A 246,004-nucleotide genomic window follows, 5' to 3' on the forward strand; every position below is an offset into this window, starting at 1 on the left:
CACATTCCAAGCCACCCCCATCCCTTTTTTGTTTGTTTGTTTTAAGATAGGGTGAGATAGGGTCTCACTAAGTTGCTTAGGGCCTCACTAAATTGCTGAGGCTGACTTTGAACTTGTGACCCTCCTGCCTCAGCCTCCTGAGCTGCCAAGATTCCAGGAGTGCGCCACCACGCCCAGCTTGGACAAATTTACTTAACCTTTCTAGGCCACCTTGTGTACCTCTCGGGATGGTGGCCAAGATGAAATGGAACAAGGAACGTAAGCATCCTGGAACACTCTAGTCCCCGGGCAAACAGTGGCCATGATAGTAAGTAGCATTTCCTTTCTTCTTTGGTTTTCAAACTTCCTATAATTATAATTTTCTTTAAAATTCTAAAGCTAATAAACACAATTATTTGAATTTACAAAAGGTCATGCTCTGTTCCCTGGGGATCTTGAGCCTGTTCCTGGGAATGCAGCTGAAGGCTTTCTTCCAGCCCTGTTGTGACCCACTCAGCCAGAGAAAGACAGTGATCTGAGAATAGGGCTGCATATTTGTGCTCTGAAGGACCCTGGGAGCATTATTTAGAGAGGACATTCTGTCCCAGGCCTAAGCTGCTCTTTCACCCAGCAGCTGCAGACTGGACTAAGCACTCCAGAGAGACTGTCTTAACCCACCCTGGCCCTGAAACCTTGCCTGAGTCCTGACAGCCTGTGGCACAATCAATCCTCTTTCCTCAGGAGCAGCTTTTGGTTTCTGAACACAGAAGCTGAGCTCAACTTTATCATGTCCAGTACCCAGAAATGGGCTATAGCATTTCTGTTTGGGATGAAAAAAATGTTTTGGAAATAAATGATAGTAAAAAGTATACAGAGGCTGGAGTTGTAGTTCAGCAGTAGATTGCTTGCCTAGCATGTGTGAGGCACTGAGTTTGATCCTCAGCACCTCTGGACTTATTTTTATAAAAATAAATAAATAAAATAAAGATGTTGTGTCTTTCTACAACTAAAAATTTATATATTTTTTAAAAAAGGGTACACATATTACGGTAGGGAGGGGGAGCATGGGAGGAATAGACGAACTCCAGATAGGGCAAAGGGGTGGAAGGGGAAGGGAGGGGGCAGGGGGTTAGAAATGATGGTGGAATGTGATGAACATTATTATCCAAAGTACATATATGAAGGTATGAATTGGTGTGAATGTACTTTATATACAACTAGAGATATGAAAAAAAAAATGTGCTCTATATGTGTAATACGAATTGTAATGCATTCCGCTGTCATATATTAAAAAATCAATAAAAAATGGGGTACAAACTTTCAGTTATAAGATGAGCAATTTCTGGAGCTGGGACTGTGGCTCAGTAGTAGAGTGCTCGCCTCACATGTGTGAGACCTTGGGTTCGATCCTCAACACCACATAAAAATAAATTAAAAAAAAAAAAAGGTATTGTGTCCAACTACAACTAAAAGAAAAAATAATATAAAAAAAGATGAGCAATTTCTGGGGATGAATGTACAACCTTGGTGGTGATGGGTATGTTCTTTGTGATAATCATTACACAGTGTATATGTATATTGAATACATAAACATATTGCATACATTAAATACATACAAAAGTAAACCAAAAAAAAAAATCCATAATGAGAAGACTAAAAGAGAGGTTTCAAGAAATAACCTGGACAACACCATGCTAGGAGACCTGGATTTAGGTTTCTGTTCTGCTTCTTATTTGACTTCAGGACCTTGAATAACTTAACTCCTGTAAGCCTCAGCTTTCTCTTCTGCAAAATGGCATAAATCCATGCTGCCCTTGGTGGGTGATCAGGGAGCACTAATAGATCAGAGGCTGTCGAACTCTTCTGCAAAACACCCAAGAAGTATCAATTAGGGTTATCTCCCACAGGCCCCAAACAAAAAGGAAGAAGGAAGGAAAGAAACCTATCACAAATACAATACCAGAGTACTCTTTTTTTTTTCTTTTCCTCTATGGATGACTGAAATTCCGCCTTAAGGCTTTTATTCGTGTTACATGGAAACATCCAAAAGTAAGGAAAGGAAGAGGGGAAAGGAAGGAGACCTCTCAATCTCTGGCTCCTTACTGGGAATGAGATGCCATATTTTCTTTGGGTTGGTTCTGGGGGGCTTCCAGGGAGGAGTCAGTGAGAGTCAAGGTGCCAGAGGAGAACATCTCAGCATCATAATTTTGCTCTGGCATTGGACAGAGCACAAATGTCCTTGGCTTGAGCCCTTTTTCTTTCCTGTTCCCCCTCCCTCTGCCTTCCTACCATAGGTTGCCTTTCCCATCCTTCTCCTGGGAGATGTATTTCTGTCTCTTTTTTTCATCTAAAGCAGAGGAAATGAATCATCTCTCGGCTTGTTTAGTAAACAGCCTCTTACTCCTGACCCCAGCTGGCTCTCCCAGCACCCTGTGGCTGCTCCAGTTAATACCCTCATGGCTGGTTGTTCTTTAGAATGTTTGTCCTCTGGGCCTGGTGGCTTGACCTCCTCTGAGCTGGGGATGATGGGAAATGACGTATAGCATTCCAGATGACAATTCCACAAGCTGGCCAGGAGGGCAAGGGAAGCAAGGGAACCACTGTGTTTTGAGAACACTGTGTGTCATCTCAAAGACCCGAATAAGCAGGCAGACCTCAAAATTCTCCTTTTACCAGGTCAGCTACAATATCAGCTTCAGTCCATTCATCAGGATGGAAATCGAGCACCATGTGCATTAAGTCATATGCATGCCATAGATGGATGTTACTAACAAAGGAGATGTCAAGTACACACAGTATGTTTTTTACCAGGAGGCAGATGAGTGTCTGAGGATGGTATCAAGAAGAGAAGGCCAAACTCCGTGGCACAGGCCAAGCTCTGTGGCCTGTAATCCAGCGGCACAGGAGGCAGAGGCAGGAGGATTGCAAGTTCAAAGCCAACCCCAGCAATTTAGTGAGGCCCTAAGCAACTTATTGAGACCCTATCTCTAAATAAAATATAAAAAGGGGCTGGGGATATGGCTCAGTGGTTGAATATCCCTGGGTAAAAAAAAAAAAAAAAAAAAAGGGGCGGGGAGGTTAATGAAATGTTCAAGTTCAAGACTATCTAAGCCCTGCCCACACCTTATGGTGATGGAACTTGACAGGACCCTGCTATGTCCAGGTTGGTTCACTTCCTGGTGAACACAGTCATGCAATTATTTTTGAATTTCCAAAAAACGTGCGGGTGCCATTTCTAGGAGATAAAAGAGATACAGGAATAACACTGCTGATATCCAGCTCACTAGTGAAGACTTGTGAAATTAACCCAAGTACGTATCACTATAGTGCAAGGTGGACAGAAAGTGCCCAGGGCCAAAGGGGATAAACAAATCCTATCATAGAGTTCTAGAAGGACCAGAAGCTGGAGAGACTGCTTGATACTGGGTAGTAAGAAGGGTTTCCCCGAGAAGGTGATGTTTGCAATATACCTATGTCCCGAAATAGATGTAAGATCCTAACAAAAGTTAGGTTCTGTTTAAGTTTTCCAAGGAGCCCCGAGATGTGGACATATGCCCTTATTCCTCCACTATAGCGGTGGAACCTGAGGCCCAAAGAGGCTGAACATTATTGTCCACAGTCTTGCAGCTAGGAAGTGGCGGGCCAGAAGTTGATCTTGCTCCAGAGCAACGACTCAAAGTCTGGTGTTCCTGCCCCTCCCCACCTGTGGAGGGGAGGGGCGGGACTGGCCCGGCCGAGGGCGGGGCAGAGGCCCTGGAGGGGCGGAGCTGGAGAGACGGCGGGCTGGGTCCTTTTCGACGGCGGGGACTAGCGCACTGGTCATGGGCGGCCGCGGGCCGGGAGGCGGCCGGGCTGAGCCCTGCTGAGCCCGCCCCGCCCGCCATGGGCGACCGCGAGCGCAACAAGAAGCGGCTGCTGGAGCTGCTGCAGGCTGCGGGCACCGGCAACGCGCAATGCGCCGACTGCGGGGCGGCGGGTAAGGGCGCAGCGGCGCGGGGCGCGCGGGGCAAGTGCAGCTCGGGACTTGGCCAGCCAGACTCTCCCCTACGAGCACACCGGGTCCGGTCCTATCTTCGTAGGATCCAGAAGTGTCCCCTATTGAGCCCTGGGACCCGGACTCCCGTCCATCCAGACGGTGAGCCTCCCACCCGGACGCAGGATCCTGACTCCCGACTCCAGACCAGACGCGGATCTTTCCACGTCCTGGGACCCTCCCGATATTAGATCCCGGAGCTGGGCACCCTGACCTTCCTGTCCACCGCCCCCACCACAGACACCCTACTGCTCAGGACCCAGCTCCCTGTGCCATCCCTCAAGACCTAGGCACTTCCCGCGCCCTGGACACAAACATCTCACTCACCGAGGAGCCCTAGACCTCAGCCCCAGGCCTCCTGATGGTCATGTGTCCCCTGTCCCTCCCCTGGACGCCTCCGAGATCTTTCCCTTTCCCTCTCCACCGCGATCAGACCTGAGGAGCCGTGATTCCGACCTGCCCACTTGCAGCTCCCAGCCCATCGCTTGGCTGCTGGTCCTTCCCCGGTGCTCCTCTCAGTTCCCCCTCAGTTCTGTCACTTCCACGTCGCGCCCGCCTCAGCCTCGCCCCCATCCCTTGGAATCTCTCCAAGATCGTCACCTTGGTGGCCGCCGCGGTGGCGGGTGGGCGGACCAGATTTCATGCTAGTAACTTAGCTGTTCCAAGGTGGGGAGCCCCGCACAGGCAGAGCTGGCCACAGCCTCCGGAATCCGGTCAGGTCCTATCTGTCCCAGAGCCCCAGTCCAGCTTTGGTTTCCTCGCTCAACTCTGCTCAGCTACCCTCCTGCCCCGCAGATCCCGACTGGGCCTCTTACAAGCTGGGAATCTTCATCTGTCTCCACTGCTCTGGCGTCCACCGCAACTTCCCGGACATCAGCAAAGTTAAATCCGTGAGACTCGACTTCTGGGACGACAGTATTGTGGAGGTAGAAGGGTGTGCAGGTGGAGAGTCTCGGAATTGCAAAGTTGGGGTGGAGACAGGGAGTGGGTGTTCCCAGTCCAGAGAAGAAGAAACTGAAGCCCAGCGAGTGTCAGCGACTAACAGAGGAAACACAGTAGACTGGCATTTTAGACAGAGGCCCTAAGGACATATTCTGACTCATCACTTGCTCACTTAGAAGCCCTGAGGCCCTGAGCTACTTACTTAATCCTAGCTGTGAACTCTTAGTTTCCACATCTGTATTATATCTCATCGGGATGCTAGAAGCATTAAATGCAGGCTCATTTGAGGAATAAAGTAGGCAGTCAATTAACAGTTGCTCTTATCATCAATGGAAGTCCTAGACTGGGAGAAGAGAAACATGCTATGGTCCTCCTGCCCTCCCAGAGCTGGGAAGAGGACCACTTTGCTTTACTGCCCTGTGGGCACTGAGGACTCCCTTAACCTGGAGGGGTAGTAACATTTTGGCCAGATAAATCTTCCGAGAGCAGGCAGTTTTATACTGTACTTGTTGGCTGAGGAGTTCAAGAACAATTGGGGAAGCAGATCAAATGACTTAAAACCCACTCTGTGCCAGGAACTGTCCCAGAAAACCACTGGGATGGATGTTTTACTTATTCAGCTAAAACATAGTTACTCTAAGCCTACTATGTGTTAGGTGCTGGGAGAGAACAGTGGACAAGACAAGGTCCTTGCTTACCTGGGACTTAGATTCTAGTTCAGAAGTCAACCTGCACATAAACCTGAAGCATTTTATTTGTGCCTTTTCTTCATTTTTATATGTGAGATCTCAGGGTCAGTCCTGGAATAAATGGCAGAATCTCAACCCTGTTGGGATCCAAACCTGGTACATATCCTGTGACGTAGCCCAACAGCTCCCGGGAAGGCGAAGAGTACTGATCACTCTAACCAAGGGTGTCCCTTCAAAACCTGGAGTTTCTTCCCACTGCTGCTCTCACCTAGATATGCTACCTCCACCGTCCACTCTGGTCCACTGATCACCCTGACATATGTATTCTATAGGGCCAGCACCCACTTCCATCCTCCAGCTGCCTCTGTCTTTTGAAGACATTTAGAGCTGCTGAGGGTCCTGCCATCTGCGGAAGGAGTAGGTGAAAGAATGTGAGCTTTGGAGTCAGACAGGTCTAGGTTCAAATTCCAGTTTTCCACTTTCTAGCTATGTTGCCGAGTACAGATCATTAAGCCTCTCTGAGCCCAAATTGCCTCATCTCTAAAATGAAGATGGCCATATTAAAATGGCTAAGGGTATCCAATGAGCCTCTGTGTAAGAATTGTGAAGTGTTGTTTCCATTTGAGGCATGGATATTATTGCCCCTCATTGGTCAGCCTGGGACTTCCTGGCAGCGCAATTAGCAGGCCTGGTGGGACATGTCCTTCTTGGAGGCAGTTCCTTCTGACCCAGCCTAGAAGCCAGCGAGACTTATAGCCTAGCCTTCTGGGTAGACCAGGGTTTCATTTCACATTTTTCCAAGTTCTAAGATTATCTTAAATTGCTGTTGTCTTGCAGTTTATGACTCACAATGGGAACCTCCGTGTGAAGGCCAAGTTCGAAGCCAGAGTCCCAGCTTTCTACTACGTCCCCCAAGCCAATGACTGCCTGTAAGTGGGCAATTCTTTAGGGGCTGGCTGAGAGGTTTTCCTGGTCCCATCCCCCAAACCTCTACCCCATCTCGGATGCCTTTGTCTGTGGCAATCTCTCCTGTGGACCAGGTCAGCAGGTAGATCCAGGAGTGCATCTGATACCATCACAAATGAATCCTGATTTAAACTGGGCATGATGGCACCTGCCTATACCTCAGCTACTCAGGAGGCCAAGGCTGGAGGATTGCAAGTTTGAGGCAATTGAAAGTTTGTCCAGCTTAGTGAGATCCTAGTCTCAAAAAAAATAATAATAATAAAAAGGGCTGAGAATGTAACTCAGTGATAGAGTACGCCTGAATTTAATCCTTAGTACTACAAAAAAAAAAAAAAAAAAAAAAAACTTAAGGCTTAAGCCTCTTTCTACCTCTGTTGTTTGGTATGTCATTTCCCTCTTTGGGCCTCAGTTTCCATTGCTGTGAGATGGGGAATTTTCTGAACTGTCTATCACTCTGCCTCCAATGTTCTGAGAGCCTACAGGTGATAGAGGAGAGATGTGGGTATTTTAATAGAAAAGTGTGTTTTAGCTACTTCCTGTTGAGTGTTCTGTCTAGGACTATCCCACCTCAGCTCAGGTTGACTACAAAAACTTGCTTATGCTGCAGATCCCTAAATAATAACGATAAAAGTGCTGGGCACAGTGGCGCATGCCTGTAATTCCAGCAGTTTGGGAGGCTGAGGCAGAAGGATAGTGAGTTCTAAACCAGCCACGGCAACATAGCGAGACCTTGTCTCAAAATAAAATATAAAAAGGGCTGGGGATGTGACTCAGGGGTTAAGTGCCCTTGGATTTAATCCTCAGTACCATAAATAAATAAATAACCATAAAAGTAATGACCGATGTCAGGTGTGGTGGTGCATGCCTGTAATCCCAGCTACTTGGGAGGCTGAGGCAGGAGAATCACAAGATCAAGGCCAACTTCAATAATTTAAATGAGACTCTGTCTCAAAATAAAATAAAAAGGACTAGGGAGTAAGTCAGTGGTAGAGTGCTTCTGGATTCATCTGACCAAAGGTTCTCTGTTTTTAGGGTGTTAAAGGAACAGTGGATTCGAGCTAAGTATGAGAGACAGGAGTTTATGGCTGATGGGAAAGCGGTCCCTCCCCCAGGTAAGGTAATTTTCATATCTTGTGGAATCAGTGTTCTGATGAGCCCTACCAACAAAATGCCGACTATTAGGAGCAAAATCCATCCATGAGATGTCTGTTGCCCTGGCTCTGCCCACAGTATCCAAGGGGTGGATATCTGCACCTTGAAACAGCTAGAAAATCAGCAAGTGGGGTCTTGCAGTCTGAGCAGCAGAGAAGCATCTAGGTTTCAGATCCTTGCAGGACCACAGGTGTATGCAGAATCTTAGCATGAATTGTAGGACGATTTCCACACCGGGCAGGCCCATTAAACAAGGCATGGCACTCCTGGCTAATACCATTCCTGGTGCAGCTCACAGCTTAGTGAGGAGCATGGGCTGCCTTTCAGCCTCCCTTTCTGCCATTGTGAGGGCACAGCCTCATTGGTGGCCATGAATCTATGACAGTTTTTAGCCTACTGCCCTGAGTCCAAGCTGACGGTGACCCAGAGAGCAAAGAGTGGCGACTCTTGGAGAAACAGAGGCAGCCAACTTTAGCTACCAGGAGCACCAATTAGTCTTCAAACCAGCAAGCACCTTGAGGTCACTCATTATTTCCAAAGTTTCATGAGGCTGATGGCCATGTGAAGTTGGGCTGAACCACATATATTTAGGCGTCTTCCAAAATCCTTCCAGTTTGTCAAGACATAGACTACTTAAGGTTTATTGTGTCTCCTAGTGAGACGGCCTGATACCATGGAGAGCCAAGAAAGCCAGGTTTTGCACGGGGTGGGAGTGTGGGGTGTGTCTGATTAAGATAATAAGCCATGGCAAAGCTGGCCCCAGGCAAGACCCTTGCTCCCTGCAGCTGACATAGCCAGTTAGATTGGGGGTATCTAGGCAACAGGTGGAGGGTTCTTTCTGCCCCGAAACTCTAAGAGGTTCCTGCGTCGTTTGTGCATCCTAAGGTCATGGCATTCACTTCTTCTCTCCCTGGTGGTCAAGGTAACCGAGAAGGAATCCTGTGGAAGCGGGGAAAGGACAATGCACAGTTTCTGAGAAGGAGATTTGTCCTGCTGGCAAGAGAAGGACTCCTGAAGTACTACACCAAGGAGGAGGTAGGAGGCCAGACGGGCCAGGGGCTTCCTCCCTCCTCACTAACAAGCCTTCTTGTTAATGGATGCGCTTGGTCTTGTGGATAATTTCAGATCCTGAGAGACTCCACATTCTCTTCCTTTTCCTTGTTTAGGCAATTAATCCAATCCACTGAAAACACACTCTTTGTTCATATAGAATCAGCTTAAACTAGTTCAATTTTGGTTTGGGTTGGTTTTTGAAACAGGGTCTCACTATGTTGCCCAGATTGGTTTTTCTTTTTCTTTTTTCTTTTCTTTCTTTCTTTTTTTTTTTTTTTTTTTTGGTATGAGGAATTGAACCCAGGGGCGCCCTCACTTAGTTGCTGAGGCTGGCTTTGAACTTGCAATCCTCACTGCCTCAGCCTCCTGAGCTGCTGGGATTACAGGCGTACACCACCATGCCTGATCCCAGGCTTGTCTTGAACTCCTGGGCTTAAGGCATCCTCCTGCCTCAGCCTCTCAGGTAGTTAAGACTGCAGGTGTGTGCAACCATGTCATGCAACTGGTCCATGTTTAAGCCTCTGATGATCGCTTGATTTTATTTCATTTATCCATTCATTTAAATATTTATTGAGCACCTACTCTGTGTAGGCATCATTCTAGGGACTGGGGGTATAGCAATGAACTAAACAATTCCATAACTCTCATGGAACTTTTATTCTAGTGGAAAAAGACAGGAGACAACCAACACATTATATCCGTTGTGTATTAAGTGTATGGGTGATTGACTAGAGAGTGGTCAGGAAAGGCCTCTCTGGTGACAGGTGAGCAGAGATCTGAATAAACGTGAAGAATAAGTTATGTGGGTACATGAGGAAGAGAAGGAGGGACAAGGGAGCACTATGTACAGAAGCCTTGAGCACATCATGGTGAGCAAATACACCTTTGTGCCAATTAGAAAAAAAATGGCCCCATTAGAGGGTGTGACCCAAGACCCTGGTCCCAGTAAGCAGAAACCTGGACTGCAGCTTTCACCCCACATTTTATGCCGTGCAGAAACCCAGCCCTAGGCCACTGCCCTGGCCCTGTGTTGGGTATGAGGTGACCAAGTGACTGAGTGAGCAAGCAAAAGAATGGAGGGAGACGAAGTCATCTAATGGAGACTTTGTAGGCCACAGTAAGACGTGTGTCCACGTGCACAGATGGACACGGCTGGGAATCAAACCCGCAGATTTTTTTTTTTAATGGTGCTGGGAATTGAACCCAGGTTCTCCTGCATAAACCCAGAGATTTTTAAAGAACAGCTTTGCCGAAATATAATTTATAGACCATACAATTCACCCATTTAAAGTATACAAGCAATGACTTTCAGTATATTCAAAAGTTGTACAGCTATTATTACAACCAGTTTGGGAACTTTTTCATAGTTTCAAAAAGAAGCCCTATCCCCTTACCATCACCTCTCACTCCACCCCTACCTCTATCCCCAAGGGCAATCCCTAGGCTACTTTTTGTCTATAGATTTGCCTATTCTGACATTTCATATTAACAGAATCCTGCATTATGTGCATACTTCTCTCACTTAGCCTGATGTTTTTAAAGTTCATCCATGTTTTAGCATGTTTCAGTACTTCGTTTATTTTTCTTGCTGAATAATATTTTACGGTATGTGTGACATTTAATTTTACTTATTTATTTGGTACTAGGGATTTAACCCAGGGGTGCCCTATCATTGAGTGACATTCCCAACCCTTTTTATTTTTTACTTTGAGACAGGGCCTCTCTAAAGTGCTGAGGCTGACCTCAAACTTGAGATCTTCTTGACTCAGCCTCCCAAGTTGCTGGGATTTCAGGTGTGCACCATCTCTCCCAGCAGTATGACATTTTATTTATTCACTCATCAGTTGATGGGAATTTGAATTGTTTCCACTTTGGGGATATTATGAATAATGCTGGTAGTGATGTACATGTACAAGTTTTAAGGTGAATATGTTTCCATTTTTCTTGGGTGTACTTAGGAATAGAATTGTCCTTGATCCACTTTGAGTTGAGTTTTGTGCAGGGTGAGAGATAAAGGTTCAATTTCATTCTCCTACTTATGGATTTCCAGTTTTCCCAGAACCATTTGTTGAAGAGGTTATCTTTCCTCCAATGTAGGCTTTTGGCACCTTTGTCTGGTATGAGATAATTGTATTTATTTGGGTTTGTCTCTGTGTCTTCTATTCTGTTCCATTGGTCTTATCTGTTTTGGTGCCAACACTATGCTGTTTTGGTAATATAGTAATATTTTTAAAAAATATCTTTAGTAGGGGCTGGGGATGTGGCTCAAGTGGTAGCGCACTCGCCTGGCATGCGTGCGGCCCGGGTTTGATCCTCAGCACCACATACAAACAAAGACGTTGTGTCCGCAGCAAATTAAAAATAAAATATTCTCTCTCTCTCTCTCTCTCTCTCTCTCTCTCTCTCTCTTAAAAAAAAATCTTTAGTTGTAAATGGACACAATACCTTTATTTTATTTATTTTTATGTGGTGCTGAGGATGGAACCCAGTGTCTCACACATGTTACACAAGTGCTCTACCACTGAGCCACAACCCCTGCCCTCTGTACTATAATGCAAGGTCTGATATTGTCATGCTTCTTGCTTCACATTTCTTGCTAAGAATTGCTTTGGCTATTATGGACCTCTTATTTTTCCAAATGAATTTCATGACTGCTTTTTCTAGTTCTATGAAGAACATCTTTGAAATTTAATAGGAATTGCCTCAAATCTTGGTAGTGTGGCCATTTTGACAAAATTAATTCTGCCTATCCAAGAATATGGGAGATCTTTCCATTTTCTAAGGTCTTCAATTTATTTCTTTAGTGTTCTATAGTTTTCATTGTAGAATCTTTTACCTGTTTTTTTAGATTTATTCCCAAGTTTTCTTTTGTTTTTGTTTTTTTGAGGCTGAGATAGTTTTCCTAATTTCTCTTTTAGCTGAATCATCATTAGTGTATAGGAACACAATTGATTTATAGATATTAATTTTATAGCCTGCTACTTTGCTGAATTCGTTTAGGAGTTCTAGTAGTTTTGATATTTTTTCAGTTCTCAATGAATCTTTATTTATTTATTTTTTTTAAAGAGAGAGAGAAGAGAGAGAGAGAGAGAGAGAGAGAGAGAGAGAGAGAGAGAGAATTTTGTATTATTTATTTTTCAGTTTTTGGTGGACACAACATCTTTTTTTTTTTTTATTTTATGTGGTGCTGAGGATTGAACCCAGCGCCCCATGCATGCCAGGCGAGCGCCTTACTGCTTGAACCACATCCCCGGTCCCATGAATCTTTATTTATATGCGGTGCTGAGAATTGAACCCAGTGCTTTACACATGCTAGGCAAGTGCTCTACCACTGCTATGACGCCAGCCCTGAGTTCTAGTAGTTTTGTGGTGGAGTTTTTTGTGTCTTCTAAATATAGAATCATGTAATCAGCAAATAGGGATGTTTGAGGTCTTCTTTTCCTATTCGTATTCCTTTGATTTTTTTTCCTTTTTATTTTTTTGTCTAATTGCTCTGGCTAGTGTTTCAAGGACTATGTTGAGTAGAAATATTAAGGGAGGACATCCCTATCTTGTTCCTGTTTTTAGATGGAATGCTTTCAGTTTTTCTTTTTTTTAAAAATATTTATTTATTTATTTTTAGATGTAGGTGGACACAACACAATGCCTTTATTTTTATGTGGTGCTGAGAATTGAACCCGGGTCATTCTAGGCAAGTGCTCTACTGCTGAGCCACAATCCCAGCCCCATGCTTTCAGTTTTTCTTCATTTAGAATGACATTGGCCTTGGGCTTAACATATATAGCTTTTACAATGTTGAGGTATATACCTACTATCCCTAGTTTTTCCAATGTTTTGAACATGAATGGATGCTGTATTTTGTCAAATGCTTTTTCTGCATCTGTTGAATAACAATGTGATTCTTGTCTTTAAGCGTATTGATGTCATGAATTACATTCACTGATTTCCATATGTTGAACCAACTTTGCATTCCAGGGATGAAACGCACTTGATCATGGTGCACTATCTTTTAAATATGTTTTTATATTCAGTTTGCCAGTATTTTATTAAGAAATTTTGCATCTATGTTCATCAGGGATATTGGTCTAAAGTTTTGTTTCCTGATGTATCTTTGTCTGGTTTTGGTATCGGGATGATACTAGCTTCATAGAATGAGTTTGAAAAGGTTCCCTCCTTTCCTGTTTCATGGAATAACTCAAGGAGGATTGGTGTTAGGTCTTTGAAGGTCTGGTAGAACTCGGCTGAGAATCCGTCTGGTCCTGGGCTTTTCTTTGTTGGTAGGCTTTTGATGGCATCTTCAATTTCAATTGCTTATAATTGATCTGTTTAAATTTTCTATGTCCTCCAGATTCAGTTTGGGTAGGTCAGATGTCTCTAGAAATTTGTCCATGTCTTCAAGATTTTCTAAGTTTCTAATTATCATCTGTATTCCAGTAGTGTCTGTGGTAATATTTCTTTTTTCATCATGAATTTTAGTAATTTGTGTTTTTTTCCCCTTATCTTGGTTAGCTTGGCTAAGGGTTTTTCAATTTTATTTATTTTTTCAAGGAACCAACTTTTGTTGATTTTTTAATTGGGTTTTTTTTTGTTTGTTTGTTTCAATTTTGTTGATTTCAGCTTTGAATTTAATTATTTCCCATCTTCTACTACTTCTAGTGTTGATTTGTTCTTCTTTTTCTAGGGCTTTGAGATGTAATGTTAGGTTATTTCATTGGTGACTTCCTTTTCTTTTTTTTTTTTTTTAAGAGAGACTGAGAGAGTGAGTGTGAGAGAGAGAGAGAGAGAGAGAGAGAGAGAGAGAGAGAGAGAATTTTTAATATTTATTTTTTAGTTCTCGGCGGACACAACATCTTTGTTGGTATGTGGTGCTGAGGATCGAACCCGGGCCGCACACATGCCAGGCTAGCGCATTACCGCTTGAGCCACATCCCCAGCCCCGACTTCCTATTCTTTTAATGAATGAACTCAATGCAATGAACTTTTTTCTTAGAACTGCCTTAATAGTGTCCCAGAGATTTTGATATGTTGTGTCGCTATTCTCATTTATCTCTAAGCATTTTTTTTTCATTTCATTCCTGATTTTTTTCTGCTATACATTGGTCATTAAAAAGTGTATTATTTAGTCTCCAGGAGTTAAATAGCTTCTATTTTTTATTTTATCATTGATATCTAATTTCATTCCATTATGATCTGATAGAATGCAAGGTGTTATGTCTATTTTTTATTTGCTAAGAATTGCTTTGTGATTTAAGATATGGTTTATGTTAGAGAAGGTTCTGTGTGCTGCTGAGGAGAAGTATATTCAGTCATTGATGGATGAAATATTCTATAAATGTCTGGTATGTCTAAATTATTAATTATAGTTTTTAGTTCTACAGCTCCTTTAGTTTTTGTTTGGAAGATCTTTCCAGTAGTGAGAGAGGTGTGTTTAAGTAACCCAGTATTATTGTATTGTGGCCTATTTGATTCTTGAAATTAAGAAGGATTTGTTTGATCTTTGTAAATGCTCCATTGTTTGAGGCATAAATTTTTATGATTGTTATGTCTTCTTGATGTATAATTCCATTAAGCAATATGAAATGTTCTTCTTTGTCCCCTCTGATTAATTTTGGCTTGAGGTCCAAAAATTTGTGATATGAGGCCAGAAACCCCTGCTTGTGTATGAGATGCCTGTGAAAAATATGCTTTTTCCCATCCTTTTTACCTTCAGTCTGTGGATGTCTTTGCCTATGAGGTGAGTTTCTTGGAGACACCCATATTGTTGGATCTGTTTTTTAATATAGTCTGCCAGTCTATTCTTTTTGATTGATGAGTTTAGGCTATTTACATTCAAGATTATTATTGAGAAATGATTTTATTTCCTATCATTTTGATTTATTGCTGGTCTTTTTTTTCTTAAAGAAAGAATGAGAGAGAGAGTGAGAGAGAGAGAATTTTTTAATATTTATTTTTTAGTTTTCGGCCGTCACAACATCTTTGTTTGTATGTGGTGCTGAGGTTCGAACCTGAGCCGCACGCATGCGAGGCGAGCATGCTACTGCTTGAGCCACATCCCCAGCCCTATTGCTGGTCTTAATTTGAATTAGTTTCTTCTTTGATTGACTATTATTCTGTGTAGTTCCTAACTTTGTTGGTTTTCAATTTTATTTTTCATTGCTTCTTCATGAAATATTTTATTGACTATGTTCTGTAGTGCAGGCTTTCTATTGTGAATTCTTTTAACTTTTGTTTATCATGGAAGGTCTTTATTTCATTGTCAATTTGGAAGCTAGTAGAGTTTTTGTGGTTGGCATCTATTTTCTTTCAGAGGTTGGTATATATTATTCCAAAACCTCCTAGCTTTGAGGGTCTGGGTTGAGAAATCAGCTGAGATCCAGATTGGTTTCCCTCTAAATGTGAACTATCATTTTCCTCTGGCAGTTTTTAAAATTCTATCCTTCTTCTGTATGCTAGGCATTTTCATAAATAATGTGCCTTGGTATGGGTCTGTTGTAATTTTGTATATCTGGAATCCTGTTAGCCTCCTGTATTTGATTTTACATTTCATTCTTAAGGTTTTGGAAATCTTTTGATATTATTTCTTTGAAAAAAATTGTGCCCCTTTTCTAGCCATACCCTGAGCCTTTTAAAAAATATTTTATTTAGAGACAGGATCTCACTAAATTGCTTAGGGACTCACTAAATTGCTGAGGCAGGCTTTGAACTTGCCTCCTCCTGCCTCACTCAGCCTCCCAATCCACTGGGACTATAAACATGTGCCACTGTGCCTGACTCTTACATTTTCATCTACGAGTTGTATAGTTTCTAGGTCCTTGATCCATTTTGAGTTAACTTTTATTCAGGGTGAGAGATAAAGGTCTAGTTTTATTCTAGACCCTTATCTCTTACCAGTTGTCCCAGAACAATTTGTTAAAAAATCTGTCTTGAGCTGGGGTTGTGGCTCAGTGGTAGAGCTTTTGCCTAGCATGTGTGAGGCCCTGGGTTCAATTCTCAGCACCACATAAAAAAATAAAATAAAGGTCCATTGTCAACTAAATATTAAAAAAAAAGTTTGTCTTTTCTCCAATGTATGTTTTTGGTACCTTTGTCAAGGATCAGATGACTGTATCTGTGTGGATTTGTTTTTTCTGTCATATATATATATATATATATATATATATATATATATATATATATGTTGTAGATGGACACACTAACTTTATTTTATATTTTTATGTGTACTGAGGATTGAACCCAGGGCCTCACACATACTAGGCAAGTGCTCTACCATTGAACTATAACCCAGCCCCTGTGTGGGTTCATTTCTGTGTCTTCTATTCTATACTGTAGGTTAGTGCATCTGTTTTTATGCCAGTACCTTGCAGTTTTTGTTACTATAGCTCTGTAGTATAATTTGAAGTTAGGTTTTGTGATGCCTCCAGCATTGTTTTTTTGGCTTAGAATTACTTTAGCTATCCTGGGTATTTTATTCTTCCATATGAATTTTGACTGCTTTTCCTAGTATTCTTGATATTTTGATGGGCATTACATTGAATCTGTATATTACTTTTGGTAGTATGGCCATTTTGACAATATTAATTCTGCCCATTCGCTTCTTTCATTTTGTTCAATTTATTTCTTCAATATTCTGTAAGTTTTCATTGTAAAATTCTTTCATCTCCTTGATTAGATTTATTCCCAGGTATTCTTTTTAAATTATTGTGTAATTTTGTAACGTATTGATTTTTTTGAAGCCATTCATTCTTGGTAAATTGGAAAGCTATTCATTTCTGTATGTTGATTTTGTAACCTGCTATTTTGCTGAATTTGTTTTTTAGCTCTAGCAGTTCTTTGGTGGGGTTTTTTGGATCTTCTAAGTATAGAATCGTATCATCTGCAAACAGTGGTAATTTAACTTCTTCCTTTCCTATTTTTATTCCTTTTATTTTATTCTCTTAACTAATTGCTCTGGATAGAACTTCCAGTATTATATTAAATAGAAGTGTTAAAATTGGACATCCTTTTTTTTTCAGATTTTAAAGGAAATGCTTTCCATTTTTCCCCATTCATTATGATGTTGGTTTTGGGTTTTTCATAGATAGCCTCGATGATGTTCAGGTAGTTTCCTTCTATCCCTAGTTTCTTCAATGTTTTTACATGAATGGGTGTTGAATTTTGTTGAAGGCTTTCTCTGAATCTTTGAGATAACTAAGTGATTTTTGACTTTGATTATATTTTTATGTGATGAATTACATTTATTGATTGTATATGTTAAACCATCCTTGCCCTCCTTGGTCTTCTTACTATATTATCTATTAAGGATTTTTGCATCTAAGTCAGGGCAAAGAACATTAAAGTCCAGACTTACACGTTGTTTTTTCACTTGCATTAAGGGCCTTGATGAAGATGATGAGAAGTCACCTGTTGACCGTCAGCATCTGGAGTATCTTCTTTCTCTCTTTCAGAGTAAAGGCCCTAAAGCTGTAATCAACATCAAGGACTTGAATGCCACTTTCCAGACAGAGAAGATAGGGCACCCACACGGGCTGCAGATCACCTACAGGAGAGAGCGCCACATCAGGAACCTGTTTGTGTACCACGAGAGTGGGAAGGTGAGATGGCTGGAGTCCCACCCCAGCTGCCGGTCCAGCTCACCACCATCCTTGCTCATTGCACAATGTGTTCAGCTGCCTCTGAAGACTTATTGCTGCCTCTTGCCTTAATCTGTTTTCAGTTTCCAGTGTGACACAGAGGTCTGAAGAAGGCAGAGTGAGATGTGGGAGAGGAACCTGGCAGATGCCATGGTCCCATACGGACAGTGTACAATCACCAGTGGGAGTCCAGTTAGCAGAAGGGACTATGCCTAAGGATAGTACATCCAGATAGGGCCTGAGTTTCTGAATATAGGAGAAATGGCTAACTCAGGCTAGGGCCTTTCTGCTCAGCTGCTGTCCTGGACCAACAGCATTGGCATCACTTGGGAACTTGTTAGAACCAGAGTCCCAAGTCCATCCCAGACCTACTGAATTAGAAACTTCCCTTCAACAGGATCCTTAGGTGATCCCAAAACACGTGAAAGTTTGAGAAGCGTTACTTAATGGTCTGCAGATCAGCCCAGAGAACAGAAGGCCAATAGTCCAGGTGTGAGAGAGTACACAGGGTCAGATCCTGACCACATGATGGGGGCAAAGAACAGAGGTGCTAAGTAGTGGGTAGAGGGAAGTCGGGGTTTACATTTTGTGGGCATCTATTAACTCTGCTGTTCTATACAGCATTTTTTATAATATTTATTTTTTAGTTTTAGTTGTCAATACTTTTATTTTATTTTTTATTTTTTTATATGGTGCTGAGGATTGAACCCAGGGCCTCGCACGTGCTAGGCAAGTACTCTACCGCTGAGCCACAATCCAAGCTCAGCATTTATATATCTACACACACACACACACACACATACACACACATACATATAGTTGTCAATGGACCTTTATTTTTATTTTTTTTTTATGTGGTGCTGAGGATCGAACCCAGTGCCTCACAGATGCTAGGCAAGTGCTCTGCCACTGAGCTACATCCCCAGCCCCTGCATTTCTTAATCTTCTAAACAACCATGGAGGGCTAGGGATGTGGCTCAGCGGTAGAGCACTCGGCTAGCACGTGCAAGGCCCTGGGTTCAATCCTCAGCACGACATAAAAATAAATAAATAAAATAAAGATATTGTGTCCATCTACAAAATAAAAAATAAAATGTTAAAAAAAAAAAAAAACAACCATGGAAATGTCTTGTCCCCTTGCTCCCGAGGCATGAAAATTAGTGTCACACAGCCAATGATTCCTGGGCCCTGCACCCATTTTACCATTCCATGTGCCTCTGCTGGTGGGATTACCTTTAGCAGTAGGAGCCAGGAACCAGATGCAGGGACTAGGCCTTCCCGAGACCCACACTGGAATGTTGCCTGTGGGTCACCCTGTCAGCAGCCTTTGCAGACTCCTTCGTCTACTCCACAGTCTACCTGGGTGCCTCGTGGCAGGGGTTTGGAGTCAAAGTTAGAGCCCCAGCTCTGCTGTTCTCCACTGTGTTGCTGGGGCGGGTCACTTCCCTGTGCTTGTTTTTGGATTCTGGCACCCATCTCTCAGAAGGACTTTAAGAGCTGAATGACCATGAACCACGGATGTGAAAGATTTCATCACCATTACGTGCATTACAAACATTACTTGTTACAGTTGATATTTGCTCATGACTGTAGCAGATGTCAAGGGCAAAGTCTTGTAGTCATTTATTCATTTACAAACTCACTCTTTTAACAAATTCTTCTTGAGCCGCTGCAGTGTGTGAAGGGTCTAGGGAGTGTCATCATGAATGGTACAGAGCCATGGGCCTCAAGGATCTCACAGTCTAGGGAGGAAGGAGAACAGGGAAATAGGCACTGACCATGCCCTGTGATGGGTGGCCATGCTGGGGACACACAGAAGACGTGTGTTTTTAGTATGTGTGCAGGAGGGTCAAGAAGGCTTTCCAGAGGAAAGTTTCTATTTAAGAATTTGGGGGATTCTGCTAAAAAGGAGCATTCTACCATGGTGTAAAGGGCATGGTATAAAGAGCATGGTGGCCATGCCTGTAATCCCAGTGGCTCAGGAGGCTGAGGCAGGAGGATCATGAATTCAAAGCCAGCCTCACCAACTTAGTGAGGCCCTAAGCAACTCAGTATCTAAATAAAATATAAAAAGGGCTGGGGATGTGGCTCAGTGGTTAAGCACCCTTGGGTTCAATCCCCAGCATCACACACACAGAAAAAGGAGCACAATCTGGTTTAAAGAAGCATGAAAAGGGAGGGGACAGAAGTATTTGTTTTAAGGGCCAGAAGTACTGCTGGGCCTCCTGAGAGATTAAAATCAGGAACTAACACTCATCTCTCCTCTCCTCTCCTCTCCTCTCCTCTCCTCTCCTCTCCTCTCCTCTCCTCTCCTCTCCTCTTCTCTTCTCTTCTTCTCTCTCTCTCTTTCTCTCTCTCTCTCTCTCTCTCTCTCTCTCTCTCTCTCTCTCCAGAGAGGCAAAAAGGAAGAGAAAATGAGAGGAGGAGAGAGAGGGAGGGACAAAGTACACTCTTTAACAGGCACAAGTTGTCCTTACATCATCAGGGGATCAAACGGTACCACACTTGTTTTGTTTCCCTAAATTCAAGAGCCTCATTTCCAAGATTAGCAAGGAATGTAATCAGTCATCTCTCTTGTCCCGGGGCCACCAGTCCATTACTGGAGAGACCTTATAAAGTGGTAGCCTGAGCGAGTTTTTCTGGTCTGGCCCCATTCCCTTAGTGCCTGAGGCCCTAGAAAGTTCTTAACAAACCCAGGGGCAAGATGACTTGGAACTTCAGAATACTAGCCCCCTATCCTTGACCTAGGGGAGACAAGTGGAAATTGTTTCATTCCTTTGAGACCATATTTAAATGACTTTTTCAGTCACCATATTACCTCAAAGTCCAGTGCTGCAGCTATTTGGACAAGTCTTTCAGCCTCCCAGTTCCTGGGAGAAAGAATCTGGTAAATCCAGTCCAGCCTCTGTATCGGTCCAGTCCTGGTCCAGGTGCTATGGCCCAGGAAGGGCAGGATTGGGAATGGAAATGGGGTGAGGGGCAGTTCTCAGAGAAACAGGTTGGCTAAGCAACCAGCCGAAAATTTATTACAACATCTAAACTGACCTGCAGGATGGTAGAATGTTCTAGTTAAAAGATGTGTGTGGGAGGGAGGTGGGTGAGGCCAAGTGCGCCAGGAGGAGGGGATAGCATGAGTTGGGGGTATTGAAAATGTTGAGTGGAAAGAGCTCAGAGGGCAGAGTGTGTCATGCTAAAGAACTTAGGGTAGTGGAGGCGTCCAACCAACCTGGATGAATTAACCAGATAGTCACTGTCTGAATCTGAGCTCCTGAATCTGAGCTCCTGAATCTGAGTCTACATTTGAAGAAGATTCCAGATGATTCCAGCAGGCATTAGAAAGTGGAAAGCAATGTCCTGAGCCATTGTGTGTAACTCCTATGCAGCTCACCTGAGTCCTTTCCCATAGCTCTAGAGTCCCTCCTGTCAGTGGTTTCCCCGAAGTCTGTGGCCTAGTCCTCCCAGGTTGACCCTAGCTGGAACTGTGTGGCATATATGTGTGCTGAATACCTTGGCCCCAAACCTGAAAACCCTAACCAGCCACCAGACTCAGCCTCCCGTCCTCACCCGTCTGACTAGCTGTCTGTGTCCTTTGTATTTTGTCACAGGAGATAGTGGACTGGTTCAACGCCCTTCGCGCAGCCCGTCTGCAATACTTAAAAATGGCCTACCCCGAGCTTCCAGAGTCTGAGGTGAGCTACATGTAGACCCCAACTTCTCAGTCTCCCCCTGCCACCTCCTCCCCTCAACTACTGATCCCTGAGGCCAGACGAGGTTTATTGCAGGCAAGACCTTGAAAGGAGAGGGTTGGGCACCACAGAGGGAAGCTGAAGGCTTTTATTTTTCTGGGGAGGCCGGAGGATAATGGACTCTAAAAATCAGGTCAGTTTCTTCTGTTCAGGACACATGGCCACTATAGTGTCAAGAAGCTCAGCCTTTGGACATCTCTTTCTGACTCCTTCTCCCACTAAAATGAACAAATGGTCCCTACATACTGTTTAACAAAATGCTTTTGAGCCCATTTTATCTTGTAACCCTTTTAGGCAGGATGAGTATTCCCATTTTACAGATGAGAAATGGAGTCCCAGGAAGGTCAAGTGAGTAACGGAAGGTGCTCTTCTCACACTAACATCTGCCCTTTTCCCTATGGTGCTCTGGACTCAGGGAGGCCTTAGGATCTTCCCCACTGCAATTGTAACAGGAGAGGTCTGCCTACAGTGGCCAAGGTAATGGTGAGCCCGAGAACTTCATTTGAACTGTCCTCAGGCTTGGGTGGGGTAGCCCATGTGGCACAAGGCAGAGGATGCTGCCTTGAGCCAGGAGGCCTGGACCCTCATGGACGCTCTGTCCCTGATTTTCTATGTGACTCCTGCAGGTCATGGCACCTCTCTGAGCATCTGTTTTCATATTGGGTGGTTGTTGCAGACCCTCTTCATGGTCTCTTCCAGCTCTGAGGTGCTGTAGTCTGGTCCCTGTTTTAAGCTTTCCTCTAAGAGGCATTTTAAAGTGATAGAGGTAGAGAGATCCTGTTAATCCTGGACTTTCCTTCCTCCCAACTCTTTGACCCTCTTTGTTCCTCAGTTCCAAAGCTTGCAGGGAGCTAGATGTCTGGGTTAGGGTCCACTCCAGTGGCCCAATGATGCATTGAGACAGCAGCTCCCTGGGTACAGTTCTAGTAAGGCCTGGCCTGGTTCTGAGAAGCCCTTGGAGGTTGGTGTGCTGAGTCAGCACGTGGAGCTGGCTCATGCTTGCTCCCTTGGGCGGGAGTTGGGAGGCTGACTGCTGACCAAGAGGAGGAGAGGACAAAGTGAAAGTGCTCAGCCTTGTTTCATTGGGGCTGGCTTCCCATCCTTGCTGACCCATGTGGAGGAAATTGGTCTTCAGCCAGTGTCCTCCACGTTCCCTTTTCTCTCTTGTTCATGATCATTACCCCTTATCCATCTCCAGTCTCCTCCCAACCCACCTCTCTCCTCTGTCTTTCCTCGCACCCTATGTCTATGTATGGTGTGAAATTCTGGGCAATCATCCAGACTTAGCTCAGGATTAAGGATCCAAATGCTGGAAACCCAGGGAGGCCCTGTGGAGTTGTGGTCTTTTTATCAGAAATAGATACAGGATCTGGGTACAATGCTTATAATCCCAGCTACTTAGGAAACGGAAGCAGGAGGATCACAAGTTCAAAGCCAGCGAGACAATTGAGCAAGACCCTATCTCAGAAATTAAACAAACAGGGATGGGTTCAAGAATACAGTGCTTGGGCTGGGGATGTGGCTCAAGCGGTAGCACGCTCGCCTGCCACGCGTGCGGCCCGGGTTCGATCCTCAGCACCACATACCAACAAAGATGTTGTGTCCGCCGAAAAACTAAAAAATAAATATTAAAATTCTCTCTCTCTCTCTCTCTCTCTCTCTTAAAAAAATACAGTGCTTGTCTAGCATGAAGCTCTGGGTTCAATCCCCAGTACTGCAAAAAGAAATCACAAAAACAAAAATGCATACAGGGCTGGGGATGTAGCTCAGTGGTAGAGCACTTTCCTAGCATACTTAATTCCATCCCCAGCACCACAAAAAGAAAGAAAGAAAGGTACACAGATTCTGATGTGTTATTTAGGGCAAGCCACCTCACCTCTCTGAGCCTCAGTCTACTCATCTGTCACCACAGGGACAATGCTTACCTTCCAGGACTATTTTAAGAATCATTTGAGTCAAGTTATACAAGGTACAGTAAGGAGTTCCCTTCTTCCCATTGTTTCCCTGAGCCTAGACTAGCCCTGGGCTGGCTCAAGTTCAGAATAGGGAGCAACTGGTGACCCTATTTTCTCCAAATGGAGAAATTAAAGCCTATAGGATGTATTTTAGGGAAAAGGGAGTAACATAGTTGAGGTTTTCATTTTTGGCCCCCAATTTCTCCCCTTTCAGATTTCCCATTCTTCTTCCCCAGATCTCCCCTCCCCTTTGCCTCTGCCCTGGAGCCTGGGAGAAAGTGCTCTGTTCTTGAAACAAGTCTGCTGCTTGAAACTTTTGACTTGCCCAGTTGACACCCCCTCCCCACCCCATCCTCCCACAGCACAGGAGGCCAGTGTCAATCCCTGGCAGCTTCTCTGAGCACAGGAGGGCAGGCTGGAGTTCACATGATCAAGTCTTGTCCATTGCACAGGAGGAACTGGCCCAGAGAGACAGAAGGTCTCATTAAGATAGCACAGCTGGTTGAGACCAGAGGTGAAGTGAGAATGCATGTCCGTCCACTCCTAGCCCAGAGCTTTCCCTGTTTGCCCACTCTACAGTCACCTCCTTGTGACCCTATATCAGTTTCCCTGCCAATGGCCAGTCTCAGTCAAGGGGGCTCTGGCACGTGTGCACCTTGGCACCACAGTGAGGTGGCAGGTGTATGGCCTTGTGCCTCCCAGTCCTGAGCATGCTACCAGCTACATAACTTAGAGAAGACCCCCCACCACTTCATTTCAGCTGGGTTCCTTCAGATGCACAATGAGGCCGATAAGATCCACCTCACAGGACGGCTGAGGATTGCACCCAGATCCTGACACACAGTAGACCCTAGGAAAATGTTCCCAAGAGACACCAAGAGGGTCTTCTCATGGCCTCACTTGAGTCCATTCTTGTGACTGAAGTTGTCCTTAAACCAAGTCCCTAAACTAAGACTCAGCCATGCTGGTGAGCTCAGCAAATATCTGGGGTGCTGTCGACTGGCTTTGTTGAAATATTGATATTACATCCATTGCATATTCCAAATATAACCCCATAAACCATGAGTTCACATCCTTCCCTATTCCAAACTTCCCCTTTCTCTGGGAGCCAAGTTCAGTGGGGAACCTTGAACTCCTGGGGTGTGAGTAGGGGGTCAGCCTCTGTCTCTCTTCCCCCAGCTCGTGCCCTTCCTCACCAGGAACTACCTCAAACAAGGCTTCATGGAAAAGACTGGTCCAAAGGTACATTCAACCACTCCTTGGGGGTCTTACATGCATCTGTCCCAACTACCAATAGGCCAGAATTGGGGAAGTGGGGAAATAGGGAAAGAGGGTTGGAGAGGGAGGGAAAGAAAGTAAACCCGTATTTGTGAGCTCCCGGGCTGAAGGGATGGGTGAAGGCTCCACGTCAGCTGGTGTGTGATCCAGCCTTGCTCCAGGGCCTTCTTTCTCTCATGGGGGTATCCCAACCCCCATCATCATCACCATCAGCTTCTTCCCTCCAAACTCCCTCCATCTGTGGAAAAGCAGAGCCGAGAAGGGGATCCCTGGGGAGACAGCTTTTGGGCTTCCCAGAATCCTCTGCTGGGAACCCACGGGGACCCTCCAAGGAGAGGCAGACTGGCCCAAGGAAACACATTCATGCCAGGGTGAGGCTGCATGTGCACTCACTCCTTCACACTCAGCCTGACTCCTTTGCTAAACCACCTCCCTCCCCCAGCAGCTGCTTATTCCCACTTATCTATGAAGGAAAGGAAGGGCTGCTACTGTGGGGAGGAACCTGGATGTTGATGAAGCTTAAAGAAGCTTGGCTGGGCTGGGGAGATAGCTCAAGTGGTAGAGTGCCTGCCTCCCATGCACAAGGCCCTGGGTTCAATCCCCAGCACCACACATAAGCAAAGTCTGACTGAAGGGGGTCCAGATGGTTGGATGAGGGTTGAGAAGAGAGAGTTCTCTCCTCTAAAGAATTCTCCAGAAAAGGCAGCATTCCAGATATATATAAAGGTTTGCTTTAGGTTTCTTCCTTCTCTAGCTGGGCACCGCCCCTCCCTATGGTTTTTACCCCAGGGTTTTCTCTCCCCTGACCTAGGTTAGGATTGGGTCAAGGCCAGCACTTTCAGCTTGGCTGAACGGTAGCCACTTCTGATTTCCTCAGCTTCCTTTTTCTGAGATTTCTTTGTCCACTGCTTGAGAAAGAGGGAAGCGGGCCTTCCTAGCTCTGGCAGCACCTGGAGGCAGCAGGGGTGAAGCTGGAAGGGGGTGGGGTGGGAGATGAGGGCTAGGAATGGGGTTGGGAACTTGCAGAGCCCCAGAGAAAAGTACTGGGCTTGTTCTAGGCTGGCCCTGACCTCTGTCCCCTGCTTTGTCATCCCTGGTAAGAGGTTCCCTCTTTTGCAGCAGAGAGAACCTTTCAAGAAAAGGTGGTTTGCCCTGGATCCCCAGGAGCGGAGGCTGCTGTATTACAAGAACCCGCTGGTAAGAGTCACTCCTGGTCCCTCCCCAGGACAGTCCCAAGGAGAGATGGGTCAGCACTTGTCCAGCCTACACAAATAAACGCATCTCCTGGAGCCCCCAGGGTTGGGGAGCCCTGATCAGGAAAGCCTGTGCCCACCCCTTCTAAGTTCCTGTTCCAGAAGCCTGTGGAGGGCTTCCCAGATGCTGCCAGTTGTGATTAGATAAGGCAGATTCCCCCTGCAGGCTCTGGGGCCTGGTTTCTAACCAGGAGGCTGAGATGAGGAGTGGTGAGGAGTGGAGTCTCTCGAACCTGGTTGTCTGGGCTCCGGTCTCAGCCATGCCATTGTGGTGGCATGTCCTGGGTGGTGTACACACTTAGCTCTCTGTGCCTCAGCTTCCTTCTGTGAAAAATAGACTTAATATGTATGCCTTGCTCAGCGGGTCCCATGATGATCATGACTTCCTACATGTAAAGCGCTGGTATTCCCAGTGCCCAGTGATCTCTCCATACACGTTAAGTGTCTTCTCAACAGATGATTATGTGATTTGCTTCAGGGTTTTAACCTTTCAAATTCAAGTCGTTCCCCCACCCACAAGGTGGCATACCCCTGTCATCCCAGCGGCTCCCGAGGCTGAGGCAGGAGGATCATGAGTTCAAAGTCAGCCTCAGCAAAAGCGAGGTGCCAAGCAACTCAGTGAGACCCTAAGTAAAACACAAAATAGGGCTGGGGAGGTGGCTCAGTGATTAAGTGCCCTGAGTTCAATCCCCAGTATCCGTCCACCCCACCCCTCAAAAAAAAAAAAAATTCGAGTTCCCCTGCAGCATAAATCCTGGCAAGGACACTCACTCCCTCCCTTTACCAAAATAGACCTTGAGGGCTGTCAGTGCTTCAGGGGTCCCTTTGCCCCAGTGTGACCTCTGATGACCAGGTGCTTTTGATTTTCAGGATGCTTTTGAGCAGGGCCAGGTTTTTATCGGGAGCAAGGAGCAGGGGTACGAGGTCTCTGAAGACCTGCCCAAGGGCATCCGAGGGAATCGCTGGAAAGCCGGCATCACCATCGTCACCCCGGAGCGCAGATTCATCCTCACCTGTGCCACTGAGAAGGAGCAGCGGGAATGGCTGGAGAGTTTGCGGGATGTCCTGTGCCGCCCCTTGACCCCCCTCCACGTACCCAGTGAGAAGCAGGGACTGGGGTTTTTTTTTTTTTTTTTTTTTTTTGACAGAGGGTAGGAAGGGGTTTCTTCATTGGGACTCAACTGTGTTGCCAGAAGAGTCCTGACTCTGCGCTTTCTGTGGTCTTCTCTTCCTGCCAAAGAAAACACACAATTGTCGCCAGGAAATCCCCTCTGTGCCCCAAGTTCCTCTAACACAGTTCTTCTCCATGAGCTTCAAAAGGAGTTTGGAGCCCGGGTGGTATTGCCCGCCTGTAATCCTAGTGACTCAGGAAGCTGAGGCAGGAGGATCTCAAGTTCAAAGCCAGCCTTAGCAAAAAGCAAGGCACTAAGCAACTCAGTGAGACCCTATCTAAAAAAAAAAAAAAAAAAAAAAAAAAAAAAAAAAAAAAAAAAAAAAGGACTGGGGATGTGGCTCAGTAGTCCAGTGCCCTGAGTTCAATCCCTGGAACAACAACAACAACAAAAAAATGGTAGTTTGGTGCCAGCAGAACCCTTGAGGCTATCTCTGCCCAGCTCATCATCTAGGTGCTGGGCAACCTCTCCTTGTTCCTGGTCCCTGATCCCTTTTCTCATGAGAAAACTGTGTCCTCCTATTATTAGCTGAGGTCACCCTGCTGGGCAGCTCCTGGGACTTTGGATTCTGCCCCACTCCAGAGGGAAGGCTATTTTTGGTGTCCTTCTTTCCCCTGGGTCCTTTCCTCTGTCTGTCTCTCTACGGCTCCTCCTCTTCACCCCAGATGTGTCCCTGCACGGCTGCCCTGTCTGCTGACAGCCCTGCAGAAAGGGAGAGATGTGCTGAGCTGGAGCAGGAAATTTCTGACCCAGGGCTTGACTTCTGGGGCACAAGGGAGAAGTTCTGTGTTTGGAAAAGTACAGACTGAGCAGGTGACCTCACACAGCCCCTTGGGGAAACTCCTGTGCCCTCTGAGCCTGACCAGTGCAAACACAAACTCTCTCTTCTTTGTTGTCCCAGTTCCCAAAGCCAAAGAGCCTCAGAAGCAGATGTGGGAGGTGTTGGGTGGGTCAGTTGGAGCTTCCTTTTCTCTAGGTGCATGTGTGTTGGAGTCTTTCGGTTTCTCTCTCCATCTCCATCTCTGTGCTTATCGCTCTCTCTCTAGTGTGTAGGTCCTCTGCGTCTCCCACTCTTTTGGTTTGTCTTCTTTAAAAAAAAATGTTCTTTTTTGTTTTTCTTCCTTCCTATCTTTTTCATTGTGTTTTTTATTTTGGCTCCCTCTGGTAGCATGACCCCCTCCCTCACACTCCTGTTTCCCTTGCAGCTGCAGTAGCAGAGAGTGGCTGTAGCAGCAGGTGACCCATTGGCTGGGGAGCTGGCTGGCCACCAGCCACCGACTGGAGCTCCTGGCATAAAGGAGGAGTTCTTATCTCTGATCCAGTTGCCCAGCACAAGTGCCCCACAGCCAGCAGCCAGCTTGGCAGAACTCACTGCTGACACTGAAGCTGTGATGGATCTTCCTGCTCCTTGGCCCTTCCCTACTGCCCAGCCTCCAGATCAGAGGACATGGTACACAGTGAACACATATGTCACCCTGTCTTACAAACCAAGACTTGAAATGTCCTGAAGGCCCAGGACCTGCTCATCTGAAATGGAGGCATTGTAATGAAAAAGCACCCACAGCATCCTGCAAGTGGCGTTTTGAAAAAAAAAAAATTATTTGAAAGTAATCATGAGGAAATAATCAGGCAGATTCACATTAGGTATGCTCTGCTGAACAGCCAGCTGGGACTCTTCAAAAAGGTCCATGTGATGAAAGGTAAAATAGTTTGGGAACTGTTGTAGGTCTGGCAACCAGCAACCAGATGCAATGTATGATTCTTGAGTAGGTCCTGGATTTAAAAAAAAAATAGCTGTAAAGCACATAATTAAGATAATTGAAGAAATTTGAATATGGATTTATATTAGCTAATAGGATTGTAAGATTATGGTACTCATGCTGTAATGGTATAGGAAAATATTCCTGTCCTTAGGAGTTACGTGCTGAAGTGAAATGTAATGATGTCTATGACTAATTCCTAAAATATTCAGCAAAAATAAGTGTATGTATATGAATACAGTGTGTGTATGTATATATATATATACATATATATGTATATATATATATATATATATATATAAAGAGAGAGAGAAATACAGATATACATATATAGAGAGAGTGAAAGAGAACAGTACTGTATAAAATGTTATCAACTGATGAATCTAGATAAAGTGTAGATGGGGTTATTTTCCTATTAATACAAATATATAGGTTTGAAAGTTTTTATATTAAAACATTGGAGGAAAAAAAACCTGACTACTTTTCACTCTTCAAAAAGCATGTTTTTCTCTATGAATCCAAATGTTCCTGGAGCCAGGCACAATGTCACATGCCTGTAGTCCCAACTACTCATGAGGCTGAGGCAGCAGGATGGCAAGTTTGAGGCCAGCCTTGGACAGTTAACAAGACCCTGTCTCAAAATAAAAAATAAAGAGAGCTGGGGGTATAGCTCAGGGACAGAACTTTAGCCCAGAATGTGTGACACCCTGGTTTCAATCCCCAGTACTCCAACTAACAAAAATAAAAGTAGCCAGAGCAATGTTACCCACCTGTAGTTCTAAGTACTTTCAAGACTGAGGTAGGAGAATGCTTGAGTCTGAGAGTTTGAGGCCAGCCTGGGAAACATAGTGAGGACCCCCCCACACACACACACAAGAGAGGGGCGATCAGGCTGGAGCTGGAGCTCAGTAGCAGAGGTCTTGCCTAGCACATGTGAGGCACTGGGTTGATCCTTAGCACCACATAAAAATAATTAAAATAAAGGCATACTGTCCATCTACAACTACAAAAAAAAAAAAAAAAAAAGATAAATAAGAGAGGGGGGATCAATGTTCCTGCTAGAGTTCCATCTTTGTGCATATTTGAAAGAAACAGAAGCTCAGATAATATCAAAACGATGCCTGCATTGATTGTCATAGTGTTCTGGAAGGGTAAAAAAAGCAAACAGAGGAGAGCTATCCAGGGTTGTCAGGTCCTGCCACTAACTTGAGATCACTAGCAAATTCACTTCCCCAAGTCTGTGCCTTGGTTTTTCTCTCCGAAATGAGGAAGTTGCACTCGTTATTGAAATCCAGTGTAAGTCACATGTATTTTTGCCCACCTCACGGATGCCAGGCTCTCTGCCTCCCCCTGTGAATAGGCAGGAATAAAACGATGTGCTCCCTGACGTGGCAGATGACAGCCTGCAGGGGGCGGCAGCCATTAACCAGGGAATGGCAGGGAGTAGGGTGTTCAGAAAGGGGAAGGAGAGCAGCCTGCGGTGGCAGGGTGGGGCAACCAGTCTTGTCCTAACTGAGGGGGAGAGGGCAGCCGCCTCCCTTTCCAGAAAGTGACACTGAAGTTGAAACTTCCCGGGTGTGTAAGGATTAGTCAGGGGGAAGAGGGTGAGGAAAACAGTTTAAGCTGAGGGAAGAAAATGGTCAAAGGTCCCCAAGATGTGAAAGAGAAACTGACAGGATTCTCAAATGGCTGAAATGTTAGAGAAACAGATGGACAAGTTTCCAGTTCTGTGATTTTTTTTTTAAATCCTTTCCTCTCTTTTCAAGGGATGTGCAGAAATACAAGAGGTATTTTTTCTTCAATGGAGACCCAGAGGGTTGAGAGGGTCTTTAAGGGATTCTCTATAGTTAATGGGACTTTTCTTTGGATCCGCGGAGGACAAGCAACACATTGGGGTGTCTCTTTCCTGAAGCTTTGTGACTACCCGGATAGGGAGGTGGGTCCTCTCTGCATCACCTGTCACACCTTGGAAATGTCTGTTTCAACTCCTGCTGGGCTGTGTGGTAGGGGCCAGTTCACTTGTCTCCCTTTTCCACCACCTATGAACTGTGTTGGGCACCCTGCTAAGATCTGGGGATGAGGACATCAATGAAAGGTGCAATCTCGCCCTCAAGGGAAACCAGAGGGGAAGGAAGAAAAGTCATCAGAGAGCAACAACCCTGCTCCACTACTCTGGGAGGGAAGCCAGGCTTCTGAGTGTGGGAGAGGGGCTGAGGACAGGCACAAGAGGTCAAACTCCAGTGAAATGCAGTGCCAGGTTTTAGTTGGTTCCTGCAGCCTAGTTGGGTCTCTATCTTTGGGTTCCCTGACAATACCTTTGTACTTTTGCCTTAAATCCCCCTTTTTCCATCTTGTTAGTACAAGGAAGTTTCTATTGTTTGAATCAATCCCAACTGAAAATTCTCCCAAAGAGAAGATATCTATGCTGAATCCTAAAGAACGAGTAGAAGATCCTTGGGTCGAGGTTGGGGACACAGAAAGATGCATGTACAAAAAGGCCCCAAGACAAGAGAGGCCTGTTCTGGAAATTTCAAATAATTAAGTATGTCTACAGAACAGATTGTTGGAGTGAGGAGGAGTAAGGAAAGATGAAATTGTAGGAGGGTTTGCTTCCAATAATGTTGGAGCAACTCATATCACAACAATCATCCTTCAGATATCAATTATAGGCGCTGGACAGACTATATCAAAACAAATGCCTGAAAGCACTGGGAAATGACCCAAAGCAGGCAGGAACCAGAAACGAGTTGGCATTAAAAAGCAGGGAATGGCACGGATAAATGTCTCATTTTTTTTAGTTTTCATCAGAGGACAGGCCCAGGTTAGTGCCTCAGGGAGTTACCCAAACTCTGATGGAAACATACAGACAGTCTTCCTTCCTGAAAAACAGAGAACAGTGAAGTAAACACAGCAATTGGAAAGTGAAAGGAGAAAATCTGGGAGAAGAGAGCCACAGAGGAGGAGCCCTGAGTTTTCCATATAAACTGTCCGATCTCTGGAGAAATGTAGCAGAATCCAAAAGGTCTATAAAGTGTCTTTCACAATATCAGGATATAACGCAAATTACTAGATAAATGTGTGCTAATCAGTTTTGTTACCATAACAAAATACCTGAGATAATCAGCTTACATAGAGAAATGGTTTATTTTATCAAGAGTTTTTATCACAGTTGGCCCTGTTGCTTTGGACCGGTGATGAGAAGGGGCTGGAGTCCCATACTCCTCTTTGGAGGCATGTACCCAGTGACCTAAGGACTTCCCACCACCTCCTTGCAAAAGTCCCACCACCTCCCCATGAGTGCCACTCTGGAAACCAAGCCTTTAAAACATGGGCCTTGGGGGGACATTCAACATGCAAATTATAGTCATATGTACTGAAATGAATGTATGAATATGAAAACAGAAAATTTGAATCATATTTGTATTCTCCAGAGAAACAGAAACAATAGGAAATACATAGATATATAGAAAGAGATTTATTATGAGAGGCTTGATTACGGATTATGGAGGCTGAAAAGTTTTGTGATCACTATCTGCAAACACAGGCCCAGGAAAATCAGTAATGAAGTTCTAGTCCAAAAGTGCCAATGTCTGAGGGCAGGAGAAGGATGGCCCAGCACAAGCACAGAGTAGAATTTACCTTTTGCTCACTTTATTGTTTATTTAGGTCCTCAACAGATTGGAGGATGCCTACACATGTTGGTAGGGCAATCTTCTTTACTCAGTCTACCAATTAAAATGAGAACTTCTTAGTTGGGTGCAGGTGACACATGCCTATAATCCCAGAGGCTCTGGAGGCCAATGCAGGAGGACTGCAAAATTTCAAGCCTCACTTGTTGCAATTTAGAGGGACCCTGTCTCAAAAAATAAAGGGCTGAGGATGTGGCTCAGTGGGAGAGCACCCCTGGGTTGAATCCCCAGTATTAAAAACAAACCCCAAAAAATGTAAAAAATAGTTTTAAGAGAAATATAAAAGATTGCCTACTTAAAGCAAAAATTACAAATGTTTTGCTTTATAGCATCTATAGAGATAACATATATAATAACTGGAGCTTAAAGACTGGGCCAACTGATCATGGACTGGAGTCTGAAAACTGTGATAAAAACTCTGAAAAAAAATATAAACATTTTCTCTTTGTAAGCTGATTATCTCAGGTATTTTGTTATGGTGATGAAACTGATTAGCACACAATTGTATAGTAAATTTTACGAGAAGTGGCATACAAAATCAACTCTAAATTGACTGTGAAAAGTCAATGATGTATATTATAATTCTTTTCTTTCTTTTTCAAAAGAAAAGAATTATAGGGTTGGGGTTGTGGCTCAGTGGTAGCGTGCTTGCCTGGCCTGTATGAGGCACTGGGTTCGATTCTCAGCACCACATATAAACAAATAAATGAATAATGGCCCATCAATAATAAAAAAAATCTTTAAAAAAAGAAAAGAATTATAATATACATCTCTCCACCCACCCACTCCAGGCTGGTCTCCAGGTCCCCGACTCAGACAATTCTCCTACCTAATCAGGTCCTGGGGATTGAACCTAGGACCTCTTGCATGCTAGGTCAGCACCCTGCCTCAGCCCTTTTTGTTTTTTATTTTGAGACAATCTCCCTAAATTGCTGAGGCTGACCTCAAACTTGAGATCTTTCTGCCTCAGGCTCCTGAGTACCTGGGATTACAGGTGTATGTTCCCACACCCTTTCCATTCTCATCCCTACCCCTTTTAAAATTGTGTGGTTTGTTTTCTTATTGTTAAATTCTTCATATACTCTGAATACCAGTCCTTTGATAGACAAATTGGCAAATATTTTCCCCCAGTCTGTGGTTTTTCACTTCCTCCCCCCCCCCCCTCTCTCTCTCTCTCTCTCTCTCACTTTTTGCTACTGGGATCAAACCCAGAGCTTTGTGTATACTAGGCAAATTCTCTACCACTGAGCTATGCTCTTAGCCCAAAATTTTCAGTCCCTTGACTGGGTTAATGGAATCTTCTTTCATCAAGACACTGAGGTCACAGTTCATTACTTTCTTTGTTTTATGAAGCTCTTTGTACAGCATTAAAAATAGGGTATTTGTTGGGTGCATGGTGCAAACCTGTCATCCCAGGAGGCTGAGGCAGGAGGATCATGAGTTCAAAGCCAGCCTCAGGAATTTAGTAAGGCCCAAGCAACTCAGTGAGACTCTGTCTGTAAATAAAATACCCAAAGGGCTGAGGATGTGGCTAAGTGTCCCTGAGTTCAAAAGGGTATTTTGGCTTGTGTTTGGATGTTTGTATTCATTTATTATGAAGTGGAGTGAGAATAAGGACTGTGGGGGCTGGGGATGTGGCTCAAGCGGTAGCGCGCTCGCCTTGCGTGCGTGCGGCCCGGGTTGGATCCTCAGCACCACATACCAACAAAGATGTTGTGTCCGCCGAGAACTAAAAAATAAATGTTAAAAATTCTCTCTCTCTCTCTCTCTCTGTCCCCCTCTCTCTCACTCTCTCTTTAAAAAAAAAAAAAAAGAGAATAAGGACTGTGACAACGTATAACATGCTTAATAAACTCTCCCTTCCCTTCACCACAAAACAGAAACAAACACACAAACAAAAACTTTGTCTCCAAAAACATCTACCAAAGCAAACTCTAGTAGACCACATTGGTGACAGTTGTACCTTGTCTTACCCAGCACACAAACTCAAGGACCTTGTTACTTGGCATTGGAACAAAGTATTGCCTGGCATGGTGGCTCAAACCTGAGGTCCTAGCTACTCAGGAGGCTGAGGCAGGAGGACTGTTTGAGTCCAGGAGTTAGAGACCAGCCTGGGCAACATATTGAGACCTTCTCTCAAAAATAGAGTATTCAGGGGCTTAGGTTGTGGCTCAGTGGTAGAGCGCTTGCCTGGCATGTGTGTGTCAGGAGCTGCCATGTGGGACTCGAGCGCCCCCTAGCTTTGAGTGATGAGAGTGTGGAGTTGTGGCAAGTCAGCCACCGGCTCTGTGTGTGAACTATGAGCACTAAGCACACAGTTCTCAGTGGACTGAACCGTTGTTGCTTCTCTGTTTGAGTGGGCAATATAAGCGTCTTTTCCTTCTCTCTGTCTATGATCCCCACACAGGGCAAGATGGGCGTGGGCTTCCTAGATGTCAGTCAACCTGCTGACAGCAAAACTTCACAAAGCTAGACTCAACCTCCTGAAACCTGACCCCTTGCCTCATTTGAATGGCTTCTCCCCAATAAAAGGGTTCAGCACCCATGCTCCTCGTTCTCTTTCTTGCCTGCCTTGCCCCCCCCCCATGGGTGCTGCAGCTGAGGAGCCATCACTGAACCCCCCAAAATAGGTACTTTCTGTGTCTGTGTATTCACTTATTTCCCAAATTCACTAGGAGTGACCCTGACTGGTTTAGTCGTGGGACTCGACACATGAGGTACTGGGTTTTATTCTAAGCACAGCATATAAATAAATCAAATAAAGGTCCACCAACAACTAATAAAAATATTTAAAAAATAAAGTATACAATTCAATTGTCTTGAAAAAACCAACAACAACAAACAGTGTCATAGAAATGTGTGTTGACAAATTTGCTTGAACTGACAGCAAATGACTCTGATTTAACTGACTGGTTTTACAGTAAGGACCAGCTTTGCCAATTAGATTTAAGTGGCATATATTCTACATAAATCCATTGAGTTCAATCTACAGGTCCAATCTTTTGAAGAATATTTCAGGTATATAAGATAAAAGTACCTTCCTCCTCCAAAAAAAAAAAAAAAAAAAAAAAGAAAAGAAAAGAAAAGAAAGAAAGAAAAAGAAAAAAAAGGAAGGAAGAAAGAAAAAAGATTATTAGATCAACAAAGACATATTGAAAAGTATTCTAATTTTTCTAGCCCTTTCTGAATACATCAGGGTGTTTCTAAGTCAAAGTGTAATTGACAAACCTAAGTAGAGTTTTTTTGGCCTACATCCCAGAAAATAAGAAAGTGAATACTTCCAATGACTTCTACAACACAGATGATTTCAAATGTCTGTTTTCGACAAAAAAATAAAGAGAAAAAAATCGAATCAAGTTTCCAGCTGAGAAATTATTTTTAAAAAACTTCTGGTTTTGCTCTCCAATGGGGCAAGAAAACAAAAACAGCAAAACCAACCCAAGAAAAAACGAACAAATAAAACCATGAAATTTTTTTCTATGATGGATCCCTATAGGATTTGGGGTGCTTGTTGGGTAACGGGCTTTCAGCCCTCAGAGGGCGTCAAGGAGACTGGAACAATTCTACATTATTGTAGAGATTTTAAAAGTTTAGAGATCAGTTACTCGATCTTGACTGCGTGGTAGAATCACTTGCGGGAGGTTTTATAAAACATCCGAGCCGGGACCCCACTCCAGACATGTGAAATCACACTGTGAGAGATGCCCGAACATCGGTATTTTAAAAAGTGTCCCAGTAGATGTGCAACGGTGTTCTTTAATCCCTTCCCACTTTTTTTTTTTTTTAACCAGGGATTGCACTTAGGGGCACTCGACCACTGAGCCACACCCCCACCCCACCCCTATTTTGTATTTTATTTAGTGACAGGGCCTAAGTTGCTTAGCACCTTGCTTTTGCTGAGAGGCTGGCTTTGAACTGGCGATCCTCCTGCCTCAGCCTCCAGAGCTGCTGGGATTAAGGGTGTGCGCCACTCACTCAGCCCCTTATCACTTTTTTAGAGGGCTGGTTAACACCTAGTGGGCGCATCCCCATTAATGAGTTCCTGAATCGAACCCTCTTTCTCCTTCTCCCAAACGATGTGGGTTTGCATCTTAATGAGGGAGACCGGGAGCAAGCTAAAGGGACTCTCTGGAACATCTCTGGCACGTTCCTAGCGGCTTGGGGCAAATTGATTTCCCAGGCAAGTGGCCGCCACCGAAGGCCAGCTCTGCCCACAGGGCGCCGCGTGCAGGACGGCAGCGGGTGGGTCCTCGGTCCTCGCAGCGGAAGGAAGAGGCTGTGGGGAGGAGGAGGAGCCAGTGGGGACTTGGGCGCCCGCTTCCGAGTCCAGGCGCCTGGGTCACCATGGCTGGCCCGAGCTCCAGTTCGGCGATCCCCGTGTGGCTGACGGAGGAGGACCTGAACTGCATCATCTGCCAAGGGCTGCTGACCTCGCCCGCCACGCTGCAGTGCGGCCACAGCTTCTGCTGCGAGTGCTTGAGGAGAGCGTGGGGCGCGCGGGGCACCGGGGTCGCGAGCCACCCGTGGGCCTGCCCCACCTGCCTCGAGGGCACAGCGCTGCGGCCGAAGCTGCGAAAGAACACGCTACTGCAGTACCTGGCGGACAAGTTCAGCCGGGCGCAGAACGAGCTGGAGGTCGGCCCGGAGCGGGTCCTGAGCCCGGTCCAAGGGCCCGAGCACCGCCCGGCACCGCCGCGGGTAGGGAGCCTCGCCCGCAGCGCCCCCTGTCTCCTGCAGGCTGCCCGCGCCCCCTGCCCTCCCCCCCTGCCCTCTCCCCCTGCGCTCTCCCCCGGCCACTCAGCTGCCCCCCTGACCCCTATCTTCAGGTCTTTTGGTGTATAACCAGGAACAGAATTGTTGGATCGCATGGTAATTCCGTATTTAACTGACTGAGGAACAGCCAAACTGTTTTCCAAGGTGGATGCGCCCTGTTCTGTTCCCACCAACAATGAATGTTCCAATTTTTCTACATCCCTGTCAACACTTGCTATTTTCTGGATTTTTATTTTTTTAGTACAGCCTTACAGCTCCATAGAGGTGTCAAGTGGTATTTCGTGGTTTTGATGTGCATTTCCCCCCAGCACCGATGATGCTGAGCATCTTCCCGTGCTTATTGGCCCTTGGCGGATCTTCTTTGGAGTTACATCTATTGGAGTCCTTCGACGTATTTAAATTGAGACTCCTTTTGGTTGTCGTTGTTTTTGAGTTTTAGGAATTCTCTATATATTCCGAGTATGAATCCCTTATCAGACTCATGATTTGCAATTATTTTCTCCCATTCTCTGAGTTTCCTTCTATTCGTGTCTTTTGAGGTACATTTTTTTTTTTTTTTTTTTTTTTTTGTCGATTCAAACAGCAATTCTTTATTCCCGAACTCACACCGGCCTCTACACACGTTCTGGGGCAATCCCGTTCTGCCTCGGCCCAATTCATCTACTCCAGGAGGCTTTTTTCCAAAATCCCATTTGAATCTCACACTCAATGGGAACAAGCAGCAGGAACACCCTAATCCCTGCAGCAATAATCTTCAACCTCCAATTTCCCTAAAACCCCTATTGTCTTAAACCAGAATGCCCAAAACCCAAGGACCGGGATACTTCCTCAAACCTGATCAGCTCTAAACCCGGATCCGCCTTGGTCCTTGAGCAAGGTCACCTTACATGCAATGTCAACAGCGAATTTCCAAGGCAAGTCCATTTAACATGGGGTACGCTGGCAAGGAAATATCCATGCGTCATTCCTACTTGGCAATGGCCCTCAGCATCTCCCCCCTTCTGATTAATTAAACAACAAGCAATGTGGCTTAAGGACCGTGCCTGGTAGGTTGTCCAATTCAACATATGGTTCTTACCCGTCATGGGAGAACTGACCTTTAGGCGTCAGCTTCCTGTCTTAGGTTGAATCCACTGCAATCAGATCAACCCGTCACTGACTACTGGTCCAGCATTCAGCCATGCTTGTGGATAGGCCTATGCACCAGTGGGGGGGGTGACGTTCTTGCCTCACCTCTGTTGGCCCCCAAATTTAGCCTTGGTGCCAGTGGGGGGGGGTTGAGGTTCTTTGCCTCACCTCTGTTGGCCCCCAAATTTTAGACCATCACTAGTAGAAGGATACAGAAATGCCACGACACCAAGCCAGTTGACGGCTCCTTTGGAAAAATTGCGTCACTGGTGACACCATCAGCAAAGATATGCCAGCATTACCACAATTCGCTGCACCAGACGATAGTTCACAATGCATACAACTGATGTATAGTCCAGGCAAGTTCTGCAGGCAGTTCAAAGTGGAAGAGTCTATCAATATGTCCATTTCCTCCCAAAGTAAATCGAGTCCTTGATTGAGCATTACTTGTTGAGTTATATTCATTGATGCATCAGTTTGTACAGTTTACTGTGATGGCTATCATAGAAGCTGTAGCTTGGTTTTATCTTAGTCTTCACCGGCACTGGGATGGAGATGGGAATTCTGGCAATGATGCTAAAGAGACATTATCCTAGGTGAAATCTCCATTGCAATGTTTAAAAACTCCACAGTTGGGCTGGGGATGTGGCTCAAGCGGTAGTGCGCTCGCCTGGCATGCGTGCGGCCCGGGTTCGATCCTCAGCACCACATACCAACAAAGATGTTGTGTCCGCCGAGAACCTGGTTGATCACTGTCGCAGATGTAAGAATAGTCAAGCTGGAGCTCTGGATATCAGCTGTTATGGATTTGAGCCAAATCATCTTCTTTTTGTTCTGTAGAAATTGCTTTAGTTAGTCTCTCTGGAATCCAAATCGGCTGCTGTTCTCCCCCCAAGCTTCAGACGTTCCCCGTACGGACCACCAAAATGCCACAGTCTTGGCTGGGCACAAGATCACGAGCCACTCACAGCTTTGTCGATTCAAACAGCAATTCTTTATTCCCGAACTCACACCGGCCTCTCCACACGTTCTGGGGCTTGAGGTACATTTTTTTTAAAAAAAAAGTTTATTTTTTTTAATTGTAGTTGGACACAATACCTTTATTTTACTTATTCATTTTTATGTGGTGCTGAGGATCGCTCGCAGGGCCTCACAGATGCTAGGCAAGTGCTCTACCGCTGAGCCACAACCTCAACCCAAGGTATGTATATTTTTTAAATAATTTCTTATGTCGAATCTATATTTTTTCTTTTGTTGCCTATACCTTTGGTGTTATATTCAAGAAATTATTGCCAAATCCAATGTTATGAAGTCTTTGTCCTGTTTTCTTCTTAAAATTGTATTGTTGTAGGCCTTACATTTAGGTCTTTGACAGATTTTGAGGGGTGTGTGTGTGTATGTGTGTTAGAGTATAGAATCCAGAGCCTCACACATGCTAAGCATGCACTTTACCACTGACCACACTGAGCAACACCCTCAGCTTTTTGAGTTGATTTTTGCATATGGATATCTGGTTTCCCCAGTACCATTTGTTGAAAAGACTCCTTTCCCCCATTGAATAGTCTTGACACTCTTTGTCAAAAATCATCTGAGGGGCTGGGGTTGTGGCTCAGGGATAGACCGCTTGCCTCCCAGGTATGAGGCACTGGGTTCAATCCTCAACACCACATAAAAGTAAATAAATAAAGGTATTGTGTTCCTCTATAACTAAAAAAAATATTTAAAAAAAATCATTTGAGGTATAGCCCTTCCTTAACATTTATGAGGCCCTGGGTTCAACCCCCCAGTATGGCAAATAAATAAGTAAATAAATAAAATAATACTAATTTGACCGTATATATGAGCACTTATTTCTTGGCTCTCCATTCTATATTCTCCATTGGTCTATATGTTTGTCTTTATGCTAGTACCACAGAGTTTACAGTTCACTTTATTTAGTGCTGGTTCCCAGGTCCAGTTTTATAGGACCCCCACAGCCCAGCTTTGCTCTTTTAAAGGCGACAGTACCGGAAAACATCACAGAAGTCTTCCAGAAGCTGATGGACCTGGTGGGACAGCTGGTGGACATTGTCAAGAGACTCCAGAGGCAGACACCTCTCTCAGAATCTGGACAAGACAACATTGTGAGCACGGTAGGCTCAGCTAGGTGAGAAAAAGTTGAGAAACAGGGTAGGGCTAGGGATGGCTTCCAAGAGAACAATATGAATATGTTTGAGGACTCAAGATCCAATAAGTCTCAACTGTATGGGGAGGAGGAAGGTACTGGGAATGGAACCCAGGGCCTCACTCATGCTAGGCAAATGCTCTACCACTGAGCCACACCCTTAATCTCAACCAAACATGAATGACTGGAAGTTTGGCATGCTGGATATGAGTTTCAGAAGCTCCAAGTGGACTAAGATTTGTCTTTACCACTCCATCTAACAAACTCTCTCTAAGATTACAGAGGCCTATAGGTCAGGTTTACAGACATTCTGGTTCTTATCTTCATTGACCTTTCAGCAGCCTTGGTATAGTTGATCACATCATCTGCCTTGACGCTCTTAGCACTTTTTCATTTTATTTTTCTCTGGCTTTAACTTCTTAGCTTTTGGGACACAAATTTTCTGGTTTTTTCCTCCATCATTTTCTGGTGGGTTCCTTTCAGTGTGTTTTGTAGGCACTCTCTCTCTCTCTCTCTCTCTCTCTCTTTCTCTCTCTCTCCCTCTCTCTGAGTAATTAAATGCTAGAATTCTTCAAGGCTGAATTGTAGATCCCTTTCTAACTACCCTCTCCCCCCAAAAAAAGTGATCCCCCCAACACCCATGGTTTTTTGTTTGGTACTAAGGGTTGAGCCTAGACATGTTTTACCACTGAGCTACATACCCAGTCCTATTTTTTTATTTTGAGATAGGCTCTCACTAAATTGTTAAGGGTCTTGCTAAGTTGCTAAGGCTGCCCTTGAACTTGTGATCCTCCTGCCTCAGCCTCCCAAGTTACAGGAGGATCACAAGTTGCAGGAGGATTGTAAGTTTGAGGCCAGCCTCAGCAACTGAGTGAAATCCTGTTTAAATTAAAAAAAATAAATAGGGCTGGGGATGTAACTCAAGAGTAAAGTGCCCCTGGATTCAATTCCTAGTACAAAAGAAAAAAAAATGCTTGAACAATGTGAACATGTAGGACAATATTCACCATGGCAATTTAGTTAATCTCCATGAACTTCAACTTCTTTTGTAATATGGGGAAAATAAACTTGCCTTGTGAGGTTATTAGGCAAATTCCATACTTAGGCTGGGCCAGCCTGAGTAACATAGTGAGATCTAACATGTGGAAAGTACTCAATAAGTATAATACTTATATTATGATTGGTGATAAGATTGGAGGATAGATTATACAGAGTTACCAAAGAAAACTGAGTAGATGAGAGGCTGTCTTGGGGAATAAATAGCAGGATCTGAGGTTAAAGAAAAATCAGGAAGCATTGTTACAGGTCAGAGTTAGATGTAGCCATATACTTACATTGGCTTTTTTTTTAATTATTATTTTTTTTAGTTGTAGTTGGACCTTTATCTCAATGTGGTGCTGAGGATTGAACCTAGGGCCTCCCCCATCCTAGGCAAGCACTCTACCGCTGAGCCACAACCCCAGACCCCTTACATTGGCTTTTGAGAAGGAATATATACAATGATAGATTTGGGAGATTATCTGACCTTTATGGCTTATCTCAGTGAAGCTGTATAATTTATTTTGTAAGGTCCATAAGATGGGCCTAAACTTTTTAATTTGTGTATTACCTAAGAAAGTCTTGTTTATTGAAAAAAAAAAAAAGTCAGAAAGTATTAGCATTTAAAGAAAACGAATTAGGCTGGGAGTGTAGCTCAGTGGTAGAGCATGTGCTTAGTATGCATGAAGCTCTCAGTTCAATCCTAGCTCCACAAAAAGCAAGCAAACAAAAGACAAATTAAAATCTTCCATAACACCATCACTCAGAAATAAGCACTTTTGAGCCTGGTATTGTGATGCAAGTTGGTAATTTCAGCAATTGGGAGGATGAGGCAGGAGGATCATTTGAGCTCAGGAGTGTAAGACCAGTCTAAAGGGCTGGGGTTGTGGCTCAGAGGCAGAGCACTTGCCTAGCATGTGTGAGGAACTGGGTTCAATCCCCAGCACCACATTGAACTGGGTTCCATCCCCAGTTTCCACCCAAAAACAAAATAAAGGTATTGTGTCCATTTACAACTAAAAATGTATATTTTAAAAAGACCAGCCTGAATAACATAGTGAAACCTCATCTCAAAATAAATAAATAACAAATACTCCTTAATATTTTGCTATACTAATTCTATTCTATATTATTTTAAAGGTACATATTTTGAAAGCCTTATCTTAAAAAAACCTGCTAGGAGGTAAATGAAAACATATTCGAGTGTACCGTATTTTTTAATTTGAATTTCTGCCTGAATTATCTATTCATATCTTGTGTTGTCTTTTAAAATCAATGATGGGAAGCTACGTATGGTGGTGTACTCCGGTAATCCCAGAGACCCAGGAGGCTGAGGCCATTGGATGTCATATTTGATGGGTTCCAATGGGCACTTTCATTGATTTGCTGTTTTCTGATGAATAGGCCTTGTCTTCCGGGGAGGACCGTGGCTTGACTTCTCTAAACCTAGAAACTTTCAACACATCACAAGGGAGGATGGGAGAGATTCTCCATGATCTAGAAGAAATTCAGAAAAACTTACAAGAAAACTTCACATGGAAAGCGACTCCCGAAGAGCAGACCCAGGGTGAGGTGATTTTATTTTGTGGAGGAGGATTAAACGTAGGAGCTGGGTGGAAATGACCAAGTGGCTGCGGGGCTTTGTTCTTTGGGGACAGGATCCCAGAGTGTGGCTGCTTCATCTCTGTGGGGTTGTAAATCAAGTGGGAGTCGGCTGAGGTGTGTTTGTGACTAAGTAAGTTTGGGGACCTGATTGGAGGTGTGCTGTATCTCAGGCCCTGAATAGACTGAAACTCGTTTTCTAAAACCCATAAACGGAGATCCTAGCTTACTGCTTGTCATGTTATCCTCCCAAGGAGGTTTGGAAATTGGCTGCTTTTGGTGTTGGTTTTTGAGATGGGTCTTGCTATGTTGCCCAGGCTGGTCTCCAGTTCCCGAGCTCACAGGGTCCTCCTTGCCTCAGCCCCCTGAATAGTTGGGACTACATGTGTGCACCACCAGCCCTGGTTGCTTTTTTTAATTTTTTTTTTAATTTGTTCTAATTAGTTATACATGATAGTAGCATACATTTATGCACTTTGATATATCATATGTAAATGGAGGATAGTTTCTCATTTTTCTGATTGTACATGTTGTACAATCACATCGGTCATGCAGTTATATATGCACATAGGTAATAATGTCTCCCCTCTCTTCACTCCCCTCTATCTAAAGTACCTCTGTTCTTCCTAGCTCTGCCCCCCTCCCCATTGTGAATTAACATGCATATTAGAGAAAACATTTGGCCTTTTGTTCTTTGGGATTGGTTTATTTTGCTTAGCATGATATTCTCCAGCTCAATCCATTTACTAGCAAATGCCATAATTTCATTCTTCTTTAAGGCTGAGTAATATTCCATCATATATATGTGTGTGTGTATATGTATATATATATGTATACATATCACATTTTTTTATCCATTCATCTGTTGAAGGGCACCTAGTTTAGTTTAGTTTTGTTCCATAGTTTAGCTACTGTGAGTTGAGCTGCTATAAACATTGATGTGGCTGCATCACTGCAATATGCTGATTTTAAGTTCTTTGGGTATAAACCGAGAAGTGGGATAATTGGGTCAAATGGTGGTTCCATTCCAAGTTTTCTGAGGAATATCCATACCATTTTCCATAATGATTGCACCAATTTGCATTTCCACCAGCAATGTATTAGTGTACCTTTTCCCCCATATCCTCATTAACATTTATTGTTGTTTTTATTCTTGATAATTGCCATTTTGACTGGGTGAGATGAAATCTTAGAGTAGTTTTGATTTGCATTTCTCTAATTGCTAAAGAGGTTGAACATTTTTTCATATATTTGTTAATTGATTGTATTTTTTCTGTGAAGTGTCTGTTCAGTCCTTAGCCCATTTATTGATTGGGTTATTTGTTTGTTTGTTTGTGTTAAGTTTTTGAGTTCTTTATATATCCTGGAGATTTAATGCTCTATCTGAGGTGCATGCAGTAAAGATTTTCTCCCATTCTGTAGGCTCTCTCTTCACATTATTGATTGTTTCCTTTGCTGAGAAGAAGCTTTTTAGTTTGAATCCATCCCATTTATTGATTCTTCATTTTACTTCTTGTGCTCTAGGTATCTTGTTAAAGAAGTCAGACATGGTAAAGATTTGGGCCTACTTTTTCTTCTATTAGGCATAGATGCTCTCTCTGGTCTAGTGCCTAAGTCTTGTTTTTTTTTTTTTTTTTTTTTTTTTTCGGTACCTGGGATTGAACTCAGGGAGACTCAACCATGGAGCCACATCTCCAGTTCTATTTTGTATTTTATTTAGAGACAGGATCTCACTGAGTTAGCACCTCACTATTGCTGAGGCTAGCTTTGAACTCGTGATCCTCCTGCCTCAGCCTCCGGAGCTGTTGGGTGCCTAAGTGTTTGATCCACTTTGACTTGAGTTTCATGCGGGGTGAGAAGGGGTTCAATTTTATTTTGTTGCACCATTCATTGAATAGGCTATCTTTTCTCCAATGAATGTTTTTGGTGCCTTTGTCTAGTATAAGATAACTATATTTATGTGGGTTTGTCTCTGTGTCTTCTATTCTGTACTATCGTTCTATATATGTTTTGGTTTCAATACCATGCCATTTTTTGTTACTATGACTCTGTAGTATTGTTTAAGGTCTGGTATTGTGGTGTCTCCTGTTTTCCTCTTCTTGCTAAGGATTGCTTTGGCTATTCTGGATCCTTTATTTTTCCAAATGAATTTCATGATTGCTTTTTCTAGTTCTATGAAAGATGTCATTGGGATTTTAATTGGAATTGCATTAAATCTGTATAACGCTTTTGGTAGTATCACTATTTGCCGATGACATGATTCTATATTTAGAAGAGGCCAAAATTTCCACCAGAAAACTTCTAAAACTCACAAAAGAATTCAGCAATGTAGCAGGTAATAAAATCAGCACCCATAAATCAAACACATTCCTATACATCAGTGATGAATCTATTGGAAGAGAAATTAGGAAAACTGTCCCATTCACAATAGCTTCAAAAAAAGTAAAATACTTGGGAGTCAATCTAACAAAAGAGGTGAAAGACCTCTACAGTGACAACTACAGAACACCAAAGAAAGAAAGGAAGAAAACCATAGAAGATGGAAAGACCTTCCATGCTCCTGGATAGGCAGAATTAGTATTGTCAAAATGGCCATACTGGGGCTGGGAATGTGGCTCAAGCGGTAGCGGCTCGCCTAGCATGCGCGGGGGCGCTGGTTCGATCCTCAGCACCACATAAAAAAATAAAAATAAAGATGTTGTGTCCACCAAAAACTAAAAAATAAATATTAAAAAATTCTCTCTCTCTCTCTCTAAAAAAAAAAAAAAATGGCCATACTACCTTGTTGCTTTTTATTTGTTAACTAGTAAATGTCTTTATTAACAAAGCATGCAACTGTATAGATAATTTTTATGCATTCTTTTCAAATATAATCTCTGGGGTACATGTTAACGTCAAACAGTAACAATGTAGAAAGGGCTTTCTTCTTGACTGTGTGTTCTCTGTTCCCCCAGAGTTATGTGAAAAGTTACAGCAGCCAGTTAGACATTAGAGATTAACTCTGGTCTCCCAAAACCCTACCTCCTGGTCGGGCCACTGCTAACTTTATGTACTGTAGGGATATATCTCTCATAGCTTTCTAATATTTAAATAATCTTGCTCTGCTTAAAAAGTCATTCCTTGTTCAAGTGAGAAGCATGATTCCTTGGAGAAAGTTTCTTAAGGAAAATGATTAGAGGGCAGTTTATTAGTTGATCCAGAAATTATCTGAGAAATAAGTGTTGTCTTGGTCTCATGTAATCCTAAACATAGTGATTTTATTTATTAATACAAATTTCAGATCAATTTTTGAATTTTGAGGTTAAGTTAAAAATGTTTTATTTAAAAAGCAAAACTAGGGGCTGGGGATGTGGCTCAAGCGGTAGCGCGCTCGCCTGGCATGCGCGAGGTGCTGGGTTCAATCCTCAGCACCACATAAAAATAAATAAATAAAGATATTGGGTCCATCTTCAGCTAAAAGAATATTTAAAAAAAATAAATAAATAAAAAGCAAAACTATGTGTAGGCATACAACAAAAGTTTCTCTCCCACCCTGCCCAATTCTCCATTTTCAGTTCACCACTTTTTATTAGATCCATTCTGAATTTTTTTTAATTTTTATTTTTTTAATTTATTGTATGTGGTGCTGAGAATCGAACCTTGTGTCTCGCACTTGCTAAGCAAGCACTCTGCTGCTGAGCTGCAATCCCAGCCTCCAGAATTTGATTATGAAAATATAAGCTAATATAAATTTGCATTTTATTTCCCACAGTCTTACTTTTTTACACAAAAGGTAACACATTTATATTCATTGTTCTGTATGTTGCTTTTGTTCTACATCTTGGTATCTTTATGAATCAGTATACACAGGAGTGTGTTTTGTTTTTCATAGCTGCTTAGTATTCCAGTCTATGCATACAGACATTTATTTGCCCAATACTTTACTGATGTATACATGATTGTTTCTAATTGTTTATAATTACAATCAATGCTGAAGTCAATAACTATGTACATATATCATTTCACATGGGTGCAGATGTAATTGTAAGTTTGCCAGTAAAAGTTGCTGGGTCATAGGGTAAATTCATTTGGCATTTTGTTATATGTTGACAAATTTCTTTGTAGTTGGGTTATACCAATTTACACTCCTATAGAAGTATATATCAGTGCAATCTTCCAACTGTGTGTTGTCAAACTAGTTTTTTGTCAATTTGTTGTGTAAAAGAGTGATTAGCAGTGTACCATACTTTTAATTTTAATTTCTCCACGAATTGTCTATTCGTATCTTGTGTGGTCTTTTAAAATTAATGTTGGGGAGCTGTGTGTGGTGTTGTATGCCTGTAATCCCAGAGACTCAGGAGGCTGATAGGAGGATTGCAAATTTGAGGCCAACTGGGAAATTTTAGTGAAAGCCTATCTAAAAGATTAAAAAAAAAAAAAACACTGAAAGAGAATATATTGGATATTTTCTTGTTTTGTTTTTTATTCTGTGGTGCTAGGGATCATATATTGATCCATTGCCAGGACCATATACAATAACACATTATATTTATTGTTCTGTATGTTGCTTTTGTTCTACATCTTGGTACCTTTATGAATCAGTATACACAGGAGAGCGTTTTGGTTAGGACTATAGACTAGTTGTTCTTCATGTCCCAGACTACTGAATCAGCATCTCTAGAAGTGAGTCTCAGGACTCTGCACTTTTGACAAACTCATTAGTAAATTTTGTAAATCTTATGCAGCACTTAAAAAGAATAGTAGTATAGAGACTTGGTCCTGAAATAATTAAATTATTTTAAATGCCCAAGGGTTTCTTTCTACTTTTTTAAAAGAAAAAGCTTATGACTTATTCCCTTGTTGTAGTAGAGAAATGAGATAGTTTTAACTCTATTATAAAGAAACTTCTCAGTGCCAGGCATGGTGATGCATTCCTGTAATCTCAGTGACTCAGGAGGCTAAGGCAGGAGGATCATGAGTTCAAATCCAGCCTCAGCAACTTAGAGAAGCCCTAACCAACTCAGTGAGACTCTGACTTTAGTAAAATATAAAAAGGGGCTGGGGATGTGGCTTGGTGGTTATGCACCCCTGGGTTCAATCCCTGATACCAAAAAAAAAAAAAAGAAAAAGAAAAAAAAAGAAACTTCTCAATAATTAAGTTTTGCATAACAAATATTTCTATACAGTCACCTGCTTAATGTAAACATCTTATTTTCCCTCTTACAAAACCTAACATTCATTTTGTAACCAGTGAGTAGGCAACCTGCTTTATACCCAGAGGGTTAATTCATCATAAAACTTTATTTCATAATAATTTCCAGTGTTTTAATAGCTATTCAATAGCATTTTTTAAAAAATAGTTTTTAGTTCTCAATAGATCCTTTAACTTATTTATTTATCTATATATTTATTTATTTATTCATATTCGGTGCTGAGGATCGAACCCAGGGCCTCACACATGCCAGGCAAGCGCTCTACCACTGAGCCACAACTCCAGCCCCATATTCATTACTACTTTAATAGTATATTTTGAATGTACATCGAGTGTAAATTTTTTCTGAGTATCTTTAAAGTTGGAAACACTCAAGTGTAGATTATTTACCCCCTCAACAGGGATGAGAAATGTTAGATTTTTTTTTTTAAAGACAGAGTATTTATTTTTTAGTTTTTGACGGACACAACATCTTTGTTTGTATGTGGTGCTGAGAATCGAACCCGGGCCGCACGCATGCCAGGCGAACGCGCTACCACTTGAGCCACATCCCCAGCCCTTTTTTTTGAATTTTAATATTTATTTTTTAGAAATGTTAGATTTAATAAAAGAAATAAAATAAAATAAAGGGGCTGGAGATGTTGCTCAGTGGTAGAGTGCTTACCTAGCATGTATGAGACCCTGTATTCAATCCCTAGCTGTGCAAAAAAAAAAAAAAAAGTAAATTATTTTAGCAGGTCATACAACCTATTTTAAAAAACTAATAATAAGCAACAATCTTATCAGCTAAATAGGAGAATAGTGTTACCTATATGAATTTAAAAAAATTTTTTTTTGTCAGTTCTGGGGACCAAACCCAGAGCCTCATGCATACTGACCACATTCTCTATCATGGAGTTACACCCCCAGCCTGAAGTATTTGTCTGTTTTGTGACTGGCTTATTTCACTTAGAATAATATCCTTCAGGTTTATCCATGTTGTGGTATGTCAAAATTCCTTCTAATAAAGGCTGAATAGTTTTCCACTGATAACTCCATTATCAACCACACTTTGTGTATCCATTTATCAGTTTATCATTTATTCCTTTTCTTTCTTTCTTTTTTTTTTTTTTTGGTACTGGGGATTAAACCCAGAGGCACTTTACCATTGAGCTGCATCCCCAGCCTTTTTTATTTTTATTATTATTTTTTTAATTTTTAAATTTTGAGACCAGATCTCACTAAGTTGCTTAGGGCCTCACTATATTTTTGAGGCTGGTTTTGAATTTGCCATCCTCCTGCCTCGGCCTCCTTAGTCCCTGGGATTACAGGCATGGGTCACCCAGCTTTCTTTACTTTCTCTTCCCCTGTTATGGTCATTGCAGTCTAGCACATATAGTTGCTTTGAGTTAACAATTAAACTTTTGTACTTGAGAGGAAGTTAGGAGGTATCAGCAGTTTAGACAAACCTTACCAGTTTATATAGCAGTAGTTTAAGGTATTGACATAGGGATCATGAGTATGGTGGGTATCAGGAAGATGCACACCCCTGGAACTGTATTAGTTAATTTATTTGATAAACATGCATCAGGGGGCTGGGATTATGGCTCAGTGGTAGAGGACTTGCCTAGCATGTGTGAGGCACTGGGTGGAGTCTCAGTCTGCATATAAATAAATAAAATAAAGGTTCACTGAAAACTAAAAAATATTTTTAAAAAATGCAACAGATACTTTCTATATGTAGGGCTCATATGGGGCTTCATTCTTAGAACACACAGATGAACAAGAAGCCGGGACCTTAGGGCTTACTGGGGAAACAGACAGTAAGAGTTCACGGTGAGGGGCTGGGGATGTGGCTCAGTGGTAAAGTGCTTGCTTCGCATGTGTGAGGCCCTGAGTTAGATTCTCAGCACCACGTATAAATAAATGAATAAAGTAAAGGTCCATCAACAACTAAAAATATATATATATATTAAAAAATATTCCAGAGCTGGGGTTGTGGCTCAGTGGTAGAGCGCTAGCCTAGCACATGCGAGACCTGGGTTCCATCCTCAGCATCACATAAAAAACCAAATAAACAAAATAAAGGTATTGTGCCCAACTATTTAAAGAAAAATTCCACAGTGAGGAGCTAGCTGTACCTGGGCTGAATATATTGCCTGATCAGAAGTGTGCCACAGTATAAAGTAAGACACGTGCCTGGATGTGATATTTGAATACCTCCAGTATGCCTTTGCTGATGGGCCTTTCTCTTTCCTTTTTTTTTTTTTTTTTTTGATTCCTTAGTGGAATTCCTGAAAGCTCTGTCTTCCTCCTCATTGCCTGACCAGAGCTGCCCTCAACCTAGGAGGACCTCTCGTTTTGCTCAGTGTAAGTATGTGGTCCATTTAAAACTCAGGTTTGGGGGCTGGGGCTGTGGCTCAGTGGTAGAGCACTAGCTTTGCATGTGTGAGACACTGGATTCAATTCTCAGCACCGCATATAAATGAATAAGTACAATAAAGGTTCATTAACAACTAAAAAAAAATATTGAAAAGAAACAACTGGGGGTGCTGGGGTTGTGGCTCAGCAGTAGAGCGCTCACCTCACATGTACGAGACCCTGGGTTCAATCCTCAGCACCACACAAAAATAAATAAGTGAGATAAAGGTATTGTGTCCAGCTACAACTAATAAATAAATAAATAAATATGTAAAAGAAGAAAAAGGTAGAGTGAAAAGCAAGAACATACTGTCTGTCTTCCCGCTGCAAGGCCCACTCCCTGGCTGACTATACTTGTGTTTGTTGTCCAGAATAGGTCCCTCCACATGGGGAGTTGAGTACAAAGGCAAAGAGGCCTTGAGACTCCCAAATTTCAGACTCGGCTAGACCCATGAGCACTTAGAGCCCAGGCAACCTTTGAATATCCAGGCGGGGGTCACCAATTACAGCCAACTGCCTGTTCCCCCACCTGCATAGGTGCTACTGTTGTCCGAGTCTGGGGAGTCCTTAAGAGCATGGATCAGGGGCTGGGGATGTGGCTCAAGCGGTAGCGCGCTCGCCTGGCATGCGTGCGGCCCGGGTTCGATCCTCAGCACCACATACCAACAAAGATGTTGTGTCCGCCGAGAACTAAGAATAAATAAATGTTAAAATTCTCTCTCTCTCTGTCCCCCTCTCTCTCACTCTCTCTTAAAAAAAAAAAAAATTCTCTCTCTCTCTCTCTCTCTCTCTCTCTCTCTCTCTCTCTCTCCTCTTTCACTCTCTTAAAAAAAAAAAAAAAGAGCATGGATCATGGAGCTGGGGGTGTGACTCCCAGCATCACTAGCTGTGTGAGCTTGGATGAATCACTTCGTCCCTTAGAGCCTCAGTTTCCTCATTTATAAAATGGTGATAACAATAGCATTTCTCTTGTGGGCTTTCTGTAAGGATGCACAAGTGCATGTATGTGAAATAATGCATAGAGTGGTCATGGCACATAAGAGTTATCAGTTGTTCACTTGGTAGGAAACAATAGGGGTTGGGGTGTCGCTCAGTGGTAGAGCACTTGTCTAGCATGTCTGAGGCCCTGGATTTGATCACTAACCCTGGAAAAAAAAAGGGAGGGGGAGAAATAATATGAAATATACAAGATGAGGGCCAGGGTTGTGGCTCAGTGGTAGGGTGCTTGTCTAGCATACGTGAGGCACTGGGTTCGATCCCTGGCACCACATAAAAAAATAAATAAATAAAGGTATTGTGTCCATCTACTATATATATATATATATATATATATATATATATATACACACACACACACACACACACACACACACACACACATACATACATACATACAAGATGAATAAGATACAGACCTTAATCAGAAAACCAAAATTTAACTAGAGAGATCCAAATAGCAATGGTCATACTTGTAAAGCACAGGAATATTGAGAAAAATAAGAGATGATTTTGTGTTGGATGGAATTCAGCCAGCGGGAAGAGAGGGCTTCCTGAAAGATAACTAATGGGTAGGTGAAAAGTAAGGCAGCTGGATGTGGTGGCACATGCCTGTAATCTCAGTGGTGTGGAAGGCTGAGGCAGGGGGATCGTGAGTTCAAAGCCAGCCTCAGCAATGGTGAGGCACTAAGCAACTCAGTGAGACCCTGTCTCTAAATAAAATATAAAATAGGGCTGGGGATGTGGCTCAGTGGCCATGTGCCCTTGAGTTCAATCCCTGGTACCAAAAAAAAGAAAAGAAAAGAAAAAAGAAAAAAAGAAAAGTAAGGCAGGAATGGGGTATTATTCATATAACAATATCCAGGATATATATATATAAATATTTAAATAGCTATATAAAAATATTTAAATATATATATATATATATATATATATATATATTTAAATATTTTTAGTTGTATATGGACTTAATTTTATTTTATTTATTTTTATGTGGTGCTGAGGATCGAACCAAGTGCCTCACACATGCTAGGCAAGTGCTCTACCATTGAACTATAACCGAACCCCCTTGATGTACCAATTTTAATGCATGTATGAGTAAAACATTTTTACCCCTCAGAACACAACACTGTGAGCTGGGGATGTGGCTCAGTTGGTAGAGTGCTTGCCTTACATGCACAAGGCCCTGGGTTCAATTCTCAGCACCACACACACACACACACACAAAAAAAAAAAAAACAACAACTACAATGCTGCTTTTTCTATTAGATGACATGTCAGCCTGGATGATCCAAAGCCAGCTGATCTTGTGGTGGTATACTTTTCTCCTCAGGGATCATCAGTCCAACCTTTGACTTGCGAAGCCTCTCCTGTACCCTGAAGGTATCTAAGGATCACCGGACAGTGACTGTGTCTCAATTCCGGCAGCTCTATCCTTGGAGTCGAGAGAGGTTTTCAACCAGCCAGGTCTTATGTTCCCAGGCCCTGTCTTCTGGGCGGTATTACTGGGAAGTGGACACGAAGTGCTGCAATAACTGGGCAGTTGGAGTCGCCTCTTGGGGCATGAGCCGAGACCGGATGCTGGGAAGGACTGCAGACTCTTGGTGCCTAGAGTGGAAGGGAACTGGCCAGTTGTCTGCATGGACCATGGTCAAAGAAACTGTCCTTGGCTCAGACAGACCTGGGGTGGTGGGCATCTGGCTGGACCTGGAGGAGAGGAAGCTTGCCTTCTATTCAGTGGCCAGTCAGGAGAAGCTTCTGTATGAGTGTGAGATGGCGGCCTCCTCTCCTCTGCACCCTGCCTTCTGGCTCTACGGCCTAACTCCTGGAAACTCCCTGATCATAAATCAAGTACAAGTATAAAGCTTCCTCAGGGGTTAAAACACAGTGGTCTCCTGGCCTCTCTCTCTGCCTTCAAGCAGGTGGCAACTCAATTTAAGAATCCCACTTTTGAAGTTCATCCTTTTGTGTGGTTCAGGATTACCAAAGCAGGCTTGAAGTTCTTGAACCCTGCACATTTCAAAGAAAGGACTGGCCTCTGACAGACTCATGAGAGGGGACCTATAAGCCCTTCAAATATCTTGCCTGGCATGAGTGGCTTGGTTTAAGTGGGGGCTTTGGGCCATGCAGTATCACCTTGACCTCTGCACGGGCTAGAGATTAAGTCAGCCATGTGGGCAGTGAGGCATGCCTATGTGACAGATCCCCAATAAAAGCATTGAATACTGCGGCTTGGGGGACCTTCCCTGATTGGCAGTACTCCAGCCACATTGCCACACATCATTGCTGAGAAAATTAAGCAATGTCCTCAGGACCCCGCTGGGAGAGGATGATTGGGAATTCTCTTGCTCTGTGTGCCTTTTTCTATCACTGATTTTATTCTGTGGCCTTTCACTACAGGAAATTGTAACTGGTAATGATTCACTGAATGCAAGGGTGGCCACAGGGACCCCAGAACATAAGGGACATACATTACTTATCAGTTGCTGTGTAATGATATTACGATGGATTTAGTGGTTTAAAACAATTTACATTTATTATCTCACTGTTTCTGTGGGTCAGGAGTCAGCGTCCAGCTTAGCTGAGGCTTCTGCTTCTGAGTCTCTCAAATTGCAGTTGACATGTCAGCTGGGGCCACAGTGTCACAGGAGGCTCAACCAGGAAAGGATCTGCTCCGGAACTCATATGGTGGGCAGCATTCAGTTTCTTGTTGTTGAATTGAAGGCTGCCATTTCTTGGTGGCCGTTGACTGGAGACCACCCTCAGTTCCTCACCCCCTGAGTTTTTGCAACAGAGTTGCCTGCCTTCTCCCAGTCAATAAAGAAGAGAAAGTCTTTTGGCAAGATGGATATGAAGGGCTGGGGTTGTGGCTCAGTGGTAGAGCACTCCCTAGTGCATGTGACGCACTGGGTTTGATCCTCAGGACCACATATAAATAAATAAATAAAATTATATTTTTAAAAAAGAAGGCTTCCTATGCACAGTATTAATTGATATAAAAAAAAGATGGATGTGAAATCTTACACAATAATTACATAAACATATAATGGCACATATCCTATTACCTTTGCCTTATTCTGTTGGATAGAAGCAAGTCATAGATCACACACACACTTAAGGGGAGGGCATGAAACAAGGGTAAGAACTCCAGAATGTGGGGTGCATGGGGGGCACCTTATAGTCTGTCTGACATATATGTCATTTCTTACTTGATTTTCCCTACTTTATTTATTTATGTATTTATGTATTTATTTATATTTTTCAGTGATAGGGACCGAACCCAGGGATACTCTATTGCTGAGCTACATTCCCAGCCATTTTTAAAAAATTTGAGATAGGGCCTCACTAAATTGCTCAGGCTGGCCTCATGTGATCTGCCTACATCATCCTCCTGAGTCTCTGAGATTTTAGACATACACGACCGAACCTGGCAAATTCCCCTGTTTTTAAAAATTTTATTATATAACAATACAGATACAGAAAACTACCCAAAACACATGTGGATCTTAAACATCCTGGAAACTACTATTCAGGTCAAGAAATGAAACCTGCTGCCCACCACAGAAGCTCTGTCATGTAGCTGAGTGTGGTGACACATACGTGTAATCCCAGCAACTCAGGAGGCTGAGGCAGGGGTATCACAAGTTCAAAGACAGCCTCAACAATTTAGCAAGGCCCTAAGCAACTTGGCAAGACCCTGTCTTTTTTTTTTTTTTAATATTTATTTTTTCAGTTTTTGGCGGACACAACATCTTTATTTGTATGTGGTGCTGAGGATCAAACCTGGGCCGCACGCATGCCAGGTGAGCACGCTACCGCTTGAGCCACATCCCCAGCCCAAGACCCTGTCTTTTTTAAAAAAAAAAGTGTGGGGGAGCTGGTGATGTGGGTTAGTGGTTAAATATCCCTGGGTTCAATCCCTGATTCCCCCCACCCCCAAAAAGAGAAGAAGCTGCTTTGTCATGTGCCCCATTTCAATCACAACCCCCCCACACACATCTGAGAGCAGTCCTGACTTTCCCACTAATCACTTCTGTACTTTTCTGTAGAGTTTTATCACCCCAATATATGTCTGTAGCCACAAAACTTAGTCTTGCCCCCATTTTCAAAAAACTGGAATGCTTTTGGGTTGGGCTTGTGGCTCAGTGATAGAGCATTTGCTTAGCATGTGAGGCATTGGGTTCAATAATCAGCACTGCATATAAATAAATGAATAAAGGTCCATCAACAACTAAAAAAATTTATAAATAATTGGTATGCTTTTTTAAAACAGCTTCGTTTTAAAACGAGACACAACTTACATACTGTAAAATTCACCTATTTAAACAGTATGAACCAGTGCTCTTTAGTGTATTTACAGAGTTGTGAAGTCATCAGCATGATCTAATTTTAGAACATTTTAATCACCCCAGAAAGAACTCTTATACCTTTTACCAAGTGATTGGTCCTAAGTCTCCTACTCTACATATCTCCCTTACATCTCTGTCTCCATTTCTTTTCCTAGCAATTCATCTGCTGAAGGACCCCCAGCTAGATTTGTACCTATTTTGAAGATTTGGAAATTCAACTCTGTTGGGTCAGATTGGGCAGAAAGGTTGGCACACAACTAGCCAGGAAGCCGGGGGTGGTACACTTAACCTCTCTTTGCCTCTGTTTGTCTGTAAGATGGAGGCAGTTACCTTACCTACCCTTACCTTCCTCATAGGACTACTGAGAAAATAAAGTCATAGAGGGGGCTGGGGATGTGGCTCAAGCGGTAGCGCGCTCGCCTGGCATGCGTGCGGCCCAGGTTCGATCCTCAGCACCACATACCAACAAAGATGTTGTGTCCGCCAATAACTAAAAAATAAATATTAAAAATTCTCTCTCTCTCTCCTCTCTCACTCTCTCTTTAAAAAAAACAAACAAATAAATAAATAAAGTAATAGATGAGGAGATCAGAAGACTTTTCTTCATGCTAGAGGACCATTAAAATACTCTCTGGGGCTGGGGCTGGCTCAGTGGTACAGCACTTGCCTAGAATGTGAGAGGCACTGGGTTTGATCCTCAGCCCCAAATAGAAATAAAATAAAGGTATTGTATCCATCTATGGCTAAAAATTATTTTTAAAAGGCTCTCTGCCCTCACTCTTTTTTTTTCCAGTTAATTATCAATCTACTCATTGACTATTTTGTTATCTCTTTATTTATTGTACTAGAGATTGAACCCAGGGGTACTCTACCATGGAGCCACCTCCCCAACCCTTTTATTTTTTATTTTGAGACAGAGTTTCACTAAATTACTTAGGGCCTTGCTAAGTTGCTGAGGCTGGTCTTGAACTTGCAGTCCTCCAGTCTCAACCTCCTGAGTTGCTGGGATCACAGGTGTACACCAGTCCATCTGGCTTCTCTGCCCTCTCTTTTTGCATATGGAGCTTTTATTGTTATACTCACAGTCACCTTGATGTTTACCTTTTGGGTCAAAATTTAGCATTTAGAAGCCAGAGTTCCAGTCTCTTGCTGTGATGCCTTTTTGTTGAATAGCATGCTTTTAATCAATGTTTGGATAACAGGATCTCTGTGAGGGTGGGGTTTATCTGTTGGTCCCGTGATTTCCCCAAACTGGAGCCAAAATGTAAGAATCACAAAGGTGGGGAGTGGAGGCCATCGCTTTTGGTTGCCTTGATTTTGTCTCACATTTACTGCCAGCACATCCCTTCTGGTACACAGTGGGAAATGACATCCTTCCCTCAATCAAAACATAAAATCTTCCAAAAGAAAAAAAAAAAAAAAACTGAAGCCAAAATGCCAATGGAATAAAGACCTTGCACTTGAGTCTGGTTTTGTGTGAATCAGGAAATTATCCGACCAAAGCCCAAGCTAGAAAATTTACAGCCAGGACTTTCCTAATCTATGGGGGCGACTGTATCACAGTACCATAGACTGGGTGGCTTACACAACAGGGATTTATTTCTCACAGTCTGGAGTCTGGGAAGTTCAAGGTCAAGATTTAAGGGAAAAGGTTCTGTCCCCATTATGAGGGCACTATCCTCATGACCTAATCTCTTCCTAAAAAGTCCCACCTCTAATCCCATCATCACATCCTGGGTTAGAAAACCAGTATGCAAATTTTAAGGGAAACAAATATTTAACTTGAGCAGGGACATAAATGCTCATGGAAAGAGCATCAGGGACTCCTGGGATGTTTCTCTCAAAAACATCATTTTTTTTTTCTGTCAAGTCTTGTCTCTCTTTTTTTTTTTTTTTTTTTTTTTTTAAGTGAGAGGGAGAGAGAGAGAGAAGAGAGAGAGAATTTTAATATTTATTTTTCAGTTTTCAGCGGACACAACATCTTTGTTTGTATGTGGTGCTGAGGATCGAACCTGGGCCGCACGCATGCCAGGCGAGCGCGCTACCGCTTGAGCCACATCCCCAGCCCAAGTCTTGTCTCTCTTAATTGTTTTCTTCCTATGGGGCTAGGGATAATGGAATATCCTGGTCAGTGATGGGGCCTGCCTGTATCAGTCTCCACTTCATTTTCCCTGCATCTCAGGTATGCACTTAGCCCCTGGTGAGGCAGCTACTGAACAGCACTGTTATACTCTTTTTTAATTTCTTTTGCAGTGCTGGGGATTGAACCCAGAGCCTCATTGATGCATGGAACTGAGCCACATCCCCAGTCCACTATTGTATTCCTTATTGAGGTCTAGAGCTTTGCTTCTGCTAAGTAGGAAGCCACCATCTTGTTAGTATTGAGGCAACCTGGAATACAGTTATATCTATCTATTCCTTGCTTCTCTTCCCTTGCAGGATTTTTGTTTGTTTATTTCTTGTTTGTTTGTTTTGGAAAAGCTAAAATTAAGGACTTTATTTTATAGGTGACTTCAGAAACATACCACTGAATCAAACAGTGTTGTTTTTCTGGGTAAATTTCTGAAGTCTCTTGCTCTGGTCAAGGGAAAACTCCCTTTTTCCAGGGGGATTGGGACTTTAGGAGACCCCCCTCTTTTTTTTTTGGCATATCCCCAGCTCCGTCATCCCTCACTCCTGCCTGAACCTTTATCTCCAAACTCTAAATTCATCCTCATGCATAATTTCTCAAAATCCTAATCACTGCATGAATTGTCCTTCCAAAGACCCTGACTTTCTCTGCAATTGTATTTATGTAATGCTGAAGATTGTTTTGATTTGGGATTTGACTTCCAAATCAGCCATGGGGTTCCTAGAAGCATAAACAACCTGCAGGATTCTTGTCACATCTGCATATCTCCTATGCCATATTTTACTTATCATTTTTTCCTAAATCAACTCACTTTCCCCTCTCTCAAGTACATTTATTTCAAAAGCCTTTGTGTGTGTGTGTGTGTGTGTGTGTGTGTGTGTGTGTGTGGTGTGTGCTGGGATTGAACCTATGGGTGCTTAACCTCTGAGCCACATCCCAGCCCTTTTATTATTATTTTTTAAATTATGAGACAGGGTCTCAGTTGCCTAGGGCCTTGCTAAATTGCTGAGGCTGGATTTGAATTTGCATCCTCCTGCCTCAGCCTCCTAGGCCACTGGAATTACAGGCATGCACCACCGCCTGCCAAAAGGAGACTCTTTGAATTATGTAGATGGAAAACAGAAGCATGTTTTTAGATAGAAAGGTAACCCTAGACATGTTTCAAGCAAAACGAAGCAATGCAACCACCTTGTTATTGTCCTCTCAGACTCTGAAACTGAGGCTTGCTAGGGACCTTCCCGGCCCCCAAAGGAGATTAGCAGATGTTCAAAATTTATAGGCTTTCACCTTGTCTTAATCAGGATTGAAAGATAAATAGAAAATTTTCTGGCTATGAGATACTGTTTTCAATGTCCTTGAACCATCTCTAATTACCTCTTGTTCTGCTCCTTTGGGAAATTTGAATGTAAAAGATGTCTGGTGCAATAAGATTCCTCTGTCCTCTTCTCTCCAGAGATGCTGCTTGACTCACTGAGGGGCTGTATCTTCCTTCCCTGCTCAGTGAAGTGGTTTTATCTCTATTTTTCAGAATAAATTTGCCCTGGGGGAGAGAGCTTCATGGCTTTGGGCAGTGACAACCTCCAGGACAGAATGCTTGGGATTCCCACAGCTTCAGTTCTTTTTTGTTTAATTGATTTTATTTTTTAACTACATGACAGCGGAACACATCACAATTCTTATTACACATATACAGCACAATGTTTCATATCTCTGTATATAAAGTATGTTCACACCAATTCGTGTCTTCATACATGTACTTTGAATAATGATGTCCATCACATTCCACCATCATTGCTAACCCCATGCCCCCTCCCTTCCCCTCCCACCCCTCTGCCCTATCTAGAGTTCCTCTATCATCTATTCTTGCATGCTCCCCCTCTCTACCCCACTATGTGTCAGACTCCTTATATCTGAGAAAACATTCGGCATTTGTTTTTTTGGGATTGGCTAACTTCACTTATCATTATCTTCTCCAACTCCATCTATTTACCTGCAAATGCCATGATTTTATTCTCTTTTATTGCTGAGTAATATTCCATTGTGTATATATATATATATATATATATATATATATATATATATATATATATATATTCCACATTTTAAAAATCCATTCGTCTACTGAAGGGCATCTAGGTTGTTTCCTCAGTTCAGTTATTGTGAATTGTGCTGCAATAAACATTGATGTGGCTGTGTCCCTGTAGTATGCTATTTTAAAGTTCTTTGGGTATAGACTGAGAAGAGGAATAGCTGGGTCAAATGGTGGTTCCATTCCCAGTTTTCCAAGGAATCTCCTTACTGCTTTCCATATTGGCTGCACCAATTTGCAGTCCCACCAGCAATGTATGAGTGTACATTTTCCCCCACATCCTCGCCAACACTTATTGTTGTTTGTCTTCATAATAGGTGCCATTCTGAGTGGAGTGAGATTAAATCTTAGAGTAGTTTTGATTTACATTTCTCTAATTGCTAAAGATAATGAACATTTTTTAATATATTTGTTGGTTGGTTGTATATCCTCTTCTGAGAAGATGTCTGTTCAGTTCTTTGGCCCATTTATTGATTGGGTTATTTGTTTTTTTTTTTTTTTTTTTTTTTTTGGTGCTTAGCTTTTTGAGTTGTTTATATACCCTAGAGTTTAGTGCTATATCTGATATGTGAGGGCTAAAAATTTGCTCCCAAGATGTAGGCTCTCTGTTCACCTCACAGATTGTTTCTTTTGCTGAGAAGAAACTTTTCAATTTGAGTCCATCCCATTTATTAATGATTCTTGGTTTTAATTCTTGAGTTATAGGAGTCTTATTAAGGAAGTTGGGGCCTAATCCCACATGATGGAGATTAGGGCCTACTTTTTCATCTAATATATGCAGAGTCTCTGGTTTAATTCCTAGGTCCTTGATCCACTTTGAGTTGAGTTTTGTGCATGGTGAGAGATAGGGGTTTAATTTCATTTTGTTGCATATGGATTTCCAGTTTTCCCAGCACCATTTGTTGAAGAGGCTATCTTTTCTCCTATGCAGGTTTTTGGCGCCTTTATCTAATATAAGATAATTGTAATTTTGTCCCACAGCTTCTTTTTTTTTTTTTTTAAAGAGAGAGAGAGAGAGAGAGACAGAGGAGAGAGAATTTTAATATTTATTTTTTAGTTTTTGGCGGACACAACATCTTTGTATGTGGTGCTGAGAATCGAACCCGGGCCGCACGCATGCCAGGTGAGCGCGCTACTGCTTGAGCCACATCCTCAGCCCCCCACAGCTTCTTTTCTCTCACCATCTTCCATATCAGGTAGGCACCAAGTTCTGACGCTTGATTCTACCTCCTCAACCCGCCTTTCCTCTTCCTTCTATCCACACACCAGGTTCAGACTCTTATCATTTCTCTGTTAGATTATTTTGAGGAGGAGGAGAAAAAAGTCCCAAAGTGCTCTCTGTCCTATTTTCTACTTTCATCACAGAATACTTCTGTGACCGTAGGTATGTGGGGTTGTGTCCCCTCACACCAAGCCAACAGTTCTCTGTGGATTCCAGCTGGGGTATTTTATAATTTTTCTCAGATTTGATGCTGTCTACCTGGAGATAGAGTCAGATCCCACAGGTTGAGGGTTCAGTGCCACAAGGGTGCCCCACATTAGATGCCTGGCGCAGGCCCCAGGGTGTAATCCATGCTGACTGTAGAGAGCAGACTGCGCCCTGCTCTGAGCTTCTCCATGATATATAGAACAGTAATTCTCCAACGGAGCCTAATCCTGAGTTATTTCATTTTATAAAGCAAAAGTTTGCCATGAGTTACTCCATTATGAAGTAACTTCAGTATTGGGGTAGAATGACTATACACCTTCTCTGTGAAAGTAAACAACCACCATCTGCCTAGCACAATGAAGGCACAAAATAAAAAATAAATTAATCATGCTAATAAAAATAATCACCTGTGAACTTATCCAATTTATCAGAAGCACATGGGTGCATGGGTATATCAAACTCATATTAGAAAATCCAGGCCTATGAGCTTCTTTTTTTTTTTAATATTTATTATTTAGTTGTAGTTGGACACAATACCTTTATTTTATTTATTTATTTTCATGTGGTGCTGAGGATCGAACCCAGAGCCTTGCATGTGCTAGCTGAGCACTCTACCACTGAGCCACAACCCCAGCCCCCCATGAGCTTCTTGAACACACCAGACCAACAAATGAAGTAACCCCTTCATCTGAGGCCCATCAAAGGAGGAGCATCCCCGAGACTGGAAATGGCAGTACAATGACTCTTCATCTGATCACTCTTCATGAGCTTTGCCCAGGATAATTACCATGGTGATGAATTTCTGAATCTCTGTTGCAGAGCATGCTTTCCCCTGGTGGTGACAACCATACTTAGCTCAGTCCAAACTGACACTTGGAAACTGCTATCTGTCCCCTTTGGCCTCCAATAAGTTCCTGCACTTTGACAATTCTGTGTCTTGAACAAGTTCTGGCTGGTTTATGATCTTATCTGTACACCTACAGTGACTCTATAGCATTCCTATCAGCTCTCTGCCTTTGTTCACAGTTCAGCCTCTGGAACCCCTGCCTAACCTATATGTTTCCTTGTGTAAAGTGTGTTGTGTCACTTGAGTGTTATAGATATTAATAATGAAGATTGTAATAAAATAATTTAGCTGGGTGTGGTGCATGCCTGTAATCCCAAGTGTCTGGGGATGGGGCTAGTGGGGTGTACTGATGCAAGAAGATCTCAAGTTCAAAGTGAGGCCCTAAGCAACTAATTGAGACCCTGTCTCTAAATAAAATACAAAAATGGGCTGGGCATGTGACTCAGTGGTTAAGTGCCCTTGAGTTTAATCCCTGGTACCAAATATATATATATATATATATATATATATATATATATATATATATATATACACACACACACACACACACACACACACACACACACACATATATATACTGTATTGAACATGTATGGACTTTTTTATTCTCTTTGTTCCCTAAACAATATAGTATAAAAACTATCTACATAGTGGTTAAATTGTATTAGGTATTATAAGTCATCTCCATTTAAAAATACAGGAGGCTCTGCAAAGGTTATAAGCAAATACTATGCCATTTTTATATAAGGAAACTGAGTATCCTCAGATTTTGATATGGGGGTCTTCCTAGAATCAATTTCCCACCTATACTAAGGGACAACTGTGTGTGTGTGTGTGTGTGTGTGTGTGTGTTTATATATACACACATATATGCTTAGTGTGTTTATACGTATTTCTTCTTTTGAAATATTGTCTATGAATATATTTAATTCTGGTGATTTCTTTGCAGAGATAAACAGAAATGAAAAATTTATTATTCTATGGAATTTTTGGTCTTATAGAAATGGCTTGGGGCCTAAAAACTTTTGACAATCACTGTCTGGTATGTATAAGTCAGCAAAATTTGTTCTAATATATGTGAGGTAATTAAAATTTTCATTAAATGCATTTTGTCTTTCAGAGTTTTCAGTTTGGTGAGCAGGCTAATCAATTTGCCCTTGAGAAGATAATGCAAGTCAACAAATGAATTCCAAATTTAAAATGCAGCTGTTAGGGGTGACACGTGAGCTCACACTACCTTTTAAGCAATGTGATGAACACTTTACCAGCATTACTTTATTTCATTCTCAATAGAGTCTTAAGGCATAGTTCCATTTCACAGATGAAGTTTATTTTATTCTTATTTTTATAGAGTACTGAGGATTGAATTCAGGGGCACTTGATCACTGAGCAACATTCTTAGCCCTATTTTGTATTTTATTTAGAGACAGGGTCTTACAAAGTTGCTGAGGCTGGCTTGGAACTCATCTTTTCCTTCCTTAGCCTCCCAAGTGGCTGGGATTACAGGTGTGTGCCTCTGCACCCCGTAAAGTCTTATTTTTTCAGAGACATTATGTCACTTGCCCCACATTGCATGGCTAGCAAAGTAGTGGAGAAGATATGCAGAGACTCCAGAGTCTGTCCATAAGGGAATTCAGTCTATTTGTGGGGAGAATGATCAGAAAGGGCTCTCAATATCAATTATCTTTTAATTGAGGCATTTGTTTTCCAGTGTATCTGAAAGGAGTTTGAGAAATTAAAAAGAAAACTGAATGCAAAATCATCAACAGATGAGACTCTTGTCTGGAAATTTTCTTTCAACACAGGATAAACAAATGCCTTTTAATAAGTAAATTGTGGGCTGGGGATGTGGCTCAAGTGGTAGCACGCTCGCCTGGCATGCGTGCGGCCCAGGTTTGATCCTCAGCACCACATACAAACAAAGATGTTGTGTTCGCCAAAAACTAAAAAATAAATATTAAAAAATTCTCTCTCTCTCTCTCTCTCTCTCTCTCTCTCTCTCTCTCTCTCTCTCTCTTAAAAAAAATAAGTAAATTGTGGGGACTGAGGTTGTGGCTCAGTGATGGAGCACTTGCCTAGAATGTGTGAGGCACTGGGTTTGATTCTCAGCACCACCTATAAATAAAACATAAAGGTCCATCAACAACTAAAATAAATAAAGATTTAAAAAAAATAAGTAAATTGTGCTGAGTGATATACCCTCAAGCCAAATCAAGCTAACAGAATCTAGACCCTCTCTCTAGAGGTGGCAATGCTGGAAATGGGTATCTTATAGACTCAGGGTCCAGTCATCTCACAGGGATATCAAAAACCAGATTTCAAAGTATTAAGCTGTTGGTCTGACCCAAGTCCAGTGTGCACACGCAGTGGACAGCATAGGCAAAGGAGAAAGACAACTTCAGAATAGGAGCTGAGGCGGAAGTCCCTGCATGCACATGGCCTTCACCAGGATTGGCTCTGAGGCTCCTTTGTGGACTGATGAAATCAGAGCCCAGAGGCCTTTAGGACAATGCAGAGGACATGGCTGTTTGAATAGTGAGCCAAGAACAAGCATATTAAAAGGCAAGATAAACCGGGCATGGTGGCACACACCTCTTATCCCAGCAGCTCGGGAGGCTGACACAGGAGGATCGCAAGTTCAAAGCTAGCCTCAGCAAGGGCGAGGCCCTAAGCAACTCAGTGAGACCCTGTCTCTAATAAAACAGCAAATAAGGCCAGGATTGTGGCTCAGTGGTTAAGTGCCCTGGGTTCAATCCCTGGTACAAAAAAAAAAAAAGCAAGATAAAATATTTACCTGGTTTCAAGGCACTGGACTTTTCGGCTCCACTAGAAGAGCAGTTCTGAGAGGAAAAGGAGAAGCTTCCTGGAAGCAGTGGGAGACAAACATGGAGAAAGAGCAGATGGTGGGTGCAGCTTTGGATTTAACTTGAGAGACCAAAGAGAGATAGATGGGCCTGAAGAGTGGGGCTGATGCCAATCTAAGTCTTATTTGGCCTCTTGCCCAGGTCTGTGTCTAACTCACCAATCAGAGAGGGAGCCTTTGTTCTGCCCATCGTGGGTCATTTCCCACACACTATCTCTTCTACACACCCGCCTGGGATGTTCTGTTGTCCTGGGCCTCAGAAAGAGGCTGTTATAAGTACTCCCTCTAATAGGCAGAAAAGATGGATCCCTTTATCTCCTGGCAAAAGCACTTTGCTTTGACTTCCCAGTGTTCCCTGCATAGTAGCTGCACAAAGCCTGTTTGTGAAGGTAGAGTCCCTTCCTAGCATTCTAGAGGAAAATTCCATTGGTGCCTTCTAGATACAAATGTGTCTTCTTGGCATAATCCAATCTCCTTAATATGCTGTAATAAATCTGAAATATCCTGACAGTAAATTTCACTGCCAACAACTCCATTCTCTGGCTTACGTGGTGCTGCAGTGTATGTCATCTTGGGGCTCTCCTTAGGCTCAGAGAGGGGGACAGATGTCACATCCTTCAGAATTTATTTTATTTGACCCGTATTTACACATCACTGACCAGGTACCAGGTACTATTCTTAGTGATTTCCTATTATATTAACTCATTTTTAAAATTCCTTTAATCTTCCCAATGATCGCCATTGTTATTTCCATTTGGCAGAGAGGTTCGATAATTTGCTTGGTGGTGCACAGCTAATAATTGGCAAATTGAAATTTAGACCTAGTAGTAGGATTCTAGAGTCCTTGCTTTTTACCACTGAGGTAGCCTTAAACTTGCATTCTCTACATTCTCTATGATATCTGAATGACCCCTGGTGGATATTTGTTAGCATTTTTGAGAAGGACATAAGGCTCAAGGCAAGCCAAGGGCTGATAAGATGTGGAGAGTGACTGTAAAAGGAAACTTACATTGCAGGTATTATGGCTTGGATATGAGATGTCTGCTAAAAACTTCTGTGTTAATGTAGGAATGTTCAGAGGTGAAATATTTTGATTGGGAGGGCTGAACCTAATCAGTCTGTTTGAATGGACCGGGTGGTAACTGTAGGCAGGTGGGGCATGGCTGGAGGAGGAGGGTCATTGGGGCTAGGCCCTAGAAAGTTTCCTCTTTCCTGCAGCCCCTTCTCCCTTCCCTCTTTGCTTCCTGGCTGCCATGAACTGAGCAGCACTCCTCTGCCACGCTCTTCTGCCATTATATCAGCTTCATCTTGGGACCAGAACCATGGATTCAGCTCCACTATGCACTGAACCTCTGGAACCACGAACCGAAATAAACTTCCCCTCCCCTTCTCTGTTGTTAGTGTTGGGTAATTTTGGTCACAGCAAAGCAAAAGCTGACTAACACAGCAGGGGAGGGAAACTCTGGCATGTGAGACTCCTTCTCTCCCATTTAAGCAAGTGCCAGCCTTGGTTTGTGCTAAACCATATTCTCTGCCCACTGAAAGTGCTTGTCATTGCCTCCTTTCTGCTGCCCATGAGTCTAGATTTTTTTTTTAGACCATATTTTTAAGTAAAGTATTTATAAAGGAGTTTTTGCCAACATTATCTCTACAATTTCCTCCAAATAAACTCTTCCCCCTCGTCAGCTGCCTAACAGGCATTTTCCTTAATAAAAAATGCAAAGGCTTTAACCAGCACACATCAATCAGTGTACTGGATTGCTAAACTATAGATGTATTAAATGCATGTTCAGCTTACGGTATTTTCAATTTATGATGAGTTTACATGGATGTAACTCCATTATAAATTGAGGAGAAACTGAACCTAATTTCATGGAATTTCCCAAACAACTGCAAAGAAGACATCAGTCTTCATTTGGTAGAGAGAAAAGGGAGGCAAAAAGGTAACATGAGTTCTAAAGACTTATTACACCTTATTTGCATTCACCCGGGAATATGACTTTTTTTTTTTTTTTTTTTTTTTGCAGTACTTAGGATAGAACCCAGGAGTGCTCTACCACTGAGTTTCATTTCTGCTTTTTTTATTTTGAGATTTCACTAAATTGCCCAGGTTGTCCTCAAACTTGCAAAGTTCCTGCCTCAGCCTCCATTACTGGGATTATAGATGTGTGCCACTGCAACCAAATGGTTTATAACTTCTTTTGTTTTCTTTATTTAATTTATTTATTTATATGTGGTGTTGAGGATCGAACCCAGGGCCTTGCACGTGCTAGGCAAGTGCTCTACTGCCTGAGCCACAACCCCAGCCCAGAATATAACTTCTTTATCTCCCAGTTAACAATGATTATGTCTTTCCCATCTCCCTCCTTATCATATCACAGACTCAGTGAGTTTTTCAAAGGGTTTCCTCCCCTGTATTCGTTTGGGACATCAAATGGCTAAGATGATGAAATACTGTAGTGATATAACATATGTGCCTCAAAACCTGTGGATTGCAACTTTTCAGTGAACTGTTATGATCATAGTGATCGCTGAGATCAATAGAGCACACACTGAGGCTAGCACTGACCTAAATGCTTGACATGCATTATCTTTTTTTTTTTTTAAAAACTGAGAATTGAATGTTTTACCACTGAGCTACATCCTCAGTCCTTTTTATTTTGAAACAGAATCTTGCTAAATTGCATATGGCCTCACTAAATTGCTGAACTAGCCTCAAACTTGCAATTCTCCTGTCTCAGTCTCACAAGTCACTGGGATTACAGGAATGCGATACCATGCCTAGAAGCATGCATTATTTTATTTACCCTTCATAACCACAGTAAGAGGTAGGTATTATCATTGATATATTACAGATGAAGGAAAAGGCTAGAGAAGTAACAGAACCTACTCAGGATCACATAGCTATTAGGTGATGGAATCTGGATTCAAACCCAGGAAATTGGTCAGAAGTTTTGAACTACTGCAGAAGACCACATGACTTCTTCTAAGAGAAGTGTGATCAGTATTATGCACATTTTATTACCTTTAAAATTTTATTATGTAATATTTTAGATAGAAAAAGGTACATTATGCACAATGTTTCATTAGTGCAATATATAGATGTATGTTTGCATACACACACACACACACACACACACATATATAATAGTTTTGTGCTACTTAATGACGGATATGTTTTAAGAAATGTATTAGGTGATTTTATAATTATGCAAACATTATAGAGTGTGTTATCACAAACCTAGATAGTATAGCCTACTAGGGAATGTAGCTCAGTGGTAGAGTGCTTGTCCAGTATGCACCAGGTCCTGGGTTCAATCCCCAGCACCACCTCCCAGCACCACCACCAAAAAAAAAAAAAAAAAAAAAAAAAAGCATCACCTACTATATACCTGAGCTATAGGTAAAGCCACTGTGCTATATGCAGTCCATCACTGACCAAAATGACTTTATGTGGAACATTACTATATATCTATCACAAAGTGTGTGTCGAGCATTAGGATGTAGTAACAAATTACCCCAGATGAAGAGGGTCAGGAGAAAGTTTAAGCAATGTTAGAAAATCAGTTACAGTTTATTATCCATTTCCACTTATGTGTCTAGCATTATCCTAGTCAAGGGAAGTATTAGAAGACCCTGCCATAAAATAAACCACATAGCCTAATGTGGTGGCAGCACCTGTAATCCCAGCCGCTCTGCAGACTGGGACCGGAGGATCACAGGTTCAAAGCCAGCCTCAGCAACTTAAGCAAAAACCTTAAGTTTTTTTTTTGTAAGAAAACTTAAGCAAAAAGGTGGGGGGTCGGGGGATGTTGTCGGGGGTTAGCGCCCTTGGATTCAACCACTCCCAGTACCAAATAAAATAAGCCGCATAGAGGAAAGTCACTTAGTTTTGTTACAAAAAAAAAATTGGTCTCTCGCTCCTTTTTTTTTTTTTTTTTTTTGTACTGAAGATTGAATTCCAGCCTGTTTCTCATTTTTTAAATTTTGAGACAGGGTTTTGCTAAATTGTTCAGGACCGCCTTAAATGCCCAGGCTGGCTTTGAACTTATGATTCTCCTGCCTCAGCTTCTTGAGAGGCTGGGATTACTGGTATGAGCCACTGCGCCTGGCCAATTGGTCTGTTTGTACAGCATAAAAACTAACATTTTATAATTGTATCCTATAGACATAAAGGCAAAAAGTAGGTACAGTGATGGGCTCTGGGTGGTGTACAGGGCCAGACCTTGGGAGCCAGTCATCCCATTCAATCAAGTATCTTCTGAAGGATATGTCTAATAAGATGGGGATACACTTAACCAGGTAGGCAGGTCGCTGCCTTCCTGGGGCCTATCGTCTGGCGAGAACCCTGCTCTGAGTCATTGACAAGCTCTAGTTATGTGACCTTGGATAAGAAAATTCTCCGCTCCCAATTCTGTAAAATATATGGGGTTAAACCAGGGAATCTGGTACTCAAATCCGGTGACCAAGGAGTATCACTGGCTGCTGTATTCATATAGGAGTGGGTTAGGCTCCCTGCCCCTGTGCTACCGCAAGCCTGACGGCGGGGGCGCTGTACAGGCATGCAGAGCGTTTGCGTTCCGAAAGCGCGTGTCCCTCGCCGCATGCCGTCGTCCGCGCGGCCGCCACCGCCCGCCGAGCGGGAGGGGCGGAGCTGGCTCTGTTCGGGCTCCCGAGCGGGGAGGCTGCCCAGGAGGAGGTGCGGCGGGTCCCACCGGCCGGGGTTCGGGCGGAGCGACTGGAGAGGCAGGCAGGTGGTGCTGGCAGCGTGGGGAGAGCAGCGCTGTGGGCTGGGCGCTCTTGGCCAGAGGAGTTCACTCCATGCGTGCGGGCCAAGCACGGCCCCTGCGAGCCGCCGACATGAAGAAAGACGTGCGGATCCTGCTGGTGGGAGAACGTGAGTCCGCGCGCCCGGGCTGGCCGCGGCCGCCCTTGTCCTTCTCCTGCCTCAGCCTTGACCCTCCTCGCCCCTCGCAGCTCGGCTGTCCTCTCCGTGCCACCAGGCCTCTCAGCTCCTTCGCTCTTCCTTTTCGGCTACCCGCCGGCGGCCCTTATCCTCTCATCGCACCCGGGCCCTCCCCAGATCTCCCTTTCCTGTCCCCAGTGCTCGTCGCAAGCCTCGTCTCCTTTATCCCTTAACACCCGTCCTCATCCCTCCGAAGGTCCTCTCATCCTGCTCCTCCTCGCGTCCTTTCTTCCTGGGCCTCAGCGCTTCCCAGGCCGCCTCCTTTCACCCTCTCTTCTTCTGTGGAGATTCCCTTGTCAGTCACTGCCTGGTAGATGCTGGAACAGCAGCCTAACCAATTGGGATTGCGGGAGCCGACTCCCGGGGAAGCTAGGGGGAGGGGTGCAGAACTGTGCCACTTGGGGGCAAGGTCAGGTCTCCCTCTCTCCTCTCTCCTCTCTTCTCTCTCTCTCTCTCTCTCTCTCTCTCTCTCTCTCTCTCTCTCTCTCTCTCTCTCTCCCCTCCCTCTCTTTTTTCCTTTTTGCGCTCGCTGGCGGTCCTCGATTTCTCGGTGCGTTGATTCATAGCGCTGGGCTGTAGTCTAGCTTGGTGGTAGAGCACTTGCCTAACCTGCGCCAGGTCCGGGTGTTCGATCCCTAAGGCCGGGTGGTGGCGGCGGCGGAGGAGGCGTTTCATAGCGATCCTTGTGCTTTGTATGGGAGTAACTCCTGGTACTTGACATGTACTTTCAACTTAACGTTATCCAAGTACTCAATTAGTAATAATTATCTGGGGAGAGTCCGTTAGTTGAGTCAATGATAGTTACCCTAAAACCTAATTCTTCCTACTTTTTTAACCATTATTTACTCCACGATTACTTGGTAGTTAATTTATAAATATCAGCAGGCATACAAGACTCCAGCAGGTATGTATGTGTGTGTGTGTGTATATATATATATATACACACACACACACACAAGACCACAAGACCCGCTCCTTATCCCAACTCCGCGAGATTCTAAGATTTCACCTTTTGCGGATAGCGGATATAATAAAAGAGACGTGCTTCTGCTCAGTGACATATAGATAGAACAGCAGGGACTTTTCTTATTTTTACTTTTTTTTTGGTATTAGGGTAAACCCAGGGGCACTCAACCACTGAGCCACATCCCCAGCCCTTTTAGAGACAGGGTCTCGCCGAGTTATATAGGGCCTGGCTAAATTGCTGAGGCTGGATTTGAGAACTCACGATCCTCCTGCCTCAGCCTCAGGAGCTGCTGGGATTTACAGGCATGTGCCATGGCGTCCAGCAGCAGGGACTTTTTAATACCATTGTGTCAGTTACATGACTCAGTTGCCAGGATTAAAATAAAAAGAAAGTAGGCTAGGGAGGGCTGGAGTTGTTTGGTTTTGAATCATTAATTAATGCTCCATTGCTGTTTTTTTTTTTCTTTTTTCTTTTTCTTTTTTTTAAACAGGGATTGATCTCAGGGGTGCTTAGCCGCTGAGCTACACCCCCAGCACTTTTTATTTTTTATTTTGAGACAGGGTTTCACCAGGTTGCTAGGGCCTCGTAAATTGCTGAGGCTGATTTTGAACTCATGATCTCCTGCTGAGCCTCTGGGATTACAGGTGTGCGCCATTGCACCTGGCTGCCATTGCTGATTTTAAGCATTTTTTTTTTCCTAAACTACGTTACATATTTGAAGTCTCTGCTATGCGCTCCCGAAAGTTAACATATATTTACTCACTGAATTGTTTGTTGAAATTTCTGTTCATCTGCTGTTTGGAGATATCTTCCTTTAGAATCAGAATTTGGAAGCAATCTTAGCCATAGTTTATATTTAGTTTGCAGTTAATGAATTTTAAGTTATAACTGTATTTAATTGTATTTTTCATTGATTTTCTTGATAAATTTCAGAAAGGTGTTATTTAACATGATTCATGAAGATGCATTTGGAGCAAGATTAGAGAAAGTGGGTGACTTGCTTAGAAAGCCGATCCTTAACTGTATCTTGAAATGGATTTATAGTATAGTAATTTTTATGCTAATTTTTAGAAAAAGAAAACTCTGGTTGGGGATGTAGCTCAATAGTAGAGTACTTGCCTTGCATGCTATCATCTACAAGGCCTTGGTTCAGTCCCCAGCACTGGGGGAAAAAAGATCCTAGGTTTAGTTTTGAATATAGGAAGCAATTCCATATTGTTGGTATATAAAAGATCTAAATAGAAATGTTGTCAATAGGGGCGGGGGTTGTGGCTCAGCGGTAGTTGCTGGCCTAGCAGTGAGAGGCCCTGGGTTCGATCCTCAGCACCACATAAAAATGAATAAATAAATAAAATAAATGTATTATGTCCATCTACAACTAACTAAATAAATAAATATTACAAAAAAAGTTGTCGATATGTAAGATACATCATCAGCCTTCAGACATTTTGGTTAAAACATTAAAGGTGTTGTTTATTTAGAAATATGTAAAATAGGGACTGGGGTGGTAGCTCAGTGGTAGAGTGCTTGCCTCCCATATGTGAGGCACTGGGTTCGATTCTCAGCACCACGTATAAATATATAAATAAAATAAAGGTCCATCAACAACAACAAAATATTTTTTTATAAAGTTTTTTTTTAATGTTTATTTTTTAGTATTTGGCGGACACAACATCTTTGTTTGTATGTGGTGCTGAGGATCGAACCCGGGCCGCACGCATAGCCAGGCGAGCGCGCTACTGCTTGAGCCACATCCCCAGCCCCAACAACAAAAAAATATTTTAAAAAGGAAATATGTAAAGTAATTCAAATATTTGTTACAAAAATCACAAGCTGTATTCTGTAGAAATGAAAGCAAATAAAAGAGTTAATAAAACTATATATTAGAGTTTTCTGATTACAGGGGGAAACTTGACACAAGACAAAGTCTTAGTTTTTGAAGGTGACACTTAAAGAGGTTGAAATCAAAAGCTTTAGGCCATCTACTATAAATAAATAAATAAATGTAAATATTCATTTTTAAAATATTAGAAATAGAGTACATTTAATTAAAGTATATAATTTTATTTAGTCATTCAAAAAGCTGATGTTTGGGGGGAAATATTTGAGACTTTATTTTTGGAGATTTAAAGTAAGTATCTGTCAGTTGTTAGCTCTTTAAGTGTGACCAAAGCTATTTTAATATGGATCTGATACATGGATTTATCTATACCACTAATATTATAAAATAGTGGTAGCAATTTGAATTATCACTTGCTTGCTTAAGTGAGCATAGTTTTCAGATGCCAAGGCGAACAGAAAAGTAAAGAAAATGGAGCATCCTCTCTGGTATTATTGTTTTAAAACTTGCTCTTTCATTCTGTATCACTTTGTTACATTTTATTGCTGTCAATTTCTGTCCCTGAACCATGCAGTATCAGCTTCATTCACTGAAGTTCTGAAATAGTTACGAGTACTTTCAACATTCTATTAGCTAAACCATTCTACTGTACTGTTGAGGTGCAGTGGATCTTTCTTTTTTTTGGCCCACTTCTGATTCATCCAGGCTTTAATGCTAATTGCTTAATGTTTATTTAGCTTAGATCAAAGAAGTTTGTGTCTCTATACATTTTAGGTATTTGTTACAGAGAAAGTGAAAGTGTCTTAAACGTAATATGTATCTTAGCTTAATTATTGAACATAGCAAATGCTATTCAGACCAGACCAGAAGTCAATTACTATTCTTAAGCCAAAATGAAAATTTAAAAATCTTTAAAAATACACTCACACAGAACTCAGTTCTTCAGGGCATAACTTTTCATGGTCAATTTGTTGGCTAGAATTTATACTTAACTAGATTTGCTTTAGTATACTTAACAGGTATCCTTGTTACAGTAGAATTAGCAAGCACTGTATTACTCTTTTATCTAAATCATTTTGCTACATTAGTAGATTAATGAAGGCTTGAGATATATTTGTCTTCTACTGGTAAAAGTCATTAAGAAAATGGAACTGTTATTTTGTTTTCCAAAGAATTTGGTACCTCTAACCTGGTTTGTCTTACCTAATTTATCTCCCCAACTTCCCAAACTAGTTCAAGCTTCAGTTGTTGTGGTCTAGACTTGCAATATCTGCTTAACTGGTCTCCCTCCTACTTTTGGTCATTCTCTGTGAAGCAGGCAGAATCACCTTCAAAAAATATCTCAGATCTTGTTACCCATTTTAAAAATTCTCGAATGATTTCTACTTTCACTTAAAGTCCAGACTTTTTAAATACAGGTCTCCGAGACTCTTGACGATCTTGCCTTTGCTTCACTCTCATGCTACTCTCCTTCATTGATTTCTCTACAAGTAGGCCTTGATTTGGGAAATATCCTCATTACCGAATGTATTTACTCATTTGCTTTCCTGTTTCTCAAAAGAAAGCTTCATGAAGGCATGGGATTTGTCTTATTTGTTGCTCTCTCCAGCAGCTAGAACAGACTTGGCACAAAGTAAGCATTCAAGTGTCTGTTGAATGAATGAGTTCCTTTTTCCAAATGACTCCTCTCATTCATAAAAATGTGATCATTCCCCTTTTCTCTCTCTCTCTTTAAAAAAATTTTATACTTTTATTAGTGCATTATAGTTGCACATAATTGTGGGGTTCTTTGTGACATATTCATAAGTTCATGTACCATAATTTGCTCTATTTCATTCCCGCATACTTCCCCTTTCCCTCCTTCACATCTCCTTCCTCAATTCTACTGGTTTTCCTTCTATTTATTTATTAATTTATTTTTAATTGGTGCATTATAATTATTCATAGAGTGGGATTCATTGTGGTACATTTATACATGCACATAGAATAAATAATTTGGTTTATTTCATTTCACAGTCTCTCCCCTTTCCTATCCTTCCTCTACTGGTCTCCATTCTATTTTCATGAGATCCTTTTTTGAAAATTCCTAATTTCCCTTTAGCTTCTGCATCATTCTCTTTTCTTAACTCCAGGCTCATGTAGTCATTGTTATGATCTGAAGGAGTAGCATTCTTCCAGTTCTCTCCTTTTGTGTCCTTAGCTCCTGTGTGTGTGTCCCCATCCCATGTGATGCTGGGGGTTGAACTCACGGCTTTGAGCATGCTAGGCAAGTGCTCTACCACTGTGCTACATCCTAGCTCCTTAGAGTTGCTTGGGGCTGGAGTTGTGGCTCAGTGGTAGAGCACTTGTCTGTCATGTGTGAGGCACTGGGAAATTTCTGTGTTCTGGCAGTAAAAGTAGACCAGTGAGTTAGGATGACAATGCCATGTCTAGTTCATGTTTTGGCTGCCAGGAATTCTAGTCCTTGTCAAGAAATCAGCTTTTCCTTGAAACATCAGAGGCTTTTCTAGAGTATGGGAGTGGTTGAGGAATGATTCTTTAGCTGTAGAGTAGGTTTGAGTCTAAGAGACTTCAGGTATAAGCTGGCATTTATTTTAGGGAGAAAAAAGCCTTTTAAGGTAATTTTAAAGCCTTATTGCTTTCCATTCTGACCTTTCTTGGAATACTATTTAAAGCTTAAACTGCTCCAGTTTCAATTACACTGTGTTTACATATAATGTATCTAGATGATATTCTGTGGCTCAGGATGTTTGAATACATAGAGTTCATTCTGCATAGTCTGTTCTGTATATAGAGTCTTCTATATCATGTTCATACATGATTTGAAACCTGCTTTCTACTGTCTTTTTGCTCCTTTGGCACCAGCTTGGCACAAGTGTTGATCTGGTTTGAAGGAGAGGGATGGGTTGTAGCAGTAGAACAGCCTTTGTCTTGTATCATCTGCATATGATCAGTGAAATCTTCCTTCTACAAATACTAAAGATTATTAGTTACAAATATAATTCCACGGTCACCCTTGCCTCCTCCATGTATTCTAATTACAGTAACTTAGGAAGGGCCAACAATTCTTCTTAATAAAGAAACAAATAAAAAGGGGGCGTTAGTTCTTTTGTCACTTGGTGCAACAAGGGGTATCTGTTACCAAAAAAAAAAAAGTAGGCAATATGGCTAAAAGGGTGGTAACTGGAACCTCAGAATGTTATTTTTGCTTCATAATTATCAGGACTTTGCTGTCATTTGGAACTAGAAGTTTACAAGATGTGATGAAAATACAAAGGAATTTGTAGACTGGATAAATCTAGATAATTTGTTCTATAGTAATGAATTATGTTTTTCATGGATGACCTACTTAGAAGCTTGGAGTCTCAGAACTGTAGCATGTGGTGTTGAACGATGAATCACAGGCCTCTGTCTTTGGTTGTAATTGTGGCTTTGCTTTTAGTAGATCACTTCAATATTTCTCAGGCAAAATAGAAGAAATAGAGAACATTAAATAACTGGCTGAGAAAGAATAATTTTTTTTCTTTTCTACATTAATATTAATACTTACATCAAGTCTTTATTTCAAATGAATTTATATTGTACTTTATTTCATTATAAAATTTTATTTGTAATAAATTATAGATTTTATTATTAAAATGTTTATATATAATATTTGCACTACAATCTTTATGTTAAATATAACATTTTTTTTAAATATAACATTTAATTAGTATAATAATTTAAGAAGAGCTTGGAATTTTATGCCCTTATGAAAATGATTTTTTTTCTGGAGCAGTTAAAAATATGCAGAAAATATACTCATAACTGCCATTGTTAAGGACCTCTTTTTTTAAAATTATAGATTATAGTAACTGTCATTTCAATGCCCCTCCAAAAAGTTGTAGATAGACACAATTTATTTATTATTATGCAGTCCTGAGGATCAAACCCAGTGCCTCACACATGCCAGGCAAGTGCTCTACCACTGAGCCACACTCCAGCCCCAAGGGACCTCTTTTAGATTGTAGACTGACTTACATGGATTTTAAAATTTGATAGTCTAAAATGTTTTTATTATTGTTAGGGTACTTCTCAATTAAAATTAGCTTTAAGAGGCCTATTTTAATTCTAAACATACTGCTACATTATTTCTTTTGTAGTCTTACAGGGTTATAGGTAGGCCATAAGGGAAATAAAAAGCCCTAGTTTAGATTCATTGAGCATTTCTTAAGTAAATTATATCTTTGTAATCCTTCATTAAAGTAACTATCATTTCAATGCCCCTATAAAAGTAAAATTATTGATGAAATGTGCTATTATATTCCTAAGTTCATTGTAATCCATCTCTCTTGTTCTAATTTTGAACTTTTTTAAATAAGGAAGTCACTCTTTATGTGGAAGATTCATGTTCTTTAATTTTTTTATTTTTAGCACTGTGAATTGAACACACGTGTGCTCTAGTATTGAGCTACATTCCCAGCCATTTTTAATTTTGAGACAGGGTTTCGCTAAATTGCTTACTACCTTACTAAGTTGCTGAGGCTTATAATCCTCCTCCCTCAGCCTCCTGAGTCACTGGGATTACGGGTAGGCACCACTGTGCCTGATTCATTTTTATTATTATTTTTTAAATTTTGAGATAGTATCTGGCTAAGTTGCTGAGGCAACTTAGATCCTCCTGTATCAGCTTCCTGAATAGCTGAGATTTAGGTTTGTGCCATTGCATGCAGCTATATTCTCTGATTTTTAAAAAATATTTTGGTTCGTTGTTGATGGACCTTTTTTTTTTTTTTTAAATTTATTTATATGTGGTGCTGAGAATTAAACCCAGTGCCTCACACATGTTAGGCAAGTGCTCTACCACAGAGCCACAACCCCAGCCCTGTTCTCTGATTTTTAAAGTCTTTTATTATCCAATGACTTCACAAATTAGATGGGATTTATGTGTTATAGCCATGTTAATTGCCTCAAATTCTTTTCCAGATGAAGCAAAACATAAATAAAGAAAAATGTTATGCTTTTTTAAAAAAAATATAGTTTAAAAAAAAAGTAGTAAACAATAGAAGTAACTTACACTGAATTATCCCCAGTCTTGATACCATGTCCTGCATGTTCAGTTCTTCAAACATAAGTAAAGCTGATTATTTTGGTCTTTACAATGTCTCTGAGGCTTGCCCTGTTGGAATAGACCTGATGGCAGCTTTGTACCTTGGTAGGAGCCTGTTGCTATTCAGGCAGCCAGAACTGCCCTTCAGACTAATGAATTGAGCTCAGTGAAGAAATCTGAATTTCCAAATAAATTTTGGTCTTTCTGTTCTGAAGATATTGCTGAAGACATAGGGGATCTCTGTGAAAAGTAGGAGACTATGATCAGGAAAAAGTTGTTCTAATAATGTGTTAAGGAGAGAGGTGGGCTGGGGATGTGGCTCAAGCGATAGCGCGCTCGCCTGGCATGTGTGCGCCCCGGGTGGATCCTCAGCACCACATACAAACAAACAAAGATGTTGTGTCCACCGAAAACTAAAAAATAAATATTAAAAAATTCATTCTCTCTCTCTCTCTCTCTCTCATAAAAAAAAAAAAAAAATCCCCACTGATTTCTTCTAAAAAACAAGGAGAGAGGTGAGGAAGAATGATTGATTTTTTTTTCTTTCTTCTTCTTCTTCTTCTTCTTCTTCTTCTTCTTCTTCTTCTTCTTCTTCTTCGATTTTTTGAGTTGTATATGGACACAATACTTTTATTTTATTTATTTTTATGTGTTGCTTACGATTGAACTCTGTGCCTTACACATGCTAGGCTAGTGCTCTACCACTGTACCACTGAGCTCCAGCTCCAGCCCCAGAATGGTTGAGTTTTAAGGGTCATAGAGGGGGAAGGGACTTTGAAGATAACATGGAATACCTGTTGCAAGCCTGAATTTTGCTAGGGGATCCTAAGCAATTTTGGATTAAGGAGCAGTAAATCCATCACTTTCTAGAAAATTAGTAGCCTTTTATTGTAGGTGATTCACTGAATTTTGAGCACTGTGTAGTAGTTTCTTCTGAAACTGGTGAGACCTTGGAGTGGTGGGACATAAGCAAAATTTCTTAAAAGGATATTAGGTGAAGAATCAAGAAATTATGGGTGTTAAGGTAGGCAAATTTCTCAAGGATCAAGAATAGGACTTGTTTTCCTCTTGGTTACCAAGGAGCATCATTGGTAACCATTTTTGAATGTGTGCTTCATTTTTCCCATTCTTTTTTTTTAAATATATCTTATTTTTTAGTTGTAGTTGGACACAATACCTTTATTTTATTTATTTATTTTATGTGGTTCTGAGGACTGAACCTAGGGCCCTGCACATACTAGGAAAGCGCTCCACCACTGAGCCACAACCCCAGCCCATTTTTTCCCATTCTTAATATAGTAGGTCAGAGATAAGATCATAGAGATGTTTATCTTTTGTTATGCATAATCATGTGGAATTAGGATAGATATTATGGAAGTTGACAGAATACTACCTTGAACTATCTGAAGGTTTAGGGTTGCTGGGACTTTAAGCAAGGGCATTATGAAGGGAGTTATATAAGAAAAAAGGACTTTGAAATGTTGTATATAAGTCAGCAAGTTCTAGAAATTTCTGAGCTCTGCATTGGCTTGTTGAGTCCTACTTTGTTCTTGTAGATAGATGAATAGGCATGCCACATAACTTTCCCATACACAATAAAACAGACAATTTGTGGATGTGTCTGTCATTTCTAGAATACTATATCTTACCTAATATAATGTGCATTTTTTCTTGTTTTACACACCTGTTTTCTAGGTGTGCTGATAAAGCATATAATATAAGCAGTTAGATGGCATGTAGTCCATTTTTTTTTTTTAACTGACTTAACTAATGAGAAAATTGAGGCCTAAAGAGAGTCAGTAACCGTTCAGGGTCATACTGATAATAGTGAAAAGCTGATTCTGGAATCCATATTTTCTGGCCCAGAAAGGCCCTCACTTAACTCCTTTAATTCAAATTTGTCATCATTCCAAGAAGAATTATTAAGAAGTATCATCACTTTTTTTTTTTCTGGTACCAGGGATTAAATACAGGGATGCTTTAATACCATATCCCCAGCCCTTTTTTATATATATTTTTTTAGAGACAGGGTCTTGCTGAATTGCTTAGGGTCTCACTAAGTTGCCGAGGCTAGCTTTGAACTCACAATTCTCCTGCCTCCAGGTTCATTTATATACTTAATGCATGCTAGTTATTGTACTAAGCATTATATAGCTGTCATCTTAATTAATTCTCTTAACAATTCTATGAGGGTTGTCAGTACTAAATTTCATAGTTGAAAAAACTGAGTCTTGATGACTTGCCCCAGAAAACACAGCTAAAAAATGGCAGAACTGAGATTTTTGGTCCAATTCTGTCTCGTTCTAAAGCCTGTGTTCTTTTTCTTTTCTTTCTTTCTTTATGAATGTGTCACCAAAACAACAAAAACAAATACCCATAACCTAACTTAAGAAATTAAAAGTGTTACCTGGGAGCTGGGGATGTGGCTCAAGCGGTAGCGCGCTCGCCTCGCATGCGTGCGGCCCGGGTTCGATCCTCAGCACCACATGCCAGCAAAGATGTTGTGTCCGCCGAGAACTAAAAAAATAGATATTGAAAAAGTTCTCTCTCTCTCTCTCTCTCTCTCTCTCTCTCTCTCTCTCTCACTCTCTCTCCTCTCTCACTCTCTCTTTAAAAAAAAAAATTCTCTGTCTCTCTCTCTCTCTCTCTCTCTCTCTCTCTCTCTCTCTTTCTTAAAAAAAAAAAAAAAAGTGTTACCTGTCCCCAGGAACAGTGGCACATGCCTGTAGTCTCAGAAGCTCAGGGGGATGAGACCAGGAGAATCACAAGGTTGAGGCCAGTCTGGGCAATTCAGCAAAACCCAGTCTCAAAATTTAAAAAAAAAAAAAAGTTACCAATCAGTTGAAACTCTCTTTGATTTTGTTATCTTCTTTCCCTTTTCAAATCTGTGTTGTTAACCACTAAGCTATGCAGCTGCATTTTACTAAGGACCAAGTGCCTTGTGATTTGCTGGGAGTGAGGGAGTGAACAAGAAAGACATATTCTCTGTCCTTGAGGAGTTTCCTATGGGTGATAGTTAAATAATTAATCCTTATCTTCTTGGATATGCTTAATAGCTGGTTTGAGTAGTCCTTCAGGAAACCATTGGTGTGTTGGAAGGTTGCCTAGGTATTACATAGGCACAGCACTGTCTTAGGAATGTGTGTGTGTGTGTGTGGGGGGGGGTGAACACAGGTTTTCTTATATGGTAAGTTCCTTCTCTACCTCTGAATTATACCCCCAGCCCTTAAATGAGTTATTTGATTTCTTGCTATGTTTAAAAACGTCTAGGAGAAGTAGATCTTTCGGTTTTTCCCTCCTCTCCCCTATTGTCCCCTTCTTTGCTTTTAAATAGAGTGGTTGAACATACATCTTTTATGGTGATTTTTGTCTGTGTTTTTAATATTTTCCATATTATTCCCATGTAGTATGTAAGGCTAAAGTTTGTACTTAGGAGACAACCAGGTAAATAATTATCAAATGAACTAATAGTTTGAGTTCTACACAAAAAAGATGAATCATGTAGACATATAAGTTAATATTCTTTGTATGTTCTTTTAGTGTTTTTCCTTGTTAGGTCCAGGGGATGAGTGTGTATGTGTGTATATATAACTACTCTTTTTGGATAAAAGATGTGCTACAATGTTTTGCAGTTTTTTGAGATATAATTACTTTATTTTTATTTTTAGTTGTAGATGGACACAATACCTTTATTTTTATTTATTTATTTTTATGTGGTGCTGAGGATCGAACCCAGTGCCTCACATGTACCGGGCAAGTGCTTTACCACTGAGTTATAACCCCAGCCCCCATAGATTACTTTAATAAATACAAAATTTTCTTTCTCTTTGTATTCTGACACTAATTCTCTGATATCTACTGTGTGTACTACAATTCAGTTCAATTTTTTGGGGGGGCCAACGGGGGATTGAATTCAGGGGCACTCGATCACTGAACTACAACCCCAGCCCTATTTTGAATTTTATTTAAAGACAGGGTCTCACTGAATTGCTTAGGGCCTCACTATTGCTGAGGCTGGCTTTGAACTCGAGATCCTCCTGTCTCAGCCTCCTGAGCCGCTTAGTTCCTTGCTAAATTGCTAAGGTGGGCCTTGAATTTGCAATCCTCCTGCCTCAGCCTCTCAGATCAATAGGATTACAGGTACACCACCATGCCTGGATAGTACTAATTTTCTATTTCTATCTGTACTTCTAGTGAGAATTCTACTACATGGAAAACTTTCCCTTCTTATTCATATATATTTATGGACTCATGGATTTCTATTTTATGAATTATAATCCACAATCATAATTATTTTGGAGATTTAAATTGCTCCATTTTACTTTTTTTGGTACTGAGGGTTGAACTTAGGGACACTCAATCACTGAGCCACATCCCCAGCCCAATTTTTTAATTTTATTTAGAGACAGTTCACCAAATTGCTTAGCACCTCTCTTTTGCTGAGGCTGGCTTTGATACTCCTGCCTGAGCCTCCCAAGCTGCTGGGATTACAGGCTGTACTATCATGCCCAGCCCCACTGTACTTTTCAAAATCATATTTATGCAGGTATAAATCAACACATGTAATATGACTACGTTTTTGAAATTTTTTTTTAGTTGAAGATAGACACAATACCTTTATTTATTTATTTGTTTATTTATTTTTATTATTTTTTTTTGTGGTACTGAGGATTGAACCCAGTGCTAGGAAAGCATTCTACCACTGAGCTACAACCCCAGCCCCTATGATCACATTTTATAATTATGAATGTGAATAGGAAAAATCCTGCAAGAATATAAACACCAGGCTGAGGTTGTGGCTCAGCAGTAGAGCTCTTGCCTAGCATGTGCGAGGCTCTGGGTTCGATCCTCAGCACCATATAAAAATAAATAAAATAAAGGTATTGTGTCCAACTACAACTAAAAAATAAATATTAAAAAAAAAAAAGAATAGGGCTGGGGATGTGGCTCAAGCGGTAGCGCGCTCGCCTGGTGTGCGTGCGGCCCAGGTTCGATCCTCAGCACCACATACCAACAAAGATGTTGTGTCCGCCGAGAACTAAAAAATAAATATTTAAAAAAAATTCTCTCTCTCTCTCTCTCTCTCTCTCTCTCTCTCCCCCCCCCCACTCTCTCTTTAAAAAAAAAAAAAAAAAAAAAAAGAATATAAACACCAAGAATGGTTATCTCGGAAGTAAAAGTAACTGTAATTATTTGTTTTTTTTTGTATTTTCTAAATTTTCCAAAATAAAAGTTTTACTACTAGAAAAGGTTAATAAATACTATTTTAAAAATAATTTTTGATAGTAAAAATTGGCATGTTCTAAATTTACAGATGGTAACTGAAATTTATCTAAAGAATGTCAGGTTATGTGCATTCTTTGGCCAGGTGCAATGGCATATGAGTATAATCCCAGCCTTGGGAGGCTGAAGCAGTAGGATCACAAGTTCAAAGTCAGCCTCAGCAATTTATCGAGGCCCTAAGCAGCTTAGCAAGACCCTCAAAATTTTAAAAAGGGATGGGGATGTGGCTCAGTGGTTGAGCAAACCCTTGGTTCAATCTCTGATACAAAAAAAAAAAAAAAAAAAAAAGAGCTACTGGAGAACTGTAAATGGTAGGTAAGAGCTGAGGCAATTTAAAAATTCCAAAATTATTTTGCTCAATTTGTTTTTAGTAAAAATTGTTTTTGAAATCAAATAACATTAGAGAGTGTGATATACAACATAATACATCTGGTCTTTGTCCCCAATTTCTGGCACAGAGCTTCAAAATCGCTTTGAATTTCCTAATGATAGGAGTGTTTTTGTTATGAATAATGAACCCCTTCAACCATACTTGAGTTCATCCTATTGAGGTAACTCATTCATGAAGGGGGTTAGTCACCAGAAAAACCAAGTCCCCCAAGGATGAATGAGGGACTAATGTTTGAATTCAACCATATATTTTTTTAATATTTATTTTTTAGTATTTGGTAGGCACAACATCTTTGTCTGTATGTGGTGCTGAGGATCGAACCTGGGCCGCACGCATGCCAGGCGAGCGCGCTACCACTTGAGCCACATCCCCAGCCCCTGAATTCAACCATATTAACCAATGATTTAATCAGCCACATCTACATAACAAGACCCCCTATAAAACCTCTGAACATCAAAGCCCAGGAGAGCTTCCTGGTTGGTGAACATGTCAATAAACCAAGGTGTTGGCACACCCTAACTCCATAGGAAAGAAGCTCGCAGGATGTTTACATGGTTTCAAAGTATCTCCTTCCAAGATACTTATTAATTACCAAAAGAAAAATAATAACTCTCCTATGGAGAAACCTCAGACATCACCATATCCAAGTGATCTAGCTAACATCCCCAGTCATGGGGCAAATTGACATCATCTGCTGTCTGCTATGATGCACTGAGAAAAACATACTGGAATATTCCTGCCCAAAGGTTTAAAAGAATTTTAAATGTTAATGTTAGGAAAGACAAGAAAGGAAGGGAGGGAGGGAGGGAGGGAGGAAGGAAGGAAGGAAGGAAGGAAGGAAGGAAGGAAGGAAGGAAGGAAAAGAAAAGAAGATTAAGAAATTCTTTCAGGGCTGAGGCTGTAGCTCAGTGGCAGAGTGCTTGCCTAGCATGCATGAGGCCCTGAGTTCAATCCTTGGCACCACATAAACAAACTAAAGAAATAAAATAAAGGTATTGTGTCCATCTACAATTAAAAAAAAAAAAAATATATATATATATATATATATTTTTTTTTTTAAGAAATTCTTTCAGATTGACAACAAAAGCAACATTTGATCTTAGACCATAAAAAATAAATATTTTCCTTTTCTGTAAAGGATAATTGTCAGACACATGAAATAATAGTATTGTGTTTGTGGTTAATTTCCTACTGTTAACAATATACATTGGAGTTTGCTTTCAGGAAATATGTGTAAAGATGTACTTATTTTCAAAGGGTCTTATGTAAACCTATTTGTAATAGATACAAATAAAGATATATAAAGAGATGGGAGAGGGGGAAAATGATAATATAAATATGGTAAAATGATGTTAGTATGTGAGGAATATGAGTAAAAGACATGAATGCAATTTCTCTGTAAATCTGAAATTTTTCAAAATAAGTTTAATAAAGTAAAATTGAACAAGATCTGGTTGCCAATGAAATGGTGACTTGCATAATTGTTGTTTATTTATTTTGCTATATGAGGGATCAAACCCAGGACACTTTACCACTGATATACATCCCCAACCCTTTTCATTTTTTTTATTTTGAGACAAAGTCTTCCTAAATTGCTGAAGCTGACCTTGAACCTGTGTTCCTCCTGCCTCAGTCTCTTGGGTAACTAGGATTGTAGGGGTACATTGCTCTGCCCTGCTAAATTAGTGAATATTTTAATTATACTATGTGATATTTGTTTATGTATGTGATACATGCTAATATAGTCACCATTTCCTGTCTATATTATTGTTTTATTAGCAATTTTTTGGAAAATATAGCATAAGAGAAAGCATTGACTTTGCAATCTGCAGATAGATCTGCAACTAATATTTTTGTAACATCTTGAGAAAATTTTTGTCTGTAGGTCCCAGGTTCCTTATCTGAAAATTTTGTGAAGAGCTATATAATTTGGTATTGCTGCTAGGTTCTAGCAATTCTGTGATCATGGCTTTGGACTCACTGAAGTAGTAGGAACTCAGTCATACTTTATGGTCAGCCACTTGAAAAAGGCCCAGCCCTTCTCACACAAGAGAAGGTTTGTAGAAATCAGAGCTGGAAAACATCTATTAAAACATCTAATCTGTCCGTCCATTAGTACTCAGTCATTCACAGCAAATCCTCTCCTTCCTGTGGTGTAACCATTGATTATAGCCCTTTCCTTTAGTCATCTAGGAAGAGATTGTGATTGTTCTTAACTCTAAAAATATCTATTCTTTCATATTTAGACTTTACTTTTGAAAATTATAATTTGCTACTATGGCAGAGGCTAATAGGCAAGTTGTTTTCCTCTGGAATCACAAAAGAATTTAGATGATAAACAGTTGAATGTCTAATAAAAGTAATTACATGATAATAAAAATTATGTAAATACAAGTCAAATTTCAGAATAAAAATCAAGATTTTAAAGATAATATATTTAAAATGGAAAATGTAACAGATTTTTTTTTGTTTTAAATATATTTAAAAAGAAAGAATGTAGGAATATAAAGAAACTGGTATTCTGTTGATGAAGATATAAATTGGTTTATTTTAGAAATAATTTATCTATTAAAAACAAAAATCATGCATCATAACTAAAATTCTTAAATTCCACTACAAGGAAATTATTTTGTAAAAATACTAATTACTGCATTGTTTGTAAAAGTGAACATTTGGATTGTTTCCAAATACTTTCATTAAAGTGACGATTTTTATTTTCACAGCTAGAGTTGGGAAGGCATCATTCATTATGTCTCGGTTAGTGAACAGTTTCCAGAACAATCCAAATGTTCACTGTTGGGAAATCACATTAATAAATTATGAAACTTTATACAATGGATTCTTATATAGAACTCCCAAAAATAACATTGGAGGTTTTTTAATATTAATATGAAACAGATTTATTATTACTATTTTTAAAAAATTACATATATATACACATATATATGTATGTACATGTATATGTATGTTTTTAAATATTTTATTAAATTTGGATGCTTTTGAGTTTAGCTAATAAGTAATATATTTCCTCTCTGGCTGATGGATTTGAGCTTATATAGAACCAAACACTTTCATTAAAGTGATGATTTTTCTTTTCACAGCTAGAGTTGGGAAGACATCACTAATTATGTCTCTGGTCAGTGAAGAATTTCCAGAAGAGGTAAACATTTTGATTTCTTTTCCATATTTAGAATTTTTAAAAAAAATTATCAAAAGTAAGGGCTGGAGGGCTAGGGTTATAGCTCAGTGATAGTGCGCTTGCCTCATGCATGTGAGGCACTGGGTTTGATCCTCAGCACCACATAAAAATAAATAAAATAAATAAAGTTATTGTGTCCATCTTTCTTTTTTTAAAAAAGTAAGAGCTGGGATAGTGGCTCAGTGGCAGAGAGCTTGCCTCACGTGTATGAGGCACTGGGATTAATCCTTAGCACCACATAAACATAAATAAATAAAGGTATCCATCTACAACTAAAGAATATTTTTAAAAATTATCAAAAGTAAGTTAAAGTGAAATAACTCTTACTTTTAAAAAAATGTTTCCTTTTCAACAGTTGAAACTTTTTTTTAGTTGTTGATGGACTTTTATTCATTTATTTATATGTGGTGCTGAGAATCAAACCCAGTGCCTCACACATGCTAGGCAAGCACTCTATCTCTGAGCCACAACCCCAGCCCCAGATGAAACTTTTTAAAGGTTTATATTAGTTTATAGAGGCATATCTGAGAAAGAATCAACTAGATCTAAGTTTACCAAGTCCTTTGTGTTTCCTGCTTTTGACCTTGTCTAGGACATTTGTCATCTTGGTGCCTTAGTTGTCTCATCTGTAAAATGGAAGTTGAAAGAGATAATGAGATTGTATAACTCATTCTTAAAAATAAAATGTTACTTATAAGCCCCAAATATAAAAGAGATGATGAGTATTCTATGAGTTGAAATTAGGGTGAAAAATCTGGATCTCTGCTTGTTTTCCACTGCCCACTCTTTTGAGTGTTTTTGCAGAACCACTAGAATTCTAACACACATATTTGGAAACATTTATCTACCTATCTCATTTTACAAATGAAGAAACTAATTCATTCTTCCTTTGCTCACAAATGAGATGAGCTTAGTAATAGTGAAGTACCACCAAAAATCAGGTGGTTTTATTATGACTGTCAGTATATATTTATTTCCATTTTCAAAGTTCTAGTGTGAGGGGCTGCTAGCTAAAAGTTAGGCTATTTCTATGGGGAATGGGATAAGTGCAATAGAATGAAAATGATTTCTGTTTTTTTTTTCTTACATAATATTTTTTTTTTTTTTTAAGAAAGAGTGAGAGAGAGAGAGAGAGAGAGAGATTTTTTAAATATTTATTTTTTAGTTTTCGGCGGGCACAACATCTTTGTTTGTATGTGGTGCTGAGGATCGAACCCGGGCCGCACGCATGCCAGGCGAGCGTACTACCGCTTGAGCCACATCCCCAGCCCTACATAATATTATTATTAGTAACACAGTTTGCATTTACCCTTTCTTTGCTCTTTTTTAGGTAGAAATAACAGTGTAATTTCATTGTTCAGGTAGAAATTTGATGTATCCTGTGTTAGGTTTTTTGGTGCTGGGAATTGAATCTAGGGCCTTGTGCATGCTAAATATGTACTTTCCCACTGAATTACATTTCCATATGATAGTGTTTTCAACATCCACAACAACCATATGACCATTCATTGTTTCTTTTGCTTCCTGCCCCCTTAAATAAGATAGTCAAATAAGTAATTACGTAGTTTGTAAGTATATTTTCATTTGTGGAATTGTTAACATTAATTTATAGTCAGTTGGGAAAGAGGTATAATACCTAAAGGTTTTCTGCAAAAATTTGACTTAGTTTAGAACTATTTTAGCATTGCCCTCCTGAGTATGGATAAGAGATTTTTAATTAATTTAAAAATTATATAGTCTTGGGCTGCGGTTGTAGCTCAGTGGTAGAGCGCTTGCCTTGCAAATATGAGGCACTGGATTTGATCCTCAGCATCACATAAAAATAAATAAATAAATAAAGAAAGAAAGAAAGAAAGAAAGAAAGAAAGAAAGAAAGAAAGAAAGGTATTGTGTCCAGTTTAAAAAAAGAATTGTTTGCTAATTTCTTTTTTTTTTTTATATATATATATATAGTCTTAGGGCTGGGGACATAGCTCAGTTGGTAGAATTTAGGTGCACTCTACCACCGAGCTAAGTGGTTCTTTCTTTCCAGCCCCTTTTTATTAAATTTTCATTTAGAGACAGCATCTTGCTAAGTCTCTGGGGCTAGCCTCAAACTTGCAGTTTTCCTGCCTCAGCCTCCTGAGTCTGTAACTACATATGTGTGCCAATATGCTAGCTGAAAAATGAGATTATTAAGCATATGGCACATTAGGCAGCCAACTAGTTAACTTCTAGAAGTTAATTTGATAATTTACTGATTAATTTAAATATTGCTTTGTTGTTTTTTGTGGGGTTTTTTTTTTTTTCAGTTCTTGAGATGGAACCCATGGCCTTGTACATTCTAGGCAAGTGTTCTACCACTTAGCTACACCTCCAGCTCCTGAAAATTGTGTTGGATTACCATAGCTCCTTGTCTGTAGAGTATCTTAGGCCTTCAACAAAATAGAATGAGAATAATATATTTTAAAAATTAATGTTTGAAACACCAAATTAATTTAAGAATTGTTTTTGTCTACATCGGATAAAAAGTGTCCTTAATATGTCTTCTACCTACATAAGTAGAAATGTGCATTGTTTTTCAAAAGAAAAACCTTTTTTAGTTTTTATTATGCTATTAAAAAATGTTTTTATCATATGTTTTTCATATATATTTGCATCTGTGATAAGTAAAAAAAATAAGAATTTAAAAAGTTAAAATATGAATTTACAAGGGACTAATGTAAATAAATTTATATAATCTGTTAACGAATTTGATAATATCCCGTAATTTTTTCCTTTTCTGCATTTGTTTGCAAAAAAGGTTCCTCCTCGGGCAGAAGAAATCACCATTCCAGCTGACGTCACCCCCGAGAGAGTTCCAACACACATTGTAGATTACTCAGGTAATGAATGTCCTTTTGTAGGTGAAGCTCTAGAGTTAGTTTAATAGTCCTGAAGACAGTCTTATTGAGCTTTTAAAAATTCTCAGAGGCTGAGCCAGTACATGTCTGTAATCTTAGCATCTTGGGAGACTGAGGTTAAGAGGATCATAATAAGTTCAAAGCCAGCCTCAGCAACTTGGTGAGGCCCTGAACAACTTGGTGAGACTTTGTCTCAAAATCAAAAAAATAAAAAGGGCTGGGGATGTGCTCAGTGATTAAGTGCTCCTGGGTTCAATTTCTGGTCCCAAAAAAAAAAAAAAAAAAAAAAAATCAGAGAGAGAGAGGGTCCTTTCTCTGTTGTAGTATATGATATTCCCCTAATATCTCTTTCAATCCGCATCCCCCATTCTACTCCCTATTAAAGCCTCCATTTGGTAGTTCTCTGTCCCCAAAATACCAAATTGGGTTCCATAATAATAAAAAATAAGGAGGAAAAGTAAATGGCAAATGGTATATAAGTCATTACCCTGCTGAAATTGGCACGTTTACAGAAAGAAGCTCTGGGTCAATTTTGTTGTCATCCATTCAGGTATGTTTTGATGATTTAGAATTCTGAATTTAAGAATATATTGAATTCTGAATTTGTTTTTTGTCAGCTTTACTAGTCAGCTTTCTGTTACTGACAAAATACCTGAGATAACAACTTAAGAGGAGTAAATGTATACTTTGGCTCATGGTTTCAATCTATGGATGCTTGGCAAGGTTGCTTTTGGGCCTGTCATGAGGCAAGCCATGATGATAAAAGCACATGATACAAAAATGTTTACCTCTTGGTGGCCAAGAAGCTAAGAGAATAGAGAAGGGGTCTGAGACAAAATACACCCTTCAAGGGCACATTCCCAGTGACCTAATTTCTCCAATTAGGCTGTATTTTCTAAAGTGTCTATCACCTTCCAATAGTCCATTGAGCTATGAATCTATAATTGGATTATCCATTTATTATGTCAGAGCACTCATGATCCAGTCATCTTCAGAAGGTCTCACCTCTGAACACTGCTGCATTGAGGATCAAGACTTCAACACATGAGCTTTGGGGGACATTTAGGATCTAAATCATATCATCAACCTTTGTCACAAATAAAATAAGTAAAACAGTTGTCAGCTTGCTTATATGTCAGAAACATAAGCATTTTAAGCTTTTAATAACTTAAAAACTTTTTACATAAAACTAACATTTTATTCATTTAATTATTTCTGATCTAGAACTTTTTAGAACATGGATATAAATATAATGATAATACTTTGGATAAATTGATATTCCATATATTTTCAAAATAAAACACTATAACTGTACTGTCCAGTACCTATGGCCATTCTAAATTTTAAATGTTCTATAGCTGGGTATGGTGGCCCATGACGGTAATCCCAGCAACTCAGGAGGCTGAGACAGGAGAATCACAAGTTTGAGACCAGCTTTGGCAGCTTAGTGAGGCCACAACCAACTTAGAGAGACTCTCTTTCAAATTTTTTTTTAAACAATTTTTTTTAACATTCATCATTCATTCATTCATTTATATGTGGTGCTGAGGCTCCAACCCAGTGCCTTATGCATGGTGGGCAAGTGTTCTATCACTGAGCCACAGCTCTAGCCCTCATCTCTCAAATTTAAAAAATAACAAAAAGAGCTGGGGATATAACTCAGGGGTGGAGTACCCCTGGGTTCAAATTTTTTTTTTTAATTTTAAATTTTTATTTGTAGGTGGACACAACAACTTTATTTTATTTCTTTATTTTTATGTGGTGTTAAGGATTAAACCCAGTGCCTCACACATGCTAGACAAATGCCTTATCACTGAACTACAACTCCAGCCCTGGCTTCAATTCTCAGTACCAAAAAACAAACAAAAAACAAAGTGCTATAAATTTAAAATGCAACTATATTTTTAAGTGTTAGCATAAAAAAAAGGTAAAATATCTCATTAATTTTTCTATTGAGTGGGAGTTTTAATTTTTTTAATTTAATTTTTTATATTTTGGGTTAAATAAGAATTAATTTTACCTCTTTTATCTTTTTTTTTTGTACTGGGGATTGAACTCAGGGATGCTTGACCTCTGAGCCACATCCTAGCCCTATTTTGTGTTTTTTTCAGAGACGGTCTCACTGAGTTGCTTAGCACCTTGCTTTTTGCTGAGGCTGACTTTGAATTTGATCCTCCTGTCTCAGCCTCCTAAGCTGCTGGGATTACAGGCATGCGCCACCATGCATGGACTCTTTTTACCTTTTTAAAGATAACTACTAGAAAATTAACAATTACATATGTTGCTGCTGCAGCCCGACTGGCTGGGCAAAATAACCAGGGGGTGACGAACAACTTGTGTACGTTGATATAGCAGGAGTGGAAGCCGTTTATTGTAGGACAACAGAGGTATTTATACATTCCACACAGCTTATCTTAATTAACATAAACTAGATACAGCAGTCAACCAATAAGGAATCTCCACACTCAATGGCTGGATGGCATTACCTCACAAACCACCCCCTCTGGCAAAATGCCAGGCGCCATCCAGACTTGTTTACGGACTCTAACATGTGGCTTGCATTGTATGTATGTTGAACAGCAGTATACTAGAAATTGAAGCCTCATAACTAGCTTTATTTATAGAATTATTCTTTTTTGATATAGACAGCCTTATAATTTGATTAATTTAATTATTAGAATTGAAGCCTTGTTGACTACTCAACATATGGGAAAATATTAAATATACAGCCTTTTTTTTTTTTTTTTTAGCATAGTATAACATACCATTACTAGTTTCTTTGTGAGAAATAACAGGCATTTGGGGGGAGACATGTAAAATGATCTAAATTAATTGCTCTTGATTTCTTTGCTTCCTCATCCTAGCTCTATCATGTATACCCTTTGAGAGCAGTTCTGGCTAGAAATATGTGCTTGATTCTTCATTGTCATGCTATAGTTTTGCTTCTGGGTCCTGGTTATTATTACTTCTACCTGCTATCTAGATTGTAAGCTTGTATTGACCAGATTCTCACCTGGCCTTTTGGACCCTGTTATATAGAGTCTATATAACACTTAGTTTTCTGTCTTGAGTTGCTGATCTCTTTTGCCTGACCCTTTGTAACCCTGGATCAGATGCTGGCCTAGATTTATCACACAATGCCTCTGCTCTTCTATGCTCCGGCTACCTTCATTATGGATGTGTCTTTTTATCATTAGCCAGCTTCCTTATCTTATTTCAACTTTCTCTGCTCCTGGGTTACCCTGGTCTTTGCTACCCAGTCTTGATTTCTTTGCTTCCTCATCCTAGCTCTATCATGTATACCATGGTAGAGCTATACCATGGCATTTTGAAGGATAGTAATTGGGTGTCACATGTATTATAGGTTGACTATTGGTTATAATGAAAGTGTTTAAAATGTGAACATTGACTTTTTGTCACTTGTAGAAGCAGAACAGAGTGATGAACAACTTCATCAAGAAATATCACAGGTAAGTTTAAAAAATAGTTGTATGTTTTTGTGGAAAAACAGTGATGACCCTATGTGTGTGCTTTTTTCATTTTCTCACTTAGCAAGAATTTTCAGTTATTTATTGTTGATGCTAATTTTAAACATGTTTTTATTGTGGATCCTTAGGAATATTTTTCTCTTTAGGGTTAAGCTTTTTTTTCCCCTTCAAAATTTTTCTGCCTTTGAGCCAAATATATTAACTAGTTGGTAATTAAATGTTAATGTTTGTATTTTTATTTTAAAATGACATTAATTTGTTAATTTTTCTTCTAGGCTAATGTCATCTGCATAGTTTATGCTGTTAACAACAAACATTCTATTGATAAGGTAAAAATATATGACTTTTTCCCATTATATTTAGTTAAATTTCAATGGAGCACTTTCAAAGTTGATCCTCAATTTAGAATTTTAATGATTAGAGGACAAAATTTTTAATGATGATCTACATCATGACTTTGCTCTTATTCATTTTCATTTTAGGTAACAAGTCGATGGATTCCTCTCATAAATGAAAGAACAGACAAAGACAGCAGGTATTTTTTCTCTCAAACTTTATATTGAAAAATTTCAAATAGGAATTTTACCAAAAAGATGTGAGAAATAGTAATAAACATCTGAAAACCCTTCACAGATCCATCAGTTGTTAACATTTGCCACATATGCTTTGTCAGTTCATCTGTCTGCTTACATACCTCCATACATCCCCACACACCTGTTTTGGGAGGAATCACTTGAAGCAGTAAGTATATTTGAGAGCAAAGAAACAGCACTATGCTAATAATTCATAATTACAGACAGATTAAATATTTTGATAATCTTATTTTTGTTTCTCAAATTGCTGCTTGAAAGTCTCAGTTTTAGAGTATATCCTCACCTGTATTTTGTGTGCACACATACCCTCTATCTTTATCGTGGTGCAGATTGAAATCTAGGACCTTATACATGCAAGGCAAGTTTCTCTACCACGGTGCTAGACCCCCAGTAACCCTCTCTCCTATTTTGTACTCCTTTGATGAAGTATGGCATCATCGATTATTCATGGTGTGGGCAATTATAGTTGATTGTATACAGTGTAGTGTATGTTAGAGCAGGAACTTTGAAAAAAATGAACAACCCTTGAAATCTGGTTTGACCCTTTATGAGCTTGTAGACTTTGACTTGTTAGTTTCGTCATGTATAAGTGAGGATAAGGGTAATATCTGTCTTAGCTACATGTGGTTATATTGAGAATCAAATGAAATAATGCATATGTAAGTACTTTATAAATTCTTTAAGGAACTCTTTAGGAATTCATAAAGAAAGATTTCTTTGTAATTCTTTGGAAGATGTAAGTATGACAGGGAAAAAGTAAGAGAGTGTGCATTCTGTATTTTTCTGAACCAGAATAGTAGTTCTGAGCGTAAACATTTTAAATTTAAATGGAAACAAAATATTTTCTTGCAATATTATTTAATTGGAGTAACATTTATGAAGCGCATTTGAGTCTTAAATGTTAAGAAATTCAAACTCATATTTATTAATTGAGCACATTTGGTCCTGTACTCAGTTTTTTAAAAATTTCTTTTCAGGGTTGGGATGTGGCTCAAGCAGTAGCGCACTTGCCTGGCATGCGTGCGGCCCGGGTTCGATCCTCAGCACCACATACAAAGATGTTGTGTCTGCCGATAACCAAAAAATAAATATTAAAATTTTTAAAAAAAATTTCTTTTCAGTTGAGCCTTTTTGTCTTTTGAAACTCTGAAAGCCTTGTTCTTTTTTTTTTTTTTTCCTTTTTTGTTTTTTTTTGGGTTTTTTTTGTACTGGAGATTGAACCCAGGGCATGCTTGACCACTAAGTCACATCTCCAAACCCCTGTTTTTTGGAGGGAGGAGTACTGGGGTTTGAACTCAGGGGCACTCAACCACTTAGCCACATCTCTAATCCTATTTTGTAATTTATGTGGAGACAGGGTCTCATTGAGTTGCTTAACACCTTGCCATTGCTGAGGCTGGCTTTGAACTTTGCCATCCTCCTGCCTCAGCCTCTTGAGTTGCTGGCATTACAGGGGTGTAAATCTCCAACCCTTTTTATTTTTTATTTTGAGACAAGTTCTCACTAAGTTGCTTAAGGCCTTGCTAAATTGATTCCCTTGTCTTAGTCTTAGTCTCCTGAGTTGCTAGGATTACAGTTGTATACCACCATGCCTAGCTGAAAGTTTGGTTCTGAACAGATTAATGTGATCATTTATCTGTTTTACTTAGTTATGGAAGAGCAACTTTGGACTGAGATGGCATTGTAAGTGCTATGCCTAATAGTTCCGATGGTGCCTTCTTATCATGGTTTTAAACTTTATGGTGTCTTATTGACAAGATGGAAAGGGGAGAGTGGACCCTTTAAAGATGTGGTTCCCACTGCAGTAGTCTCTAGTCAGATTTGGCATTTTAACTTTAAATAAATTAAAATTAAAACTAAAATTATAGTTTCTTCAATATGTTTAATCACATTTCAGGAGCTTTATAGCTATATCTGGCTAGTTGTTAACAGTAATGAATGGGGCAGGTAAAGAATAGTCCCACCATCATAGAATGTTATATTGGACAGAGCTGCTTTGGAGGATCCAATACCTGTATGCTTCTGATATTTATTCTTCTTCATTAAGCTATTTCTGGGAGGGACTCTTCAGAGAAGGCATTTCTGTATACATCTGTTATTATAAACCACTATGTTTTTGGAAAACCTTCTGGATTGGTTGGGAATCAATATTTGGATAATAGAGTGGGTCAGTTTCTTTAAGCATGATGGTCATAGCAGGGAGGTAAACTAAATGCTTCAAGGGTTTCTATTGCAGTTTCGAGTTCCGGCAAGATAATTTGCTTTCTCCAAGCTGTCTTGTAGGATTCACAAATAACAGTTCTTCATTAGACTGATCCTCTTTGATAACCTATTTCGATTTCCCACAGTCTTCTCCAGATTTCACTTGTCTAAAACAAAATCTTTAATTCTCTGCTCACTCACTCTCCCACCAAGAAACAAAACTCCCTCCATCTTCTATGTCTTATGGAATCTCTTCATTTTCTCTAGCCAAAATCCTGTATATTTTTCCCTTTCCTTCAGCTTCTGTGTTTATCAGATACTAATATCTGTATTAGTTGTACTCCTAAAATGTGTCCTAAATTTGAATATTTCTTCTTCATCTTCACTGTGAATGCTCTATTCCAAGCTATCAGATTTTTAAAAAGCCTTTTATAACTGGGCACAGTGACATGTGACTCAGGAGGCCGAGACAGGAAGATTGTAGGTTCATGGGTAGCCTCAGCAACTTAGTGATACCTGCAGTAATTTAGGGAGACCCTATCTCAAAAAATAAACTAAGTGCTAGGGATGTAGCTCAGTGGTAAAGCACTCCTGGGTTCAATCCCCAATACTGAAAATAAAAGGGGAAAAAAGCTTTTTCTTTTTCTTTTTTTTTTTTTTAATTTATTGTTGGTCGTTCAAAACATTACAAAGTTCTTAATATATCATATTTCACAATTTGATTCAAGTGGGTTATGAACTCCCTTTCTTTTTGTTTTGATGGGAGGAGGGGTACTGGGTATTGAACTCAGGGGCACTTTGGCCCCTGAGCCACATCCCCAGCCCTTTTTTTTTTTTTTTTTTTTTGGTATTTTATTTAGAGGCAGGGTCTCACTGAGTTGCTCAGTCCCTCGCTTTGCTGAGTCTGGCTTTGAACTCATGATCCTCCTGAGCCACTGGGATTGTAGGCACACACAACTGCACCCAGCAAAAAAAGCTTTTTTTTTTTAATAAAAAAAAACAAACATACAAAAGTGGAGAGAATAGTGTAATAATTCCCATGTATCTGTCATCCAGCTTCAACAATTAACTCACTGCCAGTTTCATTTCATCTATTACTCCTCCCATTGGAGTCATTTTGAAGCAAACTAACATACTGTATCACACTATGTATCTTTCAGTATGTATGCTTTAAAAGTAACAAATCATTGCATTTAAAAATGTGGATCAGATCATGTCATGCTCCTGCTTATAACCCTTCAGTGGCTTCCATGTAAACTAATAGTAAAACCCACATTCCTTATTGCAGATTTTAAGTCCTATATGTCTGGCTTTTGATCGTGTCCAGCCCCATTTCATAATTTTCATAACCCTTTTGCTCAGCATCTCTTCACTCCAGCATCTTTGACCCCACCAGGATTTTTTTTTTTTTTTTTTTTTTTCCAATTTGAGGCCTTTGAATGTGGTGACCCTTCTTCCCAGGTAGCTCTTCCTTGCTCTTCATATAACAAATTCTAATCTGGTCCTTCACTCCTTTGTTCAAATGCTACTTTGTTGGAGAGTTTTTCTCTAATTACTATTTGTAATTAACTTCTTTCATGTGCTCTATCTATCCTTTATGCCACTTTTCAGTTCCTTCATAACACTTACTGAATTGAAAATTGTTTATTTACTTATTGTTCATTTTCTGTTTTCAGTGTTAGAATTGGAAGAGATCTTCCTTGTCTTGTGTCTTTAATATGTTTGTGATTTATTACAGGTATCCATTAAATATGTGTTCAATGGTTAGATGAAACTGCTATCTAGGGGGCTTAACCTGACTATAGTAAGAGTTCATGAGTTTTAATAAGATTTTTACTTAGAAATTCTGAGTTATGATGAGAATTAAATGTAGATATAAGGTCTTTTCTCTTTATTATTACAATTCGTATTCATTTCAGGCTGCCTTTGATATTGGTTGGGAACAAGTCTGATCTGGTGGAATACAGTAGCATGGAGACCATCCTTCCCATCATGAACCAGTATACAGAAATAGAAACCTGTGTGGAGGTATGCCTCATGAAAATTTATTATTGGTGAATTCTCACTAACCTGAGATTCTGAATAGGAAAAGGGGTGTTGTGTGATGGAATAAATTTTCTGCTCTTTGTGCACTCATGTAAACCCAAGTACAACAGAACTAGGCTGTGTGTAGACGTTGATATTGTGATGTCCACAAAGGAAAATGCAGTTTTCAGTTTCTTCACAAAATCTGCCACCTTATTTTGATAGTTTAAAATACATTTTTTGTTCTCATAATTGATTTTACAGTATAAAATTTTTAACCTTTTCTTTTCAGTGTTCAGCAAAAAACCTGAAGAACATATCAGAGCTCTTTTATTATGCACAGAAAGCTGTTCTTCATCCTACAGGGCCTCTGTACTGCCCAGAGGAGAAGGAGGTAACCACCAGACTTGTTTACTGGAATGTAGGAGAAACTCTAGTATGATAGTGCTTTTTAGTAACTCTTATGTGTTTTTTACAAAAGTTAAACTTTCAAATTCAAAATTTATTACTTTATTAAATAGCAACATTTTCCTAGTATTTTTCTTCACTGATATTCATGTTAAATATTCAGAATGTTTTCCAGATTAAATGTTTCTTTATTTGCCATTAAAGCAAACAGAAGAATTTGCAACAATAACAGCAAAAAAATACAAATATTTATCTAATTATTTATACAACTTTGCTATTATAAAATCTGAACTTAACACAGAAACAAAAAACTTGTGCTTTTTTAACAATCGTAGTACTGGGGATTGTGCATGTTTAGTGCTCTTGGTAGCTTTACCACTGAGCTACACTCAAACCTTTGTGTAGTTTTTAGAAATGAGTACAATATATAACTTGAATGCTCCTTTTTGTTTTATAGCTAGAAATACAGTTATTCCTTATTTAAATACCTAAAATTTAATAATATATTGCCATAAACTTAAGAAAAACTGATTATATTTTTTAAAATTTACATGCCATAAAATTCACATTTTAAGATAATTCTATGATTTGCAGTATATTAAATACATTATGCAAATATTATCTAATTCTAGAACCTTTCATCACTCCCAAAAGAAATCCTGTTCTCATTAGCAGTCACTCTGTAAACCCTCCTTTTCCCAGCTCCTTACAACAATTAATTTATTTTATTTTATTTTCCATTAATCTACTTTTATTTCTAGTTTTGCCTCTTGGATATTTCATATCAATGTAATCATACAAAATATGATTTTTTTGGTTTCTAACTTTTTCCACTTAGCATGGTTTCAAAGATTATCCATTCTGTAGCATGTATTTGTATTTCTTTTTTCTTTCTTTTTTAAATGGTCAAATAATACATCATTGTATAGATGCATTAGACTTTTTTAATTTCCTTATTTTTGATGAACATTTGAGCAATTTCTAATTTTTAGCTAATATGATAGACTGATTTAAATGTTCACATAGAATTTTTTGTTGAAACACTTGTTTTTAATTCGTTTGAATCTGTATTTAGGAGTGTAATTGCTGAATCAAATGATAATTATGTGTTTAACTTGTTGAGGTACCACTAAACTGTTTTCCATAGTGCCTGAATCATTCTACATTTCCACCATCAGTGTATGGGAGGTTCCAGTTTTTCCACATCTTTGCCAACATTTATTTTGCTCCTTTTTTGTTATTGTTTATTATAGTCATCCTAATAGATGTAATTGGGTCCTTTGCCTTTTTAAAATTATTATTTTTTTTTCTGTAGTTGTAGATAGACAGAATGACTTTATTTTGTTTGTTTATTTTTAATGTGTGCCGAGGATCAAACCCAGTGCCTCACCGATGCCTAGACAAGCACTCTGCAGCTGAGCTACAGCCCCAGCCCGGCCTTTTTTTTTTTTTGTACTGGGGATTAAACCAAGGTGCTTCATCACCGAGCCACATCCTCAGCTCTTCCTATTTTTTGTTTTGAGACAGGGTCTCACTAAGTTGCTTAGAGCCCTGCTAAGTTCCTGAGGTTGGCCACAAATTTGGCGATCCCGCTGCCTCAGCATCCCAAATTGCTGGGATTACAGGTGTGTGCCACCACAGCTGGCCCTTTGCCCATTCTTAAATTTTGTTTTTTATTATTGAATTTTAGGAATTCACTATATGTTCTCAGTATTAATCCTTTATTCAGCTGTAAAATGTATAATTTGTCTTTTTTAAATTTTTTATTATTTTTTTTAGTTTTTTAGCACTGGGAATCAAACTTGTGGGCACTTTACCACTGAGCAACATCTTCAATCTTTTTTATTTTAAGAGAGTGTCTCACTAACCTCTTAGGGACTTCCCTGAGATTGGCTTTGAATTTGTGATCCTCCTGCCTCAGCCTCCTAAGTTGCTGGGACTACAGGCATGTGCCACTGCATCTGGCTTTAATTTGCCCATTTTAAAATCAGGTTACTTACCTTTTTATTACTGAGGTATTGTTTTTAAAATATAAAAAGCTGCAGAAAAGTTTATAGTAATAGGGTGAGTGATTGGCAAACTATGCCTCATGGGCCAAATTTGGCCTGCTGCCTATTATTGTACAGCCTATTAACTAAAAATATATTTTATATTTTTTAAATAACTGAAAAATAAGGCTAGGGTTGTGGCTCAGTGGTAGAGTGCTCACCTAGCATGCATGAGTCACTGGGTTCGATCCTTAGCACCACATAAAAACAAAATAATGTGTCTACCTAAAACTAAAGATACATAAATAAATAAATTTTTTTTTAAAAAATAACTGAAAAATATCAAAAGGAATAATGTTTTGTGATATGTGAAAAATCTATCTGTGAGCTTCCCCCAAGCCTTCAATTGGAATTGATTAATCTGCGATGTAATAACATACTAAAAGGCAAATATCAAGAAAAGAATCTAATATAATTCTATGAGTGCCTTCCAAGTGATGAATGTGCTCAATTAAAATTGTGTTTATGGGGGCTGGGGAATGTGGCTCAGTGGTAAAAGCACTTGCCTAGCATGTGTGAGACTCTGAGTTCAGCCCCCAGCATTGCCTCCCCGCCAAAAAAATCATGTTTATGAATATATATTAGTATTTGTAGTATATATTTGTGCAAATAAGTACTTTTCAAAAATAAGAGACATAAGGGCAGGGATTGTAGCTCAGTGTTAGAGTGCTTGCCTAGCATGTGTGAAGCTTAGAGTTCAATCCTCAGTACCACATAAAAATAAATAAACTAAAGGTATTGTATTCATATACAACTAAAAAACATAAATAAATAAAAAAAAGATGAAAATCTCATTACAGATCAGCCTTAACATATGAACATTTGCAATTGATTTTCACAGTAGTGAACACTAATTTTGATTTCCAAATAAGCACAATATTATCCCTCCAATAAAATCTGTTCTCATTAGTAGACCTGTACAGAAAAGTTATACTCAGTAATATATTTTGAATTTATCAGTAAAAACTTGATGAAAATTTGATTTATCTTTTGCTATGTAAGTACCTATATGGTATCCTTGATTTTGCCTTTTGGCTCCAAAGCCTAAAATATTTGCTGTTTCCCTTTACAGAAAAAGTGCTGACAGCTTGAAAAACTAATTTGTGTTATCCCTAATCTGATCATGATTTACTCTTCCTTATTCCCGATTTACAATTTCTTAATTGGGATGCTTATTTCTGATTTACTCTAAGCCAGTATTTCCCAAACTTGCCTCATCATAATAATTAGTAGGTGTAGATATATTTATTACAAACACATGCCATTCTTATTAGTCAGGTGCTGTATTTTATAATAAAGGAAATTGGAAAGTGCTTTTATACTATATTTACCTCTGAGGCCTTAGTCTGGCAGTATATTAAACTCCCCCATTAGTTCTCAATTCTTTACTTGCTACTTTGTTCTCAAGACTATTATTAGTTCTGTTAATCTGCTAATCCCCTGCCTCTTCCCCTAGTCCCGAAAGGGTAAAACACCTACCACCATCTGTTGCTCATTTCTTAGGTACACCTGCCTAATAGATAAAATTTTCAACTTTAGACAGTATCTTATTCGTATATATGTACAAGCTTTAAGTCTAAGCTTATACCAGAATCTTTTATTTCAACAACAATAAGTGTTTTTTGGTTTAGTTTTTTTTGTTTTGTTTTTGTTACTGGGGATTAATTTTAGGAGCACTTAACAACCGAGCCACATCCCTAGCCCTTTTTATTTTTATTTTTATTTTTTTTATAGTTTTTTTTTAAGTTGTAATGGACTCAATACCTTTATTTTATTTATTTACTTATATGTGGTGCTGAGGATTGAACCCAGGGCCTTGCACGTCCGAGATGAGTGCTCTACCGCTAAGCCACAACCCCAGGCCCCCCCCCCCTTATTTTTAATTTTAAGACAGAGTCTCACTAATTTGCTTAGTGCCTTGCTAAATTTGAATTCTCCTTCCTCAGCCTCTCATATCACTGGGATTACAGGCGTGTGCCACCAGGCCTGGCCAACAGTAATAAGCTTTTTTTTTTTTAAATATTTATTTTTTAGTTTTCGGTGGACACAACATCTTTATTTTATTTTTATGTGGTGCTGATGATCGAACCCAGCGCCACGCGCATGCCTGGCGAGCATGCTACCGCTTGAGCCACATCCCCAGCCCCACTGTAAAATTTTTTTACAGTTTTACTGAGGTATAATTTTTAATACTTTCTACTAGTAGTCACTTTTTAGTGTTATACTTTAGGTAGTTAGCACTTTAAAAATTTCATTGAACCAACACTTTACAGCATTTTAACTTCTGATGCATTCCAAGTTTGTTTATTTTTTAATATTTTTTTAGTTGTTGATAGACCTTTATTTTTTTTATTTATATGTGGTGCTGAGAATCGAACCCAGTGCTTCACACATGCCAGGCAAGTGCGCTACTGCTCAGCCCCAGCCCCAGCCCAGCATTTCAAATTTTGATGAAAAATGCATTACTGTTTATTTTGCTCACAGTATTATTTTTTAATGTAGTCTTTTATTATGTGAGGAAAAACCACTTGAACAAAATGAGAAGTTATTTTTAGGTTCTGGTTTGTGCATCATTCTAGCTACTGCTTCTTTTGTAAACATTTAGATTATTATATAATAATTTTTTCAAAGAGAATAAATAAAATATAACAATAATCTTTATTAATCTTGAATGTTAATGTTAGATCATATTTATAGAAGCAATTTATTGCCATTTATTTTTTTAAAAAGAAGTCACCCATGAGGGCTGGGACTGTAGCTTAGTGGTAGAGTGCCTGCCTCACACATGTGGGGCACTTGGGTTCGATCCTCAGCACCACATAAAAATAAATAAAGATATTGTGTTCATCTACAACTCTAAGAGACCTCATTTAACTAAGATTTATTGAAGAAAACTATTTCCTATCTTTTAAAGAATATTTTTTTCTGCATTTATTTTTGAACATAAAGTTGTCATCATGGGCTTGGGCTGTGACTCAGCTGTAGCATACTTGCCTGGCATGTGTGAGGCACTAGGTTTGATTCTCAGTACCACATATACATAAATAAAATAAAGGTCTATCGGGCTGGGGATGTGGCTCAAGCCGTAGTGCGCTCACCTGGCATGCGTGCGACCCAGGTTCCATCCTCAGCACCACATACCAACAAAGATGTTGTGTCCGCCGAGAACTAAAAAATAAATATTAAAAAAAAACAAAAATGAAATTGACAGAAGAAAATATTGATAACATGTACTTTAAAAAATAAAATAAAATAAAGGTCCATCAACAACTAACAAACTATTTAAAAAAAAATCTATCTTAAAAAAAGGGGGGGGTGGCTGGGGTTGTGGTTCACTGGTAGAGCACTTGCCTTGAATGTGTGAGGCACTGGGTTCAATTCTCAGCACCACATATAAACAAAAAATAAAGGTTTGTCAACAACTAAAATGAATAAAATTGTTGGGGGCTGGGGTTGTAGCTCAATGATAGAGCGCTTGCCTAGCATGTGTAAGGCCCTGGGTTTGATCCTCAGCATCACATAAAAATAAACAAATAAAAATAAAGATATTGTTGGGCTGGGGTTGTGGCTCAGCAGTAGAGCACTTGCCTAGCACATACAAGGCCCTGGGTTCGAATCTCAGCACCACATAAAAATAAAAATAAATAAAATAAAGGTATGTGTCCAACTACAACTAAAAATATAAATATTAAAAAACAATAAAGATATTGTGTCCATCTGCAACTAAAAAAACCTGTCATCATTACCATTTTGCTTAGGATAGCCATATGGCTGAAGTTATAAACTAAAAATTATACATTTTTCTCACCTTGCCATCTCATTTCTCCATAACAGATGGGTCCATAAGAGATCTACCTCTAAGTCTAAACAAACTTCAAAGATCTTCCTGAAAGTTTTTTTTGTTTTTTTGCAGGGTTAAGGATCAGACCCAGTGTTTCACACTTACTAAGCAAGTACTGTATCACTGAAACACATTCTTAGCTACTTAAAGATTTTTTTTTCATTCTCAAAATTGTTGGCACTGGTGACCCTATGCTAATTATGCAAACTAGAAAATGTGGACCGTATTTTTATTTACTTAGTTTTTAGGATGAGAGTTTTTATAGATATATATATACCTTTATTTTATTTATTTTTATGTGGTGCTGAGGATCGAACCCAGGGTTTGCACATGCTAGATGAGCACTCTACTGCTGAGCCACAACCCCAGCCCCAGAACCTTATTTTTTTTTTTTTTTAAAGAGAGAGTGAAAGAGGAGAGAGAGAGAGAGAGAAGAGAGAGAATTTTTTAATATTTATTATTTTTTAGTTCTCGGCGGACACAACATCTTTGTTGGTATGTGGTGCTGAGGATCGAACCCGGGCCGCACGCATGCCAGGCGAGCGCGCTACCGCTTGAGCCACATCCCCAGCCCCCCCAGAACCTTATTTTTAAATATTCAGATATTCTATTCTTTTTATATCGTAAGATAATTGAGGAAGCTATCAAAACATATTTCCAACAGCATTACTTATAAAAATTTTACAGGGGCTGGGGTTGTGGCTCAGTGGTAGAGTTTTCGCCTAGCATGCATCAGGCACTGGGTTCCATCATCAGCACCACATAAATGTAAAATAAAGATATTGTGTCTACCTAAAACTAAAAAATAAATATTTTTTTAAAAATAAAAATTTACAAAGTCTCAAAAGGCAAGATTCTTTTCTAAATGTAGATAATACTTAAGCAGGTGTAGTTTTGCATGCCTGTAATCCCAGCAATTTGGGATTGCAAGTTTGAGGCTAGCATGAGCAACTTAGTGGGACTTTGTCTCAAAATAAAAAATAAAATGGGTTGGGGGTGTGGCTCAGTGTAAAACACCCCTGGGTTCAAAAAAAAAAGATTCTTATCTCATAATACAAAGTTAGTAAAAGTTTTTTACATGTATTAACTAATGATATTTTGCCATCTGTTTGTGAATAAGTTCATTTTACATCCTAGCTCTAAAACATATAAGGGGTAGATCAAAACATCATGTCCTATTCTGCTACCAGAAGTTGGGAAGGAGAGCCTTTAATAATTTTATGTCAGTTAAATTCATTATGGAATGAGGGAGGACATAAATATATAATGAATCTCACTGAATCCTCACCCAATGATGAACTTCTTTATTTATTATGATTTTTTTTGGCCTGTTCTCAGAGGAATTATGGTCATGAGGGAAGAATGTAGCCTTTCTAAATATTAGTGCAAGTAAATATTGCCTCATTTACCTAAGGCTCCAGTGTAAAAGTAAATGGTTTTGCTTTAGATCATTTTTCATGTTGATTATATTTGCAGTTATGTGAAAACAGTGAGAGTTGTTCTTACCTTTACTTATGAAAATCATATTTAAAATCCTACTTTAATTTTTTACAGATGAAACCAGCCTGTATAAAAGCCCTTACTCGTATATTTAAAATATCTGATCAAGATAATGATGGTACTCTCAACGATGCTGAACTCAACTTCTTTCAGGTAAGTGATTTTAGTTTTAGGCATTATCATGTCTTTGTCTTTGTTGATTAAAAACTATAAAAATTTTTTAAGCTTAAACAATAATTTGTTGCTTGCCTTAGTCTCTTTCTTGTAAAACTATCACATGAAGCTACTTAAACCCTTATGGTATAAAAAACTCTCATGTGTAGGAATTGAGGGGTTTCTTTGATAGTTTTCATTTCATGGTATACAATGGGTATCTTAAGAACTTGAAGTTTGAACTATGAATCATTTTGCTTTCTTGGTTTTGTGTAACGTAGCTATACAAAGACCCTTGTGTTTTAGAAACAGGATAAGGGGAGTTGGGAAGTTTCTTTTCTTCTAAGTAAATTATTCAAAGTGGGGACTATTTTAATTTAGAATTTATTTTGGTTACAACTACTTGATTTTTTTAATACTTATTTTTTAGTTGTAGTTGGGCACAATATCTTTATTTTGTTTGTTTATTTTTATGTGGTACTGATGATTGAACCCAGGGCCTCGCAGGTACTAGGCAAGTGATCTACCACTGAGCCACAACCCCAGCCCCTTATTTTCTATTCTTAGTAGATTATTGTTTTATATTTGTGGTTTTAATGCTGGTTTATTTTTAAACTTATTTTTATTTTATTTATTTATTTATTTTTGCTAGAGAATTTGTTTCAATACTCCATTAGCTCCTCAAGCTCTGGAAGATGTCAAGAATGTAGTAAGAAAACACATAAGTGATGGTGTGGCTGACAGTGGATTGACGTTGAAAGGTGGGTTAATGGTGTTTTTTCAACACTTTTAAACTTAATATTTTTTGAAATTTCACAGAAAGTGAAGGTGTTTATAGCATTATTTATGCCTTAAGAAAATGCCTAAAATCTGATTTGGATATTTGAAAGTTGGAAGATAGTCCATATTATCTTTACTATCACTATAAATTAGAGGTAGAGAACTTGTTGGGGGCTGGGGTTGTAGCTCAGTGGTAGAGCATGTGTGAGGCACTGAGTTTGATTCTCAGTGCCACATAAAAATAAATAAATGAAATAAAGGTATTGTGTCCATCTACAACCAAAAAAAAAAAAATATATATATATATATATATATACACACACACACACATACAAATTTTTTTTTTAATTGGTTCCATCTCAGGGACTCTCAGGACCATCTAAAGGAAAGAGATATCTGGAACAAATAAATTTATCTTAAAGTCTTTTCTACTCATAAATAGTCTTTAAATAGAAATTATCTTCAGATAATTTTGTCTACAAGTCATACTTATCAAGTATAGAATATTCCCTGTTGAATATATTATAGAGCCACAAGTGAAATAAGAAATAAAATTGAATTCCAGAATTTTCCATTATAGAAATAAACTCAAAATCTAAAAAACATTTTCATTTGCTTCCATCATATAACTGTGATACATGTATTCCTTGGAACGTAATTTTGGCCCTTTCATCCAGTGGTGTCTTGCTGAGCTGGGTGTATATGTAACTCAACTCTGAAATGAACTCTGTTTCATTAGGCAGTTGTGAATTTTATTTTGATCTTCACCGTGAAACTGGTATATTAATATTTACAAATCTAGCTCTTGCAATTATATGCTTTTCTCTTGTGTGATTCTGTACCTTCCTTTACATCTATTGTATTTACTTTATTTCAGGTTTTCTCTTTTTACACACGCTGTTTATCCAGAGAGGGAGACATGAAACTACTTGGACTGTACTTCGACGATTTGGTTATGATGATGATTTGGATTTAACACCTGAATATTTATTCCCCTTGTATGTACCTTTGGTTTTCTAATTTTTTTTCAAATTGTTTTTTTAGTTGTTGGTGGACTTTTTTATTTTATTTTTTATATGTGATGCTAAGAATCGAACGCAGTGCCTCACACATGCCAGGCAAGCACTACCACTGAGCTATAACCCCAGCCCACTTGCCAAGTATTTTTAAGTTTTATTTAGCATACAGATTGGCAGGCTTCAAGCTCCTCAGGAGTAATTTAGATTTATAGGCAAAGATTTGTAGCAGGGTTTCTCAGTTTTGCCACTATCAACATTTTGGACCAGATAATTCCTATACAGCCTGTCCTGTGCATTTGAAATATTGGGCATACTTAGATGGCAGTAACACCTCTTTCTTTCCTTAGCTGTGACAACCAAAAATATCTCCAGAAATTGCCAGGTATCTTCTTAGAAACTAAAGCATCCATCCTTGAGAGCTACAGACTTATAGCAGGGCTCAAATTCTTGCCCCTCTTCTCACAGAGAATACAAGTTATGTTTTTTTAATTCATTTTTACTGGAGAAGGAGAAAAAGAAGCCATATAAACTTGGTTTTGAGTCAAGAGATCAAAAATATGCATTTTTCTTTAGTTCTTCAATTTTATAGCCCGTTATTAGCTCAGGATAAAGTATTTTCCCTAAATACCTGGTCAGTTTGTTTTATTTTCCTTTGATAATGCTGTTTAAATACTGTTTATTTAAAAGTGGACCCAGTGCCACCTCATATAGAAGAGTGATGTGCCATAGGATGCCTCTTCTTTACCCTGGGGACACGGACTTCTCAAAGTTCATGACTTCCCAAGATCTGGCTTTGGAGCCTTTGATCTTTCTTCCTCCCTTTTTCATGGTGTTATTTCATAATGTCGTTTTTAAATTTTAGAATCACATCTCCAGCTAACTATGTAATGCTTCAGAAAGACGTAGTTGTTTCCTTCCCCATTGGAATCAGAAGTCTTTCAGATTAAATTCCTGGTTCTTTCATCAGTTCTAAGTTCAAGCTTTGCTTGTCTAAGGTACTAAATCTTGGCTCAAGTTAATTTCCCAGAGGCTGGGGTTGTAGCTCAGTGGTATAGAGCTTGCATAGCACATGTGAGGCCCTGGGTTCGATCCTCAGCACCACATAAAAATAAGTAAATAAAGATATTGTGTCCATCTACAACTGAAAAAAAAATTTTTTTAAAGTTAATTTCCCAGATTTTTTGATAAATACATAATGAATGAATTAGTCCTAGGACCCCTCAAAAGTTTTCTTTCTTGTGCTGTTTATGTGGGCCAATATATTCTATAGGTGGTTGCTTATTGCTTTTTTAAGACAGTTAGGAAGTGCCATCTCTTATTGCTTTGTGGCTTATACTAATCATCTCTTTGAGTTTCTTTATACTTTCTGCATTTAACATTCTGTAAAATAATCTCCTAGAGCCACCATTTGCATTTTTATTTCTTATTAATCTTTCTGCTCTGTTCTTCACCTTGCTACTAGATTAGTGTATGTGTACATTTACATACATATACACAGAAATTTGGCTATGTCACTTCTCTTCAAGGCACAGCATAAAGTCAAGCTTCTTTTTTTTAATATTTATTTATTTTTTTTTTAGTTTTAGGTGGACACAATATCCTTATTTTATATTTATGTGGTGCTGAGGATCGAACCCAGTGCCTCATGCATGTTAGGCAAGCGCTCTACCACTAAGCCACAACTCCAGCCCCCAAAGTCAAGCTTCTTAATGTGGTATCTGAGGTCATTCATAACCTCCTCTGCTCATGCTCTCCCCTGCCTTCATTCTAGAAGTAAATACCAAACTATTTTTAGTCCACAAAACATATGTTGTTTCCTACTCCAGGCTTTCATCTATGCTTTTTATCATTCTCTCTCCTTTTCCCCAATCTTATTAGTGCCTCATACTTCAAGTTTCATTTAGGTGACAGTGACTTTTAGCAATATTGACACCTTCCCACTCCCAGGCCAGAGATGTTCCCCTCCATGGAAGCTCTTCTAGCATCCTTAACTTACGTACTTAGCACTTACCTCATTCTGTTGACATCTGTTTGTGGTCTACCTCCCACTTGAATGTGGTTCCTTAGAAATAGGGAGCCTATCATTATCAAAATGACACACAAAAAAAATGGTAAAGATGAGAAGAAAAGGAAACTCTCAAACACTGTAGGTGGAAATGCAAATCAGTTCAGCCATTATGGAAAATACTATGGAAGTTCCTCAGAACAACTGAAAATAGCTAGGCATGGTGGCACGTGTCCATAGTCCCAGCGACTTGGGAGGCTGAAGCAAGAGAATCACAGTATAAGGCCAGCCTTAGCAATTTAGCAAAACCCTGTCTCAAAATAATAAATAAAAAGGGCTTGGATTATAGCTCAGTAGTAGATGTTCCTGTCTGTATTCAATCTCTGTAATAAAAACAAAACAAACAAAAAAACCCTGAAAATAGAGCTACCATCTGATCCCATCCCTTGCTACTAGTTATGGAATTATTAGATCAGAGAGATACCTATACTCCTGTGTTTCTTCAGCACTAGTCACAATAGCCAGGATAAGGAATCAACAGAAATGTCCATCTATGGATGAATGAATTTTTAAAATAGCGCATATATATGATTGAATATTATTCAGCCATAAAAAGGATGAAATCCTGTCATGAGTAGAACTGGACGACATTATGTTAAGTGAAATAAGCCAGGCACAGAAAGACTAATATCACATTTTTTTACTCATTTGTGGAAGCTAAAAAGGTTAATCATAAAGAAGTAAAGAGTAGAATGGAGGTCACTAGAGGTAAATAAGGGGAGTGATGCAGGGTAGATTATTAATAATGGGTATCAAAATACAGTGGCAGGGGGAGTAGTTCTGTTTTATTTATTTATTTATTTATTGTTTTATTTATTTATTTTTATGTAGTACTGAAGATCTAATCCAGTGCCTCACATGTGCTAGTCAAGTGCTCTACCACTGAGCCACAACCCCAGCCCCAGTCTATAACAATTAATTGAATATTTCAAGATTAGAGAAGGATGGATGTGGTGGCCCACATCTGTGATCTCAGTGGTATGGGAGGCTGAAGGAGGAGGATTATGAGTTCAAAGCCAGCCTCAGCAAAAGTGAGGCGCTAAGCAATTCAGTGAGACCCTGTCTCTAAATACAAAATAGGGTTGGGGATGTGGCTCGGGTCAAGTGCCCCTGAGTTCAATTCCTGGTACAACAAAAAAAAAAAAATTAAGAGTTTGAATGTTTCCAGCATATAGAAATGATAATATTTGAAAAGACAGAAATGCTAATTATACTGATTTGATCATTATACATTGTATACATGTATCAAACTGTAGTAGTATATATCCCACAAATAAGTATAAATAGGGCTGGGGTTGTGGCTCAATGGTAGAATGCTCGTGTAGACAAGTGAGGTGCTGGGTTCCATCCTCAGTACCACATAAAAATAAATAAATAAAAATAAAGGCATTGTTTCCACCTACAAGTAAAAAAAAAATATTAAAAAAATAAGTGGGCTGGGGATGTGGCTCAAGCCTGGCATGCATGGGGCTCTGGTTTGGATCCTCAGCACCACATAAAAATAAAATAAAGATGTTGTGTCCACCAAAAACTAAAAAATAAATATTAAAAAATTCTCTCTCTCTCTCTCTCTCTCTTTTAAATAAGTATAAATATTATATGTCAGTTTAAAAAAAAAAAGTAGAGAGCCTGTCTCCCTAATACCTAGTTCAGTGAATTTGATTAATATTTATTGAACTAAATTTAAGATGGTTCAAAAGGTGAAATAACATCTATTCATATAATTTTCAAGTTGTTACATATTGGCATTGATATTAAGGCCATAATTGTGATGATTTGTTTATAGGGAAAACAAATCTATTATAGTTTAATCATTACTATTTGTAAAATTTTAATCATTACTATTTGCCCTTCTGATATTTGGGAAAAGATCTATGTTATTTTTTTTTTTTTAGAATTTTTTTTTTTAATATTTATTTTTTAGTTTTCAGCAGACACAACATCTTTGTAAGTGGTGCTGAGGATCGAACCCGGGCCGCACGCATGCCAGGCGAGCGCGCTACCGCTTGAGCCACATCCCTAGCCCAGGATCTATGTTATTTTGGAAAAAGCATTTGGAAAAAGCATTATTATGACTCTTCTGAGGAGTGTTATACTCCAGAGACTTACCCTGGGAAATTCTAAATGCTCCAGGGGAAGAAAATTTTGTAAATAGTGGCATCCCACAAAAACACTTGTTGCAATTTTGTATTCATTTCTTAAATTAAATTTTAATATTTGATTAATGATTTATTTTTTAATTTTTTCATTAACAGGCTAAAAATACCTCCTGATTGCACTACTGAATTAAATCATCATGCATATTTGTTTCTCCAAAGCACCTTTGACAAACATGATCTGGTGAGCATTTAACTGACATTTTCCATGATATATGGTAAAATATTCTTCTGTGGGAGATTTTTCTCTGTTTCCTTAGCAATGTGATACTTATGTATGTAGCCCAAACTGTTCAATCTCTCCAAGTGCAACTAGCAAAAATATTTTCTACTTTTACTTTCATTGTTTTCTTGGGGATGAAAAAATGTAGTTTCTGATAGATTCATTATTATATTTTTTAGTTTTGATGAAATGTAAAATTTCTTATTGTTTGTTAATTCACATTTTTAGAGGCAAGTCTTTCATGGACTATGGGGATTTTGTGTTTGAGAATTATTCTCTTGGATATCTAAACATTATGTATACTTCCTTGTGTTTTGTCAGGATAGAGACTGTGCTTTGTCACCTGATGAACTTAAGGATTTATTCAAAGTTTTCCCTTATATACCTTGGGGACCAGATGTGAATAACACAGTTTGTACAAATGAAAAAGGCTGGATAACCTATCAGGGATTCCTTTCCCAGTGGACGTGAGTATAGAGCTCACTTCTTTCCTCTAGAACCACCACTAGTTTAAAATTGTGGTATATTATATTCATCGTTTTGTAAGCTTGTCAGAGCCTATGAAATGCTTCAATCATAACTGTTTCTTAAGCAGGATTTGTAGTGCTGCTGGGATTATAAACACTTTATAGATTTATCAGGAAGGGATTATTTTCTTTTGGATGATGTACTAGGAAACAGTAATCTAAGTCTTACATCAAAAATGAACTTCATTTTAATACTTTTTTGTTTGATTAAGAAAATTGGGGCTGGGGTTGTGGCTCAGTAATAGAGTACTTACCTGGCATGTGTGAGGCACTGGTTTAGATTCTCAGCACCGCATATAAATAAATGAATAAAAATAAAGATCCATCAAAACTAAAAATATATATAAGATTTAAAAAAAAAAAAAGAAATTTGGAGGGCTGGGGTTGTGGCTCAGTGGTAGAGCACTTGCCTAGCATGTGTGAGGCACATGTGGGTTTGATCCTCAGCACTGCATGTAAATAAATAATTAAAATAAAGGTCCATCAACAACTAATAAAAATATTTTTTTAAAAAAGAAAGAATTGGGGCTGGGGATGTGGCTCAAGTGGTAGCGCGCTCGCCTGGCATGCGTGCGGCCCGGGTTTGATCCTCAGCACCACATACAGACAAAGATGCTGTGTCCGCCAAATACTGAAAAATAAATATTAAAAAAAAAAAAAGAATTGGAAGTGACATTGCTATTGCACAATTACTCCTTCAGCATATGAGGAGTAGCATATTTTATTGGACACTGAGGTCTTACTGCATTATTTGTTGTTGTTAATAAAATTTTAGTAAAGTTTAGAGAAGATTTGTCTACAGTTTTGTTATGTTCTGGTTGACATTGTATTTAGTGTCTTCAGGGAATTCCCTGGTCTTGTGTGATGACATAATTATTTTAACCTTGGTGAGACTAACTTTTTCAACATTAGGATCTTTTTTCAAATACATAAGAAAGGATAGCTGATTTCAGAAGTCTTTTAGTTATTTTTGTTCTTTTGTCAATCCTTTTCCGATTTTTTAAAATTATCATTAAGTCTTCAGCTGGTCAATATTTGCAGAACCCACCGTGTTCCCAACCCAATATTCCCAACCCACTTGGGAAGCAGATAATTAAAATATTCCTACTATAATTTTTAAAGGCACTATCTGCTTATCTGTGTGGCATTGCTTTCTCTGGCAGTGGAATAGATAGGGGAATTTGCCCCATCTTGCATTCTCTTCCCTTTCTTTCTGCTTTAAGAATGGCAGTATAGTTGGGGGGGGGGGGTTGGGTTGTGGCTCAGTGGTAAAGTGCTCGCCTAGCACATGTGAGGAGGCCCTGGGTTTGATCCTCAGCACCACATATAAATAAATAAATAAATAAAATACAGGCATTGTGTACAACTAAAACTAAGAAATAAATTTAAAAAAAATAAAAAATGAATGGCAGTATAGCAGTCAGCAGTGGTGGTGGTATATGCCTTATAATTCTAGCAACTCTGCAGGTTGAGACAGGAGAATCACAAGTTTAAGACCAGCCTCAGCAACCTAACAAAACCTTGTCTCAAAAAATAAAATAAAAAGGATTGGGGGTGTAGCTCAGCAGTTGAGTGCCGTTGGGTTCAATCCCCAGTACCATGCCAAATAAAGAAAAAAGAATGGCAGCCCCATGGTTGGGTACACAGGAAATTGAAGTAGTATGACAAACACTGGGTCTAGTAGGAAACAGTTTTTGAGCTGTTGAAAATGTTTTCCCCTCATGAGTGTTCATTTAGGAACTTTTCACCGTGTAAACCTTCCCTTCCTTAGGCTCACAACCTATTTAGATGTACAGCGGTGCCTAGAATATTTGGGCTATCTAGGCTATTCCATATTGACTGAACAAGAGTCTCAAGCTTCAGCCATTACAGGTAAGCGTTGGCTACTATTCAGTTTATGATTAGGAACATTTTTAGACTCTAGTTTCAAATGTTACAAAGAATAAAAGTAAACTCATCTTCCTTAGTTTTCCATGTCTACACTGTATTAGTTTTCCTCAAGATTTAGTACTTTCTTTTGAGTTGTGATGCCTGATTTTATTGTTTGTCAAAAAAAAAAAAAAAAAAGAGTAGAGTTTTTGTTTCTAATATACTGCCTTGGGATACTCCACTGATGAAGATGGGGAAGAACTATGGACATTAAAGGGTTTACCAATCTGTCTTGCATTTTAATTTTCTTTGAACATTAAAAACAATGCCAGGCTAGGGTTGTGGCTCAGTGGTAGAGCGCTTGCCTAGCACGTGCGAGGCCCTGCATTCGATTCTTAGGACCAAATAAAAATCAATTACAACTAAAAAGTAAATCTTTTTTTAAAAAGGCAGTGGGAATTACTGTCATCAAAATGCCACTTAAAAAGAAAGAAAGAACAATAAAAATAAAGGTCCATAAACAACTAAAAATATATATAAAAATTAAAAAAAAAATTTGGAGGGCTAGGGTTGTGACTCAGTGGTAGAGCACTTGCCTAGCATATGTTAGGCCACTTTAAAAAAAACTTAAACACTTGATCTTGATTTCGGTCTGGAACTAATTATACATTTATCAACTTTGTAATCTTTTTCCTTATTAATAAATCTTTCACAGATCTTGAATTGTAAACCACACATTCTTGCCAAAGCAGTGTACTTCATTTAAAGGAAATTCATAGGTATGAAAATAAGAAATTTAGCAATTGGTCATTATAGGATTTTCTTATATACCAATTGATGGAAACTCTGCCATGTGTTACAGGAAGCTCTTACAAGAAGCTAGCCTTTTTTTAAAAAAATAATGTTATTGTATTTTTTTATACCTTTATTTTATTTGTTTATATTTATATGGTGCCGAGGATCAAACCCAGAACCTCATGCATGGTGGGCAAGTGCTCTATCACTGAACTACAACCTCAGCCCCAGAAGATAACCTACTTAAACTGACAGAACAAGTACCCTTTCAAGTTCTTAACTAATTATTAGTATTTAATTCGGCACCAAAGAGTAAGCAGTTAATTTCTAGCCAGCTCTGGGGTTCTTTCACTCAAGAACATGTTGTGAACATCTTTGCATATCAATAAGTATACTTCTATATATCTTTAATGTGAAATATTGTGCCATTATATAGTATTCTATAATGTACTTAACTATTACATAATTGTTGTGTATTTTTATCATTTTGATTTTGCTATAATCAGTAGTGTCTGTGATGGGCTCTACTGTTGTTGTACCTTTGGGTATAGCTTAAGGAGCTTTCTTTACCTCAAGAAGAGATGTCCCATTTTCCTAATGGTACAATATTGTTTCTGTCATGCTTTTTTTGACAGATTGATGCCTAAGAACCCAGCTAACCCAAGAGTAAAAATCTCTTTCCAGCTCCAAGAGGTTGCAGGTTTCAAATAGCATTCATAGTTGATAATTTGTTATGCCAATAATTTTTTTTTTTTTTTTTTTTTGGTAGTACTGGGAATTGAACCCTTAGCATTACACATGCTAGGAAAGCTCTCTACTATTGAGCTACACTCACATTCTATGTGACAATAACATCAAATTAGATAGGATATAATGTTAGATATATTCATTGTAATTTTTATTCATTTTTAGGATATTTTCCTAGTAAAAATATACTGCTTATTTTATGCAAGCTATCATTTTTTACTGAAAGTTTATAGTCAACTTTCAGAAATGCATCATTTCCACTAAGTTATACCCTTCTGCATTATAGGTAGTACTTTATTTTACATAAGCTTGCCTATTTTATGTGTTTTTGTAGATTAGATACTGCATAAAAGTGATAAATAGCAGTACCTTATTTTGAGAAGGTGGAATGAAGGCTCCAAGAATCTGGTACATATTTAGTGTTTCTTTTTCTTTTTAGTAACAAGAGATAAAAAGATAGACCTTCAGAAAAAACAGACTCAAAGAAATGTGTTCAGATGTAATGTAATTGGAATGAAAAGCTGTGGGAAAAGTGGAATTCTTCAGGCTCTTCTTGGAAGAAACTTAATGGTGAGAGTTCTCAGAATATAGATTATATCCAACAAATTTCTGTAGTTTACGTAATTTTTATAGCCATTATTAACCTTTTTAGATGATTACTAGAGCTCATTGCCCTATATATATTAGTAAAGTGTTTCATTGGTGTTAGCTGTGTGTGTGTGTTTATATATATATATATATATATATATATATATATATATATATATATATATATATAAACACACACACACAGCTAACACCAATATATATATTTGGTGGTACTGGAGATTGAACCCAGAAAGCATGCTCTACCTTTGAGCTGCATCCTCAACCCTTCTATTTTTTGTTTTTTATTTTGAGACAGGGTATTGCTTGATTGCTGAGGCTGGCCTTACAGCCCTCCTGCCTTAGCTTCCCAAGTAGCTGGGATTAATATGCATGTGCCACTGTGCCCTGCTCTCATTTGCCTTTTTTCTCCTCCTCCTCCTCCTCCTCCTCCTCCTCCTCCTCCTCCTCCTTTTTTTTTTTTTTGTTTTTGTTTTTGTTTTTTGTTTTAACATGTATAGGGCATGATGTCACAGGAAGGCCAATATATTCTGCTTCCTGTGATGAGTAAACCCAGATTTCTGTTGGGTGTGTTGTAAATAGAGAAGCCATTCATCAGGTCTCCTCTCCTGAACACACCCCTCATTTTTAAAAACAACAGTTATTTAGATGATGATTAAATGACTACACATACGAAAGCACCTCAAATAGTCCTTGGCAGGAAATAAATGCATGGTAAATCTTTCAAATTGAATACTAATACCTAGTTCTGTTTACTTTGAGTAAAACTGACATATTTCCAGATGAGGCCAATATCAGACCTAACTATAGTGTAATGTGATTTGTCAGCAATGGCTCTAGAATCTACTTTCAAAAATACAGTTTACTTCCTCTTAACCGACTGCTTTTGCTTTGTGCAAAACAAATGCATATTTTTTCTTAGACCCTAAAAACTAAAAAACATATTTAACATCCCTTTTATGCTGATAAATAGTATTTAGTATAGAGAAGAATGCCCTTTTATTTATAACCCACCTACACGTGTGTGTATTGATGAAAACTAGTAATTCCTTCCTATAAATATTGAGATGTTTGGTTTTGTTTTCAGAGACAGAAGAAAATCCGTGACGATCATAAATCCTACTATGCAATTAATACTGTTTATGTATATGGACAAGAGAAATACTTGTTGGTAAGAAATTCTCAATATAAAAATTTTAATTGGTACATTTTAAAATGACAGAAACAAAATTACTTTAATGTCTGAATGTAGAATCTGTGTATGATTTCTCCCCCTCCTGGTTTGTTTCTTAGAATATTAATTCCTTTGATCTATGTGATTATTACATGAATATACATATAAGTAAAAAAAATCACCTGTAGAAAGTAAAACAGAAGAAAATGAACTTACTTTTTAGTCTCCCATTTTGACTTTTTAAAAATTCTACTGCTATTCACTAAAAATTAATATGAAAACAGTGCTGATGCTTGGTTGTTTACCTATAATCTGAATCAAGTTTATCTACTTAGCAGGAAGGAGTATAGCATAAAAATGTATGAAAGGATCTGACTGAAAAGATACCACAAAATACAGTAAAAAGAGATTCAATATAACCTTGGTCCACCATTGATAAGTTCTGTGACCTTGGGCAAGTGGCTTATTCTCTCTGAGCTTATTTCTTAATAAGTTAGCTCCTCAATGAAAAGTTTCTAACAAATAATAGACATACTAGAAAATTCATTTGTCTATTTCTTTTTGGAAATATTTGTTTTACCAAATTATCACATTGAATATTACATATATTTTAGTCTTTCTGATGTTTGTCAGCTTCTTATTATATCCCTTTGTCTCCTAGTCTCCTATAAGTATAGTTTTAGATATTAGGTACTTAGTTAATATTGTTGACTGTTAATTTTCCTGTTTTTTTATTATTATTTTTTAATTTTTTAAATATTTGTTTCTTAGTTTTTTTTTTTTTAAGGTGGACACAATATCTTTATTTTACATTTATGTGGTGCCGAGAATCGAACCCAGTGCCTCACGCATGCTCGGCGAGCGCACTACCACTTGAGCCACATCCCCAGCCCCCTATTTTATTATTATTACACTATTTTTGCAAGTTGTATCTTTCATGTCTCTGACTATGCATGCTATAATAGTATTTTATTTGAATATATTCAGTCACAGCTTCTTTTTTTCCCCCAGTATTAAGGATTGAACTCAGGGCCTAAGCACATGCTGTACCACTGAGCTGCATCCCCAGCCCAGGATATTTCTTTAGGAAATATAATAAACATTGAAAAGATAAGGCAATGCAGTACAATCAAATGACTTTAATTAAAAAGTCTTTTGCTTAGTGGTTTTGTTAGGAGAAAAGTTAGTGTGGTAAGAAAAATAATACACTTGGCAATTATATCTGAGTTCACATTTTGGTCTGATGACTTCTTAGGTATGTTGTCTTTTGTACTTGACTTATTCTAACCTGTTTCCCTATCTATAGAGTGTAGACAATACACAGAAAAGGCTTGCCAGCAGCACATCAGTCGTCACTGAATGCTAGCTTCTGTAGATTCTTAATCACCACCATTTTTTTTTTTAAAGAGAGAGTGAGAGAGGAGAGAGAGAGAATTTTTTTTAATATTTATTTTTTAGTTCTCGGCGGACACAACATCTTTGTTGGTATGCGGTGCTGAGGATCGAACCCGGGCCGCACGCATGCCAGGCGAGCGCGCTACCGCTTGAGCCACATCCCCAGCCCTCACCACCATTTTTAATGCACAAAATCAGCAAAAAAATACTTGTTTGTTTATACTTTCTACTTCTAAAAATGGTCTGAAAAGTTATGATTAACCAGGAGTTTTTTATTAGGATGTCCAACCAAACAATTATAATACATCATGACTTTATCAAAATTGTGATACTTGTGTTTCTCATTATCTTTTTCTTTTTACCAGTTGCATGATATCTCAGAATCGGAGTTTCTAACTGAGGCTGAGATCATTTGTGATGTTGTATGCCTGGTATATGATGTCACTAACCCCAAATCCTTTGAATACTGCGCCAGGATTTTTAAGGTTTGTAGTTCTTATAGACTATGATTAAATATAATTTTATATGGGGTTTTAATGAATTTCATGATGTTTCCTAACCAGAAAAATGCAACAAGATCATTGGTGGAGCTTTTAAAAAATATATACATCTTTGCCCTATTCCTGAAGGTTCTGGTTTTATTCTGCAATGGTAGAGTCCCAGACATATGTACTTTAAAAATTTTCTTCCACACGTGATTCTGATTTGCATTCCTGGTTAAGAACTTTTGCTTTAATGGAGGGTTTTCTTAGCTGTTAGGAATGCATGTGGAGTATGTATTGCCATTTACCCAAGAATAACAGCCAGAGCAAGGGGATAAACCAGAGTCTTGGAAAGTGTATCAGTCACTTTGAGATTATCAGCAAGATTCAGTAAGAGGAAAAAGCTACAAATAGAAAGGTATTTATTCTAGTGTTATTTTTAATAGCCTGAAAATAAAATATTCCAGATATCCAACACTATTAAAAGATGGTTTTCTAGCCGGGTGAGGTGGTGTATGCCTGTAATCCCAGCAGCTCAGGAGGTGAAGACAGGAGTTTTCGAGTTCAAAGCCAGCCTCAGCAATTTATCAAGGCTCTAAGCAAATCAGTGAGACCTTGTCTCTAAACAAAATACAAAATAGGGCTGGGCATGTGGCTCAGTGGCTGAGTGTCCCTAAGTTCAATCCCTGGTACCAAAAGAAAAGAAAAAAAGATAGTTTTTTATATTATGATAAAATAATCTAGAAGATTAAGCAACCATGAAAAGTGATAGTTCTGAATTCTGAAAAATAGGGGAGATACAGTGTTACATTTTTAAAGAGTTACATCTAACATGACTGCAACTATATAAACATATATAAATACAAGTACTCAAGGATTAGAGGTAATATAAAAAAATGAAAATAGTCATTTTTAGTTTAGAAGTTAGGCGGATATCTCTTATTTCAAAATGTTTACTGTGTTTTTTTTTTAATTTAGTTGTAGTGGATACGATACCTTTTATTTTATTTATTTTTATGTGGTACATAGGATCAAACCCAGCACCTTGCACGTGCTAGGCAAGTGCTCTACCACTGAGCCACAACCCTAACCCCTATTTTTTTTTTTTTAATTTAAGAAATATATTTTAAAATTATAGTGAATCTAAAGAGTTAGGATTGGTTTCTTTTGTTACCTATATTAGAAAAGTTGGGCTAATCATATTTATTATATCAGACTGTCCTTAGGCCACTACCAAACTTTACCTCTTGGGTCATTTTTCCTCTTTGAAACTATTGTTACTTTGCCTATTCAGAGAAATTTTTTAGTTCACATTGAATTGAATAGTAACTTTTGAATTCTTCATCAGATTTTGATTTCATTTTTTTATTTCATAGCAACACTTTATGGACAGCAGAATACCCTGTTTAATCATAGCTGCAAAATCAGACCTGCATGAAGTTAAACAAGAATATAGTATCTCACCTACTGATTTCTGCAGGAAACACAAAATGCCTCCACCTCAAGCCTTCACTTGCAATACTGCTGATGCACCTAGTAAGGATATCTTTGTTAAACTGACAACAATGGCCATGTACCCGTAAGTACCTGCTCTGTCTTCATTTTCATGTTGCATGGTTCATGATAACATTGCATGCCATTATTAGCCATGAGGGGGGAATCTTTGTCATATAGAAGTTGTTCAGCAACAGAAAGAGACTTTGTAATGAGAAGGTACAAATTTGAGCAAATCCAAGTTTGGTTTGGGTACCATAGTAAAATAATACAAACAGTGCTTCTTACGATGTTTGTATATTTTTGAGTAGGCTATAGCTCTCTTAACAGGATAATTTAATAAAGCACAGCCTCCCACCCAGCATTTAAAAATAGTCTTAGTGCAATAAAATGGGGTTAACATCATGTTGCTTTATGCATTTCCATACACAAAGTTCATTTTTATATTTGTTGATTAATTGACCTTGAGTATGTGAAGGATTCTAAAATCTTTTGTCAATTTATGTTGAACATGTGATTTCAGGATATTGTGTCTTCTTTAAGTGCTATTTAAAAAAGTATTTATAATTGGAATTTCCAGTATGTAAATGTTTTGCATTAAGTATTATGAGCCACAAATTTCATGTACATTTATTATATATCTATACATACATATATGTGCAAGCACGTAACTGGTTATATTCATAATTTACTAACTGCCTTAAAATTGCATGGTTCTTAATGGCATTCTCCTCAAATAGTGTGTTTGTATAAATTCTGTTTTGTAACAAAATAGTTTTTCAGGCAGTGCGTTTCTCAGGTCTCTGTAGCTTATGCTATATTTTATTATATTAGTTTCTAATTATTTGCCTTCTTATGAAAACTACAGTGTAAAATAGAGTAATAATCAAACACTGCTACAAACTGAGGTTTTCCAGACAGGTGTTAATTTGTAAAGATTTTTAAAATCAGTTAATTTTCCTGGTATTCCATTAACTCACACTTTAAAAAATGCAACAAACCTTTACATTTCTATTTTATTAGAAGACAACTTGTTCCTATTAATATAAGATAAGCAAAACTTTATTTATGTTTTACCGTTGCTTTAAAACTCTCATGTATGTTATCTACAGAGAGGATCATTACAGAGACAGACTCTCCCGAGACATGGGCAACACTGATAGAATAGAGAATTTGAGAAAAATCTGGGTCTTTCTAAAAACTGCTTTGTAAGTTACTTTTTCTTTATGACTTCTTTAGAATTTTGTTTACATTTTCTTATAGGGTGACCAAATCTCCTTTCTTGCTATAATTAACATTTAGTAATTATCTAGAAACGCACTGCTTGGTCAGATTTAACCTGTTTATTATGGTGTCGTCTTTACTATGTAAATGTACTTTCAAAAATCTTGTAAATAACTGCAACTGTGTTTTTAGATCTGCATCTTTAAAACAGTTTACTTTAATTCTTGTGTGTGTGTATATATATGATAAATGTACATACATGGACACTTGTTTATATGGTTAATCCCAAACTACTTCTCATGAAGCATCTCCCTGTTGCTAAGCATACTTTGCATCTCTCCTTTTTGGTGGGTGGAGCCTTGTGTATGTTGAAGAATCAGATTCAATTTATAAAATAACAGATGGATTCCAGTATGACAGCTGGCAGTGACTTAGTAGCAGTGCTATGTTCATCATCACAAGTCAGGTTTTAAAAAGAAATGTCTTTTGAGCATTAATTTTCAAAATTAATTCTTGTTTTTCTCCATGTTGAGAATTAGGCATTATTGGGATGCTGCTAATCTCCACAACCATGCTACCGTGTGCTGTGGTCTCATCAGATCTTACAAGCTAAGCCAAGTCAGATTGGGCCAGTCCTTTGACTGAGAAGCCTCTAAAAATGATCAGGTGTTACAGGAAGTGATGGCATTGAATCATCAGGCGCTCTTCTGAATGGGTTCTGTGCCAGTGCCTCTTCACGGGTGGTGTGATGGTTTTGTATGTCTGAGTGGCTCCGATCACTGAACAGTCATTGGAGACCCCCTACTTTGGTAGATAGGGCCTAGGTGATATGGGTTGCCCCATGTGCCTGTACCAACTAGTGCAACTCCACTCAACCAGAAAGGAGTCAGAAAGCCTCCCTAAATTTCATATCTAATTTCAATTGGATCCATTGTTGATTTTTACATCCTTACTCAGAGTTTCATACTATCATACTTAGCTGCTGTGTTTTGGTAGCAGATGAAATCAACCCTATATTTTGTTGGAAATTTATGAAGCACTTTGATTTCCTTTGGGAGCCAAGGTGCTTGATGAATTAAAGACGATATTGTTCATATCTTCTCAGGGTTGAATATACTCATCTTTTGACTCTTTTATGTATTTGTCACTCTTCTCCTTCCTGGTTTTCAGGCATGTGTGTATGCTGAGGGAGGAGGAGGGAATGGTTATTTAAATGCTAGCAAACCTTGTCCTTTTGATGGGTGCTATGGCTTATTCAATTTTTATTTTTATTAATTTAGATGAGGGTGCCATCTATTGCTGTGCATACTTATTCCACTAAAACTCATATAATAATTCCACCCCCCTCCAAAAAAGCTAAAGTGTTTAGAAAATGTTCCCTATACTTTCTATAGGGAGGGAGGAGGAAGCTATTACTGCTTATTCTGTTTTTTGGTACATGTGGAATTCTGCACAACTTTAGCATGGCCCACACTGTCCTTTTTCTTTCTTCAAAGAGTGTTGCTTATGCCTAAATCTTTTTTTTTTTTTAAGTTGGCACACCCTGACTTGTGCCATATTTGTAAGTAAGAACTCAACCCTGTCCTTCTGTGTGTTTTCGCAGCCATGCCCGGTTACGCTGTATGTGCACCTGCAACAGGTGTACATTTTGCATCTGTCAGAACTTCCTCAACTCAGACTTGCTGCAATCTGTAAAGAACAAAATCTTCACTGCAGTTCTTAACAGGTTCTTAACTTTATTTACTGGGTACCAGGCATTCTGTTAAAATACAAAAAAAAAAAAGTGGATAACTATTTATTATACAGATATTCACTACATACGCAACAAACCAACTGACACCCAACTAACTTCCACTAAAATTCTCACTGTGACCACAATGTTCAGTTTTGGAAAAAACCATAATAATGTTTTTAAGTTAATAGGTATATTTCAAGAATTTTTTTTGTTAATTCCTTAGGAAAGTTAAAATACCTTTCATATTAGAAGATAATATGTTTAGGGAGATTAAAATCTTTTTGCTGTAAATCCTAGAAATAGATTAGGACTTTTGTAGTAATGAAAAGAGACATTCATCCTAAGTGAAAGATTATTTTGCTGTGCTCAGCTAATATTCAGATAATGTATCTTAGCAAAACTATACCAATGTGAACAATATTTTGGTTTGAAAAAATTCTCTAGTCTTGAACCATTTATAATTATAACCTACCTTTACTTATTTTTAAAAAAGTACTTGGAATGCTTATTTGAAAAAAACATGATTTCTGGCAGTGAGGATAAGAACCAGCTTTAAGGACTCAAAAGTATGGAAAAGGGAAAAAAAGAGATGTGAAGTATTGTTTTTCAGGTCTTATTATTGAGCCAAAACATGAAATGTTCCTATAAAATAATATGCTTTTGAAAAGAAAAAGAGAAAAAAAGGATGTAAGCATTCCCTTAAAGCAATGAACTTGAAAGGTTATATTCTTATTCTGATCATGCTGCCTTTGTTCAAATCAGTTTTATTTTTTCTGAGCATTTAAGAACCTATATAGTATATATGTATCTGGTTGTCAAATTTATATGTGAGAGGATTAGGGTTTTGAAGTTACTTATATATGTCATTGAGAGCTGGGCTTGATTACGATGGATGATCAAGCTAAATACAGATTTTGATTAGAAATGGGTCAGTTTTTTTTGTTCCGTTATTGAACACTTGCTAAATAATAGACTCCAGTTGGACCAAATGATCATGGTTTATGTCCACCAGCAATATAATAGTGGTGTCTATGAAATGGTTACCTATTTCTTATGTGAGTCAGAAACTGGTTTTGAAGGCATTTTAAAAGCATTTCAGTGGTTTTTTGAGCACTAGCAGCTCTGGAATAAGAATGCAGCCATCTCAGGGACTGCTTTGAAGGGATTACCACATTGATTTGTAAAGTTCTGCCTCTGTTCTTTGAGTGACACCTTGTAAAGGAGTAACCCAGATAGAGTCCCTCATGATGACTAGCTGAGAAAATGCAAGGCTAGTTCAAACCAAACAACATTCAGGAGCTCCACTGTTGGGAATCCTAGTGTTGGAAGAGATTCTGGAATTCATCTGGCCTAACCTCCTGTTAGCAAGCCTTCCTGAGAGAGTACTGTTTATTTGCTTATGGCTTTTTTCTTTGGTGAGGGATTTTGCTTTTGCTTTTATTTTTTAAAACTAAAATATTTTCCCTATAACTTTCTCTCCTTTAGTTTTAGTTCTGCCCTTTAGAACAACATACGACTATTCTACTCCCTCATCAACATAGCAATCCTTCAGATATTGAAGACGATCATCATGTCTCCCCTAATTTTCTCTTCTCCAGGTAGAACATCCCCATTTCTTTCAGTCTTTCTAAAAATTAGATGATCTAGTGACTTCATCATTCTTGGTTGGCCTCATCTGAAAGCCCCTTAAGTTCTCAGAGTACTTCTTAAGTGGTGCCACCAAGGATGGAAAGATAACAGTGCTCCAGATGTGGTCTGACTAGTCCAGAACAGTGGGCAGTCATGTTCCACACTTAAGAGGACACCTGTCCAGTGCATGAATTAACTTTTTAGTAGCCTATTGTCGACATATTATTATCTGGGGGTTAATCGAAATAAAAAAAAAAATTTTGTATGATGTGCTGTTAAAGCAGATGTCCCTTCCTTTCTAATTGTGTATTTGATCTTTGAACTTAAATGCAGATACATATGTATCTCTATTAAATGTCATATTCTTTTTGATCCATTTGTTCTAGCTCAGTCATTTCAAACATTATTTCTATCATTTGTCCCATTATATATATTTTGTTATTTGCAAATTTGGTAGATATGTCATATCTTTCAAGTTATTAATAAAAAATAATGTCAATTACCCAGAGGTTGGAGAGAGAGAGAAGTAAAGCAACCAAGCCCTATCATACTCCAATAGGCAACTCTTGCCAATGACAGATTCAGATTCTTGGGGAAGGAATTTTCAATTAAAAATATGTTATTATCCAGCCCATATTTTATCTTGTCTTATCAGAGATTTTGGAAAGGATTTTTCTAAAATCAATATAATTTTTGCCTCATTCTTCTGACCCACCAATGTAGTAATTGTATCTAAATACTAAGTATTTGATCTTTTATTTTTTGTGCACCTACCTTAGCTCCCAGTAATTGCCCATTACAAACTACATATCTTATTATTAAGTCTATATTGTCCATGATACTAGATTGATTCCCTGTCTCCATTTTTGGTGATTTTTTTTCTAGGATGGTTTAATCAGCTTCCAAATGAAATGAGTTAAGATGTGCATTAAATTGATGTACTTACTCATAAATTACTCATAGTAAATCCTCAAAGAGAAATCAGTATATTTTTTCATATCTATTTATATACTGGAAATAATTTAATAGTTGTGTCAGCACAGATACTGACATCTCTGGTAATCAAGAATGAGAAGGATGAATAGGGAAACCAGTGTACTTTTCAAAGAACTCCTTCCTTATCCCTGTTGGTATATCAGTCATTTATTTGATGCAAGTACAGTGGAATTTTAGGGGTTCTATGTTGAAGTTTCTTCCAGTGTTTGGAAAAAGATAGGTAATTAAGGTAGGTGGGTGGGGGTCAAAACTCAGTTCCTGGAGGATCCAAATGGATAATGGAAAGGAATGAAGGTAGCCAAAGTGGAAGAAACAAGGAAAGGTGGGGTCTGAGGCCCTGTCTAAAAGGCAGCACTGTTCACTGGTGGCCCTTAGTTGTACAGGCCCAGTATTGCTAGGTTTTATGATTTTACAAAAGATAAGAAACCAAGATTTTTATATGAAATTTAATAATATTTAAAGAATAGCAATTTTAAAAAGTACTAATCAGAACAAAACATGTTTACAGGCTACTAGTTTGTAATCTTAGTATTAAGGCCTGGAATCAAGAAAATGAGAGCAAAAAAAGGGAAAAAGGGACAGCTAATAAATGAGAATCTCCCTGTTCACCTCTATCCCACAATTTATTCCTTTCCCACACAAAAGTTCTTGAATAATGGGGTGAGAAAAAAACCTCCTTTCCCTATTACTTGTCAGATATTGGCGGCCCTTGGTGGTTGGTCACTATTGGTTTGCCATGCTATATATATCTTAATTCTGAAAAAGCAGACGAAATAATTAATTAATTAAAAGTCATTTAAGATATATTTTACTTTGTTCCTACTTAACACTAAGTCTTGTATCTTTGTTTCTAGAAATCAGAACTTCCATGCTTAGTATTTGATTTAGAATTTACTGTAAAAGATTATAAAAGTTTGTTATTTTTATTTAAGCCAAAAACTTCTTTAAATGTATGGAAAGAGCTAGGCACAGCTGGGCACACCTGTAATCCAGGCCACTCAGGAGGCTGAGGCAGGAGGATTGCAAGTTTGAGGCTAGCCTCAGCAATTTAGCAAGACCCTGTCTCAGAAATTAAAGAGCTAGAGATGTAGCTCATTGGAAAAACACTCTTGGGTCCAATCCCAGTATTAACAAAATTTTTTAAAAAGAAAAAAAAATAGGTAAAGAATTAAATTAATAGACAAATATCAGTAGGTACATTCTGGTCTCAAATTAGTACATTGTTTTAGTACATTTTATTTAAATGTTCATCACTGAGATAGAAATCACTACCAGATACAATACATGTTTGAGGTCACATTCTCCTATCTTCTCGTACTCCACCTCTTCCTCGACCCCCAATTCCTTGATTTATTCATTTGGAATATTTCCAGTACCTGCTCTGGATAGTAACCTGCTATGAAGTGGGGCAAATTTGAAAATGAAGATAGGTTACCTGCCTTTATCTTTCTAAATATTGTATCATTAAGACATTTCTTTTGAATTTTAGTTACATTTTTAGTGACTTTAGTCCATCATATTGAAATTAACTGCTATCGTCTGCTCATAGTTTAGGCAGTTTCAGTGAGTAAATTTCTGAAAACTTATTTTTTTTCTTCTTTTACCAGAAAAAAGAAAAAGAAATATCTTTGTTCTTGAGCTTTTTTACTGACACTACATATTTTAATAGAAAGTACTAATAAAAATGTTTTTCTTTCTGATTTAATTGATTGTGTATTCAACATATTAGTGTAGTGTTAAATCACTCATGGATCAATCTCACATAACTTTGTTCTTTGGTAATTATGGTCTCACCCTTAAAATCTGTATAGGTTTATGTTTTTCTTTGGAATAATTTATGAATAACTAGAATTGTTTTGAATTTAAATACATTTGGAGGATGATTAACGTGGTCAGATGATTTTAATCTTCGGGAATATTACTGGGGAAAAACATCTTTTGAATTTTAATTTTTAAATACTTTTAAAATATGAAAGTATTAAACTGGTTGTGTAGGAATGAGCTTGATTGTTGGTTTGAACTACCCAGGATATCTATTTATTAAGTATTTATTATTCTGACTTGAGAACACTTCTATTTTGCATGAGAATGTTACTGTATTGTAGTGTGCTATGAATTTTCCTTAGGCATTCATTTTCTTGTTTGTCTGTGGTACTTAGTCGCTTAGTTTTTTTCTTTTTTTTTTGTTAACACTTTCAGTCTTTTTTCTAGCTAGGTTTCTATGTATAATTCTCCCACTTCTCCTAAACTATAATCAAGTTTTTTATTTTATAATTTATTATTTTGATGTGATTTCCTTTAAAAAATATTTTGATTTTTAGGATATTTTTTCATTCCATTTTATTATTTGCATTAGCCATATAAATTATTTGTTCATGTTATTTCTTAAGTTCAATAGTAGCATTTTACTTTGGCAACTAAGAACATAATTCACACTATTTAAAGAGACCTAAAGATATGATGGATAGCCATCCTACCATTGTATTTTTACACTATTTTTAATGTATTTTTAAATTGACTATACATGACATTTGTTTTAAGCCACTCATTAATGATTTACTTCATTTACTCATATTCCTTTAATAATCACCCAACTTCCTCCTTTATGTAGTTTAAACTCATGTTATTTCATATGGAAGCCCTTTTTTAAAAGAAAGAATTTTACTATCATCAGACTAAAATGAACTGCCTTTTCATAGGATTGCCTTCTGAAGAGGATGGATTCTTAGAATCTTAGTGTTAGATGTTGGGAATCTAAGAGTACTTGGAATATCTGTTATAGTAAAATAACACATTCAAGGAAGTGCTGTTTAGTTTCTTGTGAAACTTTTACATTCCTTGTATGGAAGTTCTTATAAGGTTGTTCTTTGTACACACAGTGAAATTTAAAATTATACCAGAGTTTGTGTTATACATTCTAAGTAAATAAGTAAGCTGCTACTGCTCATAATTTTTTAAAAATTTGCCATTTGGTTAGTGTATTAAAGGGCTTAGGAAGGTAGAGTTTGCATAATTTTATCTTCAAATATCTCTACTTAACAATTAGATAGTGGAGCATTTCCTCTGTATTTATGATCATTTATAAATTTGGATTTTTCTTCTGCTGAATGAAGCATTTCTTGATACTGACATTTATCTGTGTCCTTTCCCAAAGTACAACACTATTTGGGCATGCTCAGTTAACAGCTTGCTTATGATTGGAGTTGCAGTTCATCTTTAATATATACTGTACATCAACTTCTTAACCTATTTTGAGAAATATTTTATTAAAATATTTCATGTCTTCCAGTTCAGTTAGGAGAATTATTATTAGCAGGGCTGGGGCTGGGGATATAGCTCCCTGTAGAGCAGTTGCCTGTCATGCACAAGGCCGAGTTCTATCCCCAGCATTGGATTGGGGGGAAAAAAAAGGAAGAAAGAAAAAGGAAAAAATACATACATACATACTATATATATATATGTATATATATATATGTATATATATATGTATATACACACACACACACATATACATACACACACACATATTATTAGCAGTAATGACATTATTGGAAATAAATATAGAAAATGATAGGTAAAAAAAGAAAGGAGGTCCAGAATTATTTTTTTCTATTTTTTTGAAATAGCAGACTATTTAGAAACAAAACTTTTATTATTTTTGTGAACTCAGTATAGTGTTCAATTGAGATACATAATTACAAATGATAAAAGGTGATATATGATAACTCTGTGCCCTAGTAACTTTAAGTACACATGCATTACAATTATATAGGCCCTTTCAAATTATTTTTTAAAAATTTGTATTCAAAATACATAAATAAATAGAGTTATAAAATTAGAAGACCATTCATACTAGTGTATTTGTTTACCTCTGAGTTCTATTTGGAAAGGATAAAATGGCAAGACAAGAGGAATGAAAAATTCAAATTCATTTTTGAGAAATGTAGAAAAACTGATAAAAATGAATCTGTGGGTGTCTTACCTTTGCTGCTTTTGCGTATGTTCTACTAAATTTTTCTTTTCCTTAGTATAATAGCCAGTAATGTAAGATAAGATTGGTTGAACTGCGGTTGTAGCTCAGGGATAGAAGCACTTACCTGGTATGTGTGAGGCACTGGGTTCAATTCTCAGCACCACATATAAATAAATAAATAAATAAAGGCCCATTGACAAAAATCATTGATTGTTATCTGGATCTTTCAGAGTTCTCACCCTTCCCTAAATTCTATATGTTCAGACTTTTAGGTCTCTGCAATATAGTTTCTACATTGTCCACATAAAGTCCTAATGCAGATGATAAAAAATCTCAACTAGAATATTAAAAATACCCTATTTGGAAATAACTAGAATAGATTTAATTCCTTTGGACCCTTTAGAATTTGGTATTTTATATTTCTAAAAAATTACAATGATAATTTCCCTTTTTTATTATTGTTTAAATATATTGAGCCAATAAAGCATTTTAGTTCATGTCTTTATAGTCACTGTAAATTGTTGAGTTAATCAAATGTGTTTTTGTCTGCCTTCTTTTAAGGTAGTCATTGCAAAGTCCACAGGATCGTGGTCATCCTACATATGCCATGAGGGACTGTTCATAGAAACAATTCATTTAATTGCCTGAATTGTGAAACATTTTCTTCCATCTGTATTATTAAGAAGAAACCATAATGATACCTAAATCAGAACATGTTGCTTCTCACACCAGTATGGAAGAGAGCTTAACAGCTAAGATACAGTTGAGTCCTAAGCACTTCTAAGTCAGAATTTGCCACCTAAGAATCTGAGAGCTCTGACAAGCTTCAAATGATCAATTTGGGTTATGTTCCAGCATTATTTCTTAGGTTCTAAAAAGAGATACTGCTGAACTAAATGATTATATTCCACATATAGTAGGAAAAATTGGTGATTCTGCTGTATCACTGGGTACAAAAAAGAACCTTTCTATACACACACACACACACACACACACACACACACACATTTTTGACCATGTAATATTCATTTCTGTGAGGTCTAAGGAAAAGTATCCTAAATAGAAAAATTTTATAGTAGAAAGATGCTCATTATTTTTAGTAATCAGAAAATGGAGATAGCCAGAGTAGGGGGATGGAATATAATGCAGCTGTTTAAAATGATATTTCTATAATCTATAGAAAAATTCTTATAGTAAGATTACATATAAATATATATAATATGTACTAATATAAATGTAAATTACACCTTGTGTTTGAAGCTATCTGAAAATGCATAGAAAAAAACTAAAAGGAAGTACTCAAAGTTTAGATATCTTAGTTTCTTCCTTCTTTGCTTTATTTTCCATATATTTTCTAATGAGTGTATATTACTTTTTTTATATTTGAAAAGAAAGTAAACTTTAAAAAAGAAGAAAAGTTATACAATAAGATATTATAATTTATTCTGATGATATATGTGAGTCATTTTGAAAGAATTGTTTTTGAATGTGGAAGAATTATTTCTGCTTGAGTTTAGAGATGAACTAGATACAGTTTTATAAAACTGTTACTTTGCTTCTGTTTGAGACCTGAAATGAGAAACATAAGTCAGTTTTTTATACTTATGGGACACATTTAAGATCACACTATTCTGTATTCAGAAAATATCAATTATCTAAGCAATGACAAGTATGCCATCTATTATAAATACTTTCTCTTATAAATACAGCTTGGTAGTGCAGCTTTTAAATGTTCAGTAAAGACATAAAATAGTACTCTAAGTAGCTTTTCATGTCTAATAGTATCTTAAACAATTTGTATAACATTGATGGAGCCATTGAAATATATTTTGAGTTAATAGTTGCCTTAAGGGCTGGGGATGTGGCTCAAGCGGTGGCACGCTTGCCTGGCATGCGTGCGGCCCGGGTTCGATCCTCAGCACCACGTACAAATAAAGATGTTGTGTCTGCCGAAAACTAAAATATATATATATATATATATATATATATATATATATAAATAGTTGCCTTAAGTTTTAAACTGGCTTTTCTAAGTATGTATCTATACTGTTTGATATATAAATACATACCTCTATTTTACCTCTGAAGACTATATCATAGCTTGGGGAAAATACAATTATATCTTGAAATGCAGAAAAAAACTAAGCAATGTTGTCAGTCAGAAGACTTTTATTTCATGAATGATAATGCTTTCCTAAAACACAACCAAGGGAGCTATGTGAAACAGATACCCCTATGCAAGGACTATTTACCAAGAAGTCATTTTGAGGTATTGGAGTGGTGGCCCAGTGGTGGAGCACTTGCCTAGCATGTGAGAAGTACTGGGTTCAATTCTCAGCACTGCATGTAAATAAATAAAATAAATGTCCATTGACAACTAAAAAATATTTTAAAAAGAAGTCATTTTGACTTATCTTCATTATGATTATGACTAGCTATAATCCTAATGCCTTTCTTCCCCCAGATTAAAGAACAAATGTAAAAATTGTTATCAGTGAAGATAAGTACTAGGAAACCAAAGCTGAAGCAAAAGCTCTAATAGACATTTTGCCTGTGCTTTCACTTGAAATTCTGCACATCACTATTAGAGATGTAAACATTATTTTCTCATCACAAGTCATTGGTGGTCTATGAGTTTGGGATGTTGGAGTCAAATTTTCACAGATGTATATTTGTAGTTTTTGATAGTTTTGAATTATAGAAGCATCAATAAACTTCATGACTAATAATTGCTAACCTCATTTTGAATGAATACTGTGATTATCATATGTTGTCAGGTACTGTTTTGGGTATTGTTTTCAAGGACTTCTCTTAGTGTTTCAGATATATCAAGACTAGCCTCAGAGTGATATATAGAATGTATGTGACAGCTTTAGGTTTCCTTGTTGGTGTATGAATGTTTAAGAGTACATATAGAATTTTTTTTTTTTTTTAGGTTTGGCAATTTGCTAGGGAATACATTTATTTTAATTATAGAAGGCATGAGATGCATCATATAGGGTGGCAACTTAGTATACGCGTGGGACATTTAATTGAGAGATGTTATTTTGAGTCCCTTCTTTCATGAGTTCTGCTGTGAACTGCAAACTGTGTGCATGTGTATAAAAGGTTAAGAGCCCGGGTAGCTGAGTGGGGTGCCATGCTGTTAGCAGACGACGAAGGCAGTATTACTCACCAGGTGCACGCCGTCAGCTCTGTAGAAGATTCCATCTTCATGGAGTCATCTCCTGGTCCACTTTTTCTTGAAGCCAGGTAACATTTCCCACAACAATGGGTTGACCTTGTTAGAGGTTTTCCAGCTAGAAAAAATGAAACTCTCTAACTTTTTTTTTAAAAATAAAACATTGCCTGTTGAAAGAACTAACTTGGAAGGTAAAATGAACGTGTGTTATCACTATGCTTTATGAAAAATAATTATATGAGGAATGATTTTTTTTTCTTCCTTAAACTGGTAAGAGTGAGGAATGGGAATGGCATGTGTTACTTGGTCATGGAGATGAGCATGGAGCACTGACTTGTGGAATTTTGTTTCTAGGGATGTACAGACTGCATTTTGTGATAACTAATCTAATCATTCTGTGACTGTTACTGAGGCACAGTAGTTTTTTTGCAATTTGAATTCATACTCTTGCATATATCAATGTCTTGGTCTTTTAATGATGTCTAACTTTTGCTTCAATCTGTGAAACTTAGTTGTAAAATAACCTAAACTAGATAGGCTTTCCAAGCTTTTAATTTTGGAAGTTTTTTACATCACCTCAGTTGTGTTCACTAAACTAAGACTTCAGTGACACTTGAATAAAATGTTCCAACCTTTACTTTAAAGCTTTATCCTCTTCATGGTAAGCTGTCATACTTGAGACTCTTGAGGGTGCTTAGCAGTGTTATTAACTGAGCATGCTCACAAACTCAGTTTGTGGTACAGGCTGTCCCCGTTCTTGTCATGCATCAGATGATTTCTTTTATGTCATTACCTTTCAACCCATCATGTTACATTATGTCCTTTATTTGGTATCATTATCACTGCCTGTCTGACTAACATCAGGGTTTTGTTTTTGGTTTTGTTTTTGTTTTCTGTTTAATTAGTAGTAACCAAATTAATTTAAACTGGCAAATCTTACCCATTCCCTTTGGGATTTTTGGGGGGTAAACTTTAATGGAACCCACTGTTTCCAAAGTTGACTTTAAATCTTTGCTCTTAAAAAAGTATTGTCACTTGTCGCTTAACTGCTTACAAGATAGCTTTTAGTTCCTGGGATAGAAGATTATACCTTACATTCCATGAATATGACCCTCAAAATTATGAGAACCCAGCCTTAATTCTCATTTCACAGGACCATGGTGGTATTAAAAAGTGATGGATTGATTTATCTAATTTCATTTACCATGTGAAGAAATTTCAAAATTTTAGATGCCAATTCCCAAGTAGTATCAAAGACATTTGCTTTTACTAATTTGTCTGCATTATATTATTTTCTTAAGATGGTGGTTATCTAAGCAATGTGTATACATGGCTGTACTGATAAAGGTTTTGGTAAGCATTACTGTATGCAATTAGTCTGACAAGTGTGCTAATACTTCCCTAAAAGTAGACTGTTATATGACTGGTGTGAGATTTTCCTACTAACCATGTTTTAAATATTAATTATATTTTCTGACTACAGGCATGTGACACAAGCTGACCTCAAGAGCTCCACGTTTTGGCTCCGAGCAAGTTTTGGTGCTACTGTTTTTGCAGTTTTGGGGTTTGCTATGTACAAAGCATTATTGAAACAGCGATGATTAAAAAAAAATACTGGCCCTACCAAAAACAGATACTTTTATGTACATTCTGAATGCTTTAAATTCTGCTAGAAATATTGAGATATTTATACATGCAGAGTTACTTTATTAATATTTGTAATTCATGCATAAGAATATTTTAATGATAGTAATAACTACAGTATTGGCTAGCATATGGAAAGAAAACAGCATCATAGCCAAACTAAAATGGCTACATTTCAGAGGCCAAAAGGGAATATTTTGTAAATAATGTATATATTCAGGTAAAATATGGTCTCCCAAACTGAGTTCTAGAAATGATGTTTCTAGACATTTCTACATGGTATTGTTAATGCTCACTTGGCTCACTCTCCTTGGTTTAAGTCATTCCAGAGATTATATTTACTTGTGGATCACTTATTTATTTCACATTTACTCAAAATGATCCTTTGGGTACATGAGACACAATTTGCCATTTTCTCTCTATTTTTAAAAACACACAAGTCAATGTCTGCTTACCAACACAATTTACTTTCAGTCACTTATGATAGGCCAGCCTTGAAGCCGTTGTGCAGTCTAGAAAATTGTATAGCTGAGTGTATACTCTCCTTTAAGGAGGCAGTAAGGTAAAAGCAATGAGCTGAGGAGTTCTCTGTGTGATTATGTTGCTTCCTTTGTCAGTATGTGAAATTTTATAGCCCTTTCAATCAAATGAGAAAGATAATTTGTATATTATCACTGTTTTTAGTTTAAATAAACAAGTTACCCTTACTACTGTTGGAATTTCCTCCCAAAGTATAAATCATTCTATAATGGCTGTGTCTATTATAGTATATTACAGTAGCTGCATGTATCATGAAGTGTTCTATATCTGCTAGGATAACCTAGAAGCAGCACTTTTTTAAATGGTAAAATAAATCTAATGAATATAAACTCTCATGATAAACCTATTTTTTTCCATCATTGACCTTTTCAAGTATTTAAATAAATTAATGCTGTGTACTGTGATCTTGAGTTTTTTGTCTTACAAAGTAAATATTTCTGCACAGATGTGAGTCCAGTCCTCTGGTTTCTATCTTTATTAGTTTGAAAAATATTTTTATACAAAAAAATTTGGAAAATAGTGAAGTATGATTTATAAGTTTAAGAGGATATCTATTTAAAAGTTATAAGAAAATCTATTCATAGAAAAGGTCAATAGTTTTCCCCCATGTATACCATAATAATAGGGCTTCTGTTGTGGTTTCCATGTTCATTTTCTCCACTAACATAATTTTTCTTCTTTGCTGTTTTGAGGAACATTTTCTCATAAGATTAGACTTCCCAAACAACTAGTGACAGTATAACTCACTAACTATAAGCTTGTAAAGTAGTATACACCACATTTTAATGACAATTAATTCTCCCAAGTTTTTTTTTCCATTTCAACTGCAATATCGTTTTAAATGAATGTGCTTTATAGAAAATTACATTTCTGAGAAAGAGAGGAAAGAAGGTAGTTTGCCAAGAGGCAAAAATGGTGACTCTGTATGTTTAGATTTTCTCTCTCAATCTTTTCATTTGAAGCTAAGTGTCTTTGATTCACAAGAAGGCAGAATGGTAGCTGCCTTCATCTTTATCTCCTGTTCTTGGCAGGACCCCCTCACTCAGGCTGGGTGGCAAGCAGAGGGCATCCTCACTGCTTCCTCCTCCTCAGCCTGTAGGCTCATGTGGACATTTTTCTTTATTCCACATGCACTTTAAGGACAAATTAACGTGGGAAAATACAATAATAGGCTTTCTTGACTTTCATAATTGCTCAGTAGACGCAAGCTATAAGAGTGCTAAGGAAAAATGAAGAAAATAAGACTTAGAATTAAAAGGAAATCTTTGATTTTACACCAGTTGCATTATCTTGTAAATGGACAGTTTTGAGGCTGTTTACTATGATGTTTTAATAAGTAATACAGCAGTTTTGTGAAGAAATATCACTTTGAAGGTTTGTAGTCCTATGGCTAAAGTAACTTCAAGGGTTTGTTGCTTTTTGCCATTCATGTCTTTTCTTTTTCACATTTGACCAAAAAATGAGTAATTTTTTATACTGTTGGTGCTGATAAATGCCAGAATAGGAGTGGGCTCAGATGTAAGGCATTTGGAGAGCATATCACCGTTTTGAAATGGCTTGTAAAAGAAGTAGGCTAGGCCCAATGATGCACGCCTGTAAATACCATCTATTCAGGGGGCTGAGGCAGGAGATTCACGAGTTCAAAGCCAGCCGTGGCAAATTTAATGAGAACCTATCTTAAAAAAAAAAAAAGTAGGACCATGGATATCTGGACTATCTGTTTGTGCATATCTACATGTCACCTCATATCACCTGTTAGGGAATGCACCAAAGAAGATATAACCTGATGAGTCAGTCTTGAATGAAATGAGAATTCTCTTGACCTGAGGGAAGGCAGCTGAATAACGAATGTCAGGGAGGAAACAGAGGTGAGTGCACAAGCTCTGTAGTAGAGCATGAATCTTCTCTGGCCCCTAGAATACAACTGTGGTTAGCTTTGATGTCCCTTTTGTATGAACTGCATAAGTCAGTATAATGTTGTCTTCAAAATATCCAGTTGTTCATCTGTATCCATGAAGGATTGATCCCACTCAAAAACAAAAATCCAGCCAGGCATGTAATCCTAGTGACTCTGGAGGCTGAGGCAGGAAGATTGCAACTTCAAGGCTAGCCGCAGCAATTTAGTGAGGCTCTAGTCAACTTAATAAGACCATCTTTTTGTGTGTGTGTGTGTGGACACAATATTTTACATTTGTGTGGTGCTGAAGTTGAACCCAGTGCCTCATGCGTGCTAGGTGAGCACTCTACCACTGAGCCACAACCCCAGCCCCAAGTCCCTGTCTTAAAAGGGAAATTTATTTAAAAGGCTGGGTTGTAGCCAGGCACAGTGGTGTGCATCTGTAATCCCAGCAGCTGGGGAGGCTGAGGCAGGAGAATCACGAGTTCAGAGCCAGCCTCAGCAAAAAACAAGGCACTAAGCGACTCAGTGAGACCCTGCCTCTAAATAAAATACAAAAAAGGGCTGGGGTTGTGGCTCAGTGGTCAAATGCCCCTGAGTTCAATCCCCAGTACCAAAAAAAAAAGGCTGGGATGTAGCTCAGTGGTAAAGCACCCCTGGTTTTAATCTCTAGTACCAAAAAAAAAAAAAAAAAAAGGGCTGGGGATATAGTTCAGTGGTAGATCATTCTGGGTTCAATCCCCAGAATTGAAAGAAAAAAAATCTCACAAAAACACTGTTTTTCTTCTTTATCATTTTTATTCATAATTTACATTTGCAATTTAAAATCAAATAACCCAGTGATACAGGTAGATATGCTGTATTTTTTTCCATAAAGATTTGACAGTTTATGAGACTTTGACAACTACTAAATTCTGTGTTAGCATGACAACAGTTATAGACAACATGTATAAACAAAACTGCATTCTAATAAGACTGTGCACACTGAAATTTGAATTTCATGCAATTTTTACCTGCCATAGAATATTTTATTTTTCTTTACCACTTACAATGTAGGAGCCATTCTTTGCTTATATTCTATACAAAAATTTTTAGTGGTCTGGATTTGATCAACCCCTAGTGTAACTGATGGAAAGATGCATGGCAGCATTTATTAGGCATCAAATTATCTGGTTGTCTTAGAATTTGAAAAATTATAGTGTTAGGAAAGATGTAAAAATACTGCAGTCATGTTTTGTTTGTATGGAAACTAAGATTGGGCATATAGGAGACTTTTTTTTTTTTTACTTTTCCTGATTATATTGCTCACAGCAACATGGTGCTCTGACCAAGCTGGGGTTAATAACCTCAAAGGGCAATATGACATTCAGAAGGTAAAGGAAGATCAATTCCGCTTCTGAGCACTTGCTCGGAGCTATTCTGTTGGTCCTTTATCGATGTTTGTTTTCAGTGTGTCCAATTGTGTAAATGACATACAATCTCATGAGAATGTTTATTGTGAACTCCAGTTACCTGGGGAAAATACACCCCTGTGTATATAACCATGTGATGTTTCTTATTTCCTTAGATTTTTTTTTTTTTTAAAGAGAGAGTGAGAGAGAGAGAGAGAGAGAGAGAGAGAATTTTTAATATTTATTTTTTAGTTCTCGGCGGACACAACATCTTTGTTGGTATGTGGTGCTGAGGATCGAACCTGGGCCGCACGCATGCCAGGCGAGCGCGCTACCGCTTGAGCCACATCCCCAGCCCATTCCTTAGATTTTAAAGTCAAAATAGACAATGTGCATTGTCAAACTCCACACTTTTATAGCATACACTGAGCACAGAAAGTGAAAATGACTGATTCACAGCCATGCTATTAGTCTGTGCCTGAGCTAGGACTGAAACCCAGCATCCTGGTTCCCCATATAGTACTTATTTCACTATAGGAGCTGACCTTTACCCAGTGGGCTTTATTATCTGTATTTTAATAAATTTGTGGTTTATTTGTTTAAAAAGCCTGGCTGAGCCTGGTGTGGTGGCACATTGCTGTAATCCCAGTGACTCAGAAGGCTGAGGCAAGAGGATCACAAGTTTGAGGCCAGCCTCAGCAATTTAGTGAGGTCCTCAGCAAACTTAGACCCTGTCTCAAAATAAAAAATAAAAAAGGCTAGTGGTATAGCTCAGTGGTGAAGCACCCCTGAGTTAAATCCCCAGTGATAATGATAATAATAATAGCCAAACTGAAGGAAAAAATGAAGGAGGATAAACCCCACTGAAGAGTTTTGACATTACTAAAAAGAGTTAAAATTGGCAAGGCAGAGTTTCTGGAAGCCTCTCAGTTCTTCCAAGGGATTTTGCCCTCATCTGTGGTAGATGTCACTAGGTAATCACTGGCATCTGTTGAGAGGGAGGGGTATAGGCACAGTGCTTAGATTTATTTCAGGTATAGATAACTGAGAGAGGGAAGTAGGGATAGAACTGTTGACAAACACCCTTTATGACTTCATTTAATTGTTCTTAAATTGCTAATTTGAAAAAATACTGTTTTATTTTTTATCTTTTGACCTATTATAAATGAAAAAAATACCTTGGAAAGGGAGCCTGTTATTGGGGAGGGGGCAAATAGAATAAAGCTTTGCCACTAACTTAACTATTTTTATCTTTCTGCAGTTAGCCTCTGAGGTTCTATAATTCTAGCCTCTTCCATCCCAGCCACTTCTATATACCGTTTGGAGCAGGAGTAGCTGAATGTGTCCAAACATCCATGACCCTTTTTACTGATTTTCCACCTGAATCTTTTTCCTTTTCTCCAGATTCTCAAAGTGTGGTCATATCACCTGGAAACTTGTAAGGAATGCAGTTTTCACGAGCCACCCCCTACCCCGCTAGACCAACCGAATCAAAAGACTTGCCACCAAAATCGCTGTTAACAACCATCACTGACCAATTAAAAAAAAAAAAAAAAACAACCATCACTGTCCCTGTCCCTCTATTCCTGTTCCTCAACCCATGAGTCTGGATGCATGTAAAAGGTTTGAGAACTTCTGCACTAGACATTGAAAACCCCAAAATACAGACTTTGCCTTCAAAGAAGTTGCAATCTATTTGATCAGCTAAGTTATAAATTTGCTAGTAAAAATTTTGATTAAAAAAAAAAAAAGAAACTTTCAACGTCTTCCCCTCAGGATAAAATTTAAATCTTAAGCTCTGTTACAAGGCTCTGCAAACCTGTTCCCAGACCTTTGCAGCCAAATCTGTACTCTTCCCATTCAACTATAGTCACCATAAATGGGCACTTTGCCCATTCTCTGTTGGGCCTTTAGCAATGCTCCCTCTAACTGGAACCATCTCCTCCCATATCTTTATCCCTTAGGTCTTGGGAGGTCAAGGCCTGCCTGACAATGTCCAGAAGCTACTTCTTGGCATTTGGTACACTTCTGTCCACCTCTCCCTCCCAGTATGGCACTCCTGCACTCACCTGTGTTTTGTCCAGAGATTCTCTTATCCTTTCTAAGAGTTATAAGGTGGAAATTGATATATTAACCAGGTCTCAGTAAATTACCTTTCCTCTGTGCCTCAGGAACTGAATGTGAGGAAGCTTTCCTGGTCTTCATTCTGCCCAACCATATCTTACTGACACTGAACTGAGTACTGACTGGATCCTTGCATCAGCCTGCCATATACCTTAAAGTACTAGGGCTGGAGGGCTGTATATCAACGTGCTTGACTTTAACTTAGTTTTCTTGATTTATGCAACCCTTACTTGAGAAGCAGCTCCTCTGTCACATAGCCCTTGTGGGAATACCAACTAGCGGCCCTGGGGACTACATGATCTCTTAGTAATACTGGGAATGCAGGAGATGGGAGAGTAGAAGCTAAGACCCAGGTTTGAATTCCAGATTCGCCATTTCTTTCTGTAAATAAATTCACTTTTGTCATTCTCTTTCCCTCTCTATAAATAAGTATTGGGATTTTTCCTCCCCCCTTTATGAGTGTTATTTAACCACCTTCTCCAGGAGAATAGGAGATTCTGTAGCCCACAGGGGCTGAGAATGTTTTGATTTTCTTGAGTATTGGAGCTGTCTTAGTTTATTTGGACTGCTATAGCCATATAAAGCTTATGAAGATACAGAAATTTATTTCTCCTAGTTCTGGAGTTTGGAAAGTCAAAGATCAGTGCACTGGCAAATTTGATGTCCAGTGAGAGCCTGTTTTCTGGTTCACAAATGATGCCATCACGCCATTACTCCCATGGGAGAACAGGTGATGCAACAGTTTCCTGATTTTGTTCTTTTCCTTATAAAATCTATTCTTACACCAGTCATCTTGCCACCCTTATACTTGAGTTCTTTCATGATCATTCCATCACTCTTAAATAAAGCTCAGGGCTGAGTGTGGTGGTGCAAGCTTATAATCCCAGCAACTCAGGAGGTTGAGGCAGGAGGATCACAAGTTCTAGGCCAGTCTAATGGCATGTTATCTCTGAGCCACATCCCCAGCCCTTTTTATTTTTATTTTTTAATTTTGAGACAGGGTCTTGCTAAATTGCTGAGGCTGGCCTCAAACTTGCCATCCTCCTGCCTCAGCCTCCCAAGCTGCTGGGATTATAGGCATGCTCCATGATGCCCACCTGAGGACGAGCTTTCTTGAAGTCACCTAGTCACCAAAGCTCCTTGGCCTGAACTCAATGATCTCTCTCTTCCTACTACTTACACTGTTTATCAGGAAGGACTTCATGCCACTTAGCCATTCATTCTTTTAAGAACTTGTATTTGAAACTGCCTTTGTATAAAATTCTGGATGGGGTGTTAGAAATAAAAATGAATTAGTTACAAGGGGAGTACCTGATTCAAAAGCTCTTCCAGTACTGTAGGGAGAGGTAATATGTAAATAAATATCTACCACAGGTAGAGAAATGATAAGAACTGTAATAGGTAAGATCAAGCACAATGGGAATTTAAGAAAACGAGAGATTTTCCTCCAGCTGAGAAGTTGCCAGGAACTTTATGGATGAGGTCACATTCCCTTTGCACCCTAAACAGTTCATACATAAAGAGTAGTTTCATTTATGCTGCAAGAGTTCAAGTGCCTGTGTTCCTCATACTTCTGGGACTAGAGATCAATAATCACCTCATTAGAGGAATTTCCTCCAGCTTAGTATTGTAAAAAAATTGAGACACTTCAGTAAAGTCTGTCAAAGTAGCAGCTGAATTTGAAAAATATACTGTGTAATAATATTCTTGAAACAGAATAGTGCTCATCTGAAAGCTGTGCTACTGAAACATGTACCAGAATGTAACTGTTGCCAGCCAGGTACAGATATAGTATCATCTTATTTCGCCACCAGGATTCTGCCACATTTTAGGATTCACAGTTACTGTGTGCCAAAAATGACCTTCTACACCCAAGTGAAGAAGCTCTGGCCCACAGTCAGAATTAAGAGATGCTTTATCATCGGCAAAGTTTTCCTATGTGACCAGGATCATGGAAATCCCAAAGCCAAGTGACTGAGAAATCCAGCAAGGAAACTTGCCTTGGGTGTCTCCCAGCTGATTTCTCTGGGTCAATGGAACCACCTATCTTTAGAGCTCCCAGTTGCATTTCCTTTACTGATCTTATATTTATTCATATTTTTAAACTGATTTCCTTTTGGGGTATCATAAATTTTAGCACAGAAAATGTGAGGTTCTAGAGTGTGTGAGAGACAGGATCAACTGTATGGTTTGCTTCATTAGTGCTTATTCAGAGAAGGAAGACTGATCCTTGGTCCTCTGACTGTTCACCTAATCCAGTTTGCCTCTGGTCCTTAAACTGCATTCCTATAAGGATAATCTTTTAGTTGCTACCTCAAGGAAGTGTTCAAGTGCTGCTTACGTTCTTGATTCCAAAAAAGAAAGAAAGAAATTTAGATTCTGAATCCTGATACTTCAAGAAATCCTAGTACTGGGGAATGATCAGGTAAGGATTTAGGTAAGTGAGCAATCCTTGTCTTGGGTCAGTTCATTGTATGTGAAAGTTCTCAGTAGAGTGGTATACATCTCCTCATCTTTGTATGATGTTTAAGGGGTACTTACAATAATGAGGCACACAGACTGCATATCAACCCCGTTCATCAATATGAGTTCTTAAATTCCCAGCTAGCAGATTGGATTCCCATTCATTTTGTAGCACAGGCCCTATTAGGGTGCCCCTTCTTAAAAAATAGAAACAATAACAACAAAATCCATCCTAGAGAGGGTATGGAGTTATGGCAGGCAAGGGCAAAATGTCTGTCACAGAAGTCAGATTCTTTCCCTCAAAAATGAGTCATCTGTCCTCTTTCTCAAAGTTCTGGAGAAACAGTAGCTCAGCTGGCAGTGCCCTGGGAGGACCCTTACAGTGCTTCAAGTAATTGGTGGAAGGGATGTTTGCTTTCTGGTTATGGGCCTTTGTCAAGAGACATAGGAAATTCTGGGGTTGCAGGATGAGAATGTGCACCAGCATTATTTCTACGTTCAGGAGACAGCCTGAGTCCCTGGGGATTGGGAGACTCTCAGCTTGACCTCTTCCTAGACAAAAATGGAAATGTATTTAGAAGCATCTGGATTTATCAGGTCTCCAGTTTTCCTTCCCCAGTCCCCATGCTGCCGCTGCCACTGCCCCCAAAGCCCAGGAAGGGAAGAACAACTTAGCCCTCTTATAAACAATACTGCAGAATCTTCACCCACCTACCTCAGGGAAACTGCTGACCCCTGAATGCCTCGCATTCTCCTAGAATGCAGCCAAGGCGGAGTTCTGACTGAACTAAGCAATTCTATCTTTGGGACCTCTTCTAGCTCTCATTTTTCTTCTCCTGCTCCCTTTTTTTCTAGAGTTTGAGAGCTGTACTGTTCATTGTTTCTACCCATCATTATTAAGGGAGAGATGGAAACATTCCCATGGTAACAGTTTCATCTCAAAATATCTGAATGCTCTTAGCCACCCTCCCACTCCAGGGAAAAGATGAGCTTTGTTTTTTTCAAATCTTCATCCTTAGAGTACAGTTGACAGGTCCTCTGCACACCGCAGGGAAGCCAGCCCTGATCAGGAACACAGGAAGGGCTCAGAGAGGTAGATTTCTTTCTAAGCTGACTGCACTTCCAGAACAAAGTGGAAATATTTCAAAAACATAATGTTAGATGGCTCTGACACTGACCCAAAGAATTACTAGTGGAAAGAGTAGTGAAAATACCAACTTCTCTGGGGAAGATTAAGTGAGAACATCTGAGATAGGCCAGGACAGACTTGGTTCAAAGAGCCACAGGCCACCCTATCTGACTGCAGAGAACAGATTTAAACAAATTCATCAGAGATGTATGTTGATCAACATCAGGGAAGTGGGGACAGAAAATGGGACAAGAAAGCATGATACTTTATATTCATGACCTATTTTATAACTGGCAAAGAGCCTTCTGTATTGAAATGGGTTGACAGGAGATAGGAAACATTTTTCGTTAATATGTATTGGTATCTGTTGCATGTGTAGTTTATTATCTATCACAAATTAGATCAAAACTTGGTAGCTTAAAACAGCAAACATTTGGGGGCTGGGGTTATAGTTCAGTGGTAGAGTGCTCACCTAGCATGTGCTAAGCCCTGGGTTCAAACCTCAACACCACATAAAAATAAATAAAATAAAGATACTGTGTCCAACTACAACAAAAAAAAATAAATTTAAAAAAATAGCAAATATTTGTTATCTTACAGTTTCTGTGGGTCAGGAATCTGTGAGTGGTTCTGGTTCAGGGTCTCTAATTAGGTTGCATATTGGAGTCAGGAACAGTCAACTGAAGGCTTCACTGGGCCTTAAAGATCCCTTTCCAAGACGGCTCCTTCACATGGCTATTGGCAAGAGGCCCCAGACACATAGTTTGCAAATATTTTCTTCCATGTGTGAGTTGTCTTTTTTTTTAATTTAATGATATTAGGGATTGAACTCAGGGACTCTACCACTGAGCTACATCCCCAGCCCTCATTTTCTTATTTATTAGTGTTTTGGTTTTTGTTGTTGTTTTTTGGTGCTAGGGGTTGAACCCAGGGCCTCATGCATGATGAGAATGCACTCTACCACTGAGCAAAAGACTCCTGGCCCCATAAATTTTTTATTTTGGTGACACCCAAATTATATATATATTTAAAATTTTTTTAATATTAAAAAAATATTTTAAAAAATCAATTGGCCATAGCGTAAGGGCATATTTCTTGATTTTATTCTATTGATCTATGCATCTATTCTTATCCCAATACTACAGTGTTTATTCTATAGCTTTTTAGCAAGTTTTGAAATATGGAAGTATGAGTCTTTTTTTTTTTTTCAGGATTGTTTAACGACTATCCTAGCTCCCTTACATTTACATGTTTGCCCTTTTCGTTTTTTCTTTTGAGACAGGGTCTTGCTAAATTGACTAGGCTGGCCTCAAACTTATGATTCGCTTAACTCAGCCTCCTGAGAAACTAGAATTACAAGCATGTGCCACCATGCCTACCCTATTTCCATATGATTAAGATCAGCTTGTCAGTTTCTCAAAATAAAAGCCAAATGGATTTTGATAAGGATTACATTGAATCTGCAGATCAATTTGGACTATCGCCATCTTAACATTTCCAATCCATGAATGTGAACTGGCTTTCCATTTATTTAGGTCTTCTGTGATTTCTTTAATTATGTTTTATGGTTTTTTTGGTATACAAGTTTTATGGTATACAAGTTGTTTGCTCCCATGCTTAAATTTATCCATAAGTTTTTATTCTATTCAATGATATTGCAAATAAAATTATTTTCTTAATTTTATTTTCAAATAATTCTTTACTCAAGTGTAGAAATATAGTTGATCTTTTGTATGTTAATCTCTATCCTGCCACTGTTATCTCTAATAATTTGTAGATTCCTTAGGACTTTTTTTTTTTTTTTTTTTTTTTTGGTACCAGTGATTGAACTCAGGGACACTCAAATCACTGAGCTACATCCCCAGCCCTAGTTTGTATTTTATTTAGAAACAGGTTCTCACTCCAATGGTACAGAATAGAGGACACAGAGACTAACGCACATAAGTACAGTTATCTTATATTAGACAAAGGTGCCAAAAACATACATTGGAGAAAAGATAACCTCTTCAACAAATGGTGCTAGGAAAATGGGAAATCCATATGCAACAAAATGAAATTAAACCCTTATCTCTCACCATGCACAAAACTCAACTCCAAGTAGATCAAGGACTTAAGAATTAAACCAGAGACCCTGAGTCTAATAGAAGAAAAAGTAGGCCCAAATCTCCATCATGTCAGATTAGGCCCCTACTTCCTTAATAAGACTGCTATAGTGCAAGAATTAAAAGAAAGAATCAGGGCTGGGGTTGTGGCTCAGTGGTAGACCGCTTGCCTAGCACGTGCGAGGCCCTGGGTTCAATCCTCAGCACCACATAAAAATAAATAAATAAAATAAAGATATTGTGTCCAACTGCAGCTAAAAAATAAATATTAAAAAAGAAAGAATCAATGGGATGGATTCAAAATAAAAAGCCACTTCTTAGCAAAAGAAACGATCAGTGAGGAGCATCTTTTTTTTTTTTTTTTTTTTTTTTAAAGAGAGAGAGGAGAGAGAGAGAGAATTTTTTAATGTTTATTTTTTAGTTCTCAGCGGACACAACATCTTTGTTGGTATGTGGTGCTGAGGATCGAACCCGGGCCGCACGCATGCCAGGCGAGCGCGCTACCGCTTGAACCACATACCCGGCCCCAGTGAGGAGCATCTTGAGAGCAAATTTTTACCACTTGCACATCAGAGCACTAATCTCTAGGGTATATAAAGAACTCAAAAAGCTAAACACCAAAACAACAAATATATGAAAAAATGTTCAACATCTCTAGCCATTAGAGAAATGAAAATCAAAACTACTTTAAGATTTCATCTCACTCCAGTCAGAATGGCAGCTATTAAGAATACAAACAGGGGGGCTGGGGATGTGGCTCAAGTGGTAGTGAGCTTGCCTAGCATGCGTGAGGCACTGGGTTCGATTCACAGCACCTCATAAAAATAAAATAAAGATATTGTGTCCGCTTAAAACTAATATATATATAAAGAATACAAACAGGGCCGGGGTAGTGGTTCAGCAGTAACATGTGCGAGGTCCTGGGTTCGATACTCAGCACAACATAAAAATAAATAAATAAAATAAAGGTATTGTGTCCAACTACAACTAAAAAAATTTTTTTTAAAGAATACAAACAACAATAAGTGTTGGCGAGGATGTGGGGGGCGGGGGGAAGGCACACTCATACATTGCTGGTGGGACTGAAAATTGGTGCAGCCAATATGGAAAACAGTATGGAGATTCCTTGGAAAACTGGGAATGAAACCACCTTTTGACCCAGCTATCCCACTCCTCGGTCTATACACATAGGACTTAAAAACAGCATACTGCAGGGACACAGCCACATCAATGTTTATAGCAACACAATTCACAATAGGTAAACTGTGGAACTAACCTAGATGCCCTTTAGTAGATGAATGGATAAAGAAAATGTGGTTATATATACACAATGGAATATTACTCAGCAATAAAGGAGAATAAAATCATGGCATTTTTAGGTAAATGGATGAAGTTGAAGAATATTATGTTAAGTGAAGTTAGCCAATCCCAAAAAAACAAATGCCAAATGTTTTCTCTGATATAAGGAGGCTGATTCATAGTGGGGTTGGGAGGGGGATCATGGGAGAATTAGACAAACTCTAGATAGGGAAAAAGGGTGGGAGGAGAAAGGGAGCTTGGGGGTAGAAAAGATGGTGGGATGAGATGGACATTATTACCCTAAGTACATGTATGAAGACACAAATGGTGTGAATATACTTTGTAAAATAAGAGATATGAAAAAATGTGTTTTATATATATGTAATATGAATTGTAATGCAATTTGCTGTCGTATATAACAAATTAGAATTTTTAAAATTTTAAAAATAATACATAATATATACTATTATAAAAAGAGAAAAAAAAAAGAATCGGAGTCTCACTGAGTTGCTTAGTGCCTCACTTTGGTTGACCTGGCTTTAAACTCGAGATCCTCCTGCCTCAGCCTCCCAAGCTGCTGGGATTACAGGCATGCACCACCTGTAGCACATTTAGGACTTTTGTACACAAGATAGTTTTACTTCCTCCTGTCCAAACTGGATGCCTTTTAATTAATGTTATCTTCCTTAATTGCCCACCCCAAAGCCCCAACACAATGTTGACTAGAATGACAAAAGCAGATGTTTGATTTGTTCCTGATTTTAGGGAGAAAACATCCAGTCTTTTCAGCATTAAGTATGATGTTAGCCAAGGGTTTTTTATAGATGTCCCTTATCAGATTAAGGAAATCTCCTCCTGTTCCCAGTTTTTGACTGTTTCATCATGAAAGCATGTTGGATTTTGTCAAGTGCTTTTTCTAAGTCTACTGAAATAGTTTTATAGTTTTTGTCCTTTATTCCATGAATATAGTGTATTTCATTGAGTTTTGTATGTTGAATCAACCTTGCATTTTTGGGAAAATCCCACTTGGTCGTGATGTGTAATCCTTTTTACTTATTGTTGGATTCACTTTGCTAGTATTTAGTTGAGAGTTTGCATTTATAGCAGAATGGGTGTTCTGTGGTTTTCTTGTGCTGTCTCTGATTTTGCTCTCAGAGTAATGCTGACCTCAGAATGAGTTGGGAAGTGTTCCTACTCCCATTTTTTTGGAAGAGTTTGTGAAGGATCAATGTTGTTTATTATGTCTTTAACCCATTTCAATCAGATTTTTGCCTCTATTACTATGCTGAAATTGTTCTTGTCAAGGTCTCCCAGTGTCCTCCATGTTGCCCAATGCAGTGGTCAATTCTCAGCCATCGGTTTAAGCTCATTAGCAGCTCCCCCCCCCCGCCCCGCCCAGTACTGGACTTTGTGCTGCCAGCAAGCACTCTATCACACAGTCATTTCTGAACCTTTTTAAAATTTTATTTTGAGACATGGTTTCACTAAGTTGCCAAGGCTGGCCTAGAACATGGTTCTCCTGTCTCAGCCTTCCCAGTAGCTGGGATTATAGGCAGGTGCCACTATACCCAGCTCATCAGCAGCATTTGATTTATTTCCTTGCTTCTTGGAATAATCTCTTCTTTTGCTTTCCACAATTTTCTGGGTATTCTCTCCCTCATTGGTCATGCTTTGCAAGTCTCCTTTCCTGGATTGTCTTCCCCTCTCAGCCCTCTTAATAATGGAGGGCCTCAGGACTAAGTCTTTGAAACAGTTTTTATATTTTCTGACTTTGGTGATTTTATTGCTCTCCTAGATTTAAACTCAACTCATGCTGAAGACTCCCAAGTTTAGAGTCCAAGGATGATCTCTCTCTTTATCTTTGGACTTAAATGTCCAGTGCCCCCTGGACATTCTTTTAAAAATATTTTTTTTAGTTGTTGATGGACCTTTATTTTACTCATTTATTTATATGTGTTGCTGAGACTCGAACCTAGTGCCTCACACACACCCAACCCCCACTGGACATTTTAACTTCAATATTGACTGTGTATTTCAAACTTAACATGTCCAAAATAACTTTTGATCTAGCCCACAAAAGCCTGCTGCTCCCCTAATCTTCCCCATCTTTTTTTTTTTTTTTTTTTTTTTTTTTTTTTTTTTTGAGATGGGGTCTCACTGTGCTGCCCAGACTGGTCTCAAACTCCTGGGCTCTAGAGATTCCCCTGCTTTAGCCTCCCAAGTAGCTGTGACTATTCCCACATCATTATTAAACACAGCTTTTCCTTTTAATTGCTCAGGCTAAAACTATCAGTGTCAACCTTATTGGTGTCTCTCAATCCTGACAGTCACTCCATTAGTAAATCCTGTTGGGCCTATCTTCAAAATAACTAGAGCATAACCACTTCTTACCACCTTCATGATTAGATTATGTTTATCTAGCTGGGATTGTTGTAATAGGCTCTGTGTGTGGGGGTGGGGGGGTATTTAAGCCAGGATTGCTCTACCACTGAGCTATACCTCCAGCCCATTTTTATTTTGAGACAGGATCTCCCTAAATTACTGAGGCTGTCCTTGAATTTGAGATCCTCCTGCCAGAGCCTCCTAAATAGCTGGGATTACAGGAAAGCACCACCGTGTTTAGCCATACTATACTCTTATATAATTGTGTTGGTTGTTAGTCTCCTGACACTGTAAGATCCATGAGGGTATGATTTTTTTCTGTTTTGTTTACTGCTTTACTCCTTGCTCCTGGAATGGTATCTAGCACAGAGGGAAGTGTAATAAAAAGGAAAAGAATTAGCCCATTTTATAAATCTATTTATAAAGTCCTTTTCATATACCATTTAGTTCTTATAAACAAGAGACAGCCGGGCATGGTGGCACATGCCTGTAATCCCAGCGATACAGGAGGCTGAGGCTGGAGGATTGCAAGTTCAAGACCAGCCTCAGCAATTTAGTTAGGCCCTAAGCAACTTAGACCCTGTCTCAAAATAAAAAGTGAAAAAGGGCTGGGGATGTGGCTCAGTGGTAATGCACCTCTGGTTTCAATCCCCAGTACAAAAAGAAAGAGAAAGACAGACAGACAGACAGACAGATACTACCATCTTCCCCACTATAAACATGGCAGTACTGAGGCTAGAGGAGTTTGAGAAACCAGTCATAGACCCAGTGAAGCAGCAGGAATGGAACTTGAAACCATATCTACAAATGCCATGTTGGAGGTCAGTACTTGTTACTAAAGGCCTAGGCAGAAGGACTCCTTTCAGCTTTGATTTTGCATATGACTATTTCCCTAGAGAATGAGCAGCACTTCTGCATGAACTTGGTATAAGCAATTTTCCATTTCTGAACTACAGCATCCCAAGAAAACTCCAGCATGGCAGAGAGAGCACACCACCTGCAGATGCCCAGGAGAGCCTGGGACTTATTTTTAGCCAGGATAGGAGAAGTGCCGAATATCTTCTGGAAGAGTTGGCAGCTGGCTGGCTGCTGATACAGCTGTGTTTATGTAAGCTGGTGGCAGAGGGTTACAAAGAAGCAAGAGGAGCTTAACCCACCTCCACACTAGTCCAGTGCTTGTTGGGAAGCTGTGGGTCAGGAGTCGTTGGTGAGGAGAGAGGGTTGTGCGATAACTTGGAGACTGCAGAGAGCATGGGGGTGACTGGCCCCCACCCCGGTCCCCAAGTCAGGGCATTTGTCAAAGCATTCCTTTGAAAGATCTGTCCACTAATTCTGGTCTCTTCCCATTTATTATCCAGGAGTAAATAAAAGAACAGAAACTCTTTCAAATGGTACAGCTGTAAAGCAGAGCAGTTCACCTGATGCTGACCACTCTTCTCAGGTGTGCCAGATAAAAGTAATCTGTAACACCCCATCCCACAGAAGCTGTCAAATATCCAGTGCCTGCTTCGTCCTGGAAGCAGCAGAATAAGGTTTTTAAAAGAGTTATCTGAGGGTACTCTCAAGGAGAATTCATGTAGACCTTTTAAAGTCAGAGTTGTTTTTAGGTTTAGTTATAAAAATGTTCAAGTGAAAAACAAAACTGGAGTAAAAGCTGTAATGACCCCTCATGTTCCCATCACCCAGCTTCAACAATGATCAGCTCAGCCACTCTGATTTCATCTGTTCTCCCAGCCACTCTGGAATTAATTTGGATAAATCCGAAACAGCACATTATTTCTTCTGAAAAATATTCCAGTGTGTACCTCTAGAACATAGGAAATGTCAACAACAACAACAACAAAAAAAAAACTTGAAAAATGAACTATTTGCTGAAGATCAAATATATATGGTATTCAGATTTCACCAACTATCTAAATCTAAGCAAATTTTCTTTCTTTCTTTTTTTTTTTTTTTCACTTGATTTGCTTAAATCAGAATCCAAAAAAGGTTCATCCCCTTTCCCCCAATCCCTTGCAATTTATTGTTGAAGAAACCAGGTCATTTGTCCTGTAGAGGGTTCCATGGTCTGGATTTTTCTGAGTATCCCAGTGATGTCATTTGATATATTCTTCTGTAATTTGATTTTTTAAAAATTCTTTTTTGTGGTGGTGAGGATAGAACCCAGGGTTTTACACATCCTACGCAAGTGCTCTACCACTGAGTCACACCCTCAGTCTGCTATATTTCTTAACTACCAATTTATAGAAAATATAGGAATTTATTTCCTACATTTAAATTACCTATTTTAAATTATACTTTCTGTATTTAAATTTATTTCCTATAAATTGCTAGTTACATCTAGAGACTTGATCAAATTCAGGTTCAGTTCTCCAGCAAGAATCCTTCCTAGGTGGCTTTGTACTTCCCTCAGAGGCAGCAAATACCTGGTTTCTTTTTGTGGTGGTAATAGCCTGGATCATTGCCTAGACCTATTATTTGACTGATACTTAATGATTTTTTTTCCCCTTTGTACCAGGGATTGAACCCAGGGGCGCTTTACCCTGAGCCACATCCCCAGCCCTTAAAAAAAAAATGTTTTATGTAGAGACAGGGCCTCACTCAGTTGCTGAGGCTGGCTTTGAACTTGTGATCTTCCTGCTTCAGCCTGCTGAGCTGCTGGTATTAGAGGCCTGTGTCACAACGCCTGGCAGTACCTAATGAATTTTAAGAAATGAATGTGACTTCAATGGTTGTCTTCGAGTATATATGCAGAAAAGCACTTCTTAGAAAGTGTATTGTTTGTTATTTTCCAGAAGTAAGTCTGCCCTGGTGGATTACAGTAGGGGGCACCTTTGGGAACCCCGCCCAGCCTGGGGCACTGTGTGCTCTGGTTGGGTGCTGTAGCTATTCTTCCCCACTAGAGGACACTATGGCTACAGGACTTCCCGTGGCTCCTGGCCAGTCTTACTCCTAGTACCTTAGGAGGCAGTCTTTGGTGTACATTTATGAAGCATCAACTATGTGCTTCTTATATCAAGGAAGGAGATAAAAGAAGTCAAATACAAGGCCCTGTGGCATTGTTTCCCAAAGGTAATTTATTTGTGTGGCCCTTAAAAAAAACAAAAACAAAAACAAAAAAAAACCCCTGGGTATAGCTCAGTTGTACCACACTTGCCTAGCATGCTTGAGAGCCTGTGTTTGATTCCTAGCACTGAAAAAAAAAATCAGATAAATAAATAAAACCCACATAGAGGAGTGTCATCTGCTGGAAACTATTTTAGTCCCCACAGAGTGGCTGCCTCCTGCTATAAACTGCAAATTTGGTTACCTGGTTGGGTTTTTTTTTTTTTCTTTTTCAACTGCCATATATGGTCTTTTTGGAATGTGAATATATCTAAGAAATATGCCAAAGTGTGTTCATCTCTGAAATGATTTATTCATTTATTCACACCATGGATGGTGTATCCAGAGGGGAAAGGAAGGGAGATGATGCCTCCTGAGAGCCACTCTGGATCAGGCACTATTCCACCCTTCTTACCTACATCCTAGCAAAATGGGTACTATGAGGCTCATTTAAATCCAAGGAAACATGGGATTGGGGTGTAGCATAGTGGTAAAGCACTTGCCTAGCTTGTACACAGCCTTGGGTTTGATCCCCAGCAATACAAACTTTTTTTTTTAATGAACAAATAAATCCAAGGAAACAGAGATCCCCTGAGGTTAACCACCTTGCTGAAGGCTGTCCTGACATCAGTGAAAGTCTGAATGAATAAAGGTGTACATTTCCCACTCAACCCTTTGATACCACACTGTCAGACATGATACAGAGAAAGGTGTTACAAAGCCACCCTGTCCTTAAGAAGGTCATGATATAACACGAAGTGACAATCAACAGATGAATGATTAGCAGATGACTCCTAATAAGTGACCACCCTTGCAACATGCCTCTATGTGGCCTCTCTGGCTGCTTGCTGTGATTCTGGCCTCCAGCACAGGGAAGCCACCATCCACTAGTAAAAGGGCATCCCGGAGGCTCTGCTTGTAATGATATCTTCATGTGGACAGCCCTCTGACCTTCCCATCTCCCTGATGACCACGGCTTTGGGGAGCATCACTGTGATTGAAGCTATGATCACTCTCCCACCTGCAGTAGGCAGCAAAGCCAAAATAGACATAATCTCTACTGCTCAAAATCTGTAACTGAATGAGGACAAAGGCAATAAGTTCTTGAAAAATCTGTGCTAATGTTGGGCATAATTTTAAATGCCTTCCTGGTTTTTCATATTTTCAGACCCACTCACCCTCTCACAGCCTCATCCCTACTGCCCCCTAGGTCAGCCCTGGCAGCACAACTGAAGCCATATCATCAGAGCCCAAGCTGTGTTATTTATAAAATCTCATCAGTTAACATGAAGAAGAGAGAATGTCAGCTGGCAGTGGAGAGAACGAATTGAATGGTTTAAGTTGGGAAAGATACAGGTGGCAGGTGCCTAAAGCAGCCAAGCTGCAAGCATTTTGAAGAGGCCCAACCCAAATGCCCCTTCTGCTTTGGGCAATCAGTGGTAAGGTTCTGGGAAGGGAGGATAAGCGTGGGTGTGCTCCAAGCCACCAATCTCCTTCAAAGGAGCCTCGGATAATGAATGAGCCATCCACCAGCGCCTTTGCTCTCTGATGAAAGGACCTCCCCCTGCAGACCTTCTCTCTGCAAATACAATTGTGCCCCAGAAACCATCTAGCAAACATGCCTATTTCTTCGGTGTTTCTAGTATTTCCCTGACTTGTGGCCCCTTTTTTCTTAGATATAAATTGTCACAGCAAGCCAAACCAGCAGAATGCTTACGGACGCTTCCTAGGCTTTCCCTGAGCTAGGTTAACCCTGTGGCTCGCTGCCTGTGGGGCTGCTCACAGCTAAGGATGTCTTGGATGCGTGCATCTCCCCTCTCTGCTGTTCTTGTGTCTTTGGAGTGTGCAGAGCCAGGCATATGATGAGCTGCAGACCAGAGCTGCAGCCACCAGATCGAGAAGCAGGGGAAAACGCATTTCCGTTGCAGGACGACCTTCACGGAGAAGGGACAGGTTAACTCCATCGCTCTGCAGAGGACTTGGACAGCTCCCCAAGGAGCCACAACAGGCTGCCACAGCTGTAGGGAGATCATGTGCTCTGGCAGCACAGGGGAGGATGCCCAGCAGATCGAAACTGCCCAAGGCAGTCTCTGGACCCCATTTTGTACAGAGCCCCCTTATCTCTCTGATCTGGCTTGATGATGTGCAAGTCTGGAAAATTGTGGGTCACCTTGGGGCCATTCGAGCCATCCTCCTAATTCCAGTCTGCTTCCCTATTTCTAATTCAGAGAAGAGATAAAGGCAAGAGACAGAAAAGGAGACTTCTTATTCAAGTCATCATCTCCTTGGTGATGTGCTTCATGGACAGGGAGGCCACATTGAGACAACAATCCTAACCCCCCTCAGCCACAACCCAGAGAGTACTGGCTTACTTAGGGGTAGGGGGGGTAGGAAGCAGTTAATGCAAAGACTCCCAGAATGTCACTATCACCCTAACGACGACGGGCAGTTCCTATGCAGATTCACACCTTCCTGCCTTAGTACATGCAGTTCCTTCTGTCTTGAATACATCAAGCCTCATCCACTTGGCAAACGCCTACGTGGTCTTTTAAGATTCAGTTCCAGCATCACCTACTTGGACACTTTTTTGCTGCCACATGATGTTGCCTACTCAGTACCTATCACAAGTACCTGCAGGGGTTTTTGTTGTTGTTATTGTTGTTTGTTTGTTTTGTTTTTTTCACAGCATGGCCTTCCAACCTGACTTGTAGCTCACTGAGGGCAGAGGTATGTCTCATAGCTCTCTCTGAAGGCTCAGTCTGTAAAGATGTTTATCAGCAGTATCTGGGAAGAGAAAACCACAGATCCTAGGTTAGAGATGGATTCTCCTGCAGAATCTTAGAGTCCCTCTCACTTTTGCAAAAGACAAAACCAAGGTGGGGCTGGGGTGGTGGCTCAGCGGTACAGCACTAGTCTAGCTCATGCAAGGCCCTGGTGCAAGGCCCTGGATTTGATCCTCAGCACCACATAAAAATAAATAAACAAAATAAAGATATTGTGTCCAACTACAACTAAAAAATAAATATTAAAAAAAAAAAAACCCTAAGATAGGAAACTGTGCCTATCCCAGAATCACAAGGCTAAATAGTAGCAGAGCTCAGACAGGAGCCCAGGTCTGCTGACCCCTTGACCTGCTGTCAGGTATCAAGGTATCACTTCCTGAGCTCTGTTTCCCATGTCCTGCCTGGGAACAAGGGCTGATGGGTAATGAACAGGCTTCTGGGCCAACACAGGAGGGATAAGGTTTAGAGGGACTGCAAGTGAATTTCAGAGCTGGGAGGCATGTCACAGATTATCTAGTCCAACCTCTGCATTTACAGATGAGACAATGGAAGCCCGCAGTATAGCAGGGTGGGGGTGGGGATGAAGGGATTGCCCAAGGTTGCAGAGCAAGCTGGCGATAGAACTAAGCTGAGGACACAGGCCTCCTAATTTCTAGGGTGGTTGAGCCCCCACCCCCACAACCAGCTGCTATAGGAGGGGCAGATCCCTGGAGCCTTTGGATCCTCTAGGCTTTTCTTTCCCTCCTGGTGGCACAACACTTAAGTAGGGTGCATTCTGCATAAATAATAATGAACGCTTCCCTTCCAGGGAGGAAGGACAGCGTCTGGGCAGGCCGTGTGACAGATGGTATTTACAATGTGCACTGAGAAGTTCTCCCACAGCCTCACTGGGGCTGTGTGGCTGAGAGATGGAGGAAGCCCATTTGAGTGCCCACTGTCTCACTCCTCTGCCTGATAGGACCAGGCAGCTGCTGCTACTGTTCTGGCTGCTGCTGCATTTCTGTTCAGGGCCATTTCCCTGGTGTTAGTCACATTTTGCTACACTGAATGTGAAGCTCCAGGATGTCTTGCTACTGTGGCCTCTGCTGTTTCCTCATGGCCAGAAACCCTGACTCAGGAACCCCAGGCCATTCTCCCAGCTGCCTTCCCCAGAGCAGGAGCTGGGTTGGATCCACTGGGGAGACTTCTCAGGGATGATGACCTCTGGAAGGCCTTCCTTAGGCCTGGAGAAGTATTAGCAGGATAGACTCATTCATTGGACCTTTGGGGGACTTTCTAGGTGTCAGAAATCACTCAAGGAATCAAAGACACTCCTGTGAACAAGCAAGCCAAGCCCTTGCTCTTGTGAACAGTACATTCTAATGTAAAGGTTGACTTAACTATACTTGGTCCTCTCAGATTCTTGCTGGGTCTTTCCCTCTACAAAGTCTATTGGACATACTGGTGCCTGGCTTTGTGCAGCAGCAAATGAAAGCAAGCCAACCCCTCTTCTAGGAACACTACCCACATCACCTAAGAAAAATAAAGCAGCTGGGTACAGGGGCACACATGTGTAATCCCAGTTATCTGAGAAGCTGAGGCAGGAGGATTGTGAGCTTGAGGCCCATCTGGGCAATATAATAAGATTCTGTCTCTGATTTAAAAAAAAAAAAAAAAAAAAAAAAACAGAAACAAAGTAGATAAGTAGATGGGTCTTAGTTTTTGCCCCAAAGCCAGGGGCAGCTCCCAGCATTTCTGATTCATGCAAGCCTAAAGAAGGACCAGCCCTGTTTGGGATCTTTGATTTAGCCCCATCCCCTTGCCTTGGGGGAAGTCTTTGCAGGAAGTGGTCAGGGCCAATGGCAGAATACCTCTCTAGCGGAGTGGGGGTTCACCCTTAAAATAAGAATTTGGTGAGAAGAATGGAGATCAAACTTCCTCTGGACCCAGGAATTTTAGTCTCCCCCCTGACCCCAATATAAAATGGAAGCAGTGTATCCATTCTGAGGGCCTTTTTGAGGATGAAATGAAATGACAAACATAGAAGTATTTGAAATAAATGCAACAGCATGCAAGTGTACCGTTATTATTATGCAGAACCATCTTTTCTCCATAACATAAAACTTGCCTTTTGTTGGGGGCTTGAGAGTAATAACTATGTAATTAGACTTCATGTCATATCAAGAGAGGCATGCTCTGTTTTTCATTAAATAGACATTTGTTTGGCTTCCACAGCGAGCAGTGTTGTGCACTGTGATGGATGCAAAATTGAATGAGCCATCATCCTCCCCTTCAAAGAATGCACATTCCGGTATCAAGAAGATAAAATTTGGATAATGTAATGCAAGGTCAAAAGAAAAAAAGTGATTCAGAGGAAGGAGGGGTCCATCTGGGTTGGAGAGTTGAGGAAAGGTTTGATGGGAGAGAAAGCATTCACCAGAGAGATGCACAAGATGGGACGGGATGTTCACTGAACAGACAAGGATCTCCTGTTGCATAATCAAAAGTTATACAGCAATACTGCAGGTCCAAGGAGGATCCAGGAATGGATCCCTGGGGACCAGTCAAGCCCCACTGAGGTGGCTGGGAAGGAAGGCAAGACCTGAAGAAGTAGCATCAGAGTTTCCTGAAGGTGTGATTGGCTACATCTTGGGACTGGGAAAGTTTCCTCTGTGCTTTTCTGAGCTCAGCTTTTAAGTGCCCACACCTCTCTTTGAAAGGGTATGGTGTCTGTGAACCTGGACATCTTTCAGTAATGATTTAAGTAACTCAGAAAATTGGAGTGAAAGAAAGAGACGAAAGGAAAGGGGAAAAAAAATCTGCTTAGCCACCTTGTTCTGTTTGATCTGGCAGACAGCGGGCAACCACAGAAGAAGGCTGGAGATGGGGATGGAGGGTGGGTGGATTCCACGTGGCGGTCTCCTTCCTGAGCTCTGTCTGCTGTTTGGACTTGCAGACTTCAAACATGACTGGGGGATTCCTGGAAGACAAAAGAATTCGGGGCCGAGGCTTGGATCTCAGTCAAAAATAACTTATGTCTTCATCTCCGGCAGGCAAACAGCGGCAGCTCAGGGCTGGTTTGCCAGTTTCTCAGAAGATGGGAGCTACAGGTGGGGAGAGGGTCAGCTTAGGTTTACTTTAGAGAGAAAAGGAGCTGCAGAGGGTGTGGGCCTGGCTAGGGGAAATGGGAGAGTGGGAAACCATTGAAGAAGAGACCCAGGGGCTGGGGATGTGGCTCAAGCGGTAGCGCGCTCGCCTCGCAAGCGTGCGGCCGGGGTTCGATCCTCAGCACCACATACCAACAAAGATGTTGTGTCCGCCGAGAACTAAAAATAAATATTAAAAAATTCTCTCTCTCTCTCTCTCTCCTCTCTCACTCTCTCTTTAAAAAAAAAAAAAAAAAAAAAAAGAAGAGACCCAGCAGAGGAGGTTCCGATGAAAAGTCACCCCTGTTGATCCACCACCTCGCCTTTCTAGGCACCTCCATTTACTTTGAGCGATAATTACAGCTTTTAATGTTCCTTCCCTGGCTTCTCATTAGCTTAAGGTATCCACAAACAAACTGCTGGCTCCCCTCACCCCTCCTCTTCCCACGCCTAACACATCCTCCTGGCTTCTCAAGGGCAGCTGCATTGTTAGCTCCCAGGTTCAGAACATCAGCTGCTCCCTGAACATCATCTGAGGGTGCATTCCCTCTCCACTGCCTTCCCCCGTTATCCCACTGGGCTGCAATTAGAGGGTTATCTAACTTTCTCCCAGGAGGCCAGGGCTTGGGTTCCCAGCACCTTTGCCAGACCCTGGCCAACCATGGACACTCACAGTATGTCATTGCCTGGCACTGTGGGCTGCTTCCAGCTTCATCTTCCTAAAATGCTACTCTATTTAGAAGCCATCCCTGCTTCCCCAGCCTCCTCAGACTGGCCCACAAGGATGTCCGCCACATGTCTTCCTCATGTGCCTGGCCACACTTTGTGCCCAGCCACTTCATGGTTCCCCACACGATCAACAGCTTTCCAATCTCTGCTACAGTGGCTCCCTCTACCCAGAAACCCTTCCACATTCCCCACCCCAAAGCTGCCCCATCTTTCGAGGTTCATCTCAACAGCTCTTCTGAATGGAATTGAATTCCTTAGCATCTGAACCCCTCTTTCCCAATGTATGAGTCCGGATGTTGAAGAGGCCTATGGATTACAGCCTTGGTTCCCAGGAGGGTGCTCTTGGGAAGTGTGGGATCTTTAAGAGCTGAGGCCTAGTGGGAGATCTTTAGGTCACTGGGGGTTTGCCCTAGAAGGGGATTGTGGAACTGCACTCTTTTCCTCTTCCTTTCTTTTTCTTCCCGGTCACGAGGTAAACCAGTTTTGGTCGGCTACATCCTCCTGCCTTGTTGTGCTGCCTCACCACAGCATGGATCATGGACTGAAACCTCCAAAACCGTGAGCTGGGAACTTTTAAAAGAGTTCCTGGGTGTGGACTGCTGACAAAATGAAGAGCAGGGTATATGCCTTGTTTGCTGTCATCTCTCCCTACACCCCAAGAGTCCTGCCAGGGCAGGTGTGTGTAGCACATCCCCTGGCATCTATTAATGCCTAGCCCATGGCAGGCCTTGAGTGAAAATGAGACACCATGACCATTCCTTCCCCTTGAGCAGAAGGTCCCAGTCCTTCAGCTGTGTTAGGCTAGAATAGGATAAAAGCTAGCAGTCTAAGATGCTCCATGGCCACTCCCATCTCTTGGAGGTTTCTAGGTCTTGGGTCCCAGACCCCATGTCCCATTGTCTGCTGGGGAGCTGGCTGTACCTGATTGCAGAGTCCCCTGGGACTGAGGTGAAGCTGGTGTGGCTGAAGCAATGTTAAGGACATCAGGTGAGAGATTGTTGGGCATCGCAATTCATCGCAATAATCTCCAAGTCCAGATGGCTATTCTCCTTCAAGCCAGGGAGAAGAAAGAGATCTTCTGAAGGAAGAAATCTGGTGAAAGGCTGAAATTCTTTCTTAGGAGACTTTTGGGAATACTGCCAGTAGGAGACAACTGCTTCAGGGGAGAGAAGGAGGAACAAGATACCCCTCTGAATACCTCTCAGATCCTTACTTTGCCCTTTCATCTAACCGCTGCTGATCTTATGACCCTGCAGTGGATGGTACTACTCCTGTCCCCATGCTTAGATCAAACTTCTTATTGAACTACAGCTAGAGTGTAGTTTATTTTTTGAAACAGGGTCTTGCTCTTTTGCTCAGGCTGCCCTCTAACGACTGGGCTCAAAACCATGCTCCTGCCTCAGCCTCCCAAGTAGCTGGGAGTACAGCTGAGCACCACCTGCACTCCACCAGGAGGGACATTTTAAAATGTTACTCTCATATTCATAATTCTTCAGTGACTCCTGGTTGCCCTTAGGGTGAAGGGCTTTTCTCAGGAAACTCACAGCCCTTCACAACCCTCTCCAGGCTGACTCTTTACATTGAACATCTTGGTCTTATTTTAAACCAGGACAAATGGCTTGCAGTTCCCCTCGTATGGCATGCCACCTCTCATTTCAACCCTTGGCTCATGCTGTTGCTTCTGCCTGGAATGCCTCCTCTTCACCTTCCCACACATTGCCTAGAACTGGGGGGCATATCCTTTGAGAAGATTTCCTGGATCCACATGAACCTTCCCCTTTGGTTTCTGTATCCTCTGGATTCCCCTGGAATCCAGGACTTATCCTAGTATTGAGCACTGTTGTCCTGAATTAAACCATTTCTGGTGGACAGGGTCTGGGTCTTATTTATCTCTTACTCCTAAAGCTCTATCACTAGTACTTAGTAGAAACTCAATAAATGTTCAGGAGTTTAACTGAGACTGCTAAAGTTCCTTGCACCTGAGGGAATGGCAGGATTAGATATGTTAATGAGAGATGTCCCTGGGCTGGAGAAGAGACAGAATTCAAGGAGCAGCTGGAGTCAATACTTCAGGGTTTCTGGGTATCTTAGCAGAGTAGCCAACTCCTCTGTGTGTCCTCTCCTGCAAGTTCCCCTGGAACCAGGCTTCCTGGCTCACTTCTCCAGGCCCCAAAGATCTGAGTGTAACAGAGTCAGCACCCAAGTCATGCAAATGACAGCATGGAGTGAGGCAGGGACACTGACCTCAGGGTCCCCAGTAGATGCTTATCCTTCTGGGCTTCTTTCCACAAAGAAGCCAGCTCCTCTTCTGTCCCCTGAAGGCTGTTTTCAAAATCACACTCCATGCAGACAGTTTTATTTACAAGGAAATCTTGGCAGGATCTTGACTTGTTAGTAGAGTAGAGATTGGGGGAGGGTGGTGAGAAACAAAAATAGTTGAAATGATCACACTTTCTGAAACTGAGATGAAAATTGGTGTCTGTAGCAAACTCACCTAATTAGAAAGGAGTTCATTTCCTTCTCTGTGTTTTAAGGGGAGCAGTCATTGCTGGATGAGCTGGTCACAGGTGGGATCCTGGGACTGGGGTTATGGGTTTGCCTTAGGAAGATGAGAGCATTAATTGCAACTTGCAGAGCCTCAGTTTCCGAGATGAAGGCAGAGGGGCAAAGGCCAGTGGGTGAGTGGGTAGTTGGAAGAGGCTTGGAAGGGCACAGACTTGGTGCAGGCTTGCTTCTGCTGGGAGATATCATCAGGAAAGAGCCCTTGAGTCTTCCAGGGAGAGCTGAGCACCTGTTCCAGCTGGCCACTGCCACCAGTTACAGACAGAGCCTCTGCTTAGCCTATGTTTCCCATAGGGAAACAGCCCCAGGTCCTTCCCACTTAAAAGATCTTTTACTCTTGCTAACTTCATTCCTGCTTTTTAGTTTATTTTCTTCCTTCCCTGGACTCAATGTGGTTAAACGAAGTCTGGGCAGAGTCCTATAGTTCTGAGTGTAGGGAGCTCAAGGTTTAGGGTTTGAAGTCTCAGGGCCTCTCTTATCTGACAACTCCCATCCATAGGCGTCCCCGGACCTCCCAGCATCTGGGACCCTCATGAACAGTAGTTGAGGGGGCATCCAGTTATCACAGCATCCCTCCCCCAATTCATTCCTTGTTAACCCTGACGTTGCCAACTTGGTGTAAATCTCGCTTCTACCTCCTGTCACATATCTGTTGCCTCCAAATTATCATTAACCAGGTGAGGGAGATGAACCCCGGCTCCAAGAGAAGGCTGCTGTTCACGGGCCTGGGGAGAGCGCAGTCCCCATCCCCACCCTGGGCCATGCAGCCACTTCCCCGCCAACACCGCTGCAGCTCTTCCTCCTCCCGGGGCCGCGCAACTCTGACCGCCACGGCCCGGGCGGTGGCGTCCGGGCTCGGCTGGGGGGCGGGGGCCGCGAGCCCCGAGAGCCGCGCCGCCCCGCCCCCGCCCGCGCGCCGCCCCCGAGGAGTCCGCGGGGAGGAGGAGACTCCGGCGCAGAGCGGGGGCAGCGCAGAGCGGGAAGGGAGTGCGGGGAGCGGCGGGGCCGGGGCTGGCCCAAGGGCGCCCTCGCCTCTGAGCCGGGCGCAGGGCCGTGGTGGAGGCGGAGGCCGGCGGGGTGGCGAGCGCGGAGAAGTTTGGTGGCTGGGGGCCGGGCGTCCCAGGGTCGCCGGTAAGCGGCGGCGGCGGCGGCTTGGGGCCAGGGCCATGGGGGCGGGCGCGGGCTGCGGGGCTGGCACGGAGGCGGCGCGGCGCTCTCTGAGCCCCGGGAGCAGCGCGGCGGGCGCGGCGCAAAGTTAGCCCGGCGCCCCGGGACGAGCGCTGCAACCGCCGGCCGCCCCTGGACCCCACCACGGCCATGGGCGAGCATCCTAGCCCCGGCCCCGCAGTGGCCGCCTGCGCCGAGGCGGAGCGCATCGAGGAGCTGGAACCTGAAGCCAATGAGAGGCTGCCCGCGGCGCCGGAGGATGTAAGTACCCCCTCTTCCGCCCGTGCAAACTTTCTGGGGGGCGCCAGGGAGAGTACAGTCTCCGTCTCACCCCCGCGGGGCAACTTGGAGGTCTCAAGGTGATGCAGGAGCGCCCCGATTGGCCGGGTCCCCAAGAACCGGAGGGGGCGGAGGGAACGGTCTCCCCTAGGTGCACACGCGCCACCCCAGCCCCTGCTCGGGCTCCCGCGGCTTTCTTGCGGGACACAGCCCTGGCCGCTGCGCCAGGGACCTGCCGGCCGCAGGAGCCCCCTCCCCGCGGCTGGTGCAGTGCCCGGGACACGGCGTTTTCCTGCAGAGGCGGCCGCGTCACAGCAGTGACTCCCCCTCCCCTCTCTTTCGCGACCTGCGGACTCTGAGCCCTGGGAAGAACGGGCGCCGCAGAATCCCCCGTCTCCGGCAACGCACACAGGTCTGGCGAGCCTCTTCTCCCTGATTAGCTCCCTCCCGGACACCTGCCTTGTCGCAACACTGTTTGAAATTCAAACTGCCCCCTGTCCCTAAACCCCGCCAGAGCAGGGAAAGAAGGAGTGCTGAAAGCGGTTTTGCTCCTAGAAGGGAGCTCAAGAGTCTGAGATCACGTCGGAGCTAGGGACGGTCCCCTGGGCGAGACCAGGGAGGGGCTACCCCAAAGATCTTCCCTGCCATCTGCTGCTCGGGTCTCCATCACGCCGACCGCAGATCCAGCGCTGGGAAGCCCTGGGAACTGGAGTTGCTTAAGCTTCTGCCTCCCGGGGTTAACCTACAAATAGGGATGAAAAATTGGGCAGATACCCTGCTCGGCCCCATCCCTCCCTCAGGGCTGAAAGATGGAAGTGAAACCAGGCCCCCAACCTATAAAACCAAAACCAGAAAATCTGAATGGGGCGGGGAGTTTAACATGTCTCAGGCTTCTGTGGTTAAATCTATCACTTCCTTTGGGCGCCAAACCCGTGGTAGAATCTCATGTACCCACAGTTTAAGACTGAACCTTGGAAGAGAATGGGTGAGTTTCAGCACATTGGGAAGCCGTCCTCCCCCCCAACCCAAAATTCTGCAGGCAAAATGTTAATGTTTATGCAGGAGTCCCTTCTCCTTAGCAGGGCTCTTGGCCCCAGCAGGGACTGAGGGAATTGCACCTGGGCATGCATTCAGAGGCGTGGGAGGAGATGTGGACGTAAACTTTAGGCAGCAGAAGTTGTCAGAGGCCCTTGATCAGAAATGTATGCCTTTATTTGGTAATTTTTGAGAATCATCCTTGTTCTACTCATATCTCCACCTGACTGTCCCATACCTGAGACACCCACCTTGCTGCCCCCATCCCCACCCCCTACTGTGACTTCCCTCTATTTGTTCATTTGGGAACAGTTAAGCAGGTTTTCCCCGGGTTCTTGTGGCCAGTCCCTGAGCCTAATTATGACTCCTGGGCAGTAGCTGGGAGGCTAGGTCAGAAACATCAGGAGGCTACAGAGAACTTGGTGATAAGTGTGTCTTTCTTTCTTTCTCTCTCTTCCTCCTCTCCTGCATGGCCTCCCTCTCTGACAGCACTGGAAAGTCCTGTTTGATCAGGTATGTGAGCAGTTAAATACCCCCCCCCCTTTCCTTCCAGCCCTCTCTGAAATCAGTCTCCTGTCTCCCTGCTTTGCGTGGGCTTCCCTAGCTCTGTGCTTCTGAGGTGGTGACGTCGGGTGGAGGTGTGGCCTAGTGCATCTGGGGCTGGGCAACACTGCTCTCCAGGTATCAGGAGGAAACCACCGGCTCTCTTAAGAGAATCCCTCCCTCCCTTCCTTCCAATTCCCACTGCACCAGAGCTGGATTCATACCATGTAGAAACCGGATTGCTTCTACAATACAACATGTATTGAAGGCCTGGGAAGTTTTCTGTAGTCAAGGGACTTGCAGTAGGAGGCTGGGGAGGTGGGGGAAGGGCTAGAGTTAACCATCAGGCTTTCTTTCCACTTCCATCATCAAAGGTCCATGGACACCATGAAGTCAGATCTCTGCCATCCTTGGGGAGTGCCCCACCATATGAGCTCTTTTGAAGGCGAATTTTATTTCTTTAATTCTGCAATAATGATGAGGGAGTACTGGAGGTTACAAATGGAAATTAGTTTGTTATCATTTGCAATGCCTAGAGTCTAGATGCCAGGAATGGAGTGGGGAGTGCCTAGTATTGGCTTTGGAGCCCAGAAATGGACATTTGACCTTCAACAAGGAAGTGGTTCTTTTCTTTGTTTGGTACTCAGGTGCTGTTGTGCATTTGCTTTTCCCTCTTGGTCTGTAGGAGAGAGATGTCCTAGTGATGGGGGGTAGAGAGCACTGCAGTCTGGGGATGAGATGACAATGTCATAGATGTTCAGTTACACAACTTGAAGAGATGGGTCTGTTTGGGCCAGAGGAGATATGCTGGGTTAGAGGAGGGAGATAAGGCTGAAACAACAGCTTGAACCAGACCTTTATTGTGGGGAGGGGAAGCGTTTCAAAATTCTTAAGCAGGGTTGTTTCAGGATCCAGGCAGTGTTTGGAAAGATCCTGTGTGGTAATGGGATAGTTGAGGTGTATTGCAGGAATGAGAAGCTGGTCAGGGACTTGCTGCCAAGAACAGACTCACTTGTGTTAGCTTTCCAATGCTGCAATAAATACCTGAGATGGTCAACTTATAAAGAGGAAAGGCTTAATTTGCCTCATAGTTTTGGAGGTTCCTGTTGATGATTGGTTGACCCCACTGCTTTTGGGCCTAGAGCAGCACATTCTGGTGAAGCAAAAGCCCCTCACTTCATAGCCAAAGAGTAAAGGGAGGGGGGTCCTTTGAGGACATACCCCCAATGACCTGAAGACCTCCCACTAGGCCTGACCTCCTAATAGCTCCAAGCTGGGGACCAAGCCCTTAATATATGGACTTTTGGGAGACATTTATCCAAGTAATAATACGACTTGGAAGACAACAGTGAGCATGGACAGAGAGAGGGACATGTGACAGGAGAACAGAAAGATCTTAATAGACCTGCATAACTGAGGAGGGTCCACATTACCTGAGATTCAGAAGCTAGGAGGAAAGAGAAACTGGGGGATGGGGGAGGAGGGTTGGCGAAAATGACAACTTTGGTATAATTTGAAGAGCCAGCTAAACGCAGATGCCCAAGTGGGACTGAAGCCATGGAATTTCCAGGTGAAGGACTTGGTGAGCCTGGGCTGAGGATTTGGGGTTATCGGTTACATTACCCATAAGGCCCTGCTGCAGTTGGAGGTGCATGCCCCAGCTGCTGTCCTTACAGGATAGAGCATCTCTCCCTAGGCTCCTGAGTGCCACCCACTCTCTCTCTGGTTCCTAAGGGTATAGCAGCTGCTGGCCTGGCACCCCAAGCCCAAGGCAGGAGGGAGCCCACTGCTGCCACTGCTATGGCTACCACCAAGCTGCCAGCCCTTCACACCTCCTGCCAGATTTAGAATCAGAACCTAGAACAAAGTGTATCATGTTTTTTTTTTCTCTGCGTCTTTCACATTTTTTGATTAATTTCCTTTGCCAGTTCCTATGGGTGTGTGTACATTTAAAAACAAACCATTTGGATGAATGGAGGAGAATTTTTAGTGGGAAGCATTTGGGACTCCAGGGAGCAGAGAGAATGTGTACCCAATATTTCATTTTCAGGAGGGAGGTCCTGAATATCACCAAGAACATCCCCCTGCTTCTGGAGAAGCCCACCTAGAAATCATTTCTGGACAGACAAAGTTAATACTAGGAAAGAAACTACGAAAACTTTGGACAGTTTTTTCTCATAATAAGTTCCGCATGATGCCTACTCTCCATCCCTCCTGAGGCATCAGAAGCCTGTTTCTTCCTTCCTGTTGGTGCATTGTGTTTAAGGAGAGCGGCTCCTGAGCATGACTTTGACCTCTGGCAGATGTCCAATCCCTCTGCATTCATTGCCCCTGTGCTATTAGCTATCTTTTGACTGTTCCCCTGACAGGGCTCAACAAGGAGCAGGGATGAAGCCTTTCCAGTGGATACTTGGTCTCAGATTGTTCAGAAAGCTGTTAGAGTTTCTCCTTCCTGCCTCTGGGTCACTGGTACACCTGGCACACTTGGGGAAAAGTGTGGGGGTTGCAGGCAGCTTCCCCATTTTTTCCTACCAAGTGGACAGTCTTGGAAGATCAAATTGTGGTGAATGGGACATGCCACCTGTCGTGAGTCCCTGCCTCCAGAATTTACTTTCTAGAAATCAGTGGCAGGGGAGGTCAGTATAGTCAGGCACACCCTTCCTCCCCTTCTTGGATCAATGGGACACCAGTGGTCACCCAGTTTCAAACTGGGGTCTGTTGGGCTCTGTGTCAGAAATGGAATTGAACCAATTCCTCCAAGCTGTGTGGTTCTTCAGCATGTGGAAGCTCCCTGACACAGCATGAAGCTAACGGGACCCCACGATGTTGGCCTTGTTGGTCCCATGGGGGTCTCCCTTCAACCAAATGTTCAGGATGCCTTTTGTGGGTATTAGAGGTGAAAAAAGTAGGTGACCCCTGTCCTTGGGTCCCTCTTGTTCTGGCGTTTATCTGGTCTGCTCAAGTGGGGATGTAGCTTAGCCAATCCATGCCATCCCTTGACAGCCCCCTTCTCCTTCCGCATGGGCTGCAGAAGTTACCCCAAGCAGGAAACCTGAGGGTTACAGTTCAACTCCCAGATGTTTCATGTTTTCGTTTTCTACTCAGATTTTTCCTTGAGGGAAATATCTTTTCTTTGGGATCTTGATGGTTTTCCTAAATATTTAAATAGATTTTTAACGTTACCATAAATATGAATCTGTTAGTTGTGATAGTACAATATCGTTGTAGAAAAAAATCTTATTTTTTTACTGTTGAATCAGTGGGGCTTCTCTTCCACCCTTCCTTCCATTGCTTCAGACCCAAGACAGTTTGCATCCAAGAAACCCTTTCTTGGGGGCTGGAGTTGTGGCTCAGCGGTAGAGGGTTTGTTTAAGCACATGCGAGGCCCTGGGTTCGATCCTCAGCACCACATAAAAATAAAATAAAGATGTTGTGTCCACAGAAAACTAAAAATAAATAAATAAATAAATATTAAAAACTCTCTCTGAAATAAATAAATAAAGATATTGTGTCCATACAACTAAAAAGTAAATATTAAAAAAGAAAAAAGAAACCCTTTCTTTATCTATTGTTTGAAATGTAGTATCATTTGGCAAATTTTATATGTGGTTGGAGTCATTTCTGGTTTCTGATCTATGCCACTGATATTTATAATTTTGCACAGATAATATGCCCTTTAGTTATTGCTTTATATTTGTTCCCAAAAAGCTCCTTTTTTTCAGATTATGTTCTCAGTCCCTTCCTGAATCCTAGAGTGGTTTGATCTAAGGTCAAATATTTGATCCAAGGTCAAAGAGTAGGTCAGTAGCAAATGTGGGACTGGAGCCCAGTTAACCCATACAAGGTTTCCTGGGTTGAAAGAGCCATTTGCAGGTTCATCCTTAAAAAAAAAAAAATGCCTCCAAGATCTTTGAATGTTTTATGAGAAAAGGGGTTTGGAGCAGAGTTCTGTTAAGTCAACAAGGCACAATGGCACAATTTGAGTACAGAAGAGCAAAAGAGAGTAGAAAGAATTGGTCATCACTTGATTGTCTCCTCTTTCTCTGGGAACATGCATTTCCCAGACCCTCATAAATATAAAGAAACCCCAATTTTGTCAGTCTCTCCGATGGAAAGTAGACAAGTATGACTATCTCACCAAACTTCTAAACAAATGCTACAAACACAGCATGGGGCAGCTTAGATGGGCTTCATGGGGCTGAACCTCATATTTGGAGATGGCCAGACCTGAGTTTAAGTCTTACTGGCTTGTCACTGAGGACAATCATATTAACTCTCTGTGCCTCTATTTTTTTCTATATAAAATGGGGACAATGATCCTTAACTCCAGGATGACTAGAGAATTAAGTGAAAGTGGAATCGCTTTTTGCATTATCTGATTCCTAGTGGACATTTGACAGATGGGTCTTGACTAGGAATCAAAATTTGCTGGGAGGAAACACAAGGACCACTTTTGAGATCTGGGTTCCTTGAGAGAGCCACTTCTAAGCCCAGAGGATTTTTCTCCTTTCTTTCTCCCAGTGTCTCCTCTGCCCAGCCCCACTCCTCCTAGCTTGGGGGTCTTCCCCTCGCCTGACCCAATGCCCATCTCATTTGTAGACCTCCTGAAAGCTGGCTTAAGGGGTTCTGGGAACTGAGAAGAGGTTCAGATGAGACTGCTGAGTGGATTAGTGAGGAGCACAGAGAAAACACTGCCCCAGAGACAGCAGCATTGGCCATGGCTCCCGGAACACACGATTAACCATCAGAACAGTTCTCAGAGGGGGACAAAGCCTGGGATTTAACTGGAGCCTCCCTTTGCACTCTGTACCCCCAACCCCTTACCAAGTGGCCTCTGGGACTCTTGTGGCTGTGGACTCACCTCCACCACAAAGCCAGATTCCCTGCCCTGCCCCTGCTTCAGTGACCCCATCAATCAGCTGGAGTTAACCTTTCTATCCCTGACCACTCACAAAAAAATGCATTTGATGGCAGCTGAGCAGCAGAGACAAGGGATCCCAGATCACACACTGCCTGCCTGCCTGCCTGCCTGCCTGTCACCCATGCACATGTAAGTTTGCACAAATGGCAGGTCACATTATAGCCCTGCATGTGCTCTCTTGGGTTAGAACATCTAGTCCAGGAGCAAGTCCTAACCATGGGCCTACCACATCCATGTGCCCCTGCATGCCTCTCCCCACCACCCCTGCCACCATGTGGACCACAGGTTCTTAGAAGGTCAGTGGAAGCATCTTGTCCAGTCTGCTTGTTTTGCAAATGAGGAAAGAGAGGTCAGTGACCTTGTGAGGTCACTTTCTATAATAATGCCATAGCGTCTGTGTTCTTGCCACCAGGCCCTGCAGACTCCCATTTGCTTGCATGCCCTGGGTGGTGACTAAGGCAGGTCGGGGAACACATGTCTAGGCCAAATCCTCATTCTCCCATTAGCTGTGTGGCAATGGGCAAGCCAGGAAACCTCTCCAAGCCTCAGATTTCTCATCTGTAAACTGCCTAGAATAATACTTGCCTCTCGGCATTGTGAGGACAGAGTGGTGTGTGTGGTACCTGGCACAGTGGGCAGTGAGCACCTGATAAATACTGTTGTATGTTATTAGAATTTAAAGAAATGAACACTGTTTTCAAAATAAGCTCTGACTTTGGTCTTTTTGTTTGTTTGTTTGTTTGTTTGAACATTCTTTTAGTTGTCAATGGTCCGTTATTTAATTAGTCTGTTTATATGTGGCACTGGGAATTGAACTCAGCGCCTTACACATGCTAGGCAAGTATTCTCCCACTGAGCCACAACCCCAGCCCCTGACTTTGGTCTTGAATCAGTGTCTGGATAGCCAGTCCGGGTTCCTTTCTCCCCAATAAGTTGCCTTTTTTAGGGTAGAAACTGGGAAACCACACTCTTCAATGAACTTTCCAGAAAGAAAGATGAGAAGGTTTTGGACAAAGGGTACCTGGGAAGTGCTGATGCCCAAGTGCTCCTCTCTGGTCACCTGGCTTGTCTGCCTGCCTGATAGAGGTGAAGAGGCAGATGTCTGGCCATCTAGTGGGCTGGACCAGCCTCCTCTCTGCCTGGCATTTCCGTCTGGCAATTCCGGCTGGACTTTCGTTGGTGACTGGTGGTGACATTGGGCCCAGGGCGCTGTCCTGTTAAAGGGAAATGAATCCAGTGTATCTTGAGCCATGAACAGCTAGAGGTAGCCCTCAGCCTCTTTCCCTGGGTGGGTTTTTTTGCTTGTTTGTTTTTAAACAAAGTACAGGTCTCTCTGGGTAAAGTTTCTTCTGAGAGAGCAAACACCGAGTATCTACTGTCTGCACATGTCTGTCATCTCATTTTGACTTAGCAGCCCCAAGAGAAGTGTTGTCCTGTCTTTACAGAGAAGGAAACTAAGGCCTGTAGGGATGGGTCCTACCTAAAGGCACAGAACAAATGAGAAGCCTCTGTAGCAGGTGTGTGTGTTTGTCTCCAAGTCCTCTGAGAGGCTTCTGAAATGTGGTAGAAGGGCTGTAGGAAGTGAAGGGGCAGTTTGGTGCCCCTTTATCCTGCCTATCTTCTCCTGGTCTGCTTCCTGCTCCCTTCCTTCTGCCGGATCTCTTAATCTCAGTTCTGAGATACTTTAGTGGCTTCCAGGAGAAGCAGCAGAGGATAAGAACTTGAGCTAAAGGGGAGACATGGGGCAGATGACAGACCCCCTCTCTGCTCCCACCCACTCCTGCTGCTCCCTGTCTGCTGCTCCTTCCAGACTCCTGGCTTTATGGTCTTGATGTAGTTTCAGTCCCCAGGTGACCCTGACAGACTGGGCCAGATGAGTCAGCCTGGGCACTATGCCTGCTCCTGGTACCCAAGGGGCCTGCCTCTGAGTCACAGCCCCCAACGCCCCCTCAGAGCCTGTGACATAGCAAAGGCAGGGGATCCAGGGATGTCTGCCTGAGAGGCCCTGGGGTTGGCACTGAGCAGGGAGGAGCAGGGGCTTCTGAGGTATATTCTGGGGGGAGGGAGGGCTGGGACCTGGTAGAAAGTCTCACCCCCACCCCCCACTGTCCACCCCATCCCAGCTCCTTGCATTCCAGGGAAGATCTGGGGTCTCCTCTTCTGCTCACTGTCCAGGTGCCGGGAGAATTAGGTGGTTTTCTAGACAAGCTGACTGTCCAGCCACTCAGCCTCCATTCAAGCCAGGATGCCCCCTTCTCTGCTGAGGGAATAGTGTCTGGCACCTTAATGACCCTGCCAGCCCCAATCCCTAGGATTCAGCTCTGTGACCTACAAATGCTCAGGAGCCTGGCTTAGGGCTTTCAGGAGAAGTCTCTTGTGAGTCCTGAGCTGTCCCCAGAGTGACAGCTAAAAGAACAGAAATAATACAACTGGGAATCCTGGAATCACTGCAGCTTCTCCAGCTGGCGAGGGGATGGTCTGGCCAAACCCCAGGGGAGCAGGGAGCACCAGGCCCCTACTGCCTCCATCTGGGGAGGCTGGAAGACATGAGGGTCAGAACCTGGTTTTAGGAGCAGTTCCCTTCCCCTCCCATGGAGGCTCAAGGTCTCTGGAAATCCCTGCCTCACCCTCTTGGCGCTAGCTAGAGGTGCCCACAGTCCTCACTTGGAATGCTGTGATCATTCGGGTTGGTTATCTCCATGTCTCCAAGATCTCAGTTTCCTTATCCGTTAAATGGGACTAGTTACACTTAATCTGGGGTTGGTGGGAGAATAAAAACAACAGAAGAATCGTGAAAGTGAATATTTTGAAGAGTCAGGGGAAAGAGGTCAAGGGAAGGGCACACAGTGGTTTTCTCTATGGGGCAAATTAGCATCCACATTTGCAAGGAAGGAAAACTGAAAGAGAGAGCGCCTTCTCCCGTCACCTCACCTCCTGACCTCGGCAGCTGCAGCCAGGACCTAATTTATGGGGTTGTAAATATCCATGAATGCACCAGAGTTCCCTGGTGGGCTCTGGCTGTTGGGTGGGGACAGCTCTGCTGAGCCATAAACCCTTGAGCAGCCTCGTTAATTCTGCTCTGCTCAGAAGCTTTGTAATGATGCAAGGAGCCAGCAGGTGAGCCGAGGTCCCCCCAAACCATGGGGAGGGCAGCTGCCTGCGCCTCACCCCAGTTCCAGTGCGCCTGTGCTGTGGTCGTTTCCCAGGATGCACTCTGCCTTGGTGGATAGCAAGGAGACGAAGGAGATGGGGATGGGAACCTGTCTCAGATCCCAGGTTCTACCTCCCAGATCCCTGAGGTCTTCATGGGGTAGCAGCTGGCTTGTGGGCCCCAGGGGCTGCCTTTGGGATCTTCGTGAGTGCTCACAGCTCTCAGTGAGGTCCTGGGCCCCTACAGAAGTGGGGGAGAGAGGGTCTTCCTAGGAGAGAGACTTCAAGTGCTGGCAGCAGGAACCATAAATGTACTTGTCCTAGAAATGCATTTTGTGCAAGTCACACATACATAATAGATACGAAATAGATGGGTTCCCCTCTTCTTTGTCTTATGCTCTGTTGGTGCCCAGGAAATGCCGGAAGCCTTGGCCAGGCTTGCTAGCCTGCAGCCGGGAGGGGGAAGCGGAGCTGCTGTCCTGGGTGCTGAGCAGGCAATCCCAGCTCCAGCGGAGTTGGTTCCCTGAGCGCTTAGCTCAGCGGCCCCATTAGGCCAGTCACTGATTTCTCAGGCTCTCCTGAGACCTGGTGTCCCCAGTCAACCCTCTGGCTGGGCCTGCATCCCACAGACTTCTAACTTTGCTGGAGGACTCCAGCAAAGTGTCAGCTGCCTTGAGAGCCTGTGCCATTCATGAGGTGGAGGGGAAGGGTTGGTTTTTACCACCAGCAAGGGGGCTGCGTTACTCGAAAGGGAAACATGACTCTACTGTGGACGCATGTGTTTTTCCTAGAGAGAATTCCACGAAGTGTCACTGTCAAAAAACACTGTGATCTAAGGTCAAAGTCAGTTGGGAAATGCCAGCTGAATAGAATCAGACAGATTTCTCCACTTTTCCTTGTAGAGCCCTCCTCACTATACAGCCTTCTGCCTATCATTTCCCTCTAAGAGGGTTTCCCAAACTATAGGACCACAGAATCCTTGTCTCTCGTGTACTGTCTTGGACCTGGAGTTCCACAAAACACATACTGCTGGGAAAATCCTGCAACAGGGACTCTGTTTCATAAAGCTGATGCAGAAAACCAAGGGAAAGTGGGGGGTGGGGATGGGGGGGCAGCAAACCCAATGGAGGAACCTCAGATCATGTCCATCTTGACTGCTGATGAAACTCTCTTTGAATAGTTTCTTTCACTCCCTTGGCTCCCTGCACCTGTTTTCCTGTGACTCTTTCCCCGTCCTCCCATAGAATGAACAGTACCTGGCCCACAGTTGATCCTTAATAAATAGGTGTTAGATGAACACGTGAGAGGATGGAACTAGAGTATTTCAAACTCTTTTTAGTTCCTAAATCCTACTAATGGAAGAGAGAGCAGGCTTTGAGCCCTTCTGCCTGTTTATCTGCACCAGTTACCATCTGTGCAAACTTCAGCAACTCAGCACTTGGTGCCTTCATCCTCCCTCCCACCCCAAACAATTTATCAGCCTAGTTGGGGCACTTTGAACATGAAGGGGACACTGGTTGTTTTGTTTTTTTTTTTTTTTTTTTTTTTTTTTTTTTTTTTGGTAATGCTGGGGATTAAACCCAGGGCCTTGTGCATGCAAGGCAAGCACTCAACTGAGCAACATTCCCAGCCCCAGACACTGTTAATAATCATGCTGAGAGAATAGGTATAAACCATGTCAGTCCCAGGTAAATCGGGATGGATAGTGGCCTAAGATTTCAGTGAGGTAGCTCAGGTACCTGATACAGAGCAAACATTCCAAATATTTTAGTTCTTACTGTGTTGTCCTTTGGGTGGGTAGTAGGTAGAAGGCCAGTATATACACAGGCTCAAGGCAGAGCTGCTTGGCCTAAGGAAGGCTGGTGGCTGCTCAGCAGTCCCCCTCAGTGCTGCCTGTGTGCATCAGAAGCCTCACAGCCTCTAAGAACTTTGTAGTACAGTTTGAAAATCACCAAGGTTCCTTCCAGGTCTTTGGACTAAGATTTATGAGTCCTTAACCTGTTGTCCCTCTCTCCAGTATCACTAGGAGCCTCTGACAGCACAGACCTAAATGATCCCACCCACCATGTAGAGCTAGCTACCTCATCCTGGTCCCAAACCTGCCCTTGGCCCCTTGACTGTGCTAGGATTCAGAATGGATCTGTGCAGTGTGGGCTGTGACTCTTTCCCCGCCCTCCATCACTGATGGTGTGTATCTCACATGCACGGGTGTGGACCCTTTACAATTCCTCAAGAAGGGAGAGCTCCTGCCACTTGATTGATGGAGACACTGAGGCAGTGCGGCAGAATGAACTGCCCCAAACGGCACAGCAGGTGGGGTGGGGTCTTCTTCCGGGGACTCTCCTCCCACCCCTGGTCCCAAAGAGGGGAAGTAAACCCAGATGGCAGCAATACAGAGAAAACTGGGGTAGGCCATTTGTCCAGCCTAGGTGGGCTAAGTACCCTAGGAAGGGGCTCAGGGTAGGAGAAGGGAGATGACAGAGGGGTGTGTGTGTGTGTGTGTGTGTGTGTGTGTGTGTGTGGCTGGCCTCAGTCTGGGGAGAGCTATTGACCTAGGGGATTAGGGGCCAGAGGGCTTGGCACTGGTGGGATTAAAAATTCCTGTGGAAGGGAAGGTCTTTTCAAGGTGGGTGGGGGGTGTGGGAGGGCCAGCTTCTCGCCTCCTTCCTTTCTCCTCCTTTCTCTTCCTTTCTTCCTTTCTTCCTTTCTCCTCCCTTTGCCTCTCCCCTCTTCCATTCCGGTTGACTGTGGACTTGCCCCCTCACCTATCTCAGTCCCTATTCAGGAGGCCCCCGTGCCATTCACAGCCCATGTTCCTCCAGTTGCCTAGACCACCCCACCCCACCAGGCTGCCTTGAACCCACCCAGCCCCAACCTCATCCCCAGAGTGCCCCACTGCCAACGCGGGTGAATCCGGGGCACAGAGTACTCGAGGGAGGGGGCGCCTCAGGAGCCCCGGCACATTATTAAGAGGAAATTACATTTACAGGGCTAGTTTCCGGAAAGCTCAGAACCATGCTGCTAGTATGATCTCCCCCACTTTAGAGGCCTGAAGGAGGCCAGCGGCTGTGCCCAGAGAGGGTCTGCTGCACCTCCTGGCAGAGAGGTATCCCCTTGTTTGAATGAGGCAGGTGAAGCTGGTGTCACAGCCCCCGGACCCTGGCAAGCTGGGGCCCTGTTTGCTTCAGCCCAGTCACAGATGGGGCAGCTGAGGCACCAGCTGTTTACCCTGAGTTATACCAACCCTCACTAGTGGCCGAGACAAGAATAGGATTTTGCCATGTCCCTTGCTGCCCCTCAGCAGGGGCACAGGCTCCTTTAGAAGCTCCCTGCTTCCTTCTGGGGTGCTGGACCTACCTCTCTCCTGCCTTCTGGGCATGCGCTCTCCCCCTGGTTCATTCTCTTTCTCTCTTTGTCATCTTCTCTCTGTCTCTGACCCCATGTCCCCTGCCCCTCTCTGCCCTTGCCCTCATCTGCCCAGGTGTTGGATGTGGTTGAAAGATGTCCTGTGTGCATCCGGGAGCTCAGGAGCTGGCCCCATCCCTGCCTCTCCCTCCCCCTCAGTCAGCGTCTGGAGTCCCTGAGGCTTCAGTATCAGGGTAGCAGTGACCCCCCATTGTCTGGCCTGTCTGGCCCTGGCATGAAAGGTGGAGTTTTGGCAGAGAATGGAGGCTCGGCCGGATTCCAGCTCATTCTCCGCAGCGTGGAGCCTGTAATGTGCTTGGGGCAGGGTGGGCAGGCCAGGGTGGGGGCTGGGGGTGGAGGAGCTACAGGGCAGCCCCTGTCACTAGGACAACAGCAGGGAGCCCTGGAGGGGGAGGCTGAGGAGGAGAGCAGGTGGCTCTTTGTCTGGTGCTGATCCCAGCCCCCTACCCCAGAGCCCTCCCAGGCCTTCCAGGAGGCCCCTGGGAGGGGATTGGTGTCCCTGCTTCCAGAAGACGCAAAACCATTGGGCTTCCTCCCCGGCTGCGGGCCAGAGAGGCTTCACACCGTGTGGCAGACCACTGCGCCCTACAGTGTCCACTGGAGGTCTCCCAGGACCTGTACCCCATCCCTGCTACCCATCTGCCCTCCCAACACTGAGGCCCATGTGGGACCAGGTGGGGCAGGCGAGTGCTTTCCCATGATAAGTGGAGTTAGCACAGGTGGCTTCCGGGGATGGAAGGGGTTGCTGGCACCCATTGCCACGGTCCTTCTCCAGAGTCACTTTCTGCCTCTGAGTGATAAGGAGGCCAGAACTGTTGCTGTCCGGGGGCTCTTCTCTGCTTTAAATATCTCTATTTAAGGTAGGAGTGTGAGAATTCTGGAGCCCCCGCCTTTTACAAGGTTCCTGACCGTGACTCCTGACCATTGCTCTGGATTGTCTAGAAATATGGCACAGGGGCTGGGGACGGCTCAAGCGGTAGCGCACTTGCCTGGCATGCGTGCGGCCCGGGTTCGATCCTCAGCACCACATACAAACAAAGATGTTATGTCCGCCGAAAACTAAAAAAAAAATATTAACAAAAAAAAATTTGTCTCTCTCTTTCCCTCTCTCTCCATCTCTCTTTAAAAATAAATAAATAAATAAATAATAGAAATACAGCACAAAGAATCTGCTTCCCCAAAGTCACTTTCTTTCACCTCATCCAGAGACATGGGAAATGTGGCTCTGGCCTTCTTAGGTTCCCTTGTCCTGTACTCACATATGTCCCCAATGTCTGTTGCCTTTTATTATTTTTTATTTTTATTTTGTAGTATTGGGGATTGCCTACCAGGGTCTTGTGAATGGTAGGCAAGCTCCCCACCACTGAGCTACAGCTCAGCCCCTCTATTGCCTTTTGTGTGTGTGTGTGTGTGTGTGTGTGTGTGTAGTGCTGGGGATGGAACCCTGGGCCTTGTGCATGTGAGGCAAGCACTCTACCAACTGAGCTATAGCCCCAGCGCCCCCTCCACTGCCTTTTAAAGCCTAAGCAACCCACAGCAGCATCTTCAGGGATGCCCCCGAGAGGCCTATGGAGAAGCCCTCTGCAAACAGGAACACCCTCGGCACCCAGGAGAGATGAGAGACACGGAGGAGTGTGGAGTGTCATTTCCTAGCAGGGAGCGTGTGGGGATTGGCATCCAGTGGGCTGTGTGGGGAAGGAAGGGCAGACAGGTTAAGGGCTTCTCTGGGACAGATGAATACGATCCTGCTTTTTCTAAATGAATCCACGAGAGGTGTTTCCTGGAAAATTAGCGCCTGTCTGTTCATTTGAACATCCCCCGCCTGTTCATCCGGCAAATCTTGATTGAGTGCCCGAAGCACAGGCTCCGTGTGCTAAGTACCTGGGACAAGTCGTGATGCCAGCCTTCAGGGAATTCGCAGGCCAGCTAGGAGGTGAAGGTGGTCAGAGAGCAGTGTGAGCCGGAGGGAGGCCCAGAGCCTGTCCAGAGTGTAGGGGAGCAGCCAGGACAGGCCATGTCCCAGGAGAGCCTTCCAGAGAAGAGGATACGGGAGTAGTTGGGAAGAGAGTCTGAGCCTCCCAGGGAGATGAGGGAGGGCAGGAATCCTAGATGGAGGGACCCAGGTGTGCAAAGCAACAGAGGATAAAAGAGATTGATGTAAAACACACAGAAACTCCAAGGCAAAAACTACAGAGCCCAGTGCCTCTGGAGGGGCGGGTGGTGCCAGTTCTGCAGGTGTGGGTGTGTGAGTGGGTCCTGGGACGGGCTGGCAGCAAGGTGGGGAAGGGCTTGCTTCCTGTGCTCCCCCACCCTGCGCCTGTCCCCAGGAAGGTCTTCCCTGGGACACCTCCTCCCACCCTCCTCCCTGCCCTAGGCCCAGCGGCTCCTTCTCTTCTCAACTCAATGTTGTTTCATTCCTGCTTTCACCACCGTCTGCTGGGCTGAGGGGAGCCCAGTTTCCTTGTCCTCTGAGAGGTTGGATTGGGTGATCCTGAAGGGGGCCGTGGGAACATCCCGGACACCACCTGGGCCTCCATTGGCAGAGGGCTGGTGACAGGAGCCTGTGAGTGGTTGTGGGAATCTGGGTCCCCACGTGAGTCCCCAGAGGGGGTGGTGTCCTGCTGAGCCCTCTGCTGTATGCTTCTCCCCCAGTTTGACCCCGGGAACACAGGCTACATCAGCACAGGCAAGTTCCGGAGCCTTCTCGAGAGCCACAGCTCCAAGCTGGACCCGCACAAAAGGGAGGTACTCCTGGCCCTTGCCGACAGCCATGCAGACGGGCAGATCTGCTACCAGGATTTTGTCAACCTGGTGAGTGCTCTGGGGCCCTCACCACTGGGCAGGGCCTGTTTGGGGATTGTGACTTAGATACATGAAAGAGATTCAGACAAGGGGATCTGTTGACTCACAGTATTTTTAAAAAGCCCAGGCTTCAGCAAACAAAAGGGTACCATTAGGGACCAGGTAGATAGGTCTCTGGCTTTTGGTTCTGGTTTCTGCAGTAGCAGCTCCTCCTCAAAGCAGCTCCTGTCCGTTCCAGAACCTCCCATTGTGACAGCGAAGTAGCTGCAGCTGTTCCAGCCCTTACATACATAACCCCCAGGCCATACCTTACAGTCTTTTCTTGTGGTAGCTCATGCACAAGTCCTGGGTTTCCTCCCTTCCACTGACCTAGATTGGGTCAGTAGAATGTATTGATTGACTCAAACCAATCAGTGTCTGTCCCTAGAGCTAGGAGTGGGGTCACTTACACCAAAATGAAGTCTAGGAGTTGGGTGGTTATTGCTGGCAGGAGAAGAAGCTAAGGAGTAGATGCTGAGGAGGTCAGGCCAGATCTCCCTGGAAGGTAGCAGCTGAGCAACTTGGACCGGCCAGCAGATGCCAAGGGGAAAGAGATGGACGTCTCATACGTCCAGCCCTATGGTCGGGCATCTTGGAACAGAGACTTCCTCCTTACTGAGGGTAAATGCTGTGCTATTTGGGGGTCACTGTGGTGGGTTGGAATGGGGGTCAGTGGGGTCAAGCAGGCAGCCTTTTGCCCACCACTGGGTGAACAGGACATCAGGAGAAGCCGCGCGAACTCGTGAGATGAGTACAAGACTAGTCTTTGGTTTCCCAGCTGGTGAAATGGAGGTGATCCACCTCCCTTCACGTCACCTGTGGAGGGGGCAGGGGTGGGGTGACTCCTGTTGAAGTTCCCCAGGCTACTGGAGCTCCAAGGTATCATGTGGGGCACCCGTACCCCACACCTGCCATCACACCACGGAGACCTCTGTGATGTGGGTGCCCAGGGGTTGCTCTCACAGCCTCCTGGTCGAGCGGCTGGCCATGGCCCTGGGGCCAGTGCGTTTAATAGCTGCCACAGGGAGCTGCATAGAGGCCTTGTAGGCAGAGAGGAATCTCCTGCTGTTCAGAGAAACCCAGGGAGCAGACCTCCTAGAAAGCCTGGGGTAGAACTGAGCTGGAACCGGGAATGTGGGGATACTCGGGACTTATGGGGTGGACAACAGAGGTGAGTCCTGTGACTTGGAGCCCAGCATTGTCACCAAAGACTGTGCCATGGGATTGAGCCTGCACAGCCCCAGTGTCAGCATGTGTAGTGCCACAAGATACCTCCCCAGTTCCACAGGAGTACCTCCCTTTTGTGGAGGCTAAGGCAGGAGGATCACCATTTTCGAGGACAGCCCAGCAACTTAGTAAGGCCCTGTCTCAAAATAATGATAATACATAAAAAGGGCTGGGGATGTGATAACTGCTACAAGAGTGGTAAAGTGCCCCTGGGATCAACCCCCAGTAACAACAACAACAACAAAAAAGACAACTGCCAAGTTTCAGGGCAGAGTGAGGGCTTGCTGAGCCAGAGAGAAGCTTCTCCATCCCAGAGGCCTCTCTGTGAGCTCACAGCAAGTAACTTGCTGCTGTTAAGATTTCTGTGTTGAAGTTCTGAGCTGGAGCAGCCAACCATAGCCTGGAGTCATGTGGGTGGTGCTGCCCTGGAGACCGGGCAGCAGGGACTCACCAGGGGGACCCTCTGGGGAGGGCAAAGAACTTGTATCCTGGAGGGAGGCAGATGTGGGCCCTGGTTCTCACTCCACCTTTGCTGCTCACTGGGAAAGATTCCCTGGCCTCTGTTTTCCCATTTGTACAATAAACCCAAAGATTTAGGGTTATTGCAAGGATCAAGTATGATAAAGGACTACATTTGGAAGTTTTTGTCGTATCTTAATACTCTTCCTCCACGTAGACTGCTTTGTACCTTTTGTGAGCCTCTACCAATCCCAACCTAAGCAGAATGAATCAACCTTATCCAGAGCCCCAATAGCGAGTTTCCTAGGCCTCTTATGATGTGTCACATTGCATACAGCTGAGCCAACAGGAGTGTCGTGGAGGGGTGTGCAGGCTGTGGACTACACAGTTTGCCTGCCTGAAGAATGAATGGGGGACTGAAATCTTGGCCTGAACTTTCCTCACTAAGGCCTAGAGGAAGAGGCTTCTTTCATCGGCATGAAAGCTCCATCTAGGCTACTCTGCCCCTGGAGTCAGGCAGGTCTGGATTTGAATCCTGACTCTGATGTACTATGGATCAGTTAAATTTCTCACCCTAAGCTTCAGTCCCCATTTTCATGATGTGGCCATACTAACATGCACCCAGTAACTAACAGCACCCCGTCTTCTGCTGCCATTCACCCTTCCCTCCCTTGTAAACTCCGGGAGGCCTGAGACTCTGGTAACGACTGTGCCCAGCACAGCTTTAGACGTGAGGCGGACACAGGTACGTGCTGAGTGCCTACGGATCCCACTTCTCCTGGGCTTGTCCTGAGCCTGCTCCCTCCTCCTGGCCATCCCTTGGCCATCAGCTGCCAGTGTGTGTGTGTGTGTGTGTGTGTGTGTGTACACGTACATGCTGTGCATGCCTGCATACCTGGAACTCCCGAGCCTCCAAGAAGCAGTCCATCCCAGCTTGGTGTAGGCATGGAGGGGACAGGAATTGGACTAGCTGGAGGGTCCAGCTGTCATGGCCTGCTGCAGACCGGAGGCTAGAAGCCAGACACTGGAGGCGAGAGACAGAGGGCTCAGGAGTGAGAAGGGCGCTCTGCAGAGGAGACTCCCACCACCTGGCCTGGTCTGAACCCAGATCCTCCCAGCTGTCCTCCTCTGACAAAGGCTCCGATCCCTGTGCCTTGCTCCAGCCTGGTTCTCCTAACCAGCCCTCCCCAGCTCCTTCCTTCAGGCCTAGCCCGATGTCCGCTGCTGGCCCGTGGCCCCAGGAATACATTGCTAATCCCCTCACTAGGTGGGTTCTGGGGCTGGAAGAGCTGTGTCCATAGGGCTTCTCCCCATGGGAAGGGTCTAGTGTGTGTCCCTGGAGTGTAGGGGGAGGCTGCAGAGGCTTCTGGAGGCTGGAAGCCCGCAAGGCCACCTCTGGTCTCTGCGAGTCAGGATGACCTCTGCACGAGGCAGCCAGAACTCTATGGGGGATGTGTCTGGGCTGCTAAGGGTAGGGCCTGGCCTCTGTCTGGGCTCCACCCCCACCCTGGGCTCCGTGGGCACTGCAGATAGCAGATAGGGCTGCTTGTCCCTTCCCTTTCCGCTGTGTCTGAGGACTCTGCTTCCTACTTATTCTTTCTTTCTCAGCGGATGTCACCTTCGCAGGGAAGCCCAGGCTGACCACCTCGGGACAAGTTGGGCTCCCTCTTGTGTGCTCTCATCGCAGCTGTCTTGCTGGTGACTTCTTTGTCCTGAGCACCATTGTACCCACCCCTTTGCCCCTGGGTCTGGCAGTGCTCCTGGCACTTAGTAATTGCTCAGCAAATTGTGATAGATGGATGATGAAGGAGTGAATTGAAAGAAGGTAAAAGTGAAATCAGATACAGGCTCTGGATTTGAACTTGGTGCATTCCTGAAACATTCTGTGCCTTAGTTTTCTATCTGGTAGAGCAGGAGTGTTCCTAGTCCTCATCTCACAGTTGTATCAAATGGGCCAAAAGATGTAAAGTGCTTAGAATAGCCCCCAAACATAATCAGAGGCCAGTGAGCGTTGCTTCATATTCGAACCCAGTGCCTCATGCATGCTAGGCAAGCGCTCTACCACTGAGCCACAACCGCAGCCCCCTAATCAATTCTTTTTTTTTTTGTACCAGGAATTGAACCCAGGGGCGCTGCTTAACCACTGAGCCACATACCCAGCTCTTTTTTTTTATTTTCTTTTAAGACAAATTTCGCTAAGTTGCTTAGGGCCTTGCTAAGTTGCTGAGGCTGGCTTTGAACTTGTGATCTCCTGCCTCAGCCTCCTGAGTTGCATGGATTACAGGCATGTGCCCGGCTCTAATTGACTCTTATAAAAAGAAAATGAGGGCTGGGGATGTGGCTCAAGCCGTAGTGCACTCACCTGGCATGCGTGCGGCCAGGGTTCGATCCTCAGCACCACATACAAACAAAGATGTTGTGTCTGACAAAAACTAAAAAATAAATATCGAAATTTCTCTCAAAAAAAAAAAAAAAAAGAAAAGAAAAGAAAATGAAATGTGGAGTTGGGCCCGGTTTAAGTACATGGTTACAGGGACACCGTTGGGCGGGGGGTGGTTCCCAGAGGCCCCAGCTCTGACCCTCTCCCTACCCTGTTTCCTGCACAGATGGGCAACAAGCGTTCCAACAGCTTCCGCCAGGCCATTTTGCAGGGCAACCGCAGGCTCAGCAGCAAGGCCCTGCTGGACGAGAAGGGGCTGAGCCTCTCACAGCGGCTGATCCGCCACGTGGCCTATGAGACCCTACCCCGGGAGATTGACCGCAAGTGGTACTACGACAGCTACACCTGCTGCCCCCCACCCTGGTTCATGATTACAGTCACACTGCTGGAGGCAAGGACAAGGGTGGGGAAGGGGCTGCCCAGCCTTGGGAGAACAGGGGAGGGGGGATGAGAGGAGAGGAGCCAAGAGGATTCAGAGATCATGAAGGGGAGGAGGCACACCCCTCCAGCAAAGGATGAAGGTGGACTGCAAAGATGTTCCAATTATCACTTTAAGCCATTTAAAAAAGTTTAATTGTCGTTGAACCTTATTTAATTTATTTATATGCCGTGCTGAGAATTGAACCCTGTGCCCTCCCACATGCCAGGCAAGCGCTCTACCACTGAGCCACAACCGCAGCCCTTCAAATAATTTTTGCTGTAGCCAAGTCCCCAGATGGCCACCCCTCCCAAAACAACGGGCAACAGAAACCGTGCAATTAGTTCATTGACTTGGTACATGGTTGCAGGGACACCAGTGTGGGGGTTCCCCCTGAGGCCCCTGAGTCAGCCAGGCAAACTCAGTCAAGTCCATTTATTTTAGTTCCTCCCCCGATGGGCAAGGTGGACCAGTCATTGGCTCCCCTGGGACTCCATGACCCACCTGTAAAGCGGGAGTAACCATGCCCGCCTGTAGGAAGGATGCCTCTTTCAAGTGAAAGAAGGGCTGGGGTGTTTTCTGAACACAAAAGCATCACACAAGTACCTCTAGGAAGGAGTATTTGTGAACAAGTAAACGTGGGCTAAACATATTTTTAAAGAACATTCTCCCCTAAGAGAATCAGCCATACCTATTATTAGGCAAAAAAAAAAAAAAAAAAAAAAAAAAAAAAAAAATCTCCTGCTTAGGCAAAAGAGTTGGGAGATACTTTGTGCACCACGGAGCTCAGCTCTCATGGCTGTTCAACCCTGGCACTACTAAGCCCCCCGCCCACCTCCAGTTCCTGATGAGTGCTTGACTTCCCTTTGGCATTGCATGATCTCGCGCTGTTCCTTTTCCAAAGCCTTGGGCCCGGTCATCACCTTGCAGAGTTCCTGCCTCATCAGATGGCAGGATGGCTCAGCTCTGTGGCATCTTTCTTCTTCATCTTTTTGGTCAATCAGTCTGCTCTGTGGTTTAGAGCTCCTGTTTGTTGTTACGGCTTCCTCCAAGTACATATTGAAGTTGCAAGTTTTTTTTTTTTTCCCCTGAGATATTCTTGGACTCGTTCTTCCAGCGCTGACTGTATTGGTCTATTTATTAACTGCTATTTGAGGACCAATAATAATGAGATGCCTTGGAAGCTGTATTTGCTGCCAGGCCACCCGCATGGTGTGAGGTGGACGGAAGCTTCTCAGAGAGCCCCGAGGAACACAGCTGCCAGCGCCTAAGCCATGCCCAGGCTGAGCCCAGCAGGTCTTAACCTGACACTAATTATAGCTTCCTTCTCTGAGTGTGTGCCAGGCACGAGGCTGGTTCTTTGTGTGCTTTATTACTTTTATTTTGGGTACTGGGGATTGAACCCAGGGGTGCTTTACCACTGAGCTATATCCCCAGACCTTTTTATTTTTTAGTTTAAGACAGGGTCTTGCTCAGTTGCCTAGGGCTTTATTAAATTGCTGAGGCTGACCTCAAACTTGGTGATCTTCCTGCCTCAGCCTCCTCAATCACTGGGATTACCAGTACTTTATCACTTTTAAACTTCATGACCATGCTGGAAATCTAGGTACCATTTCCAGATAAGGAAACTGAGGACCAGAGAATTCAAATAATTTGCCCAAGTTGGTCCAGAGGGGTTAAATGTATCCAAATTGATTCAAATTTCCGGAAACCTCAGTGTGAACTTGAACTGCTAATTCAGAAGAAACCGGAAAATGCTCAAACAGCTGAAATAAACTATCTCAGAGCCCTTCATGGGAAAGCCCAAGCCTTTTATTTTACATACAGTTCTAGTAACCTGATTCTCTAATTCCATAACAGGTAGAAAATAGAACACAGAGGGGGGTGGTGTGCTACTACACAGGGGCCCAATGCTAGCGAGCAGTAAAAAGTTAACAGCTGGCAATCTGGCAGTGAGAGAAACAACAGAAGAGAAGGAAATTGAAAACCAGACCTGAACCAGTGTGGTGTGCATGCCTGTAATCCCAGTGCCTCAGGAGGCTGAGGCAGGAGGATTTCGTGTTCAAAGTGAGCCTCAGCAACTTAGTGAGGACTTAGGCAACTCAGACCCTGTCTCAAAATAAAAAATTAAAAAAAGGGCTAGGGATGTGGTTCAGTGGTTAATCCCCACTGGGTTCAATCCTCAGTACCAAATAAATAAATAAAGCTAGGTGCGGTGGCACAAGCCTGTAATCCTAGTGTCTCAGGAAACTGAGGCAGGAGGATCACAAGTTCAAAGCCAGCCTCAGCAAAAGCAAGCTGTTGGGCAACTCAGTGAGACCCTGTCTCTAAATAAAATACAAAATAGGGCTGGGGATGTGGCTCAGTGGTTGAGTGCCCCTGAGTTCAAACCCTAGTACCTTCCCCTACAATAAAATAAATAAATAAATAAATATTTAAAAAATAAAAAGCAGACCCAAGTCTTAAAGAATTTGGGACCATTTAGTATAGGAGTGAAAACACCATCTCCTTTGATGGCTGAGGAAGAGGTCACTGTCTCAGCCCATATCAGAACCTGAAACATCCTTAAGTGGTATTCATATGATCTAAGAACACAGGGACACAAATGGTACATTTTAAAAAGAGTTTCAGAAAAAAAAAAATAAGTCAAAATAAATATCCTTTTAGGGCCTAAAAATAGGTACACTTTTGTCAAGTGCAGAATCAACTTACATAGACAGTTGGTGAAGATGTGGAGAGACTAGAACCCTTGTGCACTGTTGGTAGCAGTATAACATAGTGCAGCCGCTATGGAAAATACTCTGGCATTTATTTGAAAAATTAAACATAATGCAGCAATTCCACTTCTGAGTGTATACCAAATGAATCGAAAGCAAGGACAAGAAGAGGTATTTGTATACCCATGTCCATAGAACAGTCTGCACAACAGCCCCAAATGTGGAGGCCTCCCAGGCATCCATGGATAGATGAATGGATGAACACAATGTGATAGACCCATACAATGGAGTATTATTTAGCCCTTAAGAGGAAGGACATGCTCAGTCAAATAAGCCAGTCCCAGAAGGAGAAGGACTTGTGATTCCATATATATGAGACAGTTAGGAAGTCATGCTCATGGACACAGAAAGAGGAATGGTAGTTGTCCAAGGTTGTAGTGAGGGGAATGGGGAATTGGTGTTCAGTGGGTGTAGAGTTTCAGGTTTGCAAGATGAAAGGAGTTCTGTGGATGGATGGTGGTGACAGTAGCACATGTGAATCTACCAAACTGTACACTGAAAAACTGGTTAAGATGGTAAATAGATGGTAGATTATATGCGGATTTCACCATAATGTTTTTTTTTTTTTGTGTGTGTGTGTGTGTGTGGTACTGGGCAAGCACTCTACCACTGAGCTGCATCCCCAGTCCCTACAATACTACATGGAATGGGTGAGTGAATGATTATTAGAATTACAGTTAAAATCCTCCAAACCTGCCTGTGTAGGAATTGTGGCAAAGACACCATGTGACTATGTTGGGAGCATTGAACACAAAAAGATCAACCAGAAGTAGGTTGAGGCCTGGTTGGCCATTGAGTGAGGTGCTGGCTGTGAGGTGTCTTTCCTTTTCTGAGGAAGGAACCCCTGGCGTGGTTCCCAGTGTCCATCAGCACACGGATGGGTCCTGGGCAGCTCCATTCCTAGTGACAGGTCCTTTCTATTCTGTGCTTCATCCAGGTTGCCTTCTTCATCTACAATGGAGTTTCACTGAATCAGTTTGTGCTGCAGGTGACCCATCCTCGTTACCTGAAGAACTCCCTGGTTTACCACCCCCGGCTCCGAGCACAGGCTTGGCGCTACCTGACATACATCTTCATGCATGCAGGGTGAGCTCCTGTCTTCCTTGTACGGTGAAGAGTCCCTAAAGGGAAATGGTCCAAACACTGGGGTTGAAAATTGTACACACACACACACACACACACACACACACACACACATAATTTGGCAGTACTGGGGATCAAACCCACGACTTTGAACAGGCTAGGCAAGTGCTCTACCACTGAGCTACATCCCCTGAGACCCTGAAATTGATTTTTTAGTTTATTTTTATCCACTTGGATACAGGATTTGAGATGGCTGCTTGAAGCTTATCTAATGCCAAAATGCACAGGTCAGTTATTGAGAGTGTGTGGGAAAGGGAAAACAGGGGAACGCGAAAAAGCCAGAGGAGAGATTAGCGCAGACTCGCACAGCACACGAGTCTGTGTGTTTGCTAGAGGTAGGTTGAAAGTTTGTTCTGGGCTCCTGGTAGCCAAGGCAAAGAGGGACATAGGAACAGCTGCCAGGCTCATGTATGTGTTAGTGTCCCCATTAGTGAAATAAAGGAATAATTTATTAGAATCACCTTCTTCCCAAAGTGGTCTCCATGTGTGGAGAGGGTCTTCTGAGGAACTTTGGAAATATTCATAATTTCTGTTTACAGAGCCCCATGCCCTCTTTTGGGACTATAGTGCAATCATTTCTCATTGGCACTTTTTAAAAAAATATTTATTTTTTAGTTGTAGTTGGACACAATACCTTTATTTATTTTTTATGTGATGCTGAGGAGCAAACCCAGTGCCTCACACGTGCTAGGCAAGCGCTCTACCACTGAGCCACAACCCCAGCCCTCATTGGCATTTTTTTTTTGATACCTTTATTTTATTTATTCATTCTTTTTTTTTTTTATGTACTGGGGATTGAACTCAGGGGCACTTGAACCACTGAGCCACACCCCCAGCCGTATTTTATATTTTATTTAGAGACAGGGTCTCACTGAGTTGCTTAGCACCTTGCCATTTCTGAGGCTGGCTTTGAACTCAGGATCCTCCTGCCTCAGCCTCCAGAGCTGCTGGGATTACTGGTGTGTGCCACCGCGCCCGGCTATTTATTCATTTTTTATGTGGTGCTGAGGATGGAACCCAGCACCACCCAATGCTAGGTAAGCGTGGTGGCACTGAGCCCCAGCCCCAGCCCCTCTCACTGGCACTTCTTACCGTAGGATAAGGACTCACGAGCAGTTCAGGTGACCACCCGGGTCCAAATGCCAGAACAGCAGCAATCTTGGCCGGAGAATGTTCTTAGGGTAGAAGCCCCAAGTTGGGAAAACAGAGACCCCAGGCACCAGCCTTGGTGGGGTCTCCTGCAGCCCCTCCCATGTAGTGAAGGAGCTCACTCCTAGCTGGGAAAACGCCTAGGGATGCCTGAGTTGGGGTGGAAATGGGAAGATCCCCCAAGCCCTAGATCCTTCCATAGCAGGAACAAGAGCCCACCCCTAGCTGCTGCCCCTGCTCGAGAGGTTGCTCTAGGGTGAGGAATACTTCAATGTAATTGCTGAGGCATGTCACCATTCTCAGCCAAGAAGGACCATTGGTTGAGGCTGTTCCCCTGCCAGTCCTGTCCTGCACGGGGCTGAGGAGCAGAGGGCGGGGGTATCATACTTCAGCTTCTCATGAATCCATCTCCAGAGACCACAGAAACTGAGGTTTTCCTGCCTGGGCTCCCCAAGCCTGTGGCTGCACGTGGGGTGGGACTGACTACAAGCTTTATTTTCAGGGCTGCCCTCTGACCTTTCCTGGCCCCACAGAAGAAGGGAGAAGAAAAGCCAATGCCTCCAAAGCCACCTCTCCCCTTTCTTTGCCTCCTGGTGCTAAGAGCAGTGTCCTGCGGCAGATAGGGCACAGATGTCCTCCACTGAGGCCCCCAGGGTGGCCCTGGGCCTTTTGCCAACAGTTGCTTCTCAGGAGGCCTTGCCTGTCAGGGAGAGCCTGAGGGGATTCTCCAGGTCTGTGGGTTTTGAGGAAAGGGCTCTGGGTGTGGGTATAGTAGACAAGAGATAGGAACAGCTGGCCAGTACTTAGGGAGGTCCCAGCAAGGTGACCTATTATTCAGAGACCCTGTGAGCCTAGGAATCCAAAAGTCATCATGTGGAGAAGAAAGAGTAGGAGCCCCGGGTTTTCCTCACCTGGCCTCTTCTAGTCTCAGGTTCTTAGGCTGTGAAATGAGGGCCCCGGAAAATCTCTAAGCTCAGTGACTGTGCCCCTGTCACCAGCCTCTTTCCAGTGAGTTTTCCTGGTCTTTCTCATCTCCACAGAATCCTTTTGCTAGCCCAGTCCGTAGAGGATAGAAGATTCTAGCTTGTTGGGAATAGAAGACATGTCCAGCCTGTCTGAGCTACCTCACAGGTGCCCTCCTGAATAAGCAGGTGCCCATGTGTGTCCTCCATGTAGCTCAGGCAGGGCTCTGCAGACCAGGAGTAGGGCTGTGACCAGGGCCAGGGCCCAGCCTCCTTGTTATGGACTGTTACACCATAACTGGAACCGTCCCTGGGGAGCTGTCCATGTGCTGTAGGCTCAGTTTAAATGAGATAATGGATGTCAAAATGCTTTGTAAACTTGAAAACCACGCATTGATTTAATAATAGTAATGTTACGATCTTTTCTGGTAATACATGGACTTGTCTAGACACCCTGTGCTTTTGGCGACACGATGTGGCCCCAGATGAGTAGGAGTGTGCAGTGAAAGGCATTCACAGAGTAAGGAAGCTTGGGGTCTCTCTCCCCTCAAAAAATAAAACTCCCTGGAGAGTGTCAGAGTGGAAGGACCCTTTTTACACGAGGAAGAAACCTCCTCCACAGGTCATTTTCTTCTCTGGGGTTTGTTTGTTTTTGCCTCTAGTGGAGATTGAACCCTGGGGTGCTCTGCCACTAAGCTTCATTCCCAGCACTATTTATTTATTCATTTAGGTACCAGAACTAAACCTGGGGCACTTAACCACTGAGCCACATCCTGAGCCCTTTTTTTTTTTTTTTCAAATTTTGAGACAGGGTCTCCCTAAGTTGCTCAAGGCCTCGCTATGTTGGTGAGACCAGCTTCGAACTCACAACTCTGCCTCAGTCTTACAAGTTGCTGGGATTACAGGCATATGTCACCGTGCCTGGCTCAATTTTTTATTTTATTTGGGGGGGGGTACCAGGGATTGAACTTGGGGGGGGCACTCAACCACTGAACCACATCCCCAGTCCTTTTTGTATTTTATTTATTTATTTATTTATTTTTTTAGAGAGAGTGAGAGAGGGGAGGGGGAGAGAGAGAGAGAGAGAGAGAGAATGTTTTAATATTTATTTTTTAGTTCTCGGCGGACACAACATCTTTGTTGGTATGTGGTGCTGAGGATCGAACCCGGATCGCACGCATGCCAGGCGAGCGCGCTACCGCTTGAGCCACATCCCCAGCCCTCCTTTTTGTATTTTAGAGTCAGGGTCTCACTGAGTTGCTTGGTGCCTTGCTAAATTGCTAAGGCTGCCTTTGAACTTATGATCCTCCTGCCTCAGTTTCCCGGGCTGATGGGATTACAGGCGTGTAATACCACACCCAACTTGATTTTTAAATTTTTTTTTAAGTAACTTTTTTTTTTTTTTAAAAAGAGTGAGATAATTTTTTAATATTTATTTTTTAGTTTTCAGCGGACACAACATCTTTGTTTGTACGTGGTGATGAGGATCGAACCCGGGCCGCACGCATGCCAGGCGAGCGCGCTACCGCTTGAGCCACATCCCCAGCCCTCGATTTTTTTAATTTTTGAGACAGGGTCTTGCTGTGTTGCCAAGGCTGGCCTTGAACTTGAGATCTTCCTGCCTTAGCTTCTCAAGTAGCTGAGATTACAGGTGTGTGACACCAATCCCAGCTCCCCTATAAGACTTCAAAGGAAAGATTTAAATTACTAAATTACAGGAGATCTCTTTAATACTTGCACTTATTTTGAGACTTATTTCTTTCAATATCAGTTCTCGTGTATAACAAGTTAGAACAAATAAATAAATTTTAAAAAATATAATAGAGAAGGACTGAGGATGTGGCTCAGTGGCAGAGCGCTTAATAAGCATGTGGGGGGGGGGGCTGGGGATGCGGCTCAAGCGGCAGCGTGCTCACCTGGCATGCGTGCGGCCTGGGTTCGATCCTCAGCACCACATACAAACAAAATGTTGTGTCCGCTGAAAACTAAAAAATAAATATTAAAAATTCTCTCTCTCTCCCTCTCTCCCTCTCCCTCTCCTCTTTAAAAAAAAAAAAATAAGCATGTGAGGGGCCCTGTGTTCAATCCCAGTACTACACACACACAAATACGAGAGAGAGCCAAAGTGACCACAGGGCCTGGTGAATGAAGGGAGCAGTCAGGTAGATTGGAGAGCTAGCCACTAGCTAGCTGTCTAAGGCAGTTACTGCCTTCTCTGAGCTGTGGCTTCTCATGCATGGACCCATGGGAGCTGCTAGATGTGGTTAGTCCCTCTCATGGTGGCAGGTGCAGATACTGCCAGTCACCACCTTGTCCATGTGCTTCTGTCCACTGGAAGGGCCACTCTTTCCAAGATGGTCTGTCTGCATTGTCATTCCTCCTCCCAGATCGTGAGCTCCTCAAAGGTAGAGACAGTGTTCTTCCCTCCTGGATCCCCAGCATCTGGGCACACAGTGTCGAATGAATGAATGAATGGATATGGTCTGTCACAGGGTAGAACACCTGGCACTCAACGTGGTGCTGCAGCTGCTGGTGGGGGTGCCTCTGGAGATGGTGCACGGAGCGACCCGCATTGGGCTTGTGTACGTGGCCGGTGTCGTGGCAGGTAGGCATGTGGGCCCCGTGTCCAAGGGGTAAGCCTCACCAGGTGGGCTGAGGGAGGGTGGACCGTGGTCTGATGGGTGTGATCAGCCCCAGGCTTCCAGAGCGCACACAGGCTCCTCATCACTAAAGCTCCTGTCTCAGAGGGTTGTCCTTGAGGCAGACTCTTCTATTTCTGGGGGGCTGGAAGGGGGACAGCCACCTGGAGCGGGAGGTGTGTCATGGTAAAGGGGAGAGGGCAGGATTTGGAACTGGCTGATGGCTTTTAGTTTCTGCCCTGCCATGTGGGAACCTCTCTTGGTCCTGTTAAGTTTGAAGAGGGAACTAATGAGATCTGCCTGTAGGGTTCCTGCGGGGCTGGAGTGAGGCAACAAATGGAATAAGGGTGCTGCATAATCTGCAAGGGTGCAGCCAGATCACTGAGAGGGCATCAGAGGTGTGGGTAGAGGCGGCACCTGCCTGGCCAAGGTAGGTAGCACTCGAAACCAAAAGGAAGTCTTGTCTCTTCCTCTGCCAGCCACAGACCCCTTGACTGACCCACCGCGGACAGAAGAATCTGGCCCTTGAGGCAGTGGCTCTCGTTCCCCTCTGGAGGAGTCAGGCCTCTGCCTTCTTCCTGTTCTGCCTGTGGGAGCAGGGACGGGGCAAGAGAGTGGGGAGACCAGAGCTGATTTTTTTTTTAGGACCGGTTTCACTCATCTGGCTTCCCTTGTGAAGTTTCCAACTTTATTGCTGGCTTTCTATTTTTTTTTTTTTTTTAAGCAAGGTTTGCCGCCTCAGCTCTTCAGCTTGACAGCTGTACCCAAGGGAGCTTTGTGTGTATGTTTAAGTAAGATCTTAATCCTTTCTGAGTGGCATTAAAGTCGCCATTAGGAGAGTGGGGCAGCTTCAGCCTTGTAAACCACAGGCAGGCAGGGACCCTTTGGTGGTGACTGATGTGGTCTTACAAATTGAAGAGGGAAGGGTCCTAACCCCCACACACACATGGGGCTGGTCCTAGGAGATTCTCCCCACACCATCTCCATCTCTCCTGTGGGTGGCCAGAACCTTCCACCTTGGACAGCACCTACTGCCCTTCCCAGAATCCAGCAGCTACTAGGTCTCTCATAAAGTCCATGGTGCAATTCAAGGACAGCCTTGGCAACTTATCGATACCCTGTCTCAAAATATAAAATAGAAAGGTCTGGGGGATGTGGCTCAGTGGTAGGGAGTCTCTGGGTTCAATCCCCAGTACCAAAAACAAAAAAAAAAAATGCCGGTGAGCACCTCTATGTTCCAGATTTGTTCAGCCACCCACACCCCCCATCCTGACATCTGGGGATTTATAACCACTTTTTCCATACCCAGAGTCCCAGATGTTAAATAGAGAGGAACAGGGAAGACACTCGTAACACTTGCAGTTCGCAGTCAATTAGACGGGAATGCCAATAACCTGGAAGACAGAAATAAGATTCAAAATGACTCAGACCTCACCCAAAACAGATGACACATGGTAGGAGACAGTGCGGAAATCACTTCCCAGTGATGTCACTGCAGAGTGGGAAGCTACACAGACTTAAGCACAGGGCTCATCAAGTAAATGTGAGGGTGTGGGGCTGTAGCTACCAGCCAAGGGCACGCTGTGTTCTGTTGGAGTCATTGATCCAGACCAAAGGGCATTCTGGTCGCCACGTCATTGATCTCCAGGATTGAGTTAATTGATCTGCCTGGGCTGGTCCCCCTCTTCCACCTCCATTCCCCTCCTCTAAGAGGGAACCTTTTTGTAGATAGCTGGACTTCAACTGGATAGCCGGTAGTTATCAGTGCCTCCCATGTGAGGCTGTAATTAATCCTCACAACCCACCACACAGGGCAGGTACCAGGACTCTCCACCTGGTGCAGATACAGAAACCCCAGCTTAGGTTCTAGGGGTGCAGTTCAGTGGTTAAAGTGTTTAATGTGTGGGCAGTCCCTAGAGGCTGAGGATATAGCTCAGTGGTAGAACACTTGCCTAGCATGCTTAAGGCCCTGGGTTTGATTCCCCAGTACTGCAAAAAAGAAAGGGGAAAAAATTGTTTTAAAATAATATGTGGAAGGCCGTTGATTGAATCCCCAACATCGAGGGGGGGGGGATGAAGAAGAAGCATAGATAAGTGACCCCCAAGACGACACAGACTGCACATGGTAGAGCTGGGCTTACACCCTTTAAACACTACCACAGTATGAAGAGAACCAGAAGGTAGGCCTTGTCCTTTGTGCAGGTAATTTATTATCAGAAATCAAGGGCGAGCCAGCAAGGTAGCTCAAGCCTGTAATTCCAGCAGTTTAGGAAGCTGAAGGATTGCAAGTTCAAAGCCAGCCTCAGCGAAAGTGAGGTACTAAGCAATTCAGTGAGACCTTGTCTCTAAATAAAATACAAAATAGGGCTGAGGATGGGGCTCAGTAATTGTCTCTGAGTTCAATCCCAGATACAAAAATAATAATAATAATAAAAAAGAAAGAAAGAAAGAAATCAAGGGAGGCCTTAATAGGAATCTGGCCCTCCGCCCTAATGTCTCTAATTCCTGCTGAATGAAAGCATTCCAAACCCAAGGCCCTCTTGTTTTGTAACATGGAGGCTGACTTCCGGGGTGTACAGATGGTGCTCCAGCCATGTGATAAAGACTGTTTATGTATGCCATCACCTATATTCACAACAGTCCTGTGTTGTCACCCCTACGCTACCTGCAGGTCAGTGAGGTTAAATGGCTTATTCTATTTGCCAAGCTTAGTAGTAGTAGAACTGGGGTGGAGCCCTGTGCTTCTAGCCAACATCTGATGTGAATATGTCACTTGTTTATGGCTAAGAATTATGGAGCTGACAGTCTAAGTACTTTGAAAACCAGGACTTTCGATACATCATCAACCTTTTATTATAGATTATATGGATTTTAAGCCACATGTACATCCCCAGAGCCTGGCACCTGTTAGGCAATAAATATTTGTAAAGTAAATGAAGAATACGTGAATACAGTTACATTGCTTAGGGACTGGGGTTGTATCTCAGTGGTAGAGTGCTTGCCTAGCATGTGTGAGGCACTGGGTTCCATTCTTAGCGCCACATATAAGTAAATAAAATAAAGCTCCATTGGCAATTAAAAAAAATATGTAAAATAAAAAAAAAAAGTTACATTGCTTAAAGGTAGTTGTTCTGCCAGTTGTTGTTTGGATTGTTTTAATGGCCAAGGGAGATGCTGGAGAACACCTGCCTTAAAACTTTCCAACCTAAATTACTACACCTGTGCCTTATGGTGAGGTCACCATGGACCCAGAATGTTGTTTTTTTTTTGGGAAAACATGTGGCCCTGAGTAAAACCTGCCCCTTAGTCTGCTTCGGTGTAGAGAATAGATGTCACTCTAGTTTGCAGTTCTTTCCAGTTCTCTGTCCCCACAACCTCCTTGGAATTTGTACTGGCCTTATGAATGTGTCATCCATGAGGTTCACAGTGCTTATGAAGGAACCCTGCCTGGCCCTCATGTCCTGCCCCTGGTGGCCTTTATTACTTTATTTATTTATTTATTTTTATTTTTTTTTTAAAGAGAGAGTGAGAGAGGAGAGAGAGTGAGAGAGAGAGAATTTTTAATATTTATTTTTTAGTTCTCGGCGGACACAACATCTTTGTTGGTATGTGGTGCTGAGGATCGAACCCGGGCCGCACGCATGCCAGGCGAGCGCGCTACCGCTTGAGCCACATCCCCAGCCCCCCTATTACTTTATTTATATGCACACATCCCTCTGTTTGTGTCTGATGCCCGTCTCTCTAGTCCCTGACTGATCTGTAGGAGCCTTAGGAAGGTCTGGGCAGGTGGGGCTAGATAATTACCTTCAAGGTTCCAGAACCATGATCTCAGCCTTAGTCCTGGATCTTGGGACAGACCTGGGATCATTGAATTTCCTCTCTGGAAGGAATGCTCCAGGACCCTCCATTGAATGGCAAGCTTTTCTATCCAGACCCCACCCCATTCAGTCTAAGCAATTCCCTTCATGTGTTAAGGGTCCCCTGGAAAGGTTTCTTTTGAAAAGGAGATTTCACTGCTTGCAATTTGGAAAGCCTTAGACCTCTTCATTTTGTAAATGTGAAAACTAAAGCCCAGAGAGTCCAGGGTCATACAGCTAGCCAGCTGCACCACCATCCCTTATTCCTGCCAACATCCCAAATTGACCCCTGGCTCTGGGGTCAGTACTCTAAACCATGGGTTGGGTGAGGGAAAGGTCAGCATTGTGCAGGCTTGACCCTGGCAAGCGCCCTCCCAGGCCTGGAGTTGCCCTTACTCCTGCCTTTGGGCCCCTGGTAGACCAGGCTGGGCGGGAGGAGAGAGCAGGTTTGCTAGGACCTGCGGGAGGAAAGGAGCCAGCCCAGGGAGGCTGGGGCTTCCTCTGTCCAAATGGTAATTAGTGAGGAGAGGCTTGGGCAGCCAGCCCTGTGCAGCCCTGCAATGCAGCCTTCTCAGACGGTGCTCCAGGAGAGAGCGTGGGAATCCTTTGTCATGCAGATCCTGCTGCCTGTTTGTTTGCCACCCTGGGATTTTTTTTTCTTCCTTCTTGTTATATATGGCTGACCCCGTAGAGGCCATTAAAAAAAAGAAGACAACGAAGAAGTAAAAGAAAAGAAAGTTATCTGACAATAGATCAATACCTAATTAAAGCCGGAGGGAAGGCATGAAAGGCAGGAAGAAAGATTTATAGTTGCCCTGGGAGGGGAGAAGGACTTGGGAGTCCTCAGTTTGGTCCCCCTCCCACTCCTCCCAGCAATGACATCTCCCTTGAGACCTAGGAATTGGTAGTGGGGTTTCCTTCCTTCCCTGAAGGATCTCAGTGAATGCAGGAGACTTGAGAGAGCTGGGCAGAGGCAGGTGACCTGACCACGTCAAGGTCAGGCAGCTAGCTCTCTGTGTCCAGGTCCAGATGGTCGGGTGCCCTTGTTCCTGGGTTAGGCCCAGTTTTCTTCCAAAGGGATCCTCCACCCTATGGAGCCTGCAGAATTCTGCTTTCTGCCAGTGCCCCCCTCTCTCCGGTGGCTAATTGGCTCATGAGCCTGCGGGCATTTTCCAGTGGTGATTTCTGCACACTCACCCAGGCCAGCCACAGCTCATCCTCTATGCCGTGGGCTCTACCTCCTAGTTATTTTTAGTCTCTTGTGTCCTTCCCTGGAAGCCAAAGCATTGATCACACTTAAATGAGACCAGAACAATAAATTTCCCATCTCCTCTCTGCCCAGCTTCCCTCCTCCAGGACAAAAGTTTGTCATCCCCTAAACCAAGAGAACTGTAGACCTCCCTTTCCCCCAGAGGGTGTGACATCATCTCTTTTTCTTCCTGGGGGACTTTTCAAGGACATTTTTTTTCCTCCAGAGAAGCCCTACTTGGGAGATTCTGTTGGCCTTTTGTGATTTAGCTCAGCTGGAGAGAGGTGGGTGGTGAAGCTCTGCAGGTTTCTAGATGCAGCTCATTAGAAGGATCCATGGGGAAGGCAGGGACAGCCTCTTGTACCAGGTTGGAAGGTGACTGCCAAGAGCACTGGCTTTGGTCAAGACCACAGATTTGGGGCTAGGACATAGGTCGATGGTGGAGTGCTTGATTAGTGGACATGAAGCCCTGGGTTTGATCCCCAACACTCCAAAAAGAAGGAAAGAAAGAAAGAGGTGAAAGACCCCAGCCCCATAACCTAAGGCCCGATTATGAAAAGTAGAAAGTATGCAGTAAACAGGTGAGCTCACCACATAACCTGTTAGAAAGGGCACCCTGCCCACATCACAGGACATGCTTGAGCAAACTGGGATCATAAGCGGGAACAGGGAGGAAACAAAATGTAAACCTATGAGATTAATGAGTTTTTCGGGAACCTATAGTGAAAAATAAGTTTATCATAGTGAAAAATAAGTTTATCATAGTGAAAAACAAGTTTATCATAGTGAAAAACAAGTTTACCCTTTAAGTGACGTGTATGCTGGATTCAAAAACACCTGTTATTGTGCTAGGTGGAAAACAACTCCTTTTTCCCTATAAAAGATCTGTACCCCAAAGCCCGGTGTGCCAGTTCACCAAAGCTTCGGCTGAGGTTTTGCTGTGCACCCGCAGGCGCCTGTGTATTAATAAACTTGCCTCTTGCTTTTGCAGCCAGTGTGACGCTAGTTCTTTTGGACGGGGGATTTGAGGGTCTGGGGGTCTTTCAGAGGAATATGGGTTTTTGGGTTTTGTATCAGGCAGACCTGGCTCAAATCCTGGGTCCAGCACTTCCCACCAGGGATCTCTGGGCTCAGAGCCTTTCCTCATCTCTAAATCAAGGCCATTAGAACCTGCATCAAAGGGTGGTCTTCAGGGTCTGACCCAGTGTTCACTGCGGGGCAGCTGTTTCCATGATAACTGCTGTTATTGGTTTCACTGCTGTTCCCAACCCCAGTGCCACCTCAGTGTTAGGCAGAGGCTATGATGAGAGGCAGGTGATACGGGTCATAACCCAAGTTCCATCTTGGGCAGGTCACTTCCCTTCTTGGAGTCTTAGTTTTCTACCTGTAAAATGAATAGGCTGAACCAAGTGGTCTTTTCAGCCATACACCAATCCTCTGGGAAATCTATAGGAAGCTCCAAGGCAACCTAGTATTAAAGGAAGAGGAGATAGAGCCTCTTGCTATAGGGTCTTTCTGCCCAGGCAGCTGACTCGGAGGACCAGGGCTGGGGTGGGCAACCAAGTCCAGCATTCTTATGAACTCCTTCTCTTTTTCTGAACCAGGGTCCTTGGCTGTGTCTGTGGCTGACATGACCGCACCGGTAGTGGGCTCTTCCGGAGGGGTGTATGCTCTCGTCTCTGCCCATCTGGCAAACATCGTCATGGTGAGACCCTTCTGTTCCCACATGTCTCCCTTCCTCTCTTCTGCTGCCACTGGACCTGGCCATTAATCCACTGGAGCTGGCCCAGCCCAGACCTGTCAAGTGCCAGCTGGATGGGAGCAGGGTTCACAAATGCCCTTCCCCCTCCACAGGCCCATCTCAGTGGAGTCCCTCCCATACCAATTTATATTTTCTCCATAACTTTGCCTTGGCCTATGAATGTACCCAACTCTTTTCCATTCAGTGACTTAGAAATAAGTGTTAAAATTAAGCCACTGCTGTGTACAATCTTTGGAATGCCTTGTTTGTCAAATGTTCGTTAAAAAGTCAAAGGGCCTTAGAGATTATTTCACCAAAAGTATCAAATAGGAAAAGAGGTTCTGAGAGGTTAAGTGATTTGTCCAAAGTCATAACCAAATTGGTTGCAAAAACCAAGACTTGAAGCCACATCTCCTGACAGCCAATCAAGTGTTGTTCCCCTATGCTAGCCCTTCATGTGGTGGAGCACCCTCCGGTTTCCCACTCTCCTCTGCCTCTTCCTGAAGGGCAGTGCCGTGTGATGGGTAAGAGGAGGGGCTCTGGAGCCAGACAGCCTGAATCTGACTCCCAGTGACCCACTTCCTAGAGGGTGACCTTGGACAACTTATTTAATCTCTTTGGGCCTCGATTTCTGTCCATGGAATGAAATGATACGTAATAAATGAGGTAAAGTAAGAATAATCAGGCTGGGATACAGCTCAGTTGGCAGAGTGCTTGCCTACATGCACAAGACCCTGGGTTCCATCCCCAGCACCACACACACACACACACACAAAGAATAATCACTGAAAATAAATGTTAACCTAATGTCTCTAGTCCTCCTGGAAGAGGCCAGGGTGGGTTCAGACTAGACTCAACCTGCAGGGCAAGAATTGGGAAGAGCCTGATAGAGGTTGTCCAAACCCTCCTGTGTGAAGGACACCTGAGTTTGGAGGTGGAAGAGAGACTCCCTGGCCATGCTTGGCTGCCCTGCCCCACGCCCGGCTGCCCCAGCACCTGCAGGCCTTATGCATCTATTCCCGCCCCCTGTACCTGGCACAGGGCTGGGCTCATGCTTTAGATGGCACCTGCTGAATTTTTGGTGAAGGAAGAAACAGTGTCCAGAAAAGGCTTAGCCTCCCTCTGGGGCCCTCGGGCACCCCCCCCCCACCCCGCTCGTCCTTCATCACCATCTCCCTGTGTGACAATCGTGTGACCGCTCAGTTACAGCAGTTTGGGGCAGTCTTAAATTCATGTTTTCTTCTTGATTTGTCTTGTTCTTACCTTCCCCACTGGCAACACCACCCCTTCTTTTCCCACCACTGTCTCCTTTTTAAGTGGAGAGGGTGGGGGGAGGCAGAGGGAGAGGGAGGGAGCCCTACTGCTCTTGCTCTTGGCCTGGATTCTGGCAACTTCCACTTCCCGTGAGTGCTCTGAGTGCTCAGAGAGAGGTCCTGGGTGTGGGAAGCATGCGTGAACGGGAGAGCCTGGAGAGTGTGTGTTGGTGCACGTGTGTTCACACACAGCTCAGTCTGCAGAAAGCCCCAGAGCACAGGGCTGCCTCACATGGCCCTTTTAAATGGGTCATTCTGTATCAGTGCCACATCTTTCCCCAGACACAGCTCTTCCTCTGAATTCGGCCTCCTCCACTCCCCCCGCCCCCTGCCCCAATTCCTCTCCGTGGGGGAGGACTGACCTCCTCCCTCCCACTCCCCACAAGATGTAACTGTAGCTGCGCATGGGGGCTGAACAGGCAGGACTGGAGAACATGGGAAAGAAGGAGCAAAGAGGAGTTGGAAAGCCTCATGGGAAACAGCCCTGGTGCCTCAGCGGTTCCCATGGTGAGCACTGCCCACCCCTGCACCACAGGGCAAGGCTGAGGGCTCCAGGGAGGTGTGAAAGTAGTTTTGTTCCAGTTTATGCTTCTTTCTGGCAATTAGCCCACGGCTGGTGGCTGTGGAGATGAGCAGTCCCATCTGAGAACCCAGTGTCTTCCCAGAAGGAAGCAGCTTTCCCAGCCACCTGGGAGCTTTGCAGGCCCTTGAGTCTGGCATGTGGGGAGCCTTCTCTAGAAAGTCATGTGATGCTTGTCCATGGTGAAAAAACTAATTTACTCACTAGAAAGGTCACTTTCCCCTTAGTCAAGGGACATTCTTTGCCCAAATTAGCTCAGTCATTGGCAATTCAGAGGTACATTGGGTCAACCCATTTGAAATTGCCATTTCTGTGGCCCCAGAGCTTTTGAACATTGGCGATTTCATATGGTTCAACTTAATAAATATACTCTTGCTTTTAATTCTGAAATGAAAATTTGGAATATCTGTGCCTGGGCACAATAAAGTCCCCCATCACAACAGAAGACAAAAAGATATGGATTTGACAGAAAATCTGGTTTAAGAGCCGGGCATGTAGCTCTGTGATAGAGTGCTTGCCTAGCATGTGCAAGGCCCTGGGTTTGATCCCTAATGCTACAAAAAAAAAAAAAAAAAAAAGAAAAGAAAGAAAAGAGCTGGGTGCAGTGCCACCCACCTGTAATCCCATCTACTCGGAAGGCTGAGGGAGAAGGATCACAAGTTTGAGGCTAGCCTCAGCAATTTAGAGAGACTCTGTCTTAAAATCAAAAAGGACTGGGGATGAAGCTCAATGGTAGAGCACTTGTCTAGCAAGCACAAGGTCGTGGGTTCAATCCCTAGATCCCCAGCAGCTATGAGATCCTGTGTGTGTGTGTGTGTGTGTGTGTGTGTGTATGATTTCTCTTTATTAATTCTGCCAGCTATTTATATAAAGAACAATCAGAAAATTATTCTTTTGGCTTCAGATACATCTTAGAAAAGTGTCTGGCACTTCTGTTCTCAGGACCGTTTAAATAAGAGAATCTGCCTTAAATGAAATCACGTTTTATTTTCCCTAAAAACACATTGAGTTTCAAAAACCTTGCAGTTTACATCAAAGAATTAAGTTCAGAAAATATTTCAACAAAAGATCTGGGTTGCAAAATCACCTGCTATTAAGACTGCTAAACATTAGAAATATAAAGATCTGCCTAACTGAATAATTTATTAATTGCCTCCTGCTGGGGCCCATAGGCCAGAGATACATTTTTAAATATACAAGATATTTACTTGCCCTTTGCTCTGTATGTTAGATGCTTTCCTAACACAGTTGAGATCTGGATTTATGCACATTGTTCCATGTGGTGGAAGCACAAGGAGAAATATTTATCTGGAAGACACAGACGATTTTGGCTCTAAGGTTTATGTTTAAATGTAAACACCCTTTTGTAGAGCTGATGATCACTCCCAGTTTTATCTGTAACATGCTTATATGTTTCCTGTGTTGGTATTTCTTCTTCTTCTTTTTTTTAGTTGTAGATGGTGACAACCCTAACCCTTTATTTTATTTATTTTTATACAGTGCTGAGAACCTAACTCAGTGCCTCACACATGCTAGGCCAACAAGGCCTTACCTCTGAGCCACAACCCCAGCCCCAGGGGATTTCTTTAAGTCATTTGATAAGAAACTTTCTACCAAGGATACATAAAGCTGATTTGAATGGAAGTTCCCTAACTGGATTTCCATCTCTGTGCTCTTTTATTTAAAAAAAAAAAATATATATATATATATATATATATATTTTTTTTTGTGTGTGTGTGTGTGTGGTGCTGGGGATGGAACCCAGGGCCTCACACACGTTGGCAAGGCTGGACCCCAGAGCTACTCAGGCAGCCCTGCCTCTGAGCCCTCAACTGGCTGGCTGAGCGGGATGTCAAGGCAACTGGTTTACTGACTTGTTTGCTGTGGCTGAGTTCCTATCTCACCCTGTGAGGCTCGGGGAAGAATGAAATTAAAGGGCCTGCAAAGGGTTTGTGTTCCCCAGGGGCCACGGGCTTTTCCACATTTATAGCAGCAGCAGTGCAGGCTGTGGGAGAGATTTTTTTCTTCTCTCCTGGTGTTTCACTGCACTCATTTTATTGGAGGGAATAATGGGTCGGGAGAATAAGGCAGCCGGTGGGAAGGGTTGACTTTCTAATTTAACCCCTCAGCTGCTAGGAGACGGGTCATTTACTGTCATTCACTCAGCTCTGTGGACAGCTGGCTCAGACAGATGGACTGTGACCCTGTCTGGTGGATGCAGTCCTACACCCAGAACCCTAGCAGCTCACCGCGAACTCAGTATGACCTTGAACTAGCCCTCCTGGGTCCTCAGGTTCTTCTTCTCTAAAGTGCTGGGCGGAGGGTTGGCAGACTCCAGTACCTCTGGCTGGGGGCCAGACAGGTATAGTCAACTCAGGAAGCTAGCTTGGGAATGCTCTGGTCAAACAGGAGCCTCCGCCCTCCCTCTGTCCAAGGTCATTTGGATTATGAATCTTTACAGCCACTCTGCAGGAAAACTCATTGTCTTTGCATCAGATCTAAATACTAATATCAGACATTTATAGGACACCCACTATATGGCCAGATGTTAGTGCTTTGCACATATTCATTTATTTCATCCTTATAATCACCTGATGAGCTAGGTAATTGACATGAGCGCTGTTGTTATCTGAAATTCACAAATGAGGGCACTAGAGAATAAGGAATTCTGAGGGACCCCATCAGTGACTACACCAGACTAGGAATATGGATGGTGCTTTTTTTTTTTTTTTTTGTATGAGAGATTGAACCCAGGGGCACTCGACCACTGAGCTACTTCCCCAGCCCTATTTTGTATGTATTTAGAAACAGGGTCTCACTGAGTTGCTTAGTGCCTTGCTGTTGCTGAGGCTGGGTTTTGGATGGTGTTTTGGATGGGTTTTGGATAGTGTTTTTTAAGACTAATCCAACCTCAGGCCCAGAGAGGCCACACTGTGTTCAGAGAAGATACTCAGAGACTTTGATGAGGAACAGGGACCTCAGAAGTGTTCCGTATGGCTTCTGTTTGTACTGTGGTGAATACGCCTGTTACGAGCTCGACACTTCAAGTTGCCGCTCACTGGCATTGAGGACGTTCACATTGTCATGTAGCCGCCACCACCATCCTGTGTCCAGGGCTTCCTCATCTTCCCAAGCTGAAACTCTGTACCCATTAAACACTTCCCTCCTCATATCCTCTTCCTCCAGCCCCTGACAACCACCATTCTACATCCTGTCTCCACAAATTTGACCACTCTAGGCATTTCACACAAGTGAAATCAGTGCAGTGTTTGACTTTTTTTGTGTGTGACTGGCTTATTTTACTCGGCATAGCATCAGGGTCCATCCACATTGTAGCATGTGTCAGAATTCCTTTTTTATGATTGAGCAATATGCCACATTTGTATGTGTGTCTACATATTTTGTTTATCCAATCACCTATTGATAGACACTTGGGTGGCTTCCACATTTTGGCTGTTGTGAATACTGCTGCTATGAACATGGGTCTTACTAATTATTATTATTATTATTGGTACCAGAGATTGAACCCAGGGCCACTTAACCACTGAGCCACATCCCCAATCCTTTTTATTTTGTATTTTGAGACAGGGTCTTCCTAAGTTGCTTAGGGCCTCACTAAGTTATTGAGGCTGGCATTGAATTCATGATCCTCCTGCCTCAGCCTCCTGAGCCGCTGGGATTACAGGTGTGCACCACTGCGCCCGGCTGGGTCTCACTTTTAATGAAGAATAAAAACCCATGGATAACTGGGCACAGTGGTGCACATCCTGTAGTTCCAGCTACAAAAGAGTCAAAGGCAGGTGAATCCTTGAGGCCAGCCCAGGCAACAGAGTGAGACCCTTTCTCAAAACAAAAACAAAAACAAAACAAAACAAACAAAAAAACAGATGCATAGGTGGCCTAGCAGGGAGGCAGAGGAGGAACTTTTCAGTGATAAGAGCCCTTTCCAGGGCTGCCTCAGGAAGTAGCCAGCTTCCCTTCACAGGGCCTGAGAGCCTTCTTGTTGGCTACTTGACTGCAGATGTCCCCTTTGGGAAGAGAAGGCTGGCTGCTGATGCCGAGTTCCTTCCCTCCGAAGGCTTCCGCCTGGAGGGGAGCTGGTGGCCCCCTACCTCCAGCCAGTTGAGCCGGCCCAGCTTGCTGCTCACTGCATGGGGGGGGGGGGGCACCGACTCCTGTTTTGTTCCGTCTCTTGGCAAGGTCCCTCTGTGGGCAGAGACCAGCAGGGGACAGTGTTATCCTGCCATCTGCTTCTTAGCATGGAACGTGTCTGCAAGCAAATTGAGACTTTCCACCTAGAGAGGGGCCACATGTGGCCCAGCCCATCTTTTGTGAAGGCAGGGCTTGTGGGTCAGTGAAGGACAATGGGGAACAGGGAGGAGGGGACAAGGATTTCTCCCTGTTCTTGGCAGCTTCCCCCAAGTCCTGCTGGCTCTGCTGGCGCTGTCATAGATGGCATTGTCCCTGCCAGGGTTCAGGGTCTCCGTGAATTTGAATTAAGGGATGTTCTTGTAACCTCCAAGGAGTGTGAGATGTGCCCTGGAGGGGACCCTGGGGCAGCCAGCCAGGACAGATGGGGTGGGTGGGAGAGAACAGAAGTCCCCCTGGCCGTGCCCAGTTGCCTCCTTCCCTGGGCCGCTGTGTTCCAGGAAGCTCACAGGCTGGTTCTGGGCTGTGTGCTCACATCTGTAGAAATGGAATAAGGCTTTGCGCTGCAGGAGTGCCCCTTAAAGGAACCCTGTGGTGAAGTCTTTTGTAAAGTGAAAAATCCTTTTGTAAGGTGGATAATTGTACTGCTGATCTGCCTTGGTGGTTCAGAGTTTTCCGAGATTCTCAGGGGAAAGAGAGACTTGTTTGGAGGCCATCTGGCCCACCCCCTTCCCAATGCCTGATTCTCCTCTGGAGCAGCTCTGTCTGAGTGATGGAAGTCCCTGTTTGGAACTTTCAGTGATTGGAAACTCACTACCCCCACCCCGCGCTGGATCATTCCGTCTTTGGACAGTTCTGCTTATCAGAAGTGAAACTGACGTTACACTAGAAGATGCATCTCTGGGAAGTTGGTTTTTTGGTTTGGTTTGGTTTGTTTTTTTGTTTTTTGTTTTTTTGCAGGGTGCTTAACCACTGAGCAACATCCCCAGTCCTTTTTTTTTTTATATATTTGACTAGAGACAGGATCTTGCTGAGTTGCTTAGGGCCTCATTGAATTGCTGAGGCTGACTTTGAATTCATGATCCTCCTACCTCAGCTTCCCAAGCTGCTGGGATTAAGGGTGCCACTCTGGCCTCTGGGAAGTTTTTATCTATGGAGTCCCCTATTTGCAGTTTGTGCTGAATCCTTTCCTCATGTTGACTCACTTGATGCTTGATAAGGGTGAACTTGACCCCTGAGTCTTTGAGCTGAAAGATCCCGGTTTTCTCATTTGTTCCTCACAGGCAGGATTTTGAGTTCTTTTATCATCTTGATGATGATGGTTCTGCTTTGATTTGCTTGATGTGCTATTCCATGTCATGTCCCATCATATCCCTTGTCAGCTGCAGACACAGTGCTATCTCAGGTGCTATCTCACAGTGATATCTGAGGAGGAGGACATGGGCTCTGGTCTCCTGAGATGTAGATTCTCTACTTCTGTTAGTGGACTTCAAGAGTTTTTATGACAGGGGCTGAGGCTCAGCAGTAGTGCACTTGCCTGGCATGTGTGAGGCACTCGGTTTGATTCTCAGCACCACATATAAAAAAATAAAAGATCTATCAACAACTAAAAAAGTGTTTTTTTTAAAAAGAGTTTTTATGACAGGGATAAACTTACCTTCGTCTAAAATCTCAAAAGTCCTGCTGGTGTATTCTGCTACGAAGGCCCAACTCTCAACGAGTTCATGGAGGTGATTTCTTTAAATGTCTGCTTTTCATCCCTACCTGCAGAGGAACAGCCTGATCTTCAACTAATAAATCTCTCTCCTTTTTCTCTAGAACTGGTCAGGCATGAAGTGCCAGTTCAAGCTGCTGCGCATGGCTGTGGCCTTGGTCTGTAGTAAGTACTGATGGGGCGGGCTGGGGAGAACACCAGGCATTGGGTCCTAGGATACGGAGATGTCACAGTCCTTGCCTTTCAGGGGCAAAGGCTTGTGATCAAGAAAAAAAAGTGAGACACATTAGTACTGACCAACAAGGGGGTGTGTGTGAGGAGGTCTGTCCCTCTGCACTGCTTCGTCGCCTTTTCTCATCTTTTTTTATGGACATAAAATATGCAAACAGAAAAGTTCTCAGTGACCAGAACCCAGATCAAGAGAAATAACTTCTTGACCTTTTGCATCATGGAGTTGTTTGAGATCCACCATTGGAAGTCAGAGACCCCTTCCTCAGATTACATGTGCATATATGTGCATACACACGTGCACATTAAAACTTGCATTTTTATCAGTTTCATAAACTATAACTACTCCGGGAGCCCCTATAAGCAAGATGCGCTGGGGGGCTGTGGTCAGGAGAGGTCGGTTCTACCTACAGAGGTCATGTGAGTATTAAAGACAAGCAGGTATACAGCAGGGAGATGAGGTGCCAGAGGCATGTTGGGCAAAGGTGCACCATGAACCGAAGCACAGGTGGATGTGAAGGTCATTGGCTGGCACACTGACTGTCAAAACTCACTAAGGAGGCTTGGGACTGTGTGTGGCTGTGACAGGAGATAAAGCTAGTGAGATCCTGGAAGTCAGATTGGAATGTTTTTAAAGGCAAGAGGAAAAAAAATGTGCTTCCTCCCCAGTGTACTGGGAGGTCACTGGAGGACTCCATAAGAGGGAGAAATAGATTTGAGGTTTAGAAAACCAGTCAGGATGCCATGTGGAGGGTGGGTAGCGTGAGGGGGATGAGACCAGAGGTAAGGGGCTTGTCCTGAGCCTGAACAGAAGCAATGGAAGTCTGGGAAGAGAGAAGGGAGACACACACTCTCTCCTTTCATCCTCAGAAGATGCCTACAGAGAGCATATCATTAAGTTAAGTCACAAGTAGGAACTTAAAGCTCAGAGAGTTAAGCTTCTGGCTCAGGGTTGCCCAGCAAAGAGGTGATAAATCCAGAATTCAGAGCCAACCTGTGCCGTTTCAAATGCCCATGCTTTAGCCAAGCTGAGCGGTGAGCGCCTGGCTTTCTCAGCCTGGGGCAGCTCCCTGCTGTGTGGGTGGGAGACTGAGCAGGGACCAGCACAGCTGGAGGGCCAGGCCTGTGAGGGCTCCCCTCTAATGTACATCCACATTCCTTGCCTCTGGCCCCATGGCTCTCAGGAAATCACCTCTGTCCCTGACTCACAGAGGGGCCCTCTGGATCTGTTTCCTGGATGAGACTAGAGGATTTCTAATCCCAGAGAGAACTTTTCAGCCTTAAAACCCTTGACTCTGAGCAGGGGACCAGGGGCGGGAGCATGGGTGAATTCTGCCGCTGTGTCTGCCCAGACTCTGCCCTTCGCTTGCTTTCAAAGAAGGAAAGAAAAGCGTGAGTCTTGCCGTTTACAAACACCCAACCCTAAGCATCATAAAAACTAAAATGCTGTCTTGGAGTTGGGAACCATTGGTTTTGATCCTCTTGTATTGAACCCAGGACCTGCTCAGCAGAGGCAGAAAGGCTTCCCTGAGGGCTGCGTGGAGTGGGGGGAGCTGAGCCTCAGTCCCCAGCTGCTCTTTTCCCACCACCTATCGGCCACCTTGGGAGTTGCAGGGCCAGTGCAGAAGGTGGGGCAGTCCCCAGGCAGGTCGCTGGCAGTTCTGGTACTCCAGAATGGTTGGAGTAGAGAGAGGCCCACTGGTTCACTAAATGGTAATGGAACAACTGCAAACCTTTCCCTCAAAGGGCTTTCTTTCGGTCTGTAGGTTTGCCTTGGTTTCCTCCTCTGTTAAGTGGGGATGAGGAATCTCTGTGCTCCTTTGGTGTTGGGAAATGAGGTTGCCTCATACTTGTCCCTTCAAGACATCCCTATTTGGCCCACCCAAAAAATTCACAAAAGAAGGAAGGATTGGAGAGCAGATGGTGGCATCTTAGAATTGTTTTAGGGAGAAAGTCCAGAAATTCTCTGGGGTGAGGGTGGAGTGAGGATTGCTTACTTCCATTCCCTCTTTGTCCTTGTCCCTCTCCATCCCTTCCTTCTAACCACAAAAGCAGTGGTTCTGAGAGTTTTCTGAGGGTTTTGAGATAATGCATGAAAACACAGCATGTGCTGGGCACATATTGAAGTTGCTAACAGGCTCCACCAGTGCAGCCTGGCGCACCGAGGCTGACACTTCCTACAGATGGACAAACAGGGATCCGGGCCCCAGGACTTGGTGTGACCTCAGCTTTGCCAGGGCCTTTGGGTTTGCAGTCAGCCCCTGCCCTCTCCCGGGAACACTCTCCTCGGGCTCTAGGGGCAAGACCCCTCTGAATACTCAGATCACAGATCAAAGATTGCCTCCGGAGGGACCTACCAGACTCCCTGAAGAGTCCCCTCCTTATGCCCAGCATTGACTTTACGTCACCTACTTTTTCCCCATAGATGAATCTCTTAATGAAATTGTCTTATGTGTGTAATTGTTGGCTGGCTTATCGCCAGGCCCCATGAGCTCTAGGAGAACGGTTTTGTCTGTCTCCTTGATTCTCGTGTCCCCAGTGGTACTCGGCCTCATGGCAGTGAATGCATTAACCACCGGGTGGTGGGCTGGGGTGCGAGGCCTCTGTCCCTGCAGCCCCTGCCCGGGGCCCTCCTGTGACTTCTCTGTGCTTCCTCCTCCTGCAGTGAGTCTGGAGTTCGGGCGGGCCGTGTGGCTCCGGTTCCACCCGTCGGCCTACCCGCCCTGCCCTCACCCGAGCTTCGTGGCACACCTGGGTGGTGTGGCCGTGGGCATCACCCTGGGTGTGGTGGTGCTGAGGAACTATGAGCAGAGGCTGCAGGACCAGTCGCTGTGGTGGATTTTTGTGGCCATGTACACCGTCTTCGTGCTGTTCGCCGTCTTCTGGAACATCTTTGCCTATTCTCTGCTGGACTTGAAGCTGCCACCGCCCCCGTAAGGGGCTGAGGACAGAGGAGGTGGGGAGGGGAGGGAGAAGCAGCATCCAGAGGGAGCGCCTGGATCTATTTCTCATCACCAGCTCAGTGAAGCCAGAGAGGAAAGGCAAGGACTCCACTGCTACTGCGATGTTTGTGTTTCCATACGGGCACACGGCACACGGTGGGGCCTCTTTTTTGAAAGGCACTGGAGGAGGAGTTGGATATGGCTGCTGTTATTTTTCTAGCCTGGTCTGGTGACATCAGGCCCGGGTAAAGGCCTGGGGTAGGGTGAGAGAAGCTGCCGGTTCCATGTGCTGTCCTTTCCTGGCCACAGGTGGGGCAGTGGCTTTGTCCCTCATCCTCCCCCCTGAGAGACCCTGAGAGACATAGGGAAGGTTTGAGGGTCTCTGTGGTCAGGTAGTGTTTCCTCTGTTTACTTTTTTTTTTTTTTTGGTACTGGGGATTGAACCCAGGGGCACTTTACCACTGAGCCACTTCCCCAGCCCTTTTTATTTTTTTTATTTTGAGGCAGGGTCTCACTAAGTTACTTAGGGCCTCAAAAGTTGTTGAGGCTGGCCTTGGATTCACAATCCTCCTGCCCCAGCCTCCCAATTTGCTGAGATTACAGGTGTGTGCCACCACACCCAGCACAGTGTTCCCTCTGGAGTCCAGGTCTGGAGTTCTGGGGTGGAAAGAGGGCCTAGTGGTGGATGTGCTGGCTTATTTAACCTGGGAGATCCTGGGGTGGGTGTATCCTCCTGGGCCAGCCAGTGGTTATGGGGCATGACCTCTAGGGCCTGTGCTGGACAAGGCAGGGAGATCTGTAATCTCCAGATCCCACTCTAGCTCTGGGGGATAGTGAGAGAGCCCCAAGCTGGGGGAATAAACCTCAGCCCAAGTTCTTCCTGGGGAAGCCCCAGGACCAACTTTCAGCCTCTCCCTCCCCTTCAGCCTGGATGCTGACTTCACACACCAGCGGCCCAGCAGCTGCACCTGCCTTGACTTTAGGGTCTATTCTTTCCCTTCTACTGCCCTGACCCTACTTTGTGCCTGTCCTTTTGGTATGGAGCACAGTGTCCAGGTGTGAGTGAGTGACCGTGTCTGTGTAGGGAAAGATGATGTGAGTTAAGCTGGTGCTTGGAGAGGAAGTCACGTGAGGCGGTGGGCATGTGGGGAGTCTCAGAGGAGGTACAGGGAGCCCTGGTGTGCTGTGGTGTGGTTACTGGGTGTCCTTGTTTTTAGAAAAGCCTGCCTCCCTTGTTTCCCATCTTCTGTCCCTTCCAGACATTCCCTGAGCATCATTGACCTGCAGGAAAATTATCTGTGCTCTAGGGCGATCTTGGGCCCTCTCAGCCCTTGGATTGCTAAGAAGAAATGCATCCAAGTACTGCTCCTTTCTACCTCTGGCATGGCTTTCAGATCTGAAAATGTCCTGTCTTGTTCTGTCTCCCTGAGAAGAGAATCTTTTGGGGTGCAAGAAAGGCTCGGGCAGGACTATTGAGGCTATGTGTCCATTTGAGTTAGGGGGACAGGTGGCTGCAGTGAAGGACGTTCTAGTTTAGGTGGAACATGGCTCCAGAGGAGCCTTGTTCGGGGCTTGGATGAGTGTCCAGGGCGAGAGCAGCCTGCGGGTGCAGCTGCTGAGAGCTGGGGAGGAACCAAGGACTATGGAGACCCCTCACCCCTGCTTCACAAATAGGAAATGAGGCTGGGGGAATGACTTCACCCCACCCCCCACCATCTGGCAGCCCCAGATGCCAGACAGGTGAGGGCAGAAGCCCCGCCTCCCAGCGGGGCGCCAGCTGCCTCTCCCCTCCAGGAAGGGAGGGCAGCATTCAGGCCTGCGCTGGAGGAGCCACTGCAGCCCTGAGCCCAGGGTGTCAGGTGGGTGACCTTTCACAAAATCTGTCCTTCCCTTTATTTTTATTTTTTTTTAAAGATAGAGTGAGAGAGAGAGGGAGAGGGAGAGAGAGAGAGAGAGAGAGAATTTTAATGTTTATTTTTTAGTTTTTGGCGGACACAACATCTTTGTTGGTATGTGGTGCTGAGGATCGAACCCGGGCCGCACGCATGCGCGCTACCACTTGAGCCACATCCCCAGCCCCTGTCCTTCCCTTTGTACTGCTTTTGGAAGTCGAAATCTCCTGGAAGGACAAAGAACCCCAGGCCTGGAGGCAGAGGGGCTGCAGGGTCAAGGGCAGGAGCGTGGGGCTGCCTTCCATCAGCCTTGTGCCCAGCAGAGCCTGTGTGCAGTGAGGTCCAGGGTCAGCCAGGCACGTGTCTGGGGGTCCCTGGCCACCGTCGCTTCCTGAGCTAGTGACCGTATGGAAACGGGAAGGTCTTTCTACCCCAAGACACACCCACTCATAGTCTATGCCAGGCCCATCCCCATCTTTGCTCAGCACTAACTACATTGTCCTGGTCCCCCACGTATGGCCTCAAGGTCACACTAGTGCCAATGCTGCCAAGGACTGCCAGTCAGCCTGAGGCCACATGGGCTGAGTCATATCAGCCTGGAACATCTATTCTGTGTCCTGCCTGCCATTCGCTGCCCTGGGACGATGTGGGTGGAAGGGTCTGCTGCTTAGGAGAGGGTGCCGAGGCCGTGGAGCCTGGGCCAAGACTTGAGTAAGGATCAAGAGAGGCCGGGACCCATGCCTCTGCCATGGGCTACAGCAGCAGCTAAGCTTGAATGCTTCTGTCCCTTTCTGGAGGGAAGAGGCAGCTGGGCCCTGCTGTCCTAGCTCTTGGGGCTGCTGGGATGAGGGTGGAGCCAGCAGAGCTCCATCTTGTCAGGTGTGGCTCAGAGGCAGGGAACTCTAGACTCTAGTGAGCCCTCAGAAGCTCCCAGCTCCCTCAGGGCTTCAGTTAAGAGCTCCTTTCTGGAAAGGGCAGTCTCCTCCCTCCCTCCTCTCTCAGGGCCTGGAGCTCCGGAAGGGAGTCTCATCCAGAGCTCAGGCCACCAGCACCAGCTGTTCCCTGCCACCGTCTTCTCCCAACCACCACTCCCAAGCAGGGCCACAGATCAGGGACAGTGGAGTCACTTCACAAGACCCAGACAGGTTTATTTCTGGGGCTCTGGCCTTCTCCTCACGAGGTACCTGTGCTCCTGTGCCCTCTCCAACCCTCAGCAGCACTTGCCCAACTGGCCTTGGGCCTCTTCCCTTTGTCCCACCTTCCTCTCCAGTATGGCTACCAGCCAGGATGCTGGACAGTAGAGGACGGGTACATCTTCAGGCTGCTGGAGGTAGGTCCGCCTGTCTGTCCTGGAGCACGGAAATTGAGAGCTGGGGAATCCCCAGACAGGGGCCACAGGCGCCTGGCTCCTTAAACTGGAGAGGAATCTCAAACTGGGAAAGGGAAAACAGGCCTTCAAAGGAGAGATTTCACTTTAATGACACCATTCGTCATTCGTTTTTTTAATTAGGAAAAACTCCCTAATGAGGCTCTTTTGGCAGCTAATGGGACTCTCAATTTCCATGAGAACCATTATTGCCCAGAGCATTAGGGGGACCACTGCTCACCACACCAGGACCTTCCTCCACAGAGTGCAGATGCGATGCGGGGAATCCCTCTCCCGCATCATGGGTGTTGCTCCCAAGTTGGCTGCAAAGCACTGGCCGATTCTCCTCTGCCTTAAAAACAGTGCCCAACAGTGAACTGCCCCCCCACCCCCACCGCCCCAGGACTTGAGTAAGTGGGAGGAAAAAAAAAAACAACAAACTGCGATGTTGGTTTCTAAATATTTTTGTATTGTGTACATTCTGTATATTTTTGTTGTAACATATTATTTGAGCACAGATTCCATTAAAGATTTTTTTTTAAGTCATTGGTTATTCAGGATGTGTCCTGAGGGCTGGTATGGGAACCTGTTTTGTCTGGGCCTGGGTCAGGGTGGGTGGGAGACAGTGAGGGACAGTGGTGGCGGATTGACAGTTCGTAAATACGGAGGGGGCATGGGGGGTTGGTGCCAGTGTTTCTAGCTCCGTGCTTCTTTCGTCAACTTGACTGAATTGCTGAGCTCATTTCAGTGGTTGGTGAAAGCCCTGATTGCTCTTCCCATCAAATGCACATACAGAGGCGATTTTGTGGATGATTTTGAGGTGGGTGGCAGTGGATGAGGAAAGTCACTCCTGGCTTCAGGTCAGGAACCTCTAAGCCAGTGTCCTGGTGGGTGCCCCCGCCTTCCCTTCCACTCATGTACCCCTAGGACAGATTCATACTGTAATCATCATCATGAAATCTTTGAAATGTCCTCGGGATTCCTTCTTCATCCTGAAAACTAGTCTTCAGGTCCTTCTGGGGGCAATCAGCACCCTAGCCTTGAGGGATGGGATGTTCTCAGGGTTAGGAGGGTAAGCTGAGTTCACAGAAAGGGAAGGAGCATGACAGGGGTGGAGTCAGGTCGGGAAGAGAAACTGTCAAGCTGGCTTTGAGTGGATAAGGCCTGGGAAAGTGGAGTTTCCACTAACTTCTCTAAATCAGGGCCAGTGTATGTCCTGTTGTCATTCTGTTAACTTCCAGTTTGAGGATTAAACTGTCCTGTTAAATTAATCAAGAGGGTTGTCTCCCCCAAGTATTCTTTCAGGTCAGTTTCCTGTGTATTATTTTAAAATATTTCTAAATGCTGCAGAAGCTACCCCAGAACAAAGAGTGGGGTTCAGGCTTAACAGTCAAAAGAATCACTTCTGTCTGGAGTGTGGATAACTGACTTCCCTAGAAGGAAAATCAGACCCTATCAGAGCACAGATGTTCCATTGGGTCAATGCCAGTCTCCAGTATTTGAGGCATTTCAAGGTAAGCTCCTTGAAGAGGAGGTGTTAGGCCTTCTTCCATTTCACTTTTTACTACTCTGGTTCCTTCCTTCTATCAGATTCTCATTTTTCCAATAACTTAATAAGGTATAATAATAATGAGATAATTAAGAAATGAAAACAGTGCTAGAGATATGACTCAGTGGTAAAATGCTTGCCTGGCATGTGCAAGGTCCAGGGTTCAATCCCCAGCACTACAAAAATAAAAACAACAAAAAAAAAATTTTGCCAGGTGTGGTGACACATGCCTGAAATTCCAGTGACTTGGGAGGCTGAAGCAGGAGGACTGCAAATTTGAGGCCAGCCTGAGCAACTTAGCAAGACCCTAAGCAACTAAGAAAGACCTGTCTCAAAAATAAAAAATAAGGGAGATGTAACTCAGTTTTGAGTGCCCCTGGGTTCAATTCCCAGAACTGAAAGGAAGAAAACAAAAACAATTTTACTGAACACCTACTATGAGCTAGCCACTGGAGTAGATCACAGCCACTTTATGTGAAGAGGATAAAAACATCCCCATGGTTGTACACAAGGGGAAGGTAACCCAAGATGTCTGGTTCCATGCTCTCAGCCCTCAGCTATTTTATGGGACTTTAAAGACACTAACCATGTCAGGGTATTTATTTAAAGGGCAAACCTCAATGCATTAGGGCCATGGCCATTCAGTAACAATAAGGAACCTTGGATCATTTGCTTGGAGTTCACTCAATAGGCCCTCCACTTTGTCAGCCCTCCCAGAAGTAGCTCACAAGAAACCCCACAGCTGTCGATCCATTACTGCTCTCCATCAACCCTGATTTCCAGAATCTTGGCATTTATGCCACTTCAGCAATCTGTCCACATGATTCAAAGTCTCTGAGGCAGTTAGGAACTTCACCAGTTAGAGAACGCAGCTGCCCTCTGAGACCACCAAGTAGAAGAATGCATTGAAGCCATGAGAAAGCACATGGTTAGGACAACTTGGTCCCAGAGACTGAATCTCATTTCTGAGAAGTCTGCAGTCTTGCCTAGCATCTGCTATAAGTGATCCTCTGGTAAAGGACAGGCATTGTCACAGTTAATAGTTAAGAGTGAGGGCTGCGGTTGCGGCTAGGCGGTAGAACGCTCGCCTAGCACATTCAAAGCCCTGGGTTCGATCCTCGGCCACGTATAAAAATAAATAAAATAAAGGTATCGTGTCCCAACTACAACTAAAAATGTATTTTAAAAATAATAAGAGTGAGAGGACATGACTTGGGCTATTGTATTCTACAGATATAACTTTACTGGACAGTGAATAAAATATTGTGATAAAAATTGCTCTTTCACTTCCTGGGGCAGGATGCAGAAAGGTGTATCTCAGCAGGTGATTTGATTTTCTCCAAAACGTTCTTAGCGTAACAAGTTCCCCACAAACTTTCTGGGAATTAATGCAAGGGTAAGGCCTGAGAATTGAGCTCATGAAGTAAAAATGGCTGTCTTGATTAGAAGCTAAATTTTATTACAAATATAATTACAGATAAACAGACCATTTTGGGTACATGATAAACATACATTTTATCTGTGTGTATACCACATAAATAATACATAAATTTATTCCTGTCTGAACAAATACTTTTTACAACTTTATTACTTTTTGGGGGTGGGTACTGTGGATTGAACTCAGGAGCACTTTACTACTGAGCTACATCCCAGCCCTTTTTATTTTTTAATTTTGAAACAGGGTCTCACTAATTTCCCAGGCTGGTCTCAAAATTGCAATCCCCCTCCTTCAGCCTCAGTAGCCGGGATTACAAGTTTGTGCCACCACACCTGGCACTCTGTACAACTTTAAACATTAATACATTAGCTTATTTAAATTTGGATACAAATACTCATTTCTTGTCATGAGCTCTGAGTTTCTTTTCATGATCAACACAATTTCATAACATCATTCTGTCTATAATAGTGACACAGAATGTCAGACTTTTAAAAATATGACTACTGTCTACAACTGTAATATATAGTGAGTGTATATATACAAACAGATGATATGGTTATACTTTGCCTATATCTGTAAGTAAGTTGAAACATGTAATACATTTGCTTTATCATTATTTTACTGTTGTAGCACTAGGGATTGAATCCAGGGATACTTTTCTACTGGGCTATAATCCTCAGCCCTTTGAGACCCTATGGTTTTGCTAAGTTGCCCAGGCTGGCCTTGAACTTGTGATCCTCCTGCCTCAGTCTCCCCAAGTCACTGAGATTAAAACATGTACCACTGTGCCAAGCATTTGCTTTTAACAGCCATTTACAACATGGACTCTTGAATAGCATATGAATTTGAAAATTAAAACTATATTTTCCAGACTCAACATGTTGTTTATTTAAAAACCTAACTTCCAAATGGACAACCAAGTGCATTAGAAAAAGATAGAAAACAAAACAAAACAAAACAAAAGATTCTAGAGATTCTAAGATAGTGTCATAAAATTGCAGATCTTCCATAGTCATCCTGAATACTTTTATAAAAAATGCTACTTAGGGGCTGGGATTGTGGCTCAGTGGTAGAGCACTCGCCCAGCACGGGCGGGACCGGGGTTCGATCCTCAGCACCACATAAAAATAAAGGCATGGGGCTGGGGATGTGGCTCAAGCGGTAGCACGCTCACCTGGCATGCGTGCGGCCCGGGTTCGATCCTCAGCACCACATACCAACAAAGATGTTGTGTCCGCCGAGAACTAAACAATAAATATTAAAATTCTCTCTCTCTCTACCTCTCTCTCTCTTTAAAAAAAAAAAATGCTGCTCAGATTTTTTTTCCATACTGCCTATAATCTGTTATTAAACTTTAAAACCATATGAAAGCATTTATGAAGATCCTGAATTGTATTTCTCATTAAACAAAAAGTAAGGGCTTGGTGAGTCATGTTCCTAGACTTACTTCTGTAGAGGAGAAAGCAGAAGGCCATTGTCGGTCATTTTGAAAGTTAAAACTCAGCACTTAACATGAATTTACAGCCATTTATGAGTTGCTCAGTTTTACAGGCTTGTGTTCCTCTGAACGTCCTGAAGGCAGTGAGAACATAAGACTTCTCATCTTCTAAACAAAAATCATTATCAAATGAATTTATTAAAGAGCTATGCAGAACAAATATGTGTGTAACTACCGTTGGCTTCCATGGGAATTATAAATGGCTAGCCGAGGGCACTGTGAATTGATTCAGAGTAAAACAATCTGAGGTTTGTAATAAATATACAAAAACTAAAATCAATGAGTAACTCTGATAGGAAGAATCTCTGTTTGCATTCCTTATCTTACAGTTTGTTTGTAAAACTTATGTACTTTATTTCTTCACACTCTATTTAAAAACTCTGGCATTTTCATCTAAAAGAAAAAAAAATACTGGCAACTATCTGTGGACAAATTAATGAAGAAAAGTGGTGACGGGCGGGCACCAGTTCTGCAGCAGCTTTCCATCAGAGCTAACGTTTTATCTTGCAGCTAGTGCATCTATTTTTGAAGCTTATGTAATTTTTTATACACTTATGATTTATTTGCATATTGACTTAAAAGCTGGCTTCATCATCCAAGCCAACTATTAATCAGACCAAAAAAAAAAAAAAAAAGTATATCAGGTACCTGCAGCATGTACAAATCTATGAAATGGTGTAGTGGTATTAATCTTTCTGTGACTGAAATTACGTGTTTAAAAAAGAAGCTACAATCTATTGAGAAAAAAAAGTGCTATGAGTTTTTTTCTGAGAAGAAAAATTGTAAATACACTAGCAAACTTTTGAGAGAAGCCACAAAATCATCTCTGAAGTTTCTGAGGCAACACATTTTTTTAAATTATTATTTATTTATTTTTGGTAACAGGGATTGAACCCAGAGATGCTTAACCATTGTGCCATATCCCAGCCCTTTTTATATTTAATTTGGAGACAGTCTTGCTATGTTGCTTAGGGCCCTCACTAAGTGACTGAGGCTGGCTTTGAACTTAGTGATCCTTCTACCTTAGACTCCCCAGCCACTGGGGTTACAGGTGCGCATCATCACCATATCCACTTAGGCAGCACATTTTTGAAGTTCAGAATTTATGGGAGCAACAATAGACCAAAATTCCACAATTCTAACACACATATTGATGTAGGACTCAATGAAGATATTTCTCAGATTTTTATGTTTAATTAAGTCAAAATTTTTAAGTACAAAAAGAAAAAACAATCTGGTATAATTCAAATAATCCTAAACAGTAATCCTATGAACAATTATTAACAACTGCAATTTCAAATGCCAAGGCTTGAATATACAACTTCCTGAAGTAGTTGTCTCAAACATGATCAAAAACCTTGGGCAAGAGCTTCTTTCATGAATTCTTCAAGGACAGCTACCACATTTTTGGCTTCAGGCATTTCTTCGTGTTCCACTTTAACAATCTTCAAAAGGATATCTCCACTACCACAGTTCTTTAAGAACATGTAACATTTAAACAAAGCATAATGATTCATTTCTGCCTGTCGGATAAATCTCTTCAAATTGTTTGTGTCTTGTATGGCCTAGAAAAAGATTACCTAGTTAAGTATGTGTGTAGTGGGATAATAATGAAGCTTGAAAAATATCTCCTATCCAGCTGAGAACTCAATATATGTTCTAAATTGTTTGCTTTTCATCTTAAACATTTCTATCATCTTTATTGTTAATATGCTTTACCCTTGGCAGAGCAAAATCTCATATGTAAGTAAATTACTTAAAAATCTCCTAAATAAGGTGACAACACTCCCATCAGAATTTTGAACCACTTTTTTTTGTGTGTGCTTTGCAACTAAAATACATCAGTAAGCTTCCTTAAGTAAAAGCAAGCTTTCAACCCAATTTATTGGAAGTGATGAAATTATATGTATGCAGAAGCTACTGAAAAATTAAAAGCCTTCTGATGATTCGTTTTAAGAACATCTTGTTTAATAGACATCACAACTGCAAAACAGATTTATTATTCTATCACGGGTACTAATTAAAATGCAAACAAAAAACTGTATGTGGCCCTTGGCACACAGTCAATTAATTACCTTTAATTTAAAGTTCTCCAGTACTTGTCGGAAAAGAAAAGGGTTACCCCCTTCAGCACCATTTAAGAAAGCCTGCATCCAATCCTCGCAAAACCGGTTGCTTCCTACAAAATATTTAGAGAAATTAAATAAATAAAAATGCTATCCTACAAGACAGTTATTTCCTTTTTTTCCCCTTTTTTAATTTCTTTTAGTTGTAGCTGGACACAATATCTTTATTTTATTTTTATGTGGTGCTGAGGATTGAACTCAGGGCCTTGCACATGTTAGGTGAGCTCTACCACTGAGCCACAACCATAGCCCCAAAACATTTCTTTATAACAACATTTATACTGAACTTTTCAAATATTAAATTTATTATATTTATTTGTAATGACTTTTATAGTGATATAAAAAATAGTGTGCTCCCCATATGGCTAAGAAATATGAAGAGGGCTAAAGCACCCCCACCTTCAAGTGTGTCTCAATCAGATCCCCTTCTTTCCCATCAGAAAGGATTATGATTCCCATATATTTCTCTAAAACTTTTGCTATATCCCTTTGTATCTCTAAGTTATTATTTTGCATATGTTAAAACCTTTATATTTTTTTTGGGGGGGGTACCAGGGATTGAACCTGAACCCATGGGCATTTGACCACTGAGTCATATCCCCAGCCCTTTTTTTTTTTTTTTTTAATATTTATTTTTTAGTTCTCAGCAGACACAACATCTTTGTTGGTATGTGGTGCTGAGGATCGAACCTGGGCCGCACGCACACCAGGCGAGCGCGCTACCACTTGAGCCACATCCCCAGCCCCCCCCAACCCTTTTTATTTTTTGAAACACGGTCTCTCTAAGTTGCTTAAGCCCACTCTAATTTGCTAAGGCTGGTCTTGAACTTATGATCCTCCTGCCTCAGCCTCATGAGTTGCTGGGATTACAGGCATGTGCCACTATGCCAAGTCCTTTATGTATTTTTTTAATGGTTTTTCACTGAATAATATGTTTGAGAGCTATACTAACATATGTCATCTCTGGTGCATTCATTTTCAACTGCTCTATAATGTCCCATAGCATGCAATACCAGTGTATCAAATTCTTGCTGTACACGTTGATTTCCAATTTTTTATAATTTTAAATAATGTTTTCATGGGGCTGGGGATGTGGCTCAAGCGGTAGCGCGCTCGCCTGGCATGCGTGCGGCCCGGGTTTGATTCTCAGCACCACATACCAACAAAGATGTTGTGTCCGCCGAGAACTAAAAAATAAATATTAAAAATTCTCTCTCTCTCTCTCTCTCCTTCTCTCTCTCTCTCTCCCTCCTCTCTCTCTTTAAAAAAAAAATTAAAAAAAAAAATAAATAATGTTTTCATGAATATTTTTGTATTCATCTTCTTGTGCACATATATGAGTTTCTCTGTATATCTAAGAATGGAATTTCTAGGCATGACTTAATTTCCATGTTTCTAGAATTACTATTGTTTTCAGCAAGCTTGGGATAGCCATGAAAAATTGTACAAGGCAAGAAGGATATTTGTATCCTTTATTCTCAATGCAAAAAGAGGACCTCACAAGAGGTCCAGAGTTTATGGCTCACCTGCATTGGAGAACTGAGGCTGAGAGCCACTGCAATCGATGACTACAGACTTATGCTGCTCTTCTGTCATGGCCATGCACAAAGATGTCATGGTGCCTTCATGAATTAGTCCCTGAAGACTGGCCACACTCAGAAACCTGCCAAACACACAGACTTTTTTCACAAACAGTATTGGACTATGGAAGGGAGAAAACTAAATCATTCTGCACTGGAAGAGGGAGGGTTTAAAAATGTATAAGTCAGGCTTGCTGTGGAAAAGATTCTCTCTTTGCAAAAACTATGTTCTTTACCTGTTAATGTCTCTCTTTGTTTTTTCATCTGATTCTTTAACCTCAACAGGAGTATAACTCAAAGCCTATGAGAGAAAAATAAAGCCTGATTGATATGTCTTCCAGTTTCCCTTATTGAGCAGCCAATCATGACTAAATGTTACCATTCCCAGTAACCACCTTACTAGACAATGACTGATGGGCATAGCCACAAGCTCTCCAGAGAGAGATGGTTTAGCAGCTGGTTTAGCAGCTCCTTGCTAATATTTTTGTATAGTTAAAATCACTTTAGAATTTTGTTTTCCTTTTCAAAATGTTTTGGAAATTACCTCTCTTAGATCAGTTCAAAAAGTAATTATTTTAAAATGTTTTATCCTATTAGGAAGACTCAGTAGGCATTTGCAATTCAATTTTACCTTTGTAATATAATCTTCTAGATCTGAATAAATTAAGTGTGCTCTACCCTGACAGCAAGCATAGTTTAAATGAATATTCAGGGGAAAAAGAAATATTCACAGAAAGTGATTTGTCTCCAGATAACCTAAACTCTAGCCAGGATGGTGCACACTTGTAATATCAGATACTTGGGAGTCTGAGGCAAGAGAATTGCAACTTCAAGGCTGGCCTGGACAATTTAGAGACCCTATCTTAAAAACAAAAAAAGGGTTGGGGATGCAGCTCAGTGGTGCAGCACTTGCCTGGCAAGCATAAGGCCCTGGATTCACTCCCCATATCTCAAAAAATTAAAAACTCTGCCAAAGTGATTCTTGATTAAGGAAATGCTCTTGTTTGGGCAATACATACCGCATGTAGCAGAAAAGTAAGTTTCTCCTGAAAAAGAAGAACAACCCTTTGGATTGGGCAAACAACATCCTCAAACCAGCTGTTCAGATAAGCCTTGGTATGGTTTTCCAGGCCCCCTTCCTAGATCAAGAGAGAAATTATTTGCTTTAATACCGCATAAGCCTTCCTGTTAGTGGACTCAAAACATTTTCTTCACTGTACTCTTTCGACAGTGAAAACTGGAATAGACACCTCCTTTTTTTTTTAAGCTAATACCACCAGTTTTAAAAAAGGAATTGTGATATAGCTTTCCTGGGAATTTGAATTAGTAGAGTTCTATGCTATTCCTCACTGGGAAGAGTTGGGCATTCACATGGCTATCCCTCCCTACTACACTGGAAGTTCTTTCTTAATAATCCTCATTGCCCCAGCACCTGGCATAGTGTCTGGAACATGCATAGCAAGACTTATTGACTACTGACTAAAGGAATGTAAATAGATAATTCGTTTGTACTCAAAAAGTTAAGAAAAAGAAGCCGGGTGTGGTGGTGCACGCCTGTAGCTTGGAGGCCGAGATGGGAGAATGGTGAGCTCAAAGCAGCCTTAGCAACTTAGTGAGACACTGTCTCTAATAAAATATAAAAAAAGGGCTTGGGATGTGGCTCAGTGGTTAAGCAGCCCTGGGTTCAATCCTTAGTATCAAAAAAAAAAAAAAGGAAAAAGTTAAGAAGAAACAACAACCCATCAGAACACTCAAAGCCCACTTGTTGTGTCAGACATGCCACCATGAACACATCTGGCTTTCGGCTGTGCTGCTTTCTGAAGACTAGTGTCACATAGGAAGAAGCTTCAGTCTGGGAAAGCAACATCCCCAGACTTGAATCCCTGGCTCACCCCTAAACGGATCCTTCCTTTCCTCTTGCAGTATCATAGAAGTACATGACAAGTAAAAGGAACTATTGCTATGGATAATGGGTGATAAATTTTTGAGTCATAACTTCAACAACTGCTGCAAGTTGAAAGCATAGCTTCTAAAAAGGTTTGGATAGCGGCTGGGGATGTGGCTCAAGCGGCAGCGCGCTCGCCTGGCATGCATGCCGCCTCGGTTCGATCCTCAGCACCACATACAAACAAAGATGTTGTGTCTGCCGATAACTAAAAAATAAAATTCTCTCTCTCTCTCTCTAAAAAAAAAATAAAAAAATAAAAAGGTTTGGATAAATTAGTCAATTTGGAGATATCTAATTCATAAAGGATTGATGAATAAAAATGCAGTATTTCTAAAAATCTTTGATGTTAAGTCCAAGGACAGCTATACTATTGCGCAGCATGTCTCTGGTGCCAGAGGCTGCATGGACAATTAGTTCTGACCAGAATATAAATCTTATGTGCTTAGAAATCAGTAAAGGGGTATCCTCTTCCTCTCCAGACATGCTGTTGAATTTAACAGGTAGAAATCTTCATAGGAGTAATTCATCGCAAGCAGTCTTGTGAAACTTTCAACAATTATAGAACTATGTTCCCTCCTTTCCTTAAAAATCACCAGTCTACTAGCCTACAAGGTCAATTTTTTAGAATTCAGGTGTCTTTCTATCTTCCTATATAACTTGACAAGTACAAAAGCCATGGTTGGTTAATCATTTCAGCCTTACAAAATTTTTAAATCTATCATCTTACCTCATAGTTCATGTTATTTTTTAGCCCTTGAATGTACTTGTCCAGTTCAAGCCTGAAAGTATGTTCTTAAGGAAGTAATAAAGAATGAATAATCAAGACAATGTCTTATCTCACACAGGAAATGTGAGATTGCTCAAATAACGTAAATTGTAAATTAGAACAAGCCAAGGCAAATGGCCATAGGAAGTATGAAATTCAAGCACATACATAAAGGCAGAGAAGCTTGGGGAGGGTTGTAGATAACTCCTCCACTTGCCTCCCACATTCTCCTTCCTGATTCCCTTAGACCAAAGAAAGGATATAGCTCAAGGCCTTTTTCAGAACCTCCTAAAAAACAGACCACATACTCTGTAGGGTTATATTCAGAGCCCACTGTTGCTGTTTCAGGAAGCAGTTTTCCTTGTTGGAAAAGACAATAATAACAACCAACTCGATAACCTGGAATTCTGAAAAAGAAAAGAGTAAAATGTAATATTTTGATAATTCAGGCATCTTATTCTGTGGACTGGGCTGCATCTTTATTTATTTATTTTTTAATAGTTTTTTTTAGTTGTAATTGGACACAATATCTTTATTTATTTTTATGTGGTGCTGAGGATCAAAACCAGTGCCTCGCATGTGCTAGGCAAGCGCTCTACCACTGAGCCACAACCCCAGCCCTGCTCTGCAGCTTCATCTAGCAACACCTTTAGACTGCCCACTTCTTCAGGGCTTCCCAGACTTGTCAGTTTACTCTTAACAGCAGAGGGAACATGATTGTACACCCCAGATGGGCTTTGGTGAAAGCAGTCCCTAACACAGACAAACTTTTCTTTGAATTTTCTTGGGTTGTGTGCAAATTTCACTCTTGTTCAAGGTATACACATATTTACATGAATATAAACATATTCCTTGAAATTATGGCATTTGCTGGTAAATGGATGGAACTGGAGACTATTGTGCTAAGAGAAATAAGCCAATCTCAAAAAACGAAAGGCTGAATGTACTCTCTGATATGTGGATTCTAACACACAATGGGGGCAAGGGGGCAAGGGAAGAATAGAAGTACTTTGGACTAGACCAAGGGGGATGAAGGGAAGGGAGGGGGACAGGAATAGGAAAGACAGTAAAATGAATTGGACATAACTTTCCTGTGTTCATATATGAATACCAGTGTAATTCCACATCATGTACAACCACAAGAATGGGAAGCGATACTCCAAGTATGTATAATATGTCAAAATACACTTTACAGTCACATACGTCTAAAAAGAATTAAAAAAAAAAAAAAAAGAAAATAAGCATATTCCTCTTCTTCCTCAAACCTTCACAAATCACTAAGCTCACGTTAAGCACAGGTTCCAGGTTTATCCCATAGCCTCATGCTTGGGCCATGGCTTCAAACTCTTGTGTGTCAACTTCATGATCTAAAGCGAACCATAATCAAGAAGTGTAATGGAAAGACAACTAGAATTGGACTGAGAATGCCTGTTTAAACGTGAACTCCATCAAAGTAACCAGTCCTGTAACCTCAGGCATCCCATTTAACTTCTCTGAGTTTATTTTCTCATTTGAAAATGCAAACAAAAGTAGTGCTATATTGGGCTGGGCATGTGGCTCAAGTGGTAGCGCACTCGCCTGGCATGCGTGCGGCCCGGGTTTAATCCTCAGCACCGCATACAAAGAAAGATGTTGTGTCCGCTGAAAATTAAAAAATAAATATTAAAATTCTCTCTCTCTCTTTCTTTAAAAATAAATAAATAAATAAAAATTCTCTCTCTCTCTCTTTAAAAAAAAGTTAGTGCTATATCTCCTCTTTGTAAGGAGAATTGTTCCAAAGTTTGGGAAAACACTTTATAACTGTAAAATACACAATTTTGGTTTTAGTAATTAACTCTTCTAAGTACAAAACTACAAAAAGTACATGTAGGTGCCAGTGTCTCCACGTTCAATTAACCCCATTCCATAAATGTTTACGTGTGAATCCCAGCACGTGGGCTCTCGGAAAACAACAATACATGGGGCAGTTCTAGTAGGAGAAATTTTAGAGTTTCTCATTACTTCTCATATTTAGCTCAGAAACAAAAACTCAGGACACAGCACATTTTATACTTACCTCAGCTCTACAGATGCAACATTACCCAGCCCTTCAAAGATGGCTCCTTTTGAAAGACGCTTAGCAATGAAACTCCGCAGCTCTGGCTCCACTTCAGATGGTAAATTAGTATCCACCAAGGAGAGGCTTAACAAATGAAAGACACACATTCCTTACCAGGGGACTAGGGCATTCACACTTGTGAGTCAGAAAGTATGATACCAAAGCCAGGATCTCCCTTAAGGACCTAAGAAGGCTACCTACCTAATCCACTGGCTACTGCTATAGTCTGGATTTAGAATGTGCCCCAAAGGCCCATATGCTAACAGTTTGGTGCTACTGGAAGAGAGTGGAACCTTTAAGAGGTGGGGCTTTGTTGGAGAAAATTAGGTTATTGGGGGCATTCCCTGGGGGCATGCCCATGATGGGGATATTAGGATCCTTGCCTCCTCCCCTCTTGCTTCCTAGCAGCCACTAGGTGAACAGGCCTCTCTACCATGTGCTCCTGCCATGATGTAGTGCCAGAGACTCAAAGGCAATGGGCTGAAACCTCTGAGATCATGAGCCAAAATGAATCTTTCCTCCTTATTTCAGCTATTTTGTCAGTGATTGAAAGCTGAACAACAACAATGAGACCTCTAGGAATGTATGTCACCAAGTGTGACTTATTATCAAACAGTTTAAAATATTACTCTCTCCAGCTCATTCAATTCTGCAGTACTGGCACTCTGCTGGAATCTTTTTTTTCCTTCGGTACTAGGCACTTAACTAGGGGCACTTGCCACTAGACTATACAACCCCAGCCCTTTTTAATTTTTTTTTTACTTTGAGAAAGGGTCTCACTAAGTTGCTGAGGCCGGCCTGGAACTTGTGATCCTCCTGTCTCAGCCTCCTGAGTAACTGGAATTATAGGTGTGTGCCACCACTCCTGACACTCCATTGGAATCTGTTTTTTGAGGGGAGGGGTCACCAGATAGATCTCAGGGGCACTCAAACACTGAGCTACATCCCCAGCCCTATTTTGTATTTTATTTAGAGACAGGGTCTCATTGAGTTGCTTAGGGCCTCGCTGTTGCTGAGTCTGGCTTTCAATTTGTGATCTTCCTGCCTCAGCCTCCTGAGCCGCTGGGATTACAGGCGTGCACCACTGGACCTGGCTTCCACTGGAATCTTGAGCCCACTGATTCTCTTTTTATTTTTTGAAGGATTTACGCATTTTCATTTTTTTTAATCTTTATTTTTATGTGGTGTTGAGGACCGAACTCAGCGCCTCACATATATAAGGCAAGCGCTCTATCTCATACCACTGATTCTCTTTTGACAGTCCCTCAAGTTTCTCCTCTCCTCACTTACTTTCTCCTTAATTAGCTTAAGTTTGCTGGTCAGTCATTATAATCACATCCCTGCACACATTCTTCTTTTTCTTCCTTTCAACGTTACTGAGGTATAATTGATATATAAAAATTGAGTACTAGGCTGGGTTTGTAGCTCAATGGTAGAGCGCTTGCCTAGCACTTGTAAGGCACTGGGTTCAATCCTCAGCACCACATAAAAATAAATAAATGAAATCAAGGTATTGTGTCCATCTACAACTAAAAAAGTATTTTAAAAATTGAGTACTTGCACATTCTCCTTCAATGAGCGATGGTCTGGCATGTGCGAGGCCCTGGGTTCGATCCTCAGCACCACATAAAAATAAACAAACAAAATAAAGGTATTGTGTCCAACTACTTCTAAAAAATAAATAAATATTAAAAAAAAAAAGTAGAGAGAACAGTAAGTTCTCATGTTCCCATGATCCAGTTTCAACAGTTATCAGCTCATGGTCATCTTATTTCATCTTTACACATATTATTCCCCCCATCCCAGAAAATTTTGCAGCAATGTCCCAGAAATGATTTCATGCATTAATTTCTCACTATGTATTTCTAAAAGATGAAGATTTTTTTAAACATTTATTTTTTAGTTTTAAGTGGACACAATATCTTTGTTTTACATTTATGTGGTGCTGAGGATCGAACTCAGTGCCTCAATGTGAGGCAAGCACTCTACCACTGAGCCACAACCCCAGCCCTAAAAGATGAAGATTGTTTTGCTTTGTTTTGTTTGTGGTGTAGGGGAGCAAACCCAGGGCCTCATGAGTGCTAGGCAAGTGCTCTACCACCGAGTACATGCCCAGCCCCTAGACTTTAAAAATATCTACATATATACTATTATGACACCTGAAAAACTCCTTAAATCATCCATTTTTCAATATTTTTGTACTGCATCTAATTTCGCATTGTCAATGTGAATTCATTCACGTACAACATGTCAAAATATATTCTACTACTGGGTGCAGTGGTACACACCTATAATTCCAGCAGCTTGTGAGGCTGAGACAGGTAAATCACAAGTTCAAAGCCAGCCTCAGCAAAAGTGAGGCATTAAGCAACTCAGTGATGCCCTGTGTCTAAATAAAACACAAAATTGAGCTGGGGAGGTGGCTCAGCAGTTTTAAGTTTTAAGCAGTTTTTTTAAGTTTTGAGTACCCCCGAGTTCAATCCCCAGTATCAAAAATGACAAAAACAACAACAACAAAAAATTCTACTGTAAAATAAATAAATATATTTTTAAAAAAGGAAAATGGTTAAATATGATTATGACTATTACACCATAGTTTCTCATACATTTACAGATATAAAATTTATTAATAAATCTTTAATTTTACATGTGCCTTATTAAAAAAGGTGCATTCATTCATGCACTTAATAACAATGTATTAAACATCTACCCTGTGCCAGGTACTACTAAAGGGACAAGACAGGGAGACAAAAATGAGATAATCCCTAATGTCCTGGAATTTCCATTCTAGTGTATGGTACAGGAGCTACTAAAGAATATCCAGGGATGGGGTTGTGGCTCAGTGGTAGAGTGCTTGTGAGGTGTGTATGAGGCACTGGGTTCAATTCACAGCACCACACATAAATAAATAAAATAAAGGTACACTGACAAGTAAAAAAAATATTTTTTTAAAAAAAGAATATTCAAAGGGAGGAGGAGAGGGTTTAAATTCAAATCTTTTAAAATTTTTCTTTTATATATTTTATATAAAATATAACATATTTCCTAATATGTTATTGTATTTTTAATACCTTTATTTTATTTATTTATTTTTATGTGATGCCTAGGATGGAACCCAGTGCCTCACACATACTAGGCAAGTGCTCTACCACTGAGCTGCAACTACAGCTCCTTAAATTCAAATCTTGATATCAATCTGATATTGAAAATTTTACTGGAGTTCTAACCAAAGAACAGAATAATTCTTTTCGGTTAATCGCAGAGGCACTATCAGTATTTGGATTTGCCCCAGCCTCTAGTGAATGCCCCAATGAGAGAGAGGTTCCTAAGGAATAGGAAGAATTGATGGTTTGACTCTTAGGAAGTTCAGTGGAAATAGTGTACCTACTGACATCTACAGGCCAGAGATGCACAGAAGATAAAACACATTAGGGAGTGTGGGTAAGCTGGTTTTACCTGAAATCATCACCAGAGGGAGTTTCCAAATTTGTGCCACTTGGGCTTCCATCATCACTGTCCCCACGTTGCTGTGCCAATCTGCAAGCCAAAAAAGCAACAATTTTGCTATCAATTATGGGCTCCAAATCAGATGGAGTCCTTGCAAGCAGGATAGTGCAAGGAGTCACGTAAAAAACTGCAAGGTTAAAGTGCATGGGTCCTCTATTGCTTTGCTGCAAGACAGGGAAAACCCATAACAGGGCTGACAAGCGCCTTTCTCTTGCCAGGCTACCTTAGGGGTGGAGGAGAGGCCTAATAGATTAAAGAAGCGCCTCTTTAAAACAACCACCACCAGAATTAGCGAGGGCCAAGAGAGCCCCTGGAACATCAGCCAGGAGGACAGAAAAGATGCAGCAAGGACAAAGAAAACGGGGTGGGGGGTGACAAAAACGGGGGAAACTGGGGAGATAGTGACCAGAGGACAGGGGATGGGGATTGAAATTACTGAGCATGCAGGAACTGTCCTAAAAAAACGGCCGGGGCGAGAAGCCGGGCTGAGATGACATAGGGTCAGTAGGAGAGCAGGAGCTAGGGAAGGCCTGGCAGAGAAGTCCAGGCTAGTAGCCAGGAAGAACGGAGTGAGAGCTGGAGGGCCCTTCGGGCCAGAGACCGTGGCTGGGAGAGGAGAAGATGGCGTTTGGGAACTGCCAGGCCGCCAGGCCGGGGAAGGGGTGTAAAGCCGGGCAGCGGGCCCGGGGATTAAGGGGACCGCAGGGGCGGCCGGGCAGGCCAGGCCAGGCGCCGGCACCTGCTTCCGCGGTAGCTGTAGAGACAGTAGTGGCTGCTGGGCGGCGGCTCGAGTTTCCGCTCCTCTGCAGAGCCGCCCTCCTCGCTGCTCTCTAGCTCCTTTTCATCCCCATCCAGCGATTCCTGCAAAGACGGGAGCATTGCGGCGGCCTCCGAGCAGTTCAGTGTCGCCGCCAAACCGATCCCCCGCGGCAGTACAGTCCTCCGTGGCCAGGCTCGACCGGCTCCCCGCCCTCGCACACCTGCGTTCCGCTGGTTTCCCTGGCCCCGCAGCCAGGAAGCTGGCCCGAAAAAGAAGGCGTTTTTCCGGGAAGGACCCAGCAGGCTTCCTGAGTTCCCCCTCGCCGAAAAGCTTTTACTTTCTTCTTCTTCTTCTCTCTCTCTCCTTTTTCTTTTTTTTTTTTTTTGTAATGGGGATTGAACCCAGGGGCTCTTAACCACTGAGCCCCAGCCCCAGCCATTTTTATTGACTGAGACCCTCCCTAAATTGCTGAGACTGGCCTGGAACTCAGGATCCTCCTGCCTCAGCCTCCTCAGCTGCTAGGATTACAGGCGTGTGCTGCCAATCAGTTTTTATTTTGACGTTATTTTTATGGGTTGATTGATTATTGATTGTGGTGCTGAGGACCAAACCCAGCGTCTCTGGCATGCTAGGCAAGTGCTCTAACACTGAGCTGTATTGCTGACCTCAAACTTGGACTCCTCCTGCCTCAGCCTCTGGACAATCTGGGATTCAGGTGTGTCTCATCACGCCTGGCTTTTATAGTTAACATTTATCGAACATTTATTCTGTGTGAGAATTGTTTTAAATGCTTCACAAATATTAACGTGTTCAATTCTCCCAACCCCGTGGGGTGAATATTACTGTCCTGCTTTACAGAGGAGTAACCCTGGGGCTGAAGTTACTTGTCCCCAGTCAATCGATAATAAGTGGCAAAATGGCATTCTAACCTAAACATTCTGGCTTTAGAACTTAGTTATTTTTTCTTTTGGTGCTGTGGGTGGAACCCAGGGTTGGTATGTGCTAAATACACTTTGAGCTTAAGAGCTACAGCCCCAGCCCCTGAATCTAGAACTCTGAATACCAAAGAAATGAGTTAAAGGTGACTTGTTGGCATAACATTAAGTTTTGTAATCATTCATATGAATGGTTTTTAATTTCAGCAGCTTGTTTGGTTGGTTGGTAGGTTTCCATATTTATGAAACTTTTTCTATAGGTCTCAAAACATTTTCATAGGCCTTTAAGAAAATACAGTATGCCCAGGGGATGGATATGCTGATGATGCATTTTGAAGACAAGAGACTTTTCCAAGATGGGATTTTAGGGCCAATATTACAACTTGAACTAAAACCTAAGTGCTACCCCTGACTAAGCTGTATGACTTTGGGCAGTTTAGTGAGCCACCATGTATTTCAGTTTTCTCATGTGTGAAATGGGAAAAATATTACTATATTGGATTAGAGGTTGCTGGGAAGGGGCAAGGAGGAGCAGTTGGGATCGATTATGGAGGGATACTAGGAAACTAGCACATGATGGGTATGTTCATTGTCTTGATTGTAATGAAGGTTTCATGAGTACATACATATGTCCAAACTTAATTGTATGCTCTTGCATGAGGCCTTGAGTTCAATCCCCAATACCATATACACACATAAATTGTATGCTCTGAACATGTGCAGTTTACATGAGTCAATTAAACCTTGATGAAATTATGACTGGTGTCTTTTTTTTTTAATCTTTAATTTTTTAGTACTGGGGATTGAACCTAGGGGTGCTTTACCACTAAGTTATATCCCTAGCCCTTTTTATTTTGAGACAGAGTCTTTCTAAGTTGCTGAGGCTGGCCTCAAACTTAAGACCCTCCTGCTTCAGCTGCCTCAAATGAAATTACAGGTGTGCACCCCATGCACACTTTGATTTCAACTTCTAGCTTCTAGGACTGAGGGAATAAATAGCTGTTGTTTTAAGCTACCTAGTTTGTGCTACTTTGTTATGGCAGTCAGAGAAAACTAATACAGAGAATTCCCTCCTATGGTCCTTTATCCAACTCTGGTCTAAATCTCTTTTTCACATTTGTCTCTGTTGGGTTCTATTTTCCTGGATTATGGTTAATTCTCCAACAGCATCCTATGAAAGGGTAAATATGAGGCAACTTTTTTCAGCCCTTGCATGTCTTAAAATATATTCTCACATGCCTTTATTATATCATCATGCTTGATTAGATATTCCTCAGAAATCAGATTTTAGGTTTTATTTGATTGGATATTGAATTCTAGGTTGAAAAGAATTCAATATATTTTGAAGGCTTTACTTTTGTTACAATTTTTTTTTAACTTATACTTTCTATCATTTTTGTTGTGGTGGTGATGGTGGTGGTTTTTTTTTATTGTTGTTTTGGGTACTAGAGATGGAACTCAGGGTGCCTTATCATTAAGCTATATCCCCAGCTCTTTTTATTTTTTGTTATGAAACAGGTTCTCGCGCCACAGGCAGTATCGCATGCCTATAATCCCAGTGCCTTGGGAGACTAAGGCAGGAGGATGGCAAGTTGGAGGCCAGCCTCAGGAACTTAGTGAGACTCTAGGCAACCCAGTGAAAAACCTGTCTCAAAATTAAAAAAAAAAAAGAAAGAAAGAAAGAAAGAAAAGAAAAGAAAAGAAAAAGGGCTGGAGATTCAACTCAGTGGTTAAGTGCCCCTGGGGAATAAATCTCCAGTACAAAATAAGGACAGGAAAGGCGGGGTAGAGATAGGATCTTGCTTAGTTGCTCAGGGCCATACCAAATCACTGAGGCTGACCTCAAACTTATGATCCTGCTACCTCAACCACCATGTCTCCACCATGCCTGGCCCTCTATTGGGTTTTGCTGAGTTTTTCTTATGAGTGGATTGGTGTTATGGGTTTTGGGGAGGAAAGTCACAGATGTAAATTATTATGTATCATTTCATATCAAGGGTACATATTCTCAACAAGATTTATTACTGGTAATATTGACCTTGCTTACCTGGCAGAGGTAGTGTTTGTCAGACTGCTTTACTGTAAAGTTACTGCCTCCCATCCCCTGAACTCTCTGGAAGAAATTTGCATTCTATGTAAGTGTGTGAACAACCACAGTTGAGGAAGGAATGGGGATTCATGTTCTGTTTCTTGAGGGCAGAGTATCTATATAAATTATTTGTAGTTTTTCTGTAAGGTGCATTTATCTGTTCTCCCTCAAATATTCCAAATGTCTTCCCCCAAAGACTATTCTTAAAATTTTTTAATTGACAAAATACACGTATTGCTCAAACATTTTCTCGTGTCTAATGGTTATATTGGGTTATAATGCAATATGTATTAATTTTCTTGTTCAAACTGTTCCCAGCTATGGCCATTGAGAGCTCTTTCAATAGGCTCCTGTGTCTCTTTGACATAATCCCATCTCTATAGGTGCTATTAATTGTTGTTGTTTGGAGTACTTTCCCTTTTTTTATTTTTAGTTTTAGATGGACACAATATCTTTATTTTATTTATTTGTTGTTTTATGTGGTGCTGAGGATCGAACCAGGTGCCTCACACATGATAGGCAAATGCTTTACCATTGAGCTACACAACTCCAGCTCTGGAGCACTTTCTTACTTTCGACACTACTTCATTCTCCAAACTCATTTTGTATATTTCCTGCTCCAGTCCTAGAATCACCCATTACTCTAAGGAGCCCAGATTGCTTTTATTAGATGAAGGTATTATAAAACAAGATATGGGTGCTAAGTGTCCTCTGGGACCTCATGATTTCTAGGTCATCTCAAGAGTAATGAAATATGTGTGTGTGTGATAACCTTGGTATATATGCACATTTATAAATATTTCCATATGTAACTATTTAAAAATAAATATGAATTCATAGTGATTCTTCAACTCGAATCCATTGCCTCGTGGAACACTGAAACCTCCTTGCTTGTCTACTAATTCCCTTTAGAATAATGAGATACCTGGCTCTAACAGTTCACCATCCATTTACTTAATCCCAGTGTTACCGCTGTTGACTGGTGATGAGTCCTTGCTTCCCTGATGTTGAAGAATAACACCAGAGAAGCACGCCAAGGCAAGGTCAGAGTAGAAATTAGAAGTTTATTAAAGGACAGCAGAAAAGACTTCTCCTGGAGGAAGAAGGGGACCCAAGAGATGGAATCTGTAAGAGATGGAATCTGTGGAAGCGTGATTGTCTCTCCGTTTTATAGTTTTTGGTGATGGAATGTAGGTGGAAAGGCCGGAAGGCTTGGGACACAGGTGGGACATAGAATTAACACTTCTTTTTTTTTAAAGAGAGAGTGAGAGAGGGAGAGAGAGAGAATTTTAATATATCAATTTCTATGTTCAGATACTCTTATTTACTTAGTCATCACTCTTTTTTTTTAATATTTATTTTTTAGTTTTCGGCGGATACAACATCTTTGTTGGTATGTGGTGCTGAGGATCGCCCGGGCTGCACGCATACCAGGCGAGCACGTGTTACTGCTTGAGCCACATCCCCAGCCCCAAGAATTAACACTTCCTTGGGATGGGCTATCTTTAAATCTGCTGGGGCTGTTTATTAACATTTCTTTGGGATGGACTTTGGGCCTAGGGCTTTTCTCGGGACTTTATTAACATTTCTTATTTTATTTTTATTTTTTAAAGAGAGAGTGAGAGAGGGGAGAGAGAGAGAGAGAATTTTTAATATTTATTTTTTAGTTCTCGGCGGACACAACATCTTTGTTGGTATGTGGTGCTGAGGATCGAACCCGGGCCGCACGCACTGCCAGGCGAGCGCGCTACCGCTTGAGCCACATCCCCAGCCCCATCAACATTTCAAGAGTTTCCCCGGAATTCATTCTCAGCATGGCCTGCATGGCCTCCATTTTAAATCTTACTCGATATTAGACCCGATTTACCTAACTACACTGACTACCTAATTTTAAATCTGGCTTCACCAGTGTACATGTATGGCAGTGTAAGAATTTTTAACCCATAACCCATGGGAAATACCTTTGTCAAATAGAGTACAATCCTTGGCTGGGAATGTAGCTCAGTGATAGAGCGCTTACCTAGCATGCACAAGGCCTTTGATTCAATTGCCAACAACCTAATCCCAGACACTACTTCATTTTAGTTTTTATTTTGAGACAGGGTCTTGCTTAGTTGTTTAGTTGAACTTGTACTCCTCCTACTGGGATTGCAGGCAGACACATGGCTCTCCGCTCTTTTTTTTTTTTTTTCTTTCATAGCAACTTTATTGTGTAAGGGACCGGCGAAGAGACCACCAAGAGACCGACTCATGCAACAGCAAAAGGGGGTTTATTGAAGATCCAGCACACTGGGGCTCCGTGCTCACTCAAGAAGGGAGAGCGGCCAAGAGCCCCGAGCAGGGGTTGAGCAGTGCTTAAGTACACTGTTTGGGGAGGGCTGGGGCTTTGCATACATCAGAACAAATCATCATGAGGCGCGGGAAAATCAAACCACAACTCTCAAACATGATTAGTACATTCATTGGCGGGAACAGGTCGGGCTGGAGTAATAGGTCATTCCTAAGGAGGGGGATACATTCAAACTGATTGGTTTGGGCCCTGAGGTACCTACGTGCCTAGCTGCACAGGGTCCAAGTTGTTAAACAACTAAGTGGTCAGGGGGTATTATTTAATGGGCAGTCCTAGGAATTGTCCTAACAGCTACAGGAATTTCAGGCTTTGAGTGTAGCATAGAGACTTAACAATTCCTGGTCCTTTACATTTTAACTCAGGCTTTGCAGCTTAGAAACTTTACAATACCTGGTCCTTTACATTTTAATTTCAGTTTCTTTTATCCTTTCAATTGACTTATAATTTACATACTGCACAATCATGCATCAATGGTTTTTAGAATATTCATAGTTATGTGCAACCATCACACTTGAGATAGTCTCATTACTTCAAAAAGAAATCCTGTATGCTTTAGCTATCAGCTCTATATTCTCCATTTTTACCTGCCCCAAACTCCCAATCCTAAACAGTCATTAATCTACTTTCTCCCTGTACAGATGTGCCTATTCTGAATATTTCATACAATTGGAATTATATATGGACTTTAATGAGTGACTTCTTTCCACTTAGCATGTTTTCAAGGTTTTTCCATGTGGTTTGTTTCAGTACTTCATTCCTTTTTATAGCCAGAGAATGTTCCATTGTATGAGTATCCTTTGTTTATCCATTCTTCAGTTAATTTATATTTGTTGTTTCCACTTTTTAGCTATTATTAATAATGCTACTGTGAATACGTACACATTTTTATGTAGACTTTTTTTTTAAAGAAGAGAGAGAGAGATAATTTTTAATATTTATTTTTTAGTTTTCGGTGGACACAACATCTTTATTTTATTTTTATGTGGAGCTGAGGATTGAACCCAGCACCCCGCACATGCCAGGTGAGCGCGTATTACTGCTTGAGCCACATCCCCAGCCCCAATGTTTTCTTTTTTCCTGAATACATAGCTAGAGATGGAACTGTGGGGTCATATAGTAATTGTTTTAATAATTTGAGGTACAACTAGACTATTTTTCAAAGTGAACACACTTTTATGGTCTCAGGAGTACATATGAGAGTTCCATTTCCTCCACATCCTGGTTGACACTTGTCATATCTCATTTTGTGTATGTACATATGTATTTAGGCACAGAGATTGAACCCAGAACTTTCTGTATGCTCTCTACCACTGAGCTATGTTGCCCAACTTGGCCTCACACATGTGATCCATCCTGCCTTAGTCCCCTGAGTAGTTGGGTTTATAGGCATATGTTATTGCACCTGGCTATAACTGACTTTTTAATTTGGCCATCCAAATGGGTGTAAAGTGGTATTTCATTTGTGCTTTTTTTTTTTGTGTGTGTGTGTATGTGTGTGTGTTTTGTTTTAGGTGGACACAATATCTTTATTTTGTTTTTATGTGGTGCTGAGAATCGAACCCAGTGCCTCACACATGCTAGGCGAGCGCGCTACCACTGAGCCACATCCCCAGCCCCTCATTTGTGCTTTTGATTTTCATTTTTCTGATGCCTTAATGATATTGAGCAACTTTTCATGTGTTTATTGGCCATTTGTACATCTTTTTTCTTTTTTCTTTTTTTTTTGTACTGGGGATTGAACTGAGGGCACTTTACCATGAGCTACATCCCTAGCCCTTCTTAATTTTTATTTTGAGACAGAATCTCCCTAAATTGCTTAGGGCTTCATTAACTTATTGAGGTTGGCTTGAATTTGCTATTCACCATGGCTGGCCGTTTTTGTTTTTTGTTTCAAGATGGGGTCTGGCTAAATTGTCAAGGCTGGCATCAAACTTTTGATCATCCTGCCTCAGCCTCCCAGGTAATAGGGATTTACAGACAAGCACCCCTATTCCCAGCTCTACCTCATTCCTGTGTATGTGGATACTCTTTTGGCCTAGAAATACTTGTAGAAAAGACTATTTTCCCCTCATTGAATAACCTTGGCATCTCCATCAAAATCAGTTGACAAGATGGGAGCCATGACACACATCTGTGATCCCAGCAACTGGGGAGACTGAGGCCAGAGGACTGTGAGTTCAAAGCTAGCCTCAGTAATTAAGCAAGGCCCTCAGCAATTCAGTGAGACCCTGTATCAAAATAAAAAAAATAAAAGAGGGCTGGGGATGTGGTCCGGTGGTTAAGTGCATCTGGGTTCAATCCCTGATACCAAAAAAAAATTTTAATTAAAAAAAAAATCAGTGACAGTAGATGTATTATCAATCCCATTTCATTTTCTAGACTCTAAATTCTATTCAATTTTCTTTATTTATCCGTATGCCAGTACCACACTTTTGATTACTATTGTCTTATAGTAAGTTCAGGAAGTCTGAGTCCTCCTATTTTGTTTTCCTTTTGGAAGATTGTTGTGGCTGTTCTGAGTCCCTTACAATTCTGAATGAACTTTAGGATTGGCTTATCAATTTAAAAAATATATTTTTAGTTGTAGATGGACACAATACATTTATTTATTTATTTATTTACTTATTTATTTTTATGTGGTGCTGAGGATTGAACCCAGCCTCACATATGCTAGGTAAGCACTCTAACCACTGAGCTACAACCCCAGCCCTGGCTTATAATTTTTTACAAATAAACCACATGATATTCTGATAGGGATTGTATTATGTTTTTAGACAAATCTGGGGAAAATTAAATCTTTTTTTCCCCAGTGTTTGAGACTGAACCCCGAGCTATATCATCAGCCCTTTTTATTTTTTGAGTGACCTTGGCATCTCCATCAAAGACCAAAGTCTTGATAAATTGCCTAGTTTGACCTTGAATTTCCAATCCTGCCTCAGCCTCTCAAATTGCTGGGATTAAAGGAGTGTACTACCATACCCAGCTTTAATTTTAATTTTGAAACAGAGTCTCTCTAAATTCCAAGGCTGGCCCTCCTACTTGTGAGCCTCCTGCCTCAGCCTCCTGGTCGTTGGGAGGAATTGAATTTTAACAAAATTATATTCTGGCCATGAACATGGAATATTTTATTTATATTTTTAAAAAATTTCTAACAATATTTTAGTTTTTCAGAGTGAAAGTGTCTTATATCATTCATGTTGCTATAACAAAATGCCACAAACTGGATAATTTATAAAGAATAGAAATTTATTTCTTACAGTCTGAAGGCTAGAAAGCCCAAGGTCAAGGATATGCATTTAGTGTCCAGTAAGAGAGTTCTTACTGCATCTTCATATAGTGGAAGGTAGAAGGTAGTGCTTGACTAAAAATAATAATAAAAATAAATAAAATAAAATAAAACCTCTGCAGGGCACGGGGGACAGGGCTTAGTTCCATTTGATAAGATTGCTAGTTTTGTGGCTGGGAAAGTAGCTCAGTAGAAGAGCACTTGCTTGGCACACATGACGCCCTGGGTTTGATACCCAGTACCACAAGAAAAATAAATTAAAAACTGCTAATCTTTTTTTTTTTTAAGAGAGAGAAAGAGAGAGAGAGAGAATGAATTTTTTTTAATATTTATTTTTTAGTTCTTGGCGGACACAACATCTTTGTTTGTATGTGGTGCTGAGGATCGAACCCAGGCCGCACGCATGCCAGGCGTGCTCACTACCACTTGAGCCACATTCCCAGCCCAAAACTGCTAATCTTATTCATGAATATCATTCTTCCCTCATTAAATCACCTCCTAAAGTTTCTATCTCTTAATCTACTACATTGGCAATTAAGTTTCAACATAAGAATTTTGGGAGATGTTTAGCAATTAGGTTTGAACATCTTTTGTTAAATTTATTCCTAAGGCCAGGTGTGGTGGTGCACACCTGTAGTCCCAGCCACTCAAGAGGCTGAGGAGGAGCCCATTTGAGCCCATGGGTTCAAGGCCAACCTGGGCAATCTAGCAGGACCCTGTATCAGGGCTAGGGCTGGGGCCCAGTGGTAGCACATGTGCCTGGCATATGTGAGGCACTAGGTTCAATTCTCAGCACTGCATATAAATAAAATAAAGGTGCATCAAAAACTAAAAAAAAATTTTAAAAATACCCTGTATCAGAAAATAAGTAAGATGAGGCTGAGGCAGGAGAGCTGTCAGTTGGAAACCAGCCTCAGCAATTTGTTTTAATTTTTTTTAACAGTTTTCTTTTTTTTAAATTTTTTTTACTTATAAATAGACACATTTATTTATTTATTTATTTATTTATGTGGTGCTAAAGATCGGACCCAGGGCCTCGCACATGCTAGGCGAATGCTCTACCTCTGAGCCACAATCCCAGCCCAGCCTCAGCAATTTAGCAAGGTCCTAGGCAACTTGGTAAGACCCTGCCTCAAAATCGAAAATGTGTCTCAGTGGTTAAGCACCTCTGGGTTTAATTCCCAGTACCAAAAAAGTAAAATAAAAATAACCCTAAATCTTATTTAATAGAATTGTTTTCTTAGTTTCAGTTTAGTTATTCATTGCTGATACATAGAAATAAAATTTGTGTATTTCTATTGTATTGTGAACACTGTCAAACTCTTAGTAGTTCTCAAGAGTTTTTATCCTTAATTCCTTAGGATTTTCTGTATATAAAAGTATATTCATTTGCTAGGACTGCCATAACAAAATACCAGAGACCGAGTGGCTTAAACAACAGACAATATTGCCTCATAGTTTTAGAAAACAGCACAAAATCAAGGCATTAGTAGGGCTGGTTTCATCTGAATGTTGTTGGGGAAGGATCTGTTCAGACCTTTCTCCTTAGCTTGTAAAAAGCTGTCTTTCTATGTCTCTTCATCTGGTCTTCCCTCTATGTGTATCTCTGTATCCAAATCCCTTTCTAGAAGGACACCAGACATATTGGATTAGGATCACCATAATGATCTCACCTTAGCTTGATTATCTCTGAAAAGAATCTATTTCCAAATAAAGTTACATTCTGAGGTACTGGGGGTTGAACTTGCCATCCTCCTGCCCCAGTCTCCAGAGTTGCTGGGATTACAGGTATGCACCACCGCACCAGGCTGCTTTTTATTTTTTGAAGATTGAATATGTGACTTCCTGCTCCCATTTCTCTACTTCAGACTCTTTTCTTCTCTCACCAGGGTTGCTGTCACATTCTCTAAGACTTGCCTTTATCTAACTTCTGACAAACCACTATCCAAATGGCAGCAAGGATGATCTTTCTAAAACTCAAATCTATCCAGGTGTTATGGTACATGTCTGTAATCCCTCGGGAGGCTGAGGCAGGGGGATCCTGAGTTTAAAACCAGCCTCAGCAATTTTGTGAGACCCTGTCTCAAAAAAAAAAAAAAAAAAATGTGGAGAGTGGATGATCCCCTGGTCATTAGCTGATCCTGCGGCTTGGGCAGAGCCAAGCCCAGGAAACATTCCTTGCCAAAGGCAAGGAGTTATCAGCCTTGACTCTGGGCTCTAATGCTAACAGTTATAGGAGGTCTCAGGACAATGGGTGTCCTGGGTGCAGCAGGATAAGTACAGAATGCTCTTAGCACTGCAACAGTATAGCAGGATAACTGCTGCAAATGTTTCTAGTTCTGTAACTTTTTAGTGCACAAAAAAGCCTCTGACAATTTACAAGCCTTGAACAATTTACAATGCCCCTTAGTTTAACTTTCTAATTTTTTTTTTTTTAAAGAGAGAGTGAGAGAGGAGAGAGAGAATCTTCAATATCTATTTATTTTTTTAGTTCTCGGCGGACACAACATCTTTGTTGGTATGTGGTGCTGAGGATCGAACCCAGGCCGCACGCATGCGAGGCGAGCGCGCTACCGCTTGAGCCACATCCCCAGCCCTAACTTTCTGATTATATAATAATCTTGTGAAGCTAGGTCTGGGTCACTGTTCCTCCATCAGAGTGCGGTTTCCCACCTTCTCATGAAAGTATCTCTGTGTCTTTTTTGTCTCTTGAGTTTTTCTTCATCTGCTGTCACCCCTACTCAAAAATCCTTTGTTGATGCTGCGCAGGTTGAAGCAGTTGCCGCCCAGTGAGGGACTAAAGAGTACAAGGGAATTCAAACAGAATCAGAGGACAAAACGCTTTTGGAACATGCACACAGTTTTTGAGATCTCGACATTAGCAGTAATCACCGTCAAACTTCAAGGTAAGGAGCACATATTTGTAGCAGGTTATCAGTCGCTGGATGTAAAACATGGGAAAATCGGGTTCTCAGAAGAAAATTCTTTATGTACACTTAATGCAATTCTTGAAGATCGAGGATGCACTTTAAAAAGTAAACAGCTTGTTACATTTTTTAAATTTGTTGATAAAAATTGTCCTTGATTTCCAGAGGAGGATACTCTTAATTTAAATACCTGGGGGGAAAGTAGGAGAGCAGCTGTGTGCTTGCTGTATTAATAAAGGTTCAGATAACATTTCCGTGTCAACTTTTACTATATAGACATTAATTAAGGACTGTTTAAATCCTATCCAAGAAAAATCAAGATTACCTTCCTCTACCAAGGCAACAGATTCAAAACAAACTTTAGATGGGTGTCAGAAACTAAAGTCTTATCTGCCCTTTGTACCTTCAAAGGTTGCAGTGTTAAGCTCAGCTACAGGTGATAAATCATTGCCCTTACAATATAAACAAGAATTAAAATCTGAGGTGAATCAAGATCAATGCCAGCATGCAGAGAAAGATGTTTCTGTTAAAAATAAGGACATTACTAAACACTTTGCTACTGTAATTCTTTTTTTAAAATATTTATTTTTCTAGTTGTAGTTGGACACAATACCTTATTTCACTTATTTATTTTTATGTGGTGCTGAGGATCGAACCCAGGGTCTCACACACACGAGGCAAGCGCTCTACCACTGAGCCCCAGCCCCAGCCTGCTACTGTAATTCTTAGAGAGAGAGAGAGATAATTTTTTTTAATATTTATTTTTTAGTTCTTGGCGGACACAACATCTTTGTTTGTGCTGAGGATCAAACCCGGTTCACACATGCCAGGCGAGCGTGCTACCACTTGAGCCACATCCTCAGCCCTGTAATTCTTAATGTATATTCAGTGCCCTCTACTTTGGGTGCCAATCAGAAATGTCAACTGTTGCCTGACATGGTGGTGCATGCCTGTAATCCCAGCAGCTCAGGAGGCTGAGACAGGAGGACCGCAGGTTCAAAACCAGCCTCAACAAAAACGAGGCACTAAGCAACTCAGTGAGACTCTGTCTCTAAATGATATACAAAATAGGGCTGGGGTTGTGGCTCCATGGTCGAGTGCCCCCGAGTTCAATCTCTGGTACCCACCCGCCAAAAATGTCAACTGTTTTCCTGTTCTTTCCTTTGTCTCTATTTCAATTGAGCCCACGAGAGGAGAGAAAGCTGGGGAAGATATTTTATGCTTTCACATTTTCCCTGTAATTGAAAGGTATGATCCTAATAATTCTGGACAAATATTACCCATATTTGAGCCTATTCCTTTTAAAACTGTAAAGGACTTTGGAACAGCTTCTAGCTGCTATGGGCCAACTTCTCCGTTTGTTATTAGTTTGCTTGAAAATATCTCTAATGAAGCTGTAACTCCAAATGATTGGCAAGCTCTAGCTAGGCATGTTTGAGTCCAGGAGATTATCTAATGTGGAGGACAGACTGGATGGAAGCCAGTGTGACCAAGGAACTTGAAATCAGTCACATGGTATAAGCACTACTGTGGAAATGTTAACAGGAACTGGAGCTTTTCAAAAATGTACAAAATCAGCTAAATTATACACAAGTTTATCAGCAAATAAATATATGTACAAAAAAACATGGAGGAGTTTACCAACTAAAGGAGAAAAACAACAGACATCAGTAAAATTAGACAAGGACCAGATGAACTTTATGCTGATTTTATGGCTTGTTTATATCAGACTACAAGTAAAATTATTACAGATCCTGATGCTGGAAACATTCTCGTAAAACAATTGGCATAAAACAAATAAGACGTGCCAAGACATTGTGCCTTTTTTGAAAAAAGGGTACTGTGAGTGATTTTATTCATTTAGGGTACAGACATCGGGCCAACATATATTCAAGGGGCAGGTTTTGCCACAGCATCAAGAGGCTTTTTATCTGGAAAAGCAAACAGATATGTTCAAGGGACTTTGTTTTAATTGTGGCAAATCTGGGAATTACACTAATAATTGCAAACAGTTCTCTGTTCC

At 41.8% G+C, this 246,004-nt stretch overlaps 5 protein-coding genes across 26 annotated transcripts; 4 read left to right on the forward strand and 1 right to left on the reverse strand.

The window, feature by feature from the left end:
* Window positions 1–3,715: 3,715 nt before the first annotated feature.
* On the forward strand, window positions 3,716–33,428 carry ADAP2 (ArfGAP with dual PH domains 2). Of its 8 annotated transcripts, none has more exons than XM_081271624.1 (13): window positions 3,777–3,955; window positions 4,059–4,114; window positions 4,808–4,902; window positions 6,481–6,572; window positions 7,642–7,721; window positions 8,684–8,796; window positions 17,259–17,405; window positions 21,050–21,133; window positions 21,606–21,667; window positions 24,325–24,387; window positions 25,543–25,620; window positions 26,547–26,775; window positions 28,054–33,428. In XM_081271624.1, the coding sequence occupies exons 1-12, from the start codon at window positions 3,933–3,935 to the stop codon at window positions 26,755–26,757; spliced, it is 1,104 nt and encodes a 367-aa protein (XP_081127750.1). In that variant the 5' UTR covers window positions 3,777–3,932; the 3' UTR covers window positions 26,758–26,775; window positions 28,054–33,428. The 8 variants fall into 8 exon arrangements, with proteins under 8 accessions (XP_081127745.1, XP_081127749.1, XP_081127748.1 ...); XM_081271625.1 differs by having other exon boundaries at window positions 4,808–4,893; XM_081271621.1 differs by having other exon boundaries at window positions 3,778–3,955; window positions 4,808–4,938; window positions 28,054–33,424.
* A 3,170-nt stretch (window positions 33,429–36,598) lies between these two features.
* RNF135 (ring finger protein 135) lies at window positions 36,599–56,228 on the forward strand. Of its 3 annotated transcripts, none has more exons than XM_081270856.1 (5): window positions 36,599–36,995; window positions 40,196–40,321; window positions 42,805–42,967; window positions 50,459–50,542; window positions 52,923–56,227. In XM_081270856.1, exons 1-5 carry the CDS (start codon window positions 36,642–36,644, stop codon window positions 53,450–53,452), a joined length of 1,257 nt encoding a protein of 418 aa, XP_081126982.1. In that variant the 5' UTR covers window positions 36,599–36,641; the 3' UTR covers window positions 53,453–56,227. The 3 variants fall into 3 exon arrangements, with proteins under 3 accessions (XP_081126982.1, XP_081126981.1, XP_081126983.1); XM_081270855.1 differs by having other exon boundaries at window positions 40,196–40,330; window positions 52,923–56,226; XM_081270857.1 differs by lacking the exon at window positions 50,459–50,542 and having other exon boundaries at window positions 40,196–40,330; window positions 52,923–56,228.
* A 13,143-nt stretch (window positions 56,229–69,371) lies between these two features.
* Window positions 69,372–138,152, forward strand: RHOT1 (ras homolog family member T1). Of its 12 annotated transcripts, none has more exons than XM_081270840.1 (22): window positions 69,372–70,194; window positions 86,935–86,993; window positions 89,815–89,896; window positions 93,341–93,384; window positions 93,678–93,731; window positions 93,885–93,937; window positions 98,117–98,225; window positions 98,515–98,616; window positions 106,074–106,172; window positions 106,825–106,933; window positions 107,830–107,950; window positions 112,292–112,376; window positions 112,737–112,882; window positions 114,714–114,814; window positions 116,793–116,923; window positions 118,047–118,130; window positions 119,894–120,013; window positions 121,387–121,589; window positions 122,617–122,712; window positions 124,332–124,454; window positions 134,170–134,313; window positions 135,726–138,152. In XM_081270840.1, exons 1-22 carry the CDS (start codon window positions 69,723–69,725, stop codon window positions 135,841–135,843), a joined length of 2,655 nt encoding a protein of 884 aa, XP_081126966.1. In that variant the 5' UTR covers window positions 69,372–69,722; the 3' UTR covers window positions 135,844–138,152. The 12 variants fall into 12 exon arrangements, 10 of the variants coding, with proteins under 10 accessions (XP_081126966.1, XP_081126971.1, XP_081126970.1 ...); XR_014019296.1 differs by having other exon boundaries at window positions 69,391–70,194; window positions 134,240–134,313; window positions 135,726–135,860; XM_081270843.1 differs by having other exon boundaries at window positions 69,915–70,194; window positions 86,939–86,993.
* A 26,331-nt stretch (window positions 138,153–164,483) lies between these two features.
* RHBDL3 (rhomboid like 3) lies at window positions 164,484–213,738 on the forward strand. Of its 2 annotated transcripts, XM_081272200.1 has the most exons (9): window positions 164,484–164,945; window positions 166,488–166,511; window positions 180,691–180,849; window positions 185,172–185,408; window positions 189,138–189,286; window positions 193,947–194,059; window positions 200,804–200,904; window positions 208,801–208,861; window positions 211,590–213,738. In XM_081272200.1, the coding sequence occupies exons 1-9, from the start codon at window positions 164,835–164,837 to the stop codon at window positions 211,859–211,861; spliced, it is 1,227 nt and encodes a 408-aa protein (XP_081128326.1). In that variant the 5' UTR covers window positions 164,484–164,834; the 3' UTR covers window positions 211,862–213,738. The 2 variants fall into 2 exon arrangements, with proteins under 2 accessions (XP_081128326.1, XP_081128327.1); XM_081272201.1 differs by lacking the exon at window positions 166,488–166,511 and having other exon boundaries at window positions 185,172–185,396.
* A 7,045-nt stretch (window positions 213,739–220,783) lies between these two features.
* LOC308636114 (protein Njmu-R1) lies at window positions 220,784–232,656 on the reverse strand. The gene is made up of 10 exons (XM_081271228.1): window positions 232,374–232,656; window positions 231,584–231,664; window positions 228,086–228,211; window positions 226,293–226,436; window positions 225,991–226,048; window positions 224,335–224,454; window positions 223,552–223,616; window positions 223,262–223,398; window positions 221,685–221,788; window positions 220,784–221,174 (listed from the first exon to the last, which is right to left on the reverse strand). Exons 1-10 carry the CDS (start codon window positions 232,511–232,513, stop codon window positions 220,959–220,961), a joined length of 1,191 nt encoding a protein of 396 aa, XP_081127354.1. The 5' UTR covers window positions 232,514–232,656; the 3' UTR covers window positions 220,784–220,958.
* Between the last annotated feature and the right edge of the window lie 13,348 nt (window positions 232,657–246,004).

Source organism: Spermophilus citellus (assembly GCF_964194105.1).
Source record: "Spermophilus citellus genome assembly, chromosome: 17".
Taxonomy (NCBI): Eukaryota; Metazoa; Chordata; class Mammalia; order Rodentia; family Sciuridae; genus Spermophilus; species Spermophilus citellus.

Bases quoted from the DNA above. Each gene is read 5' to 3' on its own strand.
- ADAP2 (XM_081271618.1), top strand. From the start codon at position 3,862: ATGGGCGACCGCGAGCGCAACAAGAAGCGGCTGCTGGAGCTGCTGCAG. The intron at 3,956-4,807 runs GTAAGGGCGCAG...CCTGCCCCGCAG, and splicing joins CGCCGACTGCGGGGCGGCGG to ATCCCGACTGGGCCTCTTAC. The intron at 21,668-24,324 runs GTAATGGTGAGC...CTCTTCCCCCAG, and splicing joins GTCTGCCTACAGTGGCCAAG to CTCGTGCCCTTCCTCACCAG.
- RHBDL3 (XM_081272200.1), top strand. From the start codon at position 164,835: ATGGGCGAGCATCCTAGCCCCGGCCCCGCAGTGGCCGCCTGCGCCGAG. The intron at 185,409-189,137 runs GTGGGGAAGGGG...TGCTTCATCCAG, and splicing joins TGCTGGAGGCAAGGACAAGG to GTTGCCTTCTTCATCTACAA. The intron at 208,862-211,589 runs GTAAGTACTGAT...CTCCTCCTGCAG, and splicing joins GGCTGTGGCCTTGGTCTGTA to TGAGTCTGGAGTTCGGGCGG.
- RNF135 (XM_081270855.1), top strand. From the start codon at position 36,642: ATGGCTGGCCCGAGCTCCAGTTCGGCGATCCCCGTGTGGCTGACGGAG. The intron at 36,996-40,195 runs GTAGGGAGCCTC...GCTCTTTTAAAG, and splicing joins ACCGCCCGGCACCGCCGCGG to GCGACAGTACCGGAAAACAT. The intron at 40,331-42,804 runs GTAGGCTCAGCT...TCTGATGAATAG, and splicing joins AAGACAACATTGTGAGCACG to GCCTTGTCTTCCGGGGAGGA.
- RHOT1 (XM_081270840.1), top strand. From the start codon at position 69,723: ATGGGGTTAAACCAGGGAATCTGGTACTCAAATCCGGTGACCAAGGAG. The intron at 86,994-89,814 runs GTAAACATTTTG...TTTGCAAAAAAG, and splicing joins GTGAAGAATTTCCAGAAGAG to GTTCCTCCTCGGGCAGAAGA. The intron at 121,590-122,616 runs GTAAGTACCTGC...TGTTATCTACAG, and splicing joins ACAACAATGGCCATGTACCC to AGAGGATCATTACAGAGACA.
- LOC308636114 (XM_081271228.1), bottom strand. From the start codon at position 232,513: ATGCTCCCGTCTTTGCAGGAATCGCTGGATGGGGATGAAAAGGAGCTA. The intron at 224,455-225,990 runs GTAAGATGATAG...CTCTTGATCTAG, and splicing joins AAAATAACATGAACTATGAG to GAAGGGGGCCTGGAAAACCA. The intron at 223,399-223,551 runs GTAAAGAACATA...TGTGTTTGGCAG, and splicing joins ACAAAGAGAGACATTAACAG to GTTTCTGAGTGTGGCCAGTC.